At 50.0% G+C, this 286,400-nt stretch overlaps 5 protein-coding genes and 1 pseudogene across 14 annotated transcripts in view; 2 read left to right on the top strand and 4 right to left on the bottom strand.

Moving 5' to 3' along the window:
• Positions 1–3,742: 3,742 nt before the first annotated feature.
• LOC118909137 (mucin-16-like) lies at positions 3,743–47,395 on the top strand. The gene is made up of 41 exons (XM_057489548.1): positions 3,743–5,204; positions 6,643–6,756; positions 9,938–11,395; positions 11,489–13,423; positions 14,557–14,622; positions 15,332–15,462; positions 15,548–15,615; positions 17,377–17,549; positions 18,864–18,899; positions 20,504–20,634; positions 20,726–20,793; positions 22,162–22,334; positions 22,948–22,983; positions 23,202–23,267; positions 26,023–26,147; positions 26,287–26,354; positions 26,697–26,869; positions 26,965–27,000; positions 27,551–27,586; positions 27,904–27,945; positions 29,065–29,189; positions 29,275–29,342; positions 29,771–29,943; positions 30,216–30,251; positions 32,480–32,604; positions 32,704–32,771; positions 34,443–34,615; positions 35,964–35,999; positions 37,045–37,110; positions 37,996–38,117; positions 38,203–38,270; positions 38,424–38,596; positions 39,870–40,000; positions 40,353–40,420; positions 40,947–41,095; positions 42,182–42,345; positions 42,683–42,750; positions 44,283–44,449; positions 45,830–45,871; positions 46,072–46,151; positions 47,211–47,395. Exons 1-41 carry the CDS (start codon positions 3,743–3,745, stop codon positions 47,298–47,300), a joined length of 8,589 nt encoding a protein of 2,862 aa, XP_057345531.1. The 3' UTR covers positions 47,301–47,395.
• A 3,515-nt stretch (positions 47,396–50,910) lies between these two features.
• On the bottom strand, positions 50,911–76,419 carry LOC118909120 (zinc finger protein 558). Of its 6 annotated transcripts, XM_036879292.2 has the most exons (9): positions 76,311–76,397; positions 75,647–75,906; positions 75,429–75,521; positions 71,272–71,381; positions 70,747–70,835; positions 70,081–70,207; positions 67,954–68,049; positions 67,362–67,444; positions 60,987–66,548 (listed from the first exon to the last, which is right to left on the bottom strand). In XM_036879292.2, the coding sequence occupies exons 2-9, from the start codon at positions 75,685–75,687 to the stop codon at positions 65,766–65,768; spliced, it is 1,422 nt and encodes a 473-aa protein (XP_036735187.2). In that variant the 5' UTR covers positions 75,688–75,906; positions 76,311–76,397; the 3' UTR covers positions 60,987–65,765. The 6 variants fall into 6 exon arrangements, with proteins under 6 accessions (XP_036735190.2, XP_057345836.1, XP_057345835.1 ...); XM_036879293.2 differs by lacking the exon at positions 75,647–75,906 and having other exon boundaries at positions 76,311–76,419; XM_057489853.1 differs by lacking the exons at positions 60,987–66,548; positions 67,954–68,049; positions 70,081–70,207; ... (3 more) ...; positions 75,647–75,906; positions 76,311–76,397 and adding exons at positions 50,912–51,760; positions 57,709–57,847; positions 58,065–59,110; positions 59,316–59,419 and having other exon boundaries at positions 67,362–67,794.
• Positions 76,420–79,109: 2,690 nt separating this feature from the next.
• LOC118909146 (vomeronasal type-2 receptor 116-like) lies at positions 79,110–92,959 on the bottom strand (annotated as a pseudogene).
• Positions 88,283–194,610, bottom strand: INSR (insulin receptor). Of its 4 annotated transcripts, none has more exons than XM_036879306.2 (22): positions 193,893–194,610; positions 181,505–182,056; positions 131,517–131,838; positions 127,231–127,379; positions 126,001–126,145; positions 123,459–123,673; positions 122,411–122,537; positions 121,286–121,536; positions 119,933–120,100; positions 116,365–116,566; positions 114,781–114,816; positions 110,551–110,783; positions 109,475–109,614; positions 104,615–104,774; positions 101,198–101,297; positions 99,535–99,602; positions 99,009–99,253; positions 98,046–98,156; positions 97,790–97,949; positions 96,307–96,436; positions 95,835–95,969; positions 88,283–93,340 (listed from the first exon to the last, which is right to left on the bottom strand). In XM_036879306.2, the coding sequence occupies exons 1-22, from the start codon at positions 193,990–193,992 to the stop codon at positions 92,986–92,988; spliced, it is 4,104 nt and encodes a 1,367-aa protein (XP_036735201.2). In that variant the 5' UTR covers positions 193,993–194,610; the 3' UTR covers positions 88,283–92,985. The 4 variants fall into 4 exon arrangements, with proteins under 4 accessions (XP_036735201.2, XP_036735200.2, XP_036735203.2 ...); XM_036879305.2 differs by having other exon boundaries at positions 101,198–101,300; positions 193,893–194,226; XM_036879308.2 differs by lacking the exon at positions 114,781–114,816.
• A 22,648-nt stretch (positions 194,611–217,258) lies between these two features.
• ARHGEF18 (Rho/Rac guanine nucleotide exchange factor 18) lies at positions 217,259–281,114 on the top strand. The gene is made up of 29 exons (XM_036879352.2): positions 217,259–217,403; positions 222,803–222,924; positions 227,672–227,931; positions 228,722–228,872; positions 229,543–229,657; positions 230,332–230,389; positions 230,649–230,693; positions 231,231–231,308; positions 232,242–232,344; positions 232,480–232,621; positions 262,875–263,013; positions 263,898–264,010; positions 264,172–264,312; positions 265,222–265,472; positions 266,245–266,370; positions 267,837–267,954; positions 268,807–269,055; positions 270,386–270,462; positions 271,553–271,731; positions 272,380–272,471; positions 274,465–274,647; positions 275,869–275,994; positions 276,326–276,444; positions 277,063–277,119; positions 277,219–277,266; positions 277,371–277,841; positions 278,207–278,537; positions 278,968–279,093; positions 279,168–281,114. The coding sequence occupies exons 1-29, from the start codon at positions 217,328–217,330 to the stop codon at positions 279,329–279,331; spliced, it is 4,260 nt and encodes a 1,419-aa protein (XP_036735247.2). The 5' UTR covers positions 217,259–217,327; the 3' UTR covers positions 279,332–281,114.
• Positions 281,115–282,610: 1,496 nt separating this feature from the next.
• The window catches only part of PEX11G (peroxisomal biogenesis factor 11 gamma), a 6,932-nt gene continuing 3,142 nt past the window's right edge, over positions 282,611–286,400 (bottom strand). The window contains exons 4-5 of one of the 2 annotated variants that reach the window (XM_036879309.2): positions 283,712–283,774; positions 282,611–283,149 (exon numbers count right to left, since the gene is read on the bottom strand). In XM_036879309.2, the coding sequence (XP_036735204.2) occupies positions 282,915–283,149; positions 283,712–283,774 (298 nt within the window). In that variant the 3' untranslated portion in view covers positions 282,611–282,914. Of the gene's footprint in view, positions 283,150–283,711; positions 283,775–284,845; positions 285,993–286,400 lie in introns of those variants that run through there. The other variant, XM_036879311.2, reaches the window with a different exon arrangement.

Below are 286,400 nucleotides of genomic sequence, written 5' to 3'. Positions count from 1 at the left end.
TAATGGACATGCATGTCTTTCCAAGCACTGGCCTTGAAGGCTCTGAGACCACCCTAGACTCTGTAGCAACTGGGAAGGTAACCATGAGCACAGTGGCAGGTGGATCTGAATTTACAGCCAAGACATGGGACAACACCATCATTCGTTCCACTGTCTTGAGCAAAAAGACAACGACAGCTGGACAAGAGGAAAGCATATCTGTGACTGAGGCTCATTCATCTGCAAGCAAATGGTCAAGGCAGACAGCTGGGCATGGCCTGACTCCCGGCACATCCCCTGAGACAACCAACACGTTGCACCTCACTTCCGCAGAAGAGACCCCATTAACATCACTGCCTTCTGGGGGCCAAGCCAACACCAGGCTCACTGATGCCTTAGGAGGACGAATGAACTCTTTAGCACTGTCCACCTTGCCTTCCACGGGGTCTGAGACCCTGGTGGCCATCACACGTGTGGAGACCAGTGGTGTTGCCTCTACTCCTGGGCAACCGTCACGGACCTCATCTCCTGCAGGAGAGAGCACCGTGCGTGGCAGCACAGACCCCCCGCCACGTGTCACTACCACCCTCACCACCATGGGAACCAAGCCAGTCCAGACTGCAGTGCCCAGCCCAGAGGGGCGTGTGAGCACCACGGACAGCAGCCTGGCCACGCTGACCCGCACGTCTGCCCTAGTGCCCCAGCCCACCTGGTCCTCCACGACTGCTCCCTCGTCGGGCCCCTGGACTGTCATAGACACAGCTTCAACCTTGGAAGTCTCAGGTTCTCCCAATGCCGCTCCTGCAGTGGGTACATCATTCTTAGCATCAAGCTCTGCGCTTCCTCGGCATGGCCTTGGGACGGTCAGTGGAACCCGTGTAGCCCTTCCATCCTCCCACGCTTTTGCTGAAAAGACAGAGGCCAGCCCAACTCTGAGACCATTGAGTCCTTCAGACACAACCCTAGCTATGCCCATCTCAACTTCTGGTGTCAAGAGGTCGAGCACCTCCATTCCTGACATTTTAAGCATGAGTTGGCCTCCCAGTAGAGGAGAAACAGAAGCCTTGCCTGTTTCAATGGCTTCTAGTGACCATTCAAATATAAAGTCTGGCCCAAATAGCTTCCTGTCCACTCCTTTGTCGGAACCTCTGTCCACTCTTGCCTGGGCCACCGGGAGACCTGTATCATCAGCCACAACCACTTCCTCAGCTCCTCAAGAAGTCCCTTTGGAGACCCTGTTCAGCCCAACAACCTCCCCACTGTCACTCTCTGTAGGGGGCTTTACAAGTGGGGTCACACCTGCTAAAATAATTAGTAGCTCCACAGTTGCTTTGTCAGAGATGCAGGTTCTTACCAGCAAGGAAGCAGAGCAGAGTTCTTCCCAGCTTCCCACTACGGCTTCTACAGACCCAGGGCATGTGTCCAGACAAGAAGCACCAACTCGGGATAGGACCCCGTACGCAGTAAGACCTCCAGATCTAGGTCCCCAGGGGCATGGGCCAGAGACTTGTACAACAGAGGCCAGGGCTGCATCTGATCCCTGGACTAGGGGAGAGGAGTTGATCTCAAGCATATCTCTCAGCACTGAGATGCGGGCTGTCTCTTCTGAATCAGGCGGGACCACCAGTGAGGTTAGCGACCCCTCGGGCTTACTAAGGACCACAGATCTGGTGGGCATAAGCTCGGAACCTGGGACATCTTCATCTCCAAGTTGGAAAAACAGCAGTTACGAGGGAGTAGAGACTTCTGAGCCCACCACAGAAGAAGAGGCAGTTCACCCTTCTGGAACCACGGTGGGGACAGCAATGTGGGCCCCAGGTTCTGAAGGGGATTCTCGCCCCACTGTCGCTGCCCACCCAGAGTCGCCTGGGGCCACATATCCGACAGGCACTGCCGCCATTGGGGTGCAAACCATTGTTTCTACATCAGTGGCCACCTGGTCAGAGTCCACAAGGGCTAGACCAGAGCTTGATTTCCTCCCGGCCACGGAATCGTCCAGTCCTTACGTGGACCCCAGCTCAAGCACAGAGACAGGCACTGGCCCTTCCCCGAGTTCTACTGCTGTCACTGGGGGGTCGGGGACACAAGTCACCACTTCTAGCAGAATACCCAGCCCAGGCCTTGCTCAGTCCACAGGGTCCTCAGACATCAGCAGGCCTTCCGCACCCCCCGCCATGATAGAATCTGAAAGAAAGCCCATTGCCTTGCAGACCGGTCCTCCTGGGACTCCAACCCTGGATGCACTTCCCTCGGACAGATCAGCCACAGTCCCCTGGGCGGGGACCCACTCTGCGGTGACTCAGGGATTTGCACAGGCAGAGATGACCAGTCCCCGGAGCAGAGGTACCGAGGCTGTGACACAGGTGAGCCCTCCCTCTGCGGAAGAGGCCGGCCCTGCCACAGCCTCATGGTCCCCTGTCCCATCCACATTCCAAGGGCATAGCACCTCCTCTTTATCAATGAGTTCAGGGCTCCCCACCACCCCAAGCCTGGAAAGTGGAGCCGGTGCTCCTCAGCGTTTGAGCCACACCTCGGCAGACATACTGGCCACTTCAGAAGCCACTACCTGTACAGAGCAACTTCATCCTTCTACACCCACAGCAGTGACCAATGTGGGGATCGCTGGTCCTAGGCGGGAACCACATTCCTCTGTCCCAAATGACTCGGAGCCAGCCAAAGCCACGTCTCCAGTGGTTGCCACCTCTACCAGGGCGGAGGCCACGGTCCCCACACCCATGTCCAGCGTCTCTGAGCCTGAGACAAGTCCCTCCTGGACCCCTGGAATGAGAGCCATGGGCCCCTCTAGGGAGACCAGCTCATCCACAGAGCTAAACTCTGTCCTTCCTGGGGTGAGCTCCGGTGCCACTACTCAGGTCTCCAGCACAGAAGTCACCTCCTCTCGTGGGATACTCACCCCGCGCTCTGTCCAGTCCACAAAGTCACCACGCATGTCTGCAGAGACCCTCACCAGGCTTTTGACTTCCTCTGTCATGACAGAATCGGCAGAAATAACTGGCACCACTCAAATGGATCCCCGTACAGATACACTGCAGGGAACTGTCTCCTTAGACACCTCAACCACCCCATCCGGGGCAGGGACCCCCTCAGCTGTGAGTCAGGGATTTCCATGCATGGAGATGACCACTCTCTGGAACAGAGGCCCCGAGGACGTTTCACGGACGAGCCTTCCCTCCGCGGAGGCAACCAGCTCCCCGTCTTCCCCGGCGCCTTTCCCTGCCGGGACCTCACCTTTCCCTGCTCCCTCCAGGTCACTGTCCTCTCCTCCTCCTGGGACCTCACCTCTCATGCCTGGCCTGGAGAAAACCATGGATATGTTGGGGGCAAGGCCAGAACCCAGAACTAGTTTACCTCCACAGTTGAGCAGCCCCTCAGAGGAGAGACCTTCTGCGGACACCACAGATCCAGACCGAATCCGTGCTTCCACTGACCCAGCTGTGAGCCCCGGGGGGGATGCTGAGTCGCGTTCCTCTGTCCCACGTGCCTCTGAGTCACCCGGCACGCCTCCAGTGGTCAGGACCCACAACACAGGAGAGGCGGCTGCAGCCGTATCGGTGCCAGACTCCTCTGAGACCACAAAGACCGAGACAGAGCCGGCGTCCTCCCTGACCCCTGGACTGAGGGAGCCCAGTGTCTCTCAGAACAGCCCAAGTGTGGAGATAAGCACTGTCCCCTCTGCTGTGTCCCTGCGTGCCGCTACTGAGGTCCCCAGGAGGGAGGTTTCTTTCTCCAACAGAACATTCACATGCGCGTCTGGTCAGTCAACAAGGTCCCCTGGAATTTCCTCAGAAACCAGCACCTTTCCTCCCTTGACAGTAACCACGCCCATGACCTTCAGCATCTAGACAAGTCCTTCTGCGACTTCAGCACGGGGGGCATTGCCCCGGACACACCAGCCACAGCCTCGCAGGCATGGACTTGCTCGGCTGGGACTCGGAGGTCAGCACACTCAGAGACAGCCGCAGTCACGAGCAGAGGCCCGGAGGCTGGGGCACGGACGAGCCCTCGCTCTGTGGAAGCGACTGGCTCCCCATCCTCCCCGGTGACTTTCCCTGCCACAGGCTCACCTGCTCCTGCTTCCTCCATGTGGCCCGGGCATGGCCTCTCCTCTCCTGCTCCCGTGACCTCACCTGTCACCTCTGACCTGGTGAACACCGCACACAGGTTAGGCACAGGCTCGACACCTGGAACCAGTTCAGCTCCAAACGTGAGCAGCAGCGCATATGAAACACCAGCCACCTTTGAAGCCCCCACAGCTACAGAGAATACTCATCCTTTTGCCAACCCAGCAGCAGCCGCTCTGGGGACCGGCAGCCATTCTGGAAGTGAACCACGTTCCTCTGTCCCAATCCGTTCCGAGCCCACCACCACAGCCTCTGCCACGGAAGAGACCACTCTTCCCACGTCGATGCCTGCCTCCCAGCAGACCACCATGTCTGAGACAGAGCCACATGCCCACCTGACCTCTGGATGGAGGTGGACCAGCATAGCCCTGGACTCCAGCCCAGCCACACCCACAGACAGGCCTTCATCTCCTCTGTCTGCTCATCTTTTGAAGAGTCCCGAGACCGAGGCCACCCCTTCCACGAAAACATCAGTCCCAGGCCACCTTCCGCCTTCGCACACGGAATTTCCAGCAGATATTCCAGTGAAAACTACCACCCTCTCTTACACGTCTCTGGCCGCTGCAGGATCTGCTGGGGCCACTGCCTTCCCAGAATCCAAGCTTTCCGGGTCCGCCTCAGAAAGTGCTCATCACCCAAGCACAGCTGAGGCCATGTTGGCTGACACGCTGACCCCAGAAGCCACGGCTTCCCTCCCCACGTCCGGGGTTGCACGTGCCCGCTCACCTGCCTCCTCAGTCAGGCCCTTCCCTAGGACAGAGGCAGGCCCCGGGAGTGCTACAGTGCCCACCATTGCAGAAAGCCTCCCTTCATCCGCGCCGACACCACCCCCCTCTGCAACCTCTGCTGCCCCCCCAGGGATCGCCTCCTCACCGGCCGCCCCACGGGCAGTGGACGCCAGCCTTGGGGCAGACAGCACAACTGCCAGAGGGCCCGCTGTGATGCTCAGTACATTGGAGACCTGGACCCAGCCGGTCAGGACATCCTCTTCACCCATTAGGGACTCCACAGTGACCGAGAGTATTGACCTGGGTGCAGTGACAAGTGCTTCCCGACCTCCTCCACACTCAACACCACTGACAAGTAAGGACTCACAGATCCTACCTTATTCCCATTATTTGGGGCTCGTAGGACACGGCTCCTCTCCAGGAGCTGTAAAGGAGTTGATGAGGAGTTTATTTCCACACCAGAAATTCTTTTAGCCAGTCTTTGTTGATGTATCTCCAACTCCAGTCACTGGGCTGGGCACTGGGGAAACTAAGATAAATGTGCAAGTATAGGATAATTAATGGTGCCGGGATAGATGTCCTAACATACTACTAATGCCTGCGCTGATGATAAGGCTAATAACAGCAGAGGTTTAAATAGCCCTTATTCCATGTCAGGCACTATTGTATTAAGTTACTTAATCCTCATCAGAACCAACCTAAAGAAGAGATTATTATAGGCCCATTTTGCAGATGAGTAGACCAAGGACATAGAGAAGTGAAGTAATTTGCTTAAGATTATGAAGCTAGTGAGTAACAAGCAATCAGACTATGTGGCCCCAGGAATCCACCTCTGAACCATAATGAGGCTAAGCAGGCTTGGGCAGAGAGGTGGGTGAAAAGGCAAGAGACTCTAGCCTTCCAGAAGCTGTAATAGGGGGCAGTTCTAGGAAGGAGGAAATTTCAATCCTGCAGAACGCTACAGAATAGCCAAACCGGAAGGAGGTGAGTTCTCTGACAGCATGTGGGTCCTGGGGATTCTGACAAGGGAGCGTGAGCAATTTGCAGAGAATGAAAACAGCTAAAATAATATATAGATACATGGAGGGATTCCCCCTTCAGTTGATGATGTTTACATATTGAAAACACAGTCAAAAGCAGGGAAAAGGTGGAATTAAAAGGTGAACAAATTAAAATTGGGGGACCCAAGGCTTAGGAGGAGAAACACCACCCCCAAGAGGTCAGTAGGTGAGGAAGGGACTCTCTCAGGTATTCTGTTCCTGTGAAATGTTGAATTTGGCTCCAACGTTTGTTTGGGACCCATGCCTGGATAAGCCTACCAATCGCTCCAGCACCTGCCTCACTAGACCATATCTGTGGGAAGACAACTCAGTTCGCTCTCAAACTAGTTTAAGCAACTCACAGTGAAGTTAGACACATTGACAGCTGTTGACCCATGTCAGCATGTGACTCAGTGGTTGAGTCATGGGTGTTCATAAGTCAGTGATGAGTGGGATGATGGGAAGGTAGAACTGGCTGGATGGATGGGAGGCTGAAAGGAGGCATGGAGAGATGGAGAAATGGAAAAAGGAAGGATGGATGGAAGGGAAGACAGACAAGTCTGTGGGTGGATGAATGGATTCATGGACGGGGGTGGCCACTCACGGCACATAGCCTTGACTCAAGTTCATTCGGATAGACTTGAGAAGACTACGCACCTTGGGTTGTGTAGCCAATCAAGTGGATCCATTCGGGCGTGCTTTCTTTCTGGATGAGATGAGTTACCCAAGTTTCTTCCCCATCATCCCCTGCAGGGACAGATGGCATCGTGGAGCACATCACAAAGATACCCAGGGAAGCAGTTCGTGGCGGCACTGCAGGACCAATCCATGTCCCTCTGCCATCCACATCATCTGCTAGTCTTAGAGGTACTTGGCTTACTTCCCAGTGATCCCACTTGTGGCCTTACTTCCTATTCTGGAGAGATGAAATGTTGGTCTCTTTAGACAAGGAATTGTGTTCGGGTGCCAGGGGCTTCCCTGTCTTAGCTGGATCTCTGTGAAATGGTTACCAGCTGGATGTTACCCCTTTTCCTTCCCTCCTAACATGCTCACTGAGTTTCTTTCAAAGTTGGGTATGTCAACTTCACAAATTTGACCCAGTTTAACTTAATTCTGAACATACTCATCAACAGCTTTCTGTGTGTCAGAGGCTATATTATGAGCTGAGGATGCAGAAATGAAAATACTATAGCATAGCTCCATGGAGCTCTTAGTCCAGTAGGGGAGACAGCAAAGGAACAAAACATTATGCTGTGACTTTAAAAGTATGCCCTGAAAAATCTCAGCTCCTGACTTAGCTTCATTGCTGGCAGGTGAGAAGAATGGGCCTGGTTCCTGGCAGTTTATTTAGGTACCTAGCTGAAATGTGTAAAATTTGCACAAAGAAAATAGATGTACCAAATAGGAAGTAGCTTTATAAACAGTCTTCAGAAGTCATTAGCCCACAGACTTAAGAAAAAAAAAAAAGTATGCCCTGAATACATATTTGAACTCTAGAGAGAGGGCTTCATGGAGGGGGTGATATTTGAATTGGGTTTTAGGGGATGAATAAGAGTTTACCAGAAAGACAAAAGGAGTTAATGAAGATATTCTGGATAGAGAGTAGAGCTGCATACAAGGGCATAAAAAGGGGCAAAGCTGGGACTATCTGGGAGGTACAAATCCCTTTTGCCAAAGTATGAAATGCAGGGATGGGATGAAAGGGGATGATTCCGGAGACGTGGGCAGAAAACAACAGTCCAAAGACATTAACAAATGGACAAAGAAGCTTGTGGTCAAAAGGGTTTGGCAACCATGCCGCTCCTTCCTAAAGAGTCGTAACACACGTAAGCACATTGAAGACTCTGAAAAATCCCACTGAAACAACGAGCATGTGTAGCCTTATTCAACCCAGGGCTTTACACAGTTACTTGGCTGCATAATCTTTTCATCGATGTATAACTATACTAATGTATTAGTAACTAACATTGCTTGGTATCATTGTTCCATGTGAGAGTGTGAGGGGTGCAGGTGTCTACAGCAAGGGGTCCTCCTCCCCGGGTGGCCGAAAGGCGCATGTTACACCCAAAAATTATTCCCAAGGTTTTGAGAGACCAGACTATTTTACCAGTACAGTTTGGAGGATTTTTGCAAGATCTAGGCATTGGACAGAGCCACCCCCTAGTTGAGTTTTTGCTCTTATCTTGTGACCCAGGTGTCTTTGGTTGGGTCCCCCCAAGAAGCAGATTTGCATTAAGGGTGTGGGCATGTCGTTTCTCTCGGGAGAGGGATGGTCCCAGGGAGAGAGATGGAAGGGAAGTCAGTGGAAGGTACATTCATGAGCAGATTCATGAGTGATGGGCAACGGACCATCACAACCCCTGGGGAGCTCTGGGAGATGGCACAGGACACCTCAGCAGTGTCCTGTCCAAGGAGCAGTGTTCTGGGGACATTGATCATCGGACTCCCTTCCATCATTGTCTGCGGGCTGCTTGATCCTGGAGGCGCTAACCTCCGGCACGTTCAGCCCGTCCGCAGCACCAAGTAAGTGAAAGCCCTTATGTGTGAAGCCACAGGGCTGGCTAAGCACCCCAAGGGGCCCCCAGATTGGATATGAGTGGGGCATTGTCGGGCGGCTACACTGGGTCACCAGGCACCGGGTCACTGGGCTGCAGCGATAGCCGGTATTCAGACAGCAACGTTGATGACGAACGGCCAGCAGGACTCACTGACTCCTTTCAGGATCGAGCAGTGTTTCCACCTCGGCTCATTGGGCAGATAGTCATGTGTGGGGAGAGCTGTCCTGCCATTACAGGATGTCCGGCATCCTCCCAGGAGCCCACCCACTAGATGCCAGCAACACCCCCCACAGACACACAGTCGTCACAACCAAAACTGTCTCCCGACGTTGCCTAGTGTCCCCTGCCAGCAAGACTGCCCCAGGTTGAGAACCACTGAGCTAGAGGATTCACATTAACCCCTGCCTTGTGGACATTTTCCCCTTACCTTCTCCTCTTTCCAGCCTGGTCCGCCCCCACCACACACATACACACACACACACACACACACACACACACACACACACACACACAAACACAATCCCAGAACTCAGTTAGGAGATGAATATACTGCTGAGGTTGGGAGCATAGCTTTAGGATTCAGATGGAAGTGTGTTCAAATTGCCACATTATCAGTCAGTAGCTGTGTGACCTTGGCAAAGTCCACCTGTGAGTTTCTGTCTTTCCCCTCTGTAAACCAGCAAGAACAATACGATGTGCCTTCATTGTCATGGCAGGAGCAGAGAAAGTGTGCTCAGGCTTTGCGACTGACGACAAGAGCCATGACAGTGCAGGAGGCCCTCGCGGCACTCGATGCATTTTTATCAACCTTCGGAGGTGTCGTCCTCTGTGCTTTACCTGATTTGGAGATGAGGAAAATGGGGGCCTCGCATGATTCAGTGACATGTTTACTTAGTGGAGGAGCGGGAATCGTAGGGCAGGATGACCTTGTTCCAGAGCCCAGGCTCTGGAATGAATTTACATGATCTCCCAAGTCAGAGGAAACTGCCACTGCGTCCATCCATCCACGTGTCAGTCAGACAGTCACTCAGTGAGCATTTCTTGAGCATGTATGGTGGGCCAAGCAGTCAGATGTTAACGACTCCCACCAAGCAGACTGGGCAGAGAGGTCCAGGTCGGGAGATTCAGACAGCAGAGAGGAAATACTGAGAAGGCAGAGAGGGTTCTGACGTGGTTTGTAAAGGTGGACATGAGCTGGCATTTGAAGAAGGGCAGAAGATGAGGAATCTGGTGCAAAGTGGGCATGATGGGTGAAGAAAACAGCTTGCACACAGGTGTAGAGGTGCAGAGTACACAGGACGCTGGGGACCGGAACTCATGGAGGAGTTAACTGCCAGAGATGAGACACGGAAGGTGCGGGATGCCAACCCCAAGCCCTGCTCCCCAGACATTTCTCTCCCTTCCCTCTCGGGGAGAAAAAATTAGCTATTGCTAGTCCAGTAAGTGGTAATCACTTTGTGCAAATTGTGTGTCCACCCTCCTGTTCCCAGGACTACCTACAGGGGCGAGAGAGAGAGCAGAGGCCACGGCCACAGCCCTGGAGACCCCGTCCGCAGTGACTCCGGCCTCCCGTGTGTCTTCTCCCACTTCGGGAACGCCGGCCCTCCTCAGGACATCGGGTGAGGTGGTCAGCATGGGCACGGCAGGGGCCACCACCACGACCCCGGATGTTCCCCCGGACGTTCCGGAGAGGACAGCCTCGTTGGCCCCCAGACCTGGAGCAGAGGCCAGCACAGCAGTTCCCTGGACAGCCTCGTCTGTTCTCAAGAGAGGATCAGAGACCACCCCCTCCCTGGTCCCTAGTTCTGGGGCAGAAACCAGGTCAGCTGTTGCCACACCGACTGTTACCTTTGGTGAGCCAGAGACCGCAACCTCGTGGGCTACCCATGCTGCGGAGACCAGCCCCACCATCTCCAGGGCAACACTGAATGTTTCCCACAGTGAATCAGACACCACATCCCCAACAGCTACCAGTCCTGGGGCAGAAGTCAGTTCAGCTGTTCGAACGACTGTCTCCCCTGGGGCCGTGGCGATGGCGACCTCACTGGTCACTAGCCCTGAGGCAGAGACGAGTATGGCTGTTTCAACTCTGACTGAGTCCCCACATGAACCAGAGACCCCAGCCACAAGCGTCACCCATCCCAGGACAGAAGCCAGTTCAGCTGCTCCAACTGTGACTGTTTCCCCTGGGGAGCCAGATACAACAGCCTCTTGGGGCCGTTCTTCAGACAGGAACACACCTGTGTCCAGAACAGCTTTGAATTTTTCCCACAGTGAATCAGACACTGCACCCTCCATGGCCACCGGTCCTGGGGCGGAAGCCAGTTCAGCCAGTCCAACAGCAACCGTCTCCCCTGGTGTATCAGATACGGTGACCTCACAGGCCACTCGTTCTGGGACAAATGGCAGTATGGTCATTCCACCTCTGACTGTTTCCCCTGGTGCGCCTGATACAACAGCCTCAGTGGTCACCCAGCCTGGGGCACAGACCGGTTCAACCACCCCAGTTCTGACTGTCTCACCTGGTGTACCAGGGGTGGCAACCTCACTGGTTCCTAGGTCTGGGGCAGAGACCAGTACAACTTTTCCAGATCAGACTCATTCCCCACATGAACCAGAGGCCACAGCCTCCAGGGGCTTCCATTCAGAGACAGAAGCCACTTCTGCTGTTCCAACTGTGACTGCTTCCCCTGGGGAGGCAGGTACTACAGTCTCCCTGGCCACCCATCCTGCAGAGACCAGCCCAGCTGTTCCTGGGACAGCCTCCGATTTCTTCCCTAGTGAGTCAGACACCACAGCCTCAACAGCCACACGTTCTGGAGCAGAAGCCAGTTCTGCCATTCCAACTACACCCATCTCCTCTGGTGTACCAGGGCTTGTAACGGCTCAGGCCACTCGTTCTGGGGCAGACATCACCACCACTTTTCCAACTCTGACTGTTTCCCCAGGTCAACTGGAGCCCGCAGCCACGCGGGTCGCCCACTCTGGGATAGAAGCCAGTTCAGCTCTTCCAACCGTGACTGCTTTCCCTGGGGAGCCAGATACAACAGCCTCCTCGGCCACCCATCCTGCAGACACCAGCCCGACTGTTCCCAGGACAGCCCCCATTTTTTCCCCTAGTGAGTCAGTAAGCACACCCTCAATGGCCACCAGCCTTGGGACAGAAGCTGGTTCAGCTGTTCCAACTTCAGCTGATGAACCCGATGTGGTGACCTCACAGGTCCCTAGTGCTGAGGCAGACATCAATATGGCTATCCCAACTCTGACTTTTTCTCCTGGTCATCCAGAGACCACAGCCCCCCGGATCACTCATCCTGGGACGCAGACCAGGTCATCCGTTCCAGCTCCCGTGGTACCTCCTAGTGAGCCGGGGCTGGTGACCTCCCTGAATACTAGCTCTGGAGCAGAGACCAGCCCAGCCGGTCACACTCTGACTGTTTCCCCCAGTGAGCCCGATACCACAGCCTCATCGGTCACCCAGCCTGGGACACAGACCAGTTCAGCCATTCCAGCTCTGACTGGCTCCCCTGGGGCATCAGCGGTGGAGATCTCACTGGTCACCAGTGCTGGTGCAGCGACCAGTACAATTATTCCCTCTGTGACTGATTCCCCACCCGAACCAAAGACAACAGCTTCCTGGGTTCCCCGCTCCACAGAGACTAACACACCTGTTATTGCAACAACTCTGAATGTTTCCCATAGTAATTCAGACACCACATCCTCAATGGCCACCAGGCCAGGGGCAGAAGCCAGTTCAGCCGGTCCGACTACCCGTGTCTCCCCCGGTGAACCAGATACGACAGCCTCACTGGTCACTAGTTTTGGAGCAGAGACGGGCCCAACTTCTCCAACTCCGCCTGAGTCCCCACGTGAAGCAGAGACCCCAGCCACAAGAGTCACCCATCGCGGGACAGAAGCCAGCCCAGCTGCTCCAGTTGTGACTGCTTCCCCTGGGGAGCCACATACAACGGCTTCCTGGGTCATCTCTGCTGCAGAGTCCAGCCCGACTGCTCCCCAGACAACCCCCAGGGTTTCCCGTAACGTGACAGACGCCACACACACACCAGCCACCCGCCTTGGGGCAGAAGCCAGTTCAGCTGTTCCGACTTCAACCGTCTCGCCTGCTGTACCAGATGTGACCTCACAGGCCTCTGGTGTGGAGACCAATGTCAGCAGGGCCGCTCCAGCTCTGAGAGTCTCTCATGAACCGGCGACCACGGCCTCACCGGTCACCCACCCCAGCAGTGAGACGAGCTCACGTTTCCTTGCTTCAAGTGTGTTTCCTCACTTGCTGGAGTCCACAGCCTCACCATCTGCCCGACCTGGCTTGGAGACGAGTGTGGCTGTTCCAGCTCAGGTTTCCCTGGGTCTGCCAGAAACAACCTCCTTCACACCTGTGACCGAGAGCAGCCCAGCTGATGGGAGTCCACCTGTTTCATTTGGCGCCCCCGCAGAAACAGCCTCGTGCTCCACCCACACTGGGGTGGATGTCAGCACAACCGTCTCTGCTTCTGCTCTTTCCCCTAGTTTATCGGAGGCCATGGGCTTATTGGCCGCCAGCCCTGCATCAGAGGCCAGGACAGGCATCCCACTGCTGACCGTTTCCCCCGGGGTTCTTGAGCCCGCTGGCAGCCCGGCAGCCCCTGGAGAGCCTTACACTGTAAGCACAGAGCCCTCACCACCCACAACCTCAGCGGGACCCCCAAAATCTTCCAACATGGTCACAGGGGGCACCGTGACTTCCAAAGCATCAGAAACACCAGCTCCACCTGAGACCAGTAGTGGAGAAGGATCACATCCAACCACTATCCTGAAAACGACGACTCTTGAGACCCCTGATGCAGCTGCTACAGGGTCAGGCCCCACGGTGACCGAGACCACAGCCACCTTCAGTGCACCGGCTAGAAGTCCGTTTGTCCCTGTCACCACACCTGCGATGTCCACTGTGGCCTCTGTGAGTGTGACTTCAGGAACAAGTAAGAATAACTATTTTATTGTGGTAAAAAATACATGTCTATGTATGTGCGCGTGTGTATATATACATATAACACATGCATACACACATATATAAAACTTGCCATTTTAACCGTTTGAAATGTACAATCCAGTGAAATTAATCGCATTCAGTTTTTAAAATCTTTTTTTACTCCCCAAAGGATCTAGCTTACCCATCAGGCAATAACTCCCCTTTCCCCACTTCCCCCGGCCCCTGAGAACCTCTCATCTTCTGTCTCCGTGAATCGGCCTCTTGAAGGTATCTCCTAGAAGTGGAATCATGTAATTTATTTGTCCTTTCACGTCTGGCTTATTTCACTTAGCACATCTCCAAGGTTCATCCGTGTTGCATTGTATGTCAGAATTTCGTGCCTGTTTATGGGTAAATAATTGTCCATGGGTGGATGGACTACACTGTATGTCTCCAGTCAGTGTCAACGGATATGCATGACGTTCCCACCTTTGGGCAATCGTGAATCATGCTGCTGTGAACATAGGCGTACACATATCTGTTTGAGTCCCTGTTGCCGATTCTTTTGGGTACATACCTAGAAAAGGAGTTAGTGGACCATTCGGTGTACTAGTTTGTCAGGGATATTGCAGCAAAGTACCACTGACCTGGTGGCTTAAACAACAGAAATGTATTGTCTCATGTTTCTTCAGGCTTGAGGGGAGCTGGGGAGGGTGCTAGGACATGCACTTTGGGCCATCCCACCCCGGGAGGTAGAGGGAGCTGGGATATTTATCCACCACTCCCACCCATCCCTGCTAGAGGGATTCTCCCTGGACCTGGTAACTCCTCGAAGGCAGGGAGCTGCAGGTGCTGGCATGTGCTGAGATGGTTAAGAGCCAAGGGGAAGTGGGCATCGGTGACCAACTCATCATGGTCTCCGCAGGACTGTCACATGTTTAAGCTGAAAGTCTGCATCTGGGGGCACGTGTGCTTCGTCTCCCAGGTTCTCAACCCCAGAGCAGTCCCAGGCCACCAAAACTCTCAGGTGGAGCCAAGCTAGAGATGCAAGTGCTCCTGGGCTCCTGTGTCTCCGGCTCTCTGGCTCTATCCCTGCGTTGCTGCAGATGGGTCCTGACAATTGTTATTTATGTTGTGTTTTAGCTCTGCTGACCTCCACATTCTCTTCGGGATCCCCAGCATCTCTGACTCCCACCTCCAGCTCTGCAGGTAGGTTAGGAATCAAATCTTGGAGTCCCAGGAACCTTCAGCTCCCATTCAGTGGCTGATGAAACCCTGCATGGTCTGGACCATGATGTCCACCCAGCCCCAGCGTTCCCCTTTCTCCCTTGCAGCTGAATCTCTGCTCACACCAGCCTCATTTCTGTTCCTCCAGGGCCCAAACATCCTACCGACCTCAGGGCCTTTGCACCTACTGTTCTTGGGACTCAGCTGTGCCTGGTTCCTTTTTTCCTCCAAATAGTTCAGCTCGGAATGCTCTTGCTCACACCACCGCCTATACAGTAGCACGGCTCCCTATCCCACACATAGCGAATCTCCATTCTGTCTCAACAATCATTTCCTGGGTGGAAATTGCTACCCTATTTGGATTCCTTGGCTGCTTGAGTATTTGTGGCCCACGGTCTGAGAACAGAAGGTCTTGGTCCACCCTCCTCTCCTGACCCCAATGTCCGTAACACATCAGCCTGTGGATGCTTGGGGACAAGATGGCTGAAGTTCCCTTCCACGCTGACACCACGCGTTTGACGTGGAGGTGCCTGCTCTTCCCCTGGGTGGCCCAGGAGGGAAGGTGTCCCAGATGGGGTCTCTCAGGCCTCACCTGCAGCAAACTAGGGACAGATGGATGGTTCTGGTCCCTTCCCTGCAACTTACAACTCAGCACTAGACCGTGATGGGGCTCCTGTCTCTCCCCCGCCAGCTGCAGGTGTGGGCCCAGCCCCGGCACCATTCACTCTCAACTTCACCATCACCAACCTGACTTACACCCCAGATATGAGGCACCCGGGTTCCGCCAAGTTCAGCTCCACTGAGAAGGCCCTGACTCGCCTGGTAAGAGCCTGTCCCTCCCTCCTCTGACTTGCCTTGTCCAGGCTCCTCAGTGCCTCTTGCTCACCTCCCTGTCCTTCCTCCCCAGCTGGGTCCTTTGTTCAGGAACACCAGCATTGGCCCACTGTACTCTGGCTGCAGACTGACCTTGCTCAGGTGAGACTTCCCTCCCTCACACCTGCAGGGCTGCATTGTCCCAGGCAAGTCCCAAACACGACAGCTAGGAAGCGAGAACCAGAAATAACCAGGTTCTTCCAGGAATTCAGATATGGCAGGCATCTCCTCTGGCTGAATGTATCAGAGAGGGCTTCCTGAAGGAGGTGGCTGTCAAAGGTCTGAAACTACTTGGACAGGCAGAGCCGTGGAGCATTCACACTCACAGGTCAGAAAGGTCAACACTGGCTCATTAGGCAAAAATGAAATGAGTTCCCTCGGACAGTCCCTTGTGACAGGTGCTCAGGTACTGAGTCAGTCACAGGCCCTTCCCTCAAGGTGCCCACAAAGTAGAGAGCCCAGCAGCCATATGGACTCAAAACCATAATATGAACAGCGCTAGTTCAATGACAAAGCACTACGTGGGGGGCCACAGGAGCCCAGAGAATGAACTGTTAGCTCAGCTTGGGGGAGTCGGGTGGAGGCCGGCTGGAGGAGGTGATGCCCCTGAGCCAGGGTTTGACAGTCAAGTGTGCATTAGGCAGAAGAAGGATTGGCAAAGACATTTCAAGGGGTGGCATGTCTTACAAGTCATGGGACAAACGTGAAAGAGATTCTGGTACATGAGAAAGTTCCCTGACACTGGAGAGTAGACAGTGGGGCAAACAGCAATTGGAAAGAAGAAAGAAAAGGAGAGAGAGAGAGAGAGGAAGGGAGGAGAGAAAGATGGTTGGCCAGGAGGCTGGCTAAGCAGAGGGTGGATGGGTGCACCTGACATAGTTGCCTGATGGCAGATGAATTGCAGGGTGACTTGGGAGTAGTAGATGTCATCAAGAATTCAGTTCAAAGGCCATACTAGGAGGGCTCATAGCATTTTGCACAGCAAAAGGAGAAGCATTAATGGTCTCAGCATCATATGCACAGTCACACCCTGTTTCTGTCACTAGCCATGTCCTCTAACATCTGTATGGTTTTGTTTCCTCAACTACAAAGTGGGAATCCCTTGTGGAGTTGCTGAGAAGATAAAAAGAGGTAGCAAATATAAAATAGAACACCTAGTAAGTGTTCCATAAATATTAGTTGTGTTAAGTCACAGCTGTGGGAACCCGTGGACTTGTAAGCAGAGCCTGAACATGGCATCGTTTGTGTCAAGTAGAGCCCTGATAGATGTGAGGATGGGAAAATTTGATGGGATGGTGGGACAGGAGTGAGACATTGGGCTGGACCTGGTTTTTGCTTAAATTGGGGGGGACAGAGGATGGGGAAGGTGCAGAATGCCTCTGTCATCTCTGCGTCTGGCATTGATATGAAAACGGGAAGAGAAGCAGGTTCTGTGTTTTTATGGGGAAGTGGTAAGCTTGATTTGGGATATATGGACTCGCGTAGATCTAGACGTCATCCCTGAGGCTGTTGCTGACATGGCACAGAGCTCAGGAGAGAGTTCTTGGCCAGAGACTGAGATGGGATCTCATGACAATAATGCTGACAACTGAAATAGTATGAACCCTGACCCAAGAGAAATGAAGGGCAAAAGAATAGAAGTTGGCTGAAGATGAAGCCTCAGAGGTCACCCACTTCATGGAGTAGGAAGGTATGTAGATGTACAGGATGCAGAGAAGAACATGCCTAAGAAACCAGCAAGACCCAGTAGAGAGAAAGGTCATAAGGCCAAGACTGGGATCAACTGGGAGGAGAGAGTTGAGGAGAGCGTAGATCTCTCCTTCATCTCTGGATGCCCCTATTCTCACGTCCCTGCTGCCCTAGGGCTGAGAAGTACGGAGCAGCAATGGGAGTGGACGCCATCTGCACCTACCATCCAGACCCCATGGGCTCTGGGTTGGACAGAGAAGAGTTGTACCGGGAGCTGAGTCAGCTGACCTATGGGGTCACCCGGCTGGGCACATACATGCTGGACAGAGACAGTCTCTACATAAATGGTGAGTGTCTGTGCTGCAGCCGGACAGCCTCATAAGCTCCATGTCTCTCTAGACCAGTACTTCTCAACTGGGGGTGATCCTGTTCCCCCAGGAACATCTGGCAATATTCCAAGACGCCAGTCATGTCAAGAATGAGTTTACCCTCAAGTTCCTAACCACGAAGGCCACCCTGTAGACTATCCAGATAAAGAAAGCCTCAAATCTCAGGACAGAAAGGGTCATTAATGACCCACAGCTTAACAATCTAACCTACGTTGATTAGTTATTTCTCCTCTATACCAACTTGGAAATTTCCCTTCTGTATAATTTGAAATATATGTATTTCTTTATATGAACAATAGCACAAACCTGTTCTCTATCTCCAGAGGTGCAATTCCAGGACTGGGACTAACTTAAAGCAGTGATTTAAGTGATTTAAGTGATTTATAGGGATGGGTGAGTGACATATCTCGGTGCTGTGTGATGCTGGACAAGCCATGTGACCTCTGTCCATTTGTAGAGTGGACCATACATAGCCGTCATGCAGGATTGTCCTGACGGTCAGATGAGATAGCTCGGAAATCACCCAAGTAAATCACAGGGCTCCCATGAGTCCAGTATTTACTCGCATCTCACAGAGCATCAAAGGAGATGCAGTCCGTGACCCAGAGACACACTCCTGAAACACTCTCTTTCTCCAGTGCCTTTCAGCCTCCAATTTCTACACCTTCCCTCTGACCTCCAGGGCTCTTCTTGTTTTCATCATCCCACCCCATCTCCAAATCTCCTCTAATATTCCGAATCATGTGTACATTCCCATGCTCCCATCTCATTAAACTTTGACCTCCACTTACCACTCTTTCAACCTGCCACAATTTTGTTGGTGCTACATCACACACACACACACACACACACACACACACACTAGAAAAAAGCATACTATCATACAACTTTGTAAAGAGAAGCTAAGAGAGTAAGGATAAAATTATCTTTATAGATAGACCACGGATAAGGTTTGGAACATAGACTCATTCATAAATTTGCCCTGTGATTGTAATGTGCTGAGCATTATTCCCAGTGCATTATTTCTATGCATTCCTACTAAATAAGGGAAACGGATGTTACTGTATTTTTATCTTGGCAACAATAATAGTGATGTGTGTCATTATTTTCAAAGGACAAGGCACATGAGGGCACTGAATGAAATACAGCCATTAATGCTCATTTAGGAACCTCAGAAAGTTCATTCATGACTTTTATGTCTCGGTCTGCCATCCACCCCTTCCTTACCTCCCCGGACATGACAATCCTTTGTTTTTTTCTCCCTTTCTACAGGTTATAACCATCGATACTGGACCACCACCACCAGCAGTGAGTATGCAAAACCCAAACTTCAATGCCTATGGGGACCCCCATTCCCCAGAGCACATTCCTCTAGAGAGAAGCCCCCAGTGCCCCTCCCTGAATGCCTAGCCACAGACTCATAGCCGCCCCTAACCCACCCGTGGTCACGCTCTGCATCATGATCGGAACCTAAATTCCAATGAACTGTGTCTGCCCCACATTCTTTCAGGATGGCACTCAGTCATTTTCCCCTTGTTCTTTACTCTCAGCTCCAGTGATTCCTACATTCTCTCCAGAATCTGCCACACCTCTGTCCCCCATCCTCATGTCTGTAGGTAGCCGTCTGGGACCTATGAAGCTTCAACCCTGCATGGTCTGGTCCCTGTTAATCAGGCAGCTTCAGCCTGTCCCACTCATTCTGTCCCTCATTCTCTAAACTTTGACCACACCAGAGACTTAATCTCATTTTCTAGTGTTCAAATATCTGTCTGGCCTTTCGACTAACTCTTCCTGGAGATCCACTATGATTGGTACCTTACTGCCTTTCAAATCTCAGCTTAACCATCACATCCTCTGAAAGACCTTTCTAGACCACTTTCTATGAAGTAGCACTTCTGAATGGCCACCTGGCTCACCGGCCTTCTCTACCCTGTCATAGGCATTTCTTTCACGGAGTTTGCTATTTGCTTTCTGCAGTCTTTATGACTCTAGAGCTAAGCATTCATGCTGCACTCACTCTATATTCTTGATTGAATGAGTGAATAAAGCAATCTCTGTATATGCCCACATTTGTGGATTCTATTGGAGCACCCAGAAAATCATTCAGGTCTTAGTTATGAATTTGATTTTTGCTCTGTGACCTCATCTTGCCTATATGTGAGTCTGAGGGTTCCTGAGTCTATGGGAACCTGTTACAGGAGCTTGATTTATGCCATGAAATATCTCCTACCCCAGCCTTTAAGATTTACTTTAGAAGTTGAATCTATGGGTCTTTTTCATGCTTATGACATGGCGCAGGCTGGGCAGCCTGCCACGGGAGTCGTGAGTTTGGGGACGCAAACTGGTGTCCTTTAGTTTAAATTCTGCGTTTTGTGAATCGAGACACTGCAACTTTTTTACATGCTTTAGGCAGGATATGCACTTTCCACTTCCTCTCTGCTGCAGGCTTTTAAATATGTGGCATGTACTGCAAACCAAATCATTTCATGATGGCTGATGTCATATTTCTCTAGATGCACTTGAGATTTGTTCTTTGCCTTTAATTTGATTGTGATTGTCTGATGGTTTTCTTTGAGTTTATACCATTTGCGATTTTCTAAGCTTCCTCGTCCTGAAAATGTATGTTCTGAAGAAATTTGGGGACATTCCAGCCACCATTTCTGAACCTTTTCTTGATTCCCTGCACTAACTTCTCTCATTCTGTCCTCCAATGAAATGATATCTCCAAAGTCCCTGAATCTCTGTTCATTCTTAAAATCACTTTTTTTTTCCTCTTTGTCCTTCAGATGTAATCATTTCTTTTGATGTAGCTTCAAAACTGCTGGCCCTGAAACTAAGGTGACAACCCTGGACCCAGCACACGCAGCCATGCCAGCAAGAGATTGTAATGAACCCCCTCTCTCCCTTTCCAGCGGCAGGCACAAGCCCTTCTCTGGTGCCCTTCACGATCAGCTTCACCATCACCAGCCTGCGCTACACAGAGGACATGGCACCTCCGGGATCTGAGTTTTTCAACACCACAGAGAGGATCCTGAATCGCCTGGTGAGAGCCCCACCAGTGTGCCTGCAGTGCCTATTCTTGCCCTGTCCAACCCCTTGGCCCACCTAGTCACCTCCGTCTCTTTCATCCCCAGCTCAAACCCTTGCTCCAGCACAGCAGTATCGGGCCCCTCTACTCTGGTTGCAGATTGACCTTGCTCAGGTGAGAACTCTAGAGTAGCCATGCATGCCACACGGGGGGTGGTGGGGGATCACGAGCCCGACTGTGACATCCTGCACCTGCTCTCCCGGGGGCCGCTGGCCACCAGCTCCCACTCTGTCTCACATGGTGTTCCTAACTGGTAAAGGCAGGATCCTCTCAGACTTTCCTAGGAGATAAGGTTGAACTTCCCACAAAGATCTTTGTTCTGGAACTCACCAAGAAAACAATTAGTCAATCACGTTGCCTTTGTCATGATAGAGCTGCAGGTTTTCACCCAGGAGTGATATTGCTTCTTGGGGATATTTGGCAACATCTGGAGATATTTTTTGCTGTCATGATTCAAGGGTGGGGGAGGTTACGGGCATCTAGTGAGTGAGGCTAAATATCCTACATTTCACGGGACCATCTCCCTGACCCAAATACCCATAGTACCAAGAGATACCTGACCCAAAATACCCATAGTGCCAAGGCTGAGAGCCCTTGCTCTAGAGGATGTAGAATGTTCTTTCCCACTTGGGTCACATTTTTGGATAATGGTTGACCTGTCAGTACTGAGAATAATTCCAGCGTGTGGGAACCCGTGGGTTCCACATGCGTACGTGAGTCGCCTTGTGTTGTATCTCCCAGTAACTGACTTTTTGTCTGAGGAGGGGATTCCCCCAGCTCCAAAAGTACTCACTGTTGTCCTCCAGCTGTGATGGAAGGCTCTTCCCCTTTCCACTGGCCCTGAGATTTTTTCTGGCTCTGGGATACCACCCAGCCCGATCCCCACCTCCACCTTAGGCTGGCTTGCTTGGCCTCGGTGTTGCCTTCAAAAAGGTCGGTCTGTCGCATTCCAAGATCCATTCACACCAGGAGCGTTGGCCCTATTAGTACCTGGTAAAAATGGCTGTGATTGATTGAGTGCTTGTTCAAGAGCACTGCTAAGTGCTGTGAGGTCTGTACTATTACGTCACTTGACGAATGGAGAAAATGAGCCACAGAGAATCTGAGAGAGGCTTACTCAGAATCTCAGCAATTGAAGAGCACAGCTGGGATTTCAGCGATCTGACATTGCCTTTTTCTACCTGGTCAAGTTCTAGATTCCTTCCTTCCCACGCCCTCCATCCTGTTTCTGTTGTTAGGGTGTGTGTTGCCTTGTTACAATTACCATTTTAAAGTTTAGTGTAGACATCAACATTTCTAGACGCTTCATCCTCTGTTCAGGGACCTTGGCTATCCTACTCGTTTCCAATCTTCCTCCAGCATCAAATCCATTCCAGGCTGTCCACCAGTCCTCCTGCTTTCTCCCTCCCCTCCCTCGGTGAGGTTTTGAGAACCCCTACCTGGAGTGCACACCTTCCCATTTCTGCGTCCCTTCCTTCGCAGGCCTGAGAAGAACAGAACAGCCACTGGAGTTGATACTGTCTGCACTCACCGTCCTGACCCCATGAGCCTTAGGCTAGACAGAGAGAGTCTGTACTGGGACCTGAGCCGTGGGACTTACGGGGTCACCCAGTTGGGCTCCTTCAACCTGGACAAGGACAGCCTCTATGTCAACGGTCAGCATCCTTTTTGTAACCACAGGTTGAAGATAAAAAAAAAACCACCTCCCAAAGGGATGTGGAGTCTCCAGTTTGCTACAGGACCTACTTTCCTATGTATCATCTTCCCCCTGAGCAATCTCCCCTAATGACTCAAGGACCCCGATAGACCCTCCCCTTTGCAAATCCTTCTTTTCCCTTTGCCTCCCTGCATTCCAGGGCCATGGCTTGTATCCTGGTCTGAGGCACACAAGCCTGTCTCCAGGCAGGTGGAAGGGAATATCCTTCTGGCAGAAGCCACTGGCCACTCCATAGTCTGGCCATTCATCCTCCCATCAGCATCTCAAAATCCCCTCTAGACCCTGAGAAGCGCCGTTAGTAGACCCATGTTCTAGAAATGTTGGGTATGGTTATCTTCCCAAATAAATTGCAGGCCCATGGAACTGGATCAGGAACTGGATCTTTGACTCCTCTGCCTTTTAGAGACAAGATAGAGTTGCCCCTGAATCACACCTGTTGGACTGTGTAGACTTGAAGTCTTGGCTGGGGGCAGCGGTGGTGGTCCTCGGGCTGTATCGTGGACATCCTTCTCCTGCCTGCATCCCAATTCTGTCTCCTGTGCTCATTTCAGGTTATACCCATCGGGGCTCAGCCTCCACCGCCAGTGGTGAGTACTCAGGGCTCTGCTGACCATGTGCTCCAGGCCCCTTGTGGACAGCAGCTGATGCCCCTACTCAGAGCCTTGGAGAGATAAGAAGCCAGAGAACCTGAGGTCTCACCACCCCCTCTATAGTCAGTGGCTCCAGCTGGACAGACAAGATGTGCGCAGGGACCTCCATGCCCTGCTCAGAATCCCCATTCTCACTCCAGTCTGTTTCTTCTTAGCTGCTGTCACCTCCATGCGCTTCCCAGGGACCTCGGTGAGGCCGTCCCTCTTCTCCAGCTCCACAGGTGGGTCACTTCGCCCTCCGATCCTTCCAGAAAGCCTCCAGGCTGGGACCAGGGAGTTGCAGAGAAAAGTCACGGTGCATGAATGTGGAGCTGCCATGAGCTCCCCTTGCTCTGCTCTGAGCTACTCATGAGCAGAGAATATGTCCTCCACATCCATCCAGCTGTGTCGACCCTGGGCAACTTACTTACCATCTCAGTGCCTCAGTTTCCTCACCTGCCAAGTGGGAATGATAATGCATCATGTGGTCATCGTGAAGATTAAATGAAAATGCATCGCAACCCTTAGCACAGGGACCACCAGGGTATTTAGTGGGACAAATATTTATTGGGCATGTGCTATTTGGCACTTACTACATGCCAGGCCATGTACTATTGTTTTCTAATTTTTAATACTTTTCAGTTTTAATTTGCTAATTTGAACATGTCATTTTGAGATAAATGTAAATTTACAGGAAGTTGCAAAAAATAGTACAGGGGTCCTTTCACGTTGCACCCAGTTTCTCCCCAGTGGTTAACCTCTTGCGTAACTATGGTGCAATATCAAAACCAGGAAATTAATTGACATTGTTAATAACCACAACCTCAGATTTCATATTTCACTAGTTTATATGTATTTGTACATATGTCGGGCGGTGGGGGTGGGGGGGTAGTTTTATGCCACGTCATCACATGGGAAGATTTTTGTAACCACGGCATAGTCACAACACAGAATGGTTTCACCACAAATGTCTCTTATAGTCACACCCACCCAGCCTAACCCGTGGCAACCACTACTCTGTTTTCCATTTTTACAATTTTGTTATTCTGAGGGTGTTATATCCATGGAATCACACGACATGCAACCTCCGAGGACCGCCTTATTTCACTCTGTATAATGCCTTGAAATGTGCTTCTTTCACTGTCATTTATGCTCCATAATTTCCCTAAAAAGTATGATTTTCCCCATTTTACAGCTGAAGAAAAGGAGGTACAGTAGCCCCCCCAGTTACCCATGGGGTACATGTTCTAAGACTCCCAGTGGATGCCTGAAACCACATTTACACTCTTTTTTTTCCTGTCCATACATCCCTATGATAAAGGTGAACTCGTAAAGAAAGCACAGTGAGAGATGAACAATAATTAATAACAGAACAATTCTACTGTAATAAAAGTGATGTGAATGTGCTCTCTCTCTAGCGAAATATCTTACTGTGCTGGCCTCACCCTTCTCGTGATGGTGTGAGATGGTAAAATGCCTGATACAGCATTAGGCTCCTGCTGACCTTCAAGTGCATGTCAGGAGGGCCATCTGCTTCCGGCCTGTGGCTGACCGCCAGAGACGGAAAACGCAGAGAGCCCAACCACGGATCGCAGGGAACTGCTGTACACACAGGTTGAGTGACACGCCCAGGGGTCACCTGGATGGAGAAGGGCACAGAGGGCATTAATCTGACTCCCTGGTGTGGCTGTACCCATGGAAACCACAGCTCTACCCTGTGGTCTCTTCATTCAAGGCCAAGTTCTGAGCGTCATGGGATTGGGTAGGGTGGTGAGCCGGTGAGAGGTCTTTGTGAAGGACTGATGTTCGGCTCATGTTTTTTATAAATCTGTCCTCCGTGTTGCATGGGACTGAATGGATTTTTCTCCTTTCTCAGCCCCCAGGGGATGAGACTGCTCCAATCCTGGTACTTTTAACCTGTGAAATAGAGCCAATCCGGGTCCAGGCACTCAACCCCTGGCCACCTACCCGACCTCATAGGCAGACTTGGGGGCTACACAGGCTACTTACTTCTAGACCCCGCTGCTGCATTAAAAAAATTATTTTTACTGTGGAATAGTATGCACAACATAGAATTTACCATTTTCACTGTTCTGAAGTATATACAGTTCAGTGGCATTAAATACATTCACGCTTTAGTACTACCACCGCCGCCATCCATTCCCAGGGATGTTTCACCTTCCTAACAAAGCCTGTTCCCAGTAAACACGAACTCTTCATAACCCCCCCCCCAGGCCCTGGGAACCTCTATTCTACGTTCTGTCTCTATTCACTTGACTATTTTAGGGACCTCCTGTAAGTGGAATCATCTAATATTTGTCTTTTTGTGTTTGGTCTACTTCACTGAGCAGAATGTTTTCAAGGTTCATCTCTGTTGTGGCTGGGGTCTGAATTCCCCATCCTTTTTGATGGCTGAGTACTAATCCATTGCAGGCATTTTGTTTATTCACCTGTGGATGGATACCAGGCATTTCCACCTTTTGGCTACTGTCATTGGGGCTGCTGTGAATGCGTCATTTCAAGTGTCTGAGAGCCTGTTTTCAGTTCTTTTGGGTATGGACTCAGGAGTGAGCTTGCAGGATCCTAAAGAAATCATACTTTTTAGGGAAATTACAGAGCATAAATGACGGGTTTTGAGGCACCACCAAACTCTTCCACAGGCCCTCCACCAGCATTCCTGCCAACAGTGCAGAAGGGTTCCAATTTCTGCACATTTTCACCAACACTTATTTGCCATTTGGGGTTTTTCTTAGTTGTTTTTTTTTTTTAAGTTTGTTTACAATGCCATCCTGAGGATGGGCCTGCTACTGCATTCGACAGCCTCTGCCTGTTGCTCCTTATCTGGCCTCTGTCTTCAGTCCAAAGACAGCCTGCCTGCCTCCTTTGAACCCCACAGCCTAATATCCGCGACCCTCCATCTCCGTCCTTGGAAACTGTCTTAGAGCCCAGCCCAGGCCTGCCTCAGGCGTGGTCTCCTTTTTCCTTCCCCTGCTGCAGCAGCGGCCCCTTTCCTGGTGCCCTTCACCCTCAACTTTACCATCACCAACCTGTACTACGAAGAAGCCATGCGCACCCGGGGCTCCTGGAAGTTCAACTCCACCGAGAGGATCCTGCAGGGCCAGGTGAGAGCCCCGCCCACTGTGGTCAGTCCCGCCCCCTCCGCCCTTCCCCCGCCCACTGCCGCCAGCCCCGCCCACCTCGCTTCTGCCCTGCTCCCAAGCCCTGGACTTCCTGCTCACTTTCCTCTCCGCACGCCTGCAGCTCGGACCCTTGTTCAAGAACACCAGCGTGGGCCGTCTGTACTCTGGCTGCAGGCTGACCCTGCTCAGGTGCGACCTCGGAATAGCCCCCAGGCTGCCCAAGTGCTCCCAGACCCCAGTAGGCGCTCTCCTGTCCCCATGCCACGAGGTTGCAGGTCTCCAACCTGCAATTCCATTAAAGTTCCCTCTGCACCCCTTTCCGCGTTCCTCCCGTTCGCCCGGCCCCCCAGCCGCCGGTGCCCACCTTCCCAGCTGGCTGCAGGGAATGCACGTCCGACTGCTCAGCTCTCGGTTCCCTTTCCTAGCCCTCTTTCCCAGCCCCCCCGGCTCCTTCCTGTCCTGCCCCCAAGGCTCTCAGGAGCCCTCCCTGGGGACTCCACTTACTGTCACCCCCTCGCCCGGCCTCCCCAGGCCCGAGAAGGATGGCGCAGCCACCGGAGTGGATGCCGTCTGCACCTACCACCCTGACCCTCCAGATGCCAGGCTGGACAGAGAGCGGCTGTACCGGGAGCTGAGCCGGCTGACCCGCGGTGTCACCAGGCTGGGCCCCTACACCCTGGACCAGGACAGTCTCTGCATCGGCGGTGAGGGGCTGCCCTTTTTAGCATTTCAACAGGCCACACACCCTCCCCGCCCCCATCCCTCCCCTCCCTCATCCTTTCTCCCTCCTCCTGCGCAGGTTACACCCACCCGGCCCGGGCCACCACCCTCAGCAGTGAGTGTGCAGGGGCTCCAGAAGTCTCTACAGTCCCGGGAGTCCCAGCCCTTAGGATGGAAGAGGCTGGGGGCCCGCCGCCCCCTTTCTGCATCCCTGTGCTACCCCTAGCCCTGGAAAACGGGAACCTACTGACCTTGAAGCCACAGGCGTGGTGGGCCCCTGCTCCCTAGCATCCCCAGGGCCATGAGGTCCCCACCCCAAGCCCTTGGGTGCCTTCCCCCCCACCCGGCCTCTGTGATGACAGTGTCTGCATTAGTGGTGGGGGGCTGTGCTGGGGCCTGGGGGGTCTCCTCCCTGAGTGAGCTCCACTGCAGCAGGGGTCCACAGCCAGCTCAGACTCCAGGGGGTGGGAGGGGGTGCGGGGGGCTCCCATCTCAGGGCTTTGAGCAAGGCCTTTGTGTCCCTGGAGGGGTGGGGGTAGATTCTGAGCCCTTCCAGGGGGCATGCTGGCTTCCTTTCCCTGCCGCGCAGCGGTGACAGTCCAGTGGTCATCTCCCCAGGGACCAGGTCTTTGCCTCTTTGTCCCCATCTCTCCCTCTCTCTGCAGGTCACACCCATCCGGCCTCAGCCACCACCCCCGGGAGTGAGTATTTCAGAGCTCTGTGTACCTGTGGCCACTGTCCTTTCCCTCAAAATAGGAGCCACTCAACCATCCAGCCCTTCCCTCCTAATGGGAAGGAGTCCAGAGAACATGGAGAGAAATGTGGGCTGAGCTGGAGGCGACAGGAGTCAACCCCCTTCCCCCCCACACACAACCGAGGCTGCTGCCCCATCCCAGGCCAAATGGGGCGCAGAGAGAGATGCATATTTTTATAACCAGAGCGCCCACTGCTGCCCCCATCCCCTCGCAGGCATAGCACACTCTGGATTTCATTCCTGATGGTCTTTTTTCTTCCTCAGCCGCTGGGACCTCCACATCCTTCCCCACCACCAGACCCACAGGTAGGAAGGCTCTTATTGGTACCAAAATCATTTCTTCAAAAGCAGTGATATGAGATCACTTCTTCCTTCCCCACCCGGTGGGTTTCGGTAGCCATCTAGCTGTTCAGACCCCAAATCCTGAGGCTGTCCCAGGCCACACAGCAGCTCCGTCCACCTCCTAGATGTCACCCAACCTCTTGGACTCTGACCCTACAGTCACCACCTCTTCCCAAATTTATTCTATCTCCTCATCACCAAAGGCAGGGACAGAGGTGCCAACAGTGACCCTCCCTCCGGCTCACCTCTGACGGCCCTCCGTCACCAGGTCTGCTCTTCTCCTTTGGAGTACCTTACTTTCCCTTTATCTGCTTCACTCAGCCTTTATTCAGGCCGCTGGCATTCTTTGCTAGGACCATCACAGTAGCCTGCACTCTGGCCTCCTACAGTCTTCCACACAGCAGCTGTCGCATCCCTTCCCAATGTACCTCTGTCCACGTAATCCCTGTCCTCTGACAGTCTTTCGATGACCCCACCTGGTCTACAGACCACGTCCAAACTCCTGCACCGCATGGTCACTGCCTCCCCTTTCTGGGCTCAGAGGATCTGTCCAGTCTCATGTCTATACTTCAGGTCCTTTGAGGGCCCTGCTCTGTCCTGCCTCCGGGCCTGTACCCATGCTGTTCCTTGCAAGGAGAGCTTGAGCTCTCTCCTTGCTCCACTCCCACCCCCCAACCCTCATACATGCGTTTGGTCTCAGCTGAAAGGATGCTTCCTCCGAGAAGCCGTCCTCCGTCATTGGTTGGGTGCCCCACCCAGAATCGCACATCTGCCTGGCTTCCCTGCAGCATGATGGTCTGGCCACTGTGCTGGCCATAACACTGGCAGACTATGCGCTATTCGTCTTTGGACCCACAGAGCCCAGCACAGAGCCTTACACACATCAGGCGCTTAATAAATGCTCCCTGCGTGAATGGACGAAGCTTCCTGATATCTTCAGAATTCCCTAACGTTCTCTCCCGCAGCTCCTGCAGCCCTTGACTGTGCCGGGTCTGCTGTGGGGGCTCCACGGTTAGAGCCCCAGGCAGCCTCGGTCACGGCTATGATCGGCCGGGACATCTTTCTCTCCCTCCCCTGCTGCAGCCACTGGCCCTGCCCTGGTGTCCTTCACCCTGAACGTCACCGTCACCAACATGGAGTACACTGAGGACATGGGGCGTCCGGCTTCCTTGAAGTTCAGCTACACCGAGAGGCTCCTGCAGCCCCAGGTGAGAGCCCCGCAGTGGCCAGCCGCCCCACCTCACCCCCTCGCTCACCTCCACCTTTCACTCACCTCCCTGCCTTTCCCACCAGCTCAGGCTCCTGCTCAACAAGACCAGCATCGGCCCCCTCGGTGCTGACTGCAGGCTGGCCTCGCTCAGGTGAGACCCCCAGATGGGCTGATCCCTCAGGTCAGGTGGGCCCTCACGCAGCGGCCAGTGTGGCTCAGGCCCCGGGCAGGCCCCCAGCACCGTGGCCTCGGTGCCCACTGAGACCTGTGTGCCTGCTTCACGCCCAGGTGCTGGGAATGCTCAAAGCTTCGTAGGGATGGGGCATCGTGTTGATCCTTTATGGAATCCAGATGACATTTTTTTGAAATGAAGCCTTTCCTTTGAGAAGGACCAATGCATCTTGTCTGCAAATGCTGAGAATTTTTTTGTCCCTAATTGCATGAGGGTTGTCCCAGGTGAACGGCACCTAGGAGAGCCCCTGCACGCTTCAGGGCCAGCCCCCTCACCTCCTGCCTTGACGTCCACACCCAGAGGGACTCCTCCCAGCATTCCTCATCCCCATGTCCTTCCTTCCCCAGGCCCAAGAAGGACAGGGCAGCTACCAGAGTGGACATCCTCTGCACCTTCCATTCTGGCCCTGCGGGCCCCAGGCTGGACGCAGAGCGGCTGTACTGGGAGCTGAGCCGTGAGACCCACGGAGGCACCCTGCTGGGCCCCTTCACCCTGGACAGGGACAGTCTCTACGTCAATGGTGAGAGGCGATGCTGCAGCCGTGGTCTCACTCCTGGCTGGAGTTTGTATTGCATTCATTTCTCTCCAGGGAGCTGTCCCCATCTTCTCCTCCTGATCTGGGCTGTCTTCGGTGCGATGAGGGGATTCCTGGGTCCAGCCAGGCTCCTGCCTGGACACCTCTCCTCTACCTCTTCCCTTCTGCTTTTCCCACAAAGATCCCCAGTCCTCCCTTGCATTGAGCCTCGATGTCTCCTCAGCTCTGGTTCAGCCTCTCTGGCCTTTCCTCTGCAGGTCACACCTACAGAGCCTCGGCCCCGACCATCACCGGTGAGTATTCCCGGCCCCCATTTTCTGGCTCCTGTCCTCACGTCGCAACTGGGGAGAAGTCAATCTCCTTAGCCTCCTGTCCTCTGCAAGGGACACTAGGAAGGGCCCCTGCCTCCTCCCGTCTCTCGCTCCCAAGCTCTGAGGGCGAATCCGGCCCAAGGTGAGACGGTCTTAGACACCTGCAGACCTCACATGATTGTCACTGCAGTTTTGCTGAAGCCCCACCCTCAGTACTCTTTCCTTATCCTGTTCTCACCTCAGCTTGTTGTTCTGAGAGCTTCTCACCCTGAGTGCTGTACCGTGCTTATTGAATCTTCAGTGATTGAAAATTTTTTTTTTAATTTTTAAATTCTTACTGAAACGGACTGCCTTCCTGCGCCATGCTGTTACCTCCTGTATCAGTCAGCTAGCGCGTCGTAACAGAATGCCACCGACTGGGAGCTCCAACAGCAGAAATGTATTTGCTCCCCGTTCTGGAAGCTGGAAGACCCAGGCCAAGGCGCTGGCAGGGCTAGTTTCCCGGGAGGCCTCTCGCTGGCTTGCAGATGACGGCCCTGTGGCTTCCTTGCTGCCGCACGTATTTCTGGAGGCCGTGTGTCCCCGTCTCCTTTTCCGCACACTTAGCAGTGCAGTCAGATCAGATCGGGGCCTTCCCCAGTGGCCTCTTTTCAACTTGGCCTCCTCTTTAAAGGGCCTGTCTCCAAATACAGTCACATTCTGAGGTCCTGGGAATTGGGACCTCAGCATAGGAATCTGGTGGGGGAGCACAATTTATCCCCAAACCCGTACACTGTCCTTTCATTCTCTCTACAACCTTGTGACTCGGCTCCGTTTTACAGATGCGGAAACTCAGGCTCAGAGAGGCTACCAGTCCCACAGCAAATAAATTACAGACCCCAGAGTTCCTGTAACTCCCAGACTCATAGCATGATCACGCTCTGGGCTACTCATTGTCAGTTAATTCATTCCCGAAGATATGCTGATCTTGGGTTATGTTCAAGTGTGTGGGCGAAGCTCCCTTTCGCATCCCCCGCAAAACCCTGTGATAAGAACCTTGTGGATCTGCGAGAATTAATCGCCCTGGCCCTCGGGGCAACCCTCTCGAGCTCTCTCCTTGGGTCCGTCACTGGTCTGCTAGGCCACAGTGTCCCCCCTCCCTGCTTCCAACCACGCAGGGCTCTGGGCTCCTGACGCCCCGTAACAGCCATCTGTTCCCAAATGATAGGAGGAAAAGTGAGTTAACGTGAGCCCCACTGACTGCTTTGATATCATGCTGTAGTCCTAGGAACGGTCCCAGGAGCAATATAGGAGCAGTTTAATGTGCACCGGGGAAGGATGGCCGGGTGAAGGGAAGGAAGGGGTGGGTGGACGGAAAAATGGATGGATGAATGGGTGGATGGGTGGGTGGGTGGAAGGAGTCACGAATGCAAGAAGGAAGGGAGGGAGAGAGGGAAGATGTCTAGACAGGGATGGGGGGCGGAGAAGCTCTGCACACTGTAAGTCATCCGAAAGTGTTTTCTTATTTGTCTTTTATAACAAATGCAGTGTTTCCTCTGTGCGCAACACTGTGCTTACACACTTTATAGAAATTAACTTACTTAAACCTCACAACAGCCTTTGAAATAGGCATCATTTTGGTCCCATCTCATAGATGAGTGAATGAAGTGCAGTGAGGTTGGTTATAGGTGCTAGTTGGCTTTTTGTAAGCAGTGCAGAGAAGAATGGCATACCTGGCTGCAAGCACAGGGCGTAGATATGCATGTGGATAGTATATATCTGCATATGGAAATAGATCTATACAGAAGTTCAGTTATATACGTATTTTCCATCTAGCATAGATGTATCCAATCTATCGAGAGGGAGAGACAGAGACAGAAGCACAGAGACAAAGAGACAGAGACGGTGGTGGGTGGGGGCAGAGGGAACGTGCATGGAAGCGTCTGGGTTGCCAGTTACACATCAGCACTGCCAGGTGGAGCCTCTCCTCCCAGGACGCAGCAAAGCCACCAGGGCCTTCACAGGGCCCCCTGCCCCTGCGCCTGCTGGAGATCCCCATCTCAAGCCCCCGATCGTTACACCTGCCCTTACTGGCTTCTGGAATTGTCTGCATTTACAAGTGACCCTGGGCTTTCTTGGGAGGAGGACAAGAGGCACCCAGAAGCCTCCCCCAGGGTAGACGTTGGGCCCCCCGACCCCCTGCAAGCCTTGGCTGTCTCTGCCTACCGCAGCCGGGAAGGTGGGCGAAGAGCCATTCTCACTGAACTTCACCATCGACAACCTGCGCTACTCGGCGGACATGGGCCACCCCAGCTCGCTCAAGTTCAACATCACAGACAGCCTCATGCAGCACCTGGTGAGAGGCCTCCTCCCTCGCCCACACCCCATCCTCTGTGACCCATCCTGGGGACCATTGTCGCCTCTGACCACCGCTGGCTCTCTCCTTCCTCTCCAGCTCGGCCCTTTGTTCCAGAGGAGCAGCCTGGGTGCCCAATACACAGGCTGCAAGGTCACCTCGCTAAGGTGAGCACACCCCCGCCCCCACGGCTCCCCACCGAACGACACAGGCTTCTGACTGTGGCAGCCGCCCCCGGTTGCAGCAAGCTATCCTGGAGAGTCCTTTTCTCCATCTATTTTTTAGAATTACATTATTTATTTTTTACATTGTGATAACAGAAACACAAGATTTGCCATGTTAACCATTTGCAAGCATACAGTCCAGTGGCATCGATTACATACATGCTGCTGCACGCCCATCACCACGATCTAGTCCCAAAGCTTTTTCATCACTCCGTACCCAGTGGACAGTTAGTCTCATGTCTTGGGTCAGTTTGAGTTCTGTTGGTATTTACAAAGCCCGTGTCCATTTGCATTTTCATTCAACAGTCATTAATGGTACAGCATCTCTGAGCAGCTGGAGACCTGCCCCCACCTCCCCTGGTGGGGAAAATAATACACACCGAGCAGGAGGCTCAATATCTAAGTGAAGTGATCTCAAACACAGTAAAGCAATTTGAAACATAAATAGATAGAAAGCAATGGGAGAGCAACTTTACCCAGGGGGATGGGGGTCGCCTTATCATGGAGGCAGGTTCTGAGCTGTGTCTCAGTTTGGCATGAACACTGTTCCAGGCACAGGGAACAGCATGTGCAAAGGTCCTGAGGTGGGAATAAGCTTGGCATGTTCAGTGAAGAGCAAGGAGGCCAGTGTGGTGGGAACACAGGCAGAGCAAGGGAGAGAGAAGAGGGAGGGGAGATTGAGGACATCAGCAGCGTCTCCACCAGGGAGCGTCTTGAAGAAAACTGATTTTTAAAAAATTATGGTAAATTTAATGCACATAAAATTTACCATCAGAACCACTTTTCAGTGTCCAGTTTGGTAGTGTTGAATTTATTTGCATTGCTGAATCTGCAGAACTTGCAAAACTGAAACTCTGTCCCCATTAAACAGTAACCCTGCACCCCTACCCCCTGCCATTTCTCTTTATGTCTGGATGTTGGAACCACCATTCTTCTGTGTCTCTATGAATCTGCCTACTCTGAGTGGCTCATATAAGTGAAATTATACAGTATGTGTCATTGTGCACCTGGCTTCTTTCATTTAGCACATTGTCCTCGGGGTGCGTCCATGTTGTAGCAGGTATCAGGATTCCCTCCCCTTTTTAATGCTGATACTGTTCCCGTGTGGTTAGATCATGTATGGTTTATCCGTCCATCAGGACTTTGGTGCTTACACGGAGCAGGCCATGTGCTGGGTGCTGGGGATTCAGTACGTCAAAGTGAGCTGGGCCGTTCCACTCCCTGGCCTCATGGCAGCCACCATCAGTAGGGAACAGGGACATGGAATACATGCTGTCATCGAGGGTGACCAGGGCTGGGATGGAGGAACCACAGGATACTCTAGGGGCCAGAAGAAGCCCCTGTGCCAGCCTAGAAGGGTTCTAGAAGGAAGAAGAAGCATCTAAGTTGAGATACGAAGGGGGCCTGGGAAGTTACTCGGGTAAGGGGAGAAGGGGAGAGACTTGCAGACAGAAGTCATTGCGTGTGCAAAGCTCCAGAGGTGACAGAGTGTGGCCAGGTGGGGAAACTGCAGATGGCCCAACAGGCTGCCACAGAGAACAGGATGATGGGACACATCCAATGGCCCATTAATCAAGTGGACTGCACCCTGCAAGTCACCTTCTCCTTCCCCAGGTCTGTGAAGAACGGCGCCAGTACAGGGGTGGACATCCTCTGTGCCTACCTGCGGCCCCCCAGCAGCCCGGGGCTGCCCACCAAGAGGGTATTCCATGAGCTGAGCTGGCAGACCCGTGGCATCACCCGGTTGGGCCCCTATTCCCTGGACAAGGACAGCCTTTACCTCAATGGTGAGCAGCTCTTAGCCCGCCTCACTGGGGCCCTGCCCTGGCCTCCGAAGGGTCTCCATTTTCCAGTTAGTTCTCAGGGGAAAACTTGAGACCGACTCAGGTATGGGCCTCAGCTCCATGCTGACCCCCACAGCCATCCTGCCAGGCTGGTCCTGGGTGACACCTGTTTTACAGATGAAGAAACTGATGTTCTGAGAGGCTCAGTAATTTGCCCATGTGGGTGTGGCTGAGGGTGGTGGAGCCGGGCATGATCCCTAATTGTCAGTATCCAGTGCCCTGGGCCACGCTACACATTTAATTCACAGAAGAGTCTTTCCAGGGGATTCTTGGGCTAAGCGAATCCCCTTCTTGATCTCCTGTCCACTTCCTTCTTGCCCTTGACCAGCAATGGGCTTCTCTCCTGAATGGGGCCTCTAAGCCAGGAAGGGACGGAGGCCCCCTGAACGTCTAAGGGCTCCAAGCTTCCAACATGCTGCACATCGGCTTAGAATCCAGGAAGGGACATTTAAGAGGGGTGACTCTCATTTGGGGTTTGGGGAGGCAAGGCGTGGCCATGGTGAGGTTGATTGGGGTAACTCACCATCCCTCGTCTCTGCCCCCAACCTGAGAATGGTGTTTTGTACCATTGCCCCATCGGTTGGGCAGGGAGACGTTCTCAGCCTTTGATCCCCATTTTAGCAAAGAGGAAAATGGAAATACAAGGATGGGAAGGGACCTGCCCGCATCCAGATTTGTGGCCAGTCTGGGTCTTGATGTTCTGAGTCCACATTTGTTCCTTTTGCCTCGACCCCTGGATGGATCAGTTTAGGATTTCCCCCCTTGTAAACCGCGCAACTGATTCCCTTCATGTGTTCATTCATTCGGCATTTTCCAAGCAACTACCACAAGCCAGGCCTTGTGCCCGGCCTCAGGGACAGAGATAGACTACGTGTGTCACCTGTCCTGCTATACACGCCAGTGGAGCAGAGATCTTCGTTTGGTGCTCTGTTCCCCAAGCCATGGACCTTGGCACATAGAAAACCCTCAAGAAATAGGCACTGGCTGGAGATCCAGCCAGGAGGGAGGGTAGAAGGGAAGACGGTGGGTGGATGGAGACCTACGCGAACATAAATGTGATGATGCCTCTGTTGGCGGCACAGATAGGTCGGCAGGGAAGGGTCGTTTTGAACTGAAAGACCAAGAAAGCCTTTAGAGTGGAGAAAACATTTGCGTCTGATCCTAGAAGATGCCTGCATGCTCACCTGGTGCACAGAGAGAAAGGCACCCCGCAGGAGCCCCGGGGGGACAGAGGCACGGAATAGCTGGGGTGGTTCTGCACCTCCCCTGATGGGTGACTCTTTGTCTCCAGGTTATAACGAACGTGGTCCCGATGAGCCTCCTACCAGTATGTATGTTTGCCTCCAGGGCCCATTTCAGCCCCCACAGGTCTTGGGCCAAACTCTTCTCCCTGACAAGGGGGGCTTGCCTCCCAAGTGGGGCCAGTAGAGAATAAACACGAGGAACAAAAGCTGGGGAGGTGGATAGGAGCGCAGAAGGCAGGACAAAGAATGCTGAGTCCTCAGCCTCTCCGGACCTGCAGCCGCAGTATCGGCCTTCTGAATCTGCCGCCCCTCTCTGGGCTGGAGGGACACACTTGAGCAAGCATTCCCTGGAGAAATAAGGGGTGGGGTCGGGTCATGACCTTGCAGTCCGTGTCTCCTGAACACAGAATCCCCCGCGGGGCCCTGAGGGTGGCCTCGGTGGTGAGCTGCAGACTCCAGCGGCTACGTGATTTGGCTAACTTTTCCCCTGCGCTCATCCCGTGGCCCGTTCATCTATCTTTGACCCGTCCATTCTTGCATCCTCCCAGGTGCCCCTTCTCTCAGACGCTATCTGTCTATCCGTCCACCTGTCCTTCCTCCCTTCCCGCCAGCCCGCCAGCCTGCTTTCCTTCCTTCTGTCCAGCCATCCTTCCTTCCACCCATCTGTCCACCCACCTTCCCACCCACCCTTCTGCTTATTCACCTCTTGGTCCTTCTTCCCTCTGTGCCCCCTTCCACCTCCCACCTTTGTTCCTGTGCGTATTCCTGCCTCCTCTCTGACCATCTGTCCACCCTTCCTTCCAGCCATTCGCCTGTTCCGCCCCCTTCCTCTTTCCATCCATCTCTCCAGCTTCTCTTCCTTGTCTTTATTCTTCTCACTTTCCCTCTGACCCTCCATGTGTGCATTCTTCCTCTCCGTCCATCTGTCCGTCCTCTGTGTCCGCCCTCTCTCTCTCTCGGGCACATTTCATACACAGACTCGCTCCCCCCTTGGCTCATTCTCATTATGGAGGGGCTCTGAGTGTGTGTCCTGGGACAGCGACTGCTGGGGCCTGCGTGTGCCTGGGGAGGGGGCTCCTCCCACTCTGCGGGGGGCCATGGCCCCCCTGATGGCTGTCCTTCCCTCAGCCCCCAGCCTGGCCACCACATCCCTGCCTACTTCATCACCACCTCTGCAGCCAGAAGCCACCACAGGTACCTGGGGTCTCTTTTCCTCCCCAAGAAAAGATTTCCAACCCTACCAGCCAAGGGTCACCCTGGAGTCGGGAAGCCAGGGTGTGAAATTCTGGTTTCAGGGCAGTTGTGCCAATCACAACAATGATACCAACCCCCCCCCAATCCAGTGCCTGCCTCACGGAGCCCCCCAGTCTTGTGAAATTAACAGACAAATACAACACAGTGTGAGATGCTTTGGGGAGAGGCTCCTGGCATAATTTGGAGAGGAGGGGCTTTCTGGGGAAAGTCTTACCTGAACTGAGTCTCTAAGAATGAGGAGTCATCCAGGCCAATAGGGGATGAAGAGGCAACGCCGTGAGCAAAGCCTCCGTAGGCAGAAGCAGCCTCGCATATGGGGAGAATGGAGAGGAATTTCACTCGCCTGAAGCTCAGAGCTTAGCAGGGGCTGGATAAGCCAAGTTGAAAGGTTGGCGGGAGCGATTGGAGAGGCGTTGAGTGCCAGGCCAAGAAGCACAGACTTAACACGGAGCTGTGAATGGCACTACGGTGAGGACCAGCGCAAGATTTTGAAGAAAATCCCCTCCAGGGTCCAGCAAAGAAAGCGTCCTTTAGACAGGGCGCCCAGGGAGTCTGCCAGGGCGCTGGTCCCAGTGGGAGAAGAGAAGACCCTAGCTGGGATGGGAGGACAGAGGGGACGTCTGTGAGGACCACCCGCACATGGCATTGGTGACCCTCGAAGGCGAGGCAGGAAGCGCTGATTGGGTTCGCTGTGTGGACTTGGTGGCCACATTGGTGGATGGCAGGTCCCTTGAAGAGAAGGCATCAGGCTTTAATGAGTGCAGGTCTCCGGTCAAGTCTCCGGCCAGCACTTGGTGACAGCCATCTCCCCCTGTCTTCGTACAGCTCTGGGGTACCACCCGAAGACCTTGACACTCAATTTCACCATCTCCAGCCCCCAGCATCCAACAGACGTGAGCAACAGCTCAGCCGCATTCAACAGCACCGAGAGGGCTCTGCGGGGCCTGGTGAGGATCTGGGCCCGGCCGTTCCTGGTGGGGTACATCCTTCCCGGCCCCTCCCCAACCCCTGTTCCTCCTCCCTCTTCCCCAGCTTGGAGCCTTGTTGCAGAAGAGCAGCCTGGGCCCCTTCTACTCAGGTTGTGGACCGATCTCCCTCAGGTAAGACCCTTTCCTGTGCATCGGCAGTGACCTCTCGGAGTGACTTTCCTCAGCCTCCCTGCTGACCTCCCGTTGCTCCTCCTCCTTCTGGGGCCCCACACCCGGAGGTTTTGGGACCTCTCTTTAGAAGTCCCGGCATCCCTCTGTCCCCAGGCCAGAGAAGGACAGTGCAGCCACTAGCGTGGAAGCCGTCTGCACCTACCGGCCTGACCCCATGGGCCATGGGCTGGACAGAGAGCGGCTGTACTGGGAGCTGAGCCAGCTGACCTACGGTGTCACCAGGCTGGGCCCCTACACCCTGGCCAGAGACAGCCTCTTCGTCGGCGGTCAGTGATCTTGCTGGACTCGGACTGACGGTGGTCGTTCTTGTCCCTGTTCTATTTTATTTACTCGTTAGCAAGTCAACCCAAGTTCTAGTTGGGGACACCGATCCCCAAATCTCCACGGGGAGAGTCTCTCCTGTTACTTCAGGTAAATAGCATGAAATTCTTTGACCAAATTAAGGCAACGAACTCCAGTTCAAAACCAGAATGTCTGACTCATGGCATCTATTGGTGCAGGAGTCCTGCTATGCCACGTTCCCCTTTGCCTTTGATTCTCACTCAGGGGTGATCTTGCCTCCCGGAAGACACCTGGCAGTGTTTGGAGACAGTTTTGATTGTTGCAGTGTGGGGAGAATACTACCCGCATCTAGTGGTTAGAGGCCAGGGATGTTGCTAATATCTTCAGTGCACAGGACACACCACCAAAAATCCTTTGGCCCCAAGGTGTCAGTAGTTCCAAGGATAAGAAACTCTGCTGTTTATGGTCCAATAGTTCCCAGATGGGCACCAGACCAACAGCTGTCACGCTGTATCACCATAACTTGTGTAATTATCCAACTCTACAAAATTAGGATCTATGTAGTGTGGCCCTGTCCTTAGTTCTTCATAGGTCAGTACCTCTTGGTACCCAATGAATGAGGGAATGAAGGAACAAATGAAAGATGAATATTTCAGCCCCCCATATTGGGGATCTGCTGCAGTTCACATTCATTCATTCAACAAACACATATGTGCGACCATGTGCTGGGTCCAGGGGTAGGAGACACACGTTCTGTCCCTGAAAAACTCACAATCATGTGAACTTTACATTACTTAACAACACAAAAAAGACAGAGACACTCTTATAAATGGAGCACCCTGGGAGCGCAAAGGAGGGGTGAGTCAAGGAGGGCTTCCCGGAAGAGGATATCATGTGCCCAGTACTGTGCTAGGCACTGGGACATGGCAAGAACAGATAGGTGCGTCCATGCTCTCCTAGACTCCATCTCACTGGGCTCCTGAGACATGAATAGGAGTTTTGCAGGAAAAGAAGAGGGTGAAAAAACATTTCAGGAAACATGCACTGCATAAGCTTCAGCAGAAAAGCTCAGCTCAGGAGATTCCCTATGAAATTCCAGTTTTCCCCACCTTGGGCTGGCTTTCCATTTGGAAGCCCCTGGCGTGTGAGCCTGATTTTGGCCGGTCCTGACAGTGGGAAGGGACCAGTGAGTGGCCATGACTCTATGCTAAAAGCTAAGAGTCTCCAACTCTCTTCTCCTCCTCTCGGCGGCTCCAGGCTACACACCCCAGGGCTCACCTGTCCTGAGAGAGTACCAGCTCAGTTTCCGCATCCTCAACCGGAACATCAGCAGCCCAGACCCCCAGTCCTCGGAGCGCACCGCCCTGCTGAGGGATGTCCAGGACAAGGTGGGGCCTCTCTCGCCCCCGCCCCGCCTCCCCTTGCCCCCCGGGTGGCCTCTCATTCCTCCGTCTGACTCACCTCCTGAGGGATGGCCTCAACACTCCACTCTACCTACATGTTCCGGGGCCTCTCCATTTCCCAAGGGGGTGCCCTGGCTGCCTGTCCATGTCCCAGATGGGCAGGCTGAGGCTCGGAAAGGGGCACGCTGTGTCTAAGGGTCTGTAGTAAGTTAGAAGCAGAGCCCGGATTTGAGCTCAGTTCTCCCTTGCTCCGAGGCCAGTGTTCGTGTATTGGCTCCCGTGGCCTCCTCCAGCTCCAAGCGACCGTCTCACCTGCTCCCCATGCCCTTTATGTTAGATCTTCAGACTCTACAGAGGCAGCCAGCTACAGGACGTGTTCCGTTCCTGCCTGGTGACCGACGTGACGTAAGTGGAGGCTGGAAGTGTTGGCTTAGCTGGTGGCTTGTGGCTCTGAGCTCCCACGGCACAGTCTTTGAACTGGAAGTCACGGACACTGTGCCATCCTCTGCCACGTCCTTGTCCTACCATCTCTTTCCGTAGGTCTTCTGGGGGTGGGTGGGGAAAGGATTAACCTCCGAGGGCCACCAACACCCACCATCCACCTCTCTGTCCTCATTTGGACACTTACAACACGAATCAGCACAATAATAACACTTTCCAAGGCCAGGTTTTGCACTGAATGCTTTCCCGCTGACCTTCTTGCGGAAGTCACACACAGCCCCTGTGAGGTGGGTCGTGATCATCCCTCCTGTTCAGATGGGGAGACTGAGGCCCAGAGAAGTGCCGTGAACAGCCTGAAAGCCCAGGAGGCCTGGCACCCAGGTCACCATCTCTCACCTCTTGCTGCTGCGTCTTCAGCTCTGCCAAGTAGGAACTTGGGAACACCGCCGGTGCTGCGTGCTGGCTGAGTCCCGGTGGTCTCTATCCCTAGGATGGGCTCCATGTCAGTCACCGTCAAAGCACTGTTCTCCTCCAGTCCGGACCCCAGAGTGGTGAAGCAAGTCTTTCTAGACAAGACCTTGAATTCCTCATTCCATTGGCTGGCTGCCACCTACCAGCTGACAGACGTGCGTGTGACAGGTGCGAGGTGGGGCGGCTGGTGTCTCGGCTCCACGCAGTGGTGGGTCCGCGTGGTAGGCTGGGGCTTCTCAGTAGCAGTGGAATGGATGGAGGTGTAGGAGGAAAGGGGGGTTCTTTCTGGAGGCCTGTGTGATGACCCGTGGCCACACAGCACCTGCCCCCAGGAGAATGATTATTTGACATGTAAAGCTTTCCAGCCCCACAGAAAGGGGATCCTGAGTTGCTTTCTTAGGCCCTCCAGTTATGAAGTCACGCATGGATTGATTGACAGATTGATTCACTCATTCATTCATTCAACAAATACTTCATGAATGGCCTTGATGATACATGGGGATAATTGCTAGAATAAGAGGACTTGAGCCTGTGGGAACCCCCTAAGAGGGACACACAGCCTGTCTTGGAAAGTTTTGTGTAGGAAGTGATGAATAAACTGAGGCCTGATGGAGAACAAGACCTAGCCAGTGGGTAGAGTTAGGGAATTGTCTCACGAGTGTTCATCCCCTAGAAGATAGAAAGAACACGGTGTCCTGGGGAAAGCCGTGAGGTTTGGTGCCGCAGGAACTCACATGTTGGCGTGGCAGAGTGGACCATTGAGGTTGAAGATGCAGGCGGGTGCTTTCTTGGGTGCTGGAATGGTTAGTGGAGGAACAGGACACACTCGAGTCCTGCCTCGGGAAGCATCCCGAGGGCTGTGCGGAGACTGGCTTGGGAGGGAGAAGAAGAGGAGGGGAGGGAGACACATGGAGACACGCTCAGGGCTGGCTGAGTTCCCACCGTCTGTGTCCCTGGGGCTCCATGGTGGTGAGCAAAGGATGCACACTGGGGCGGCTGGCACCCACACTTGCCAACCGTGCCCCAGAGGGGCCCAGTGTCCTCCCAGTGCCATCTTTCCTGCTTGGTGGAGAGTTGGAGGCATGAACAGAAGGACAGATGCAAGGTGAATAGGCAGATGAAGGGTCTTCAGTAGCCCACCCGTAAAACCCAGCTCAGGTTATGTTGCCAGGAATAAGGAGACTGGATGGATGGAATAACTTCTTTATTCCCCTCTTCCGTGGGTGGGACTCTGATACTTTCTTTTCATGACAGAATTGGAGCCATCCGTTCATCTACCAACAGAAAAACCAACAAGCAGCCCCAGCCCCCAGCACTTCCAGCTGAATTTCACTGTCACCAACCTGCCCTATTCCCAGGACCTGGCCCAGCCAGGCTCCACCCAGTACCAGCAGAACAAGGGAAGCATCGAGGCTGCGGTGAGAATGGGGTTAATGCCCGCACTGTTTCCGTAGAGAGGCCGACTCATGGACACGGGGTAGTCAGAGGGTGACTTTTCATAACAATTTGAGAAGGCAAGTTCTTTTTTCCATTTTACAAATTAAGAAACAGGCACACAGAGGTTCAGTAGCTAGCCCAGGGTCATGTACCTAAATCGCGCTCTGGGAAGGGATGTCCTTTGGTACACCTACCTGGGCTAGTGTTCGCTGAGATAAGAAACCATAAATAGATGGGCAGGTGCTGTCAGTGGTGAAAAGTTCTGTGACGCACTGGTGCCTGGGATTCTGACCACAGAAACGTTGCCCTGTCTTTCAGCTCAACCAGCTCTTCCAAAACAGCAGCATTAAAACTTATTTTTCTGACTGTGAAGTTTCAGCATTCAGGTGAGTTCCAACACAGGACGTAATCCCTCTAGAGATGTCTGCTGCCCTATGGTATAGCCACAGAGTGGTGCCGCCATCCTAACATCTGTCTAATGGTGGAATATTTGCATCACACCAAAAAGAAACCCTGTCCCCACAAGTGGACACTCCTGTCCCTCGCCTCTGGCCCCAGCAAACAATAATCTACTTTTTGTCTCTATGGATGTGCCTATTCTGGACATTTCATTGTACCAGAATCATGCATTAGGTGGTCTTTTGTGGCTGACTTCTTTCACTGAGTGTAATGTTTGCAAGATCCATGCATGTTGTAGCATGTGTCAGGACTCCATTCCTTTTCATGACTGAGTAATATTCTACTGTATGAACGGACCACTTTTCATTTATCCATTCATCCATTGATGGATATTGGGTTGTCTCTGCTTTTTGTCTATTATGAATAATATTTCTATGATCATTCCTAGGTATGAACTTGTGTTTCAGTTTTATAGGGTATATACATATGCATGGTACTGTAGGATAATTATGAATACTCTGTTAACTTTGGAGGAACTACAGAACTGTTTTTCACAGAGGCTTTTACGTTTACCCATTTACATTTTCACTTCACACCGTTTGCATTTCAAGCAATGTAGGAGGTTTGCAAATTATCCAAATGCTCACTGACAATTGTTATTGTCCTTTTTTTCACTATAGCTATCCTAGTGGATGTGAAGCGGTGTCTCACTCTGTTTTTGATTTGCATTTTCACAATGATTGGTGATGTTGAGCATTTTGCCATGTATTTCTTGGCCATGTGTATATCATCTTTGCAGAATTGTGTACTCAAGTCTTTTGCCCAATTCTAATTTGAATTTATTTCTTTTTCTTGTTGAATTATAATAGCTGTTTATGTATCCTGGATACTAGAACCTCATCAGATATGTTATTTTACAAATATTTTCTCCCATTTGGCAAATTGCCTTTTCATTGGGGGGAGCTCCAAACACATGATGACTGGCAGCCTGCACATTTTCCTAATTAACCATGGTTTCAAGACTGTTGGTTTTCAAAGTTACTGAGGATATTGAGAGAACAGGATTGAATAATGCAAGTTATCATGCCACAAAGCATGCTCCCTTTACCAAGATTCAACTGTTTTTTTTTTCTTAACTAAATGATTCTCAGACTGTTGCAAGTCTTCAGCTAATGTCTAGATTCTGAAAAAGTTGATTTTGACCATTTTTGCCACTACTCTCAATGCTTTTGTGGATTCTTGCACGTCCTTACTCCAAACATTTCAAAGTGTTCTCCCCGTGGCTGTTTGTTTATAAATGAATTAACTTAAATAAAATGAGACTTACAGTTCCTCACCCACAGTTGCCACATTTCAAGTGCTCAGGAACAACATGAGGCTGATAATGACCTCATTGCACAGAGCCGACACCCATGTATACATCACTGCAGAAAGTTCTCTTGGACGTGACCTAGAAGCAGGGAATCCAGGATTGGGGTAGAATTCTAGCTGTGCTTGTTCATCCCTTGTGTCCCTCCAGGCCTGTCCCCTCTACCAGCCACACTGGGGTGGGCTCCCTGTGTACATTCTCCCCACTGGCTCGGAGGCTGGACAGAGTTGCCATCTATGAGGAATTCCTGTGGCTGACCCAGAATGGCAGCCGGCTGCGGAACTTCACCCTGGACAGGGACAGCATCCTCGTGGATGGTAAGGCTTCCTGGGCAGTGGGGCAGGAGTGGGGGCTCTAGCCTCCACACATGGAACCCGAAGGCCTGGGCATGCATCAGCACTGCACTTTCTCAGGCTGGCAGGAGGTGGCAGAGTCCCAGGCTTTACCAGCCATTGTGGAAGAGGAAAAGAACCCAACAGGCTCTAGGAGGCACTTGCCTTCTCTTAGATAGCTCTGTGACCTCAAACTGGTCACTTCCCCGCTGTGGACGTCCCTCTCTTACCTCTGTATTGAAAGCCACGTGGCCAGATGGCTCCACGCTGTGTGTGAACCAGCCTTGACAGGAGTGGGGGGTGGACCTGTTTTCTGATTCACAGGCTGTATAAAAACAGGCAATGGAACAGACTCAGCTCACAGGCTGTTGTTTGCCAAGTTCTGCTCTAGATCAGCACCACACAGTGATAGAAATGTTCTGTATAGTAGCTACACGTGATGTTTGAGTACTTGAAGTATGGCTACTGTGATCAGTTTGTATGGTTACTGATATTCAATGTTACTTAGTACCAGATTTTTTGTTTTATTTAATTAAAATTAATTTTAATTTAAGAAGGCACATGTGGCTGCTCCGTACTGGACAGCATGTCTATAAAGAGTTGGCATGGGGGGAGGTTGTGCAAGTGGGGAAACCTGCCACCCTCCCTCACAAGCCCAGTGGGTGCTGCGCATCCCTCTCGTGTGGTGTATGTTGTGGTTGGCAATAACATGAATGGGCCATTGAAAATTATAAATTATTGGATGAGAACTGGTCCATCCCTGGGAGTGGTGATCACAGACTTGCTGGAGGAAATTACATTGTAGGCAAACCCTGGGATATGAGTATAAACAACTCAGTACAGGAAAAGGGAGTGAATGTGTCTTTAGGCAGAGAAGAAAGCATGTAAGGGGGAATTTACAAGCTTAGAGAGATCCCACAGGCTTGCCAACTGGGGTGGTCCATTCTCCCCCCGATTCTGACCATCCTATGATGGTCCAGCCCGATTTCAGCCCTCCTTGCCCAGAGATATGGATATATGATTTATTACAGTCTTGCAGTGTTGTTATGGCCTTGGGTCATTTGGCAGTGTCCTTATTTCTCAGAGATGTAAGCTGAAAGGGGATGAACATTGTGATTTCTACTTTATTTCAGTGTAAATATGGGATCATGCAAGGATGGCAAATGTTAGTAGTTTATACACTGGAGGGAGTATTATTTTAATTGGATGCACTGTATATTGCTAAACCTAGATGAGTATGTTTGTAATACTGTTCTAGTATTCTGAGTGTTAGAAAAGTGTAATTAAAAATGGAAAACAAACAAACGAACGAAAAAAGAGTAAAACACACTCACGTGCATCTCCCCATTTCATTTTTCTCCCCAGGGTATTCTCCCAACAGGCATGAGGCCTTGTCTGAGAATTCTGGTAAGCCTCAAAGAAGCCCCGGCCCGGGATGGGGAGGAACAATCTCAGAGCTGTGCCTCCCCAAAGACAGCCATGTACACAGGGTCTTGGATGGTGAAAGTTGGCCAAGCCATGTCCAGGACTGCTGAGGCACAGTGGGGGGACAGCAGGAGCCCTGTGGGGTGACAGGAGGTGGCTCACGCCTGCCCTTGTCTCCCCAGACCTCCCCTTCTGGGCCATCATCCTCATCTGCTTGGCAGGACTCCTGGGATTCATCATGTGCCTCATCTGCTGTTTCCTGGTAAGCAAGGAATAGCTGCTTGTCTTCTGGCTCTTGGCCTTGTAAGAGTTCTTTATATACGATAAATACATGTCCTTTGCTGAGGATATGTTTTGTACATATTCCTCCCAGTCCATGTGTGGCTTGCGTTTTCCTTTTCTTAACATCAGTCAAGAGGGAAATGTAAGTGGAAAATGTCATGAAATACTGCACACAAGAGTGGCTAAAATTAAAAAGACTGGCTAAACAAGTCTTGACAAAGATACAGAGCAACTGGATTGCTCCTATAGTGCTGCTGAAAAATACCTTGCCTGTATCTTTAAAAGTTATATACACCTACCCAGCCATTTCACTGCTAGGAGTGTGAAATAAGAACATACGTGTCTGCAAAGACTTTACACAAAGGTCCATATTTGTAAAATAATGCAGAAGTCCTTCCACGGGGGAATGAATAAACAAACCATGGTCTAGTACCCCAGGGGAATACTCTTCGGCAATAAAAAGGACTGGGTTTTAATACATGCAACAATGTGTATAAATCTCAAAGTAATGATGCTGAGTGAAAAGAGCCAGATAAAAATGAATGTGTAGAAAATTCTGGAAAGTACAAGCTCATCTATAGGGATATAAAGGAAATCAGGGGTTGCCCGGGAATGGGGATGTGTTTGCCCACAGCAAGGAAGGAGGAATCAAAGGAACATGAGGATGCTGTTGGGGTGACGGGCATTCCTCATCTTGACTGTGGTGATGGTTCGAGATGTTCTAGTCAATGTAACATTGACTTGGAATATATGCCATTGTTTATATGTTGGTTATAACTGAAGCTACAGGGCATGTGGGACAGGGAGAGAAGACTGAAGGGGATATCAGAGAAAGTGGTGGAAAAACGGTGTTAATGGTGAGAGAGGACAAGAGACAGAAGTGAAACAGGGAAAGGGGAAAGGAAAAAAAAGCCTAAGAGAAAACCAAGTGGAAGAAAGTAAGCAAAAGACACAGGAAGCATTAGTCTCCAGCCTGGGCCACCTGCTGTCCTCCGTGCATGGACACCCTCATTCTCATGCTCTCACCCGGTCCTCCCAGGTCACCGTCTTCCTGCGGAAGAAGGAGGGAGATTACAAGGTTCAGCAGCAACGCCTGGGCTACTACCTGCCACACCTGGACTTCAGGTAGCTGCAGTGACCAGCTCAGTTGGAGGCCCCCTGCATCCTGCCAGGGTCCAGAGGAGCTCAGTTGGAACAGAAATAAACCACACTGATTGGACCCAGCCTCTGGCTCTTCTTGTTGCCTTCGTCCCTAACTGGCTCACAAGGACCAAGAGAAAAGGTTCCCTTCCCTGGTTAAGTCCTGAAGGCAATGGCGACATCTGTCTGTGGTTGCACACTATTTCATCCCTCAGGGACACGGGAGTTGGTGAGCCAGGCCCAGACACTGCCATCGCGTAACATACACCGCCCGGCTCCTGAGAGGTTTCCCTTGCTGGGAAGCCCAGGAGCACGCCCCCCACCCCCCCGCTGGACTCTGGGCCAGCTGTCACCCACCCCGATTCCCCCTCTCTTCCCGCGCCTGAAGCCCGGGTCGCCTCCAGCTCCCTGTACACTGCTTCGTTCTCTGAAGCTTGCAGGTCACTCTGCCTCTGTGGCTCCTCTCCCGACTCCTGCATCCTCCAGGGTGGGAAAGGGGAGAGAAAAGACTGTACTCTGCTGGTGGGAATGTAAGCTAGTTCAGCCATCGTGGAAAGCAGTCCGCAGGTTCCTCAAAAAACTCAAAATAGAAATACCATTGACCTGGGAATTCCACTCCTAGGAATCTACCCAAAGAAAACAATTTCTCAGATTCAAAAAGACAGATGCACCCCTATGTCTATTGCAGCACTATTTACAATAGCCAAGATATGGAAGCAACCTAAGTGTCCATCAATGGATGAATGGATAAAGAAGAGGTGGTACATATACACAATGGAATACTATTCAGCCTTAAGAGAGAAACAAATCCTACCATTTGCAACAACATGGATGGAGCTAGAAGCTATTATGCTCAGTGAAATAAGTTAGGCAGAGAAAGACAAGTGCCAAATGATTTCCCTCATTTGTGGAGTGTAACAGTGAAGCAAAACTGAAGGAACAAAACAGCAGCAGACTCACAGCCCCCAAGAAGGGACTAGCAGTTACCAGAGGGGAGGGGTGGGTGGGTGGGGAGGGGTGGGGGAGGGCAGGTGGGGAGGGAGGGAGAAGGGGATTGTGGGGGATCATGATTGGTGCACATGGTGTGTGGGGGTCACGGGGAGGACAGTGTAGCTCAGAGGAGACAAATAGGGACTCTGTGGCATCTTACTACACTGATGGGCAGTGACTGCAATGGGGTATGGGGGGGACTCGATAATATGGGTGAATGTAATAACCACATTGTTTTTCTTGTGAAACCTTCATAAGAGTGTATATCAATGATACATTAGTTAAGAAAAAAACGTTACTGGAGGAAAAAAATAAGTGTGTTGGAAATGTCTCTGCAACCACCCTTAGGACTTGGAGCAGAAATGATGAGGTACCCAGGAAGCCCGAGTCCCAGGGTGAATACCAAGGCTCTGGAAAGACAGGGGTCTCCTGCGGATGGACCGATCAGTGAAATTCAGTGAACAAAGTCAGAAGAAGCCAGACAATCTTCTTGCAGCTTTCTCTTCCCTGAATCCACCTGGAAAGTTTGAGCAAAGGCTCCCCAACAAGCAGCCCAAAGCACCCCAGGCGGGAGGTAAGCTGGCTGGCCTGCCTTGGGTTCGCTACAGTAGATGACATGCTCTCTACACGTTTTTCAGATGGTCACATACTCAAGGGCTAAGACCCAATACCACAGCAGTGCCCCACATGCAGACCTTTCTGGTATGAGCTTCACATCCTCAGCCTCAAGCAGTCGTTCTCTGAGAATGCCTTCTCCAAAGACCATAATAATAATAAGAGCTGTTGTTATTGATGACTTACTATCTGCTTAGCCGCATGATTGGCAGTCTGTGCATGTATTATTTCAGTTGTACTCACTGTCCTAGACAACTTCAGTCCCATTTCAAAGCTGAAACTATGAAGGCTCAGAAATACAGGATAGTTTGACAAGAAAGGAAAAAGTTATTAAGAACCTGAGTTAAATACCTAGTCAAACTGTCAGAGAAACAGAAATACTTTCTGAAATACAGACACATGTTGACCTCCCTCAGGGCTCCAGTGAAAGAACCACTAAAGGGTGGTTCATCAGGGAGAAGTGTGAACCCAGAAAAACATGGGGGAGCCCTGAAGAAAAGAAAAAATCAGCGTGTGTGTCTAAATTAGTGTTAGTTTTAAAACAAGACATCAAAACACATTCTCACTAAAATTCCAGATGATTGCCACATAGGAGCATAAAAAAAGAGAAGATTCATATTATAAATCCATATGGCATTATAAATTTAGCAATAATTTGCTAATCATTTTTTATTGCAACGTAAAAGTTACCAACTTTCTTAATCTTTAATTTTGTGATTAAACACCAACACATGGAAGGAATAAAGGGAGATGTCATAAGCATTACTCATGCTATGCATCTCTGAAAAACTCATCCCTGAGATAGGAGAATATGAAATGTGACTAACATGAACAGCAGAAGAAAAGCCTACAATCAGTATTTTGTGGCTACTATGCCCAGGTCACTATTTCAGAGACTCTGAGCTGAATCAGATTCTATCGTGATTCACATTAGAAATATTAGAAATACTGATATCTATTTCACCAGTGAAAAATTTGATCTGGTAAACACCAAACATCTTTTATCTGATAACACTTAAAGAGTATTTTGGGAGATGAATTATCCAGTGATAAGTTGATATTCCTGAACCTTACTTTCAGAGTGTTTTTCTGTGGACCTTGAAGTGGAGCCCTGTTTTTAGGATTATTTGATTGCTCATTTGAAATATATCTTCTTTTAATTAGATAATCTTACAATCAAGAGGGAATTTAGAAGACAATTCATTTAATGATATGTATCCAAATATATCTCCTACACGGTATGATTCCAATCTTTGTTCATGCATGAAGAACATTTTTAATGTGAAAATATTTCATAAACATCTCTAGTATGATATTACTGGTAACTATTGACAAAATGTGTAATAGGAAAAAGCTACAATTAAATCATTAACAAATTGATTTTGCATTAATTAAAATAAATTCTTAATTCATTTAAAAAATTAAAAAATTAAAAAAATTTAAAAAAGAGAAGATTCAATTAAACAATAATTCATTTTTCAGGATATACTATATAAAAAAATAATGCTCTATTACAATTAGCACACATAATGTGGGGGGGCATGGGGAAGGCAGTGTAGCACAGAGAAGACAAGCAGTGACTCTATAGCATCTTACTACGCCGATGGACAGTGACTGTAATGGGTTGTGGGGTGGGGACTTGAGAATGGGGGGAATCTAGTAACCACAATGTTGCTCATGTGATTGTATATTAATGATACCGAAATTTAAAAAATACAAGTATAAAAATTCACAGGTTTAGCAAAGAAAAAAAATTTTTTGGCAGCTCAGTCTCAGAATCTGGTCAATCCAGCAGACCAGTAAGGACTGGCAAAAGGGATTTCAGTCCTACCACAGCTCGGTCAGCCAAACAGACAGGGGCTCACTGATAGACCAAGGATGCTGAAAACCATCTCTTGCTGGGCTTTACCCCCAGAGTGGCATGTCTGGCTTCCGAATTAGATGTCCTGCATACGTGGACCTTTAACCAGGAGGGAGAGGTTGGCATTTCCTTTCATGCAGCCTAAGAATGCAACAAAGAGTAACAAAGACCTCCTTTCTCTCACCTAAAGCCCAACTGCAGACCTCAAAATGAAATCATCACTGATACTGTCTGTCACGTAAAAGAATTTAATAAGAGAAAAAGGCATTGGTACATATTAAGGCCTCAAGAGCTCCAAGCAAGAAATCCTTATGGACCCAGCAAAGAGATTAATGCAATGCCGTGTTCCATGTCCTCTGTGCCCCTTTCTCTTGTCCAGCATTGGCTGTTTCAGGACGTCCCCCCGTACTGCTCTCTTTCTCCGCCTCGCTAGCGAGTCTGTCTGCGATCAGTGCCATGGCCAGCCTCTCTCTTGCCAATTTCACTTTCCTTTCCTGTTTCGTGATGTCTTCCTCGGTCACCGGAAATGGTCTGTGGAGGAGCAGAGGGGTTCCAAGACCTGCTCCTGGAGTCATTGCTGCCAAATCTGAAGACCTGGCAGAGGCAGATGTGGGGCTGGCATGCGGAACCCCTTCAAGAACCCCTCGTGGCCATTTACTTGGGTGCTGAGACACAAGATTTCGCAAGGTGTTGGCAAGATCGAAAGTCCTTAAAGGCTCTCCTGCGCTGTCACAGGCCTTGAGTCCCTGCAGACTCTTCTGCCAATACAGCCGCCGGGGCTTCTCCAAGGTTTCCTCCCATTGATGGTACCTGACCTCATTGCCGGGGTGGGATGTGATTCTAGTAATCGGCATCTTGCATATGCAGCCAGACATCCTTATAGGGATGGAGATGTTTAAATCAGGCTTTGGTTTGGAGCGCTTTCTACCATCGTGTGAACTCCTCCGTAGAGTCTTGACCATCATACATTTTTTCCTCTTATCCTAGAAAAATAAAGAACTTAGATGAAGATGCTGAATGAAGCCTGCCTTTGTAGGACCATTCTCTCGGCTGTCTTGTACTCCCACTGTCCTCTGTCCCGGGACAGACCTGACCTGTGATCTAGGTCCTCACCAAACAGATGTGGGCCAGGAACAGAAAACTCAAGGCCAACCCTGGGGATCTACCCTCTTTTTTATTTTTGTCCACAAGTCTTGGTCTCCCCTCTAAGGACACACAGTGCCGAGTCCCACCACTGCTCTGAGTTATTTGACTGTTTGGTCAACCCATTGGCCACCCGGTGTCCACCGCTCTTTAGAGCTCAAACCCATCACGGAATTATCACCAGCTGTGCTCCAGGGCTCATTCCCATAACCCAGACCATCCCGCCAACTCAAATGGTCATGGTCAAACATAAATAATTCACACAACAACACAAAACCAAAGGACACAAAAATAGAGAAAGCAACAAATTCAGAAACAGACTCCCCCACTGCACATTCCCGAGTTCCAGTTTTTACTCAAACCATCATACGATACCTACCCAATCCTCAAGATCGGAAATGAGACCGGAACACAGAGCCTCACCTTCTCTTCTCTTCTCTATTCCTACCCTTCCTGGATTCCATGGTCTATGATCTCAATAATTCCTTTGGAATCATCCAGAATTCCTTACCAATCATCATCACATCTGCCTTGTGAAACTTTTAACCCGGGAGACCCCAGCAATCCGCTGGGCCAAAGCAACTGCTGGGCTTAGGATAATGCTGGGCAGAAAAAAAAAGCACACAACATGATATTTGGACACCAGTATAAATCCAAAATATCCTGTACCCACTGGGAGGAGTTGTTTTTGGGGAAACTGTATCCAAGTGGGGAGCAGGATCCCTGGGAGGCGGGGTGCAGATGCCCTAGGATGGGTAGGGGTGAGCTGCCTTGTGCTGCAGGGAGGAGGGGAGGATGGCTGTGAGCAAAGCCCCTCTGTTCCCGGCCACCGTGGGGTCCTGGGCATCCTGCACTGGGCGCCTCGGCCAACAGGACCCAAAGCCTGGATTCCCACGAGATTCACGCCATGTCCTCAGCCACCCGAGCTCCGGCTCTGACCAGTGACACTGCCTGGGACCAGGGGTCCATGGACAGAGCTGGACCGTGACAGGGCCAGGTGACACCCTCTCTCCTCCCCTGGAGCTATTCACCGAGGTGCTATATGAGGCCTGAGAGGGGCTAGGGGAGAGGGGGTAGTGCTTAGCAGGGGACAGCCACCAAACTGATGAGCTGTGGGCTTGCATGGACACAGCCATTCCAGTAAAATACAGAAGTGCTTCCAATCTGGGTGGTGAACAGACTGCCCTGAGCTCACCCCGAGTGCCCATCTCATGACCAGTAGCTACAGGGTTGCCACCTGCATCATCCGCCAGAAACTAGCCAAGAGCAAAGGACAGATGAACTGTGGGTGCTTCTGAGGTATCTGCCTATTTTGTGATGACCGCAAGAGTCATCCAGACACAGCAGGCTGGCCTCTGCCAGGGAGGACTTTGCAGGACCGCCAGCAGCTGAGGATAAACCCTGGTTCCAGCAGCCCAGGCCCTTCCTGATGGCCCAGCAGCCAGGAAAGTCATTCTTTCTTGTGGACATCTGCTCTCTCTGGAAAGAGAGGCACCAGGGCTCAGGGCTGGGAGGTGGCCACTGGGGTTGGAAGTGTGTCTCCTGCAGGACTGCAGCTCCTGAGAGCAGACCCAGCCAATGGGAACAGTCAGTAAGTCTTGCGCCCACCCGATGGCAGGGAGGGACAATAGGTGGCATCTTTAGGTGTCCACTGGCCAGTAGTGCTCTGGACAAGAGTCACTCTAACAAGTCACCCCAAAGAGCCCCATGTTTGCAGGGAGGGTCACATGTCATGCAAGATTCTTTTTTTACATTGATGTAAATTTAACTACTGTAACTCTGGCTGGAGGGGGTTCCCAGATCCAGGCAAGGTCACCCTGGATTCAGTGAGACCAAATAACAGTGGGACGTGACGGGTAAAAGAGTTTATAACAAGTTTTATTCTCATGGTGTCAGGTTGAGTGCTAGAATCATGTCTGCATCCAGCAAGTCTATAACCTGCAATTAGCCTCAGCCTTTGCCTCTGGGAGGGGGTGGGGACCCCTGGGTGCAGCTCTTTATACACAACACCCAATGGCTCCTTGCCAACACGTGTGTAAGCCCGTGCCTGCACAGTAGGCCAATTACATCAGCAACTGGATTAGGGTCAGGTGAGGATCCCGGCCATGATAACAACTACTCATACACACACACACACACACACACACACACTGAAACTTATTCATAACAGAGTAAGGAAGAAATAGAACAGTCAAATGCCTGCATTTGCAGCGGGTCCCCTTGCCATGGCTGGGTTGATAACCACCTATCTGGTTAGGCCATTTCCTGTCCCCTTTGCCCCAGCAAGCACCTGAGTTGCCCAGGGTTGTCTGTCTGTTTGGGGAAGCAAAACTTCATTTCTGAAGGGTCTGGCCCTCAGCCAGCCTACCACGTGCCACTGTCCACATGCCAACACTTAAAGCAGGTAGAAATGAGCCTCTGAGCATCTGTTCCTGATCCCATTCACTCTCAGTGTCTGCAGAGGTAGCCACGCTCTGAGATTTAGCCATGTTTACGCTCTTCCCCAAGCTGAACTGTCTTGCTGGTGGGTTTCAGCTCTGGGCAAGTTCACTATGGATTCACTGAGACTGAGGAATGACAGTTGAACATTCTTGGGGCTTGTTCTCCCAGCGATAGGTCGAGCACTAGAATTACATATGCATCCAACAGTCTACAGGTCTGTCATTCTCCTTGTCTCTGCCTCCGCCCAGAGCACTGGGTAGAGCTTTTTATACAGTGACTCAGTCAACCATAGCTTATTGCCTACGGGTGTGGAAGCGGTAGCCGAGCAGCAGGCCAGTTACATCATCAAGTAGTTTAGGTTCAGATGAGGATCCTGGCCACAGGAATTTCAATTTTCACCACAGGGATGATGATATTTTTAGTGTTTTTGTTTTTATGTTTGTGGGGAAAATGAAACGCTTTGAGAATTTCAAGACTTGGTTTGTGTCATAAGTGAAAGGACAGTGTTTATAAAAATCCCATACATGCCTAAAAATGACATGCAATATGCACTTGTCAGATGCAAGTTTCATTAGTTGCAGAGAAGTTTAGAATCACCTCTCTTCCTGTGAATCAGCCCATACATACACTAATGAAGTGAGTCTCTTTTTCCTAGTAATGTCCTTTAAGGTGAAATCTTTTTTTGTCTGATATTAATATGTGTAAACAAGTTTGCTTTTGGGTAATATATATCTGATTAGTTCTTTGAAACCCACAAATAGCAACAGAAGCAGATACACTTTTTTTCAAAAAAAAAGTTTTTCCAGCTTTACTGAGATAATTGACTCATAACATTTTATAAGTTTAAGGTGTACAATAGAATGGTTTGATATCTGTGTATATATTGTGAAATGACTGCCACCATAAGTTAATCACCAACAGTTACAAAACTTTTTTTTCCGTGTGGTACCAACTTTTGAGATCAGACCCGCTTAGAACTCAGCTCAGACCCGCTCAGCACACACAAATCATGTAAATACTGGTAGTACCCCTAGCAAGGGACCTAGAAGGCAGAGAGCTTGGCACAGGCGGCGGCCACCTTGCAGAAGACTGCCGGGTACAATGCGTGCTTTGCAAGCACATCAACTTTAACATAAACCAGCAGAACGCAAAGGACCCGGGTGGCTGGGATGCAAGGAGTAAGACGCTTCTGTTAAGAGCACTTCAAGTAAACGGGGCCTCCTCGTAGACATCTGCCATCCCATTTGGACTTCTCCATTTTGACCTCTCAACCCCCCATCCTGTTGTAAGGCGTCCCCCACTTTAAGTTCCTGGGCGGGAGATAAGCCAGCTTTCCAACTTACAAGCAGAAAATGCCGACATTTCAGTTTGCAGCCTCTCCCAGGATAGCAAGGGCGAGGCTCTGAGCCTGATTGAGAGCTCGAGCTCTGGCGACGGCTGACAGCGCCGGCCTGGGGGCCTCCGGGCCCAGTCCGAGTCCCCGTAGGCTTCCCACGCGGTTTAACTGTCCAGGTGCACACGACCAAGAACCGTGAAGGAGGTCCTGCGCGGGCGCCCAGAGGGGCCTACGGTCTGCATCCCAGCCCCCGTGCCGGGAGGGGTCTCTCCTCAGACCCGCGTGCCTGCACCGGGCGGCTGTCACCGCGGGTGGTATAGCACGTCTGCACGCGGCAGCGCCTCCAGGAGCCCCTGCCGTGCGGGGACACGCGCGTGCTCCCCGAGGCCGGGGTGGGCAGCGGGAGAGCCGGCGTCACCACTCTTAGCTGGGGCAGCTGGGGCTCCGGGCTCTCCCTAGTTCTGGCCCTCCTCCGCCCGCTGTGGCTCCGCCAGGTTCCCTACCGGCTCTTTCCTGGGTGACCTCGGCTCGGCTCGGCTCTCCCCGCCGGTTTTCGGCGTGGCTCGGCTCCCCTCGCCGGGCGCCAGCGCTCTCCGTCCACCTTCGGCTTTTTCCGCCCAGCCTCGGGTCCCTCCTTTGAGCCTTGGCCCCCTCCGCCTGTCTTCGGCTCCCCATGCCTGGCCTCTGCTTTCCGCCGGGCCCTGGCTCTCCCGGCTCCCCTACCTCCCCGCGACGCCGCTCAGCTCCGCAGTCGGCTCGGCCTCCCTCCACCGGGCCTCGGCTTTCTGATTTCGCGGCCAGGGTTCCGCTCTTTCCGCCTCTCCCCGCACTGCCGGGCTGGGCCGGGGTGGGCGCCCCGGGTCTTCCTGCCAGCTGGAGAGGATGCTCAAACTCACCTGCCCGTCAGTGGTCAGGGAGTGCCACCTTCCCCACATCCTGGCTAATACGTCAACATACTAAACTAAAAAAAAAAAATCCCAATCTGTGCATGAAAAAAGGCATCTCCGTGTTTTCGTATTTTTCTTTTGATGACGAAGTGGAGAATCATTGCTTCTGTTGAGAGTATTCTGTATTTTCTGTGAACAGTTCTCAGTATTTGCCCATTTCTCCAAAGGAGTCTTGGCCCTCTTCTTCAGTAGATAGGAATTATTCAGTATCGATGTTAGATTTTTGTGATGAATTGCCAACATTTTCCTGTTTTCTTTGTCTATTTCTCCCTTGTCTTTGCCTCTAGTTATCTGCCATGCAGATACTTTTTAATGAAATCAAATGTATTTTTCATTTATTTTGTTATGAAATGAATAAAGGGAAGCCTCACTGGCATGGCACCAGGAGGCCTGCAGGGGGAGCTCTGACACCCAACCCTCCTGGTCAATTGCAGACCCCGCAGGAAGGAACACCTTGCATCGCAGACTATTTTGGCTACTTCACCACCAGTGGAAGGAGGGAAGAGTTTCTGCCTCCCACAGCAACAGCCTGGCAACAGTCCAGCCAATGAGAAGCCACCACACGTGGGACTCCCAGCTTCCTCCAGGGGACTTTTTGCTTAGAAGAACCCAAACCCTCCCCTTGTACAAAACAACGTCCTCTGCTTTGTTCCCGCATGACCTGCTGGCGGTTTGCTATGGCTTGCTTATCCGGGATTGCAGCTCTCTGCTATTTCCGAACAAACCCAGTTTGCTGGGGTTTTTTGCTGACGTCTTTATTTTAAGGTTAACAGTGTAACAGCTTCATGTGAGAGTTAAGGACTTGGTTACTTAACCTTCCATTGACCTTGCTGACAACTGTGATGTCTGTGAAGGCGATCTACAACTCTTGACGACTGCCTTTAAGTACAAGCTATAGGTAGTTCTAAGCCATTCTGGAAGAATGTTCAATAGCAATCATTACTACCACTTTATTTTAGAAAGAGAATATATTTTAATTAGATTTCACCTAATAAATGCCTTAAATTCTTTATGAAGGATTTAAGAAATATTTATATATAATTAGAAAAGGTGCTGTTATTACCTGTTGAAAGGATGTTTGAAGGATAACAGATCTCAGCATTTTCTTCTGTGACATCAACTAACATTTCATCAGTGACCTTGTGAAACTGTTTCACTTCACAAAGTTTGGTTTCTTTTTCTTCTAGGGTTTCATCTTTTGTCTGTTTCAAAAGACGGGTTTCCTTGGTGAGTTTTGCTCACTGTTGATCAATAAGTACTAAGTTATTTAAACCTATTTTCCAGAACGTAGTATTTTTTAATGGCTGAGAGAGGATTTGGGTTTTACCATTTGGAAAAATGTAAATAAAACATAAATATGTAAATATTACTCCAAAAATGTAAATATGACAGATCAGTTTTCAAAAGAGTTACCAGTACCTGTTTAGCTACTCTCTCTAATTCTGGCTTCTGCTCCTCCGTCTCTTCACTTAGTTGAAACGAGTAAGCCTGCTTCTCTGACAGTTTTTCTTTGAAGTTATCTGTTAAATGTTTTATAACTGCTCAAGTATTTTCCATGCTCTGCACAAAATAAAGTATTAACATCCTGGTGAGAATTAAAAAAAACAGTGTAACTGCTTTAAAAAGCCATCTCTCCTCTGAGATTAAATATAAAGCAAGTATCCCTCTGTCTCTTCTAGGACATGCAGGGCTTCAATTTTTACATTTGTATCTAAGATAACTATTCCACAGAGACCAACTATTGGTTCCAACACGATTTTTTTAACCTTTTTTTCTTTACTGACATAGCATATCATCCACACTTATTCTGAAAATTTCAATTACAGAGATAATATGCAAGCATGTTTTACAGTGAACATGCCTGTGAAGACTAAATTCTGTCCCCCCTCATGCATGCTGAAGCCTCATATTTGGAGGTGGGGCCCTTAAAGAAGTAATACAATGAGGCCATTCGTATGGGCCACGTCCTCGGAAGAAGAGACTAGGGCAGAACACACATGCGCAGACGGATGACCATGTGAAGAGGCAGCAAGGTGGTGGCCATCTGCAAGCCAAGGAGAGAGGCCTCAGGAGAAACCGACCCTGCTGGTACCTTGATCTTAGACCTCCAACCTCCAGAAACTTCAAGAAAGCACATTTCTATTGTTCACACTCCCCAGGCTGTCATATTTCGTGATGGCATCCTAACGAACTATTCCACCACCTAGATTCCATCAGTAACATTCCACTATCCTAGTTTTGCCACTTCATCCCCGTCCCATCCATCAAGCCGTCTTATTTTCTTATGTGTTCTGAGGTAGTTTGCAGACAGCAGTAGGCTGTAGTATGAATTAGAGCTCAAAACATGATGGGAGCTGAAGATTCTCCAAGGTGTCTCACTGAAAGGCTAGCCATGTCGCTCCTGTCCACGTGGACCTCTCCCCAGGAATGCCTGAGTGTCCTCACGGCACGGCAGACGGCTTGCCCTAGAGAGGGAGCAATAAGGGACTGAGAAGGAAGCTCCAGAGTGTTTTACGACATAGTCTCAGATGAGACACACCGTCATTTCTGCAGCACTGTGTCGATCACATTGATCATGTCTGACTCAGTGTGGGAGGAGACTGCACAGGGCATGAATACCAGACAGCAAAGATCCCTGATGGCCATCTGGAGGCGAGACAACGCACCCACCTTTGTTCAGGCCACCTCTCTTCATCCGCCCAGAATCTGGTCTACTCGTGCTGGCTCAAGAGCCTGGCTTCAGTGGCGCTGTTTGGAGCCTCATGAATTCATGGCTGAAATTGAGACAAATTAGGTCTCCTGTCCCTTCTCTACCCTTCTCGGCCCTGTCTCCAGCTCCAGGCTTCCCTGTCCACGGATGCCCTTCGAGCAGATGTTCTGAGGGTCAGCGGGGAATGCAGCAGAGGAGAGGGCTCTGCTAGGGCAAGAAATGCTCGGGGAAGACTTGCTTCTCAAATTCCTGTCTCTAACGGGTGCTTGGGGTATCTGCTGGTTTGTCAGGACTACCATTGCCTTCCTTGTTCTGAGACTGGGGTCAACATCCTCCTGGGCAGGGCACACCTGGTTCAATGGGGCCCCATCTGCCCACTATGACCTGGTGATAAGTGATCTGTCTGCATGGCAAGAGGAGGCTGAAGTGTTGCCTGATGGAGCTCGGACTGTTCTTTTTGTTTGGGGTAAAAAGGTCACCATAGGGACAATCACCTTGTGTTGGGGAAAATTTGAGGGATTTCCATCGTAGGCTCACCCCTTCATCTAGTTTAGGGGACTGCTTACTCATGCTTCTACTGACTCTTATTTTGTAACAATGGGGAGAGAGGTCATTTTCTGGGGACCTGACATTTATATTGGAGAACCTGGTGGGGTGCCTGTGGAGACTCTGGTGACTGCTTGTCTTGGGGGGGTCTGGGGACACTCTTTACTGGGGAAACTCATCTATCTAGCCTTGGGCAGTCAGAGGGGACAATCTGTGGTGGGCACTGGGCAAGAATGGTACGTCATTTCTGGGTCTCCCTTCTTCTTTAGTGTGCAGGGGGTTTTAAGTTGCCTGTTGGGGTTTCTATCATCTCTCATCTTGGAGGGACCCGGGGCTCACGTGAAGTATCCATCGTCTGATGGCATCTTCATGATGGATGGGGGATTGGGGATCGGAGGCCAGAGATCCCACTCTCCCTGGTGCTGGGGGACTGGAATGTCAGTGCCTGGGGCTGGGGGTGCTGTTCCCATTTTTCAAGTGTTGGAGTGACAGGGAGGGGTCACCAGATGGAGGTACCATCCTCTCTCTGTGGGGAGGGGCCTGGGGCGATAGGACTGCATGGGATTCCACGCATCTCCAGCCAGGAGGGGTGGGAGGCCTGGTAGGAGTCTCTTCATAGAGCTCCTGTTTTACAGACTTTTGTTTTGGTTGGGGGCAGGCAGGAAGTCACTTTCCGGGTCTTCCCTTGTCTGTATTGTTGAGTCACTGGACTGCGGGTCCCCACTGTCTAGTGTTGAGCAGCAGCTGAGGGAGTCAGTCAAGAGGTTGTTTCTAGAAAAAGTGATAGTAGGGGAGGGGGGTGATTCACGAGTCCCATCACTTCTATTTCTGGTGGGACAGGGGTCTTGCCTGCTCAGACCCCATCATTTGGGGATGACAGTTGCCATCTGAGGTCCTGAGACCTCTAGCGTTGGAGGGGAATGGTGTTCCTTGCGAGGGCTCTGTCAGCAACACTGCTGGATGTGTATTATGAGCATGACTTGTGGGGCTCTCATTAATCCCCAGCTTTGGGGGGAGGGCAGACTGGGGGCGGGGGTCTCTTGCAGTGGCTTCCCTCATCTTGTTTTGGGGGTATCAGTCCAACCTGTTTTTAATAAGCATTTTATTTTGAAGAAGTTTTAGACTTACATAGTTGTAAAACTTCACAGAGTTGTTTTATACAATCAATAGTCATTTATATTTACTTACATTTTGTTTCCTGATCATCGTTCCTGGAGTGATGTGTGTCTGCATGGAATCACCTTCCTTCAGCCTGAAACTGTCTTTAGTTTTCTCTTGAAGTAGAGTTCTGCTGTTGATGCTTTCAGCATTGGCTTTTTTTTTTTTTTAAAACCCCTGTTGGAACACATCTTCAATGTGTCTGCATTTTCAAAGAACATTTTTCTTGGGTCATAAAATTTTACATTGACAGGTATTTTTTTTTCCATTCAGCGCTTTAGAGGTCAGATGTCATTCATTGTTCTCTTGCTCCCATAGCTTTTGAAAAGTTATCAGTCTTACTGCTGTTCGAGAGCAATGTGTTCTTTTTCTTTGGTTGAAGATTTGAAATTTGTCCTTCTTTTTCTACAACTTGACCATGTTTTCTCCATTTTCCTGAACATATTATTCCATTATTTTGAAGTCCCTGCCTGCTAACCCCAATATCTGGATCGTCTCTGGGTCTGCTCCAATTGATTTATATTTCATAATTGAGAACATTTTCCTGTGGCTTTGCATGTCTAGGACCCTTCTTGTGTGCTGAAACTTGTGAATAATACTTTGTAGAGGCCCTTAATCATGTAACCTTCCTCTAAAGGTTAGGTTTTATCATGGTGGGAAGTTATAGTAGTAATGGACTGCCTTGAACCTATGAAGGCTGTATTTTGGACTCCATAAGGAACAATCTATTTCAGTTTTGCATTGGCTTTTAAAAGGTAGTCCTTACTCTTAATGCATGGTGCTTCCTCTCAGGGTGTGACATTCCTTGGGTCATAATTGGAACCCAGGGTTGTTTTTCGTTTAACCAAGATCATTCCATCCCAGATGAGTCCAAACACCAACCTCCATCTCTCTGAAATTCCTGTACAACTCTTCAGCATCTGAAGTTATTCTGGTAGTTCTTCTCTTCTAAGCTCCCTAGTCTTCCCCTATACACAATCACTTAGGGGTTAAGGACCTGAGGGGAATTTTTAGGCACAGTTTTGGGGCTTCTCATCAACCTTTCTTTTCCATTAGAAGATCCTTCAGAGGTATTTCAGGATCAGGTTGTATTACCCCTACACCATCCCTGGAATCAACCATTTCTGCAAAGAACACTGTTTTTTTCTTTTTTACAGTGGTATTTTAGAAATACCCCATGAAGTTCCTTCGTGCCCCCTCCCAGACAATCCCTGCCCCTGCCTAACCCCTCCCATGCAACCTGAGCTTAGATGCAGTCACTGCTCTTTCTCTCCTATCACAGATTTTTGGCCTGTTCTTGAAATTCACACAAACAAAATTATAGAATATTTACTTTTTGTGTGGCTTATTTTGTTCAGTATATTACAATCAAAGTTCACCCATTCATAACAAAAGGTGAAATTATATATGTTTCCTATATACCAAGAGATCTCATAAGTGCTTTACGTACATTAACGAATTCCTACATACTGTTCACCACTCTGCAAGTAGCCCCTTCAAGAAACTCCACTTGAATCGTCCTAGTCTGAGTGAGTCTGTTGTTACCTGCCTGGACTCTAATATGCCAACTCACTGAAAGCAGAAGGAAAAGTCCTACTGGTCACACACAAAACCCAATTAGATCAGGACCCAGCAAGCCTCTGACTACATCCTTTGCACGCCAAGACTGCCCTAGCCACACAAACTCAGGTGACTCATGGTCCCAACTCAGTAAGGTGTCTGCCCCTCAAAATTAAGAGGTTTTTCTTTCCTGATTTATACAAAATAGCAAGATCCCAACTCCTCTTAACTATCCGGCAATGCTTTCTTTACTCTTCCACAAAAATCTTACATCTTCTTGATTTTCCTGTAAGTTGTATTTCTCATACCAGAATGCTTCAAGAGCAAAACTTGAGATTCATTCATTGCTATAGATACTAGCATCTCAAACAGTGCTTGGCATATAGAATATACCCATAAATTGGCTACGAGTTAAGAGCACAGACTGTCTGGGTTCAAATCTGACTTCTGACATTTACTAGCCAGTCAACTCAGGCAGGTAACATAAGTGTACCATACCAGTTTTCTCATCTGTAAAATGGGGACAATAATAGCACGTATTTCTTAAGCTTATATTGAGTATTTAATAAGTTAATACTTGTAAGGCATTCAGAAGAGTGCCTGGTGTATGGGAAGGGCTATATAAATGTTCAATGATTTATTAATATATCAAAATACTTCACCACAAATATGGCCCCTACATAAAAAGGAAAAATTCACTAAAAAAACTAATGCTGTGTGTAGTTACATTACATCAAAATACATAAAGATGACAAACAGCAAAAAAAAAAAAATCTATTATTCTACACCCATGGCAGAAAGAAAGCTTTAATATCTATTGCTAAAGAAGTCTGAAGACAAAAATCTTAGGTACATACTAGATCTGGACACACAATTACCTTAAGTTAATGGGTATATATTCTATGTAAAAATTAGAAAATACACATTGTTTTCAAAGAACTGAAGCATTTATAAAATCCAACCAACAAATAGGTTTACCAGTTAGCTATCACATCCCCCTTGACGTTAACAGACCACTGCCTCAAAAAAATAACCCCCAAATCACTTTGGCATCAACCAGCTAGAGGTTACTTTTAATCATGTAAGGAAAAGTCTAAGGGTAAGAGGTCCAGAACCGATACAGCCAATCACAGGCTTGTGGGGAACCCGTATCACTAGGATTTTTTGTCACACTGTTTTTTTTCATCATCAAAATATAGCTCTTCCAACTCTAGGCCTTGAGTCCACTTTCCAGAGAAAGAACAGGAAAGTGAACAAGCCAGATGACACTCCCCTAGTGACTTCTACCTGCCTCTCATGCCAGCAGACAGGACACCACCATTCTGGGCTTCAGGGAAGCCCTGAGGGTTGAGTATTTTCAATACTAACCATTGACAACTTGAACAAAAGATTGTTTTGAGTAAGGGAGAATGGGACACTGGGAAAGAAGCTAACCAAAACTGCCATCCTAGGACAGAAAGATAAACAACATCATGAAGTCCACTTCCTTGACAAAAATGCCATTGCGTTTTTAAAAGCATATATAAATATTAAGTCACTTCCACTCTGATAAACTCATTCAGGAAATATTCAGAAATACCTTTTCAAGTATGCTAGTCATTGCTATTTTTAAAGAGTAAATCATAGTAAACATATTAGATAGAAAAACTATGGGACACAATTTCATAAATGTTTACACTAAAACAAAAGACTGAAAATCTATGAGTTAGTGGCTCAACCTAAGGATGAGATATGGATAAAGGTAAACCCACAGTCATAGCATTAACTTTCCATTCCAAGTTTAAATTATTTGGGGACCACTCAGTAAAGAGCTCAAGTATCCTCATATTTATCATGTTTTTAGAGTTTCCTTCCGCTGTCGAGTTCACACAAGTCAACAAAAACAAGAATCACTGAAGATCTTCCAAAATTAATACCCTCTCAAGCATTTGCATCCAGGAAGAATTTCATATTTTTCTTAACGTAGGAGTCTTTGTTAAAGGCTTTCTCTCGTTTTTTAGGTTCACAAGTTTCTTTGTTGGGAGTTCTCAGTTTCCTAAGGAATGTGGGAAAAATGAGAAGCTTTCCAGTATCGATGACACTTAATGGGACTTTCTTTCCAGAATCAATCGTGTCTCTTAAAAATTGAGACAACATTCAGCGCTTCCCAGAGTAAGTGCATTCAGAGTATCTCACCGTCTTTTGCTCAGTAAGGGGAACGCTGGTGCTGCAGGGTTTTCCACATTCCTTATACAAGTGCTCTTCTGCAGTGACTTCTCAATGTGTGCTTTGAGGGGTGAGCGTCCCTGAAGGCTTCTGCATTCTGATATTCACAAGCATTAATGTTCACATGACTCCGTAGAGATACCACTCGTTTCCCTAAAGCTACCGCATTCCTTCGTTTCTCCCCATATGCAGTCTTTGGCGTACATGAGGTTCAGTTTGAGCTGGAAGAAGCTTACCACGAAGATTGCACTTACGAGGCTTCTCTTGAGTGCATGAGCATGAGGGTAGCTGAATGCTACTTCATGTCAAACAGACTAGAAAGCATGAGGGTCTGAAGGATTTTCTTCACCATTTTCACAGCAAGCTTCTCAGGCGCTTCCCAATGATGTCTCCAGGTACACCCACCTTGCCAAGTTTCTCCCTGCGTTGCATTAGGCTTGGCCTGCATGACCAATACAGTACGGGAGAAGTGCTATGCCCTGCTCAGGCTGGGTCACAAAAGTCATGTGCCTTCTGCATTCGCTCCCTCCAGCTCAAACGCTTTGAGTGGAACCTGCTGCTACATCATAAAGATACCCAGCCCCGTGGAGAGTGAGGTAGGGAAGGTTCCCTGCCAACAAGCAGCACTTAACTTGCCAGGCATGCTGAGTTAGCCGTTTTGGACGTGGACTCTTCAGGGCCAAAGACTAAGATGATTGTTGCTCCAGTTGACATCTTGACCCCAGCCTCATGAAAGATCCTGGGCCACAACTACACAGTGAAGCCGTTTCCAAACTGCTGACCTCCAGAAATTGTGACATAATAAATGTATATTGCTTGAAGCCATTATGTTTTGGAGGAACATGTGTGCTGCGGCAACAGATGACTCATACATTAAGCGCATGTTACTGCCAGCTGTCTGAGGGATACAACGTCATCAAATGCTTTCCCAGTTATTGTGCTCATATCCACCTATTATGTATTCTCTTGTGCACTGAAAGGTAAGAGTTAGTGGTGAAAGATTTTCCACAATGATTACATTCGTAGGGCTTTTCTCCAGTGTGAGTTCTCACATGTTTCTTAACAGCTGAGAGATTATTAAAGGCTTTCCCACAGTTACTGCATTCATAGGGTTTCTCACCGGTATGAATTCTCTTGTGCACAGTAAGGGAAAAGCTACTGCTGAAGGACTTGCCACACTGACTACACTCATAGGGCTTCTCCCCAGTATGAGTTCTCATGTGCTGGGTCAAATATGAGCTCTTCCTAAAAGTCTTCCCACAGTCCTGGCACTCGTACGGTTTCTCTCCTGTATGGATACTGTTGTGTCCAGTCAGGGAGGACCTCGTGCTAAAGGCCTTGCCACACTGATTACACTCGTGGTGATTCTCTCTTGTGTGAATCCTCTTGTGGCTTTTGAGGTTACAGCTGGTGCGGAAGACGTGAAAACACTGGTTACATTCATACGGTTTCTCCCCCGTGTGAATCCTCACATGCAGTCTCAGGGACGAGGGATCATTGAAGGCTTTCCCACAGTCACTGCACTCATAGGGCTTCTCTCCATTGTGTATCCTCTTATGAATGGTCAGATAAGACCGGCTGCTGAAGGACTTCCCACATTGACTGCAGTCATAGGGTTTTTCGCCAGTATGAATTCTCTTGTGCTGAGTAAGGTTAGATTTTGTGCTGAAGACTTTAAAACACTGATTACATTCATTGAGTTTCACTCCAAGATGATTTCTCTCCTGTTGACCAAGATATGAATGATAACTATAAATTATGGTATTTTTAATATTCAATGCTGGCACATGAATTCTCTCTCCCAGGGATTCAGTTACATTATTATCACTGATGTTTTGGCTACTTTCAGTGCTTGTATATGGTTTCTTCTCCATCTGAGCTCTTAGACGTCAACAAAGACAGATGCTTGGCCATGGTTCTTACCACATTCACAGAGCATTTCCTGATGAATTTTAGACCACTTTATAAATCAAGAGTCAATGTCTTAGTCACATTTAAAGAAAGATTTAGTTCCAAAAACGTTTAAGAATCAAGTTTGGAGCTAACATAGATTTCTCCAAATTCACCAGACATCCTATTTCTCACTTGTAAATGATACTTTCCTTTAAAAACTCTCCTATCCAAACAAAACAGCAGCAGACTCACAGACTCCAAGAAGGGACTAGTGGTTACCAAAGGGGAGGGGTGGGGAGGGTGGGTGGGGAGGGAGGGAGAAGGGGATTGAGGGGCATTATGATTGGCACACATGGTATGTAGGGGGTCACGGGGAAGACAGTGTAGCACAGAGAAGACAAGTAGTGACCATGGCATCTTACTACACTGATGGACAGTGACTGCAATGGGGTGTGGGGGGCACTTGATAATATGGGTGAATGTAGTAACCACAATGTTCATGTGAAACCTTCATAAGAGTGTGTATCAATGACACCTTAATAAAAAAATAAAAATAAAAAAACTCTCCTGTCCATTTTGTGGTTTTTCTAACTTAAGGAATTCTCCCACTGTGAAAAGCTAGAAATCATTCATGTTAGTCTTACCGCTTTTACACCGTTAGGATGATCTTTCCTAAGAACATGCTTCTTAGGAGTTAACCATTTGGCTTTAAGTCCGGTCTCCAAACCTGCAACAAATTGAAAAGAAGTTTAAATTGGAGAAAAGAAATAGGACAGTGCACATCTGAATACAGCGGACTCTGAGGCATTAGGGTTTTGGGGGAGTCTGCAGTGAATGGGGTGAGAGTATGAAAATTGTAGGTGTTAAAAAATGATTCAAAAAGGATTAAAATTGATCAGAGATTTACAAAAGAAGGAATCGTCAGGAATGCAAAGTACAAAGGCACTAGACAGAGAGGTCACATGAGACTTAAATTTCAAAAAGAAAAAAAGAGATGTCTGTTTTTCTCCAAGTCCGAAGTAAAGTGAGAGATTTTGAACACAAAACTGAAGAGAGAGGAAAGAAGGCACAAGAGGAAAATTCATACCAAATATTCTTGGCCATCTCTGTCAAAAAAAAAAAGAGAGGTATTTAACAAAGCTCCCTGATCGGCACTTCTTAACGTGACCTCCCCACGCCCAGAGTCACCAGCCCAGAGCCATTCCTCACGAAGACTTCTGTCCACTCGCCGCTCACCTGGACAGGCACCTGGGAGAGTTCCTCTCTCCTCTGCCATGCCTTTGTCTTCCTGCTCCGGCTGGGAGGTCAGACTGGGCTTGTCGATGTGGTACCCTGTTCACAGAGAAAAGACACATGATGTAGGGCATGCTCTGTGGGCGACAGGTAACTCCATGAAACTGAATCCGACAAATCTGAACACGGGTACGTGTGACTTCTGGGGCAGTGGGATCCGTACACCCAAACCCTAATGAGTACAGGGACTGTCGGGGAACAAAACCACAAGCATCCTCACGAGATACCCAGGTGACAGGCCACAGGTGGTCCCAAAGCCCTTGCCCAACTCTAAATACATGCATCAGAAGCATTAGAGCTTTTCACCATGGAGGATACAGTCTGGGTAAGGAACGGGTATCCAGTTCACAGGAAAGGCATAGAACAAGAGCCTCACTGGGGTGGGGAGCACATCTGCCTCACTCACCACTGCAGCCCCAAACCCAGCACAGACCCAGGGACATGGAAGTGCTTCAGAAAGACTTGCAACAACCCAGGAATACAGAATCCAAAATCCACCCCTCTACAGAAACAGGGAGTAAACTAGTGGAAACCATCACAGTCAACTGGACCACAACTCTGGAAACTTACTAAAAGTAAGTTTACAGCATCCAGGAAGAGGCTTCATCAAGACAAAAACCAGCTGACACTTTAACTGACTCTCGTCTCAGCCTCTATTCCGCTTTGGCCGTGACCTTTTGAAGACAAGGGCCCATATTCCAAGCACTGAGGGAGGGTGGACCTTCTTCTCAAGGAATGTTGACTGTTCGTTTTGACCTTTGTGAAGGTTTGGCTCGAAGGGCTTGCCTTTATGGATTTAATCCCAAACTCTCCAAGAGCTGAGCTGGCCTCCCAGTGGGCATGTGCTGAAGATATTTAAAAAAGATATTAGCTGCCGCCGCCACCTGAGGCAAGCAAAAAAAAAAAACCCAGAAGAAAACAAAAGACTAAATAGCTTGGGAGGACAAGTGTAGCATAGGATGTTTAGGGGAATTTTTGAAAAGCTCCCTCATAGTCCTTTGAATCTAGAAAGCCATGTGCTTACCCAGGGTTGGGCACATGCTCAAACCCAACCTTTGTGAGTCAAAGGACATTACCAAGAAAATGAAAAGACCCCACAGAATGGGAGAGATTATTTGCACATCATGTTTCAGATCAGGGCCTAGTATTCAGACTGTAACAAAATTTGGCAACCCAAGAGCAAAAGATAAACAACTGACTTTAAAAATGGGCAAAGGACTTGAACAGACTTTTCTCCAAGGATATACTAATTGCCAACAGGGACGTGAAAAAATGCCCAGTGTCACTGGTCATGAGGGAGATGCAAATCAAGACAAGGCAGCACTTCATACCCAGGAGGACGGCTACAATCAAAAGGACAAATGTTGGGAAGATGTGGAGAAACTGGAACCCTCGTACGCTGGTGCAGCTGCTGTCAAAAACAGTTCAGCTCTAAATAAAAGCTGAAGGTAGTAAGATGTGACCCAGCAATTCCACTCCTAGATGTACACCCGAGACCACTGAAAACAGATGTTTAAACAAAAACTTGTACACAAATATTCACAGCAGCACTACTAAAACTACCAGTAAGTGGAAATGACCTAAATGTTTATCAAACAATGAAGGGATAAATCCAATGTGGTATATCCATAAAATGGAACATTATTCGGGCACAAAAAGGAATAAAGGACTCATACATGTGACAATGTGGCTAAAAGTTTAAACACACTGTGTTGCCTGAAAGAGCCAGACACAAAAGAGCACGTTTTCTGATTCTGATGATAAGAAATATTCCGAATAGGCAAATCCGAACGACGCAGAGTAAATAGTGGTGGCCAGCAGTGGGGAAGGTAGGGGGTATTGACCACTTAATGCATACAGGTTTCCTTTAAGAGCGGTGAGAATGTTCTGGAATTAGGTAGTGGTGATGGTGACACACACTGGGATTACATTAAAAACCACTAAACTGTACATTTAAAATGGTTCAAATGGTGAATTTTATGTTATGTGAATGTTACTTCCATTATAAAAAAGGGAAAAGGTCTTGCTGCGTGAGCCACGATATAGATGCAGAAACCGCATCGGGCTTACCAAGCGATGCCAGGTTCCTGCGGTTCTCCTGCATCACGTCGCGGTACAGCGTCCTCTGCGAGCGGTCCAGCAGTGCCCACTCCTCCCGGGTGAACTCCACGGCTACATCCTCCAAGGTCACTAAGTCCTAAACCATCATAAACATCAAGGCTTGGCCAAGGGCCACCCCCACCAACGCTGACAGGAGAAGGGCTGAGGGTGACAGGGACAAGGACATGGAATCAAAAGCAGAAGCTGGCAGGCAGGGTTCTGGGCTCAACCCCCAGGGCTCATCTCCTGTCTGGACACCCACTCCTGAGACTAGACACACCTCTAACATTGGCTGATTTTCTTTTTCCAATACAATCTAACTTCCTTCCGTCTCCAAGGTTGACCGTAGGCCTGGGACATCACCGAACTCAGAGAAATGCTTGCTCTGTACATGAATGAGCCCCTGCTGATGATCACTAATTGCATAAATGCAGGACATTATGTCCTTAGCTGCCCCCTAAAGCTCTCAGCAGCATGTGAGCCTGCAGGGAGCCTTGTGATGCAGTGAATGCTGACCTATACTGACACTGTCCAGGCAGCCCCTGTCCCTCCATCAGATGCCTGAGGACCTGGTCGGGCTGAGAGGCCCTGGGTCACAGAGGAATAATGGCTTGGGGACAGGAAGAGCTGACTCACCGGTAACCAGTGTGTCAGGAAGCCGTGAACCAAGGCTTCCTCCTCTGTGCATCCTTCTGGAGGCGAGGCCGGGCACAGGGAAGACGGAGCTGGAGAAGAAATGAGACACAGGATGCAGGCTCGTTCTGTGTGCTAACACTCAGAGAGCTGGAGGGGCCCCCAGCCACCCGGCGCTGATCGTACCCCAGTGCACATATGTGTACACACACACACAACCTTGCATACACACACAGCTTTCACGGGAAACCAGAGCAGAGCCCCGTCTCACCCAGGGCCAGAAAACATGGCCACCTTACTGCGCTGGAGAAAGAGGTTATTATTCCCATTTCACAGATGAGGAACTCGAAGTTCCCGGGGACAGGACTGTTAGTTCACCAAGTTTATAGGAAGATCTGGAGGTATGATGAGGCCCCGGTGTCCCTGGGCTCCTGAGGCTACTACCCTCAGCCCCCAGCTCACTGCTCAGCCCTTCCACTCCCTGCTCTGGGCCTCTAACACCTGGGCTCTGAGGGCCCCACAACTTACTGCAGGTGGGGGACAGGACCATGGCTGCCATCCTGTGACTCCACAGAAACCTGCCTGGATACCAGGCAGACACGTCTCCCCTTCTCCCCACAGTGTGCTCAGGCCAGGCTCTGGAATGACAGGGAAGAACAGGAAGTCCTCCCAGCCTCTCTGCCTCTCAGGGCGATGGAGGACGGGCTTGCCTCAGCCCGCGCACTGCATCCTCCTTCCAAAATTCAAGTGCTGCCTTAGATCCTTGGCCCTTATTCTGCATAGTGGGTGCTGGGCTCAGGGCCACGTGATGGCGGAACTTGTCTTCTTCTGTCCACAACAATATCACAATACGTTACTGCTCTGTCCGCTGTAAAGGGATGAGGCTCAGGGCACCTTCCTCGCATCCAAGTGGCTGTCACCAACACACTCCCAGCTGCAGCCCCTTCTTTACTGGAGACTGGGGCACCTGACTCCCGTTAGCCTTCCCACCTCCACTCAGATGACGTCAGAGCCCACGAGGATGACCCTCACCGTGTCACACGTCTGCCCCCCCACCCGTGCCCCACCCTAGACGTTGTCATCACCTGGCAGTGTTCTACCACCTGGAAGAAGCATTCAGAAATACCTCCCTTGGAACCCAAATGCCTCAATGTCTACCTTGTACACTGATTTTTTCTTGTATTACGTGTGTTCTCAGCCACACAGATGACTCCGTGTCTGCCACCCTCGCCCCTCATCTACTCGCCCAGCTTGGATTTCACTGTCCCTGTTTCAACAGGGGTTCCCTATCCCTCCTCTCAGCAGAGTTCCAGCCCGGCACGATTCCTGTCGTCTGCTGCTTCGGGCGCTATCCGGGCAGATGGACCTGCCCAAGAGCTGTGAGGCCGCCGTGTCTAGGACAGCACGGCCACCAACAGGCAAAGGGCCCTCGGCCCCACAGGACAATCCTCCCCATCCAGCCTTCTCTAACCCTCTTAAAGCTTACAGAGCCTCACCTTTTCCCCTAAGGTAACCCACTGCCTAAACTGCCTTAATGACCCGAGCCCCCTGCACCCACATCCCACACGCTCGGTTAGAGCTGACTTGCATGACCAACAGAATAATGCAGAGCAGACCGCGGGCGACTTCCGGGTGAGGCCCTAGAAGGCACTACAGTTCTGCCTTGCTCTGCCCCGCCTGCTGGGGGACAGCCGACTGCCCGTGTTTCAAAGACGGTCAGACCACCTTGGAGACCTCCCCCCGACAGCCAGCACCGGTGCCAGCTGGTGAGCAAATGCCCTTGGCAGTGACCCCTTCAGCGCCACTCAAGACTCGGATGGCTGCAGCCCCGGCTGGTATCTCGCTTCAGACTCACTGAAGTTCCCTGAGCCAGAACCTTCTAGCTAGGCCGCTCCTGAATTCCTGAACCGCAGAAGCAGTGAGAGACGATACCCAATTCTCTTGCACTGAATCACCAGGTTTGGGATGGCGTGTCAGGCAGCGCACACCCTCGCTCTCAGCAGGTGGTCCCGCGGCCTCCTTCCCAAAGTCATCTTCGTGAGAAGGAAGCTACCTTCCTGTCTGGCCCCCAGAACGACAATCCGCCCCACGGCTTCCTCCCTCCGTCCTGCTCTAAACCAGGAACTGCCTCCCTGTCTCTGCAAGGCCTGGCTCCGCAGCCCTGCTCGGGGCTCCGTCCCACATGCCTTTCTAGGAGCTCTGCACTATCGACTGTCTCTGTCTGCCCTTTGCTGCAAGCTCTCCCATTCTCTGGGCGCCCTCACACCACATAACCCTGATGCAGTATTCCTAGCAGTGAAATAAACCTATCCCAAATGCTTGTATTTCTTTCCAGTTGCTGTCCAGCTGCTCTCCCTCACCACGAAGGGTTCTCATTCTGTCTCATGTCCTCATCACCCATTCGTCACAGTATTATTTGGTTTCCAGCACTACCACTTCAAAGGACGATACTCTTGGTGGAATCACCAAAGGTCTTACTCACAGAACAGAGGAGTAGACTGCAACTGCACTGATACTATTCCTAATCTGCAGGCGGCTTTACAACACAGAAGAGGCAAGGAAACATGTTCTCCACCTGAGCCTCCAGGAGGGCAGCTCTGATGGCCCATTTAGGATTTCTGACCTCCAAAATGGCAAGAGAACACATCTGTGTAGCTTTAAGCCACAAGGTTTGTGGCAATTTGTTCCAGCAGTCCTAGACTCCGACCGCCTCTCATGCCAAACCTTCCCTGAAGCCTTGGTGGGAGTCCAAGAGACCCAGAAAACTGCCTCAGAACTTCCTTACCCTCTGCAGGCAAAGGATGTCTCCTTTCTCCCCTACAGGGACCCATCCCGCAGTTAGGAAAAGTTACAGTCACTGAGCAGAGGTGAGAGGAGGCCTGGGATCCAGCCACATTCCCAGGAAGCAGGCGGAGGAGGGGCCCTTTCAAGCCTGAGCACCCCCTCAAGGTCTTTAGGGAGCTGAAGTCTCCTGGAAGCAGGAGAGGTCTCTGTTCAATCTACAGATTCAATGATTTCTGCACCTGGATTTAAGCTGGTGCTGGAAGGTCAGAGGGGAGGGGTCCCTATATACCAGCATGGCCCAGACTTGGTGATTCTGCTCCAACTCGACATAATTCTTCTCTGTGCAGTATGGCAGCCCCAGGGCACATGTGGCCACTGAGCCCTTGAAATGTGGCCAGTAAGACTGAGGAAATGAATTTTTAACTGCATTTTTCACTGGCTTTATTCAACTAGCTACATGTGGCCAGTGGCCACCACAGTAGCCAGGGCAGCCCTGCACATACTCAGGCCTGACTTTTTTCAGGACCGGGACGAGGGAACTGTGAGTGGAAAAGTGGGGATAAAACACAGGCCTGCGGGGGCAGGGGGGTGCCTGCAGGTGTGCGGAGACAGGAGCTTGAAGCGCAGGAAGTGCCCTGGGCCATCTAACAAATGGGCGCAGGAATGAAAAGCATCGCTACACTGTCTTGGTTCTGAACTAGGTTTCTTCTTTCTGCATCTTTACTGTTCCGCAAAAGCTGTCATCCACGCCTAGGGAACATCATCCTGTTCCTTAACTCCTGCCTAACACCTCCTCTCTCTCCCCTTAAGTCTTCACCCTTAATCCGGAAGTCCACCTGAACCCGTGTGTGTAGAGCAAAGGCTAATCACATCAGCCTCCTGCTCACACAGAATTTATGAAAATTAATTAAGTGAACCCTCACTGGCATATGCCATGAGGAGGACAGCAGGGGGCGCTCTCCCACCCCACGGCTCCTCAATTGCAGACCCAGCGGGAAGAGACCAGACCTTGCAAATCAGTAAAGATGCTACTTCAGCTCGAACTTTACTCCCCAGCAGGAGGAAGATTTTCTCCTCCCCCCAGCCCATGAGAGGCTGTCACAACTCGGCCAATAAGTAACAATATTCGGAACTCCCAGTTTCCTCCAACGGACTTTTTGTTTACAACAGCACCTCCCATGATGCCAGTCATCTGCTGCTTCACGGCTACATGTGGGCAGATAAGCGTGCCCAGGAGCTGTGAAGCTGCCATGTCTAGGACAACTTGGTCACCAACAGGTGAAGAGCCCTCGACCCCACATTAAAAAAAGTTAAAACCCACTTGTTTAAAAATCCATTTACAGCTGGCTGCTGGCTAATTCAATTTTAAATTTCTATTACAGTAAATATAAATACTTTCAAATCATTTTTCCCCCCAGATGCTCTTACATTTTTCAACTTTGCAGAGGATTTACAGGACTTTAGAAGTCAAATTGAACAGGTCGGAGGATCACTGCTGAGTAGTTCTGCTCATCTTTAGTGAGATGACTTGTAATACAACAGTCACGTGTAAAAAACATACATATTTATGCTCATGAATAAAACCCTGAAGTTTTTAGTATTACAGAATGCAAGAAAATCCGTATTTTCCTGTCACACATATTTATTTACATGTTTGTGTAATGTGTGCTTATCTGCATATAACTGTATTTACTGACTTATTTACACACATATAGCCATACACACCTGAGCATCTTTCCCGTAAATATAATCCACCAAAACGTAAATAATTTTTCTAAAGATACCCTCCCTCGTAGCGGCTCCTTGTGTTTACAACCTGAGCACAAGCAAGCTGATCAGCAGTTCCTCTGCGCAGTGGAGGCTGCTGGCACCTGTTCTAACCGGCTCCACACTGTACTCACCTGGTCACACAGAAACCCACAGATGCGGGAGAAGGAGAGGTGGACCCTGAGGCTGATTCCAACACAAACTTTAGCTGGAGTTGCTTTTCTTGTCTGAGAGGGGGGAAAAAGGCAGGAAGATTGCTTTAGAGGCCTTTTTATAGGGAGTAATACAACCGGTGGATAGAAAAACCAATCCGTGCACCTTTTTTGGGGGGGGGAGGAATGGTTTTATTTACTGTTTAATTGTTGCCCGTGGCTGGATTTTCCTGATTTCCATCCAGCCATCTCCTCCCCAGGTGGGAGAAAGCAGCTTCGTGCTGTGCACATTTGACTTGCTCAGTTACTCATTTGCCTGGAGAAAGACTTTTTTGGCGACTCCAGACACTAGACACGGCTTGTCGATTAGGGCTCTGCAAGTAACTCGGCTGACTTTGAAACAATTTCCACCGGTGATTCAAGGCTTCAAGGCCCCAGAGCAGGATTTCCCAGCCCAGCACTGCTGATGACACTTTCTTTACTGGAGGGCGCTGCTCAGTGCACCGCTAACAGCAAGCTGCATCCCGGCGCTGGATGCCGGCAGCCCCCACTCCCAGTTGTAACAACCAAAACAATGCGTGCAGACAAGGTTAGAAATCCCCCAGGCACAAAGTCACATCCAGTGAGGAGGACCGGGGAGTCTCTGGGTAGCGGACAGCGGCATCCAGAGCTGGGAGGAAACCACAGCGTGGGGCCGACCTGAGGAGCAGCCCAGGGTAGGAAACGGGCTCCCGGGAGGGACGGAGGGCCTCCGCACCTGTAACCGGGGTGCCCGCGGCCCAGGCCCCTCCCGGACCCCTGCCGGAACCCCAGAACTGCCAGCCGCTCCCGGATTCCTGCCCAGGGCTTTGAGCACCAACATACCACGTAAACGCCTTCTCCGCAGAGAAAACAGCAGACACCCCGCCGCCAGACCCGCGCTCCTTCCACCGTACAGCCCCGCACTTCCGCTTCCGGCCTCGGGCTGACCGCCGGGAGCCTCCTTTCCGGTTGCTGTCAAGCTCCTGGGCAGACGGACATTTCGGGGCTCGGGACTGAAGCGGTGGGCGGGGCGACGGCTACGCAACCCAGCTTCAGAGGAGGGGTTCTAGTTTTAATTTGTAAGCGCCGGGTTGGGCCCTGGGTGGGTCAGTATGACGGACGAAAGTCATCTCTAGGTGTGGGACAGTGGGCGGAGTCCAGCTCCGGGGGCGGGGCTGTGGACGGACACCAGGCTTGTGGTGGGGCTGTGGGCGGAGTCCGGTTCCGAGGGCGGGGATGTGAGCGGAATCCAGTTCCGGGGGCGGGGCTGTGGGTGAGCACCAGGCCTGGGGAGGGGCTATAATCTCTATGAGGGATGGTGCGCAGAGGTCCTGGAGGCGGGGCTTTCTGTGGATCCTTAACCCCTGTCCTTACCGCGTCACATAGCCCAATAGAATGACAGGCTCATATTTAAGGCTTTTAATTTTTAGCGCATATTTGCTGTTCTAATTTATTTAAAAATGAGATCATACATGCACATTTCTCTACAACTTGCTGTCACAAGCCAATAGGGATCTAACGATATTTTGATTTAAGATTTTGGGGGGCACACAAGACTAGGTTCAAAGATACACATAAAGAAAAACTTAAAAGAGTGCTACAAAGTCAGTAAAATATTTTTCCTTTCACGCAACGCCACCCACTCCTTTTGCCCAGAGATAAACATCCTTTTCTCCTCTATCCTCCCAGATAGGGTGTGGGTCTGTGTATGTACACGTTCAAGCCCAAGACGGATGTCCGTCCTCAAGCACAAACTGAAGCCAATAAATTGTCTCATGCATCTGAATCTACTTGAAAAGAGATTCTAATTTCTTGTGGAGAGGGATGAATCAATGTTGGATTCGTAGAAAGAAACAAAGAAGAAGAGATTTTAAAATTCAAGAGCTCAAAAAGTGAGAAAGAAAATATATTTATTTTATTTATTTTTTGTAGATAATTATTTTTTATTGAAGGGTAGTTGACACACAGTATTACATTAGTTTCAGGTGTACAAGACAGTGATTCAACATTTATATACATGATAATTCTAGTTACCAGCTATCACCATACAAAGTTGTTACAATATTTTGACTATATTTCTTATGCTATACATTACATCCCTGTTACTTATTTATTTTACAATTGGAAGTGTGTACTTTTTTTTTTTTGAGAGGGCATCTCTCATATTTATTGATCAAATGGTTGTTAACAACAATAAAATTCTGTATAGGGGAGTCAATGCTCAATGCACAATCATTAATCCACCCCAAGCTTAATTTTCGTCAGTCTCCAATCTTCTGAAGCATAACGAACAAGTTCTTACATGGAGAACAAATTCTTACATAGTGAATAAGTTGAAAATGTATTTATAATATCAGACTTGGCACATCTCTGGAAAAGGTTCATGTCATAAAATGGTAAATATGTAATAAAACAATAGGCATCAAGTTTTGATTCTCTTTATTCATTAAATAACTATGTTGGGCAAAGGAATTATGTTTTAAGATGTGCAAGAAAACTACATGCTCATTTTTTCAGAGAAGAGTAATTAGAAAAAAGTTAAAAATTGTATAACTGGCTAATTTAGAAACAGAATCACAACCAGAAAAATAATTTAGCAGTTGTTACTGGGAGTCAAAGAGGAGAGTGGGGAAAGTAGCTTTTCATTATAAGGCCTATAGGATTATTTGAGAAATACGTGTGTTCACCCAATACACACACATACGGAACCAAAATTGGTATTCCAATAGGATTGTCAGACTCTACAAAGAACTTATTTAAATGATTCACTTTGTGACGACAGAATGTTTTTGAAAACTGCAGACTTAATTTTTAAAAATGACATAGTCATCCTGGTGGAAAAATGAATGGAGCATTAATTTCCAACTAACATGATGATAAATATTTTACACACATGACTCCTGAAAAGATGCTACTATCTATCTCCATTTTACAGATGAAAAAATCAATGGCAGCATCTTGCTAAAACTTTCATATTTCATAGAAGTTCTCTATCAGTTTTATTTTAAAATTGTTGACCAGCTGCAAAAACATGCATTTTTGTGTTATTTCCTTAGTCTATTATGAATAAGCATGGGAGTATTATATACATGCAGATATATGCATAGAAATATACATATGTTAAATTTACATGAACGTAAAAAAAATATTGCACGATGCATGACCCTCACTGCAAACATGGGCCTCTTTATGGTGACTGTCAGAGCACTAATGGCCAATGGAAGCCCAAAGATGCAGCAAATTGTCCCCCCCTGCTATCAGGTGGGTACAAGACTTACTATGCATGCTCAGTCTGTGCTCAAGAGGCACAGTCCTGCAGTTCCACCTGTGGACTCTGCAGTGGCCCAAGAACTGACTCCAGCCCCTCTTGGCCTCTGTATAGGAGCTCTTGGGACATGCTTAGACCATGACACATGGACGAGAAAGCCTTTTGGAAGTCCAGGTTCCCAGAGGAGAAGTTTCAGCACACTGCTGGAGCAAAATAATAGGAGTTTGGGTGTGTTGCGGAGCTTGGATGCACTGGCAGATGCATCGGTATTTTGGAGAGCTTTAAAGAGATGTGGAAAGATTGGGACATCCAAGTTCACAAAGTTCCTAGGTTACCAAACAAACTTAACATAAAGAAAGCCTCTCCAAGACACATTATGATAAAACTGTCAAAATGCTGCCAAAGCAACCGTTCCCAAGGAGGCATGGACTGGAAAGTTCTCCAAGTGTTTTAAAGTCAGACTCAGAAACTGTGCAATCAAAAGAGATGAACCACAGCTTAGCGAGGTAAACATCATCTGGGTATTTGGAAGGCTTAACTGTCTAGATAAAATTTTCAAAACCAGGGATCTCAGCAGGGGGATGTGAAAATATAAGAGTCCCCCGGAATGAGTCAAGTGTGAATTCTCTCTCATTGGTGGTAAAATCCCACTGCAAGGTGGTGACCCGGAGTTCCCATATCACTAGAAGCTGACATTTGGAGAAGTTCAAGCTTATGAGAGAGTCAGTATCACCACAAATGAAAACCACATTCACAGATGATTCCCTGAACCGGAAATGACAGAACAAGAAGAGTGAGGAATACGACCTCTCAGGGACAGGAATCATTTTCACAAAGGCTGCACAGATTCCGTTCCCGTCCCTCTCTCCTCTCAAGTCTGAGAGAAACTGAGCACCTCTCCTGTCCTCTGGGATGACCAGCCCCACCCAGGTCCAACTGAAATGAGGCATCAGAGAGACCATGCCAAGGGCCAGAGATGTGTCCATCTGATAGAGAGAGGGACGCTGCTCATTGTCACTCAGGGTAGGATCAAAAGGACCAGACGTAAGCTACAGGGGAACGGAAATTGGAGGAAATCAGAGGAAGAAGATCGGCAAAAAGCACTATTTGGGTGCTGAAGGTTATTCAGCAACACCTGCAAGCGGTCAAAGGGAAGATTTGCTCATTTAATTTTCCAGTCATTTCCCATTCCCTGAGAGCTTTCTGGAAAATAACGGATCAGGCTCAGAGTTCCAGGAAATACCTTGTCTCCTTCCCCCTCATCCTACTCTGAACTCCGCGCAAAGGAAATGTACACACGTCACCAAGACTCCGTCCCCTTACTCTGTAAAGTTTTACCCCTCGAGGGATGCATAAGCCCAGTCCCCTCCTTCCATCCTTTTGAGGCACCTGAGGATGGCACCAAAGGACACGTGGTTTCATCTCTCGCATCTCACCCAGCCTTCCCTGGTGGAAACCTGTAGAGTTCCAGCAGTGCTCCAATCCGGGCAGAGATTGCCCGTGTAGTTCCGTAAGTACTGCTACAGCCTTGCTCTCTCTCCTGCAGTTGTAATTCGGGATGTCCTTGCCCAGCCCGGGCAGCCAGATGAGGGAGCTCTCCAGCGCCCCCTATTCACTGTGCCGGGCATTGCAGACATCAAATCCCAGAGTCACGTCGTGTAAAAGATTCCTATTGATTTATTCGGTGGCAAAGACCACAGCCAGAACATACTGGTAGTCCTTGTACTGAAACCTGCATGGAGAGAAAGGAAACTAGGGGAAAGACTCAAACCTGGATTATCTTCAAATCCAGTACAATGACTTCAAGAGAGAGGAATGCCCAGTCAGCTCATTCCATGTGGGCTACTGGTCGGCTCTCCTAAAGCCTTGGAATTTAGAGCTAAAGGAAATAGCATAACTTAAGCTCTGGAAGGTTGGTCCTTCGTGAATTCCACACACAAGGAGGGAAATGATCCAGTTTAGGAAAGAGTGTTATGAATGGAAACACAGGTCACATTCAGAGCGTGGGTTTTGTAAATGATTCTTTGGTTCAGTTACCAAAAATGATTCTTTGGTTCAGTTCATACCAACACATCATTAAATGCTTCCTGTAACAGCAGCAATATTCACGTGAAACTGGAGATAGCCCTGGGGAGGACAAGCGATTCCAAGTGGAGCGTAGGGGACAACAGAGAGGCATGACATCTGTGGGCAGAGAATGGTGCAGCCGAAGCTGGCCATCAAACTGCCTGAGCTTCTGTGCCGTCCGGTTGTTGTGTCTTCCACCATCCAAAACCCAGAGAACTGAGAGCAACTTCAGTGCCCCAGTGAAGAAGGAATCATGAAAAAGGCAGCAACATTTGGAAAAAGCATGAAGGCTGGAAACACTTTGGAAGCTAAGAGACACAGCCCTGGAAAGTTTAAAAATTGACAATGCAGTTACCAAAACGGATTCAAATGGAAAGAGAGAGAAAAATCATACAAACGCTGCTCTACGGTTTCAAGAGAGTGTTTAAGAACTAAACTTCCAAATACACACCAGTCCTGGAAGACCTCCACATGAGCTGTTGCTGAAACTCAAGGGTAGGAATTTACTCTACTAGGAAACTCTTCCAGAATACAAATAAGAAGGAACATCTGTTATCTATGAAGTTAACGTGAGTTGTTACCAGCACCAAAAAGACAATTTGAGCAAAGAATCCTTCCCCACAGACTATTAGAAAATAAGGTAACCCTTTACTGTCTTCACAGATAAGGCCCTTGCATTTTTGCCAGGAGGAAAACAATATGCTTATTGACATATAGAAAGCATTTGATAAAATTCAATATCCATTTCCAGTTGAACTGATTAGCTTAGTAGGGGGACAGATCCTTTAACGCTAAAACAAAAAGCAAACCTAGGTCTTGTTTAAAGCAATGAGTCGCAACTGCATGTGGGCAGGGATAGGCGCACAGGATCTCACTGAACCCGGGGGCTGCTCCATGCGGGTGGGTTTTGTTCCCCCACAGATCCGAAGGAATGAACACCATGAGTCTGTGACTAATAATACAGTGTGTCATCTCCCTTACGCGCTGTGGGATAAAGATGCTTAAAGAATTTCTGTATAAAGGGCATAGCCATTAAAATCAGGAGCAAAACGATCATTTCTGTTAGAATGGCCACTATCCAAAAGACAAGAAGTAACAAGTGTCGGCGGGAATGTGGAGAAAAGTTATGCACTGTTGGTGGGAATGTCAATTGGTGCAGCCACTGTGGAAAGCAGTATGGAGGTTCCTCAAAAAACTAAAAACAGAAATACCATTCGACCCAGTAATTCCACTTCTAGGAATTCTCCCAAAGAAAACAAAATCCCCGATTTGAAAAGATATATGCATCCCTATGTTTATTGTTGCATTATTTACACTAGGCAAGATACAGAAGCAGGTGACTGTCCATCAATAGATGAATGGATAAAGAAGTGGTACATATACACAATGGAATACTACAGAGCCATAACAAAGACAGAAATCCTGCCATTTGCAACAACATGGATGGACCTAGAGGGTATTATGATAAGTGAAATAAGCCAGGCAGAGAAAGACAAATACTATGTGATTTCACTTATTTGTGGAATATAAAAACAAAACAAAACAAATGAACAAAACAGCAGTAGACTCATAGACACTGAGAAGTGACTGGTGGTTACCATGGGGGAGGGTTTGGGATGGGTGGGGGAAGAGGGGGAGGGGCTAAAGGGGCACAAATATAATCAATCATAATATAAGTTGGTCACAGGAACGCTAGTACAGCATGGAGAATAAAGCCAATTATTCTGTAACATTTTCCTGTGTTGGCAGATAGTAACTGCACTAGTAGGGTGAGGATTTAATCATACGGGTAACTGTCGAACCACTGTGTTGCATATTTAGAACCAATATTGCATATCAACTATAATTAATTAATTAACCATGGGGACAAAAACATAGCATGAGGAATACAGTCAATAATATTGTAATGACTTTGTGACAGATGCTAACTACACACAGTGGTGAGCATTTCCTAATGTATATAATTGTCAAATCATTACGGTGTACACCCAAAATGATATAATACTGTCAACACTATTGCAATTAAAACAAATTTTAATTAAAAAAATAAACATATATTAAAAAGTGGGGATCATAAAATAATTCACCCTATGATCCCTCCTCTTTAAAAAACAAAACAAAACGTAAAAGAAGTCCAGAGATAAGTATCCCAGAAGGAACGATGTTCTTCCAGTATTCCCACTGCGTCGCAGTTCCCCGACTACTCCACAAGCCTGGATCCTGGACGGACCGTGCATGGAGCAGAGCTCCAGCCAATGGGCAATGGCCACGCAGCTGTTGGCAAGAACTCTTGCTGTTGTCAGCCACCGCCACCAAACAGGGGGTGAAGAATGAGCCGGGGGGGGGGGGGGGATGGCCACCTCCTCTTCCTCCTTCTCTTCCCCTCCGCCTCGAGGAGGAGAAGGAATGTCATTGTCAGGACCCGCTAGCAGCCAGGGGGGAAGGGTGCCTCTTGAAATCTCTGTGGGTCAGCCTTTTGGGGCAGAGAACAGGGTAAAGAGACATGAAGGGAGGAACAGGGGCGTCAGCTCAGCACTTCATCAAAGACCAAACTCCCTCTGCGAAAAGCCAACAGTGAATAAAGTAGGAATATGGACTCCAGCTGACCCTGGAAAAACGTGGGGCTCAGGAGCATCAGCCCCCATGCCCGCACAGTCAAAAATGCGCCCTTTAACTTTTGACTCCTCCAGAACTTAGCTATTAGCCTATGGGTGACCAGGAGCCTTACTGATAACATAAACGGTCGAAGAACATATATCTTGCATGCTTTATGTATTATATGCTGAACGCTTGCAATAAAGTAAGCTAGAGGAAAGAAAAACGGTTTTTCAAAGTATTGCAAATCTCCAAACAATTTTCCAAAAAATTATTGAAAAAGAAATCCACGTCTACATGTTCACAGTTCCAATCCATGTTGTTCCTGGGTCAGCCGTCCTTACGGGGTGATAGAAAATCACACAATCTCGCTCTTAACAGGCTGTGCTGAGGGCTTTCAGGGATTCACTCATTTAATTTTCACCGCACCCTTAGGAAGAAGATATTGTTACCTGTTTGCAGCCCTTAAGGGAGACGCTGCTCAGACCTCCCTTCTTGAGAAGCTGTTTTGGTTCATGAAACTGATCAACTCCACCTGCTGCAGGTTTCACGGCCAAGCCACGTTTTCCATGGGCCGCAACCAGCCAATGTGGGACTGGTGGGAGAGTCAGAGCCAGGCCTTCCCGCCCGATGCAGGCCTCCCCAGCAGGTGCTGAGGGCTCTGGGGCACCCACGTCTGCCTGGTAGAATGGGGGAGACTTTCTCAGAACTGCATTGAGAACTGCTGCTCACTCACCCCTTTACCCACGTATTTGATTCTATTTGGGGGATTGCTTCTCAAAGCTTTTAAATTCCAAAATACGCCCTGAGGATGGCAGTGTTTCACCACCCTAAATCCACAAACCCACATGTGTTCCTTTCCCACTAGAACCAAGGGTAGCGACCAAGGACGCGGTCCATTACTATTTTGTAACCTGCAGATACCAATCTTCTTGGCTGGGGTACAGATCGGTTTACTATCCCAGAGAGGACCTTCTTCTCTTTCAACGTATGTGTCAGCTAACCGGAGGGCACAAACCCAGAGCTACAAAATGCCTAATAAAATTTCCATCCCTCTTAGGACTCTGCACCAAGACAATGCACCTTAAGACTCGTTCCACCTTTCACAAAATAGCAACAAAAGCCAAAGATGGGAACGTTCTAAAGTGTCACCAGTAGGCAGAGTATGAATTTGCATTTGTTTTGATAAGAGGTGGTCCTAAGGGATATGGAGTGTCTAAAAAGAAATTGGTATCATGGTACATAAGGTGTCAAAGAGCCTGCAAAACTAGAGACAGGGTATGTAAAGCGTCCGCATTTCAGGCTCACTACATTGCTCCCAAAGCCAGACAACAAAGCAAAACCTTGAGTGCTTGCAGCGAACTGTCGTTGGGCGCTGGCCCATAGATTCATCTGCTTTTCATACCCCCGTGGCTTCAAGCCCTTTCAAAGTGATTTCCCTAATGGCTAACATATGTTCATCCTCTGAAACCTATCATCTCCAATTAGACACATCCCCAGTGAGACACTGAAGCCAATTATCTTTTGGTTTCTCTCATCCTCCCATTAAGGACAATAAATGGATCTCTTAGAATCCAACTATAAAATCATTCACTCTGAGCAAGGGAAATCTCCTAAATGTCACCGACGTGGTGGTCACAACTTTGCAATCACTGATCACCCTGAGTGACAGGAAACCATAATCATTTGCTCAACGGTCAATGCTTCCACGATCATCCTGTTTAAAATTGTGCCCCCAACCCCTCCCTGAAGACTGAATGTGTCCCCTCAAAATGCGTTTGTTGAAGTCCTATCCCACAGTGTGGCTGGCTGTATTTAGATGAAGCTTTTAGGAAAGTAACAAAGGTTGCCTGAGGGAATAACGGTGGAGCCCAGATCCAACAGCATTAGCATCCTTGTAAGAGACACCAGGGGAAGGTTATCTGCAAGCCAAACAGGAGTCCTCACCAGGAACCAGATCAGCAAACACCTTGATCTGGGACTTCCAGCCTCCACAACTGTGAGAAAATTAATTTTTGTTGCTTAAACCCAAACATGAGTCCGTGGTATTTGTTCTGAGGGAGCAAGCATTCCCTGTCCACTTTTCCTCTATTTTGTCTTCTAACATAGGTCGTTTCTAACACTACAGAGTTCTTCTCACAGTCAGCCATGCAGAACCTTAGATGCCTACAACTGAAAAGAAAAAACATAGGCTGAAAACAAATGTCAATATCCCGCTTAAGCAATTCCAAACAGAACAACGCCATAAACAAATAGAATGAAGGCCACCTAATACGAAGCATAGAGCAACACAATTAATAAGGATGTTATGCATGTTGACTATAGTTTTTAAAAAATAATGAAATCGACAAGCTTCCCTTCTTACTGATTAGGGAAGAAAAAAAATGACCTCAAAATTAGAAAGTGCAAGGTAACTCCAAAGATTAAAAAGATGATGAGAGATTGCTTTGAATCTCAGCTGCCAGATTTGGAAAATTTACACAAGGAAAATTCCTAGGAAAACCTGACTTGCTATGTGAGACTTTATCCACCAGGTGGTGCTGGAACGTCCGTGTGGGAACCGCCAGGCCTGTCCAGGGTTTTGTTTCTGGATCTTCAAGCATAAGTAAGCATCAGGACGGTCCAAGGCAGGGCCATCTGGGGTTTGCGCAGGTGACATCCTGGAGTTCTGCGTCACTCTCTAGGGACAGGAGACAGCAGAAGGGGCAATACTGCCCGTGCACCCCTAAGAGTTCACAGACACAGAGAATAACAGATTTGTGGCTGCCAGGGGTGGGGGTGGGGAGTGGGCGAAACGGGTGAGGCGGCGTCAAACGGTAGAAACTTCCAGTTATAAAATAAACAAGTCCTGGGGAGGCCCTGTACAGCACTCCGTTAACAAGACAGCCTTGTGTACCTGAAAATTGCCAAGAGGTAGATCTTAAAAGTTCTCACCACAAGAAAAAAAAAATGTTACAATGTGGGGAGGCGGATGTTAACCAGACTTATTGTGGTGATCCCTTTGCCGTGAATATAAAGATCCAATCATTATCTTGCACACCTGAAACGAATACAATGTTCTATGTCACTTATAGTTCAATTTAAAAGGAAATAAAACTAGGATCCATAAAAAAAAAAAATAGACCAGCCCATTAGAATGCCTTCTGCCAGGGGCATCACGATAGGCATCAATGCCAGTGATGAATATTATTAGCTGAACACTTAGTTAAGGACACTCTCTGCGCCACGCAGGTAATAACTCTTCATCAGTCCAATACCTCAAATCAGATCTTTAGGCTGTTTTATTAGTTTTCTACTGCTGTTTGACAAAGGTAACAACTTAAAGCAACATGCACATTTATCATCTCACTTTCCGTGGACCAGGAGTCCAGTACCACTTAGGTGGATCTCAGGGCCTCCCAGCCTGGATCCCAACCTCCCCATCAGAGGCAACCAAGGTTCTGACTTGATTCTGTCGCCATGGGGTAGTTTAGCCAGGCCCGGTTTAAATGCTTTATGCACACAACAGCCCGAGAAGCAGGGACCACGACCACCCCTATCATATATAGGTGAGGAATTAGAATTTAGGCTAGTGTTGTACTGCTAATCATGACAGAGATGGGATTCGAAATCAGGCAGAGGGCTCCTAGTCCACCAGGGGAGGTCATTGTTGCCCACTGAGGGGGCCTGGGGTGTGGCCTAGAAAGACACCTATACCATCAGTGGGTAGGAAGCTAACAAGAAGTCCAGCTAAGACCCAAGCCCCAGGGAGAAGCTCCAGGAACCTGGGAGCTGACAGATACCTCCCTCCCACACAGGAGGAGTTTGGGGGTGTGGGAAGGACATCCTGGAGGGAACATGGAGAGTAAACGTTACCTCAATTAATCTTCACTATGGTCACATGAAGGAGGGTCTATCATCTCAATCATAGGAGGGTAAAATGAGAAGTGTGAGTGGCTGTTGCAGGATTGATTCCAGTTGGTTCACACATCCCTGTATCCAAACCCTCGGGGGGTCCCCATCCCCACCTGCACACATGCCGACTCTGGGCTCATTCATCTGACCCTCTGGGCAACAGGACAGTAGCAAATTTTGCACAAGCGGAAGTTTAGAAAGTGCTTATATATTTGGGGTTTGCCCTTTCTTCCCACTGGGTATGCGGCAATCACCACACTATGAACAAACCCCAGCTAGCCCCCTGAAACAGGAATGAGCCCAGCCACCCCTGCAGAGGTCTCAGACACAGCAGTGAGGCTGTGACCAGAACAACCAGCCCAGACACAGAACTGTGAGAAATACATGTTTGCTGTTTGCAGCCATTGTGGGGCCGTTTGTTACACAGCAACAACTGACACGTGAGGTCATGTGATTCATTCAGTCATGTGGGAAGCTGAAGATAGGGAGTCTGTCTCCTTACCCACTGCACTGTGTGTTCAGCCTAAGGCTGTTTAAAATCCTCTTTCAATCTGTTGGTCCCATGCTGGCCACCCACCCCTGGGGGCAGGCCCGTGCTCCTGAGATGACATTAAAAATATTTAATGTGTCAACCTCCAGCGTGGTGGAATGGAGCTAAACCCTGGAGGGCTCCTGGTATTTAGGGAATGAACCCCTCAGTACTTAGCTCATGGGAAGGCCTGGGGCGCTTTGGGGGTAGCAGTTACCTACTATGGAAATAGTTCAACATTTCAACCACCAGTATGACTGTACAGTTATGAACCAGCAAATCATCAGCCTGGCTAGTTAACAATTTTTAACCTCCTTCATTGCTTTGAAGAACCTAGGTTTGTCCCTTCTCGGAACAGGCACCCACAGCTTCCTGGGAAATTTCCCTGAACACAGCCCATCTCATCGCCACAACCCCACACAGTTTGCAAGTCCTTACTTAGAAATCACACAAAAACAGGAGTATTCTCAGATAATTTATTCAGAATTTTTCATATAAACAGTTAATTATCCCATATTTTACATGCAGAGCAGTTTTGATATTCCTCCCCCCTCCAAAAAAAAGGCATATTCTGTACATGGTGCTACTTGACTCTGGTAGGAAAACATTGAAAAAATCATCAAGCTTTTGGTGGCTTTTGCATTTCCAAGTTGTTTTCTGCACACACGGAGAGTCATTTGATCCTGTGCGGCTGATGGAGGATGGGAGGTTATCTGCTGCTGACAGGCAAGACCAGGACTCCCCCCGAGGCACACAAAGTAGAAAGACTAAGCAGGCCATTTCTGAACATGTGCATGGATGCACACTCCTTTGGGGGCTGTTCCTTCCTTCTCAGATAGGACCATGAACCCCAGATCTACCATCTGGCTTCTAACAGGACTTCTGGGGGCTGGTGGCCCTAAAATTGGCTGATGGCTGGTTCTGGACCTTGATCAATTGCCAAGGTGACAATGAACTCAGAAAGTCATTTTTCCTGTTTCTGGGGGACCCCTCAGGAAATATTCACCTTCAGTTGTAACCCCTGTATGTCAACTGCATTCTTCCATGCATTTGAAAGAACAAACGCTGCTCTGTTCTTTCCATTCCCAACGTCACCTCTGGTGTAAATCCATATTCTGAAGAATGGTCTGCAAGCCTTTCTGAAGGGACTCCATTCTACACGCATCAGCATTTCCCCATTCCCCGCCAGCAACAGAATTTCTGAATAGCCTGAGGTGTCAAGGACTTGCCAAGTGGCATCCAAAAGACATTCAACCCTTAACTTCTACTCACCACAAAGTAGAAAAATGACTATTGTTGGGATGACAGCACATCCAATCACTGACCTGAACAGCCTAGCACGGGCCATGCTCTAATGGGGTTCCTGCCCATTGACCTATGTTATAGCAGCTACAGAGAAATACTTCCCGACCCAACAAACACATTTTGTGGCGGACTGTCGGCTCTGGTGGAAGACAGTGGAAGATCTGCCCATCGGTTGGCAGCAATCTCTGATGATCACAAGATTGTATGTGCACATCATTAAATCATTTCATTTTCCCTCAGTTGCGCTCAGTTCTATCCAAGAGAACCAGCAGCATTTCTCTCTTCCTACTAACTTGAAATTTTGGGAAACATCCCGGACAGGTCCCAGAATATGAACATTTCCAGACGTGTGTTGGACATCACCCGTCCAGGGAGACAGTAACATGTTTGGTATTCTTCTCCCGGAAGAAGAGACTAGGACCATGCATTTTGCCACATTCATGAGAAGGGTTTTGATAATAGTGAGACAGGTTTAAAAGCAGACAAGAAAGCGTCAACCTGAGCTGGCTTTGTTGCATTCTGGGGGAACCCATCACTGCAACCCCCCAGGGCAATCATGATTTTCCAGGGCTGAAGTTCTATTGTTATAGAATCAACACTGTTGGATGCCACAGGAGGCTTGTGACCCAACGGCTCCTCACTCTCATTACCGTAGCAGCAGAGACAGCAAAATGATGTTCATGAAATCCCGAATATGCAGGGTGGGTGCAGCACTCCACCGTACCTCTCCAGGGCAAGCGGACAAAGGTGCGTCTACGGAGGCATGCCTGAAAGTATGGCCAGGGCAGTGAGGTCCTGTGGGTATGGCAACAGCCCTGCCCACTCGCACATGGCTTCTCAAAGCCCCATCAAGTCAAACAGCACCAGCTTTAAATCAACCAAACCACAATACAGTAGTCCAAGGCTTTGTTGCTAAAAAATACACTCAGCACACCAGTGGATTTGAGATTGAGGTTTTTTTCAACGTGACCCCTTCCCACTGGGAGACACTACATCGGGTGTTTTTGTGTAAGATGCCTGTGAGTGTGACTTGTTCTACCACCAGAAAAGCATCTGAGCCTGAAAGGAGTGGAAATAAAGCAGGAAGAATTCAGGGCATCTTAGTGCTCACTTTGGGGGAATGCAGTGGACACTGGGGATTCTGGCTTTGCAGATAAGCGCAGGTGATGAGTGCCCCCTCCTCACCCAGGGGGGATAGTTCAGGCCTGAACACCCCACACAGCAGACGCCCTGAAACTCGGATCACGTTTAGGGAGCACGCTGTCAATGGACAGAGGATGTTATTTGTTTAAGATTAAATTCAGAAAAAAAAATTATCAGCCAGAAAAAGGATCTATGCTCCTATGAAGGCCATCCTTGATCCCAGTGCCCTTCCTCAAAATTCTTACTGGTCCCTGGCATTCGGAATCGGCCGATCTGGATTTCCCAATTCAAACTGGATCCAGGCAGAATTCTGAAGTCTCCAAGGTGTCCGTTATCGAACCACATTCTAACGGTACCCTGAGGTAGTCTGTGCTGGAAAAAAAAAAATCATTGCCCCACATTCACCTGTTTATTTATTTTTTGATAAAAATTTACACGCACTCCATTTTTTACGAAAGTGATTTTTACAGTGATTTTTTATATATTAAAATAAATAATTTTCCCCTAATATAAGAAAAACCTTTCTAAATTAGAAAAATGTGAAAGTTCCTGCTAGTGTCATATACAGCCACTACAAATTTCCTATGAAAAAGAACAAAATACCTAGATCTACGTGTTTTTTCTTGACTTGACATACAGACCCTCTTATATGTACAAAATAAATTTGGCGAAAATAATTTCTGTGCTCACTCCTTGTGCCCAATCACTGAAGCTCCCCAGAAATAGTTCACATGCCGTAATCTCTCAAATCACATAAGCAAGATCGCAATAGGCAATTGGGATTTGTGTCTACCTGTGTTCTTAATCTAGAATTGAGAAGGTTCGGAGGTCGCCATTGTGTCTCTATCCCATTCTTAAGCCAGCAACTCTTAAGAGAAGGAAAGGAAGCCGTCAAAAACTCGTGAGAGGATGCACTCAGGGATAACCCGTGGTTGAGCATGTTGATGAACCAAAATAATGAGTTCACCATGTTCTTTATTTGAGCAGCTGGGGTTCGTTCCCCAAAGAGAAGAAACCTGGATTCACCCCTGTTCAGAAGTCCTAAGGAGCGTGAAGACCCTTAGCAGTTCCTCCTGCACACTGTACTTTCGTAGGTACTGCAACATCGTGAGCACCTGAGAGTCCCACCTGGGCCCCGCACCTGGCCCAGCTGAGGCCACCGGGCACAGAGCAGCTTCTGGGAGGTCAATTCTGAGGACAGTCGGATGCCCTGAGGGCAGAGGTGCCAACAGATGCATCTCTCTTCATATTGCTTAGTGTTCTCAAAGTCCATCTGTGCAGTCGCACTGCGGCATCTGGTTTTTGCTGTGTTTGCACAGTTAACTGCAGGACGTGCACACCCAGTTGAGGAAGCTCGTGAGGTACACACAGAGAACCAGAAGATCCAAGGGCCACAAGTGTGGTCACAGGCAGGACACAGCTGCGGGGGTTGGCTGCCAGCTCACTTGAGCAGAAACCAACCCATCCGTCGAGCCGAACTGCCCACACCCTCAGCGTGGCCTCACCGTGTCCAGAAGGGTTAGCAGCTCACGTGGCTTTATTCCCAGAAAAATGGATGCCTTTAAGACCAAGCAAATCGGCCCCCGGTGCCTCCCCGGCCACCTCCCCACACAGGCAGACCCTCCCCACGAGCCCTCCCCCCAACCCCCGGAAATGGTCAATAACTTACGAGGCTGGTGCTGCAGATTTTTTTTTAAATTAAGTATGTCACAAATATATTCTCAAACATCTTTATCATTTTAGATTTTTTTTTTCTTTTTCCTTTTTCTTTCTTTTTTACGTCTTGGCTTTGTTTGGTCTGGAGAGATGCACTCTCACTCCAAACTGCCCCCTCGGTTCCTGGAAAATACTTTTTCACCAAAGTTAAGGGAGAGAAGACTCCTGAGATTCTACGGGGCATGAGACTCTGTCAAGGGCACAGCCTTCCCGGTAAAGAAGGAAGGAGGCGGCGCAGCTCAGGGGCTCCCAGGCCCCTGGGGCGCAGACCCTCCAACGGGCCGATCCCCAATGCGTGAACTCAGCATGAATGCCTTGCGCACACACGCGCGCGCACACACACACACACACCCTGGCCGTGTCTAACCTGGACGCACGCACGCGTACACACGTGAGCCACACACCGGGACTGCAGATCCTTATCAAAAGTACAAAAGCAGCAGCTATTGGTCAATTTGAGGAACTGATTTTGTGAAGAAGAAGAAGAAGAACCAAACCAAACCAAAACAAAAAAAAATCCTTCCACCTGGATGAGAAAAACCTTCCCCAAAGCCCACTCCGTAAAGCTTGGAATTCTACTGCAACAGGAGTTTGTTTTCTTTCAAACTTCTGTTCCACAAACAAGTTTTATGCTTTATGCTGTAGCTCAGACACCAGCAAAAAAAAAAAAACTTTGTAAAAACAGGTGTTTTTTTTTTTTTTCCCATCTCCTAGGGAAAAAAATAATAATAATAACATCCTGGATTGAAACTGCAGTCGTCGGAAAGGAGAGCCGCCCAGGAACTCCTTCCCCTCTGGGATCACAGCTCGGCTCTCTGCGGACGCGTCGCGCTGGCAATTCCCACAGACGTGCTGCAAGTCGTAAGCAGAACAGACGTAGACAGACACGCTCTCCTCGGCTGTTTGACACGGTGGCAGATGCGCGGGAAGATCCTGAGTTTGCTGGAGACCTTTCAACCCGACGAACAGGACCATGGAACCCCGCCCCGAGGCAGGGGCTGTTAGGAAGGGCTGGACCGCGGCAGAGTCAGAATCCGGCCATTTTTCTTACCCCCGTTCATGTGGGTGTAGGGGATGTGCTCCTCATAGTTCCTCTTGAGACCCAGGGAGGCCCCTCCGTCCCGGCCCCCGGCCTCCTCCCTCTGCGAGTGTGAGGCCCGATCCAGGGGGACGCTCTCCATGTCCTCAAACTCCAGCTCCAGCTCCTCGCTCTCGGGCGCCTTGTTCTCCTCGCTATGGAAGAAGGAAACTTCTGGAAAACTAGGGTGCAGGTCGTCCTTGAGCAGGTCCACGATCTCCAGGAAGGTCGGTCGCATCTTGGGATTGAACTGCCAGCACATGTGCATCAGGTCGGTGCTGAGGGACAGAGGGACACGTCGGGGGTGAGTCTGGGGGGTGGGGGTGTCCAGCCCCACGGCCCCTGCCCACCCCTCACCCCCGCAACCCACACGCGCGGATGACAAGTGCGGACATCAAAGGGCAGGCAGCAGGCAAGGCAGACACAGCAATGCCATTGGAGCTGAAAGACGGTTTTGGAAAGAGAGCCTGGGGTGGGGGGGGGGCTGCCTCATTCCAAAGCCGGACCCAGAAAGGGCCTCTCCTGATGCTGCCACGTGTTGAACACAGTTCGTCCTTTTATACATTCCTGTATTTCTCCCCCATTTTGATGCATTTCATAAGTTTCACGAATTCCTACCTAAGGCTGCCTGGACAGGCTTCCCTGTGCCCACCAGCAATCTTTTTAGGTTGAAGGATCCTGAAGGGATCTGATGGGTGCGGCTGTGTGGATTGAATCTAGAGGGCCAACTCTGAGCCGATCCTCTAGCCTTTACCCTCTGGAGGGTGGCAGGAAGGGGTTACAATTTTCCTTGGCCAAGAGCACACAGGCCAGGAGCTGAAGGCATGGGATTTCCAATTTACCCCTTCCCTTCCCCACTGTAACTTCTTGGGCAGGGGTTGGCCAACTTCCACCCCTGGCTCAAACCCGGCCCCTGGAGTGTTTTTGTAAATAAAGTTTTATTGGCACACAGCCACACCCATTTGTTTATGTATTGTCCATGGCTGCCTTTGGGCTACATAGCAGAGTTGAGTAGCTGCCACAGAAAGCCATATGGCCCACAAAGCTAAAAATATTTACAATATGGTCCCTTACAGAGAAAGTTTATAGATCCCTGCCCTAGGGCCTACTTAATTCCTTGGTGCTGTATCTACAGATGGCTATAATAGGCATGGTTAGGAAACGACCTTCATAAAGCAACATTTAGAAATACTTTGCTGCGAGTTTCTAAACTATGCTTTGTACTTTTTTCCACATGATGTCTCTTTAAGCTAGGTTTTCTAAATTGATGTCTTATGCTTTGGGGGATAAAGCAACAAAATGGCCACATTTTTATGTGGGTTTTTCAGGAGGTCAAATTCTTTTCTTAAGAAACACTGATAAAGGACTTTATGTGTAATAAGTGCAAAACACCCAAAAATATGGAGAAAATACAGCTTGCACACAACTCTCCTTCAGATATAACCTCTTGTCTTTTCTATTTGAAGTCATTTGGAAATATGGTATGTAGAGTCAACCCTTGAATAATGCTGGGATTGGCAGTGCCCGCCCTCATGGAATAAAAAATTTGAGTGTAACTTTTGACTCTCCCAAAACTTAACACCTAATAGCCTACTGTTGATTTTATGATACTAAATGATAAAACAGACCAGTATCTACATATACTTTATGCACTCATGACATATCTAACTTCTTCCTAATTTTTTTGGTATTTCTAGGCTATGCTGTTTGCGAGTTTTTCCAAATTGTCACAAGTCCCCCCAAAAATTTCCACTGTATTTATTGAAAAAAGCCCACATGTAGGTGGGCTAATGTAACAACATTGTTGTTCAAGGGTCATATGTACATGTTTTTTCCACTGACTATTTTAACATAGGCTTATCCATTGAGTTACAAAACATTTTTATAAGTGTCATTTGAAATTTCAATTGCTACCTCCTATTGGTTTATCACCTTACTTGGCAGTTTTCATATTGCTGGAAAGCGAGATCTCAATTTGAGACTGAATAACATTGCTCTGAGTAGCTATTATAAGGGGGAAAAGAATGCCATTGAGCTGCACCATTGCTGGCACTGAGTATTAGAACTCTTCTTCCTTCCTGCCTGCCTTTTGCTAATTTAGGAAGAGCACTTTCCTTTCCTTTATATTTATTGGATTATTAGTGAAATTGGACAATTTTGCAAGAGTTTAATGTCCTGCATGAGTGTTGTCTGTTTGGCCCTATCACAAAAATCTAAAACTGAACTTTGAGGGTGTAGAACACATATGCCTGACCAAAAAAAGTTCTTTTTTAATGTTTAAACTTAGTGATTTTTTTTTCTTCCTGTTTTATTGATACATAACTGACATCCCGTATTGGGATAGTTCCCCTGAGGCAACGTTAAGTGTATGAAGAATAGACAGTTAAACAAGTGTCCCAGCCTTGCTCCCCCGTTTCCTTCTTGCATGGTAACAACTGCTGTTGGGTGTCTTGTACAACCTTCCAAAGACATGACAGGCAAGAAGGCATCCAGGTAAAAATATGATATGCATACCCAAGCATGCATGTAGGCACAGGATGTGCAAACACAGGTGTGCATGCAAAGATACAATTTGCAAACAAGTGTGCATGTAGACATATGACATGTAAACACAGCTGTGTATGCAAAGATACAATGTGCAAACCAAGCATGCATGCACACAGGCAAAGTGCAATCTCAAATGCATGTAGACATATGACATGCAAACACAAGTGTGCAAGGCAATGTCTTTTGAATGAACACCCCATACACTGTGCCCCCTTATACACTTACACTCTCTCTGGACAATTGTCAGGTTGATCCAGATACCCTCCATCCATGACAAATTTCAACACCTGTTCATTAGACAAGCCTTGGTAAGGCTGTTCTGCCAAGCTGGTGATTTCCCAAAGGACCACGCCGAAGGACCTGCCAACAACAGTTGGGTATAGTAACAAAGAAGCCATTAACACGGACGCACGTGCACACGCACGCATACACACACACACACCTTCTTGGCTTACTAGAATCTGGTTGGGCAGTTAATTAAACAATTCATGCCGCATTCAGAAATGCCTATGTTAGTCTCTATCAGAATGTAAGTAGCCATGCAAAGGTCCTCAGGCGTGACGTTCTCTTCATTTTCTTGATGAAAAGGCCCCAAGGAAGACAGTTTTAACAGCCCCTCTTGCCAGTCACACCAGTGGAGCGACCTGGAATGCAAGCCTCGTACTCTGTCTGCCGATCCGACCCGCACACAACTCACCACATGTCAGAAGAAGTGGTAAAGACCCCATCCTTCAGGGACTCCGGGGCCATCCACCGCACGGGGAGCAGACCCTTGCCCCCTTTCCGGTAGTAATCCGTTTCGTAGATGTCCCTGGTCATTCCAAAGTCTGACAAGGAACAGAGCACATGCTCTTCACCTTCAGCCTGTGGCCCAGAGGGACTCACCTGCCCCAGGTGTGTGCTCACCTGCCCCACCAACGACCCAGCTGCCCAGCTCAAAACCCACGGTTGGATTCCCCTCTGACCACCTCCCTTTCCTCACGACCCATATCCAAGACCACAGCGAGTCCTGCCCACCCTCCCTCCACATCCCTCTCTAACCCATCTATTCCTCCCCATCGTCCTGCCCTGTCCCTCTGCCCAGCCCACCACCACCTCTCAGCTGCAGAACCCCCTCCATCCTGATTCTGATGGCCTGTTGCCCAAAAGAAGCCACATAAATAGGCACTTCCTGCTTCCCATTGTTGACAGAGGATAAGGTCTTTGGAGATTATAAATAGGATCCCATCACTTCCTGCTCCCCTTGCTAATGTAGGATAAGGTCTTTGGGGATCACAAATAGAATTACATGACTTCTTGCTTCCCATTGGCTACATACCATGCCTTGCAAGGCTATTCCAGGTCTGGTTCCTGCCTGTCTCCCTAACCTCACATCTACTACTGCTCTGCTCTAAAATACACTCACTTTATTCCCACCACATCAGCCATCTTGCCAGCCTCAGGGCCTTTGCACGTGCTGTCAGCCCCAACCCGGGATGCTGTTATTCAGGTCAACTTCTAGAGTCCTCACTGAAATGTTGCCTCCCTGCCAAGGATTGGGCCTTTCCTCCCTATCAGGGAACTCTTTTACCTCCTTCAGTGTGCTCTTCCAGGTCTCTGGTATCTTGTTTATACATGTGTTAACTATTTTATTGTTCATCAGAACAGCTCTGTCCACCAGAACTTTCTGTCCTGATGCACCTGGTCTATTTCCTCACTGTCCAATGTGACAGCTGCTAGGCTCAAGGTGGCTACTGATCACCTCAAATGTGGCCACAGCAACTGAAAGACTGGATTTTTAACCTCACTAATAAAAAAAAAAAATGTAATTTTACCAGCAAAAAAAAATGTAAGGTAATTTAAATGTAAATTAAAATTGACCCCACGTGGCCAGTGGCTACCACGCCAGATGGTGCAGATAAAAACTGTAAGCTGTGCAAGGGTAGAAAAATCTTATGGTGACTTACGCATTATCACACGTTGTAGCACTTACCATGGGCGCTTGCGCATACAAGGTACACAAATATTATTTAAGGAAGTGAGTCAGTGAAATGCAATTAAATTACAGTTTGAGGATCAGGCCCCCACCCCAAATCCTGCCCCTTCACACTGCTGCGAGAGATTTAACTGCTCGTTAGAGACTGATTCCAAAATCAAACTGGGCCTGCATCATACATTTCGAAGCAGACGGCCAGACCGACCTCCAATTTTGACGGTGAAATCGTGGGCAACCATGCAGTTCCGAGCGGCGAGGTCCCGGTGCACAAACTTCTTGGCGTTCAGGTAGGCCATGCCGTCGGCAATCTCCGCCGCCATCTGAATCATCTCTTGCAGGGTAGGAGGGGGGCGGCCAGGGTTATTCTGAAGTGGAAACGTGAGGTTGCGTTCAGCGCCACTGGGGCCCAGGGCCAGAGTGGGGGGTGGGGGGGCCCTGCTGGGGACCCAGGAGCAGCTCACCTCAGCCTCCGGCCGCAGGGAACGGAGATAACTCTTCAGATCCCCGTGAGCCATCAGCTCCATCACCACCAGTGTCGGCTGGCCCTTGGACACCACCCCCAGGAGGCGGACCTGAAGGGTAAGCATGGGGGGTCTTGGGTGAGGGTCTGCGGGAAGCGTCGGACTCCCTGAGGTCTCCCCGGCTGGTGGCCAGCCCTGCTCCCGGGGGGGAGTGTGGTAAGCCCTGGTCTGTGCAGCTCAAATGCCAAGGTTACCACCTTGCTGGGACAGGGGAGGTGGGGGAAGGAGGAGGAACCCAAGACTCACAACCTTGGGCGGGGTCAGGCAGCAGACAGACCTGCCCACATACAGTGGCGTTCCCGGGCACATCCTACCGACCCTTGTCCGAGGCAACCCTCAGCCACCTCCGTGAGGTCTCCGAGCATAAGAGGCAAGCTCCTGCCTCCATGCCTTTGCTTTAGCTGTTCCCTCTGCCAGAGCCTCTGTTCCCCATGTCCCCACGGCTCAGTCCCTCCACCCTGGAGTCTTGGCTCAAATACACGTTCCCCCATCCCTGAGTCCCCAGTCCCCTGACTCCACTCTGCTTCTCTGTTTTGCCAGAACATCACCTTCTGGCGAGGGAGGTCTCCTAACGTGATGCCTGATTAACATACTGGGTTTAGAGCTGGCCACCGCCACAGAAAGAGTCTGTCCCTAACTCGAGGGGCACAGGGGCACTGTCCTGGATTTAAGGGTGACAAAGGAACGAGGAAGAGGGAAGAGACAGAGAATCCTGGGAAATGATGGGGCAGCAGCTCAGGCGAGCCAGGAGCGAGTGGGATTGGAGAGGATACGGAGGGGGGCAGGGACAGGACGGGGCCCCCACCCAGTGCCCCCTGCTCTGTGCAGCAGGAGGCAGTGCTGGAACAAGGGCTGCGGCCTAAAGGGTGCATCTGTCTGCTCCCCGGCCAACGCAGGACTCACCACGTGGTGGCAGGTGAAGCCCTTCATGACCGAGGCCTCGTTGAGAAACTCGATCCTCTCCCGCAGGCTGGCGGACTCGTTGACAGTCTTGACGGCCACACGGGTCTCCGCCTCGCCCTTGACGATGTCCCGGGCGTTGCCCTCATACACCATGCCGAAGGAGCCCTGCCCCAGCTCCCGGAGGAGGGTGATCTTCTCCCGGGGCACCTCCCACTCGTCCGGCACGTACACAGAGCACGGAAACACTACATCTCACTTATCTACACAGCATCCTCGGCGGATCCCCTGCGGGGTTCCCCGCCGCCTCCCACCTGACCCCCTTTGCCAACATTCATTGAGTGACTTTTGTGAGCCAGGCACTGGGCACAGAGGCAAGAACATCAGGACAGGCGTGGGCCGGGCCGGCTGCACCCTCCCCGGTTCTGTCTGATCCAGAACCCGCTGCTGAATCACGCTCCTTCCCACCCGTGCCTGTTCTCTGCAAAGTGCCCAGGGGGTGCAGGACCTCCCCGGGAATGGTACTCACCATCACTGGCACTGAGGTACTCGGGGTTCGAGGATGCATACAGCGGTCCCAGTGGCCCGTCTGGCTGCCTGGAAGAGGAAAAGGGAGGCATTCCAGCTTGACAGTCGCAGGGGACTCGGCGGGGCACTAGCAGGAGGCTACAAGCCTCACCAATACAAAAGGCAACCCTTATGGGCAGCATCCTCATGATCCGGGATACCGTCTGGGGCGCGGCTGCAGGACCCAGATGTTTTGAATACAAGCCCATCAGATGGGCACCTAAGCACATCCACAGGACCACTAGCCCCGTAATCTGTAATTTACGGTTGTCTGTGTAACTGCTAAAAGCCACTCACCCACTGCTGTTCTAGAACCTTCTCCTTCTGCTCGTGAGAAACGACTCTGTTCACTTTTCAGGAAATCAGCATGCACGTTGTTAATTACAGCCCTGTCTATGATCCTACTGTATCTATAATCAGCTCTTTTGGGGCTATTTACATTAGCTCGTGTATTTACAGTGCGGTATCCTATGTCAGCAACACTACAGAATGGTAAGTGACTGCATGTTTCTTCCTGACGCTGCAATCAGCGACCTCGTGTGTGTAGCTTCAAACCGGCTGAGGTAGGAGTATTTGCACCTCAGAACAGGCAGATGTCACAAACCAACACTTGGGTCGGTTTATTGTTCCACTGTCTGTCCAGGCTTGGGAAAGTGATGGCAAGAAAGTACACAATGCAGATCAACCGTAAACGTGCATCTTCTCCACGGCTATGACATTGCAAATGGCATAAAACAAACAACTGAGATGGTGTTCTTCTTCTTTAACATTTAAATGTAATTTGGTTTTTATTTTACTTTTGGTGGTATATCAATATATATAATAAGAGCACTATTATTGAATATGCTTTAGTAGCTCTGGAAAAAATTTTTTGAATACTTTCTTATACACCAATTCAAAATTCTGGTTCTATATTTAGTTTTAATCCTGTTTTCCTGGACAAAAATTCTCAAAAATATATAGATTAAAAATGAAAGAAATGTATCATTGGCTAAAACAAATTTAACTGTAACATTAATTTTTCAGTCTGTCCACTAGTTATTAAAAGTTTTTAGTTGAAATTTGTATAGTAAAATACTATCTTCCTTCATGACAATCAAGTCTTACAAATTAATATGAAGGTTTTATATTTTTAACAATGGTCTCCAAATTTGCCAAAATTCTTTTTTTTTTTGAGGGCATCTCTCATATTTTGAGATGGTGTTCTTCTTGCAGTTAAGAATTATTATCTGATTCAGCGAAGTCCCTCCTTGATGACCATGCATGCCTTATTTCGCTTTTGTCTTACTCTTTACTGTAAACAAAATATCAGTAAACATTCACGTGGGAACTACACTCATTCATCAGTCACAACCACAGGCTGATGAAAGACACCTCTGTTCTGTATCTTGAGGGGGAAAAAATCAATGAAAACCTTTGGCAAGAACCAACGGGCTAGAGAAATTTACAATAAAAAACTAGCCTATATTGTATTACAATCACTATCTGTAAATTGCATATCACACACATCCTTTATATCAGCAAAATGTATAATAAACTTAGCCAGCGCTCTCTTTATATCTAGGCAACCTTGTTTTTCTGGAGAGCTGGCTGTTAACCATTTACCGGGACACTACCCCACTCACCTCTTCCTCAGGAACAGATAAATGCTTCCGATCACAACACTGAAGAGAAAGACAAAGATGAGAGGACCGATGATGATTTTTGCAATGTTGGATGGGACATCTACTGAAATAAAATAAGAAAATAAAGGTTTCCCATCAGAATGTGTTCACATTCCGAATCACATCTACGTCTATCTATAGCAATGGGCCACACACACTCGTTGTTCCCGGATCTCTGCTGGTCTCCAGCAGGCCTGAAATGTTCCGTGGGGCTGGGAGTCAAGCTCAGAGGTCTGTATTCTGGGAGCACACCCCTGGCTCCCCAGACCACTGCCCACGACCAGCCTTCTCCCTTTCCCAGAGCGGGTAGCCCAGACCGTCAGCTAGGGCCCTACGTTCAGAAGGGCCTTGTTCCCAGTTGAATGCTTGAGAGTCTTAATTTTTAAACAAGGAGCCCTGCATTTCCAGTTTGCATGGGGCCTTGTAAATTAAACAGCCAATCAATCCCACAGAACCTCTGGCAGATGAAAAACTCACCAGGAGGTGCCCTGTGCGTGTGTGTGAAAGGGGGTTCTCCTCCCCAAAGCACCTTTTTTAAATGCACTAAAGAAATGTTACATAGCCTCTTATTTTCAAAATTCACATGCAAGGCTGAGCTGTCTGCAAATGACAAACACACCCATGAATTCAGACTCTTTGAAGCCAAGGATGAAAATGGCATTTGAGAAAATCAGGGAAGAAAGCTGGTTCTTCAGATCTTTAATATAAATAGCAGTTTCCTGGATACTTAGTAAAATGCTGGGCACGGTATGAAGGGCTTGGTGTGACAGTCTTATTTAACCATCACCTAAGCCAAGATGGGAGGTACAATGGTTAACACTGGTTAATGGAGGGGCAAACAGGCTCAGAGGGGTGAGGGGTCTGCCCAAATCCCAGAGCAGGTCCACCCAGCCCAGTGGTCCGAGTGAGTTTTTGACCACCACCACACGCTGCCTTTGGGGGCCAGCTCTGCCCTGGGGGCCCGTCTTCCTGCACCTCCCTGAATTAACAGCAAAGTGCCTTATTCCAGTCCTGGGGCTCCTGGCACAAAGAAAGTCTCTGTCAATATTTGATGACTGAACAGAACATGAGAAATGGAAACCATTGGGTCCCACGTGGCTGTTTACTACGTAAAGAAGGTCCACCCCTTCTTCCCTTCTTCCTTAGGAGCTGGGAGTGGTCAGGACTTAGCCTGTGTCAGGGCAGATGCAAACAGCCACACAGCACCCCGCCCTGGTCTGCTTCCCAGACCCACCGACCCAGCTCTCTCCTCAGAGCCTAGTGACCAGCAGAACTAATAAGGGAGGCTTCCCGGATGTACAATTTGAGAATTTCTTCTTGCTCAAGAATTGTGACACTTACTCTGAGTCACACAAAGACAAGGATTGGCCCCTGAGAGTGAGCGCCTCTTTAGATTTTGCACCTTGGGTGTCTTGCCTGCCTCCCTATCATATAATAAAGATTTTTTTATTTTAAGTAATCTAATGTGTTGAACTTGAATTCTCCAGATTTTTTGCAATTGTTCGTAAGGCTGGGCTGGATCTCCCTGAACATGTATCTTTCTCGGACATCTCTCACCATTTCCTTAGGATAAATTTCTAGAACCAGAACTGCAGGCTCACGCAGTAAGAGCCTTTATAGAGGTTTTGATACGTATGACTAAATGACTCTGTTTTCGCACTCTCCGACCACAAAAAACAATGTCCACGGGTCTGTGTGTTTTGGAAGACAGTGAAGTGCTATCAATAAAAAGCAGAAACAAACAAAAAACCCTTGCCAATTTGATATGTTACAAATTGCATGTTGTTTTAATTTGCTTTTTTTTTTTCGGTGTGGGTTTTAGGGGTGGACCTTTTTTTCTTTTCTTTTACATTCCTTTTTAAATTGGCCATTTATGTTCTTTACTTATTCTTGTGTTCGGACATATCTCTTTACTCTCATATATGCTCTCTGTTCATTTCATTTTAAGGATATTAGCTCTTTGTCGACGATGTTGCAGAGATTTTTCCCACTGAGCTATTTTTCCTTAGAGTTTTATGCATGGCGACCCTGGTTCCTAAGAGAGACCCCAAATCCTTGAAATAGCCTGAGGTGCAGGAGCATCTTTGTTATCGATGGGCCCCCCTGGAACACACAAGGGACAAGCTGACCCAGCATGGAGGCTGGTCACCAGAAAACCACGAGCAATGGTTTGCTCAGTAGTGCCTAGGTAATGAAGCCCCAGTAAACACCGTGGACACCGAGGCTCAGAGGAGCTTCCTGGCTGGTGGACACGCCGATATGTCTGATTCCATAGGGTTCCATAGGGGTACCCTTCTGCCCTTCTCCACTGCGTGTCTTCATTTGGGTGGTCCTAACCTATATCCTTTATAATATAATTATCATCATAATACAGCACTTTTCTCAGCTCTGTGAGCTGATATAGCAAATGACTGAATCTGAAAGGGTATTGCCAGGTGGTCAAAGTAAAGGTGGCCTGGCGAACCGCAAAACTTGCAACTGGCGTCTGCGGTAAGGACAGACTGGTTGAGGTCCATGCTTTTGATCTTATGGGGTCCGTGCTCACTCTGGTGGGTAGTGTCAGAATGGTGGTAGGGTATGTATACCCAGTGGGGTCAGAACATTCTCCCAGTGCTGACCCTGAGCAGATCCATCCCAGCAAGAATCACGACCCACTTTCCACATTCCCACAGTGCCCAGTATGTGAAAATCCCACCAAGCAGAAGAGAGCCATGTTATCCCTCCACCCAAACTCCTGCCCCTCCTGGTCTAGAATGTCTCCTCGCCAGGTCATTTTCTGTTTACTTGTTCAAGTGTCTAAGTTTCCACCCCATGTGGAACTAAATATTTTCTTTTGTCCCCACTTGTACACTCTACCAGGTCAGCCAGGAGGTCACCGCCTCCAGGAAGCACTCCCTGACCAGCTCAGCCTTCTCCACCTCTCCGCACCCTACTGGCCACAGTGTGCCCAGCTTGCCCAGTGGCAGGACTTATGGTCTGCACGTCAAGGGAACACCCAGGGCTGAGTAGGTAAGTCCCAACACCTGCCCATGGGGGGGACACAGCCCATCTAAAAATAAAGATGGGGACACTAGTAACAGGAGCTATTATGTGCATCAGACATACCCTGTGCCAGCTACTTGACATTCACAATGTCGCTGAAACCTCCCTTCACCTCCAGAGGTGGTCCTGCTATTCTCCCCATGGTCAGATGAAGAAGTACAGGCTCAGAGAAGACAAGCACAACACCCTGGTCACACAGCAGCAGCCAAACAACCCAGGGGTCAAGTCCAAGGCCAGCAGGGAGCCACCACATTACCCTAACCATCCTATGAAATGTTCTGCCATGCCCAGCGCCACGCACAGACCCAACCAGTCAAAGCTGCCGTGCAGACTTACAATAGTCGGTCACATAGAAATAAGTGGCTTCTGTCCAGGAGCCGTTGCCCGCCAGTGAGGTGGCCCGGATGCGCACGCTGTAATTCCCTGGGGGCAGCCCTCGCAGCCTGCAGCCCCGCTCCAGAGCAAAATGCCTCCGGGACACGCAGAGGTGCAGCTCCTGGAAGACAAGGGGGTGAGAGAGGGGAGGTGGGGAAGCTGTACATTTGGGAGCATCCACCCCGACCAGCAATGTCACAGACAGGATGGCTCAGGAAAGACAGAGGAAGTAAGGCACAACGAGAGTGCAACACAAAAGCGGCTTGGAGACTCACAGAATTTTAGAACCTTAGCTCTATGGATAAGGAGCCAGATGCAGATGGGATCATGACAGATCACAGCCAACTCTTCCCAAACCACACGCTGAGCGTTCAACCTGCATTACTCCATTTCATTCTTAGGACAACCCGATCAGGGACTTAACCACGCAAGGGGCAAGGGCACGGAAGCTAAGGGCAGAGGTGGGCAAACTTTTGCTGTGAAGGACCAGAGGGTAAATATTTTCAGCTTCGAGGGGCCGAACAGTCACTGTCACCAGCTCAACTCTACCGTTTTAACACTAAAGCAGCCAGAGACGGCTCCTGAATCCGGAACACGAGCCAATGACAGGTGTGACTGTGTGCCAACGAGACGCTGTGGACACTGAAAGCTGAACTTCACATAAATGTGCATGTGTCATGAGATACTGTTCTTCTTTTGATATGTTTTTTCCTTCCAGCCACTTTAAGATGTGAAAACAATTCTTAGCTCTCAGGTTCTAAAAACGCGTACAAAAGCAGTTCACTGACCCCTGGTTGAGGACGCAAAATGGTTTGTCGGAGATCTAATTGCTGTTGAGTGGCAGGGCCAGCCCTTGAACTCTGGACCATTTGGACCCAAAATTTCTTGAAACCCCTGGGGGACATTCTCACCAGGCCTCCAGAAAGTCCAAGAAGGACAGCAAAGAAGCGACCCCCATCACCAAAGTCAAATTTCAAATCGAATTTTGATCGAGTTTTATAGAATACTCTCTAGCCTTTGGTGGGAGGTCTTTTTAATTTTTTTTTTTCTCTCATTTGCTACTTTAAAAGCCAAAAGCACCTCTAGTTGCATGCATCACTTTTGCATCTCTCTTGCCTTGAACTTTGCATTAGAATCATTGGTCCCTTACCCTTTCCCCTCCCCTCTGGGAGACCCTGACCCGGGGGACCACCCCAGCCCTAGAAAGAGCATCGATTTTTAATTTTCATGTGCCCTTATCCTTTGCTTCCATATCTCTTGTGGTTTTGAGCTTTTTCTTTCTTGTGGGCACAAACTTGTATGTAATTGGCTTCTTCAGTCTTGATCAGGTTTCCTGCTTTTGCTCTTTGGTGTCTATGGGGAGAGATCCATCAGGGTCCAGAACCTTCTGTCACGCTCCCTGCCTGGTCCCCACCGCCCAAGGTGTCCGGGATGCATGGCCACCACAGAAGGACGCGTTTCCCCTCTGTCCTGGGTAGCAGCTTACCTTTGGTTTCTATACTTGCTTATTTGTCTCCTTCTATTTGGTGACTCACCCGACTTGGAAGAAACTTTGGACTAGAGGTCCCCACCCTTGCCACCAGCCTGATTTGTTTTCTTGCTGTTATTGTCACATGATAAGCCCGGGAGTTCTTAACACCTCTTTCTCTCCCCACCCGGATTTTCCGGTTCAGTTCTCTGCATGCGCTATTAGCTCAGAGGTGTGTGGGAAAGTTTTCAAACTTTGGACCCATGCTTGCAGGTTTCACGGTCTTATTTCCCCGTGGGCCTCACAAGCTAATAAGCTTACGCATTTGTCTCTATTTCCGTGTTGATCCCTGGGGCGTGTATGCTTTACTTTTTTTTTTCCTGTGTTTTATCAGAGATTTACGTAGATCCACACTCTTTTAAGAATGGTAAAAGAAATCAAATGAAATCAAATCAAAAGGCTGCACCATGGGAAGAAAAGAGTTCTTAAATCTGTCCTGAAGAAAATATACCCAACAGTGTAAATGGTATAAAAAATAAAAAGTTTACACATTTTTTTTTTTACTTTATCAAAGCGATGTGAAGTAATAAAGGTGGTGGAGATAATCCATCAGTCTTGCCTATGAAGAGGTTTTTTAAAAAGTGACTATAACCTCTCACTCTCTCCTAATTTTCCCTCCATCTCTCTATTCCCCTAAAAGACAAATAAGGTTGGTCTGTCTGACACCAGGTTGGGAGCAGGGGGAAAAGACTATGGTGGGGATTTGTGGAGGGGATTCCTACTGGTGACCCTTGGGTTCCAGGAATGGGAGCCCAGCTGAAGGCAGCCGAGAGAACTGAGGGTCTGATCCACAGCAAGTAGGGTGACCAACTGTCCCAGGTTACCCAGGACCAAGGGGTTCCTAGGATGTGGGACTTCAGTGATCAAACCTGGAAAATTCCAGGCAAATGGGGGTGAGTTCAGTGGGGGCAGCAGGCATAAAATCAAGGAGTATCTACAGTGGGAAACACATGCTGCTCCCTGCACAGAACCCATTTCTCTTGCTGCCAACGACATCCCAAACTTCCTTTGGAACCCGGATCTCCCCCTTGAATGGCTCCTGCCCTCCCCACTCAACCCTAGCCTGGTTCCAGGGCCGACCCTAACTGCCTGAGGCTGAAGAGTCCCGTGGGTTCGGGAACACACACGGGATTCAGGCCCCAATGAGCTGTCACCGAAATGCAAATCAAGACCCCAGTGAGACGCCACTTCACACCCACCACCACGGCTCCCATCAGAAAGATGAGCCAGAGCAAGTGTGGGGAGATGGGGACCTCCACAGGCTGCCGGTGGAAATGCAAAATAGTGCAGCTGCTTTGGGAAAGAGTTCGGCATTTCCTCAACCAGTGAAATGCAGAGCAAGACATGACCCAGGAATTCCACCCCTACGTATGTGCCCCAGAGAACTGAGAACGTACATCCACATCAAAGCCCGTACACCAGCATTCACAGCTGCATTATTTGTAATAGCCGAAGGGTGTAAGCCACCCAAACGTGCACCGAAAGATGGATGGATAAACATGTGGTCCATCCGTATGGTGGAATATTATTCAGTCATAAAAAAGGAATGAGGTCCTCATGCTTGAAACCATAATGCCAAGGACAGAAGCCAATAACCAAAGGCTGCATATTGCAAGACTCCTTTACTGGAAACTTCCAGAACATGTAAATCCACAAAGACGGAAAGCAGATGAGCCATTGCCAGGAGCTGGGGAGGGGAGGCGGGAAGACTGAAGGGGGAAGGGGAGTGGTGGGGGGAGGGGGGAATGGGGTTTCTTTTTGGGGTGATAAAAGCATTCTGAAATTGTGGAGATAGTCGCACCTCTCTGTGAATGTACCAAAACCACTGAATCGTACATTTTAAATGGGCATTATTTTGTGGTATGTGAATGTATCTCAATAAAACTGTTATTTTTTTTTTTTAAACCCTCCTTTCTGCTTGTATGGCTCCCAAAGATGAAAATATTGACTCTCTGGCCATTTGTAGGAAATGACTTCTTCCAAGCCCAGCAGTCTGGGTTTCGGTGTGCTGGGTGGGCGGCCCTGAACAAGCCCACTCAGCCGCCTGGTGCGGAGACGGATACTAACAGATCCCTCTTGGCCACTGTGGGGTCTAAGTGGACCATTGTAAAGGACTCAGCCAGGTGCCTGCAACAGGAGAAGGGCTCAGTCAAAGGCAGGGTACAAACCGAGCGAGGTGATGTGACTTACCCGTTGGAAGTCACCCAGTAAAGGGGAGAATTATCCGCGATCAGGTTCAAGTGTCTCTTTTGGGGATGGAGTCCTTCCCACAATGGTTACAGGCATGGCTTAGAGCAGAAGCTGGCAAACTAGAGCCCCTGAGTTTTCCAGCCTGCTGCCTGTTTTCGTAAGAAACATTCTATTGGCACACAACCACACCCACTGCTTTCTCATTCCTCTTTTGAGCTACGACCGCAGTTAAGTGTTTGCAACAGAGGCTGTCTGGCTGCAAAGCTAACGTGTTCACTATCTGGGTCTTTACAGAAAAAAAAGGTGCCAACCCCTGGATGAGAACATCAGATAGTCTTGGGTTTGAATCCTGACTTTTTCCTTAAGGACCTTGGACATGAATTAAATTCTGGATGCCTCAGGAGCAATCTCACTGGGGTAGTCTAAGGATTTATTGCATTTCGTTGGTCCCGAGAGGCACATTGTTTTTCGCGTTTGGACATTTCTGAAATCGGAATGCATCTCACAAGCCATCTTACAATTAGAACTGGCAGTGTCTTTGCTTTTTCAGTAGTCCATAAAAATAATGGGACCTCTTATCATGTCTTAGATGTGATAAAATATGACAAATGAGATACTGTGTGTAACCTTGCTGAGCATGCTGGGGGCACAGAGTGAGGCCTTGGGATAGCTGAGCTACTTTTTTATTCTTCTTAGATTCCGTATCTTGGGCGCCTCTGCATTCACCCATCACCTTGGGTTTCTGGTAGTGGGAAAGCCCCCAACACAAAAGGCACTTATTAAGGTCTTCAGGGACTTATTCCCAGACTCAGATAACCCTCTCAAAAGTGAAATGTCATGTCAGGAGGGACGCAAATGCTGGCAGCCAACCTTCCGCTTAAAGGGCAGAGCTCCCAAGCCATGTGGGAAACTGGGAAAAAAACATAGGCTTCTAGGTTGGCATTTCTGACCCAACCTTCTCCCTGGAATATTATATATCAAAGGCTTTGAGCCCTAAGGGCGAAGGATCTGAGGAACGAAGCATCAGGACCAGAAGTTAAGAAGAGGAAGGAGGGACCAATGACAGCCTCAAAGGCTCACGCCCAAGCCATCAAGGACTTTACCTCATCGCCGTATCGTCGGTAACTCACTTCATACAGCACGATCAGACCATTGGGCTCCTTCGGCTCCTGCCACATCAAGTGAACCACGTTGTTCTCAAAAATTTCGTGGGTCACGGGGCCAACAATGTCATCTGCCTTGGCTGTAAAAGGAGCAGTGGTTAGAGGCAGGGATGGGACCCCTGGACCAAATCCCACCTCCGCCACCTACCAGCTGAGACACAACAAGCTGGTTGCCTGACCTCCCTGCGTTTCATTTCCCTCATCGGAGAAGGACCTATAAAACTTGTGGCATATAAACACCTGTGGGATCGTCTATGTGTTTATGTGGATCTACCTACCTACCTATGTCACATCCTGTTGGTCCTGTTTCTCTGGAGAACCCTGACTAATAACACTAACAAGTACAAAGTTCTTAATTTTACTTGACTTTCCTCATGGCTTGTATTTTCTAGAGTTTATATAGTGGCTGTGTATGACTCATGTAATGAAAAACTATTAAGGCAAATACGGGTGGACCCCGAGAGCATTACACTAACTGAAGTCAGGCGGAGGAAGACAAACGCCGTATGATCTCACTTACAGGTGGAATCTAAAAAACGCCGAACCCACAGAGGCAGAGAGCAGAGGAGTGGATGCTGGTTGTAGGGGGAGAGGGGCAACAGTATAGATGGCGATCGAAGGGTACCAACACCCACATACAAGGTGAATTTGTTCTGGGGAACCCAACGCACAGTGTGGTGACTGTACCTCACAATGCTGTGACACACACCTGAACGTTGCTGAGAGTAAATCTTAGGTGTTCTCACCCCAAAAAGAAATGTTGACTTTGAGACGGGACAGGTGTTTGCTAACACTATGGTGGAAATCGCACAGCAAGACATCAACGCATCAAATAAACATGAAGTGCATCGGAAACTTACACAACGTGGTTACATGTTAATGGTATCTCAGCAGAGCTGGGAAAAGTTCAAAATGATACAGACAAGTAAGCCAAAGGGCACATCTTTGCTGCCCCGAGGGCGGAGACCGTCTCCTCGGTTGCCTGGGTCTCCCAGCCCCGTAGTGGGACAACCCACCTTCAGGCATGGTCCTGGCGCTCACGTAGGCGGCCACGCTGCACCTCTCCTCAGGGGAGTCCTGGTTGCAAGCCTGCAGCTCGATGCGGTAGCCTGTGAAATGGTGCAGCCCAGAGATGACCAGCGACTCCTTGTTCACCACTTTCTCAAATGGCCTGTGCTCCTCCGGGGCCGTGGGCACGACTGTTGTCACATTCCCAACATCTCCAAGGGCCCTGCGTTTCCGCGACGGCCTGTCATGACAGCAGGGTGCACAAGGTCATGCAATCACCATCTTAAAAGAAAATACGACGCTGGAGAATCAAAAGCTTAGAATGAAAGACTGTGAGGGGTGCAAGAGGGCACATGGATTAAAATGCAAATTACCAGAATTACAACCCAGAGCAGCTTCCAGATGACCCTGGGAGCACAGTAAGTTTCAGGGCTCCGGGACTATCTGTAGGAGACACACCGATACTGCCCTGGACATGCTTGCTGGATTTCAGGTTTTCATTTTGCAGATTAATAGCCAGGGTCAGATTAACACCCAGGGTCAGTGTTAAAAATAAAATGCCAAAAGCATGGTAGAGTCGAGCTACAGACCAACATCATCAGGAGAAACACATCTTCTAATTCTTAGGACCGTTTAGGACGCCTGTCTGTTTAACTTGAATGATTGAATGTCGATTCTTGGTGGAAAAAAAACCAACCTTATCAGTCAGGTTGGTAAAGCTAACTCAAAACACCACCTGTGCGGTGGGCACACATTTTCCCCCTTAAAAAGATGTGTTAAGAAATAAACTTGGTGAGTGTATACATGTGTCAAAATTTGCCAAGCTGTACGCTAAGATTTGTGCATCTGATTGTACAGACCTCAATAAAAGAGGGGAAAATAAATGTCCATCATTTATGCCAACCCCCAAAAGAGAAAGAAATGTTGCTAGCCTAAAAATTCATGAACACCTCAAAAGTATAAAGAAAACTTAAATTACCTGTCATATCACTGTCTGCTGTTTTCTGGGGGCGATTTTTTTTTCTGTATTTCTAAAATATTTTCTAGAAATACTATGTCTGGGATGTGTGGAACAAGCTAGTTTTATAATCCACTCTCTAGTATATTGTGACTATATTATGATCTCAGAAGCATTCTTCAAATATGTTCCTTGAAACATCATGTCTTCAGTAGGACAGAATTTACATTTTTTTCCTGCTTCTTTATGAGGGTTTTTCCCTCCTCATTACAAAAGTAGCACATGCTCATGGCAGAATGCTTGGAAATCTAAAATATTCTATTAAATGCATGAGCCGTAATTTATGGACCATCCTTCGCTTCTTGTTAACCCTGTAAGAGGAGTCACAGATTTTTTTTCTATTATAAATTCTGCTTTGAGCACTGCTGGACTGTCTTATCAGTTGCTGAAAGTAGGTTCCTGGAAGAATCACCGCTAGGTTCTGCTTCTTAATGCATATGATTAAAGTGCTATCTGGAAGCTTCGCATTGGCCTTGTGGTCTCGCCCGTAACCCATTTAACCGCACCTGCAGAAAACCTCAGCCATGCTGAGGGTCAAAGGGACTTCTGGGGGGATTTGTTCGTTTGTTTGTTTTTCTGATTTTCAACCTGGGAGATTTAAAACCCCAAGGAAGGCATCAAGCTACTGCTTTACTCTGCACCTCTTTGTACAGCTGAGTGTGAAATCTTCCTTTATTGGGTGCTTGTGTTTCCCTAGGGAATTGTCCATCCTTGTGCTATTTTCCCATGAATTTCTAGTTTTCTCCTCATCCCTACCCCCCTGTTATTCAGTCACCGAGGCTATTAACCCTTTATCAACTGTATCATGTGATTCACCCCGGTTTGCAGTCTGCCGGTGAGTTTCCTTTCAAATATTTTGAAAGAGTCTTTCACGTGTATCTGTAAAACTTTTCTAGCTCAGCAAATTCTTACATTTTTTTCCCCTGACAGGTAATTCTCGATGGGGTCACTAAACTTTTATGGCACTTACAAAGGGATCTTTTCCCCGCCGTTCCCAGCATATCTCCGGGCTTTTTTGTGTATTTGTATTGCACTTCCTTTCCCGGACTCTATTCTAAGAGTTTCTCGGTTGATTTTCTCGGGTTTTCAAAGCACAGACTAGGAAAAGCAACAGCGAACCTGTCTGTGAGAGCTAGAGAGTAAACACTTTGGATTTTTAGGGACATGTGGCTTTTGTCACAGCTACTTAACATTTAATGGCTTTCAGGAGGCCACTGTAGCTTCAAAGCAGCCATAAACAAAAAGTAAACAAACAGGAGGGGCTACGTGTCCATAAAACGTTGTTGACCAAAACAGGCAGCCCCCAAAACGGTCTGGAAGCGCATGATCCTGACAAATCGTGGGAGTGTCAGCAGCAGCCTGACGCTAGGTCACAACACCTAGTCATGCCCATAGCGCCATCGCATCACACAGGCATGTCTGCCATCTCACAGCCTCACGAAAAGGAATGTGAGTCCAGCACCGTAAGATATTTTGAGGGCAAAAGAGAGACCACGTCCACATCACTTTCATTACAGCGTATTGTTATAACTGTTTTTATTTCCTTAATGTTAATGTCTTACTGTGCCTGATTTAGATATTAAACTTTATCATAGGGTTGTATGGCTAGGAAAATATATAATATGCACAGGGCTTGGTATTATCTGTGGTTTCAGACATCCACTGGTGGTCTTAAAACAGATCCTCTGTGAAGAAGGGGAGGGGGGCTACTGTACCCCAGGATTCTATCCAAGCAGACCGCAGAGTGGTCCATAAAGACCCTCAGGACCAACCACCCACTGACTTTCCCACTCCTACAAACAGTCTCACACTAGACAAGTGGTTCTCAGCCAGGGCTGGAGACTCTGCCCCCTGCCCCGCTACTGGGGCGGGGGGGGGGACGTTCGGCATGTCTGGAGATATTTTCGGTTGTCACTACTTGAGGGACATCGTGTGTGGGTGGAGCCCAGAGGTGCTGCTCGCCACGCCACGGTGCACAGGGCGGTACCAGGGCAACATCTGGCCCCGGATGTCAACAGCTCTGACGCTGAGCAGCCCTGGTCTGGACCAAGCCCTCAAATTTCTAAGCCTTTTTTTCTACAATATTCCAAACGGCCACTAGAGGTCAGATCGGGGCCGCACATATGCCTGAAAATACACAGCAGACAGAGTCAAGTCCCCTGCATGGGCGCTACGGGTAATGTCATGTACAGCACGGTGGTCTAGTTAATAACACTGCACATTTGAAAGCCACTAAGAGACTAGATCCCCAAAGTTCCCACCACAAGAAAAAGAAATTGCTATGTGGTGCAAGATGTTCATTAGACCGTGGCGATCATTTTGCAACACACACGGCTATCGAATCGTTACATGGTATTCCTGAAACGAATATACTGTTTCATGTTCATTATACCTCAATAAAAAGAAATTAATTGAGAAAAAAACCTCCCCCACAGGACCCTGACCAGCCTTTTTTCCAGTCTTGCCTCCTCTTCCTCCCAGGAGCCCCTGGACTGGCCTTTCCCCATAGGGCCTCTGTCTGTCCTGGTGGAATAAAAAGGTAACATGGACAAACCCCCTTTTTATTCTTAAAGGGAGGCTCGATGGTCCTCAGTGGAACTCAGGGACGCGGTGGTACACTTTTGTTCACACCTGCTGTCCCATGCTTGACACCCCAAATAAAAATGTTCTGCTTCCAGACTGGAGACTGTTGAGAGTTAGGCGTGGGGTTGATTTAATGACTCTGCATTGAGTCCCCTATACAAAATTTTATTGTTGTAAACAACCATTTGATCAATAAATATGAAAGGTGCCCTCTCAAAAAAAAAAGTTCTGCTTCCAGTCAGTCTCCCCCACCACCTGCCCCATGTGGCTAAGACTCTGGGTGCTGGGCTCAGCTCTGCACACATGCTAGATGTTGATAAATAAATGCCTAGTGAATGAATGCATGGAGGGAAGTGTGTGGCATCTAGCAGGTGCCCGGCAAGTACAACCTCAATTCCATTTTTAATTAGACAGTGTTAGTTATGATTTTTCCCCACATTCACGCTCAGATCCCATTTCAGGATGAAGGCATTTAACGTGTGAATCTGTGAAGCCTCCGGTACCCGCAGAGCAGCCCAGGACATGCAACAAGCCATGGAAAGCCCCTGGGGTCTTGAAGGCACAGGACATGCTCCCTGACCCGCCTGGCCCACAGGGACCGCCAGGGGCCACACAGAAGTCCCACAGATTGCCATACCTAGTGTCCTCGGCACCAGGGCCTGAAGAGGATTTTCTGTGAAAACAAAATCAGCCACTTTGAGGACAGACAGCACTTCTTCAGGCAGACCGCTTGCTTCTGACAGCCTAGAAGCTGCACTCGGTCCAAAGGCAGCCTGCCCTTGACCATGGACCACTTTTTCCCATCACCTGAACCACACCTTCTCCAGCAGGTGTGGAGAACACAGCAAGCGGGGGGTAAAATCAGGGAAAACATCCACCGGGGACCTGGCCCTTCGATGTGAACTTGACCACATTTAAACATCACGCCTGACTCAGGTGTTTCCCGGAGTCCAACAGTGCTTTGCTTTTAACAGGTAAACGAGTAACTACCTCAACGCCTGGGCTGTACCACTGAATGCTCTTTGGGACTCAGGGGAGGGGGGCAAAGGCCAGAAAGAAAGAGAAAAAAAAGAAGAAAAGAGAATTTACATATTGATGATTCCTGGGAAAGATCAGCTCGGATGGGGAGCAACGGTGGGCATTTGAAGAGACCCATTTCAGAATCTTGTTTTATTTCAATGTCAACCTCTTAGGAATTTGATCCCCTCTGGACATGGCCAATCGCATCAGACGTTTCTGGGTAGCTGTCTGCTGAGTTTTTTAAGGAAGATGACTCAAAGCCCACATCACACACACACACACAGGCTGTGCGAACCAGACAGTAGCCTCGCCAGCTCCGAAATGCGGGCTTTGGACCCGTGGAAGGGGGAGAGCTCCTGCTTCAGCGGGTGACCGTAAAGATGCACGAGCTAAAATGATGCAGACAGTGTTCCTGGCATCAAGTGGGCGGAAGCCAGAGATGATGGGCAAAACCCTCCAATGTACAGGGTGACCCCCACAGCACAAAGAGGGATCTAGCTCCAAATGTTGGTAGGGTCCAGGTTGAGAGGCCCTGGATGACTCCTGTGCTCTTATAATCCTAAAAGATGGGAACCATTATTACCTCCATTTTACAGATAAGTAAACTGAGGAGGCATGGAGAGAGGTTATAATAACCTACGACCCACAAAAGCTTGTCCTTTACCTATGTGTTCTTGCTTTGCAAGAAAGATAAAGGGGGAAGACACAGGATCGTTTTTACCACAAACCCTCCCGGTAGATCAGATGCCCACCAGCCAATCCCCTCACTCACTAGAGGAAACTCAACTTATTTAAACAGGAGAAGCCTCCAGGTTTTGAAGATGCTGTGGAAAGTTCCAGAAGGATGACAAAGTTACACAGATTTTTAAAAAAGAGAGACTGTACTGATCTGGGCGCTCAGTGGTAAATCAAGCATGGGGCTGGGCAGGCATTGCTCAGGATTTGCCGGAGAATTGAATGGAGTTGGTTTCAAAACTCAGATGGAGTCCAGCGGATGGGACAAAGAGTTTGGGAGATGTAGGAAAGCAAAGGTGAAATGATTTAAACATTCCCTCCTTCTGGGGTGATTCTGTGTTTCTTCCTGGGAAGGTTCCTGCTGAAATCGCAGTATCTCTCCATCCAGCCACCCGCCCTCTGCATGCCCACTTCATCTTATTCCCTAGGTAACGATCCCAACAGCAAGCCAATGAAAACTGCTCACCTGGGGACGAAAACCACATTGTGCAGGTAATCCTCAAAGGTCTTCCTGAACGAGGATTCCTCCAGCTCCTTGAGGATCTGAGAGTCCGTCTTCGGGCAGGAGCAACATTCCCCGGCAGCCTCTTCATACTCACTCTGATTGTGCTTCTGGGACCCCTCAGACTCAAATGGTGGGGACCACGTCCGGGAGGGCAGCTTCAACCCTAGACATGGGCAGAGCAGGTGGTTCAAATCACCCCCACCCCACATACACACGTAGAGCTAAGGGGGCCTGTGCAGAAGAGCTTGGGGCACAGGACACAGGGCGCGGGGCCAGGGTCTGCATTCAGGTTCTGCGAAGAAAAATAAAACCTCTCGGGAGAGGTCCTGTCTGTGTCAACTGAGATGGGGCACATCGGTGTGTCCCCAAAACCGTCAGACACCGTGATGCCATGGGGCTGGAGACCGTAAGGAAACCTCATGGAATTTATGTGCTAGCGGGCCACTGAACCCAATGAAGTAACAAACACATCTGCCATAGGTTAGATGGCAGGGTGAAAAGACGGGGCACTGGGGATGCTATTTTCCTGGAGGTGGTCTCAGAGAAACTGAGCAGTCCTCAGTTAAGGAAAGGAATGAGCCTTCCACACACCTTGGTATAAAGCAGCTCAGACAAAGCAGAGCAAGCACAGATGCCCTAAGGTAAGAATTTCCTTGGTACATATAAAAAGACAGTAAGGACCCGAGGTAGCTAGAAGGGGCTGAGAGAGGAGGTGGGATCAGAGGCACTGGGGGAGCCGAATACAGCTAAATGAATGAATGAATGAATCAACCAAACACATGAATATGAAGTGACAGAGAGCAGAGAATTCCACATGAAATTCTAGGGGTTCCAACTTACAGACACAATGGTTTTACTAAACAATGAAATGAAAGAACCTACAGTGCATTCAGGAATCTGGAAGTCAGATCAGAGAAGCAGTTCTCACCCATAAGGGGATTCTGCACTACACAGGCCCCAGGACATTGGGCAAGGTCTGGAGGCATTTGGATTGTCAGGACTGCTGTGGGGTAGAGGAGGCTACCAGCATCTACCTGGTGGTGGCCAGGAATGGGGTCAAAACCCTACAAAGCGCAGGACCACCCCCACCATGAATCGTACTCCAGCCCCTGTCAACCACGCCTAGGTAGACAGAGAAACCCTGGTCTAAAGACAGGGCAGGAGATCAGAGAACGTTTTCAAATAGGCACAGCAAAAGGAATTTAAAAAAAAAAAAGCTTCTCAAAGGCACAGCCTTAAAGACACAAAGCTGTTTTCAAAGTACCATGGCTGGCCATGTCTTGACCCCTGACGTCCAATCCCTGGGCACCTGCCACTCGCTGTGTGAGCACAGATGCACTTCTGGTACCGCCTCTCGGACGGACACAGCCTACGGGCGAATCTAGCTTCTTTCCCGCCGCCAGCCCTCTGGTGCTGGGGTTTATGGAGACGGAGCACTTTTTTCCCCTCCCCTTGAATGGGTCTGGGAGGCAATGAGCTGTCAGTCCTTTCCTGTGAATGGTGAGTATCCACTCGGAAGCTCAAGTATTTATACAGCTTTGAAAGCCTGCAAGTGACTCTTACAAACGCTTGTGACATTTACGAATAGACATAAATTAACTTGTCTGGGTAGCTGTCAGAGGACCTAGGGAAGATGTGGTGGGTGGAAGAAAAACGTGGGATTTCCTCTGCAGGAGACGGTCCAGCAGCTTCCTGGAGGCAAGGGGACTCAGGACTGAGCAATGGACAGAGCATCTTGCTCCCGTTAGCCTTGCTAGCATCCTCCACGTGCCACTTGATGCACCGTGGTCTTTCTGTGGCTTCGGCGTAAAAGCATTATGGGGTCCAGGACAGTCACAGTCAAGGGGACAGGAAGTATAATGGGGGGAGGGATGGGAGAGAGTGTTTCAGTTTGGGAAGATGGAAAGTTCTGGAGATGGAGGGGTGGGGGTGGTTGCGACAATGCGAATGTGCTTCATGTCATCCAGCTGCGCACTTGAAATGCTAGGATGGTAAATGTTATTTTACAGCAATTAAAAAAAAAACATACAGTGGATAACTTGTACCGTATAATTGAAATTTGCTAAGAAAGAGCTTAAATGTTCTTGCAAAAAAAAAAAAAAGATAAATATGGGAGATGATGGATGTGTTCCTTAACGAGGTAGCAGGAATCCTGGCCCGACATAAGCACATATCAAATCCCGCGCCCTCCCCGAGCCGCTGGCCCCACCATCCACTTTCTGTCTCTATGAATGTGACTCCCCTAGGGACCTCCTAGAAGTGGGATCAGACAGGATCTGTGATCATTACAAATAAAGCCATGTTTAAATAACCACATCGTAATGACAGATTTAGACTTCCAGAATAAAACGCGTGGCTCTTTAAAAAAAAAAAAAAATGCAAAGCGCTGACTGCCGCTTCTGGTGGCAGTGGTTTCGGTTACTCGAAGGCTGGGCCAGCGGCTCACAGCTGAGCTGATGACTGCTTGCTCCTGAGTTATATAAAGCACCCAAGGAGATAAATCACGTTTGCAACCCTCGGCTCAGGCAGGCAATGAGGTCACAAACGTACATATAGCCCATGATCTTAGAGCTGGGACAACTCCCGGAGATCATCTGGCCTCCTGCCCCTTCTCCCAATAAGGAGGCAGCGGGTGACAAGCTCGGTGACTTGTCCAAAGCCCTATGGCAGGTCACACATCCAGCCAAGAGCAGATGGCAGCCTCCCCACCTCAGCCACAGCTTGCCAGCTGCCCCTGAGCCTTGGCTTCCAAGGTCAAGGGCTGAGGATAGCCCTGGCTCAAAAAGAGAAAATAAATAATGTTTCTCCAGTTTGATGGGGTTTTGTAAAAATCCAGTTTTACATTTTAAACTAATTTACACAAACTAGTTGGAGGCCTCAAATATTTTTCCATTTTTCTGCAGATGGAGGGAAGCCCATTCAGTAAACAAGATTAAATACTGGGGCTGGGGCTGGGCTGGGGCTGGTGGTGGGGAACACGTCATTAGTATACATTTTTAATGGAAGTCACAGGAGAGAATAGGTATCCTCTTTGCTGTCTCTGATCCTTAAAATTTAAAGGTCTGCTGAAACTAATGTAATGTAATACTGTGTGTCAACTACCCTTCAATAAAAAATAATTATCTACAAAAAAAAAAAAAAATTTAAAGGTCTGAATTTAGGGCTGAAATTCTTCCCTGACTTTATCAATAACCTCTTGACACGCTCAGTTATGTTCCTTGCTCAACCCAGAGGTCTTCAGTGGGTTAACACAGCCGTAGCCCCACCAGGGGAGGGAAGAAGAGGAGAAAATTCCAGAGAGAAATGGTGCCAAAACATGGGAAACACCTGGTTTCAACACGAGTCTTCAGGGTGTCATCCTGTCGCGATGTTTAGAAACCGTGCACGCATGTTTTTGTACGAGGTGAAATGCAGTGTGCATGCACACATGTACTTGTACACACCCTGGGAACACTGTGTTGGGATGAGACGCTTCCCTGGAAGAAGAACAAGGTGAATCAGATGCTCCCACAGATCTGCCCGCACTCACCTTTGAGGCAATAATCCAGCTCATACAGCTCACTGTCTTCTGCCTGCCTCTCCCAGAAAACCAGGTAGTGTGTGATGTTGCCATTGGGATCCGAGGGAGGCTTCCACTTGAGAATAATCTGGGACGAGGAATTTGAAACCGAAATTGGATCCAGGGGAACAGAAGGATCTACAAAGGAGACAGGAAACCAGGCCACGGTGAGGAGGAGATTGCAAGCTTGAGAGTGGACACCCCAGCGAGAGAAACCGTGAGGATGTTCCCTGCAGGGTTATTTAACATCGGAGAAAACTGGAGACGGGTGGAATGCTCACCCAGCGAGGGCACAGGTTCCCAAATTATGGTCCATTCGTGCCACAGATTATGTAACCATTCATTCATTTATGCAACAAACATTTATGGAATTCCAACTACGTGCCCAACTGTCTGCGTTCTGGGGGCTATAAAGACGCTGGAGAAAGGCAGGATGGTGGGAAGAGACAAATAAGCTCACATTGTCTGGTTGACATTCACCCTAAATCAAACCCAGGTGCAGGGCAGAGGTCGGGAGATGGATGCCAACTCAATCATATCACCAAGCTGGCAGCTCAGCTAACATCTTCTCAAAACGCATCACCTCTGGGCTGCACAAGACCTTCTCCTCCAGGATAAAGGCAGCTCAAGTTCTTGGTGAGGGGTGGGGATGGGGGTCTCAAAAGGCAGAGGACACAGAGTGTACAAAGACCTGGAAGCTGGAAGTTTCCGGAAACTTCCAGCCCTTCTGCTATTGCTGGAGCATACAAGAGACAGAGCATTAGCCCGATATGCTGGGGCTGGTTCAGAAAGTTTGGATGCTGTCCTACAGGACTGGGTTCCCAACCTTAGCACTACTGCCATTTGGGGCTGGGGGGACCATCCTGTGCATTGCAGTATGTCGAGCAGCACCCCTGGTCTTCACCCACTAGATGCCAGGTCCCCACCTCTGCAGTCATGACAACCAAAAGTGTCTTCATGGTGGGGTTGTGGGGGGCAGAATGAACCCCCTTCAAAAATGGGGGGCAGGGGCACAGAGATGAAACAGAAATGGCAAATTGAACATTGTCGAAGCCAAGAGATGGTTTGTGGGGCTCATGTTTCTTTCTGCTTTTGTGGGTATTTAAATTTTTTCCATCATGGGAAGAAGAAACACACATATAGATACCCCACAGGTGGCTTGTCGCTCCTGCCTTATCTTTGGAAACCATACACTCAGCCCCCCGGCTCTTTCAGAAGCCGATAACCAAGCAAAACAGCATCTCATTCAACATCGCTGGGTCTGCCTATTAAAGGCAAGACGTCCGATTCATGCACAAATTCATCTGTGCAAGAAATACTTACTGGTAGCATCTGTCTGGACATAGATGATGTCGCTCTTGGCCCCGTAGGTACGGCGTTCGTCGGAGAAGGTGACCAAGGTCTTCACAAAGATGGCGTACTGCGTCCACGGCTTGAGACCCCTCATCAGCCACCCAGGGTGGTTCTGAGACTTGGGGTCATTGGACCTCTGAGGCGGGTCAATGTCCACCACCGTCCAGCTGTTGGAGCCACATGCATCCTGCCCGTCAAACTCCGTCACGTTCTGATAAGGACTTCCAAGACAAAAGAGGGAAAGACATTGCCATTTCGTGCCTATCGCTCTGAGCACCACAGAGACATGGCCAGGGGAAGTTATACCCCCCGTAGGGCTGCGTCCTGTTTACCAACAATCGTACAGGCAGGTCCCAAAGAGAGAGGGACTGCTTCCCTTGTGTCCCCATTTCCCCATAATGAAGATGAGGATGACACCAGCTATGCCATGAGTTACTGATAAGATTATATGAGAGAACGTGTCTGACATCTCAGCACACAGCCTGACACAGAATAAGACACGGAATTATTATTAATATTAACACGATCACCACGTTTGTGATCTGCCTTTAAAATGTCAGCACGGTTATATCCTGAAAATAACTAGGTGACATTGAACGGGGACAGAGTTTCAGTTTGGGATGATGAAAACATTCTGGACGTGGATGGTGGTGAGGGTCACACAGCGATGTGAATGTACTTAATGCCACTGAACTGATGACTGAAACACAGTTAAAATGTCCAAATCTGTGTTATGGGTGTTTTAACCACAATCTTTTAAATGTTGGGAAAAAATAGAGAATAGGTAAAAAAATAAATATATATTTTTAAAACCTATGTGGACCGAGCGACTTTCGGTTGAGGGCATCTGGTGAGATGTACGTAGAAGAGACAAAATGGAATATTCTACAGGAAAGTGGCCGATCTGGGCCTCCAAAAGAAACCTGTCTGCTTCAATTTCTGGCTCTTGACAACGGGAGATACTGACTTTCAAACACCATCAACTGGGAAGTTCATAAAACGGAAAACTGGTTATTTATCCCCCAAGGAGGACAGACGTAGGAGCCTCAGACGGGCTCAGTTCCTGCTCTCACACCTCTTCACCCTCCTACTTACGCCTCTTTGTAGAAAAGCATGAATCCGAGGAGGTCTCGGAAGTCGGGGGGCCAATACGGCTCCCATTTCAGCAAGATCTTGTCAGAAGATGTTCGGATGGAAGAAAATTTAAGTAATTCATTTTCACCTAGAAGAGTTAAAAGAAAAATAACCCAGGATCAGTAGTTTGTTTCCACCCAGAGCAGGTGATTCGACATTTCTAACAGTGACCACGAGAAGGAAAATGTCAGTCTGCAGTTCCCTGGATGGGTCTCGTTCCCCACATGCCTCTTCCCAGGTTCCACGGCAAGACCTGGTCATGCAAGTCGGCTCCTACGCAAGCCGAGTACTTGGCCAGATGCTCGACTGAGTAACAGCCGTCAGCACCAATGCCAGAAGGACAACTGGCCAGTAGTCACTGGGAAAAGGGATTTTCAACAGTAATGTTCATCCTGATGCAATTTCATCGTGTAATTGGACTTTCAAGCCTGACATATCAGATATTAACTCCGGTGCAAATGAATTTAGAGAGTGTGCAGATCATTATATTTTGGAGAGACAATGCCTTGGCAATGCGATGCTTGGAGAGAGCAATTCCCTCTGCCTGGAATGCAAGCCTCCCCTTAAAGCTCTCTGCTCTCCGCCCTCTGCTAAATGACTACAGCTTGGACCACATTCTGTCCTAAGGAACCAGTTCCACTCAAGGGCACTCAATGCTCAGATATCCCTTCAAGGAAGCGCAGCTGGCTGACGGTCAGCAGATGTACTAACTGCTTGACCTGCTGTAGCATTCAAGCCAAGGTCATATAAAAGGGAGAGTCATTCATTCATTTGCTCAGTGCTTATGTGGCAGCTTCCGAGGTCAGGCATTGTATTTGAGGCAATAGGCAGAGGGATAAGATGTACCACAACTGAGCTCAGAATTTCTGAAAGCCTATCACACATATAGTTGTGGTAGCTCATTGAGAGGCAGGGACATGCCCCCAGTGGGCCAGTGTGGTGGGCAAGGGGGAGGGCAGCCACATTATCTGGTCCACGGGCTTGGCAGGACCAGGGCCTCGCCACTTACAGGACGCCTGGTCCCCATTGGTCTTCAGGGCGATGTCGTTCCTCTCCTGGCGTCCTTTGGTTCCTGAAACTTCCTCCATCTTGTGAATTTCTGACAAGCAGAGTTTGGGGTTATAGTGGAAGAAGAGCTTCCCCTGAGTGATTGTGAGGTTGTGTTTGCTCCAGTCCCATAGTTGTCTTAAGTTCTGGTTGTCCAAGGCATAGAAAGAGTAATTCCTATGGAAACACACACATACCTAGTCATTCATCAGGGCCATGGCTGGAGTTGATCTTGTTCAGCGCTGTGTACCTCCAGTCCTGACTACCTGCTTGCCACATACTCATTACATGTTGAAGGGGAGCTGAGAGGGAAAGGGGAAATTAAGGATGTCTTCATGGCCAGTTAGGTATCTGAGCTCGGTCTTGTGGGTGAGGAGGGTAGACAGTGATGGATTGATATGGGTTTGGCAGAGCATAAAGACGGAAAACACAGAGGCATCTGAGCCAGGCTCCAGGAGATCAAAGTAGCCTTCTCCGGCCAGTGATGACAGGCAACAAGACTGTTCTGCAATAAGCCAAACCATCTAGTATACTGCATGCCTGACCAAGACCAAGAACATGTGCCCTTCCTCCGGCAGAGGGGAGCCACAGACGGTTTTATCATGACTCAGTTAACTTGATTAGATTTGTGCCTTAGAATATTAGTGGGCCACCAGCACAGGATGGATGGGAGGAGAGAAGCATTTAGACCTGTGTTGGCCAATACAGAAACTATTTGTCACATCTGGCTATTGAGCATCTGAAATGTGCCATTTTGAACGGTAGTAGAAGCAAAAATGCAGATTTTAAAGACTTCATGTGTACAAAACAGATGTAAAAGATCTTTATAATCTTTTTATATTGAGCTCAACTTCAAAATAAATTTTAGATTTAATGGGTTAAGTGAAATGCATTATTAAAATTCATTTCACCTGCTCCTTGTAAATCTTTTTGAATGTGGCTACTAGAACATTTAACGTCACATATGTGACTTGTATTTCTGTTGGATGACACTGGTCTCATTCTGGGATGCCCAGCTGGGAGGCCATTGGAACAATCCAAATGAAAGGTTTCAGCTTCAGCAAAAAGGCAGTTCTGTGGCAGAAAAATCTGTATTAACTGGTTAGTGATTCAGGAAGGTAGTGTAAACAATTCGGTGGATTGGCTTCTTAAGAGCTCATCACGGCCCCCTCTTTTCCCTGCCTTCCCCTACTATACAGACTAGAAAAGGTCAATATTCACTCTCCCAGCCTCCCTTGCAGCTAAGGTCAGCCATGTGACCCAGTTCTCGCCAAAGAGATATAAGCAGTCATCAGTGTTGGGAGTGAGAGTGCAGGAGGTTCCAGGCAAGTTTTTTTTTTCTTTCTTTTTGAGAGAGTCTCAATTGGCAGGTGTCTTTGTCCTTTGCCCTTTCACCTTTCAGTTGTACAGGTGTGAGGCTGGGAGCGAGGCAGCCACCTTGTGACCATGAGAAGCACAATGATGGAAAGATCCTGGGTCCCTGACAGCACTTGAACAGCTCTCCTCAGACTTCTTGCCCACGAGTCCATCTCTAACTGCACAAAGCATGGCTTAGTCTGTATTTCTATTGCTTTGCTAAAAGAAATAGGGTCAGTGGAACCTCAAGGGAAGGGACTCCAAGAGATGAGTATAGACAGCTGGGACAAGGAAGGGGGTTCCATCTTGCATTATGTTGCATTTGAGGCTCCTTGTTGGTGGTAGTGGGGGGGTCACCTGGCTGGAGACAGGCATGAAGGTAAGCCAAGACTGGAGGCCTCAGCACAGGTAGGGAGAGGTCACTGGACAGATGGGCTAGGCTGGGAGCGTAGCATATCAACCTTCAAGGTCAGGTGAAGGAAAGGGCATCTGGGAGGGAGATGTTTCAAGAATACAACATAAATATTTATATACATATATATATATGTATGTATATATGTAGTGAAATGATCACCATGATTAGTTAATATCCACCACCTTACATAGTTTTAAAAAACTCTTTCCGGTCTGAGAACTTTTAAGATTTACTCTCTTAGCAACTTTCAAATACATACTATAGTTTTGTTAACTACAGTCACCATGCTGTACATTACATCCCTATGACTTGTTTTATAACTGGAAGTTTGTACATTTTGACCACTGGCATCAATTTCCCCCTCCCCCCAACCCTCCACCTCTAGCAACCACCAATCTGTTCTCTGCATCTATGAGCTTGGTTGTCTTTTTTTTGTTTGTTTTAGATTGCACGTGTAAGTAAGAACCTATGGTATTTGTCTTTCTCTATCTGATGTGCCTCACTTAGCATAATGCCCTCGAGGTCCATCCATGTTTTAGTCAATGGCAGGAATTCCTTCTTTTCGATGGGTGAATAATATTCCCTTGTACGGATATACCACAGTTTCTTTAACCATTCATTAATCAGCAAACACTTAGGCTGTTTCCATATCTTGGCAAAAATCCTAAGTTTTTCTAACTTACGGTATCCTAGTAAGCATTTGGGCCAAAGGCACAGAACCAGGCCCACGTACCCAATTTCCAAGGTCTCTCCTCGAATCAGACTTAACTTCCGGAAGAAGGAAAGCGACACCAAGGCATAGGATCGGCGGATTTTCAGATACCCTGAAATTTCTTCAATGAGTCCGAGGTTGGCCTCCAGCTCAGCTGCCAGGTTATCTAAGGAAAGAGAAAACACCCAGTGAGCTTCTATATACATATTTCAATCTTCCCATAATCTCCCATGGCAAGGAGTCAACCTACGGACTGCAAATAATTTGGACATATCCTGCTGAACATACATCACATTTAGAATACAATTCAAAGTCCCTACTACAGGGTCTACAAGTCCCTAAATAAGTGACCACAGCTTTTCTCATCTTTTACTTTGTTCATCCTATTCCAGACACACAGGCCCCCACAGGCCCTTAAACAGGTGAGGCACACTCCTGCCTCAGGACTGTTGCACTGGCTGCCTCCTTTGCCCAGAATATTATTCTCCCACATTTATGCTTGGTTTGCTCCATCACCAACTCAAAGCATCCCTCCTCAGACCAGAAACTTCTACAATAACAAAACCCCCTTGCTTCTTCATCTCAGAGGCTGGTAAACGACCACCCACTGGCCAAATCCATCCTGTGTTGTAAATAAAGTTTAATCGGAACAGAGCCAAGTCCATCTGTTCACAGGCTCTCTATGGCTGTTATTACTCGGCAACATCAGAGATGAATACATAACTCAGAGACCGCCTGGCCTGCAAGGCTGAATGTACTTATTACGTGGCCCTTTATAAGAAAAGGTCACTGATCCCGGCTCCCTCTGTTAACCTGCTGTACTTCCCTTCATAGTGTGGACCCCACCCACCCCCCACCGAGTTTACATTCTACACGGATCTGCTTATTTGGAAGATCCATCATGAGCAGACCTTGCCTTGTTCATCGTGAGGACTCAATAAATGTTTGCTTAATAAATAAACAATGGAATGCCTTCTTGCCGGTGATGGTATTTCTAGAAATATGGTCCCCAGACCTGCCACAGGGCATGTTGCCTGCTTGTTAAAAATGCAAATTCCTGATGTCACAACTCCCAGTTTGGACACTAAGAATTTCAGGATGGGTGGGGCTAGGCCTGAGTTGTGAATTTCAGGCTTGAAAGCAGATCCCTTAAGTGGCTCTCCACTGATCGGTGGCATCTGGGCTGTGTTTCCTCTGTGCTCCCAGAATTGGACCCCAGCAGGCCACACCCTGTCCCCGCACAGCACTCACTGCCCCCTCGAATGTTAATGATTAGGCTCCCGTTGACGACGGTACAGCCTCGGAGCTCCTGGGCGGATGTCACCGAGTCAATGGTCTTCTCGCCTTCCAGGGGGTGGCAGACTTTGGGACAGGGGCCCAGGCATGGAGTGCACATCAAGCTAAGGAAAGAGCAGAGAGAGAACGGGGTCAGGGCACATCGGACCTCACACACACACGGCAGACCACACGGAGCTCACGGTCCCAAGAGACAGGAATTACACCATTTACCCTAAGGCTGGGAGTTTTAACCACGGCACCTTTGACATTTAGGGCCGGGGAATTCTCCGTTGCTGGGGGGCTGTCCTGCATATTGAGGGGGCTGAGCAGCGTTCCTGGATTTCACCCACTCATTGCCAGGGGCACTCGAGGCGTGACAGTCAAAAATATCTCCAAACATTGTCCTCTGCAGGAGGGCGGGACAGATGGTGTCCAGGAAAGAAACTGAAGTGACAGGCTTATATCGTTACCCAAGGATGACAGGTCCTAGAACAGCACCCTGAAGTCATGTTTTACCCCAAAGTGACAGGATTTTCACTGCACCCAAGGGAGGATCATACATCTACCCCGTACAGACAGGACCCACCCCCTTACACCAAGTGGATGGATTTGTGGTGTTACCGTGGCAACAGGAATTACGCAGAACTGATGGGTCAAAACAATAGGATTCATTTTGCCACTATGCCCAGTTACCAGTCCCCTCCCCACCCAACAGGGTTCCTGAGGTCAGCTCTCAGCTAGCATGACCTTCTTAGATCCAGGCAGGACCCAGGATCCAGGCCAGGCTGGGCATTATCTTCCACGCCCCTGGGGGTTCAGAGGTAGCCACACACCCAAGCCAGCCCAGTGAGGGTTTTGCTAGAACTTAAATTGTCTAAAGCACTTGGCACATAGGAAACAAAGATCATTAGTCCTTGCTACGACGACCCTTCGTGAGTGGCAGACATCCTTGTCTTACTGTTGGTATTTCCATATCCCTGCATATCCCATCCTTCTGAATAATCTCTGTGTTGGTGGTGTAATAAAGAACATCTCTGGCCTTTGTCTCGGCTCCTGGCACAAAACTTCAAAGGCCCTGGGAATTTCCACAGCAATAGCAGCATCCTTGTTAGGCCCATAAGGTGACTTATGATGGTCTCTACATAGCTTTAGGATGGCGGCCGGTCACCAGAAAGACCGAATCTGCGATTACCAGGTGAACCTTTCAGCCACGTGACCTCCAGAGAGGGGAGCGGGGGCTAGATGGTCAAGGATTCAACCCATCACACCTCTGCAATGAGACCCCAACAAAAATGCCAGACACCAAGTCAGTGGAGCTCCCCGGATGGCGAATGCATCAGTGTGCCAGGATGATGTCGCTGAATCTGCCAGGGCCCGGAAGCTCTGTGTCGGGGCCTCTCCCAGACCTTGCCCTAAGTGTATCCTCAACAATAAAGCTGTAATCATCAGTATATGTCATGTAAGTGCCTGACATGAAGCTTCCGACTGCCAATGTCCATCTTGAATAAACAACACAGCTGCTAGCCAAACAGCCAGATAAGGAATTAGGCCGCCCCCCACCCAGCAAGGTCCCTTTTTCAGACAGCCCTGGGTGACACCGATAACTGACCACCTGCGGGGTCTGACGCCAGCCTCGGGGGGTTGGTGTCAGAACGGATCTGTTGTGCACCCAGCTGCTGTCAAACAGCTGGGGTGGAAACAGAACTGTGACCCAATGTTTGTGCTCTTTGGCTGGTTCTACACCGAGCACCTATTATGTGACAGGTGATAATCTAAGCCGGGGTGTTGGCAAACTAGGGCCCACGGGCCAAATCCGGCTGGCCACCTGTTTTTGGTAAACAACGTTACACTGGAACACAGCCACACCCACACTGGTTTATGTTATCCTCTATGGCTGCTCTCAGCTTTAAGGGTAGGTGAGTGGCTCCAACAGAGACCATATGGCCCTCAGAACTGAAAATATTTACTATCTGGCCCTTTGCCAACGCCTGTTCTAAACCACAGGTACACATGAGCCAACAGAATAGATGATCTACTTTCCCTGCTGCAGATCACAAACGGCCACAAGGTCTTCGCAGCCCTTCCCACCAAAAAGTGGAGTCTATTTCCCCACCCCCTGAATCAGGGTTTGGCCAATGGGACCGTAGCAGAGGCTTGAAAAGTACTTTGCACATCAGGACATGCCAATCCTGGCTACTGGGCTGAGAAACCACATGGAGAAGGACCACGGCTGCCCACCTAAGACCTGAGAGGCTATCCTATACCACCCAGTCCCAGCTGACCCAGCCCAGGCCAGACAAACTGCCAGTCAACCCAAAGAATCATTAGAAATCTTAAATGAGTGTTGTTTCACGTCCCCAAGGGCTGGGGTGGTTTGTTACACAGCAAGCGCTAACTGATACACCTGGGAAGCACACGGTCTGATTGGTGGAAATTTTTAAACTGACACTTGAAACACCAGCCACAGTAAAGGATACACCCAGAGTTAAAACTGAGCAATGTGTCAAAAAGTTGCTGGATGGCAAATTCTGACAGGGTGGTCAGATAGGGAAGGATTCTCAGAGGAAGGGACTTTCAAGGTATGAAGCCAGCCGTGCGAAGATCAAGTGGCAGAGAATTCTAGAGGAAGGGAACCACACCCATCACACTCTTCATATACACACCAAATTTCAAGTAGCCCTTATCTCAGTAAAGAGCACCCTTGTGCCCCCACCAAATACCTCAGAAGGACCACAGATGGTAAGGCCTTTCAATGAATTCATGCGGCTTCCCAGACCTCTCTTCCGAAAACATCAAAAACTATTTTCCAGACATGCCCCAAGAATGGAAGAAATGATCTGGTCCTATCTGGTATCAAACCAAATTAGAAGATGCACTGACATTTAAGTCCTTCAATAAAAGTTTCAGAAGGAAAACCGTTCATTTCTTTCAAAACTTACAAAGTAAAATACTGCTATGACAGTGCTATTGGGGGCCCCTCCCCAGGCCCTGGCGTACTCAGGAAAGGTCCCAGGCACCAGGACACACCACCAGTTTCATAGGGTTTCAGTCCTAGGAGCCAGTACCACATCCACAAGAATATCAAAGGAGGTCGCTCTATTTCTCAGGCCTTAGTTATGGCCAGCAAAAAATACCTTTTATTTAAAGCCAATGTCTTTTAAACCAACATCTCACAGGAAGATGTAAATATCCATGCTTTATATCAAACATGAAAACAAAACAGAAATGAATCAAAGGGAATTCTGATAAAATGGCCCAAAAAAGGCAGGGAGGAAAAAAACCTGTCTGGAACACAAAGGTGATTTACGGAGGCCTATTTTGGGGCAACAAAGCTACTTGATAGGTTTTATTAAAAAAAAAAACAAATAAAACATTTTGTACTTGGAGGTTCCACAAACACTCGAAAAGAGGCTCCTAAGAACGGAAATAAAGACTGTTTTCCTTCCCACCCACCCGGGGAAATGAAATTTCCCACCAGAACAACTCTCACTTGGCTAATTCTCAAGTCCGAAGAGGAAGATTTTTTTACGTAAGCAGATCAGCTCAAAGCCCTGGACGTGCGTCTGTTTCTGATTTGTTTTTGTGTTGTTTGGTGGGGTTTTTTTTTTTTCCAACCCTCGACATAAAAACCAGGAAACAGATTTTTTAAGCTTGGTTACAGCCCCCAAGACACCAAAATAGCTCATCTAAGAAGCTAACAGTGTGAGCAAGAAGTCTTCAATGGGCATAGGAAATCTGACTCACTGCCGAGGAGAGAAAATCCTGCTATTTCTCACCCAAGTAGTAGGAAATGGGTTGGCAACACTGTCCTTCAAAAAACAACAAAGCCCTGGGAATGATCTAGAACTGAGCCTCTTTGTCTTTGAGTTTCAGGCGAATCTCAGCAAACCTGGGCCTGTAACAGTCAGGCAGCTACATTAGGGGGGCCAGCCCAGTCCTTGGGGCGGATTCTAGGACTTCTATCTTTCTGTCTCCTATTCTCAAAGCGCACAGAAGGCTTTAAAGATGGTGTACAAGATGCCAAAAATATTTCTTCTCCAGCCCTTTACAGAAAAAGTTTGTGGACTCCGGCTCCAAAGGCCAGGACCAAAGCTGGAGGCAGAAGTGGCATCTGAGAGACTCATGTCACAAAACATGAGCAAGTCCCTAGCTCCTGGCCAGCTAACTCTGGGTTTCTGCACAGTTTTAACAGGTGGCACCCACGGCAATCGCACGCTGCCACCCCCACCCCCACCCCAGAACCCACGCTCGGGACTCACTTGCTGGAATTCATCGTGTATCCAGAGGGACACTCCGGGATGCACCTGTCATTGTGGATGACGTACTGGTGGCAACCTGGCACCCGGGAGTTCTTGCATTTGTTATGCAGGTCCTGGCAGAAGCTGAAGTTCACGCAGCGCCAGTCTTGGAAGTGGTAGTACGGGGGTGGGCAGGTCTCCACGCACCTGCCCTCCAGGTAGAAGTTACGGCAGGCCACGCACCTGGTGGGGTCATTGGGCTCGGAGCAGTTGCCCAGACACTCGCTGTGGCAGCAGAGGCCTTCGGCGGTGCAGCCGTGTGACTTGCATACAGTCGGGCAAACTAGAGACAGAAAGGAAACAGCTGGTCAAAGGCTCTGCCGATACCTGCCTGCGCAGAGGGCCGGGCTGGATCAGGCAGAGCAAGCCACACAAAACAATAACAAAAAGTCACACTTCTATAGCCCAAGCCAGGCACAGCTATGGACTCATTCCAGCTCCCAAACCAGGGACATAAACACTCCCACCATGGCCCGTGTCAGGCTACCAACGAAAAGTTACTGAACGTGGAGCTGGTAAGATTCATCACAGCATTAAACTGTGTGGCCACTGTAGACAGCTGACCTGTGAATAGCACGTGGATGTTTTTCCATGCGTAAGTTGGACAAAAAAAAATGTTTGAGATCGGCAACAATTTGCAAGATCACTTTCTTTTCTCTAGCCTACTTTTTTGTAAGAACATAGTGCGTGATTCAGAGAACACACAGAATACGTGTTCAGCTGTTCATGTCATCGGTAAGGCTTCTGCTCAACAGCAGCCCATTAGTTTTCAAGGCAGGGGGCCGGCACCCCAAGTTCCTGTGTGGGACAGGAGCCAACTGTAGTAGTAGGAAATAACCTCAAAAGCATTAATCGAAAAACACCGTGAGATAATTCAGGAAACAGTGAGTGTTGGGTATTCCTTACCTTTGTTTTTAACACAACTTGTTTAATTATGAGTTCCTATCATTTACATTTTAATAACAGCTTGTGTAATAACCAAGTTTTCTAGAAATTATACAAGTGGCCCTAGCAAGCTGGCTCACGCTGGTATAAACAGAGATGTGGTCAACTGCATTTTCTCTGTTTTACAAACGGGGAAACGAAGGCACAGAGAGGTAAGGCAGACTACCCAAAGGTCACAGACTGCTTCGTCAGACATTGGAGTGCATTGATCTAAATACTGAGACACGGTGTGAACAAGGTGACCACAGACCCTGCCTCCAGCTGCCCATGGCCTGGTAGACGAGGCATGTCAGTAATTGAGATGAATGCGTAATTGCGTTGGCAACAAGCGCCACGCTGCAGGGAAGGGGAGGTGCCGCTTCTGCAGCGACCTATAGGAGATCATAAACGGGCAGAAAGCAGAAGGGTGTGCAGCTGGGGGGAAGAGGCCGTGTGTGGGCTTCGTGCTTGGAAGAAGTTTCTTGTTCATCACAATTGAACTTGTCCACTGAAGGCTGGAGGCCACCTGGCTTCCCCCAGCAGCTGGTCACACATCCCTCTTCTCCGTGTCTCACTACTCATCGCTTCCTAATTACCCTTTGATTTCGGTCTCTCGGCATCCGGCCTGGGCCCCGAGGGCCAGCCCTCCCTGCCCAGGCTGTCGGCAAATTTGTCCAAGGACAGATGGCCTCCCTGAGGCTGGACAGACCTCGGCCATGGCACAGCCTGTCCCAGGAGATGTTTACATCTGCGTTCATGCCCTGCCCGCCTTGAAACACGGTCTGGAAGTACGCTCAGCCTAAATTCTCAGGCTCTTGGATTGTGGCAGCAAAGGTCATGGCCCAAGTGAACCCCACTGACCGGACCCCAGAAACAGGAGCGGCCCCTGGACCAAAACCACACACGAGACGCACTGTATGATGAACTTCCCTTGATGGGAGAAATGTTTTTGCTCTGCACTGCCCACCACAGGAGCCATTTCTCCCCTGTGGCTGCCGAGTGCGGTTACTGCAACAAGGAACCGAACCTCTTTTTAATTGTGGCAAAACACACATAGCATAAAAGTGACCATCTGAACTATTCCTGAGTGCACAGCTCGGCGGCAGGAAGCACAATCACATGTCATGCAGCCATCCCCCCGCTCCATCTCCACACCTTTGCATCTCCCCAAACTGAAGCTCTTTCCCCATGAAACATTCACTCCCCAGGCCCTCCCCCAGCCCCTGGCCCCACCACCCACTTGCTGTCTGTGTGGATGGGGCTCCTCTAGGGACCTCCCAGGGCTGGGATCAGACAGGGTCTGTCCTGTGTCTGGCTCATTTCACTGAGCACAGTGCCCTCAAGGCCAATCCACAGTGTAGCGAGTGTTAAACTGTCCTTCCTTGTTAAGGATGAATAATATTCCAGCATGTGCATGGACCACATTGCGTGTATTCATTCATCCATCCATCCATCCATCCATCATCCATCCACCCATCCATCCATCATCCATCCATCCATCCATCCATCCACCCACCCATCCATCATCCATCCATCCATCATCTATCCATCCATCCACCCATCCATCATCCATCCATCCATCCATCCATCCACCCACCCATCCATCATCCATCCATCCATCATCCATCCATCCATCCATCCACCCATCCGTCATCCATCCATCCATCCACCCATCCATCCATCCATCATCCATCCACCCATCCATCCATCCACCAACCCATCCATCATCCATCCATCCATCATCTATCCATCCATCCACCCATCCATCCATCCATCATCCATCCATCCATCCATCCATCCACCCACCCATCCATCATCCATCCATCCATCATCTATCCATCCATCCACCCATCCATCCATCCATCATCCATCCACCCATCCATCCATCCACCAACCCATCCATCATCCATCCATCCATCATCCATCCATCCATCCATCCATCCACCCACCCATCCATCATCCATCCATCCATCATCTATCCATCCATCCACCCATCCATCCATCCATCATCCATCCACCCATCCATCCATCCACCAACCCATCCATCATCCATCCATCCATCATCCATCCATCCATCCATCCACCCATCCGTCATCCATCCATCCATCCATCCACCCATCCATCATCCATCATCCATCCACCCATCCATCCATCATCCATCCATCCATCCATCATCCATCCATCCATCCATCCATCCATCCATCCATCATCCATCCATCCATCCATCCACCCACCCATCCGTCATCCATCCATCCATCATCTATCCATCCATCCACCCATCCATCATCCATCCGTCCACCCATCCATCCATCCATCCATCCACTCATCCATCATCCATCCATCCATCATCCATCCATCCACCCATCCACCCATCCATCCATACATCCATACATCCATCTATCCACCCATCCATCATCCATCCACCCATCATCCATCCATCCATCCACCCATCCATCCATCATCCATCCATCCATCCATCCATCCATCCATCCATCCACCCATCCATCCATCCATCCATCCATCCATCCATCATCCATCCATCCATCCATCCATCATCCGTCCACCCATCCATCCATCCATCCATCCAATCATCCATCCATCCATCCATCCATCATCCGTCCACCCATCCATCCATCCATCCATCCACTCATCCATCATCCATCCATCCATCATCCATCCATCCATCCATCCATCCATCCACCCATCCATGGGCATTTGAGTTGCTTCCACCTTTGGCTCCTGTGAATCATGCTGCTGTGAACCCAGGTGTGCAAATATCCCTTCAAGACTCTGCCTTCAAGTAATTGACATATAGCCCCAGAAGCAGAACTGGTGAATCATACGGTGGTTCAGTTTTTAATTTTCTGAGGACCCACCGTACTGTTTTGCACAGCGGCGGCACCATTTCACATTCCTACCAAGAGTACACAGGGTTCCATTTTCTTCTGAAGAACCAAACTCTTCATTGCATTTCAGTTTTAATTTTAACAACCACAGGCGGCTGCTGGCTCTCGCACTGGACAGCAGAGGCTTAGAGAATAAAAAGAGACTCCTTGACCACGTATCCAGGCGCGACATATTAGAAAGACCTGCCCTGACCTCCCAACCGCCCACTCCAGCTCAAACCATGTTCTAACACATTATCTTCTTACATTTCCATTATACATTATTATAGGTTCTACTACTTCTATTGCATTTCTTACCGCAGTTCCAAGTCCCTGATCTTTAGCCACTGGTTTAAGAATTTACCCAAAGAGCCCCAGTTGCAGGAATTCCATGAAAAAAAAATTACATGCAAAATTTGGAGCATCCATACATAGATGCAAATTGTGATTTTCTTTACATGGACCCAGAAAGAATTAAGAGGCTCTAATAGGAGCAGGATGGGACGGGTCGGGGTGGAGAGGACCTACTGATGTCTGTGTGGGTTTTTCAGGGATTACATAGCAACCACTGGATTCTCACTTACCAGCAGGAAGGGAGGGAAGTCACTATCTCCATTGAGAGGGGCGAGAAGCTAGCCAGCTGAGGAGGAGAAGGGTCCAAACTGGAACCTCAGCCTTTGGGCTCGGAATCTGATATTCCTGGGTCTAAAGAATCACCACAGCCACCCACAGTTGAGGGCAGAGGGGACACGCATTTAGCTTTGGCGACATAGTGCCATCTGACCCACAGGCACACCGTAAAGATTTCTTTATGGAACCAACAGCAGCCTCAGTGTTTTTGTCTGTAAAGTGGGGATGGCAATCCCCTAACTCCTTCGCACCACTAAACGAGATGATGTAGGTAAAGTGGTGGATTTTTTTTTTTTTGGTTGATGTGAAGGTTTAATATACATTAGCTTAGCTGCTATGGGTATTATAATTACCTTCATCACCCTTGTTAATGATCTGTCTGCAGAGACCCAAGGGTGGACACTCCACTGGCGGGAAGCAATCTACAAGGCAGACAAGTATCTAGGACTACAAAGACCCCTCCCTCTGGGAAAGTACATGTGAGAACAGGAAGGGGCCTACTTCCCGCTCTGGGGCTGTGTCTGAAGGTCAGCCCTGCAGTTCAAAAGAGGCATCCACAAAGCACTAACAAAAACTTCCCAAACACATAAGCCTTCCGGCCTAGACAATGCTAAGAAAAATTATCCAACACTTGCAAACAAAACCAGAGGTGTGGACTTTTCCCGTCTAATGCTGGAGCCTGGCTTAACGGGACCCACCTGAGAATGATTTTCATCCCACAGCATAAGAGGCAGCCAACTTTTTCAAAAGACAGGGTCACAAGGGGCCATCTGGCTATACGGTCTCTGCTACAACCAGTCTCTGCTGCTGCAGTGTGAAAGCAGCCCCAGAGAAGACGCAGGACCTGGGTATGTCTGTGTTCAATAAAACATTATTTGCAAAAGCAGGCAATGGGCTGAAGAGGTTCGCCACCCCTGCTCCAGTGAAACATCCTTATGATCAATTTGCTATTTCTATTAGGGCCTAGACTCCAGGGCAGTCAGATGTCAAGTCAAAGGGCTAAACTGTAAGTCATCTGTATCCAGTAAGAGAGAGAACCCCCCCAGAGATGACAGTTTTATGGCCCCATTGGATGTTAAGCACCATGTCGACTTTGCAACACTATTTCAGTGACTACAAATGCTTTGGCTTTACCATCCCTCGGGTCCCCTCACTGAAGGGTTAAAAGAAATGGGTTGACAGGTGTTCGGCCTTTACTTTATTTTTGCAGAAGAGTACTGTTTTTAACTTTTGAAGGCTATACTTTGATAACAATAAGCCACCCCGGGTGTTTCCCATTCTGTTTCCCAGTACTTTATCTTTTTTAATAGAAATGCCACAGGGTGGCCTCCCTCCCTGCACCCTGCCCCAGGCTGAATTATGAAAACCACATGTTGTGCAAGATGAAAACGGCCCCGGTGGAGAAGGGGCTGGCTTTCCTCCTGCCAGGCCCCTCGACCTGTTCCACCTCATGCACCCAGAACCCCAAATCCAGCCCCAGTCCCAGAAACCCAGACTCAGAGGGCTACCACCCCTCCCCAGGCTGTTTCTGCCAGAGAGCCCAGCAGCCAGTTTCCTCCCAATTCTCCCTGAAGCTTCCAAACCCTCTGGCCTCCAGTCACACTAACAGAAGCAACCACCACCTTCCTGAAATGTCAAGTGGCTTTTTCACTTTCTGTTCGTGAGAAGATGAAAAACGGAACCCTAAATAATCGGTGGAGTGGGAAGGAGGGGGCTGCTCCTGGCTCCTCTGGCTGACCCCTCCACAATAGACACAACGCGCCCTTCCAAATGATGCCTTCTCTAGGAAGATCTACAGAAATGCCAACTGGTTAAAGAGAGGTGGCTCAAAACAAAGGAAGAAAGTGCAGTTGAACCCGATATTTCTACTGGTAGGAATCACCCCACAGACAAGAGAGCATGTATGCACATAGACACCTGGACATGGATATTCTTCAGGATATTAAGCAGTGGGTTTGTAACAGCAAAAGACTAGGAGATCTCTGAAGGTCCACAGAGGGGGCTACATGAAGAAATTACTATGCAGCAAAGAGGTGGAATAGTACACAGCTATAAAAAAGGAGGTGGCTTCATGCATTCTGATGTCGGAGTCACTTCCTAGATAGTGAGTGGAAAAAGGCAAGGTGCAGAACAATGTCTAAAGAACATAGCTTGTTTGTGGGAAAAGGAAAGAGACATAGTGGGAATGCAAAACGGAACAGCTAGTTTGGAAGACAGGTTGGTAGTTTCTTATGAAATTAAACGTGTAACTGTTCTCCGTACCACACAACCTTGGGGTTACCCTAGGTGAGATGGAAAAAAAAAAAATTCACACAAAGACCTGCATGGGAATGTTTATGGTAGAAACATTCCTAATCACCGAAACCGGAAACAACCCGAAGGGCCCTCAACTGGGGAATAAATCAACATTGTACCGCCATACAATGAATTCCACTGAGCAATCAGCAAAGAATGGAGCGCTGATACCCATGGCAAGTGGATGCCCTCCAAACGTATCGTATTGAGTGTAAGAAGCTGGTCTTAAAAGCGACACACTGTATTCTATTTATAGGACATCCAGGAAACGGCAAGACTTACAGGGGCAGTGAACGCATCGGCGGTCACCCGGGGCTGGACCTGGGGAAGAGCTGACTGCAAAGCAACACAGCGAAATCTGGGGGGATGATGGAACCATTCTACATCTTGACTGTGTATGTCAGTCAAATGCAAAGAACTTTATACTAGAAAGGGTAAATCCTGCTGTATGTAAATTATAACTTAAAATGGAGAGGAGGGAGGAAAGGACAAATGGGGGCATATATCACTCTGGAAGCGACACAAGAAACGTGCCCGTGTCTGCGGGGAGGGTTAGGCATTAGCCCCTACACATCAGCACAAATTTTGTCTTTTTTTGCTGCATATGCATGCTACATTTTCAAAACTGATATCTACTTGAAAATACATTTTTTAAAAGTCTCCATTGGACAATTCGTAAATTGATAATGGATTACATAATTCTATTCCCAAATATCCAGTAGTGACGATGTGAGAATAGCTGACAGACACCATTGACTGCTTTTAGAAAGGTTCTTGTAAGATCAGTTTTATCTTACTATAAAATCAACTGTCAAGGTTAACTAAATGCAAAGCGCAACCCTAGACTGGAACCTGGACCAGGAAAATACATTGATGAGGACACAGCACTGGGACCACAGGTGAGATTTATATACACACTGCAGATTGAAGTATTGCATACTGTGTTAATTTCCTGGTTTTGATCCTTGTACTGGGGTTGGGAAAGAAATTTTCTTGTTCTTAGAAAATACCCACTGACGAATGAAGGGGAAAGGGTCACTATGCTTACGAGGGACTCTCAAACGGTACAAACAAACAAGTATTATGCGTGTATGTGTGTACATAAACACATTAGAGAGATAAAACAAATAGGGAAAATGGGCAAATAAAAAAAAAGAATGCAAAAAAATAGGCTAAAACGTAAACAGCTCATGAATTTAATTACAACTTTCCCAACTTCTTCGGAAACTGGAAAACGACATCAAAATTAAAAGTTACGAACTAACCCATTGCAAGGTGAGAAGCTGGAATAGTGGGAGAAACGCAGCGCCGCGTTGTAAATGACATGCTTACAAAAATACAACCACTTTTTTTTTCTTTGCCTTTCTAAGTTTAGAGCAGTTTCTTTTTTCTGAACTAAAGTGTCAAAACCAAACCAAACCAAAAAAAAAAAGAAACCACTACGAAATATTTCCATAGCACGACATATGTTAATAACATTGTTACATTCCTTTCCAGAGCCTGCAGTTTAAAAAAAAAAAAAACCTCAAGATTTATGATTCCAAAAATTACTGCTTTCCAGAAATTTCCAAACGGAACAGTTGCATCATGGGCCTGCAGACGCATGCACCACAGGGCCCCGTGGCTCTGCCTGCAAGTGTGAATTTTATAAACCCCTTAAAGTAATTGACTTTGCTTCCATGCAAAGACGTTCCCTGCCACGGCCGCCCAGGACCCGGACAGCGCAGGTTCGAGTCCCTAGAGCCCCGCGGCGCGGACAGCGAGTTGTCGGGAAATTCCTCCCCTAGGGACCTAGTAAATGATTTAATGGTGGGGTGGGCGGCTGGGGGTGACCTTTTGACAGCTGGGTGATCGACAGACGCCCTTTGGAGTCTGCCATCCCCGAGGTGCGGCCACCACAGGCGCTCGTGTCCTTGAAGCAGGCACGTCCCCCTTACCTTCCCCGACAAAGCCGCCCCCAACCGCGCGCACACGTTCTCTGGCCAGATGCGTTTGGAATCGAGCTGCGGAGCTCTTCGGGGACTTACGGTGCGCACACGCCAGGAAGGGGGCGGAGCCCCAGGGGGCCACCCCGCGAAGGCAGCCTCAGGATTGGTCAGAATGTGTGTGTGTATTTGTGTGTGTGTGTAGCCCACTAGGGGAGGGCCGAGGGCGGGCGTGGCCCCGCCCCCTCGAGCCAGCAGCCTCCGCGCCGCACAAAGCTCGAGGCGCGCTCCGCTCCGTGGAATCCGGGCCGGGCGGTGGCGGCGGCCTCAGCGCCGCCCTCGAGCTCAGCCAATGGGCGGGCGTGTTGCCGGGGAGCTGGCCCCGCCCCCGGGCGCGCGGGGCTCCGTTCGCCCGCCTGGTGCTCACGGCCCGGGCCGCCGCAGGGCGGTCAGCACCGGGGGCCCCTGGAGGGTCTCTGCGGGAGCAGACCTCGCAGGAAGCGCGTGCAAAGGATGCAACTTTGGGGAAAGTTAGAGGAAAGGAGAAACCGATGGTGCGCCCAGCCTCCGGGCGGCTCGAGCCGCGCGCGGAGCTAGCAGTGTGCCCAGGAGGAGATCGGGTCACCGCGTGGCAGCGCCCGGGATGGCCGAGGAGGAACCCAGAGGGGACAGCGGCTCTCCAGGGTCACACTGCAAAATAACCCCAACTGGCCCGGCGCGTGGGGAGAGGCCGCACCTAGGGGACAGTGCCGTCTCTGACCCTACCTTCAATGTTTCCACCCACCACGCGTCCAGAAACCCAAGGACCATACTCAAAAATTACATCCTTAAGAAAACCTACAGGCTATTATTCGGGGGTGCCCTCCAGCCAGTGTTCTCCGTGCATTTGAAGACATCAAACCTGTGTGCCCTACGTGTATTTGCAATGCCTGTAAACTGAGGCAGCGAACCTGCCATGAATGCACTTTAAAATGTGTTTGCAGAATACGATGTTCAATCCACATGGGCTAATGAGATCTTATTATCCCTATTAATCAAACAGCCATCTCCATTACAGATGTGGAAACTGAGGCATAGAAGGGCTACTTTGCTAAATGCCAATGCAGCTAAGCAAACAGCAGGGCCAAAACTCCTACCAGGGTTTCCCAGGGACACTGAGACAGGTGTGGTATCACAGTTACACTGACAATTATTAATTCACCTGTTCCCCACCCTGCCCCACCTGGGTCTGGCCCAGTATAAGCACTGGGATGCAGACAGACACTGTCTCTCCTGTCCCAAGATGCACAAAAGAGACAGGTAAGCCCTTGTGCAGGGGAGGACCATGTCTTGTCGTATTGCTCTTGTCTCAGAGCCATGCACACAGTAGCTGCACAATAAAGCTCATAGAAGAAAAAAAATGTGGGAGAGTCAGGTGGCTGGCTTATCCCAGCAGGAGAAGGGACAGTACATGCAAAGGCATGAATCACCAGGGCTGCCTTCAGAAAACTAGACACAGTTCAGAGTTGATGAAGGGCAAAGTACAGGACAGGCATTTGAGATCAGGGCAGGCAAGGAGGCTAGGGAGCTGAGGGGCTTGGACTTTGCAATGCAGGAAGAGTCAAAGAAGGGCTTCAACCAGAAGAGACACCACGGACTAATTTTCTGGCTCTCTGGTGGATGGTGGAAGAGGTCAAGGACAGAGGGGACATGAAAGAAGAGGCTGGCTTTTGAAGCCATCAGGGAGGTGGAGTCATGAGAACTGATGTATCCTGGTGACTCCCAAGTTGTCACCTTGGGCAGGTGGACATGACTCATGAGAGAAGCAATAGACAAGGGAGCAATGTGCTCAGATGTGGACACTCTGGGTTTGAGGTGTGGAGTCCGGGACATCAGGGTTTCTGCACACGACTGAGTTTGTGGTTGCTAAGTCACTCCGACCACCCAGCCTGCTCTTGAAAACCACTCTTGCAAGGGGCAAGGGTCCCTGTTTGCTTGTTGCAGACATTTTTTAAGTTTTCCCTCTTCAATGTACATAATGACTACACATTTTAAGCAATTCACTGTAAGAGTAACTTTGAAAAAGCTATTGAGTTTCAGCCTACTCCGGTCTTCTGCTTCTTTAGAAATTAAGATGGCAAGAGACTGCTGCTTAAGAGTTGCAGGCATAGCTGTCTTCCGGGGGCAAATTCACAGCCTTAATTTCTTGCGAAAGATAATGATCAGTCCAAGTAAACCACTTAAATCAGTAAGTGATGTTATTTTCATAATATTTCCAAAAGCATTACAGGAGTTATCTTTATACATTTTTAGTGGATTTTAAATTACATCCCCATTTTCATTCTTAATTTCATATATAGTATCTGTTCTCCCCCTGCCTTTTTTTTTTCTTAGTTACATTACTTTCTAGATTTTTCCTTCTAAAACGGCACTGCCCAGTGAACTTTTTGCATGGACAGAAAAGTTCTGTATCTGTCACTAGCCACATGCAGCCACCGAGTGCTGAGAAAGTGGCTAATGTGACTGAGCCACTAAATTATTTTTGTGTACCTCTGGCTATCTTCTGAGCATTGCGGCTCTAAAAGATCTGTCTCTTGAATTTGTCAATTCTGTTTCTTTTCTAATCAGTTACCCCTGCTAGTTTACCATTTCCTTTGTCTTGTGTAGATTTGTTTCATTTTTCATGGTCTTATTTTTGTGATTTCTCTCTATAACCATTTAAGACTCTGCATTTTCCTCTACAGCCACATCTCCACTGTCTTCTAAAAAGTCTACACTTGCAGTGTTGAGATCCTCCCTGACCAAAGTTAACAGTTATGTTTTATTTTTAATTATCACATGGTAAGAGTTTGGCACGCTCTTTGGGTTAAGCTTTTAAAAATTAATTTCTAGTTACATTTACTTGCGGCAAGAGGTTAGGGTCAGTGCAATGTCTACTTTTTGGAATCCACTGAGGTTCTTTTTATTTTTTTTCCCTGAGATTTAACAGGTGATTAATTTTTCTAAATATTCCAAGAGCACTTTAAAATGTGTATTGTTTGCGAAGTATAAAGTTCAGTCCATATCTGTTACCACAATCTTATTAACCATATTATTCAGACTCCCTGTTGCCTAATTGAGGTTTATCTACGTGATCAAGGCTGTGTCAGAGTCTCCTGGGAGGTTTCTCAGTTCTCTTTGTATTTCCTACAATTTGCTCTCTAAAGTTTGAATTGACGTGAGTTGACCCTCATTAAGAACTGTCCCTTCCCACAATGCAAAACCTCTTTTCTCTTCTCTCTGATAAAGCCTTTTGCCTCGAATTCTGTTCCTATATACCCACATGTTTAAGTTTTCTGGGTGATTTTTGGAATTAGGTATAACCAATTTCTAGGGGTAGGGAGGGAACCCCAGCCTTCATGAGAAGAAGGGGGTGGGAATGGGGAATGCCAGCATTTGGAATCTGTGGCTGTGGAAGGTTTGAATTGCAAAGGAGGGTTTCCCTGGGGGCAATCTCAAACATAAAAAGGTCTGCTCACCTGACCGATGGCTTTGCAATAACAAAGACATGGTGGTCTTGAATGTGTACAGGGTAGCAGATGCCAGTTTTCTGGGAACCGCTACACCCATGAGCTAGTAAAGTGTAAGTCCATGAGGACAATTTAAGCAATGAGGACAATCTCCTCGACTCCTAAGGCACAAAAAGAAACAGTGCCACATACTGAATTTCTGCACAGACACCATGAATTGGAATCAGTCATCAGAATGAAAACACACCCATTTCAAATCCCATTGTGATCGAAAGGAGACAACGAACTCTTGGCCTCTTGCCTTATCGAGCTGGTTCCTAAAGCCAGTCCAGTTGCTTTAGATTCCTTTTAGAAGAGACACGAAGCTCCACACGTCATCTGCTTGCCAGGAGCCCCGTGCCTGTACTTGGGACGCTCCCATGGGTACACCTCAGACTCTGTTGTTCTACTGGAAAAAGATGGCGTTCTCTCTGTTTTGGGGGGAAACCCACTGCCTGCCCATGTTTATTCCAACTAGAGAAAAGAATGAGTTTGCCCCTTAGCCAACTGGATCCTCAGACCTCACACCAGCTCTTTGGATCTACTTTGCAGCCCTCCCGCTACCTGAGCAAACAGCCCGTACACCTGAACTTCCTGGTTCCAGCTCTTTCCATACTGCCGAGCACCCACACACACTTGGGCAACATGCATGAAGGAAAAAACAGCTTTGCAAGTGCTTTCCCCTCAGACTGGATGCCGTGTGTCACCTCAAAAGGTGGTGAGCATCGCAACACCCAAACTAAGTCACCTGATGGAGAGAACGCTTCCTGGCAATACGCCTCTACTACATGCACACTATGACCACAGAGGAATTGTTTCCCCACCAGGACCAACAATGGGCCACACGCCAGTATTTATTCCCAGACGGATGGTTTTCTGCACTCAAGAAATGCCCTGAAACCCTCTCCACCTCACAGACAGGCTCTCTGACTATAAACTCTTAGTTTCTTAATTGAAAGGTTTACTAGGTAGCAAAACACATCCTTGTACGGTGCCAGTCTCAACACCGTATCCCTCTAGTTCTCTCCATCAACAGATCAGAGCTCCCACTGAGCGCCGGGTACCGTCCTAAGCTCTGGACACAAACTGCAGAGAACAGACACAGTCCTGTGCTTTTGGGGAGAGAGACAGAAGTCAGGGCTGCTGCACAAGAACATTTAGTCACAAATCAAGAACAGTTAGTGATAAATCATGGTGCTCTCCAGGCGAGCTCAGAAGGGGCTGAAATATGCCTGGGTGGTTAATTTCCCCAGAAGTTATTCTGGAAAAGCTCAAAGATTTCTTTCTTGCATTGCAGCCAGACAGCCAAACGCCATCTTCTGGCTAACCCTCTACAGCCTCGCTCTCCATCTCTGCCGTGCAATCAAGCTGATGTATATAGATGAACAACCAGCCACTCCGCCGCCAGCCTGGGGCAGGGGGCTGCATGATAGGCTCGGAGAAATTCTGCCTTGTCCAAATCGGCTCTCTGGAGACCGTCCCATCAGACCTGGAGTCCATAGCTTCAAATCACCCGAAGGTGAAGAGAAAAATCATGGCTCGGGGTGGAGCTGGGTTTGGAGTAGATGCACACCACCAGCTGGCCATGTGGCTCTGCTTTCTGTGCCTCAGTTTCCCCATGTATCCATGGGGGCAGTAATAGTAGGTTGGGCTGTCTTCAAGGATAGGATGGGATGATGCATGAAGGGTACTCAGTACAGCATTCAACCCCTTGCAGGGCCCACGCAAGGGGTTTCCAGGGTGTCCCCAGCATGAGCAGGCATTGCAGGCATCCCCGAGCAGTAACTTCCGTCAGCCATTGGGGTGAGGATGGGTGGGGCACAGGAGGGATGAAACGACCCCATTTAAAGTATCCCCCCTAGACACCTTCATTTCCTTCCCTTAGAGGTGTTCTTGGGGAACACTGTGTCCCTTCCATTTTTGTGTGTGTCCTCAAATCTGGGGGTGCAGATTGAGATTCCGTATCACCAGTGTCCCTGGGCTGATGACCAACTGGTCACTCTGCTCCGTGCAATTCTGCGAATGCAAATCCAAACCTGCTGTGTGCCATGCAACCCAGGCTCCCCACCAGAGGCAGAAATAACGGGGGCTATCTCTGACCTCCCCGAGCACCCCCACCCCACTGATCAAATGCAGAAAGTCCCAGCCCGACACTTCTGCGTTGTCCATCCGGATCCGAATCTGGTCTCTCTGTGTTCCCTACCCCCACCACTTCCCCCAAAGGAAACAGCCACAAAGAACTGTCCAGAGATATAAAAGAAGCATGGTACATGCTCATTCTAAAGCCATAAAATCACCACACTTCCCAATGCTACCTAAATAGCCTCTGAAGTTGCTAGAAATTTCCAGATGAGCCCACAGTAGCAGAATACTGCAGACCAAAAGGAAAAGAAAACACACACACACACACACACACACACACACACACACAGTGTTTTCCTCTCAGAAATCAAGATTTAATAGCCTCCTAAGGAAACCATAATTGGAGGACGATGGGGCACATTCCTTCCCCAGGCCTGTGATTACGGAATGCCAGGAAAGGTTGGGAATTGGGGCCCTGGAGGGACTTTGGGCTCAAGCTAAAATGAGTCAAGATCCAAAGCAAGAGATGTAGCTGAGCCCCTTCATGCACACACAGACGCTGAGAGAAAGCTGGATGGAGCTTAAAGATATTGGGAAGAAGAGACTCTCCTGCAAAGAAAAATACAATGTCAGCTAAAACACAGGGCCACCCTGGCTAAGGCAACAAGCTCAGCAAGGACCACATGAACGTGGATTTATGATAAAAATTACTACCCTCCCTTCCTGATCTCGTGCCCTGAGAAAAGCACCTCGTGTTCGGCTTGCAAACTTCTGCTTCTTGGAACCGGTCTAAGGCCACGACAATGACCCCCTCTGAGATGTCACTGACCCTGTGCCACGTAACCCTTGTGTGGCCGCCAGGAGAAACCGCTTGGGTTTGTTCTTGCTGGGTATGTTCCATCTCACCATGAGTTTCCCACTTTGAAATCTGAAGATCAAAGACACGTCTTGGTTCTCCCACAGAACCCTCCCCCCTGCAGAATTTCCTTCCTATCAATTTCCTTGGCAATAATCACCCCTGGCCACCCATTATTCACAGAGTTCCACAGGAAGCAAAGATAAAATTTAATGTACTTTTCCTTAGCAACTAAAAAAAAAAACCAAACCTTGGAAAACTAAACAGCATATACTCAAATAGAAAGTTTGCATTAGAAAAATAGTCACACACACACACACACACACACACACACACACACGCATCATAACCTTGACCAGCTTCCGAGAACAATTCTCGTGCATGTGAGAATCCAACACCCAGAGCCCCAAGATAAGCATCCGCCCACGGATGCCAGAGCCAGAGACCCCTCCCAGAGGGAGGTGGACGAGGCAGCCGCTAAGCTGAGAGAGGGGGGCCAAATGGAGGGTCAAGGGGCAGCGCCTGTCCTTACACCCCACATTCCATGCCAGGGTTAGGAGCTCAGGTCAGAGAATAAGATCCAAACTGGGGTCGGCCGCCACTCCCTGACTCTGGCCTCTTGAGCAAGTGTCTTAACTTTCTCCAAGCCTCAGTTTTCCCTTTTGCAAAAGGGAAAATCATTAGGCCACCCACTTGGCAGAGTTGCCCGTGAGGTTCATTCCAAGCTTCAGGTCTCAGGCAATAGATCTATTCCTTAGCAAATTACAAAGCCACCTCAGGACCTTTGTACATGCTGTTCCATCCACCTAGAAGTCACTTTGTGGGCCCCCTGGAGTGTGGGCTGCAGGAGAGCAGGCCCCTTTGTGTTTTTGATTCACTGCCAGCCCCCAGCACAGAGGGAGAGCTATACAAACAGGAGCGACTACTTTTAAAAATGTCCTCGTGTGGGCAAGAATTCTGCCAGCGGGGCCAGTCTCAGAGCCTGGTAGTGACAAAACAGGCCTCACAGGTGACTGGCTGGGCACCAGGATGACGCCAGGTCTCAACTCCTGATGACTATCTGGGAAATGACATACAATTCATTCTGCTACAATGTGACATATGCATTCCTAAAAATCACTGCACTTACAGGAAAAACAAGGTTAGGGCCACAGCACTAAAACACATCATCAGGGACATGTAATAAAGTAGGAATCTAATGGAAAAGGTCCAGTCACTGGACCTTGAAAAGGGCCCTCGGTTTGCTGGTGTGGACGTGGGTGTCGGAGGGTTGTAGCGCGTGAGTGGCTGTCTGAAATCGGATGGCAAGTCAGAACCCCGGGTGTGGATGGTGGCGGCTCATAACCCGTAAGAGGCACCAAGGAGCTGGTGGTGTCTGAGACGCGTGCACACGGGTTGCACATATGCTGACACAGCTCGGCTCAGCTGGGTTGCAGTTTCCTGTGCTTGATTCACTGTGTGTTTCTCAGAGACACGATCACGCAGTAGCAAACTGGAAACCTGCTTCGTGGCTGACCTGTTTCTCAGCAGCGGTCTCCCTTTATCGGTGGTTTCGCTCTCCACAGTTTTAGCTGCCCGTGGTTGGCTCCGATCTCGATTATTAGTTGTTGTTAACCTCTTACTGAGCCTAATTTATAAATTAAACTTTATCCCAGGGACGTACATATAGGATAAAACATAGTATATGGAGGATTTGGTACTCTCTGCAGTTTCAGGCACCCACTGGGGGGCTCTTGGGACGTATCCCTGCAGATAAATGGGGGCTATGATATCATCACCATGTTGAGACATATTTGAGTCTTCAAACTGAGCATTAGAGCGGGGCTGACTATACAGCCTCTGAAACAGGTCAGACCAGGTGGGAGTGTTGAGGGTGACAGCCCACCCCTGGAACTTGGGTGCACCTGAGGCCCGTGTGGGTCTCAGCCGGAAGCTAGCCATCACCTTATGGCTTAATTCTTCCAAGCACACCTTGCAGAGATCAATGCATGGATAACTCACCCCTCACCCGGGGCAGCCTGCTTAAGCCAGACGTGAATTTGAAACCTCCAGCTTCTGCTCTTAAATGTAGGCAAATGCGGAGATCAGCTCCATAAACGTCACATATTTTAGCCCACCACAGATCCCTGTGGGTTCGAGGGTAAAAAAAGAATGCTTGAACAACTTACAGGTTGAAATAGAGAATGTTCTGCCCACCCCCATTTTTGAATGCTACTTCAGCCGCGGTACTTCACTTCGAGAGCAAAGTCTAGGATGCTCTCAGCAACTCCTAAACAAGAATTCCGTGTTTTTCAAGTAGAAGTACATTCAGCTGTTCACCGTTTATAGTAACAAAGGGCTGGAAATGTCCACCGATTTGCAGATTGGATAAAAGACATTATGAATGAACATGGGCACAAAAGAAAAAGATTCAGACCGCTTCCAAGAAATGTTATTAAGAGAGAAAGCCAAGTAACAGAGCAGTAAGGAAAGTGTATTTGTGTAAAAAGGGCAGCAGGCAGGTGTGTGCAGCCTCCACACGTGTGTACACATAGACTTCCTCTCTGGGGTGAGCAAGAAATTCAGAGGAGTGGCTGCCTCTGGGAAGAGAGTGGACACGGAAAGTTCTTTTCCTTCTAAACCTCTTTAAAATGGTTTAGATCATGGCAAGTATAATCCCTTAAAAAGTAGTTTGGGTGGGTAAACAAAATATAATTAGATAGATGATACATATAGATAGATAGATTATACAGACACACAAATATCCACATAACGGAATATTACACAGCCTTGAAAAGGAAGGACATACTGACACCTGCTACAATGTGGAGTTGGGCACTTAAAAACAATTCTAACAGTCAATTTTATATTCTTTATTTCATATATTTCACCACCAAAAGAAAAAATTGTAATTACGAAAAAAAAGAGACAGAGACACAGATAGGTAGAAACTGGACAGTTCGAGAAATTCATTGACAAGGTTCTGTGTAATCTGTGTTGCCAGTGTGTAATTCAAGAAGGCAAAAACCAAAAAGAAACAAGGGTGTCCCCTCTCCACAACCAAATTAACAGGAAAAACTCAGCCCACCTGAAACATATACAAATGTAGGAAATGGACAAAAACCGAAGAATCAGAAAAGTATATGAAATGTGGGCTCCTGCTGCCTGGATGCGAGTCCCTGCTGCACTGTTCGCTGCCTGGGTGACCACAGCTAAGGAACTGGCCTCTTGAGCATCTACTCCCACACCTGTCCAGTGATCTGAGAAAACTATCAGGTTCCAGGGCCAAGACTGGGGTGAGGCAAAGGATGCCCTCATCTCAGGCACAGAAATTAAGGGGGCGCCAAAGCACTCCGTCATCAAGATAAGTAATACTTCCATGCAACATTTTCTAAAAATCAAAATTAAGGCCAAAAGATCCACAATGCACAAAATAGCAACATTTTAAAAATAAAGATGGGATCCGATGGGACCAAGATCAGGGTAAGGTGAACAGGATCAGATGCCATCTTTACTTTAAAATTTTGTAATTTTATTCCTTGTAGGCGTTTTATCCTTAAATTTGACTTTTTTTAAATGCAGCATGAAAGTACTGAGTTTTTTGGTGCCTCCTTAAATCTTGTGCCCCGGGGTTCCCTGTCCAGAGACCTCCCTCAAACTGTCTTTGATTCAACCAGGTAATTGTAGAAAATTTGACTCCCGTGGGATCATGTTGTTGGTTTATTTAGTAATAAGCTAAATCCGGTTTTCAGGAGATGCGCCAGCCCTTCTGTTCCAGGGAAAGATTTTTACTCCATCCTCCGCCTTTTGCAAAGCCAGGCTCTGAAAAGTACATGCGTGTCACCGAGCTTTCTCAATGACCCGGGGCTTGAGGTAAGTTCCAGGTTCTATTATTAGTGACAAGTAAAGGTGACAAATGACAAAAGTTAAGCACACAACCAGGGACCCTCTGAATGAAAACTCACACAGGCGTCGTAATGAGCTGAGCAGCTGCTTCCTGTCCCACAGGTAGAAGGCTAAAGGGCTGGTGGCCCGAGAGTAGGCAGCTCTCCCCATACACAGGATCCGGAACAATCCACAGAGCTTATCCAGGGAGATACCATGGGCAAGAAGAAGATAAACACATCTTCTGCCAAACAGAGCCCTGGAGGGAATACTGGGTTGTCCCGGGCAGGAGGGGACCACCTGCTGGCTCCTTCTCCATTGATCCTTGTCAAGTCCACACCTGGTAACGCCGGGGCACTTTCCCAAGTCACACACTCGGAGCAGTAAGGCCTGGCACTGATAATTCCACCACTGTTGTCTTAAGAGAAGAGATTCTCAGCCTCAGTGCTGTTGACATTTGGGGCCGGATCACTCTCCCGGGTGGGGGCCATCCTGCACCCGGGAGGCTGTTGAGCAGCCCAGATGCCAGGAACGCCCTCATCTCCCCAAGCCGGGACAACCACAAATGTGCCCAGACATTGCCAGACTCACCCTCGGGTGAGAAACACAGCTTTCGAGCACAACCCGTAGCAAAGACGGGGAAGTTCATGAAAGCAGATGGGGCTGAAACGGCTAAGCTTCTGTCCCCTCAGCCCCGAGTTACAGCTTCAGGGGCTCCAGCAGCCCCAGTCCTGCCCCATCAGCCCAGCCTCCAGCTGGCACACACACAGGTGGACTCTTCCGCACCGCCCACCTCGCCCGGGTTCTGCGGAAGGTCCATATTCCAGGTCCTGGATGCCTTGTTGCCACTGTCCTCATGAGGTACCAGCCTAGCAGGCAGGCAGAGTCAGAGAGAAGTTCCCACCGGCTTCCGTGCCACCCTCTGGCAGCCCCCATCAGCCTCAGACCCCAGTGAGTTCCTGCTGCACAGCGGGGCCCAGGCCAACAATGAGAGCTTGGAAACAACCACTCAGGGGCCCTGCAAGGATCCACCCTGGATAAAGTATGCAAAGAATCACTATGAAGCATCTATTTTCCTTTTTTTCTCACTGGAGAATGCTCAGGAAAAATTCTCCTTTACGGGGTCTTAATGAATCGAGACACAGAACATCTCGTAGAGGACAATTTCAGAAGCAAAGGTTGCAAATCATTTGCACACTTTTAAAGGGAGATAATCCACAGCCCCATGCCCGGACTGCTAAAATTACTCACGAAGAAAGACGACACCATCAACAACCCAAAGCCCTCAGCGTAAGACTTAAGACAAACAGTCCGAGTGGTCAAGCCCGCTGTGTGTGAGGAGGCAGACCCTCTCAGGTCGGCATTTGTTTGACATTTTCAGAGCAATTCCGCATGCCTTATTTCATTCCACTCCCCGTGGCCGTTTTGTGAAACAGGCTGAGTTTTCTCATTTCTCACAGACAGACTTGACGGAAGGTTACGCACAGCCACGTGTAAATTTATTTCCCATCTTATGCATGTCCAGTAGCTTCTACTGGACATGCATATGATGAGAAATTTATTTGCTGCCCATGGCCTGGGCACACACGTGCAAGATGTTGGTGTGAAGCTGGGTTTTAAAATCCAAGAGGCACCATCAACAGATGAGTGGATACACACAATGTGATCCGTGCACACTCTGGAATATTACTCAGCCTTGATAAGGAAGGACAGTCTGACACCTGCTACAACGTGGAGGGACCTTGGGGACACTGTGCTCAGTGACATAAGCCAGACACAGAAGGGCAGATCCCCTCTGACCCTGGAGGTGCCCCATCCACAGAGACAGAAAGTGGGTGGTGGGGCCGGGGCTGGGGGAGGAGGTGGGGAGTGAGTGTTTCATGGTGACAGAGCTTCAGTTTGAGAAAATAGAAAGTTCTGGGGATGCTTGGATGACAGTGTGAATGTACTTAACACAGTGCCCTTAAAAAGTTAAAATGATAAATTTTCCATTGTGTATATTTTATCACAATTAAAAACAAAAACCAAAAAACTCAAGGCACAGTGATGGTAGCCAGCCCCGTGCCAGGCTGTGTTAGGGGTTCTGTATCCTTTGGCTAAACACATCAACTACAAAATTATCCTTACTTTGTAGATGGGGAAACAGAAGATCATTCACTCAAAGTCACAGATCAAGAACCTAGTGATGGAGGGAGGATTTGAACCCAAGCAGTCTGGATGTGGAGTCCCAAGTTTTAATGCCCACATTGAAGCACAGTCTTGGAGCGCAGGCTTCCTAATTCTGAACTCTTGCCAATAACCCCTGCCTTCCAGGACATTGCTCTTTGAATCACCAAACACTGCCTTTCGGCCAGGACGACCAAGACAGCAGGTAGGAATCTCTGATAGTCACAGATTCCCCACCAAACCACACACACTTCTCTAGTCCAGGAGGCCTTGGGCCAGGATGCGGGGAGACCCAAGGGGCTCCCAATCCTATTAGGGAGCAGGACAGAACAGATACCAACTTGAGCTCAGAGCTCAGACTCTGAGGTCGGGCAGATCCACGTTCAAGGACCAAGTCTGCCTTGAAGTGAAATCGGGCAAATGAGCCAACATCCTTGGGCCTCGGTTTCCCCATCTACAAAGCAGGGGTTAATGAATAACAATCCCTCCACAGCGACTGGTTAGCAAAGTGACGTACTGAAAGCGTAAAGAGCGGCTACCTAGGTCCTGCAGAATGATAAGCCCTTGATAAACAGGATTGATCAATAGAATTGCTACTGTTACGTATCATATTACAAAACTAAAAGTCTCAGGAAGATCCTAGTTATAGACAGCGGGACATACAGGAGCGAAAATGAGACCGACAGGAGAGGAGACAGAATTCTAGAAGTCTGAGAAACCGTACTGGAAGAGTACAATGAACATGGGTTTTTAAAGGAAACTTGAATGTCCTAAAACCCAGGCCAGTCGGCTATTAACACCCTGGCCAAATATTATGCGAATCAGCTCCTCTGAAGGCTTGCAACCTGTTGAAGGTATTTTTCTCTTTGCAATTAAACCACATACTCATGCAAAGGGACAAATGCGGTTTAAGAAGCAAACCAGATAGGAGAGGAAATATTCCACCCCGGGGGGAGGGAGGCAGTGACCTCCTTTCCTCCGCTGGTCCTGAACCCAGTTTCTCCAATGCAGGGCTTGGATCCTATTTCCCGTTGTGCCCGCCCTCTATAGACATTAACTAAATAAATAAACCAATGGGTTGCGGGGCCTCCTGGCCAGAGGGAACCAGTCATTAGCACTCAAGTTAAAAGTTACAAGCCTTCTCAAGGTCACGGAGCTGGGTCTCTCTAACCTGGCCTGAAGTCTTCATTCCTGGTTCCCTTCCTTACCCAGGATGGTAACCGGCCTTCTCTGCAGGTGGGCCAAAGTTTGCGGCTTTTAAACCCACTGTAGTTAGAGCCCAAGGAGAAAGAACAGAGGCCAGTCCCACACCACGCAGTGTAAAGGGATTTGCAAACAGTCTCACATAATCCATGCAAAGACCACAGGAGGCGGGTATGAGTATTTATCCCAAGTTTGTGGAAGAGGAAACAGAGATGTTAAGTGCATACCAAGGTCACACAGCAAAGAGGTAGGAGTGGGATTCGAACCCACGAGCCGAAGTCCATGTGCATTTATGTGAACACCGGTCAGCTCAGGCCTCTCCCAGAGTGTCAGATGCTTGCAGCGAGGACCCAAGGAAAGATCATGGTTCCTCGTATTTGTCCCCTGTGTCACTGTCTAAATCTGGGGGTTGGAATCATGACCGAAACACCTCTGCTACCCACGTCTGCTTGCTGATACCCATTTCCCCGTCCACGTCCTCATGACACCAAAACAGAGACTTGAAGCTCTGTGCTTTGCTTGGAGGGTCAGCGAGGTCCCCGCAGCACTAAGCCCGCCTCTGCTTCCCCATCTTCTTTGGACGACATGTCCAAACCAGAAGGCCCAGCCTGGTTGGGAATTTGGATGAAAAGAGCAATTTCCCCAGGGCCTCATTTCAGGGGAAAGTGGTGGGAAACACTGAACCCCAGGCCCAACCCATCGGAAGCACCTGATAAAGGTTTGTTACTATCACCTTTCTGCAGAACATGATTTGGGAAAGGCTACGTGGGGGGACCTGGGGGACCTGGAGGCTAGAGGACACTGCGAGCCAGTGGCCTCGTCAAAACGGGCAGACATGACTGGTTCTCAGCTGGTGGCAGCAAGGGGAAAGGAAAGACAGTACCGTGTTTGGAAGGAGAGGGGACTCCTGACCAACATCTGGCCCAGCCTGACCCTTTGGGCTGCAGGCTGATCTCAAATCTTTGGCCTCTGACGACCTGAAACTCTATTGGCCTTGAATCCTACCCCTGAACTGGTTTCCTATTTACTCCGCTAAGGCCTGACACCTGACACTTCGCACCCCAGCAGATTTCCTAATTGACGTTGATTATGCGGTCCCCTTTCTCGGGGAGGGGGCGGGTACAGTTGTGTCCTGGGGGAAGGCCAGGTGGCAATAATGATGCTTCTCAGAAGAGGCCACCAGGAAGCCTGCTCACTCCAGGGACGGGGCGCCAACTCCCGTGCAGAGAAGGCAGAGAGAGTGAAAACGGCACAAACAGCTAAAACTCAAAGGGTTATCATGTGCCGAGCATGAATCACCTCATTTCATTCTCACCCAAACCAAGAAATGGAAATGTCTGGATTTCAGGAAGAAGCCCAACCTGAAGAAACAAAAGAACGTTTGGGAATCTGACCATTGACTGAGATGAGTAAAAGAGAATTCAACGGGCCCTGCGGGCTCCGAAGTCAAGCTCTGTCAGTGGATGAAACCTCGGGTGACCAATTGCTATGGTTTCCCAGGAAGCAGGACTCTTGCTACTAAACCTAAGAAAGTCCTATGGAAACCTGAATGAGTCGGTAACCCTAGAGACTGAATTCTGGCCTCCAGGTACTGGCTGTGGGCCAATTCTCGGAGGAGCAGGGGGCCAAAGTCCATATAGGATGTGTTTCCTCATCATCGAACTCCTATTCACCCTTCAAAACCCAGGCAGAATGTAGCAGGCAAAGCTGGGGTTCTTCTGGAGCCAGACTCTAGGTCCAGATCCTAGGTCTTTTGATCATTACGAGGGCCATGTATCTGGCAGATGGTGCTTCATAAACAAGGGCTTGTGGATGTTTCCAGGTGCTTCATAGTCCTTAATCTGCCGTATCTGTTCCCTGTCTTTGTTCTCCATTAGACCCAGGTTCTCTATCTTCCCTTCTCTGAACCACCAGACAGACTGGCATACAATTAAAAAAAAAAGAAAAGGAAAAAGATAGTCTTGTAACATGTGCAAACCAGTTCACGAACTCTCCATTTCGGCCTTTCTCCATCACCTTCAAGCCCCGCCACCAAGCAGGGCTGTTTTCTCTTTGGCTTTTCCTCTCCCGGTGATTTCACAAGAGCCTACAGAGAGGCACTGGGTGAAGTAAACAAGAGGAGCTCTGAAAACCCATTCACGGGCAGCTCAAAGGTGTCGGGCGGCCCCGGGTGCAGGGCCAAGTCTCCAGCCGTGGGGACAAGGGGCCTCCGTGTAGCCGGGGAGACTTGCCGACGGCCCCACCGCGGGCGACCCAGCCGCATCTCCAGCGGCACAGCCAGCATGCACAAAGACGCACACTGTCACCGATGGGGGACGGAGGTCTCGGGCAGGGGCCCAGGAGCCCAGACACGTGCCGCCCCGAGGAGGCGCTCTGTGCTCGAATACAGAGGAGAGCGTCCTGGTGAAGCTCACGTCTGCAAAGTGGAGCTGGTCCGGGCTCCCCGACAGCAGGTGGGCTTCTGCACAAATAAGCCAGGGACATTTTCATGGGGACACTTTGCCGGGGGTGGGGGAGGCGGAGCGTGCATGAGAGCCTAAACTCTTAAACACCCAGGTTACAGTTGGCTGGCTTAGGAAGGGGAGGAGGGGCAGGGTTGGGGGGCAGGAGGGCGAGTGATAAGGTGATAATCAAGGTGGCGGGGGGAAGGAAAGTCTGTCTGACCACTTAGGGTGTCCTGCATGCCAAGCGCTGTCAGGTTATTAAGCACCTATTCCTCCCTATAACCTTAGGCGCTCCTGTTATCCCCGTTTTAACAGACGAGGAAACCGGGGCACAGAGAGGTTAAGCCACCTGCCCGTGGTCACACAGCTAGCCAGGGGCCGAGCCACAATGAGACACTCAGCCGATGCTGTGATGGGCCAGTTGTCATGCTAGAAGGTGGTTCCTTTTCATTCTGCCCTACTGTGTGTGAAGCGGGCAGGGGAAATGTTGACAGTCCCCTGCCTGGCCCTTCCTCCTGATTAGCTTCGGGGGTGCTCGAGCTCCCAGCCCCCACCTCAACCAAATAAACTTGGGCGGCGCCCTGTGTTTTTCCAGTCTACGGTGTCCCCAGTCAGGTGTTTAATGGATAGCATCCAATAGGGTGGATACCTGCTTTGTTCCCCGCTGCTGTGTGTGACCTCACCTCCTAGCAGGCACCTGGGAAATCCATAAACCCACCCCGTTGGGCCATGATCATATTTCCTCGGATTCTCTGGTCCCCCAAGGATGGAGATGTGGTTTTTGTCAGCAGGCAGCACCGTAATGCCAAACCACTGATTCTACACGCACGTGGCTGACAGCTGGCTCCTGTTTCCATTTTGCCATGAAAAGCAGAGAACAACAGCAGAGAGCCCTCCCGCCCTCAGATCCCATCATCCTAGTCCAGTGACCCCCAAACAGGGGCGATTCCAGCCCCAAGGGGACACTGGCGACGTCTAGAGACATGTGTGGTTGTCACCCTTCGGGGCAGGGGTGCTCCTGACATCCAGTGGGTGCGGGCCAGGGGTCAGCTCAATGCCCTGCAAGGCGCAGGACAGCCCCGCCACAGAGCATGACCCAGCTTTGAGTGTCCTAAGGGTGCAGCAGAGAGACCCTGTCCCTAGTGAGAAGATCCCCCCTACAGCATCAAACCAGGGTCACCATGTTTCTAACTTCAACTTAGGAAAACGTCCCATCTTTCAAACAGCTGGCTGCAACACTAAAAAGAAAAAGAAAAAAAAAATGCCCCAGTGCCGAGATGAACCCTAACAACCAACCCACTTTACCTCCATATACCACCCCCTGCCCAAACTAGGTTTCCAAGTTGCAAAAACACTGATAAAAATCCCTCGAGCTGACGTGACACTCGCCTCCCCTGTTCTGCTCCTCTTGAGCAACATCTCAGCAGTGCCATTTGGACAGCGGACATATATGCCAGAGGAGACTGATTACGCTAATTTCCTTTAGTAAACAGTTGAGATCTTACCTTGGAAACCAATGAAACAAGGAAAGCTGGCCACACAGCCTCGTGGAATCCTGTCCGACCTCCACGCCACGCATCAGACGTTCTGCAACTTTTGCTCTTGGGATGGGAGACACGGGTGTTTCTAGGATGGCTTGCGTTTCCCAGCATATACCTCTTCTCATTTATTTTCAACGTGGTGTAAAAGATTCCACGGCCAGGAAATAAGAAGCAACGGAGAAGATTGGGAAATGAACGAATTCACGGCCCCTTTGGGAGAAAGTGAGCTGTGTGTTCAAACTGCTTCAAATGGAGCAGACACGTGCATTCTTGCCGAAGGACGGACAACGTGAGTTTTTAAAAGCAGGTTAGAGTTTTCTATCTATTCTAGCCGGCTCCAAACAATATCTGACCTTCGTGTCCCCTGTCACCAAGAGGACCACTTGCTTATGCACGTCCTTGTGTAAGTGACACAACAGTTTCTCCACGGAGCCACCGTGGGGCTACAGACTGGAAAAGCAGCCCACCTCGGTGAAGAACACAGGAGCCATACAATCCATTTGGTTTTGTTTGGGTGTTTTCCCTAAAAACCAATGTGTGACGACAATTATTAACATTATATCCTGAAAGGTGTTTTCTGTTTCTTATCGTACCTGGAACAGCCATCCAAGATCTATACCTTCACATCAAGGTGTATTTTGACAGAGGAACTGAAGTGGGCATCATCTACAAAAACCCCTGGCAAATCTGGACCAGACTGTCCAAACCTGGGGGCCTCTCTCAGGACACGAGAAACAGCCCCAAGGGGTCCCGATGGCACCTGCTCACAAAGACAGCTTTTCTCTGGCCACCATCGTGCAGGGTAATTCTGAGACCTTCTCTATGCTCATGCGACGACATAGGGTCCCAGGAGATCACCGGACTGGAGCCCACCAGGACCCCCCCAGGGAAAAGCTGCCCCCGAAATGAATGTGGTCGTTTGGCAGGAAGCGATAATCCAAGACTACCCGGCTTGCAAACTGGGCTGGGGGGTTTAAAGGCTATTTTAACAGCTTAACACATTGAATCTGCTGTCCTTATAAATGGACAAATGCTATTTGTATCTCTTGGATATACGAGACAGGCAAGAATTCATGATTACACCCCATTTACTAAGTGAGGCTAAGAACAGGAAGGTCAAAAGTCTTCACAATTATATAATTATCCTCCGCAGTAAAATCAACTGAAGCGGTCCACTCCAATCGGAAGCAAGCCCGGGCTGACCACATTCAGCTCCGTCATTTAATACTGCTCCCAAAGTTCCAGCTGTAACAAGGTTAACAAGATAACTGGCATAATAATTGGTAAAGGGCAGCCAATCATTGTTACCTGCAGGTGTTATGATGATAGAGTGGGAAAATCGAAGGCAATCAACTGTATGGCTTTTAGAATTAGTATTCATTTATAATAAAGTCGCAGTGAACGGAGAAAGCACAAGCCTTGTCCCATATTCTAGAAAAAAACCACTTGTAATGTTTTTTAAAAACCTCTTTCACATTAGACAGATAGATGATAGAAAGATAGAGAGACAGAGGGATAAGAGAAAGAATGGATGGGTGGATGGGTAAGTGGGTGGGTAGAGGAATGTATGCAGAATGGACAGATGGATGAATATGTGGATGGATGGATGAATACATGGAGGTGGAGATGGGTGGATGGATGGATGGATGGACGATGGATGGATGGATGGGTTGGAGGATGGGTGGGTAGGAGGGACAGAGGGATAGACAGAAAGCCAGCAAACCTAAGAACAATGCTCATAAGACTTAGATTCTGTCTGAAGAAAAATCAGAAGAAACATTTCTAAGAATAGAAAAGAACCCTTGGGAAAATGGAAATACAAGTAAATATTGCCAAGACATCCCTTCTCTCCGAATCAATTTATAGGCTTAACATCCCACAATAAAATCCACAAAGAGGCTGATCTGTTTCTTTTTGTTTTTGTTGTTTTCTTTCTCTTTCTCTATCTTGGAACTTGGTTACTTTTTCTGCATTTATAAGAAGAATAAACAAAACTATCCTTCTGAAAAACAGGAAGGGAGAACTCTCTGGAAGATTTTCACCATCATTTTGCAATCACTTTGATTGTGACAGAAAGGCAAAAAGAAATGCCAAGATGGGTAGTTCAGAATAAGTGGCTCTGAAAGGCAGATTCTGCTACACAAATATGCAAAAAATAATAAACAAATAAAATGAAGGAACTGGACCCACCTGTGCAGGAGGTGGGCCATTCAACCCCCAATTCTGCTCAGATTTATGCCTCCTTCTCCCTCTTCCACAAAGGCGTAGAAACCCCCGGACATGTAGGAAACACCTAGAACTATTAAAAGCAACTCCCGTACAGGTGGGCATTTCCTACACGTGGCCTAAGAGAGGCTTTTCGGAATAGAAGCCATGGGGGAGTCCCGAATCAGGGGCCGATGGGGGTACACGTCCAGACTGAGAAGGGAATGGCTGTGGGCTTCAGACCAGTCACAGGAACCCTGTTGAAGCTTTCAGCCCGCTTCTTCTCAGAGATGGCCCTTGCACTAGCGTGCTGCTAGGGCCGCGCTGACCAAGACTGAGTGGTTAAAACACCAGCAATGTATCACCTCACACTTTTGGAGACTGGAAGTCTGAAATCAAGCTGTGGGCAGGCCTGGTTCCTTTTGAGATCTGCAAAGGCAAATCTGTTCCATGCCTCGCTCCTCTCTGAGCAGGTGCCTGTCTTCTCTCTGCCTCTTTACATCATCACCCTCCTGTACATGGGGGTCCGTGTCCACATTTCCCCTTCTTATAAAGATGCCAGTCCTACTGGATTAGGGCCCGCCCTAATGACCTCATTTTGACTTGATTCCTTCGTACAGAATCAAATTCCAAATAAGGTCACATTCTGAGATCTTGAGGGTTAGGATGCCGACATGCATTTTTGGGGGGGCAGCGCACAGTCCAAGCCATAACAGACCCACTGGGGCCACAAGGGCAGGTGGGGTCCCAGAAAGTGGCATGTGCTGCCTCTTGACCACAGCAAGTGTCCCAATGACAGAACGCAAGAACCCACGTCTGTCCTCTCCACTTTCCTGTCCGACAGTGCCCCCCCACCTCCACCCCTGAGCACACCTGACGCTCTTTGCCCTAACAGGCCTGAGTTGCCTCCTCCCCCGGCCACTGAAGGCCACTGCTGCCTGCCACGTCGCAGCCACCAAGCCGATACTGACAACACAAAAGATGAAAAAAAGCACACAGCTCTCCAAGTAGGACAAGACACTCCCGAGCCTGCCAAGGGCTTCACGACACGCTGGAATGAAATCCCAACTTCTTCTCATCGCCAACAGTGTCTTTACTTATCCTTTCTTGGTTTATTTTTTCAATTGTGATAAAGTAGACGTAACACAGCATTTACCGCTTTAACCATTTTAAGGGCACTGTTTAGTGTCATTAGCACATTCACGCCATCATGCACCCATCTCCAGGACATGCTCATTTTCTCAAACTTAAACTGAGTCCCCGTGAAATGCTAACCCCAGGGCCCTCCCCTCCCCCAGCCCCTGGCCCCACCATCCACTTTCTGTCTGTGTGGATGGGGCTCCTCCAGGGACCTCCCAGGAGTGGGATCGGACGGGAGCTGGCCTTATGTGTCGGGCTTATGCCACTGAGCATAATGTCCTCAGGGTTCATCCACATTGTAGCAGGTGTCAGACTGTCCTTCCTTCTCAGGGCTGAGTAATATTCCAGTGTGTGAGTATATTCCATGTCTGTTTATCCAGCCGTCATGTATCAGTGGACACTTGGGTTGCTTCTGCCTTTTGGCTATTGCAAATCGTGCTGCTGTGAACGCAGGTGTGCAAATATCTCTTCAAGTCTCTGCTTTCAATTTCTTGGGGTAGATACTCAAAAGTGGAATTGTTAGATCGTATGATAATTCAATGTTTAATTTTTTGAGGAACCACCAAAAAACTCCCACATAGCTGCACCATTTTCCATTCCCCCGAGCCAGGCATAAGGGTTCCGATTTCTCCATAGCCTCACCACACCTGGGTATTCTCTGTTTTTTTTTGATGGTAGCCATCCTAGTGGGCATGAAGGAGTATCTCCCTGGCCAGTAGTTATTAATGGCATCTGTCCTTTGCCCGAAGGAATGTCAGCCTCCCAGGGTCAGGGACTCTTGTTCTGGGCCACGTCCTCAGAACCTAGAACAGTTCCTGGCACTTAGCATGTGGATTGAAAGCAGAAGTCGACAAATGAGCAGCGGGGGGCGGCAGGGAAAATAGATTTGAAGGCCCTTTCAGGAGTAAAGGGACAGGCCTCAGAGACTGATTGAACAGAAGGATGAGGGAGGGAGAAGCTTCCAGATCCAGGCCAGCAGCTGCGTCCTCTTCGGTATGGTACTGATCTTCCTGTAAGCCTCAGTTTCTTCCCCTATCAAGTGGAAATGATAATGGCGTCCACCTCACTGGATCACCAGAAAGGTATTGAGATAATCCGTGCAAAGTGTCTAGCCTGAGGCGTGGCACACCTCCCCGGCTAAACGCCAGCTCCCGACCTCTTCTGGGAGAGACGCAGTCCGGCCATTCCCCCCCACGGCGAGGCCCTCAGCACGCGCGAGCCAACCCCAGAGGTCTGTGCAGAACAGAACCTACCTAGGGAATGTGTTTTCCACAACACGAACGCCAAAGGAACACGTGTCTACAGGCCAAGCTATGGCCTTTAGAAGCCTCCAGCTTCGCCCCTGGCTCGGGACACGGGGAAGCTCACTCCTTGGCTGGTCCAAGACCTTGGGCGGCCTCTGAAGCAAGAGCCAGCAGCCGAGAAGCCACACCCTTGCTGAATGGCAGAAACTCAGAATTGCCCACATAATCTGCACAGCCCGAGCCGAGGAAACTGGGAAGCAGAGGATCTCTCCATGGAACATTCTGGCCATTCAGCAAAGAGAGGGGAAAGTTCCTGCTTCTACACTTCCTTCTGCAAACACCGTTTCGCTTCAAACGTTTCGTATTGTCTTGGTAAAGTTCAAAGTCGCTGGGCATCCGCGCTGTATGTCCGCCACCCAGCAACCTGCCACCTGCACCAGGTTCCTGGCCTCTGAAACGGAACGGCTCATGGCAGGGGGGGATCTCACCTTCACACCCTACCAGCGTCTCTGAGACCTTTCCAACCGGACATTGCCCAGGCCGTGTCTCAGGCTCGGCCACCGCACTTTGGCATGAAAAGTCTAAGCAGTCTGGAGTTACAGGGACTCCTAGATGGACAGCCCCACCATTTTCCCAGCTCCCCCGTTACTTACCCATTTCTTTCTCCACTCCTGAGAAAATAAGCTGAACAATAATCATCAGTGATGAGGATAATAACTGTAATAACAACACGCCCAGGGGCAGGAGGATTTCATCGGGAAGGGCGCAAGAGCGTAATGCTCTCTAGTTTTGGCGGCGGTTACATGAGTGTGGACCTGTCAAAATTCAGTAGACTGGATACTGAAGGTCTGTGAATTTTACAGAAGGTTAAAAGTCTCAATTGTTCACATTAACTAGAAGGAATAACACAGCAGCAACAATATGAGTACATTTATAACAATCATATAAGAGTGAAAAATGTAACCACAACGTTTATCGTTCTTGCATTATCTCAGTTGAGCCCTTGCAACCTTGTGATGTATTTCCTTCCCATTTCACAGATGAGGACATCGAGGGCCTTTGGAGAATTCCACTAGCTTCCCCAGGGTCCCACAGTAAGTGGCAGGGCCAGGTTAGGTCCCTGTGTGTCCTGGCACGTTCCAGGTAGGGGGATAAAGAAATTAAGCACAATTACAGCCTTTCAAGCAACTTCCACAATGAAACCCTGAAGCCAAGTGCTGTGAGCCACTGTCAGTGAGAGAAACACACACACACACACACACACACACACACACACACACACACACACACTGCCCACCAACACCCTGCCTCCCTGGACATCCAACGACTTCAAACAAAGGATGTTAAGTCCGTGCAACTTTGAATAGCCTGGGAAAGCTAATTTTTTATTTTTTTTCTTCCAGGTATGGAATGATCTATTTATTCCGGTTCTTAACAAAGTCCTTCAGTAATGCAAAGCTACGGAGTATACACGTGTGCCTTACGTGTGTGTGTGTGTGTGTGAGTGTGATGTTTTGTTCTGAACAAATACAGACAACTTTTTTTTTTAATGTTTGACATTCAACATTCAACATGGGTGGTAAAATTACAACGGCCTTCCCTTAGCTGCAGGGTGGGGGCTGTACTCCAAGAACCCTCCTTCACTCTTTAATCTGCACTGTGATGGCCTGGCTCTAAATGAGTACCTACTACATGTTAAATGTTTAAAGTGTATTATCTCACAGCCAAGGGGGAGCTCAGATTACATTTTACCTTTTACAGGTGGAAAAAGCAGAGGCTTATTATTTATTTTTATTTTTTAACTCCCCAAAGGATAAACAATCTGCCCGGAGTTGTTGCATATTAACAGTGGGTTGAGATTTAAACTCATCCAAGCCCTTCATTGCAATGGCCAAGTGCTGCCTTGAGCGAGACTGTCGAGTTATTTTGCTTTTTATCTTTAATCTTGATAATCTGATGTTTGTGGACGCAGCCTTGTTGGTGGAAATTTCTGAACGACCTTCTAAAACTTAGCTTTGTATCCTTACCACTCCTTTATGTTACCAGAGTTTATTACTTTACATCTTTGCTTGGGATTTTTCCCTGGCACTTAGGACGATACACCCTTTCAAGGTGTATACTTCTGTTTGAAATGTGATAAGAAGTCGCTGTCAACATGGGACCCTTGCAGAGACCGGTATCTGATCTACAAAAACAGAACAAACTCAAGTTAGCGCACCTGGCTGGGCTGCAGAATTCTGCACAGTGCACAGCGTGCTGTCGAGCCGGTCACAATGCATGCAAGACTGAGTGTGGATCACCATTTCCATGTTGTTAAAAATATAGTCTTTGCAGCCATTTATAGAAACAGTTCCCTCTGGGGAGAAGAAGAGAGTAATGATTGCAAAGGGACACATGGGGGACTCCTAGGGGACCTGGAATGTTCCACTACCTGACCTTAGCCTTAATTAAATGGACCTTAGGCTCCATTTTTAATTACTTGCTAAACCATATGAACGTTTCTTTCCTGGAGGCGTGTTTTTCATACCGTATAGCCAGAAGGAAAAGAAAGTGAGAAAATTGACAATTCAGAGCATCAGGGCCTAGGGATACAATTTCAAAATACTTTCACATGTTCAAATCATGAAAACAAGATATTGGGTTTTTTTGTTTTTTGTTTTTTTCTTTTCTCCCTTCTTTAAAATATTTCTGGAAGTTGATTTTTCACAGATGTTTGCCAGAGCATGTGCCAGAATGGGATCTGACTCGAGCGCTCAGCCCTGACTTCTGCCTCGGCACTCGGCTCCGCCGACTCCAAACCTGGTTCATAGTCAAGAAACAAGGCAAGGTTCGACCTCCAGCTTCTCCGCCCTTGAAAGACCCTGCCAAGGTCATCTGACCGCTAGTATGCTACCCCCTCTCCAAAGGTAACCTTGAACTTAAATTCTGACTCTCTGTACTTACAGATGGAAAACCATCCACCGATCTTCGCTCCAATTTCTGTCTCGTGAGAGAGAATTTCTAGAGGTCTAAAGAATAGAATTCTGGGAAGGAGGGAAGGAGGGACAAAGAGGTAATTTGATATTGTGACTGGATAAAGCCACAGAATTGTACAACACAAATGAACTCTGATATAAACGATGGACTTGAGTTAATAATGCTGTATCAATATTGGCTCATCAGTTATAACAAGGGCAGCACACTAATGCTAGATGTGAATAATATAATAATAATCAAGATGTTAATAATAAGGGAAGTTGTGTTGAAGGTGAGGGACTATATAGCACCTTTTTTTTTTTTTTTTTTTACTTTCTGCTTGATTTTTCTGTAAACCTTGAACTGGTCTAGAAAATCAAGTCTATTCATAAGCAAAAAAAAAACAGAGTACAATTTTGTAAATGCCTTGTGTCTGGGGCTGCTGGAAGATTCTCAGAGCCACAACTTGGAGCTAATTCAATTAATAACATCACTGTTCAAAACCGGATGCCCTTCAACAGGCCTTGTTAAGCAAATGACCACGTTCTGGATTCCAGAATATATGAATAATGAAACAAAAATCCCAAAATAAAATAAACACACAGGTAAAGGATTTTAACATTCACTCCACAAACATATACAGACCCCCCAAAGACATAATCAATTTTTTAACGTGGGCAAGATTAAGTAGAATTTAGAGATGCAACTTTGGGTGGTAAAATTACAACAGCCTTCCCTTAGCTGCGGGGTGAGGGGTGCACTCCAAGACCCCCAGTGCGTGCCTGAAATTGTGGACGGTACCGACTGTGGACGGTATACTGTTTTTTTCCCAGCCCTACGTCCCTGTGATAAAGTTGAATTTATCAATGAGGCACAGTAAGAGATTAACAATAACTATAATAAAACAGAACAATTATAAGAGTACGCTGTAATAAAAGTGATGTGAATGTGGTCTCTCTCTCTCCTCCGTCTCCTGATGACATGAGATAATAAAATGCGTATACGTCACACCTACGTGATGAGATGTCAGGTGAAGGACGTAGACGTTGTCATGGCTTGGGGGTTTGCTCCATGCCAAATGCACAGAACGGCCCCCCAGCACAAAGAATTACTCAGCCCAAACTGTCAGTCCTGTTGAGGTTGAGAAACCCTGCCTAGACTCACTACATTTTGTTGTTGTTGTTGTTATCATTAATCTACAATTACATGAAGAACATTATGTTTACTAGGCTCCCCCCTTCACCAAGTCCCCCTCACACACACTCCAATACAGTCACTGTCCACCAGCATTAGACTCACTACATTTTAAAAAGAAAAAACAAAAATACAAGAGACAACATGAATAGTCAATATACGTGTTAACAGAGGGCCCTCTTAGGGCTCAAAAAGACACAAGTTAAGGCCACAAGGATGTACTTTTTCATACCCTCCCCTCTGACTCAAACTAAAAAATTGGGCATTATGAATTCAGGGGGGGAAGATGTGAGGGGAAAAAAATGGTGATGTTTTTTCACAACCGACGTGAGTAAAAATTAACACATTTTTCATTGTACGTCACTTTAGAAAACAAACAGTCCTTAGCCATTTCGTTCCTCTTTCTGTGTTCAATATTTAACTACGAAATTTGTTTAAACCTGTCTAGGAGGCTATGTTAAATAAGACAAAATTTACGATGGAACTTTGTGCCACTGCATGTTGTGTATCTGAAAAGCTATTAACAGTAGAAGGTTTCAGTCTTAAAAAAGGAAAGGAAATCCTTAGGATCGACACCCTGCTCTCAGCCTCCAGGGGCAGCCAAGACAGGGACAAGGAGATTTTGGGTAATGGAGGTGATCCTCTGGGTGGATGTGAACACAACAGCTAAACCCACTGCCCGGGCCTCCAATCCCAACAACCGCTCTTAGTCACGAACAATAAAAAAAGTATAAGGAACACAGACTCCAGATGGAAGATGAAAACCTTTATTAGATTTCAAACGAAAACTCCTACTGTAATACTTCTAACATGATACAGCCCCATAAAAATAAAGATGAATCACAGGCCATTTTAAAGGAAAGGTGTGACCACATGGCGTCAGAGTAGTCACACTGACTCGCAGAGCGTACTCATAACCAAGAGCAAAATCTAGAAATAGAAACGGGGACCAAGGGGCAGGTCAAGCTCAGCCCTGGCCCAGCCCTTGGCCTGTCCAACCCACATCACAAAACCATAAGCACGTGATAAGGAAGCAAAGAGAAAGTGCCTTTGGGAAAACTAGTTCCAGCTGTCCTGGGAGTTGGGGAGGCTGGGGTAACAGCCCAAGCCAGGGAGTGAGAACGCTCCCCAGACAACCCCCGACTCAGTAGCGCAGAGACACCCTGCAGGCTGAGTTAAGCCTTTGTTTTCACACTCCACGTGCCCGTTGTTCCCAAGGGCAGTTTTCCTTGTGGAACTGTGGATTATGGCTACTCTTCCAGCTCTCTGGCAACATGGACAGAAGCCCATTGAACAGTCGCTCAGCTACCAAGAAGGCCAGAGGCAATTATAAAACGCAGAACCTCCACAGGTCGCAAGTTAATTTTTTTTTAAACCCCATCAACTGGCGATTGAGACAACCCATTAAAATGAACAGTTAATTTTTTTTTTCCTAACAGCTAGTAATTAAAACTCACTCAACTGGAGAAGCCCCGTAGCAGAGTCTAAAAGGCACATGGCTTAGAATCCAAACACCACCAACTAAATTCCAGTCCTACCCCTGCCCCCACCCCATTCTCTGTGTGACCTTGGACAAGTCGCTTTAGCTCTTGTCAATCTAGGGTTCATCTGCTGTTAGAACCTGCCCTAAAACAAGGATAACTCCGAGGATGGCTATGAAGGTTAAATGACATTATTTTATATAAAGCAATTGAAAGATAGTAGGTACTGAAATAGCAGCTTTCATGATGATGATTACCAACAACAACAACAAAAAAACACATCGGAATTACCTTCACAAACTCTTTAGAAAACAATGAAAACAAGAATGGTTTTTATAGCCAGAAATTTGGATGGTGGCTGAAGCCAGGGTCAGAAGTTAAATGCATCACCTTAAAAGCTTTAATTGTATTAAAAGAAGTTATTAAATTCTTCATTCATGCATTCATTCCCCAATGTATCCCAAAAAGAACTTAGGTGTCTGGTGAGTAACCTAAACACTTCACACCAAAAAAGACAAAAAAAAGGCAAAATTCCAAATCTAAACATATGTAAAGGAGAATATATGGACAAGATTACAGCGAGCCTAGTAACATGCTATTAAATCTGAAAATCTCCATGAAATGATTGCTAAGAAAATTAAAATCATAAAAGTTGACTCAAAAGAGTCTGACCAGAGGCTCAAAAAATATTTAAGCTGCATTTTCTAACAACCTAATATGAAATTTTTTAAAAAGGGATCAAACAATGTCTTCCACAAAAGCTTAAAGCACCAGATGGTTTTTCCAGGAAATAATTGGGTTTTTCCAGGAAATCTGAGTCCTGATGCCATAACTCTAAAATATTTAAGATGGACATTTGCCTAGTTCATTTTAGGGGGCTAGAATGTCAGATAATAAAACCTGACGAAGGATTGCAAAAACAAAACAGACCAAAAAACACAGCACCGTTTCATTCATGAACGCAGATGGCAAAAGTCCAAAATACAGACAAACGACAAACAGAACAAAGTACATGCAGCAAATCAAATTCAGCATCATGCGGAAAGAATAATTCATCACCACCAAGTGGGGTTTACCACAGGAAAGCAAGGATGATTTCATATTAGGAAATCTATTAAACATGGATGTCAGGTAATACCATTGCTAAATATTTAATATCAGTCTAGAAACCTTAGTCAATAGAGTAAGATTTAAAACCGAAACAAGAGGCCTAACATTTAGACAGGATTTTTTTTAATGACCAAAATTTGTAGAGGATAAAAATTGCACACAGTGAATAAAAAAAAAAAAACGAACAATCTACTAATCGCTTTCACTGAAGGATCTGTATTCAGGATAAATATGCTCAGTCACAGTAGCAATGACTAACAGCAAAAACTGACAGAACCACTGTTGCAAGAAATACACAGGATTAAAAATTTCTAAAAGCACCATATGAGTGGATGTGAACAATGGAGAAACTGAGCACTTACCTGCATGGAAAGAGAAAATATTAAGGAACTGATTTCTCAAATGAATTTACAGATTTAATACAATTTTTTAATCAAAATCTCAAAGGGTTTTGTGTGTGCTGGAGGAGGCCAAGTTGGAGATTCTTAAGCTCAACAAGAGCAATCAACATTTTGAAAAAATGTAATAGGAAAAAACAGATCTACCATTAATAAAACATGTTCTAAATCTATAATAATTAGATCAGTATGGCACTCGGGGGGGAAACAGACATAGAGGAATGAAACAGATCTGACATCCCAGAAGCACACCATGGTTTTTGGTTGAATTGACTAAATGATAAAGAAAACATCTCACTGGGGAAGGAACGGATTATTCAGTAAGTGGAACTCAGGAAATGAAATAACTATTCAAGAAAATCATTTTAGGTTCTCAGTTAACACCCCCCACAGCCGGGTGTTTGATCAAGCATTCAGTCCTGGCTAAAATGTTTCATGAGTGTCCCACTGCATTTTCCCACCCTGGGAAATAGATGGTAGATGGCAACAATGGCCACAAATTCTTCGCTTCCAACCAATAGGTGGAATCCTTCCCCTTCCTTCCCGACTTGCTTTGACCATGGGATATTAACACACAAGATGCAGAAACTGGAAAAGAGCTTGTGCGCTGCGGATTGATCTCTTCCCACTCTTGGAACCTCAAGACCATCCCGTGACCCAAGTCCAAGCTAGCCCTCTGCAGGATGAGTGGCCACAGGGAGGAAAACCAAGCATCCCAGATGTCGGCCCCCACCGACCGCCAGCCATGTGAGTGAGGCCATGCTAGATTGGCCAGCCACCAGCCATCCCACCAGCTAATCCCAGGCACGGCAGGAGGGCAGAGCCTGTGTCTGGGGTCAGCTGGTGTGTCGAGGCCAGAAAACCTGCCCCACTGACCCACAGAATCATGAGCGACATAAATGACAGTTACGTCAAGCTGCAATGTTTTGGGGTGGTTGTTACACGGCAAAAGCTAGCTGATACGAGTTCTGAGAGAAGGCCTTACGTCCTCCCGATAAACCACCTCCCTGTGGTTTAAATGCATCTGAGTAGATTCTGATTCTATTTCCCCTCCACCCACACCCATTCGATTCTGCTTCTGTTGAAAAGACTTCTGTTCCCTTTCCCCAAAGAGAGAGGAGAGGCCAGAAAGGAGCTGACACATCCACACCACTGACATGATGACAACCCCCCACTCTCGCCACTACGCCTACCCCTTCCTTGTTCCTCTTCTCATTCAGATGTACCTATAATAACCTCTTTGTTAAGTCCAACTTTCCTAAGACTCCTTCCTCTATTCCAGGGAGTCCCAAGGGGGTACAGAGCTTGAAAACAAATCCAATGTTTTATTTCCTAGTTAAGAGGAAAAACATCAAAGTAGAGAAGAAAAAAACAGGATCTTTATTTTTATCAGAAGAGGGGATTATCAGTGAAAAATTGAGAAAAAACATAATAAGAGACTGGTTCCTTTACCATTTCCTTACAGATGAGGAAAATAGAGGCTCAGAAGAACATGGACAACTTGTCCATGGCCCCACAACAGATAAAGGATTCAAATACAGGTCAGTCTGACTCTAGAGCTATCTTTAACCATGAAATGAAATGTTCTAGAACAATACTGCCCTAGAGCAGTGCTGCCTGATAGAACTTTCTGGAAGGATGGAAACGGTCTACATCTGCATTGTCTCAATGTGGTCAGTGTAACCACGATGCACAATGTCTGATTTTAGTTCATTTCAATTCATTTAAGTTTAACTACACATACCAGCTTATTGTAAGGTGCAGCTCTGGAATGTCCTCCACAGCCACCAAAGGTGGGACCCTCAACATGCTTGCCCTCTCTGAATGCCACCCACCCACCCAGGAGAAGTGGGAATTGGAAGAACTAAGACCTTACAGGGAAAATAGCATGAGAAAAACGGTGTTGCCACCATACCTAGGGAAGTTTTCTATAAATAATCTAACATCCCCTAAAATGAAATGGACCTGTGCCATTTTTCCCTTATTCAGCTAGCAAGAAAAGATCCCAAGGAACCGAGTTCCATTGACCATTGGTGACTGGCTAGCACCTTTTCAAGATCTCCTGCATGGAGTCAGGAACAAGAGATTTGCCTCTGCGTAGGCAACATTCACACTGTGGCTCAAGGAAGAATCAATCAGTGTCCTTTTCTGACTTCTCCGATTTGGAATTTGTAACTCTTAGGGCCTTGGTCTCCTTTGGTTGCCTTCATTCCTCCTCCCAAGACCTCAGGGCCAATGTGCCAACATGTCCTTCACTTCCTCACATCCTTCCACTCTTAATTTTTATGCTACCAGATGCCCAATGCTGATAATTGCAATTCCCTACAGGAGACGCTTGCAAATGGATGGAACGGCTGGAAGTCCTCACACCAAGTCACGCTGTGCCCCAGGCCTGTGGGTCTCTTCAGAAGGCATCCCTTCAAAACTGTGAATAAAGTCCCTTCAAAACTGTGAAGAATTATGCCCTCCTCTGAACCACCTCAATGTTTTTAAGACAATTCTCCAACTTTATTTTCTTCATCAGACTCATCCCCACTTGGGGCATTGTTTCTTTCCCGGATTCACCTATTGTTTTCCTCCTGACATGTTATCTCCGGGTTTTCGGTCTGCTCTGTCCCTTGAACAGCCACCAATCCTAAGATCAAACTTCTTAGCGTCTTTTTTTCTTGCCCTTGTAGAATTCTTTTGCAAATAATGTTCATTCCTTGCTGGCTTATAAAAATAATTTTCTTAGCAAAGCTTGCCTTTGCAAAGAACACACGGTTTTGTTATGAAGTTCAGTCTGTGCCTCGTTTATCATTACCACTGAAAAAAGGAGGCCAGTGCATATCACTTTGTGCATAACAAAATGTTCAGATTTTAAAAAAGAAAAACATAATCAAAGAGCACACCACCACCCACAGTCATGCTTGAGGGAAGGCGTGGCCACTAGGCTATACATTTGTTCTACGTGGTTTTCTGAATCTGTGTTTTCTTTGATAATGAAATGGTTTTTTAAAAAAATAACACCAAAAGCAAAAAGAAAGAAAGAGAAAGAAACTTTGACTAAATATGTTAAATATAGAATCACCAAATGACCCAGGAATTCCACTCCTAGATGTCATATCTTCCCAAGACAACTGGAAATAAGGAATCAAACAAAAGCTTATATAGAAGTGTGTGTATTTGATTCACAATAGCCAAAAGTTAGAATTAACTCAAATGTTATTAACTGGTAAGTGAATAAACAAAGAGACAGTATATCCATATAGTGGAATATTACTCAGGAAGGAAAAGGAATGAAATTCTGATATGTCTATGATGAACCTCCAAGTCTGGTATGGTGAAAGAAGCACAACATACAGGGCCACATGTTGTATGATTCCATTTATATGAAACATTCCGAATAGGTAAATCCACAGAGACAGAAAGTGCATTCGTGGTTGCAAGGGGCTGGAATGGGAAATGACTGCTATTGGGCAGAGTTTTATTGTGGAGCGATGGAATGTTCTGGAACTAGATACTGGAGATGCTTGCATAGCACTGTGAACGTACCAAATGTCCCTGATGGTAAATCTTACGTGTATTTCAGCACAATGAAAAGCACTGTTTTTTAAAAAAGAGGAATCTTGACTGCTTCAGATCAAGGCTGTCTTGCTCTGCATTATCTCCTGCTCTGACAGCCAATTTCTTTGCAAATGCAAAAACCCTTAACCTTGTCACTACCCAGGAGGTAGTGTGTGACAGGAGTCCCGCTCAGCAGTGGGCAAGCATTGCTGGTGGTCGATAAACACATTCTGTGCCAACCCGACTAGGCCCTTATCAGATCTTCCAGTGGGAACAGTTTCCTTCACAGGGGAGCACTTGGAAACACTCTGGAGATAAAGCCCATCAAGCAACCTCCAGACAGAAGTCAACAAGCGTGGAGGTCATTACAGACCCAAGGCCCACCGACAGGGAAAAAACAAGAGGCAAAGAAACTTCTATAATAAAAATGTGAAATGACCCTCTACCCCAACCCTCCAGACACCTGCGACTGTGGGCTTTATCTACTAGGTGCATGCCAACACCAACATGATGACTGTGCTCCATCCTGTGCCTCCGGGTCCTGGGGGTCCTGGGGGTCCTGGGGGTCCTGGGGCTTGAGGCTGGGCTGGGAGATCCAGTTTTCCAAGCCTGGAACTGGAGGACAGTGGCTCAGTGTGCTGCTACGCACACGGCCCCACCCATGCAGACTGTCGGGACCCACAGGGAAGTGGATCTTCTCTCGCTTGTCTCCCCCTCTTGACATGAGCGGTCAGACACTCCTCCTGAGCTGGCTCAGATGCTAAGCCCGAAACAGGGAGCAGAGAGAGGAGGAAGGGAGGGAGGGAGAGAGAGACAGAGGCAGGGGAAGAAAGGAGAGAGGAAATAAGGGGCATAATGTGAAGCCCCAGGACCTACCCTGGCCCTCTTTGCCAGGAAAAGGAACTTCCTGTGAGGCACAGGCGTGTGGAGTCACAGGAACCAGCCACAGTGTGCACCGGGTCCCCAGCCTGTCAGAATTGAGGTCCGCAGGACTTCCCTGGGGCGTTTCAGGTATTCAGGCACAAAGAACAGATTTTAATTCTGACAAAAGGTCTGGTCACTTGGCGGGAAATAACTGGTCAATGAATTTCATCAAGTGCGAGGGAGAGAAATAAAAAGTAGTCAGACCAGTTACCAAGTTACCAGACAGCCACCTTTCCATCATTATGTGTTTAACTCTACACCCCACCTTCTCCCAAAGGATTGAGCCAACTGATTTCGCTGGATGAAAAGGTAGCTAGACGGGTGTCTCTTGAACCCCATCCAGGATGCTGGGCACTAGTTAGAACTGTCAGTCTGAATCTTCATTAAATATTTAGACAGTACTAGCCCCCGGGTGCCGGGTGACCATGCGGCCAACTGGTCTACCTTTCTCCACTGCATCCTTGAGCCTACTAAAATGCTTCCTGCCTATCTATCTTGGAAGCTTGCAGTTATTTCTTTGACTTGCTCCCCGACTCGGCAAGGACTTTGGGGTCCCAGCAACATGGCTGGCTCAGTCCAGCTGTCCACTTAATGTCAATGGAAACATCCCACCCTGAACACAGCCCTGATGTAACAACCCTCATGATCTCTCCATTGCTCCCGCAGGAAAACGCTTGGCTTTCCCAGCGCACGATGGTGTGGGTCTCTCTTCATGGCAAGAGGAGGCTCCTCACTGGTGCACAAAACACCTCTGAGCTTCTTGTCATTGACATGCCACCCATCAGAACCCCCTTCCCTCTCACCCTCTAAGGGTCGTCTGCCACCCAAACCAAAACACACCTTTGGAACAACTCCAATCTGGGACGACTCTCTCCTTCTACAAATACCAGTGGCAACTTATCATCTATCCTGGGGAGGTGGGGACCGGGTTCCAGCGGGTCTCAGAAACACACTCCCCGGAGCACTTATTCTTTCCTGCTGTACAAAATCCCATCATCTCCAAAATGTAGGGTTCATTAAAAAAATTCCAATCATCCCTGTGATAAAAATGGTAACATGACCGTGGAATTTTTTTTCAGTACGGTGTTTTAATTCTGTCCTAGATTTTTCTAAACATCTTTGATAATGCAAGAAGGAATAAACAGGAACAAAAAAAACTCAAACGGCCCCATCATCCACCGTCTTTTTATTATTGTTGTTAATGATGATTATTCAATAGCCCTGTGCACGTCAGACTTTCCTATTTTCTGCAGGGACTGCAGTGACATAGCCACGGAGGAATTTAATTTATCGATATTCCGCAGTGTTATCTAGAGAACATCATGATTTCCAGGTGCTTTGGCTGCAAACGTGCCTAGAACCACCGGCCCGATGACTCACTTGGAGGGGGAGGGAGGCCTACCTTACCTTGTGACATTTCCAGCCAGGCTGCTTTAAGTGCTTGGTTTGCTCCCGCCCATGAACTCCACTGCCCAACCAATGGCTTCTGAGGGGCGAGAATGACATCTTATACTTCGCAGCCCCCTCCCTTCGGTGCCAGCAAGATTGTGTTGGCCTGATTTGGGGATGCTTCCAACTCCCACTGAAAACAGCCTCTACCCTCAAAGGTCCCCCCTGTCTTTATAAAGTGCATAGCCAAGAACAGAGGCCAGCAACATTTTTTTTCCTGTAAAGCACCATACAGTCTCTGTTGCAACCACTCTTGGCATTAAGCAGCCCCAGGTGATACAGAAATGAATAAATGACCAAGCATGGCTGTGTTCCAATGCAACTTGAGCCAGGATGCTGAGATGTTAATTTCGTATCATTTTTCACCTCCCACCAAATTACATCCTTTAGATTTCCCTATACACACACACATACACATAGAAACCTAAAGAAGCATTTTTCACTCACAGGTCATACCAGTAGCTGGCTTTGGCCCATGAGTGGCGGTTTGCTGACCTCTGGTCAAAGGCACCAGACAAAACGTCAGGTCAAACCACTTCCCAGCGAGGTCTCTTTGAGTATGTTTCCTAGTTACATTCAAGCCTCAGTGTCCCCTTCTGTCAAATGGGAATGACGTCCCCTCACAGGCTGTGGTGAGGATTCCATGAGGCTGCGCTTGTCAGATTCTTAGCACAGTACTTAGCACATAGTAAGTGCTCAAGAGACACAAGCTGGGAATGGGCAAAGGTGCCATTGCTTACCTAGATGACAGGGGCTGGAGACACAATAAATGCCACAGTCCCTGCCTTCAAGAGCTCTTCGCCTGATGGAGCAGGCAGCTAATTTAAGCTGGGATGAGAAAAAGCTGTCAGAGAAGGCAGCCAGAATGTTGGCTGGGGCAAGTTCTAGGGCATGGCGTCCTCTCCCGATTTCTGTTTCCTGCACCGCACCCCCTTTCCACAATGCGCACAGGATAGCACAATGGTTACAAGCGCAGATTTTGACCCGGAGTATCCAGGTTTCCGGTTCAGACCCCATTTCTAACAGGGCCCGACATAAAATAGGCATTCGCTGCCAAAAAGATTCTAAATATTAAAATATCAAAGGCACAGTTAAAAAAAAAACAGAAAAAGAAAGTTTCAATGTGAAGCCAAAACTTCTGCCTAAAAGCAAAAAAAAACCCTTGAAGAGTGATAATGCATACATTTAAAAACGTAATATAAAACAGAGAATTTGAAACGAGAATATACACTCAAGACCTTCCTCCTTCTGTCCCCTGCTCTCTTGAGATGTCTGCATGGGGTATCGTTGACCAGTTTCCTGGCACTGAGCATGCCCGGCCTCACCCACCTCTCTGACTGGCAGTAAGCAGCTGGGGTGGCCTCTCAGAAGAAAGAAATGCCAGTGGGTTTGGCTAAAGCAACTGGCCGAGCAAGCCCTGTGGCTTCTGGTCCCCGCAAAGCCTCGGTCTGGGCACCTCCAGAGCATCTGAAGACACCAGCTGAGCAGAGTGGTCTGCCCTCTGAAGCTTTTGGTCCAGCACCCACCCCTCATCAGTAGGTCATAGTGGGCTCTCATCTGCCAACCCCAAACCCAAAAAGAAATGGAGCCAAGCTCTGGCAGGTATTCATCCAGCTGCTGGTCTGCCCAGAAAGGGTAGTGGACCCATGACACTTACAAGAAGCTTCTAGAACACTCCCAGAGTGCCAGGTGCTAGGCTAAGAGCATCCCCTGCACCAGTTCTCGTTTAACCCCCAAACCATCACCCTGATAAGCCAGCCTCGTAATTATCCCCATTTTTCAGATCAAGAAACTGAGGCTTGATCCAGCTCATGACCAGCAAACAGCAACACCGACTCCAAGGCCATTCTGCCAGACTCTGAACAATTCTTGTGACCACTTGGAAATGGGTCCTGAGAGGCTGACCTTTGGGGCCTGGATGATACGCCGATTTGGGAGGTCGGGAGATAGTCTCTGACCCTGAATGCTAGGGTACGGCTTCAACCCATGCTTTCTCTCAGGACTCTCCCTACGAGTCACATATTTAATGTCTGAATTGGCCACCAGATTGTCCTCTCCAAGGAGGCATGGGCTGGTGCCTCCTGTGGCTCCGAGTACCCCCATGCCTGGCACACAGCAGCGCTCAACAAACGCATTTCATGCTCTGGCTCAGACCCCATCTCCACTCTGCCCACACAGGGCTCCTTGCATGTGGCCTCTCCTGACATCTTCACCCAAATCTGTGACGGGAAGATGGAGAAGCACCCCGAGCCACACCACAATGACTTTTTTCCTTGAAATCCCCTTAACCATTGAGAACCTTCCTTTGCTCTCTCTGCCAGAAGTATTACTGTTTGGGGGGACAGGTGGAAGAGGAGACCTGGCAGGGAATGCTTAAACTAAGTCCAGAGAACAACCCATCCCCTTCATCCCAAAATGCTGACCAGGCTCTGGAAGCTTCCAGAGCCTCATATTTATGCAAGAAAAAGACAAAGGCTGCAGACACGCCAGGACGTGCTTGAGAGGATTCTAGGGGGCTAAAGGAGTTGACAGATAGTTGTGACGGCCTGTGACTGTCACCTAAAATGGGGAAGTATCCTATAAAGGCTCATGTTGGTCTCTTTGGTGTTCAAATCCCACACGGTGTTAAATAAGCCTTCTAAAGCCACAGCAACAAGGTCACATAAACATTTAAAGAAATGGATATGCACACTGATTTTTATAGCAGTGTTATTCACGATAGCTAAAATGTGGAAGCAGCCCAAGTGTCCATCCATGAAATGAATGGACACATGCAGTGGGTCCATCCACACAGCGGAATATTACTTAGCCTTAAAAAAGGAAGGACATTCTGACACCTGATACAACATGTCACTTGAGGACATGGTGCTCAGTGAAATAAGCCAGACACAAAGGACAGATCCTATCTGATCCCACTCCTAGGAGGTCCCTAAGGACTGGGGCTGGGGGAGGGGCTGGCAGTCGGTATTTCATGGGGACTGAGTTTCAATGTGGAAAGATGAGAACGTTCTGGAAATGGAGGGTGGGGAAGGCTGCACGCCATGTAGATGTGCTTCATGGCGCTCGGCTGTGCACTTAGAAACAGTTAAAATGGTATATTTTATGTTTTGCATATTTTACCATAATAAAAGAAATTGAAGGGGGGAATAAAAGCCAGAGCTGAGTTGCACCCAATAGACGGGGATATACTGGTCCAAAGATAATCACATCTTGACATCTGTCACCAGGACAGGGCAATGCTCCACTCAGGGGACCCCACCACTGAGCGCAAACTGGGAGCAGCTGGCACCGATGCCACATGTCAGGGCCTTGGTACCCCGCCGGGTGACGGCCACAGCCATGCATGCAGAGCGGCACCTTCCTTTATGACAAAACCCCCAGTGCCGGAAAAACCAAAAACTCTTTTGCTTCTCACGAGCAAAAGAGTAAAAAAAAATAATAAGATAAAAGCCGCCTTGAAACATCAGGGGCATTTCTGCAGATAATACCATCCTGGATATTTTGACTAAAATGGATACAGAAATAAATCCACAGAGGAATGACTTAAATTATATCTCAAGACGTGTGAGCCCGGAGCACTTCAAACAGCACTTACGTTTGCAGAACTCAGTGTTGAAATAAGAGTTCACTGTTTTCCCTGATGGCCCAGCTAGAAGGACACACCCATTTCTAAACAGAGGGGACACCCACTCACCCTCCAAAAAAACACACATGCTTTTTTCGTGTCTCAGATGTGGCACAAACCCCAGCTGTCTTTTACTAGCTGTGTGGCCTTAGGCAAGTTAAAGTACCTCTCTGGTCCCTCAGGTGAGGATAACGGTGCTCCCCTGGCAAGTGTGTGCCCTCGTAACATGGCAGATGCTACACACCCTCTCTTCCCCTCAGCAGCCATGAATGCCCACCTCCCCATCTCCAGATTCATTTAGATTGCCTCTCCCAGGTTATTCATCCACAGCCACCCCCTCCCCACACCCACCTCAGAAGTTTCCCTGTTCTTCTCCAAAAGGCCAAACCGCCAAACCCACAGGACGTCTCTCTACTGCTGCTAAGACTGTGCCCGGCTTTGATCCTCTTGCTCAGTGTACTTCAGCTTCTCTCTGTCCCTGACCTGCCAACGTTCTCAAGACTTTTTCACAACATAATAATCATCGTCCCCTCTCCCAGCCACAAACAACCAGGGTCACTTGCCCTTCACTGTCCAACCTCTCAGAAGAGGTACAGTCTCCATTCTCTCAACCCTCCCACCTTCCGTTGCCTACCACCCAACATCTGTGCCATGAAGGGCTCTGATACAATCCTTATTGACAATTCCATAGATTCTACTCAGGACTCACCTGTGTGGCTTCCCAGTAGCTTGGGGCTCAGGTGAGAAGACCCTCCTTTCTGCCTTGCCCTATCTTTTGTGATAGCACCCTGAAGCCATTCACTCACTTTCTCCCAGCTCGAGCTCACATTCACTACATCTTCCCAGGGAATTTCACAATGTATGAAAGAGCCGATGAAACAATAAACAGGCGATGCGTGTGCATGGGGCGGCGGCGGAGGGGGGGACTTCCCTGGATATCAAGATGTTGTAAAACTTACAGTGAGTAGAACATTAACCGCCCAGTGCGAGGAAAGACAGATGTTTTTATGGATACCGGGAAACAGACCCTAAATCAATGACAAAGGGATGCATTCCTACAATAACTGGCAATGAGATCCCAGCTAGTTATTTAGGAGGAAATAGACACCCCTCCGAATCATGCACACAAATAGATTCCAAATGTCCAGGATGAATTTTTTTTCAGTGATAAGAATTAACATGAAAATAGGAAATCTGGGAAAAAAAGCATGCATGTTATGTGTAGAAAGGGACTGCGGAAGCATAAAGGAACAGGGGAGGCCTGCAAAACTCCAGCTTGGAACTCCATAAACACTTTAAGCTTCTCCTGCAACTTTTTCACCACTGAACACAAACATCTGAAAACACTATTGGCAAAGGGTCAATAGCCTTCATCTATGAAAAACGCATACAGATTAATATTTCAAAAACCACTAAGGTACTAAAAGATAAATGGACAGAGGATATGAACAGGAAGAGAAAGCCCAGATGATAAATAAACATGTTTTAAAAGGCTCAACCCCGATAGCAATCAAAAAAAATGCAAACAGAAACAATGACACACACCGGCTCCTCCTTCCAGTAAATTATGAAAGATCTTTCAAACAACACTCCTAGCTGGCCAAGGTGCTCCCTCCCGACCAATGCCAGGAGGAGAGCTGCAGGTACATTTCCGGAAAGCCATTTGGCAATTGGTATAAAGGACCTTTGACCCAGAAATTTCACTTCTGGCAAAGTAAGACCTGAAGAAACAAATGCTCGATAAAGCTTTGCCGCAAATTCATCCCTCTCTTTATGAAAACTGGAAATAATCTAAATGCCCAAAGACAGGGAACATTAAGTAAACTAAGATACAACAGAAACCACTAGAAGAAAGTACCCTCAATAATCATGGAATAAGAATTACTATTTAGCTCTTTTTTCCTTTACGCATTTCTTTTTCCTAACGTCTGCCATAGGCAATCTTCTGCCCATAATCAAATAAGAAATAAACCTGTTTTTCCTACAACTAAACCCATACTCATCCACTCCTACTGTTCTTCCAAGCAAGAGGCACATGCAACCGTCTAGCACAGGAGTTGGCAAAATCCGGCCCACCACTTGGCTTTGTAAATAAAGTTTTATCAAAACAGCCACAGCCACTTGTTTCCTGACTCTTGTGGCTTCTTTCCTGCTACACGGGGCAGCAGTGAGTTGTTGCCACGGAGACCATACAGCCCGCAAAGTCTCAAGTATTTGATATCTGAGGCTTCGCAGAAAAAAAATCTGCCATCCCCTGGTTGAGCAAGTGCCTCCAAGCTTCCCTCTAATGAACAAGGCAGGAGAAACCGCTTAGAACCCTGTGAAACCCAGCTTACCTTTCTGGCAATGGCTGTGTGTCCAACACCGTTCGACAAATTGCCCATTGATGACAGTGGCAGGGCAGTTGGTCTTGCCCTTTGCGGTGCCGGGGCAAATGTCCCCACACTCCTCATTGTCGTCTTTGTTCAGCACGATGTAATTATCCTCCACGGAATCCAGGATGCGTGACCAGTCAATGGTAGCCAGGTAGCAGAGCTCATTATTCTTCTCGATGCGGACGGAGCCCCGGGTGATGTTCATCAAGTTGTAGAGGCCAAGCTCCTTCAGGTGAACCATCTCGAAGATGACCAACGCGTAGTTGAAGAAGAGGCGCGAGCCCCGGATGACGGTGAGGTTAGGGAACAGGTCCTTCAAGCTCTCCAGCCCATAGACTCGGAAGAGTAGCAGGTAATCGGTGATCATGATGAGTTTGGGGAAACTGAGGTCTCGGAAATCCTCAGGCCTCGTTTTGAACATCAACAGTATCTGGAGATGCCCTTCGATGACCGAGCAGTTGGCCAGTTCATGCAGCCTCGTGAGGTTGTTCCGGATATCCATGCCGGGACACACTAGAAGTGGAAACAAGCGGAAAGTAAGGCAGGTGAGCAAATACGCACGCCATGGATGGGTTCTAAGAATCAGTGGCAGGGCCAGCTTCACAGGCATGCAGCCCGAGTGCCACGCTCACCCAGAGGGGCCCTGCCCTTGGCATTAAGAGCATTAAGCTCTTCCATCTGTCTTGAGATCTTCAGACACTTTGGGTAAGGGGTGCTGCATTTTCATCCTGCACTGGGCCCCTGCAAATTCCACAGAACGCCCCGACTAGTGGCTTTCTCTGCAAAGTGTCTGCACCTACGTAACTACTTTCAAAGAAAAGTCATTCCTTTGGCCATACAGGAAGAAGCCTTAGGATCATCACATCCAGGAGATACCTTGGAAGTACTGGGATGACAGGGGATAGGGTAATGTGGCATGTTTACTTGGGGAAAGGAGAGCCATCCCCCCTGAGTCATTGTTGAAGATCTTCAGGAAATGGATCTATGGGGATAAAGGTGCCCACATCAGAAATGGGGCAAGGAGACCTGAATCCGTTCTGCCTGCACCCACCTCATGGACTTCCCTTCCCAACCAACCTTCCTTCCTTCCAGGCAGGCAGCCAAGACCGAATTACCTTTTACCCAGATATGCCAAGAGCTTCCCAGCCAGTCGGATCGCCCCTGCACACTCTGCACATCCACTCCCCTGAAGGTGGTCCCTCCCCAGCTCCGACACCCTCCATGGCTCTCCATGACCCTGCACTTCCCCACCCCTCCTGCCCGTGCGCCATACTACACAGGCCTTCCCACCACTCTCGCACAACTCCTAGGCTCTGTGTCCTCCCCAGTCACACGCCCGATGAGGAGGAGTGACTGGAATCAGGTAGGTACTCAAGCACGCAGTAGGCGCTGAATTCATGTCAGCTATTTTGTTCTTGTTTATTTCTCCCAAACATACCACAGTCATGTCCAGGCTCTGTGCCTTCTCCTTGTGCCCCTCACGCTCAAGTTAACATTCATCAGAATCAAACTCGAGCCTAGACAGCTTCTCCTGGCCACAGCCATGCACCCCCCACAGCCTTCAGCACCTGGACTGTAAGCCTCAGCCCACAACTCCCATTACTTGATTCCAAGACACAACATTCCCCCGATATCTTTGAGGCAAACAGACTGTTCTAAAGAACGTTAGTAAATCCTCTTAAAAATCCACCCTGACAACAACTCGCAAAGGCTGCACAGATTAGCAAGAAAATGGCAAGGCAAAAAATTGGGGAAAACAAAAGCCGCAAGTTTCCTAGGTCACATTCCGTACAGATTAGGCTAAATCAAGGGAAAACACACACGCACTCATGCACTCACTAGGACGCTGAGAGGCGTGCGAGGAGGACAAGGACAGGCAACACAGCCCCACAAGCTCATGACCCCCACACCCAGTCTAAGGCACCCGGCTGCCGCCACATGCACGGCATCCACGTCCAGTGATGACCACAGGGCTCCACCATCGGGCCTCCCAGCAAGCCCCACCCACTCCAGAGGAGAGAAAACTGGACCTCCAAGAGACCACGCCGGTCACCCAAGGGCACGTGGCCCACCAGTGACATGCAGGCTTGCCAGATTTGGCAAATAGAAATGCAATCTGAATTTCAGGAAGGCAACAAGTACTTCTTCAGGATAACTACATCCCACCACTGTTTGGGGCACGCTTATCCTTAAGAATGTTCCGTTGTTCACATGAAAGTCAAGTTTAACTGTGTGTCCTGTCTTTTTATCTGGCAACATATGGCTCAGATTCAACCACAACTCTGGGCTTCTCAATCCTCAGCCTCACGCTCTGTATTTTTTGCACACGCACACACAAAACTGGTGCAGGTGCGAAGAATACTTGCCCTCCATCCTCTACAGGCTGTGGAGGGACCAAAATCAGATAGAAATGTGCATTCAAAGATTAACCCACTGCTGAACACGAGGGAAATGCAAATCTACCCATAGTGAGATACCATTTCACCCCAACCAGGATGACTAAAATTAAAAAGATGGACAATTACAAGTGTTGACGAGGATGCTGGGCCGATGCAGGAATGTAAAATGGTACGGCCACTGTGGAAAACAGTCTGGCAGGTCCTCAAAAGGTTAAGCAAAGTTACCATACGATCTAGCAATTCCACTCCTAGGTAGAAAACAAGAGAAATGAACACATATGTCCACAGAGAAACTTGTATACAAACACCCATGGCAGCATGATTCATAACATCCAAAAAGCAGAAACAAACCAAACGGCCATCAGCTGATGAGTGGACAAACCAAATGTGGTAAATCCACACAATGGAATATTATTCTGTCACAAAAGGAGTAAAGCACAGATACACACTACAATGTGGATGGACCTCGAAAACATGAGGCTAAGTGAAAGAAGCCAGTCACAAAACACCACATATTGCTATGATTCCATTTGCATGACATGCCCCAAATAGGGATATCTATAGAAACAGGAAATGAATTAGTGGCTCCAAAGTGTGGGGAGGAAAAAAAGTGTGACAGCTAAAAGGTATAACGTTTCTTTTCTGGGGAGACAAAAATGTTCTAAAATCGACTGTCGTGATGGTTGCACCATTCTGTGAATACATATACTAACAACCAGAAAATTGTAGACTTTAAATGGGTGAATTGTGTGACAGTGAATTAGATCTCAATAAAGTTGCTATGAAAAAATGAATAGACTATAATACTAGAGGGCAATAAATACTTGCTTTTTTAAAACATCGCCAATGAATCTAATTCAACTCATTAAAGCCGTATGTGACCCTCATAGGCTAAGACAATAGAGCAGTTTACTGCTGAGACAGAAAACACCCAGAGGATGTTAGAAATGGTGCCAAAAATAGATGTAGGGTCTTCTGCGGACTTTCAATACTTCTGGGTGGGAATCCAAGGAGGCTTCAAGTTCTTAGCATGTGGTCCTTGACTAATCGCTCTATGCGCAGGTAGAGAAACTGGTGACACAGCTAATACAGCCACCCCCACCTTACCCGTGGTTTTGCTTTCCTTGGCTTCAGTTACCCAGGGTCAACGGCAGCCCGAAAATATTACATGGAAAATTCCAGAAAGAAACAATTCATAAGTTTTAAATTGCACGGTGTTCTGAGTAGCATGACACCATCTCAGGCTCTCTACTCCAACTCCCCAGGATGTGAATCGTTCCTTAGTTCAGTGTGCCCCTGCTACCTGCCCGCTGGTCCCATATCATAGGTGTGTATGTGTAGGACAAAAGAGAGCATATATAGGGTTTGGTACTATCGGCAGTTTCAGGCACCCAGTGGGAGTTCTGAAACGTATCTGCCATGGGTAAGGTATTTTCTAAGCACTTATGATAGAAAGCACTCGGCCCACACTGGCACACACATCCTCTTGCTGAATTCTAAAAACAATCCCCAAAGCAGAGGCTATTTTCAGACCCATTTTGGGGATGAGCAAATCAAGATGCACACAAGCTGCTTTAAGCGGTGGCACTGGGCTTGCAGCTCTGCCATCAAATGCAAAGTCTACGCCGTAGGCACATTACTGTTTCATTGGCTTCATTTTTTCAAAAAAGCAGGCCTAATGAAGGAGCAGGTGGATGTGATTTAAATAAAGCATCGTTTTCATGCAGGGATAACCTGATGGAAGCTTGTTAATTTCCTTCATTCACTTCTGCAAAATCTGCTGAGGCCCTGGTCCACACTGGATGTTGTTCCAAGCATTGGAAGGGCTGTGGGGAAGTCACAGGTGCTGCCCTGGATCACAGACTAGTACCCATATCAACTGACAATATATCCAAGGAGGATGCCCTTAAGGAGAGTTTTAGGATCTAGAAGAAATCATAGAAACAAGCTATTTGACTCGGTCTGGGACAATCAGGGAGGGCTTCTTGGAGGAGGTGATGCCAGGTCTAAAAGCTACTCAAAGGGTGCAGTAAGAATTATCCAGTTCTGCCTACTTCACTGGAAGGTCAAGGATGATGGCAAAATATAGCTCATCTCCGTGGGTGACCTGGGTGTACAGGATCTAGAACGGTGTTATCCGATAGAAACAGCATGAGAGCCACACAGGGCATTTTAAATTTTCTCTAAAAAGGTATAAAGAAACAGATGAAATTAAACATATCTTATTTAACCCAATGTATCCAAAAATTTCCCTTCCACATGTAAGCTGTACTGAAAAATTATTAATAAAATACTGTACAGGACTTTTTTCACACTGCACCTCCGAAACACCATGTGTTTTACACACGCACCATGCTTCAATTCAGAGGCTAAATTCTCCTCAGAAATACCCATCCTGTGTATGTAGATTTCATTAAAAAACAGTACAGTTGAAAAAGGCAGGTTCATATCCCCAGGGTGTTTCAAAGATATAAAGAGTTTTCCAACAACAGAATTAAATACTGATTTTTTTTTCACACTTAAGTAAAACATTGTATTGCATTTAAATGAATTAAAGTTAAATAAAAGTAAACATTCAGGGGTGCTGGCCACAATTTCAAGAGCCCATGTGGACAGTGGCTACCATACCAGGCAGAGCAGATATAGAACATTTCCATCAAAGCAGAATATTGTGTTGGGCAGTGTGGTCTAGAATTTCCTCCTTGGCCAGAGGAATCTGAGAATTTTCCAGAAGGAGATAAGATTGACCAAAAAGCCACCTTGGACAGTGTCTCCACCCCTTGGTTTTCTCTCCAGCATGGAAACACCAAAAGAGAAGTATGCAGGGCCAGAGAAGACACGGAGAAGCTTCTGCACATCCTTTACAAGCCAGAGTTTGCTACCTTCTGCCTTCGCTCACGAATATCTTCATTCCTTGGTCTCTGCATTCTTCAAATGCTCCCTGGTGACCTATTCTGGGGCCACACATTCCTCTCCACCTTCTTTCCTGTTTTAACGCCATTTCCTCTGAAATGCAGGGGTCCCGTACCAACAAGTCTTGGGTTCAAGGTGTCAGGCCACCACCCACACCGGCTTCAGGGCACGCTATACACCCAACAGATCTGGCTTCCTTCCCAGTGCCAACATCTGCCAGCTACATAGCCTGGGGCCACATCCTCAATCTTTGTGTGTCTCGGTTTCCCCACTGCGAACAATGACAAAAACATCAAGTAAGCTTTAAATACAGGAGAAATGGGGTCTGGCCACATACACATGGCCTTTCACTAGTGAATGCATGGAGCGAGATGTCTCTCTCCTGTCCTTATGAGGCCACCAATCCTACCACCTTAGGGCCCTACTCTCCGGGCCTTGTTTAACTTTCATTACCTCCTAGGAGTTCTATCTGCAAACAGGGCCACCTTGAGGGGGTAGGGCTTCAAATAGGAATTGGGGCTGCCGGTCTTGTGGGGTGGGGAGTCCAGGACCTGCCCCCTCCGGGCAAGACCCCGCTTCTTGTTTTGGACAAGCCCTTCCTTCTCCAACTCATACGTGGAGCAAGATTTCATTTACCCATATGTTTGTCACATGCAGCATGTCCCCAGGGGAGAGATCAGTGTCTGTGGGGACTCAGACAGATCCACCCAGTCTGTACTGAAAGGGAAGGAGAAGGGGTGGGTGAGGAAGCCAGAGAGGGAAGGAAGGGGGCCTCTGAGCTGGTTCAAAGAGGAAGAAGCAGGTGTCCCTGGGCATAAAGAGGGAAGAAGGGAGCTAGAATGACAGGAAGTGCGTGTAAATAATGCAGATGCACGACCAACAGGGAGCCCCACGGAACCAGCGCACGGAGGCGTGCCCGCGAGCTGGGGGAAGTCACAGTGCACGCGGCTGTGCCAGGCTCGCAGGCCAGGGGCAGGGACCGAGCTGGCAGCTGCAGAAAGACCCAAGCGGGAGAGAGAAAAATCCCTGTGTCAGCAGAGTGGGACAGATCTGAACAGGACATGCTGCGGCCGACTTCACGTACAGCAGTGGCCCTGAGGGCCTATCGCAGGGGTGGGTGCCAGAAAAGGGGAGACCATAGGGACACTAGGGAATTAGCATCAGTGGGACTTGGTCCCCGACGAGGTGGACAGGCGGACGAAGTGAGGGACAGTCATTAAGGGACCTATAGAGATGCAGACGGGGGAGGGGGGCATTACACTAGTTAAGGACAAGGAACTAGAGACAGGTCCCAAAACCCGCAGCCACCCTGACACCAGCGCCTTCTCTAAGCCTGTCTGAAAGCTCTGCGACACCTAGGTCAATTCCTCCAGTCACTTCTGTAGTTTTGTAATCCCAAGGACATCAGTCACCCAATGACAGGGCCAAAAGGGGCTTCGCTGCCATCTCGGGAGTCCCACCTCCTCCTTTACACCGACAGGGACCGGAATGCCACACAGGACACAGGAAAGAAAACCACGAGAAGTCTTACAAGATCAAAAAGGCACTTTGCAGAAAGAAAAAAAAAAGTAAAGGTGGTTTTGATACCATGCAACTGTATATAATTCGGAAGGGGCATCTCAGAATTCATCCCTTTTCTGATCTTCTGCAAGGAAACGGGATACGTCTTTGAAAACAGACTAGCTGAGAGAAATCATAGGAAGGTTGCGTGAAAACAGTTGCAGCCCCAGTCCATTACCCCTCTGCGTCCAGCCACTACCTCTTTCCACACTGCTAACCAACGGAGGCGCTTCTTGGGAAGTACCTATGTTTTCCACAGTTCCACAAAGGCACAGCAGAGAAGCAAGAATCTCCCGGTGCCAGGCTGTGGTTCCTAAACAACAGAAGCTACCGTATAAACCTGAAATGACACTACACCCCTATGGAATTGGGGGAAAAAAAAATCCAGATTTGAAGTCAAACTTTAATCCTCCCTAGTATGCCCTGAACTCCCATTGGGACTCATATCCAGTCTGCATTTGGCAACGCAGAACAGCCAATCTTACTCTGTTTTGGGAAGAAATCCCAAAAGCCAGTAGGGCACTTAGAAACGGGTGTTTCTAAAATCTCGAAAGCTACCAGGACAACGCCCCCCCCCCACCGTCCCCAGCACCAGAGTCTGCAGAACACGGGGGACTCCCCTCCTCGGAACGTGAACCAGGGATTTGGTGCCCTCCCGTGAACTTTCCAGGAGGTAGCCAAGGATTCGTGCAGAGATAAAAACACGAGAAAAAGGGAATGAGCATTCCAAGAGATTCTACATGGGCAGGGACAAGCTGAAATTCACAAATTTTTAAGCCACAGTGACCGGAAACCATCTACAGCCAATGCTCAGTACTTCAGTAGTTACATTCTATGACGTCCCCTCAAACACTGAATTAGCAAATTCTGGACCCAAAAGCCATACTGTCCCCAGGGAAAATACAAGGTTAGGTTCCTGCAAGCTCTGGCCACGTATTTTTGTCAGTCAACCAACACAGTTTTGCCTTGTATATGTTTCTGTCTAACGGATACCTTATTTATAAATATACTGTCGATCCATTAACTCTGAACTCACAGCCGACAGTACAAAGCACTCTAGCTGGTTCCAGAGCGAAGCTTATCTAACGCGTGTATTTTTCCCCATAATGCACATGGCAGCCTTCTCACACTTACCCCAGATGGTACTTCAGCTGGATGGGTGGGGGCCATCTAAACAGCACACCCAGGGACAGAAAGCCCAAAAATGCAGAAACTGTGGCACTAAATACATTGAAGAAAAAAAAAAGAAGGATACTTGGTTTTAATCCTTAAGGATTGGATGAATCCACCCTCCCAGAGCCGACACGAGAAGGTGGATCCCAATCATGCCAGTTGGGCGATTTGGATTTTTGATGCCCTGCACAGGCCCAGCAATGGCTGCTAAAGCCCTTTCAATACCAATTTTGGAATTAAAAATAAATTTCAGCAACCAGGCGAATTCACAAATACAGAATCCATGAATGGTGAGGATCTGATAAGTGCTTAAATCAACATTTCCAATTTTAAGACTATTAATCTAATTACGAGACAGTTTGTAAAGTCCAGAGAGAAAACCGTAGGGACAGAGGAGAGATGCGTTGCAAGGGGTTAGGAGTGGGGTTGGTGTAATATAAAGAGGTGTCCGGAGAGTCTGGAATGGCTTTAGGGACAAAGTCTTGCAGGAGGATTTCTGTTGTCTCCTTTCTATACGTTGGTAATTTTTTTTCAACAAGAATGCATTACTTGTTCTGTTAATTTAAAAAAAAACATAAAATAGCATCCAATGGCAAAACATAAACCAAACCACCCCTGATGTGTGAATAGAATTTAACACAAGGGGTCTTGAGTGAAAAATCTCAGAGCAGACACCACATTCGTCTGGGTTCTATGGAAAGACAGGACTGCAAGGAATCCTCATTCAATTCCAAGATGACTTTTTAAATAAATAAACCCTAAGATCACACACACAGCTAAGGAGGAAGCATCGCTGATATTTTCTCGCCATCGGAAACCAAATATTCAGTGCAACCAATGGTATAAATTTCTTTAATCTGGCTTTCTCTGTGAAGGGGAAAACATAGCCTTCAAGGGGGGTTTGATTGAACTTAATTCATTCATGTTGTACCAGGGACCACACAGGCTATTAGGCATCTATCATCATGATCCTCACAGAGTCGGTTCTAAATCAAGAGTCAGGAAACATCCTCCTGTGATGGGCCAAGATCCCCCAGTGAAGGGCCAAAGCGTAAATATTTTGGTGCACCACGCAATTGCAGCTATTCAGCTCCTGCCATCTGAGCACAAAAGCAGCCTTAAATGATGCGTAAACGCTTGAGTGTGGCTGGGTGCCAATAAAACTTTATTTACAAAAACAGGCATGGGCAGGTGGGATTTGGCCCTGCAGCTGTAGTTTGCTGGCCCCTGTTCTAGATGAAGGAGTTGACTCTATGTAAACTAAAAGTGGGCTGAGAGAGGGTCAGAGCTGGGACTGGCCCTCTGTGAAGAGAGAGTTCACGTGTTAGCCCTGGGGGGGTACTGAGTGTTTGTAGGCTGGGAGAAAGACTCCTGGGCAGCTGGGGATCCTAGAACAAACGGGAGAGAGCAGACACCCAGGTGGTAAGTGACTTAGATAAGGAAAACGTTATCTCCCTAAAGGCAGTGGTGCTCAAATGGGGGGCAGCTGCGGTGTCTGGGGAGATACTGGCTGCCGTGATTGGACAGGCACGGGAGCTAGTGACAGCTGGTGGGTGGAGCCCACCAGACGCTGCTCAGTACTTTACAGCCCACCTCCCAAGACGATGGAGCCCCAAATGTCAAGAGTGCTGAGGCTGGGCGGCTCTGCCCTAGGCAAGTGAAGAATGGCAATGAGTTGGGGACTGTTCCGGGCTCACCCCAATGACCTCTATGAGTGAGTGAGGCAGGCATGAGGGGCTGGTCCCCAGGAAAGAAGCAAAGGTTAGGGATAACCTCAGGGATGTGCCTGAGCAGGCAGCAGTTCTGCTCCCAGAGTCCCAAAGCTCACAAGAGAACACATAAGAAACATCTGGAACCATCCTCCAGAAAGGAGTATTTTCACCAAAGATGGGCCGGGGTCTGGAAGCAAGCGCCTCACACCTCAATTCGCCAGCTCACTGGACGCCCCACCACCACCAAAGCGCCATGGGTGTGTAATTAATCCCACATCACCTTCATTCTCTGACACCACGATGCCCCTCCCTGCACCCAGGAATCTCCAGCCAGAGCCAGTCAGTCCAAGGAGAAATCGGGGAGGAAGCCGTTGCCCAATTCAGCGCAGCAACAGAGACGCCCGGGACAATGCACTGGGGCGGCGCATCCCATAGGATACCTCCGAGAAGGAGGCTTCATGCCTTAGAAATCACATTCATCTCCCTCCGCCCCACACGCCAGCCAAAACGCCCCGTTGGTTAACGCCGGAGATTAATGATCTGTAAAGTTTCTCGCCATTCTCCAAACCTCCGAGGAGGTAACACATCCCACTTAGTTGATAGGGTCTTGTTAACCATTATAGCAGGGCACGGGTGAGGAGGTTCAAAGCCAAACGAACAATCTTTTATGAAGAAAGCAGGGCTCTGCAGCCCGACTAGCAGGGGTTCTAATCCTGGCTCTGCCACTTAGTCCTATATCTCCACCCGCAGAAAGGGATAATAAAGCCCACCTCCTAAAGTCGCAGTGAGGATTAACTGAGATTATATGTGCAAAGCATATAGAGCAGCACCTGCCAAGTGTCTGCACTTCTTAGCATTAGTTAGGTATTATCTAGGGAATAAAGGAGCCCGTGGCTTGGGTTACTGGTGAAAACATGAAAGACAGGGAATCAAATCAAGAACAAATATGAACCAAACACCTACTATATGCCAGGCACCATTCTAGGCTCTGAAAAAGATAGCAGTGAACAAAAAATATATAAGCCTCAGCCCTTGTGGAAACTGTGAATATGTAAAGAAGTGGTAAATCCGTCTACTGACCTCTGGAAGCCTGGGCACACATTCACAGTTAATCATCAAGCTACAAGGAACAGAAGAGCAGGGAACCACACATACACACATGCGCCCTTATAAATACAAAGTACCTACCCAAAGTCTAACATCTTGGATTTTCTCAACCAGAACCCAAACCAACTGCCACCCCTCACTGAGCACCCACTGTATACACCAGGCGCTAGGGGGCTTCGAGCCATTGCGTAACTGGCAGAGGTGCTCGGCACACCCCGTTTGTTAACGCCAGAGCCTGTGTGTGCTTTCCCCTTGTACCTCATTCACCATCAAGGAACTTAGGAGCTTCTGTTTCTTCCCTCCCCGACCCCTTCCTCATCATGACTGATTTCCTTTTATGGGAAAATCTGAAGAGGGAACCCAATAGATATTTTTAAAGCAGGGCCTCAGACACCAGGGTGGGAAACCTCTGCTACGTTCTCTTAAACGAGTCTTCATTCCTTGTCCCACAACCAGAAAGGGCTGCTGTCAAGCCCAAGGAGGACACTGGGGTTAGCTGGAGTTTCCCTCTGCTGCCAGCACTAGAGGCCCAGGAAGGAGGTCCATGGGGCTAGGGGACAGGAGAGGCTCGCCCAGAATTAGAGGCCGCCCAGGGCTGACAGGTAAAGACCCCTTCTGGCCGGGCGCAGCCGGAGGCAGGAGGTTGTGGGGGACACATGGGACACGGGGCAGCAGTCCAGAGCATTGAGGAGGCACCCCTTGGAGATTCAAGGCTCCCTCTGGTACTTTGGGGCAAGTGAGTTATGGGTCCGACACCCCAGTCTCGGTTGGCTCCCTTTGAAATGGGCGAACAGCTGTATCACTCTCCAGGGGCCACCGTGAGGGTCCAGAGAGAGAAGAATGACCAGCACAGCGCATTTGGTGACACTAACTATAAGAATCCTGATAAAAGCCACCCCTCCTGCTACTACAACTGTGCCGGAGTTTGTCTCCGGACATCTGGAAACGGAACCCGTAAATGTAAACAGGGACCTGAAGTCCGGGGTGACCACGGGCCTAGATCCACGGGAGCTGGAGGATTCTACAATTCCCCGCCCCAGGCACCTATCGGCACCGACCCCGGGCTCCAAACCGTGTGCAGTCCGGGCTGGTAGTGGCTGTCGGAGGCCGCCTGGACCCAATGACCCCCACATCTAGGAGGCGACCCAGAGAGGCCGCGTGTTCCGTCTCCGAAGCGACTTGGGCTCGGACAGGGCCCGGCACGGGTCCGAGGCGCGCTCGGGAGAGGCACCCGCGGCGGGGCGGCCACTGGGGCAAGGTTCCCCCAGCCCGGGGCCGAGCGCGGGGCGCTGAGCCGCGAGCCCAGGCGGGCAAAGGCCAAGGTCAGCAGCTTCCCGCCGCCGGCGGGGCCGGAGCCACCGTCCCGGCCGCCCGCCTGCCGCCCGGGGGGTCTCTCCGTCCCCATTTGGGGGCTCCATTCCCGCCAGGATCCCCTCCCCACTGCGCCGCGCCCCGCCCCGCCCGCTCCCGGAGCCCCAGACTCACCCTCTCCGGGGTACAGGTGGCCCGCGGCGCCCACCAGCAGCACGGCCACGGCCACCAGCAGCGGCGCGGCCACCGCCCCCCGCACGCCCCCGGCGCCCATGGCTGCGGGAGCGCGGGGCCCCGGCCGATCAGAGCACGCGGCGCGGGCGAGCAGGGGACATGCTCCGGGGCTGCCGCCCGAGGGGCCCCGGGGGCCGCGCGTCCTCCCCTTCGGCGCCCGGCAGGGCCCGGGGCACAGCCCCGGGGCGGGGGGGCGGCGCGCGGCCTCGGCCGAGACGAGCCGGCGGCGCGACTCCGAGGGCGGACCACCTTGCCCGGGCCCCGTCCCGCGATCTCCGGGCTCGGGGCGCCGCGCTGCAGCCCCGGCCTCCTGGCTCTGGGCCCCGATATGGGGCCGCCCGGACAAACGGACGCGCGGACACACAGACGCGCGGGCGGCGGGCGGGCGGCGGGAGCAGGCGCTGCTCGGCCCGTAAACAACGCGGCCCGTCAGCTGGGCCCCGTGCGGGCCGCGGGAAAAGGCGGCGCGGATTCGGACTCGGAAGGGACTCGGCGCCCGGGAGGGGTGGAGGCAGGACGGGCAGCGGGAGGCACCGCCCCGCCCCGCCCGCCGGCCGCCCTGCCCTGGGCCCCGTGCTGGAGGCCCGGGGGCCGCCCCAGCCGCAGGGGCGCCCCGGATCCCTGCCCGGCCAGGGCGCCGCGACTCGGTCACAGCCCTTCGCCTCCCGTCTCAGGGCCCCGGGGGCGCCCCCGAACCCCGGCCCAGAGAGACGGATCCCTTCTTTAACAGCTTTGTTATTTGGGCCCTCCAAGACTTTAGGGATTCGTTTTGCTTTTTTTTGAAATATCGTATTAAAATTTGATGTATCTCGGCCACTCGGGGTTTTTTTTTTAGTGCTCCCCGGCGTGTGGCGATCGCCTCACCCTCGGCCCCGTCCTGCCTGCGAATGTGATCCTAGAGCGCGCGGGCGCCCCCGGAGGTTCCCCCGCGTGCGCCCCAGCCCCGCGCCGGGCCCCTGGGGACAGCCACGTGCACGCGCGCCCGGCGCGCCCTGTGCGCTGCGCGGCCCGGGCCCCTCGGCGCGGCCTGGGGTTCAATTTGGAGAAATGACACCAACAAGGAGAAGGTGCAGAAGTCGCAAAATTGCAAACCAAGCGCTGTAGATCCTGGATTCGGTGCAACTGGACACACCCGATTTTCCGTACGCAGACCGAGTCCCCGTGGGCCTGAATGTCTAAGCAGCTGTCACTCACGGGTAGAGCAGGACAAAGGTCAACCTGCCTCCCTGAGAAGGGTAAGAGTCCTTAAGGGCAGGAGAGCCCGAACGGAGTGAAAACCCGGCTCCTTCACCCATCACTTCCGGTGTGGCCTTGGACCAGTGACTTTACTCAGCGTCGGCCTCACCTGTACAACGCGCGTTGCAATAACCGCATGTCAAATTTGGGGAGGTACAGGGAAATAACGCTTGTCAAAGTACGCAGGCAGCTCCAAACAGAGGGCACTCTTATCTTCCTCTTGTGTATTAAACAGTTTGTCAGGAGCTGGGCGCCTGTCCTCCTCCAAACCTATTTCTGCCTCCAGGCTATTGCCCCACCACCACCCCGCCCGTCCGCCCCTCCAGCGCCTGGCCCCACCTCTCTGCTCCAAGACCACGCTTTGCACATGCCACCCCCACCCTCAGTCCCTTTGTCCCTGCTCTGCAATCTACATCACACCAGCACCTCTACCAGAAATTCCCCCTTGGTTTGTATGTGTGTGTATTCTCCCTTCCCCATGCTTCAAGAAATCTTGTCAGTCTTGTTTACAATTTCTCACCCAGGCCTGACGTATCTGTTGCTTAATAAATATTTGTGGAATGGAAGGATCAACAGGCAATCCGTAAAGGGGATTTACAGTGAGCAAAATAAACACGTTCCATTTCCCTGTAGACCTCTCCGTCTAGCAAGGGAGAGGACTCTTAATAAAATAATCGTACATGTTATAAGATGGGGTGGAGGGAATAGGGAAGGATCCTCCGGGAAGTCAGTTTGAGCTGAAATCTGCAGATGAGGAGGAGCCAGCCAAGGGCAGAAGCATACGGGAGGTGTTCCAGGTAGATGGAACAGCGTGTGCAAAAACCCAGAGGACAGGCGGGTGTTCTGACAAGTGAACCAGGCTCTGTAGCTGGAGCACAGAAAGAGTAGGAGCTGGACTCATAGGCAGGATTAGAAAGGACGACCCTTGAATATACTATCTTAAGGCCCTCCACCCCTTTATCCTACAAGCAATGGGGAGGTACTAGAAGGTTGACGTGAAAGGCTTGACATAATCAGATTTTCTGTCCAATAACATCTCTCCGGTCTGCAATGGGGCAAGAACAGACTCATGGAGGGCAAATAAAAAGCAGCAGCATTCCCTAGAGTATCAAAACCTGTGGATTCCATAAATGTCACCCCCTTTCCTTCTTGTGCAACCCTGTCCAGATCTGTGGGTTTCCCTCTGACCCAGAGAAACCTCAAAGGCCACCACAATACCAGAGAGGCTGAAAGAGGCATGAAAGAATATGCTGTCCTCTGGACCTCCTCCCAATGCAGGACTTCTGTGTTGGGGATAAAGAGAAAACAGTCATTTGAAATGAGACTTTCTGGGAGAAAATGAAGACACCACCACTTCCTGAAACCGCTCGTTGTTTCTTTTATAAATCGTACACCACCCACCCCCAACCTTGCCAAACAAAAACAAATAGCATCTAAAAATTGAAAGTCCACCTCTGCCTTTTATGAAAATCGTTGGAGCGGAGGTAGAAAAACCACTGTTGAGCAATCTCCGAAATAACTGATCAGGCTAGAACTATCAACGAAGGCTAAAACTAATCGCTGGAAGTTCGACAAGTAACAAGATAATTTCATGGTCTCCAAGTGTCTGTCTGCAAGATACTTTCAATTATAAAAAGAAGGAAAAATAGCTTCATAGAGGAGAAAGCTGGTGGATATCACCTTAATTAAGTAAGCAAAGTTGTCCCTGGATTTTCTTTTATATTACCTTTCATTGCAGGACATTGCAAGAGTACAAAATTTCTGTCGGTTAGATAACAGTATAATACTGATATTTTGATCGTTGTAGGGAGGTGATGTAAAAAACAAGTCCCTCGATTTAGGGACATCTAGGATACTGAATAAAATATGTTCTGATAAAGAAATTACTTACTCTCACTATGGTTCAAGGGGAAAAAAATGAGAGAGAGAACAAAGCAGATGTCATAAAATGTGATAAAATGGCTAAATCTGTTACAAGTGTGCACATGGGCTTCACTGTACTAGTGGTGTGGCTTTTCTAGGAGTCTGGCATGTCAGAATAAAAGGTTTGAAAGGTTTTGAAAAACCATTTGGTCTTTTTGTTTTGCTTTGTTTTTGTCAGACTGGCTTTGGTTTGACATTTAAGCATCGTGTACTCTGAATGCATGGTGGAAACAGAAGGAGATCATTTCATGGTTCGTGAATATAGTCACCAAATATTCTACTTTTGTTGGCAGGCAAGGAGGGCTTGGACACTCACCACCATGCTGCTGAGGTCTCCCTTTACTGTCCTTTTGACACAATCTCCCTGAATCTAGTTTTTCTCCATTAAAGCAGGAAACCAAACGTAAACCCCCATTCCTGTGCTGTCATGGAAATCCGCTTTAATGCATGACTTTTGGGAGTTAGGGGGAGGGAGGGACTCCAGACTGATTTCACTTGTGAATAACAGTGCAAAGACCCAGAGTCAGGAACTGACCCACAGAACCAGGCAGAAGATTAAAAGAACACAGCAACAACATCAGGATCAAGAGTAATTCGGACCAGGAGTGCAAAGATGGTTTGATGTCGGGAGGTCTGGTCATTGAGAGCATTGTATGAATAGATCCAGGGAGAGAAGGCGCATGAGCTTGTCCAAAATCCTAAAAATGTATTTGATGAATTCCACAGCCATTCAAAATGAAACTGTAAGACTCTTCAATGTGAACATTTTGTTTTATAATTTCAAAGTAGGGACTGTCTCTTTAAGCAAGGTACAAATCCCAAATCTAATATCTAAAACTAACAAATTTGGCTATTATACGAATAGCAAAAAAAAGCACACATAAAGTCAAAAGTTAGATTTGTTTAAAGTGAGAAAAATATAGGTAATGTAGGTGACAGATAAGGGGCATGCATTATATTATCTTACATATTTATAACACACAATATTAATTTGTTTTCAGGAAGAAAGAACTCCAAACTCCCAATTCTTGTTTGACAATATTAAAACTAGCGAAGGACATGAATAGCCAACTCCCCGAAACAGACCACAGAAAAAAAAAAGGGGGTGGAGCTAGAAAAGTTATTTAAATATATAAAAAAGATGTTCAGCCTTCTTCAGAGTTGGAATATGCCCCCTGTCATTTTCACTGAGTTTGTCGACAGTCAGAAAAACAGGTAACATACTGAAGATTTGTAAGAAAACACACACTCTCAGAATCACTGTTATCAGTTGGTTCAACCAATGAGAGGTGGTTTGATAAAGAGTTTCAACCAGCAAACTGCATTGACCCTATTTCTCCCCACTGGTCTGGTTTCCAAGAATTGTATTCTGAGTAGTCACAGCCCCACGAGGGCAAAAAAATATTCACGAGGATCTTCATTGCAGCAAAGCGTAACCTCAACCTAAGTAAACTTCTCCCCAAGAAACAGCGAGACCTATACATTCTCCTCAAAATACCTCATCAGTTCAAGTATTTCAAACTGTCCTTGTTCTTACTCTCTGTTTCTTCTCTGATACCATTCACCTATGATTTGCATCGACAGGTTATTTTAGTTCACTTGCAGTGTTCTCTTATCTTGTTTCATGAGTTCTGTGTTCCCTTCTTGTTTTGTTTTGTTTTTTTTAACTTTGAGAATATAAAGGCAGGGTGTGAAACTGGTATAAAAAAACAGATGTCTTGAACTTGTAAAAACAGAGTAGAACGGTGGTTACCAGGGGCTGGCGGGTGGGGGAATCAGGAGCTGTTGTTTAAGGATACCAGTGTACTACTAGTAGGTAAGAGAGTTCTGGAGATGTAAGGCTCAGCATCGTGGTGAGAGCCGGCAATACTGTATTACATACATATAAACTTCAGAGCAGCTGAGGCACTAAATCTTAAATGTTCTCAACACAACTGGAAATGACAAATAGGTGACAGATAAAGGTGTTTGCTAAATGCTACTGTAGTAATATTGCAATTTGTAAATGTATCAGACCAACGCATTGTAGACCTTAAATCGACACAGTGTTATGTGTCAATGGTATCTCAATTTTTAAAAAGAAAAAAGAAAAAAATGAAGAAAATGAAGTCTTATACTCACACAGCTTGATAGCTGTCCATCCTGGTCTCTGGGGGGGTACATTTCAACACTTCCATGGAGCTCGGTTCTTAAAATCTCCATTTCTGACCCATATTCAAACATATAGGGTTACTGCTTTTGTTCCATATTTTTATGATAGTGCAATACACAGAATTTACCGTTTTAACCATTTTAAAGTGTACGGTTCAGTGACACTCAGTCCATTTACCGTGTTGTGCAAATATGACCACTCATCCCAAATTTTTTTCATAGCCCCAAATGGAAACACATACCCAATAAAGCAACCGCTTCTCATTACCCCTCCTCCAGCCCCTCACAACCACTCCACTTTCTGTTTCTATGGATCTGCCCATTCTGGACATTTCATATCCGTGAAATCATATAAAATGAGACCTTTAGTGACCAGCTACTTAGCATAATGTTTTTGAGGCTTGTCCACTTTGTGGCATGAATTAACACTTCATTTTTTGGGGGTGGGTCTGAATGATAGTCCATTGTCCATTGGATTCTGATTCATCAGACCGGTTTCATGCTCCTATCTTGAACTCCCACTTTGCCAAGCCTGCAATGCAAGTGGCTGAAGAGCAATCCAGGGGGACTTCTGGGAAGGGATTTCTCCTGGTTTCTAATGCTACAGTGGCCATGGTCAAACGGAAGCCTCATCTGAAAGAGAATTTAGATACCCTCGGGTCTCGATGAATAAAACGCCTAGAAGATGGGAAAGCCTCCACGTAGAACTGATTGTATCTAACAAGACCAGAAAACTTCAAGGAGTACAGCCAGCTTCTCTGAACATATTTCCCTTGAGATTTTTGCCTCTCCTGCCTGCTGCTTTCCTCCCAGTCTAGTTTTCATTGTGGAAGAAATGAAAAGTTTTCATAATAGAACCAATGTGAAATATTTTTATTCCTCAGAGGCATTTCTTTTCACTGTTACTATATACAGGACTCTTTTCTAGTAGCTGAAGGGGAGTTAGCCGAATCCAGGTGGAAAAATACTATGTAAAAATTTGTAAGTCAAAGAAAACTGTTTTCTAACAAATAAATAACAGGACAATATTCAGGGGGAGACTGGAACCTTTTAAGAAAAATAAACAAGTGTACGTGTGCCAATATGAGAACATCTCCAAGATAGATACAATTTTACAAAAATGTTCTAGGAAAAATAGCATGAATAGAAGGATACTGTCATTTCTGTTTTTAAGAAGGAGAGATACAGCAACATAAATTAGCCTACACATATACATACACAGATGTTTCTAGATTCATGAACTACTTCTCAAAGAACACACAGGAAACTGGTGTTCTTTTTACATCTGTTTGGATTGTTTCAGCTGCGTATGTTCACTCCCTTTTCAAAACTCAGCATAAGACAGAAACATTTTGCAGAATAGCACCGCCCTATCTACAAAATGAAATAAAATACACAGGAAAAATTTTAACAGCAGGTTCTGACTTTAAAAAAAAACTGTAGTATTTTATAGGGGGATAAAAACAGGAATTGAATAAATAAATACACCTTATTTCAGGCTAGGAAAACAGAATATTATATAGGGATTAACCTTCCCCCTCTCCCCAAAAAAAGAAATGTATACATTCAATTCAAATCAAAATCTATATCTAAAAGGATATAGAAAAATTATTCTGAAGTTCTTCTCAGCAGTTTCTTATCCTTGGGACTGTGGACATGGAGAGCCAGGTAACTCTTTGTAATGCGATGTTTAGAAGCATCTCTGGTCTCTATGCCAATAGAACCATCCCAGTTATGACAACAGAAAATGTCTGCAGACATTGCCAAGTGTACCCTGGGAGGCAACATCGTGGCTGCACACCGCTGGTCTAATTAAATCAGCATCAAGAAGAAAATCTGGAAATGAAGGCAATAACACGCTCAGATATGAAAATATGAAAATCTTATAAAGCTAAAACAGATTTAAGTAGGTACAATGAAATAGTATTGGCCGTTGAATCAATATAGCCAAACGAGTAACCTAGACATACGCCCCAGTTTGCAATCATTTATTTTTTAAAGGTGCCTCCCAGGCAGTTGGAAAGAGCAAAATTTTTCTCCCACACCGTCATGCCAAAAAAGGTTCCACAGTATTGTTTGGTAATTTGAGAAGGAAATCTACAGAGTCATTAATGAATGATTTAAAAACTAGATCTAAAAGTCCATGTAAATATCACTTGTAAAATTAAAAATCTGCTCAAATTGCAAATTAAAAATTGTTCTCTTCTTCTAGAACAAATGAGAAGAATATAGAAGGTGGGTAGGTAGCGATCCTTCAAGAGAAAGTGATTGCTAAGCATAACGTCACCAACAAAATGATTATTTCAACTTCAAGATGTCACTCCATGAAAATTAAAATGTCTACACACCCAAAAAGAAATAACCCAAGTGAAAATATAAACAACAGAAGGGGGAAAATACATTGAAAAGCATGACACAAAAGAGGTTTGTGTCTATACTATGTAAAAGGGTGTTTTCAAATTGATAAGGGGGAAAAGAAAAAGACTCTCCCAGATAAAAAGCAAATGGTATGAAGGGACTATTTCCAAGAAATAAATAGATCTACCAAGGAGCCACGAGTTCAGTTTTACTGCTAACAAAAGAAAATAACTTTCATGGGAACCCTACTAAATTGACCAGTTTAAAAATATGACACAAAATGACACAGAAATTACCAGATGATTCAGTAATTTCACTCTAAGATCTATGCCCAAAAAAGAATCGAAGGCAGGGACTCAAATAGATGTAAACCAGTTGTACCGTACACATTGTAAGCCAGTGTTTGCAACAGCATGATTCACAGGAGTCCAAAGGTGGAAGCAACCCACGTGTCCATCCATAGTCGATGGATAAACAGGATGTGGTCCATCCATACGATGGAATATTATTCAGTCATAAAAAGGAAGGACATTCTGACACCTGGCTGCAATGTGAATGAACCTTAGATCGTGATGCTCAGTGAAATAAGCCAGACACAAAAGGGCAAACCCTGTAGGATTTTCCAAAGTGCCTACAAGTCAAATTCATAGACCAGAGAACTTACTAGATATTAGCAGCAGCTGCCGGGAGAGGGTCCGAGGAAGTTGTTTAACTCTACGGAGTGTCAGTTTGGGACAAGAAAAAAAAAGTTCTGGGAAATTTGCCAAGAGAGCAGAACGTAAGTGTTCTCACCACAAATAAACAAATAGTAAAAACAAATTTAAATGAACTTAACATTTAAATGGGTAACTGTGTGTGGTAATGGACATGTTCCTTAATCATTGTGGCAATCATTTTACAAAGTATTCACATGTCGAATCATCACATGGTACGCTTTAAACATATACAATTTTATGTGTCAATTATACTTCAGTGACGTTCAGAAAAACTTCTGGTTCAGAAAAAGTTCTGGAGTTGGACGATGGTGATGGATGCACAGGACTGCAAATCGTGCAGTGCTACCAAAGTGGACACTTAAAAATAGCTGAAATGGTTAAGTGTTATGTTTTATGTATTTCACCAAGACGTTTTTAAAGAAACAAAAAAAAGACAGGAAGGAACCTGAAAGGCATGTCGGTAAGTGAAAGAAGCCGCTGTGAAAAGGCGACATACTGCATGAGTCCAACCGTGTGACGTTCTGGATAAGGCAAAATTATAGGGACAGTAAAAAGAAAGGTGGTGGCCAGGGAATCTGGGGGAGGGAGAGATGAACAGGTGGAGTACAGGGGCTTTTTAAGGCAGTGCGACTGTGACCCTACAATGGTGAATTCATGTCTTTACATATCTGTCAAAACCCAAAGGAGATACACCTCCACCAGGGAGCCCTCCAGCCAAGTATGAACTTGGGTTAATAACAATGTGTCAGTGTTGGCTCATCAGCTGTAACAAAAGTGCCACTTGAATGCAAAAGATATTCATCCGTGGGGAGAGGGGAGGGAAGGTGTGTGGGGACACTGCATTTTCTGCTCAGTTCTCCTGTAAACTTCAAACCGCTCTAAAGCATGATTTCAGAATAAAGTTATTTTAAATTTGAAGGTAATTTTTTGTTTCATTGGAGTACAGTCGACGTATGTTATGTTAGCTTCAGGTGTACAACTAGGGATCAGTCATGATATCCACTACCAAATGCTCACTTGCGGTAAGGGGAGCTTGCCATCAGTCACCGTGCAAAGTTACTGCAATAGTATGGAGTGTATTCCCCGTGCTGTACTTTAAAAAAAAAGAGAGAGAGAGAAAGAAAAGACCACATCTTGAATATCTTAGCCAGCCAGCATCATTGGGGGGGCAGGGAAAACAGTCTGGAGGTAGGGGATTGGTCAAGGAACCCCATCCCTGTTTCTGAGCTGTTCCCACTGGGTGCATTTGCCAGCTCTTGAATTCCACACCCCTCACATCCCAAGGTTAAGAAGTTGGCTCAACCCAGGCATGGGTTGCAGCTCCTGGATGCCCGACAGGCCCCATTAATTTACGGTTTAATCTGTATCATGACCAGTTCTGAGTCCTGAGGTCACCTGGATCACTCATTCATTGAACAAATATTTATTGAGCATTTACTAGGTGCCAAGCTAAGCGTATCAAGTCCCTATTGTGTCTGTAAGAAATTACTACCAACCTGGTAGTAGATGAAAAGAGCACATTTATTATCTGACCGCGTGGAGGTCAGAAGTCCCACACGGTCCTGCTAAGTAAAAACCAAGGCGGTGGCAGGGTTGCGTTCCTCCCAGGGGGGAAATCTGTGTCGGTGCCTTTTTACGCTTCCAGAGACCACCTGCATCCCTCATGCAGGAGATCATTCCTGCATCTTCAGAGCCGGCAACGTCAGGCCAGGCCTCTCTCGTGCTGTCATCTGTCTGGTTCTCTCTCTCCTGGCTTCCTCTTCTGCATGTCAGGACCCTCGTGATAACACCAGGCTCACACAGAACATCCAAGATAACCCCCGTCTCCAGGACGACCAACCTCAGCTCCACTTTGCCGTGTAACTTAACACATTTGCGGGCTCCAGGGGTTAGGAAGTAGACATCTTTGGAGGGGTGTTCTGCCCACATTGCAGACGTGGCCTTAAATAAAACAAAAACAAGACGTCTGCCTTGTTTACAGAGCTGACAGTTGAGCAGGAGAAACATAGCCGGTGGGGGAACAAGATTAAAGATAATTGCGGATCGTGATGCGAGCTGTGAACAAAATAAAACAGCAGGACCCGGTAAGAGGTAACGAAAATACGCCATGCTGCGGCGCCGAGCAAGAGCCCCCTGGCATCCGACTGGAGACCATCTAGTGGTGTGACCAGGTTCTAAAGAGAAGGCAAATCTGGTGTTCTCGTGTATCCCCTGCTTTTACGTGGATGCCACCACCACCGGTTTGGGAAAAGCAAACAACACCAATAAAAGTACATCATCGTTGATACAGCATATCTGTCACCATCTCTAATCACAAAGCAGGTTAATGAGAATCAAACCGCTAAGCCACACAGATGGGGTGAGGGGGACATGGTAAGGAGTCGGTGGACGGTGGGAAGCGATGCCTGGGCTTTATTGCACAGTTCAAAGAGGAGACTGGGAGATGGGGCTGCAGGCAGGGAGGGGGAACCCCCACATGGATGAAGAGGTGGGTGAGTGGCCCCAGCCTCCTAAGCTTGGTAGGGAGAATTTGGACTAAATCCTAAGCGTCATGAGAAGCCAGCCCCAGGACACGCCCGATCTGCACCCTGGTCATGATTCCCTCTTGGCCAAGGGGGGCTCCTCCCTTCCCCCTTCACAGAGCAAAATAATCATGAGAGTCACCTTGTCGTTCACTTTCAGTCTTTAGAAGTGGCTTTACCTGCAACATCCATCCAGATTTTAACACCTCTCACCAACGCCTCAGCCCTCAACCTGGTCCAGCCCGCTTCATCGCGCACCCGGACCAGCACAGACCTCTCCGCCCCACCCTCCTCTGCCCAAAGGCCCCCAGAGCTCCCACCTACCTGGGGTCAAATCCCAAGTCCTCCAGGCGGTCCACTCGGTCCCGCACAACCTGCCCTGCCCCTACCTACCCTCCGCTTCTCCCTTCCCCCTCTCCCTCTCTGCTCCAGCAACAGGGAGCCTCTTTGCTGTTGCTGCAATACTCCACACTGGGTGCCATCCCAGGGCCTTTGCACATGCTGTTCCCTCTGTTCAGCCTGCTTTTGCCCCACAGCTCACTCCCTTACCTATTCCAGGGCTTCACTTTTATTCTTGTCTTTGGGTTTTGTTCTCTGCTGGAAGTCCCCATTTCCAAATAGTGCAGGAATGCACTAGGTGTCTCATAAATATTCCTTAAACACTGAGTAAATATTAAACATTATCATTGCTGCTGTTATCCTATTATTTGTCTCTCACTGCCCTATGGTCTCCTGGGAGCAGGGGAGTTCTCCTTCTTTCTTTCCATAAATGTTTACTGAGCAAAGGAAATAGACAAATATTCCTGCTGTCCAAAAACGTGCAAAAATTCAAATTCAGGAGGCAAACCGATGTGCACAAACCAACAAATGATTTCAGAGAATGGCAAAAAAAATACAGACAATAGAGAAACTCAAATGGGGAAGTTTGGGGGGCAGAGCTCCCCAAGGCAGTGCTATTTGAGCAGAGAATTAAGGAGAAGGAGCAGCTGTAGAGAGATGCGGGCAGGGGGGTTGGGGATGGGGGGGTTCATGTCAGCCTGGCGCTGTCACTGCAGTCCCAGCTGTCATGGGCAAACGAATGAATGAACCCACACAGAGGCAGACAGATGTGCAAGACACACACCCAGGGTAACATGCACACGTGTCCTGATGACCGGAATACACGCCACCCCAGACCCCCACGCAGACCTGGGCTTCCTTGACCCCTGAGTCATTGAGGGCATGGGAAGAGAGGCCCCCACGGCTGAGACGCCCTGGTGTGGCCCCCCTGGAGGAAGAGGAAGCACGTCAACCAGGGGCAGCCTCTGCCCTGTGGGCCAGCTGCTGAGGTGGGAGACCTTCTTCCCAGCCCCCTCCCTTCCAGGTGACCGGAGGGGCTGCTGGAAAATTCCGGGCACAGGAACTGCAAATGGACAAATGGCGGGAAGTAGGCAGGGAGGTGACGCCCATGAATTGGCAAAAACTGTGACCCTGGGACCTCCCCTAGATAGTCCACTAGGGAATCAGGCCAGAAGCCAGGAGACATCCTCACTCCCAGCCCCCCATGTCTACATGTCCTAAATCGCCCTCAGCCACCTGCTTCTCTCTCTCCTGTGCCTGGACTAAGCCACCACCCTCTCCCCCAGAAAGCAGCACTTCCCTCTAACCATCTCCCTGGCCTCCAGGACTACACCCTGTATCCATTCTCCCCGTGCCCAGCCAGAGGGATCTTTCTAAAACAAAGCTCAGACCTTGCCGTCCCCCTGCCTAAAGCTTCGCATGGCTCCCCATTGCCCTTGCAAACCTATGTCCTCAGACCCAGCACACACTGGCCTCTGTCTCCAGCTTCCTTCATTAAGGCCACTCCCCATCATGGCCCTGGTCTTGTCTCCAAGTCTCCAGCTCACCCATCTTGGAGGTGTCTGCGGGGCATCACTTCCTGAAGAAGCCTTCCTGGACCCCCAAGTCCACGTCCACCTGGGCTGCCACTGGAGCACGTGCCACGTTGCTGACACTAACCAGGTGGTCTCCCCAGGAGGCCTGGGCTCTGCAAGGCCCTCCCGCAGCTGGCATAGTGTCTGGGCCCGAGTAGACGTTCAACAGTTGGTATGCGAGGTGCTGTGTGGTAAACAGGTGGGTTTCTCTGACTGTGACAGACAGTGGGGGCAGCCTGTTGCTGTCCTAACCACTGTTTCCTGGTTGAGGAGGGCGGGTGATTACCAGGCACTTACTAGTAGTCCTTTGCGGTTCACCCTGAATATGAAAATAGGTGATCACTTCTTCCACTCTCTTAGCCAAAACAAGCAAGCTTCATGGGCCAAAAGAGAAACCTTCTCAGTGGTGCCCAGGGCAGAATTCATCTACAAGTCAATAGCCTGACTCTCCCTATCAAAGTGCTTGAATGCTCCTGGTGTTGGGGTGCTCACTACCAATCATAGCGGATGACCTTGATCACGAGAAGGCGTGTATTTGGTACTTTCACCACCCCTAGCCTCTGGGGACCCCACGCAGCCACCGAGGACCAAGGATGACCCATCCTCTGAAGTTTGGCTGGAAGAAAAGCTTCCCAGATTGGCACTGAGAGTGGTAAGACATTGGTGAAGGAACCAGCACCTCAGAGTTTCTCAGGAGGAACCCCGTGAAGAATGCAGCATCTGAAAGGGAACTGCTAGGGCATGGCACTGTGTGCCCTGACCAGTCTCCCGTGGGCGCAGTGGCGGGCAGGAGCCGTCCATTCACCAGCCACATGAGTCCCAGTCACTAGTAGAGACAAGCAGGGCCAGCAATATGCGGCGTGAGAGCCCCGTGCCTGACACAGAGGCTGTCTCTCTCTCCATGCACCCTTAACTTAGGCAGACGTCCTAAGGGGTTCTGCACACCACAGCCCCTGGGAGGGGGGCCAGTGGGACACAGGACTTTACCTCACTGAACCTCAGCTTCCTTATCTGCAAAATGGGACCACAGGGACCCACCCCCCCAAGGCTGGCCTTGAATATTAAACAAGATGAAATAAGCCACATTGAAAGTGATCAGAGAGGGGTGACCCTCTCTTATGATTCACAGCCAGCCCTGGGAGCCTCTTCGGGGTGCATCTTACAATTGGAAGTGTATAAGAGACAATGCTCTGCTTCTGTGGGCATCTCATTATGAGAATGTTGGTTTCTTGGGTTATATTAAGCTGTGGTTTTCCTGTTGAAGCCTGTCAAATTCCCTGTGGGTTTTTTCTGGGGGTTCAGAGGCAGGGGAAGGGGTGGACCCTCTGCAAGGAGTAGGCAGGAGAAGGGGGTCCCAGCCTGCTCCAGCCTCATGTTGCTGTCTCAACGAGGGCTCGGGGGCTGCCACAAAGAGTCCCTTAGTAGGGCTGCCACAATTAGCAAAAATATATATTTATATAAGATGTCCAGTTGCCTATACTTTGTCTGGCAAACCTGAGGAGTCCACAGGTGTGCTAGGGAACTTCTCCTGAGAGGATAGAGTCTCCAGTGTATGTATAGGTCTATTTTTGTAATGTGGGTAAGTGCTGTTTGGATTTAAAATACAAATTGATTAAAGGCATTAATGAACTAAGCTTTTTGCCTACACACACACACACACAGTTGAAAGAGAACCAGAAAAACATTTCCCCAGAAGGTACTGTAGGTTCAGAGTCCCAAGGCAGAAAGCTGTTCGCAGACACAGCGGTGAGAAGCCTTGGCCACTGCCTGCAGTGCGCGAGACCCTGATCTGAGCTCCTCGCCCGCAAGGTCTCAACACGGTGCAGAGGAGGGAACTGCAGCCCGGACAGACAAAGCTGCTCGCCCACACAGGGCACACAGCAAATAATCAGCAGAATCAGGGATCGAACCCAGACCCCCACGTTCTTAGCCCCTGCAGACTCTACCACTTCCACACTCCATCCAGGGATACTAAACCGCCCCCCGCAGCAATCATCCAAACTTTTCGATGTTACAAAGGAGTCCTAACACAAGGAGAGACTACACACCAATCAGAATGGCTAAAATTAGCAAACGACAACACCGAGTGTTGGCAAGGGAGCAGCTGGAACTCTGGAACGTTGCTGGTGAGAATGCAAAATGGTGCATTTTAAACATTTAGGAAGGCAGTTTAAATGATTCTTATGTAATGAAACATACCTTCACCCTGTGGCCCAGCAACGCCTCTCTGAGGTGTTTTTCCCCAAGAGAAATGAAAACATGTGTTCACACAGAAACCTAGATGTGAATGTTTACAGTGGTGTTTTTCATAATTTCCAACAACTAGGTGCAATCGAGATGGCCTTCCCTGGGTGAATGGACAAACAGTGGAATGCCGTACAATCCAACAGTAATCAGGGATCACCAATACACATAACCACATGGAGGAATCTCAACTTCATGTGCCCAGTGGAAGAACTCAGATTTGAAGGCTCACAATCTGTGTGATTCCACTTATGTGATATTCTGGAAAAGACGAAACTATAGGGTCAGAGAAGAAGTCAGGGATTTCCGGAGGCAGGGAAAGCATATGCCAACAAAAGGGGGTGATGGGATTTGGGGAGGCAATGGAACTGTTCTCTGGCTTGACTGTGGTGTTGGATACATGACTATATGAATTAGTCAAAACTCAGAGAACTGTCCACTCAAGGGATGGGATTTTACTATGCAAAAGCCGTGTCTCAGTTTTTACACACTGGAAGAAGGGGAGGCCTATGTTCAGAAAATGGGGTCCTCCTGGGTACCCTCCTTGGGTCTTACATGGAACGGGGTAGGAAATGGTACACAACCCTAGGTTGTGACGGTTTACGGCCCTCTAGGCATTAAAGAAGAGTTTCTAAATACCGATGGTCTCTGAATCACGATGGTTCGACTCACCATTTTTCGATTTTACAATGATGCAACAGCAGAATGTGTTCCATAGAACCTGTACTTCAAATTTTGAATTTTTTATCTTTTCCCAGGATAATGAGAGGTGGTGGGAAAGTCTCTCCTGGTGCTGGGGGATGGCAGTGAGCTGCACGATCACAAAGGTAAACAGCTGATATACTTACAATCCTTCTTTTTTTCCACTTTCAGTACAGTATTCAATAAATTACTTGAGGTAGTCAACACTTAATTATGAAATAGGCTTTGTGCCAGGTGATTTTGCCCAACTGTAGGCTAATGTAAGTGTCCTAAGCATGTTTATGATGGGCTAGGCTAAGCTGTGATGTGCAGCATGTTAGGTTTATTAAATGCATTTTCAGCTTATGATATTTTCACCTTACGATGAATTTACCAGGACATAACCCTGTGGTAAGTGTCGAGGAAGATCTGTATATGACAATAGATCCCTGTACCCTTTCCTCTGCATCTCTGCCAGCAGTAGGTAACTCACTCTGTTAACATGTTTTGTGACAACTGCTTGAAAACTTCAATTTTAGAAAATCCTGGAACTCATGGGCAAATGAAACATTTCACAACTTTTCTGATTTCTACTGCAATTTCAACTACAGTAAGGCAATAATCAGACACACATCACTCTTGTTACTACCCTCATGGGCGCGAAGTGACAGCTCATTGTGAAGGAAATTCACACTCTCTGGGCTCCTGGGAAATATCTTTTCATATGTTTTTGGCTCTTGGTTCTGAGAAGTGCCTGTTTAAATCCTTTCTTGTTTCTCTATTTATGTTGTTTCTTTTTTTTTATCAATGTATAGAAATCCTTTTCATATGAAGGTAATAACCCTTCACAGCCAAGTAATTCATCTTTACTTACTGATTTTACTTATTATTTCCCTGAACATTTTGGGTTATTTTATATATAATCAGATATTTCTGTCTTGTCAGACAGGCCTTCCAACTTTCCTGTCTTCATTGAAAAAAACACAAAACAAAAAACAAGCTGGCAACCCTAGGTTGTAAAAATAGCCTTGTAAATTCATTCAATGATTTGTATTAGTTGGAGGGGTTTTTTTGGGGGGAGGGTCATTTACTTATTTTGTAACTTGCTTTAGTCCATCTGGAAATTATTTTATTTTTTCACATAGCACAGAAAGATTTCACTCGACCTCATCTCTATCAAAAGTGAGAGAAGGAAAGGTAGACGGAATGGCCTCCTGTGTGACCGCCCATGTCCCTCACTGACTCGGGCCATGGCCTGGTCCCCAGGCCTTTTGGGGGCTCCATCCCAGGCCTGGTTGTCGCCGAGGTCTTAGCTTGGTCAGACGAGAGGCCCCAAGGAAGCACTGCCCTCTAGTGGCCATCTCCATGATAGCCGCTAAGAGCTGAATTTAAACCCATCTGTTAAACCTAAAAAAGCAAAATCTGTACGCATGTCCCGGCTTAAAAATGTCCAGCAGTATATACCCAAAAAGATTGGAAATAAGGACTCAAACAGATATTTGTACACCCGTGTTCATTGCAGCATCATTCACAGTAGCCAAAAGGTGGGGGCAACCCAAGTGTCCATTGACCGATGGCTGGATACAAAAAATAGGGTCGTCCACACAAAGGAATATTATTCAGCCTTAACAAGGAAAGACATCCTGACACCTGCTACAGCATGGAGGGACCTTGGGGACATGGTGCTCAGCGACATAAGCCAGACACAAAGGGCAGATCCTGTCTGATCCCACTCCCAGGAGGTCCCTAGAGGAGCCGCATCCACGGAAACGGAAAGTGGACGATGGGACCAAGGGCTGGGGGAGGGGAGAGGAGGGCAATCAGTGTTTCATGGGGACAGAGCTTCATTTTGGGAAGGTGGAAAGTTCTGGAGATGGATGATGGGGGTAGTTGCCCAACAGTATGACTGTGCTTAATGCCCCTGAACTGTACCCTTAAATACGGTGAGAATGGTAAATCTCACGTTCTGCGTATTTGACCAGCAGGGAAAGCAGAAAAGGGCAGTGCAGGTAGAGGGGCTCCCCCTGGTGGTGAGAACGGGTAGCGGCGGGGGCGAGGGCAGCCAGGCGGAGGGCTCGGCAGCGGGAGGATGGGGCAGGCGACTGGCAGTGTAGACAGCATTCTCAAAGCAATTGGACCATAGAAGGGAAGAGCGGGACAGGGAGGTAGGGAGAGGGGAGTGGAATCAGGGGAGAGACTTGAAAGAATTTAAATTCTGGGCAGGAGAAGGGAGCCCAGAGGAAAGGCAGTGAGGAAAGGAAAGGAGAGAACAAGAGACAGAGAAGGAGAAGCAGAGAGAGAGTAAGACAGAGGGAGGCAGAAACAGCAGCGCCCCCAGGCATGGGAGCCTACGCCCACCTTCCCGCCCAGCACCGCCCAGTAATGGTGTCTGTGTGCGTCTCGGGGGCTCCTGTGTCCTCAGAGCCACCTCGTCTGCATCTCTGCGCCCTCATTCCCTGCCTAGACCCCTCCAAGGGCGCCCATCAATCACACTCAGAGTCTGGGCCCCCAAGGTCTGAGCCCTTCCGGACCTCCTGCGCGGCCTCACCTCCTAGGACTGTCCCCCCTCCAGCCTCGCTCCAGCCTCTCTGGCCTCCTTCCATTCCTCAAACGCACCCGGCTCCGTCCTGCCTGCAGCCTTGCCCTCGCAGTTCCTCCCGCCCAACGCCCATTCCTGGATCTTCTTTACATGCCTGGCTCCTTAGGGGTGCCCAGGTCTGAGCTCCAACGGCCTTTGTGGGCATCCCAGGCTAACACAGCTGCCACTCCCACCTTACTCATGTCCCACCAAGATATTTACTTCCTGTCACGGCCATCAACACCATCTGAAATTACCTTGATAGGCCCGTTTCCTGGTTCACAGTTTGCCTCTGACGCTGGACCAGGAACTCCTCCAGGGCGGGGGTTGCACCTGTAATTTGTTGCCCTTAATCCCACGCCTACAAAATGCAAGGCATACAGTAGGTGCTCAATAGATGTGTGTTGCATGAAACAAATCACCGACTGGTTACAGAATGCACTGGGCACAGGAATTTGTGCCTCCTTTTGTGTTCGGTGTGTTGCATTTATACATTTCTGGCATCCATGAGGATAAGTGAAGAGTTTGGGGTGAGCAAGGGTTTGTGCTGAAGGGCCTCTCTGTCTGCGTGTTTTGGCTGTTGGAGGAGAAGGAGGGATGGGGGGCACTAGGGTGGGGGGGTGTCACGTGGTAGTCAGTGTGTCCGTGTCTCTATGGGCGTTCTCACAAGCAGCCAGCATCTGCCCATGTGTATTTGAGACACTGTGTGGCCACATGTTTGTCCAGAGGTGTTCAGTGCATGTGTGTGGTGCCTCTGTGGGCCCCTGCATCTGTGAGTGAGTGAACGTGGTCCCCCATCCAAGTGCGTGCCCTGCGTGCTGACGCTCCTGTGTGTTTACAGCCCGCTCTCCGATGGAGGGCACTGATTTGTAGCGTTTGTCAATTCCCAGGGTGTTCATACTTTCACGGTGACCGATTTCCAGCTACCACGTGACATCACTGACCCCCGAGCTGGGAAGAGATGTGCAGAAGCGTGCCATGATACGGTATTTCCACCAGACAGGCTCAGAAGACTCAAGTAACTTCAAGAATATGGATAAGAGAACAGTGTTGCAAAACAGTTCAGAAGGGAGGAATTTCTCCTTTAGTTCATGGCAATTGAATGTAGGCGACGTTAACCATTGTCACCCATGTGATAACATTGTATGAAGTCCACGGTGATGGATTTAAGAGGTGACTGCTTTCGTTCTTAACATAATTTATTGAACCATACGTTTATATAATTAAATTTTGTATGACAGCTGCCTTTAACCACCAGCCTGCAAAAACAAAACAAAACAAAAAACCAAGAGTCTCTGCAAACTGGGATGGGCTGGCTGTACCTGTCTGTTTTCTCACAGGCTCCTCTCTGGCAGCCTAGTGTGAGTTCCTGTGCGCCCGGGTCCATGTGTCTCCATTCACTGTGCTGTGTCCACGGCCTTCTGTGGGCCCATGCACGCCCTCTGTCTGAGCCTAAAGAGTCCCGTGTGCCCTGTGTGCACCTAGGGGTCTCACATCGCCATGTCTACCTAGACCCACAGGTAAATATGAACATGCCCTCTGGGAGTCCCATGTCTGCACGAACCCATGCAGCATGCTGCAGCCAAGTCTGAGCACCCCTTCCTAACTCTGCTCTCCATGACAGCAGGTCGGCAGTTGAGATCAGCCAGGATGGGAGTATTTACGCCACAGGAATCGGCAAATGGTACTTACATAAGGGCTTCTTTTTTTTTTGGTCAGAGAGGTGGCTGTTAAACAGTTACCAGCATGCCACGGGAACCCACGTGCCCCCACGTGCCCATGGAACCGTGCACATACCCGTGTGCCCGTGCATGGTTGTGGGTGTGTCTGAGTGTCTGTGGATACACGTGACTTGTGTGTCCCTGTGCGTCTTTATCTGTGCACCCATGCGCCCGGGCGTTCCTCTTCGGCAGTTGGTTCCACAGGAAGCTGATGGGTGGGGGTGAGGGTGCTGAGGCTCCCCCGTCCCTGTTCCCCACCCCACCACCTCAGAACACCTGCCTGCACAGGGCTGAGCAGTACTGAAGGGCTCTCTGCTTCTAGAACCCCAGCCCTGTGCTGGACTCAGACCCTGAAGAGGCTGGGGACAGGGCAGGCGCCTGGCGGGCGGTGGGCAATGGAGGAAGAGGAAGTTGGGGCTAAGTTGGGTCACCCTGTTGTTACCCTGGGTCCTGGCCCACCGATGTTCTCCTGGGTGGCTTGAAGCTCCCGCCATGGAGCTGCAAGAGCTGATAACCAGGCTGGGGACCTGCAGCAGCGAGGACAAGGCTCCAGCTGGTGAGTGGCCATCAGTGGGGAGGTAGGGACAAAGGAACCAACAGAGGGTGGCAGGGGGGGCATTGGAGGAAGCTCAGCGGGCAGACAGACAGACCATCCATGGTTTCTCTCCACCTTCTGGCCGGCCTGCTTCCCTGGTGGGTGCGGGAGCCTGTTGCCTGGTGTGTTTGTTCTGCAAAGGTCTGTGGTCCTAAGAGGTGACCCCCGGGGACTGGGGTCCATGACGCAGGCAACAAGATAAGCTAAGAGGATGGAGTCCCTTGTCACCAAAGCCTGCATGGGGACAGTGGATGGAGGATGATGGCTGAGCCGGGGGAGGGGGCTCCCTGTGGCAGAGTCGCCCAGCATGCTTCACTATTAAACTGGAGATTCCAGGGGCCCCCGCAGACCTCCCTGGAGCAGAATGTCAACGTCCAGAGGAGGCGGCCTGGCTCCGGCTGTGCGGGGAGCCTCACTCACCCGGAGGCCTGGGGGAGCGGTGGGGAGGAGGCATGACGGGTTCAGAGGAAGGCTGCGGTTTGTGCAGGGCACACCCAAGCGGCTGCTTCCTCCCAGGCCCCCATGCCACCCCGCCCGCTGGAGGGCGTCATGCACCGCGGGGTCTGGTGGCCCAGCGCGGCCGGGAGGGGGGCGGCATTTGGAGGGTGCGCTGCAGCCGCGGAGGATGGAGGTGGTGCGTTCGGCTGGGGCCACAGCGGGAAGAGCCTCTAATGCCACCCTCAGGAGGCTGATTTCGCACCGTGTCCCACGGCCCAGAACTGGAAATGCGCGTTGGATTTAGCCCCAGAGAGAGAGCGAGGAGGCTGGGAGGGGATGCAAACAAGGCTGCCGTGGGCCGCGGAGCCAAGTCCATGCGAACAGGCAGAGGTCATTCAGTGGCCAGACTCCCTTAGGAGAGACCGACGGGTCACTGGAGACAGAAGAGGTGACAGGCCAGGAGGGGAGGAAGAAGAGGGCCTTGATCTCACCAGGGACATGGCCTGGGGCTCTCAGGTCCCAGAACGGATTTGGAGGATGGAGGAAAGGGGTGGACAAGGGACAAAGCCAGAAATTCAGACACCGGGAGTGAAGAGGCAAACAAAGAGGATTCCACCACCAGGGGGCAGCACTGCTGCGGCGGGCGCTGACTGGCTCCACGCACGCGCACGCGCGCGCGCACGCACACACCCCTCCCCAAGCGCTGCTCACGGTGGTAAAGATGCAAATACCCGACACACACACACAGAAACCCAGGCAAACACCAAAGCCCCACACAGAAACGGGTCTCCCCACTTGCCAACGACTCATGTAGATCCAGCCCCACAGATACGGATGGGCGGACGCACAGAGGATCGCAGATTTTTTTAAAACCATCTACATATTACTCGGCAATTTAAAAGAAAGGAAATCCTGCCATTTGCAACAACATGGATGGATTTTGAGGGCTTTATGCTACGTGGAGTAAGTCAGACAGAGAAAGCAATACTGTATGATGTCACTTACACGTGGAATCTCAAAAAAAAAAACTAAGTCCACGTGGGGGCGGGGTGGGGGGGAAGGATCAGATTTGTGGCTACTAGAAGTGAGGATGGGAGTTGGAGGGTACTGGAGGCTGAAGTTGCTCAGAAGGTACTGACTGACACACTTCTAGTTACAAGATAAATAACTTGGGGTGTAAGGGACAGCATGGCGACTAGTTACCACTGCTGTATGGTACACTGGAGAAGTTGCTAAGAGAGTAGATCCTAAACGTCCTCATCACAAGGAAAAAAATATTTTTCCTTTTTTGTTTTTGTATCTTCATGAGACGATTGGTGTTAACTAATACCCTGGTGAACAATTCACAGTATATGGAAGTCAAATCAAATGCTGCACACCTCAAACTTACACAGCACTGTATGTCAACTGCATTTGACCTTTGAACAACTCAGAGGCTAGGGGCGCTGAAACCCCCTGCACAGTCGAAAATCCGGTATAACTTTTTGACCCCCCAAAAACTAATAGCCTCCTGTTGACCAGAAGCCTTACCAATAACAGAAACAGTTGATGAACATGTATTTTGTATGTTACATGCATTATATATTGTATTCTTACCATAAAGGAATTTAGAGAAAAAATTTATGAAGAAAATCGTAAGGAAGAGAAAGTACATTTACAGCCCTGCACAGGGTTTATTTTTTTTAATCTGTGTATGAGTGGACCTGCACAGTTCAGACCCATGTTGTTCAAGGGTCAACTGTATATCTCAATAAAACGGGTGGGGGGGAACCCCGCCTAGATGCTCATTTGCACCCCCGCTGTAGACAAGGCGACGCTCAAGACTTGCACTCAAACACATGCAGATCTAAAAACACACACTCGAGGCACTGCCACACAAATGCACTGCCAGAAACAGAGACAATGAGACACTGACATGCACACGTACTAAACACGCAGACCTTCACGCACACCCAGGCTCACCTCAGGACCCAGTCTAGGCTTGTTTTCTGAAGACCCCCCCAATGTCATCACCCGTTAGACTGCTCTCTTTAGCTCCTCCTGGGAATGTGTCCAGCCAGGGTAAGAGGCCTACGGAGTGCTAAGGGCCTGGCCTCCCCCGGGGTTGGGTGCCTGGGCTCCCGGAGCCAGAAGCCCCAGCCCCCTGGCCCCGCCCTGAGCTCCCATCAGCTGATGCACTTGGCAGCCCCTGGGGACAGTCTCCGCCCCTCCTGCTGGCAGCCCCATCCTGGCAGGGATTCCCAGCTGACCTCCCGCTTCGTTCCCTGCGGCTCCCTCCTTCTCACATGCTCGGGCCCCCATGGCTAACCCGGCACTCAACCACTCCTGGCCAGCCCTCTCCAAGCTGTGGCTGAAGCGCTGGGCCTTCAAGAAAGGTAAGGGGACAGGCACTGACCACTAGGCGCCGACCACCAGGCAGGGTGCCCTGGACTGTCTTGAGCCATTCCTCAGCCTGAGGCCTGGCCTTGCCTGAGCCAGCCCCAAATTCCCTGATCTCTCCACCCCTGGGTCCCGCAGAACATCAAAGACCTGTGGGGTCCCTCTAGTCTTTGAGGAAACATCACCCCAGGATCAGCAAAGACTTTGTCTCAGAAGGTAAATCTGCAGGAGGAGAATTCAACCTGGAACTGCCTGGGGGCAGCGTCCGGCTGCCTGGGGGCTCCTGAAGCTGTTTGCTCAGAGTGGCTGCAGGACAAGGGCTTTGGGAGACAGAAAAGGGAAGTTTGAGACTGCAAGGGGTTCTGGTAAACCTCTCCCTCGACCACACACACAAGGGCTGGAGCCCCCTCCCTGGGATCCCGAGGCTCAGTTTACCTCTGTGGGACCTAGAGAGTCCCTTGTATTATCTCTCCCAAAGGCCTGGGTGAATTGCTTTGGAAAGAACACACTTTTTCTTAAATCTCAGGAGTTTAACGTTGATGAGAACCAGATGGTGTCTGGGGCCACAGGTGTATGGGACAATACGATAGAAGACTCCTGAGTGTCCTTACCCCCTGAGCACCCCACCTTTGCACAAGCCTGCCCCACCCCCAGTCAGGGCAGCCCCCACACTGCTCAGCCTCAGCTACTGGCCACTGTCACCTGCATGAGGCAGCTTGCCCAGGGGGATTGGTGCGTGCCTGGGCAGCATGTGGAGAGGCCGATGAGAAGATTCATTAGCGTGTGCATCCAGTTGGTTGAGCGCCTGTTGGGTGCCAGGCACCCAGTAGGGGTCAGGGAGTCAGGGAGGTCAGGGGTCAAGGAGGACCCAGGAATATCAGGGGACCTGGAGGCTGAAGCTGGTATGAGAGAGAGAGAGGGTAGTGTAGGGACAGAGATACAACAGAAAAGTAAGAGCAATGGAAGTTGCTGCCAGTTGTCGAACCCTCATGGCATTGAGGTTCAACATAGAGGTTGAGTGACTTGCTCAAGGTCACACAGCAAGCATATTGCTGGAGGAGCCAGGATTTGACAGCAGTTCTGTCTCAAGACCCCCCAGTGAATAAAGCTGCCAGTGTGGGCAGCCAGAGGACCTGGGAAGGGCTTTAAAATCCACTAGTAGATGGCAATACCAGAGAATTAGTGCCACAACCATGGACCACCAAGGTGCCACCTGTGACCCTGGTCTGTAGAAAGTTCTACCTGCTTCTGGCCACTTTGCTCAGTGGGTCTCCCTGCCCAGCCAGGTTGAGGCTGTGATTTTTAGGCCAGCAGTGGGAGTGAGTTGTGGGAACTAGCAGTGACTTAAACCCTTTTGTGTCTGGTGCTGGGGAGACCAGTGATGAAAGAGGCTGCCTGGGACCTGAATCCAGGCTGATAGGCAGCTCCTTAAAGAAAATCATGGTGCTGGGGAGCAGAGGGTGACTGCCTAATAACGTCCTTGCCGTCTTTAGCCCTGGGGTAGCTTAGGAAGAAGAGCCTTTTTGTGCACCTCTTAAGCTCTGCAACTGGCTGGCTGGGCACCTAATGGGACTTCCCAGGTGGAGGGATGCATGGACATGTGGATGGAGAGATGGCCCACTGGCTGGTTGGACGGACAGATGGGTAGATGGTTAAGTGGATGAGCGTCGGATGTTTAGATGCTTGGGTGATTAGATGGATGGACGGGTGGATGGATGGATGGATGGATAGTTGGGACAGGTGGTATATCTGTACCCAGAGGCGGTGCATTACATCCAGGAGATGGCATTTGGGGGGGATGGGGTGGGGAGAGATGTCGATGGAAGATGGACAGAATTGTAGCAGAGAAGCTGGGCAGGCAGGAAACCAAACTGAGACACGGGATTCATTTGTTATATATACACTTATTATATATTAAGAAATGAATGAAAAAGTATGGCCAAATGCCAGAATGGGTCATTGGAGCAACTAACAGGAAGGGACAGTGGGGCCCAGCCCCAGGGAACCTCGCTCAGGTCCCAAGCTCCCTTTCTTCAGCTTTGCTTGCCTCCCCAAATCCAGCCCCACCTGCCAGTACCATATGCTTGTCTCAAAGAGTAGGCCACACTGGTCTGAGTATACATGGCTGGTACATGGACTGCGAAGGGCTTGTTAAATTGTTTATGATTCCTTTGGTTGCTAGCTTCCTTCTACTCAGTCTGTGACACTGAGATCAGGGCTCAGTCTGTGACACTGGGGTCAGGGCTTCATCTGTGACACCGGGATCAGGGCTCAGTCTGTGACAGCAGGGTCAGGGCTCAGGCTGTGACACCAGGATCAGGGCTCAGTCTGTGCCACCGGGATCAGGGCTCAGGCTGTGCCACCGGGATCAGGGCTCAGGCTGTGACACTGGGATCAGGGCTCAGTCTGTGCCACTGGGATCAGGGCTCAGGCTGTGACACTGGGATCAGGGCTCAGTCTGTGACGCTGGGATCAGGGCTCAGGCTGTGACACCAGGATCAGGGCTCAGTCTGTGACACCAAGATTGGGGCTGAACATGTGACACCAGGATCACAGTTGATTCAGTCACCAGGGTCAAGCCTCAGCCTGTTTCTGGATCAGACGCTTCCAAAGAAGGACGAAACTCAGCCCAGCCTTCCACCTTTGCCTTTGGAGCCCAGACCTGCAGGATTCATAGATGCAGGGTTGAATTTCTGCCTTTGGCCTCTGCAAGCTGGGAGGTCTCAGGCCTCCATGAGACCCATGCCCAGTAAAGCAGACAGACCCTGCAGCCTTTCCCAGGGGTCTTGGGGAACTTGGCCGAGGGACAGGACTGCCCCTCCAGATGGCTCCTTCTCCCCTCCCAGGTTCCCATCAGCCTCCCATCTGGCTTTTCTCCTCCTTTACTGCCTGCTTGTTTTATTGCAACATTTCCCTGAGTCATAGATGCCACCTCGGCTTCAGGGAGGGGAAAGCAGGAGATACAAGGCTAAACGGGCAGCAGACAGAGCCCCTCCACCAGCCTGGGAGGGTAGGTAACTGGGAAAGAAGTACTGTCAGAAACCACAGCATTGCCACACAGGAGCATCAAGGGCTCATTCCCTTGAACCCAGCGGAGCTGAAGCCCTGTGAGCCCTTCCCAGTCACAGCTCTGCAGGGGCCCCCAGCAATTTCTTTTGGCAACAACTTCATTGAGATATAAATTGCACACCACACAATTCACACATTTAACATGTACAAGTCAATGGCTTTTAGTGTATTCACAGCATTAAGCAACCATCCCCACAGTCAACTTTAGAACATTTTCATTACCCAAAAAGAACCCTGTGCCCTTTAACTACCACCCCTTAGTCCCCCATCTCTCAGCCCTAAGCAACCAGTAATCTACTTTCTGTCTCCATAGATTAACTTATTTTGGACATTATATAAATGGAATCACATGGCAGGTGGTCCTTGTTGACCGGCTTCTTTGCTTATAATAATTTCAAGGTTCATGCACATTGTAGCGAGTGTCAGAACTTCATTCCTTCTTATGGCTGAATAATATTCCATTGTGTGGATAACACATTTTGTGTATCCATCCATCCACAATGGACATTTGGGCTGTTTCCACGTTTTGGCTATTATGAATAATGTTGCTCTGAACAGTTACGTACAAGTTTTTGGGTGAGTGTATGTTTTCATTTCTCTTGGGCATTTACCTTGGAGCGAAATTGCTGGGTCATATGATAACTCTATGACCTTTCTGAGGGACTGCCACAGCCACAATTTCCTTGTAGTTTTTGTCTGTGTCTATTTCTGCATTGGCAACTTTCTCCTGTTCTTCTTACCTCCCTGAGGCCCTGGCAATTTTGTATTCTTTTTCTACAAGAAGGCACCTCCAAATTCTGTGAGTTTCAGGTCCTGCCAACTTGGGGCAATGTTTATAGGTACGCAGGTCAGGTCGGGGGAGAAGGAAGGTGGGTGGGTACCGACAGCGCGTGCCACCCACCTCTCTCTGCTCCTTCCTCGCCAGGATAGAGAGGGACATCATCAGCCCTTCCCCTCTGCCAGCAACAATCATACAGGCAAGGTGGCCACCAAGTGTATCATCCAACCCAGACCCTTTGAAGGGTGAAAGGGGGTCTGCTTCATAGTTGCCCTGGCTCAGTAGCATTAATGAGGACTGTCCCCAGCAAACCAGGACATGGAATCAACCCAGGCTATGCAGTGAACAGGGACCTAACTCAGCACTTTCCGAAGGCGTCTGCCACCCGCCACCCACCCCCATCTCTGCCCCACTTGAAGCATCATTGTTCTTACCATGCATAGTCCCTCCCTGGATCCTATGTGAAGTGAGTCCAGACGTCAAGGCAATGCAATGAGATGAAATACAGCTCCTTTCTTGGAGCTATGGGCGGGGAGCAGATGGAGATTTCAGGAGGGAAAGGGTGAGGTCTTAGTGAGATACCAGGGGATCTCAGGCAGCAAGTCCCACAGGGAGGAAGCTCAGAAGGCAGATCCTGGTGGACGTCAGTGGCTAGCCCAAGAGGTTGGACATGCTACCTGCAGGCAGCAGGGAGCCTCCTCGGGACTCAGAAAGGCAGGGGAGACGGGCCCTGGCAGCAATGTAAGGAGAGGGAAGGGGACACCCGCTCCTCCCCAGCAAGCAGCTCAGTCCAGAACCCGAGATCCAGCCAGGGCATCCTCCTGACATGGAGGGCAAGGAAAGTGGCCAGGACTGACCTAGTACCCCAGGATTACGCTCCACACACGTGGGGCCCCGTCATCCTCACCAGACCCCTGAAAGGTGGACTTGTCACATCCACCTTCCATGTGAGGAAACTGAGCCTCGGAGGGGTGCCTTCCCCAAAGATGTGCAACCATTAGTGGCAATCCAGGCAAAGACGCGTCTAGTTGACCCCAAAGCCCTTGTTTTCTCCTCTACACCATAGCACTCTGATGTCCTTGGAATTCCAAGTTCATTGTGGGGACAGAGGCAGCTGATGTTCCATCCTTAGAAACCCTTCCAATATAGGCACTGGGTTCTTGCATTTGGTCTTAAGGACCCTTCTGTCAAATGGGGGTTTTTCATTAGAGCAGGCATTAGACAAATCAATATAATCCCAAGAGCCAACTCAGATCACCTGGAGACAGAGGCCGGAAATGGTACCCTGGGAAGAACCTGAGGGGACAGGTGGCTCACCAGGAAAGAGCCTCATAGTTGAACACAAATGTCTGCATAGGCTCAGGATGGGGAGGTGATGGTATGCACGTTGGCTTGAAGATTGTTCAAATCATGGTCCTCCGCCCCTTCCCCCACTTAATAGATGAGGAAACTGAGACCCAGGGAGAGAACAGCAGATGCAAAACTCATGCCCTCGCTCCCCAGCCCTCCCTTCTTAGCCTTGACACCGTGTCCCTGCTTCCTCTGCAGGCTCTGAGCCCAAGCCGTGTGTCCAGCCCTTTGACTCTGGAGCTGCAGCCGCAGCCCCCAAGAGCAGCCCCGGCCCCTGGAGGCCTGGGCATCCAGACTTCTTCACCGTGGAGGATGAGCAGGCAGGTGTCTGACTGTTGAGACAGGCAGGAGCTGAGGACAGCAGTGACAGCAAGTACACTTTGTTTAGCACCTGCATTTCACCAAGCACCTTGTGTGCATTATTTCTCTGCACCCTCATTGAGACTCGGCCAAGTAGTTGTTATCCCACTTTACAGATGAGGAAACTGAATCCTTTCTGGAACAAGAAGGAGGAAGGAGGAGTGAATAGAGGGGGCTGGAAGGAAGGAAGGGAGGAAAGAGAGGGAAGATTAGATGGATGGATGATGGATGGATGGATGGATGGATGATGGATGGATGGAGGGATGGGTGGGTGGGTGGGTGGGTGGATGGATGGATGGATGGGTAGATGGGTGGATGGATGGAAAGGTGGATGGCTAAATGGAAGGGTGGTTAGGTGGGTGGGTAGATAGATGGATGAAAAGGAAAGAAAAGGCTCCCATGGGGAGCTCTGAGCTCGAGCAGCCCTGTGGAGTGGACCCAAATCAGGCTGAGATGGCCAAGAAGTGATATCCCCATATCAATCAGGCCTGGCCCACAGGCTGCCCAGGAAGGAGTATAATTCCCTGGAACGGGACTGATGGCTGACAGCCATCCACTGACGCTGCCACCCCAACACCTGGGGCAACACGTCCTCACTGAAGGGGCGTCTGGGTGGCATCTTACACTGCCTACCACACTAAGAAAGGAGGGCCTGTTACACTAAAACCATATAAGGCATTCTGTGTATCCAGCTTTGTCATTCTATAGAAGAAAAGAATTGGCCCAAGTGTCAGGGAGGGTCCAGGGTACATGAAGACAGGACCAGGACTTCAGTTCTCTGTCCTTCCAGGGCTCTGGGCCTCTGAGGAGGAACCATGGGCTGCAGGCAGTCGTGCAGATGAGGAGCTCGGTGCCCGGGGCAGCAGGGAGTCCTGGGAGTATGTGGGGAGGCTCTACCCCACCACCACCAATAAGCCCGTCTGCCTGTATCCATGTCACACACGTCCACTTGGTCACCAGGGCTGGAGGCCGCTGAAGGCATCGTCCTCACCCCTTCCCTCCCACTGTGTCACCGAGCCCTGTGAACAATGCACCTGTCCGGCCCTCGAGTCTGTCCACATCTCTCCCTTGCTCTCTGCCGCCCTGGCGGAGGCCGCCGTAACGGCTCACCCCGGTGACCGGCATAGGTGTCCTTGCTTCGACCCCAGCCTTCATCTCACTCCCGTCCAAGGCCATGTCTGCTCTGCATCTTGCATAATCTTCCTGAAGGCAAATCACGGCCCCCCAGCCTCGCTAACACCACTGTTTAGAACTGAGAGGTGAAATCTTTCTTGGCCTAGCAGGGATCCGGCCCCATTCCCTGCTCGCTCCACACCTCCAGCCCTAAGAAACTCCTGCTGGCTGCTGGCAGGCACCATGAGCTCTCCAGCCTGTAGGCTTCTGAATTCTTTTGATGCCTGGAATGACTTCACCCGCAGCATCTGCCTAGCCAACTCCTACTTATTCTGCTGGGCTTCAACGCTGTTGCTTCCTCCAGGAAGCCCCCCAAGATTTATTTTTTGTTATTTTCATTTAGTGGGACTTTTCCTAACTGAATTGCACTTAGTACATCTTCCACACCAACGATTACCCTGAGTTTTTGTACTTTTAAAAAAGGGATTTTGTGAGTAAAATTCCAATCCAGAATTCCTGTTCCCCCAAACAGAATCAACTGGCCCACCCCATTCTTCTCCAGCCTGCTTTCTGGAACATTCTATCATAATTGATTATAATTGCTGAGGTTAACAGTCAGTCTTCACCAATTAGCTCCAGGAGGGCCGGGGATGGTCTGTGTGACGGTTTGGTGCACTCATCAGCTACTGCAAAGAAAGGGCCCTGACTTTGAAATATAAAAACAACCACCACCAGATTATCTGCTTCTATTGATCGAGGGCTTGCAATGTGCAAGCACCATCTCATTTCACCTGCACAGCAAACTTACTAGAAGGCGGCATCATGTCCACTTCAGAGACAAGAAAACTCCACTCCAGAGAGAGTTAGGAACTTACCCGAGGTCACCCTGAGCTAATAAAAGCCAAACCAGGGATGCCAAGCCCTACTAAGGTCTTTCTACCTTTCAAGCTACTCGAGATTCTTTGGCTCCTATTATTTGTTTGCTATTTTGTTTGAAACTAATTCCCTTATTCACATGATGAACTGGAACCAGAGAAGCAATAGACTTGAAGTTGCTCGGGGGTGCCGTATTTTCCTAATATACAAGATAAATAACTACTTACATTTTTTTTAAAGTTTGTCCATGTACCAGCTAAATGTGCCCACAGGAAGCCCTTCTGCAGAGTGGGAATTTCCTGGGACATCTCGTCTCTGGGGCCAACTGGGGGAGCTCAACCCCCAAGGCTCCCCAGGGTCCGGGGAGCAGCAGCCTGGATTTATTGCACACCCTCTGGGTCTCAGGGCCAGTGTACAATGTTTAGTCAGATGCCTGGAAAGGGCTGGATGCTGCCTTTTCTCACCCCAGAAATGTTGGTGGAAAGGCACAAGTTCCCAAGCCAAGGGTGAGCCCCCTGTTCCCCACCCCTACTACCAATGTACCTACTGCTGAGAGCTGACAGGCTGTGCCACAGCTGGCCACCCACCCTGCTGCCCCCCAGCTTCGGCCTGGTGCCCCCTTCTGCTGCCAGTGAGGGAGGCCAAATGCGGGAGAGGGAAGGGGTGCCCAGTCCAGGCCGAGAGGCTGTCCTGACGTGTTTATATTTACAGGAGGATGAAGACCAGAGACACGGGAAACCTTTCAGGCAGTGGCCGAGGAGACGGGAGTCAGTAGACATTGTCCAGGCACCAGGGAATGGGACTGGAGCGATCTGGGGGAAAGGGGAGATTCAAAAGGAGGCTGCCACCCAAGTCACAAGACAAGCTAGGTGAACCTGAGCCAGCCAGCACAGAGGTGTGGATGTTTCCACAGAAACTGAAGACAGACCCTGGTGTATAAGGAACAGGGAGGAGGTCGAGGCAGAGAAGGAGCAGCCAGGAAGGGTGGGAGGTAAACAAGATCAACTGGCACAAGAGAGAGATTCAAGAAGGGAGGCCGTGGAAAATAATAGGGTGGTTCTCGAAAAGTCAAGCATGGAATTCCCATATGATTCAGCAATGTCACTTCTGGGTATTTTACCCAAAAGAATTGCAAGCAGGGGCTTGAAGAGATATTTGCACACCTATGTCCCTAGCAGCCTGATTCACAATAGCCAAAGGGTGGAAGCAACCCAAGTGTCCATCAGTGGATAAACAGATAAACAAAATGTGATTGTGTTTACATGCATACACTGTGATCAGTTCATACAGTGAAATGTTATGCAGCCTTAAAAAGGAATGACATTCTGATCCTGCTAGAATACAGATGAACTTGAAAACATTATGCTAAGTGAAATAAACCAGATACAAAAGGACAAATCTACGATTCTACTTCTCTGAGGTCCCTAGAATAGACAAGGTCATGGGGACAGACAGTAGATTAGAGGTTACCAGGGGCTGGAGGAAGTGAGAAGGGGGAGTTAGTGCTTGATGGGGACAGATCTGCTTTGGGGGACCGTAATAGCAGTTCTGGAGATGGATGGTAGTGTGTGACTGTACTTAGAGCCACAGAATTGTTCACTTAAAAATTGTTAAAATGGTAACTTTTATGTTGTACATATTTCAACACAGTACAGAGAAGGAAGGGGTCAAAACGGTGGAGCTCCAAGTGGGTGAGGTTAGGGAAAAAGCAGGACACTGTAAAGCTCTTCCTTCCTCATCCCAGAGGAAGGACACCTTACCTAGCCTCAAGGATGAGGAAGGCAGCCTGGAGGGTATGCCCATGCTGGGTTTTGAAGGATGAATATGAGTTCACCAGCCCAACTCAAATGGGCTAGGAGAAGAGGTTTTCCAAAAAGAGGAAAAGGCAAGTGTCCTGGTTAAAAAAAATAAACAAAAAAAAAGGCAAATAGAATAACTGGGAGGGAGAAGGAAGTGCAGGAAAAAGAAATAGGAGAGAGTAAAGAAAAGAGCATAGAGCTGGGATCCAGGCCAACTTGAGTTGAGTCCGGCTCGGCCACTGACTGACTGCGTAGCCCAGGGTGAGTCCTTTTTCCTCCTTGAGTTTCAGTCTCCTGATCTGGAAAGTGGGCTAGCAACACACAGGGCTGCCTCACGGGTGGGAACGGAAGGCTGCAGAGCAGCCAGAAGCAGGAGGTGATGGACCCCGGGGGGCCTTTTGTACATGATGAGTTGCTCAGGCTTCTGCGGGTTGAGGCAGGGAAGGTACACTAGGGCCAGAGGAGCTCAGATGTGCCAGACCCTGGGCATAAGGGGAAGTGGACAAGGTGAGGACGGGGTCCAATATTGTCATCATTGGACATTTGGGTAATGTGTCCCTTGTGGAATTCTTTGCATTACTTTTGAATGGATTTTTTTTTAGTAGTGCCTTGAAATGTGATTTCTCTTGATTCCTGAGTTTTGGGGCACCCCCTTCCATTCTGTGCCTGAGTTGAGTGCCTCACCTGCCTCCCCCTTGTCCTGGCCTGGAAGGGAACCTTAGGGTACAGGACACCCATGAGGAGTGCCCATTGCAGGCCCGGGTTGGACAGAGTCCTGGGGGACTGGCCCCCATTCCACCCCACCTGCCGTGAGAAGGGCACTGAGACCAGGTTAGACGGGAGGGGCTTGGGCAGGGTCGGAGTACTGGGGGCGTCTGCTGCCCTCGGCCAATGCCCTCTTCTCCCCACTGGCCCGCAGGAGGATGGTATTCCAGGCCGGCTCAGCAAGAGCACGGAGGACCTCAGCCTGGATCTGGGGGCCCTTCAGGACAGCGAATATCTCCAGGACCTGGGCCTCGGGACCTTTCCCCACAGCCAGCCTGGGGAGGGCAGGGACAGCAGCCCCCCCAGTGAAGAGGCCAGAGAAGATTCGTGCTTCTCCAGCTCGGCAGCGTCCCAGGGCCTGCCGCGGAGACGCAGCTGGGAAAGGTCACGGAGCTGCTCAGAGAGCTGGCAGAGGTCAGGTCACCCCCCCACCCCACAAATATGCTGCCTCCTGTGACACTCCCAAGCAGGGCAGAGCCTGCCCCCTGCAAGCTGTATCAGAGGTGTCTGCACTGTCAGGCAGCCCACAGGGCACGCTCCCAAGACACGTACCCATGCCCACACACAGAGCCTGTGTATGCATGCAAATCTGTGTGCATGGGCCATGTGCATTTGCACACCAGATGGGCACACACAAACCCAGAGTGACGACCGTGTGTGCTCGCTGCAGGCACACACGATCCCAAGCATGAATGCTTGCGTGTGCACACCTGATGTACACGGCCATGCTCAACCTGCAGACTTGCGCACTCACTCTGCTCTAACCCGTGTACATAAGCCTAAACATGTGATTTGCACACTGTTTGCACGCATGTGCACAAAGTCACAGATGCACTTGTGATTAAAATACGCTTGTGTGCTCGACTCTACATGCAGCACTGTGGTAGCCCCAAACAGTGGGAGGGGTGCTTAGTCACCCCTACCTGTCTCCCTCAAGCCCTCCCAAGTCATCCCACATAGAAGTCCAGTCTGTACAAAAAATGGGTCTTTGATGCAAATGTAGCCCAGCAAATCCCCCAACCAGACGCCCACTATCTCTCTGATATAAGGAGATCTGGACACCTCGCTGTGTCCCGCCTCCTCGCTGCCCCTAAGGATCACCTGCAGGTCCCCCCTCAAACCTATGGATGCTGGAGATGGCGTGGCAGCTGCAGGATGCAAAAGAGACCCACTGAAGCCCCAACTTCCTCCTGTCTTCCACCAGGCTCAGCCTCAATGCCTCGGCCGTGGATGAGGGACCCTGTCTCCTTCGGACCCTGGCTAGCCTTGCTCTGAACCTGCCTGAAGAGGGTCTGCAAACCTGGACTCAAGAGTGTGTGTCTGGGGGTGGGAGCCCAGCAGAGCCCCCAGGCAAGGTGGGTGCAACCTGCCGCCGCCTCTGATAATAACACACATCTGGGCCCAGGAGCCAGCACTGCTGTGGGTGGAAAGGAGTACCCTACCCACAGCTGGTGGGCTTGACCTACCACTGCGGGGTTGTCTGTAGGGTAACCTGTGATTGGGGATTCCCTGGGTCCTGAGATTGCAGCCCAGGCCTGGGAGCTCTTCACTGGGGTGGGCTCCATACTAGGGGCTCCTTGACCACAATGCAGCCCATGGGCTGGTGGGCAGGGGCGTGTCTTGCACCTTTGCAGCCGGAAGGCAGCCCCCCCTCTGACTGGAGTCTGCATTTGGGGAGAGCACTGGAGAAGCCATGCTCAGGGCTGTGCCTATGGCATCTCTGCCATGACCTGACCTGGGGGGAAATTCTGGACAGGCTGGAATCAGTAGCCCAGAGTTCTGGGGCTCCAGCCCACAGCTGGAGGGAGAGGGTTCTCAGCCAGGCCTGCAGCCTGTGGCTGGGGTTGGGGTGTGGATGGCTCCAGTCCTCTGCTGCTGTGGAGATACAACCCTATTCCCGTGCCCTGTGGCTGCAGGTAGCTTCTGCCTGCAGTTGGAGGCATGGGCTGGGGACCCTTGATCTGGGGGGCCTGCCTGCAGCCCCCCGCTGCCTCCCCAGCTTAGCGAGATGCTTATTTCCCTCAGGAATGTGACAGCCCCAAAAGAAGAGTGAGGTCACAGTCGGTACCCATGTCCTTTGATGCGAGCAGCTCCCTGGAAATGTCTCGGGCTCTGGAGGTGCCCACTCCAGCTGTTCAAGGTAACCCTGCCTGGGGGGTTCCCTCATTCAAACCAGGGAGGGAAACAGGTGTCCTGGATGGGGCCCCGGCTGGGACTGAGAAGGGAAAGGCCTATGGTAGAGGGGGCTTAGGGTGCCCTGGGGAGGAACCGGGCAGAATGCCTGGGGTCCTGGGGGGCAGGGGAAGGGGGCTCCAGCATCTCCCCCTGCATTCCCCCAGGGACCTCGAGCCAGACGAGTCAGCACATCACATTGACCTTGCTCTCCTAGGGCTCTCGCTCTCTCTCTGTGTCCCTATCTCCCTCTTTGTCTCAGAATCTCTATCCCAGGAGCTTGTATCTCTCTGGTATCAGACAGACCTGCATTCTAAACCCCAACCTGCCACTTTCGAGCAAGTCTCGGAGCCTCTGTGGCTCTCTCCTCAAGGATAGGACCATGTCCTTAGGGCCACTTGGAGGTTTACTGGGAGCACACGTGCAAAGCACTCAGCATATTGTAAGCGATTGTGGCATGCTGGGGTCACCTCTGACCCTGGCTTTCTGCCCTCTCTGGGCCTCTGCACCCTGAGAATGGCAAGTCCCATCTGGACCGTCTCCAGGTCTGGAGGGGTGGGGTGGGGGGTGGAGGCATGCAGGGCTGGTTCTGCACCAGAGCCCCCTCACACCCGTGCCTCCTGGGGCGGGGGATGCTTCCAGGCCTGGAGCCGCCGGTGCTGGAGTGCATGGAGCCGGACCACGTGGAGCCAGACCACGTGTGAGTGCCTGCCCCATGGTGGGGGTGGGGCCCAAGTGGACAGCCAAGGGGTCAAGGAGGGTCCCTCTCAGCCCCCCTTGGTCTTCTCTCCCATACCACCCTTTTCTGGGGGAGAGACCCAGGCCCCCCAGAAAGGTTCTGGACATAGCACTGGGAGATGGGTGGGGGCTCCCAGTTAGGGTCGGGCAATCACAGCTCATCCTGGCAAGAATGTCTAATCTGGGGCAACTGGGGGCCACATTTATCCACCACCCGCTAGGCTGATGGTCCACCAGGTGCTCCAAGAACTTCGACAGTACCATGGGTGAGTGGGGAGACAGGTGGGAGGGAACGGGGGTCGGGGGACAGATGTGAGGGGGCAAGCGCAGGGGAAAAACATACTCAGAAAGGTAGAGGAGTGGCCGGGTGTGCGGGACAGGTATGGGAGAGGACAGGTGTGGGCAGGCCAGGGGGAGAAGTTGGGAGAACAGGTAGCGGAGGACAGGGGTGGGAGTGGACAAGTGGGGGACATGAGCTGGGGAGGAGCAAGCTGCCTCTAGCCTTTGGGGTACCTTTGTACACTTGAGAAAAGATGCCTCTTTCCCAAGATACTACCTACCTACCATCTGCTAGAAGACCTTCCTGACGTTGATTTTGTTTGCCCGAAACTCATTACTGCCCTCTGCTGGAAAACCAGCTCCAATAACCACATCTCGGAGCCCACGTGTGCAGGGTGGGGGCGCGGCTCTCAGTTGCAGCACCTGGTGCACACCTGTCCTCAGAAGCCTGGGGGAGAAAGACAGGAGACGGAGCAGCTGGGGGGGACTGCTGACCCAGGTGTCTGTCCCTTCTGCTCCTTCAGGGCCCGACAGAGGGCTCGCTTGTCGGTCAGCCCTGGAGGAGGCCACTCAAACCTCACCTGGTTTGAGTTTCTGTCAGAGTAAGTACACAGAGATGCCACAGACGGGCACTTGGGGGGCAGGGGTGGCACTGGATTGGCACAAGCATTCACTGGTGGCCCTCTGTGCCAGGCCCCGAGCTCCAGGCAGGAGCTGGGGCCCCCACCGTCTAGCTGGAACAATCAGGCCAATGGTGGAAGTGATGGCAAGGGAGGGAGCCTCCTCCTGTACCCTGGGAGGGCAGAGGAAGGCTTCCTGGAGGAGGTGACAGCTCGAGCTGGGTTCCAATGGGAGAGTAGGAGTTTGCCAATACACAGAGATGGGAGAAGAAAAAAGGTGCCTTCGGCAGGTAATTGCAAGGCCTAGAAAATGGCATCAGGGCAGAACTGGGAGGAGGGAAAGTGAGGGAAGTCAGCAGAAGCCAGGGAGACTGGAGGTGTGGAATCGGCCTCCGGCGAATAGATTCTGCAGGGGCTGGGTTGGTTTGCAGCTGACTTAATAAGTATTTATTAAAAGTGGATGTGCCAGTAATCCACGAGAGGCGTGCCTGTGATCCGGGCTGGAACGTTGCAGGGGAAGAGAACAGCTGGCTTTGAGAGATGTCCCTCCGGAAGAATGGGCACAGTCTGTAGACTGGGTGCACACAGGGGGCGACGTGAGTCAGAGGAAGGGGCGGACACGGGCAGAGCAAAGATGGCCATCCAGGGGCCATGTTGAAACCGTGTGGCATTGCCCTCTGCAAACCCAGTCCCTGAGGTTCCTAAAACTTTGCAAACATCTGTGAATGTCTGTTGAGTGATAAGTGAGTGAGAGAAGGAGGGAGAGAGTCAGGAGCCACTGAAGGGGTGAAATAGGATAAGGAGGCCCCAGGGAGATGGATTCCAGGTGGATTCCAGGAAGGACCTGCAGAACTGGCTCCGAATGGCCCTCAGGGCCCACCGCCCCTCCTCATCCATCTCCCCCCACCGCCTTAGGAGCGAAGACAGTGCCGCCAAGATCGAGAAGAGAAACAAGAGCACGAGGGTGAAGCGAAGACTGAGCTCCCTCCGCAGTCGAGTCACCAGGCAGAAGGAGAAGGTCAGGGGGCCAGGCTGGGGGGCACTCCCCCCCCGCCTTCTCCAGGTTGTCAGGGTGCCCCTGGCCCTAGAGCCTTGATTCAAAGCGGGTCTGGATGCACAGGGCATTCTAAGGCCTCCTTCTGTCCTCCCCCAGGGGAAGTGCCCAGTGCTTCTAAAGGACCAGGCTCAGGATGCCCGAGAGAGGAAGGAATGTATCAACGGGCACCAGCTGGCTCAGGGGACCCTCTTCGGCCACTCCAGCTGCCCACTGTGTGGCCAGCCCTTTCTGAACCCTGGTAAGTCCGGTGGCCCAGCCCACCCTCCTGGATGGCGGCTGCTTCCCTTTACTCCCTCTAACTTGTTCGCATAACCTCCTTCGCTCTTGGCATCCTCATCCCGTTTCATCCTTGCCAAGTGTAGGTGACCGCAGAAACCTGGGGAGCACCAGGTCCCTAAAGGCAGGGACCGTTTGCTCACACCTCACCCTCTGCCAGGCAGCACCCTACCTCCCAGGGCTCTCCGGGGAATGACGGGAAGAGTCTCTGCTCAGGAAAGAGTCCTGAGTTCAAGAGGCTTTCGAGGGAGATGGTTCCAGTCATCTCCTGGGATTTAAAAGTTTGCCTTTTTGCAAACGAGCTCTGCCTGCCCCGCTTTGGAGGAAATGGGGAGCCAGGCACCGGCAAATGCCTGCTAGAAAAGGTTGTGTGTGCAGTATGTAGCAAGAATTCAAACGGTACAGTGTGGCAAGAAGGATTCAGGAAAGATTCTGGGATTAATTCCAATGTGTGGATTTGTCCCCCCACTGCCGAGTCATTCTCAGACACCAGCTGGGTGTCCAAGGCAACTCAGTTCCGATGCTGTCTACCCAGAGATAGTGTCAGGCTGCCACAGGTTAAGGGCTGGAATGCGGCACTGCATTTGGCATGATACCTGAACCCAGAGGCTACAACTCTCCCAGAACTCCAAGCACCAGAATCACTCCTCCTGGCACTCCAGAGGAGTGGGGGATCCCTTTCCTTCCCTAAACTTTTAATTTTAGATTTACAGACAAGTGCAGAGAGCAGACAGGGTCCCCTTACACCTGTCAGTTAGGTTCCCGTCATGTTAGCACCTTACATGAGCGCAGAATATCCGTCACAACTCAGGAACCAACACTGGTATAATATTATTAACCAAACTCCAGATTTTATTGCTTTCCCCAGTTTTTTTTTTTTTTCATTTCTTTCTCTTTCAGGCTCCAACTCAGGATACTGCATTATCTCTGATCATCCCCCACTCTTTGCTCTGTGAGAGTTTCTCAGTTTGTCCTCATTGTTCATGACCTTGACCATCACGTGTTGTCTATGGTGTCCCCCAATCTTAGTTTGTCTGATGTTTTCTTAGTTAGACAAGCACTGTGGGTTTTAGGAACCTTCTTGACTCAGCCCCGCAGGAGGGCAGTGCTATTGGATGTGGCATCCCTGAGGATGTTAACCTTATCACCTGGTTAAGGTAACATCTGCCAGGTTCCTAGTTGTTTCTTTCCCTACTTGATTCATTGGGTCAGGATGGTGAGAATCAAGCTTTACTTCCTGGACACACTTGATTTTCAGAACAACCCTTAAAGACCAAGAACACCAAGATTTGAGTCTGTGTAAAAGAAATGATGTGGGTAGCATTTAGCATCTGGTATGTTTGAGCAATGGTAGTTTCGTTGAGGCAAAGCTAGCATCTAAACAACAAACCCTAATGCTGGGCTTTGACCACAGCCCCTACCCATGCCTGAGGAGGCCCGTGGGGCCACAGTGGCTGTGTCTCACTCCCAACAGGCTGAGAGCAGGCGTCTCCCTGTATAACTTGCTGAAATTCAACCTACCATCAGAGGTATTCAAAGCCAGATGGTACTTTCTGTCCCCTAGAGGAAACAGTCCGACAGTAAATAGAACAGGGAATGAGTCACGCTTCAGGTAATTATGAAAGGTGGGTCTCCCAGTTAACTAGCTGAGATATTGTCCCAGGAACCAGCCCCGCTGACAGAATGCCATTCCTGACAGAATCCTGTTCCTGGACTTGACCTTTGGGGCCCTTCATGATCTGACCCCGCCTACCCCTCCACCTTTCTCTCCCACTACTTCGCCACCCAGGCTCGCTGGCCCAAGCACTTCACCTGAGCCTTGCTCATCCAGCACTGTTTCTGGAATTCCCTTGGCCACCTGACCCTTACTCAGCCTTTAGGACAAAGCGCAGGTCCACCTCCCCAGGAAGCCTGGAGCAGGCAATATCAGTGCCAGTCTCTTAGGCTAGTTGCCGTCAGCCAAGAGCCATTTTGCCTCACAAGGGACACTTGGCAATGTCTGGAGACAATTTTAGTCCTACTACTGGCATCTATGGATAGAGACCAGAGAATCTGTTTAACATCCTTGGATGCACAGGACAGCCCCATACAAGCCGCAAGACTGAGAAATGCAATAGGCTCAAGCTCCCTGTGTCTCCTTAGCCCATGATAAGGCCTCAAGAAATGCAGAATGGTTTGATGGATAAAAGAAAGGCAAGATACACCTTTCCCTCTTGCCAGGCTCTTTGAAATAGTTGGTTTCTGCATTTGGGAGGGAACTGTGTCAACCCAAAGGTTTCTATAACCAGGGATCGCACCGCTCTTCCTGCTTAAAATCTTCAGTGGCTCCCAATTGCTTTTACAATAAAGTCCAAAAGTCAGAGCAGTTCAGAGAGGAACATGCACTGATCCATTGAGACCTCCAAAATACCTGTGCCAGAGCTTTTGACCTCCGTTGGGTAGGGTTTCAGGTGGAGCATGCCCTTGCACTTCTGGAAACTTGGGTTCCCTGGATGTGTTCCTTCTCTTGACCAGAAAACTGAAAGCAGGTCACCTGGGGACTCAGCCACCCAGTTTCTGAACTGAGGGCTCTCCACCACAGGTTGTGGGCATTTGAAGTGAGTTTGGTTTGGGGAGATCTTAGCCTGGCTGACCAGTTTGAACCTTAGATGAGAGATGCTTGACTTCCTCCTGGTTACTGTCCAACTGCCCCACCTGTGGGGGACCTAGATTGGACAAGCAGCCTCAGGGCTAGGATGTCTGATGGCACCTGAAGGCATGCTGGCACTAGGGGAGGCATCTGGCATGTCTACAGGTGTCTATGAACACCTGTGTGGGGGTGTCTGGCATGTGTTTCAGACTCTGAATACCTGTTTGGGGACATCTGATAACATATGTGTTGGGGGCATCTAGTAGGTTTGGAGGGAATATCTGAATGTTCCCATGTGGGGCCTCTGGGTATCTGAAGGCCTATTTGGGGGTATCTGATGACTCCTAGTTCAAGGCATCTGGTACTTTGGAGGTATTTGACATGTTTTTCAGATTCTGAATAGTTCTGGGGTATCGAAAAGACCTAGGTGGGGTGTCTGAACTGAAAGCTGGTTTTAAGTATCCGATGGCCCCTGCCTGGGTGTCTGGTATGTGTTTGGGGCATCTGGTGGTACCTATATTGGGTGTCTAGGATCACCTGAGAGGTATGTGACTCATTTTCCCCAGAATTGTAGTCTAGCTTCCTGTAATCTCTGCTGCCTTCTTTGGCAGGTGACAGACCTGTTCTCTCCATCTCCTGTACCCTCCCCTCTCAGACCTACGGACCCAGGATTTGCCCCCAGGCGCCGACAGACCCCTCCCCTTCAGGCACCCCTGACTTCCCCCAAGAGTCTCCCAACCTCGCTATCCTTCCCCCTAGGAGCCCCGCCAGGCCCGTTAATCACCCAGGACCCCGTTGTCCCCCAAACTCCTCCCAACCCTGTTGCTCTCCCCTTAGGATCCTCCCTAGGCGCCCCGAGCCCTGCTGATCGTCCAGTCCCCTGTTGGACCCTAAGACTCCCCCAAGCCAGCTGATCTTCCCTTAGGACACACCCAAGGTGCTCCCAGCCCCGCAGGCCCGCCCTTACCCTCATCGAGGGTACCCTTCCCTCTCACGCCCGGCGCCCCAACACTGCAGCGCGAACGACCCCCGCCCACCCTTCTGGGCACGGCCTCTGCTGCACAGTCCGGAGTTCCCAGGCCCCGCCGGCCCGCGCGGCCCCGCCCACTTCCGGGCCACACGCTCTGTCCCGCCCTGAGGGCGGGGCCGCGCCTGCGCAGCTCGCCCGTGCGGCTGCCCGCTTCCGGCTCCGCGCTGCGGGCGGCTGCCGATCCAAAGGGGCCGGCCCGCGGCGGCGGTGGTGCCGGCGGCAAGCGGCCTGCAGGGCACCTGGCAGAGGTGAGCGCGGCGGGGCGGGCCCGAGGGGAACGCGGCTCGCGAGGGAGGCCGTGGGCCCCGGGAAGGCGCCGTCGGGCCCTGGGGGCGGCCTCGGGCGCAAAACCCCCGGGGCTGCGGTGGCCTCGGACCGGGCGCCCTGTACCCCTCGGAGCTGGCGGTTGGGTCGTGGCGCTGAGGCTGCCCCGTCAGTGTAAGTGGGCGCCGTGTGGCCACTGCGGAGGTGCAGGCGGTGCCCGCCGGCCACATACAAGCCTCAGACCTTGGGCGGTGCAACCTCTCCCGCGGTTCGGGAGGAAAAGGTCACCGGGCTGCAGGTTCAGGAGCAACCGGGCAGGACCAGGGATGTAGTATTAACCCTAACCATGACTGGCACAGGCCTCCGTGGAGAAGTTGCTCCCAGGAGCGGACGTCCTCCGGACCCGTGAACGTGTGGGTCACAAACTCATACGAAGTGTGTGTACTTTGGGGGTGTTCCTTGCGCCTCTCCAGTTTCTTGTGGAGGAATTTAACTTAAATGGTGCGGTGGAGCTTTCATTGCAGGCAGCAATGCGAGGCCCTTGGTCTTTGCCCGGTTGACTGTAGCTGTCTTCCCCGCTCTGTACCTGTTGCTCTATTGAAATCGAAGCCCGTAGAAGAGATGCCTGGCCCAGAGGGGCAAAAGTTTACGAAGTTTTACTACGGAGGTGAACACAATTTCCCCGGCTTTGCTTCCTTGGGAGAGCGTGGAACTCCAGCCTGGAGCGTTCTTGTCTTCCTGTTTTCTAGGGAGTTGAGGACAGCTTGAACAACCTCACGGCCAAGGGCGATTTGGGGATGATTTTGCAGGCGGCTGGGTGAATGATTAATCCTAGAGCTGTATGAAATGTCAGGAGCGCAGGCGTGAGTGTCAGAGCAGACCTGGGTTCTGGTCCCAGTTCCTTTAGCTATGGAACCCGGCTAAGCCTCAGTCTCCAGATCTTTGAAACGGGAGTAAGGATTGTTTGGGGATTCAATGATATAATATGTGCAACTTGAATAGCAGCGTGCCTGGCGTCTAGCGAGTGCTCAAAAAGCCAAATATATCTATGCATATTCGTATGCTGCCTGCCCCCCATCCTGTATTTTGAGGTTGACATTCCAAGTAATAAAGAATCTGGAAAATTGGAGCATTTCTGCTGTTGTTAGGACTAGAAAGGAGGATATGCTTTCTCAGTAATTTGTTGTTTTGAGAAAAAAAGTGCTAAAGCATATAAGTATACGGCCAGAAGGCAAAGTAAATTTATTACTTGTAAAAGTAATTTGTTTTGGTTTTGTATAGCTTATTTCATCTTAAATGGCGTAAGTTAGAGAAACAGAAAAGTGATACTTTGCTTTCACTTTTTTTCTTACTTTTGTCTTGAGAATGCCTGCGCTTTGAAAGCTGAAGTGGCACATACAGTGTTTCTGGCATAAGCCGTGGTATAATTTCCATTCTTGGCACACAGCGGCAGTCAGGGCTGGCCGCAGGGCCGCAGCCCATGTCACCAGTCCCTGAGACCAGGGCTGTGGTCACCAGCTGTACCTCCCTGGGTGTTTACCTACCACATGTTTAGCATATTTCTGATCCCTGTGTGAAGGTCTCCTTCATTCTTCCACGTCGTCCTGGGTCCTGTTTCCATTTTTTTCAAACTCTATCTCCGACTTCTGAGACATTTCCATCTCAGCCCTCTTGAATAAGTGAAAGCTCAGAGACCTTTATTAAGTCCAGCCAGTTGTTGTGTCTTTGTTACTTGTTGGTTAAACTTTCCTTTCCCCCCGGAAAAGTGGTGAAGAGCTGCTGTTCTGCAAACCCTCTCTACAGGTGCAAAACAGCTCGGGAGCGGCCGCCTGTGGGAATTGTTGGGAGGAGGAATGTGACTGGTGGGGGAGGGGACAGGCCGATTAAAACGGTCGCCTCAGTGAAAGGACCCCTGCAGCTCTGCAGATTTTGTTGTTAAAATTCCCCCTTTGGGTGTAAACTAAATTGCCTCTCTGCTTTTGTCCTTAAGATTCTTAGTTTGAACTGAGTATAAAGTTTCAGCCGGTTATGTTCCAAGTAGCAAATACGCACACTGATTTATGTCTCATCTTGAAAAAAAAAATAATTCTGAAGGTTTAATTAAGGTTAAGGTTATACATTGAACACGTCGTGCGTGATTACATTTCATACTTATGTCACTTTGCTTTTTTTTAATATAGCAACTTTATTGAGCTATAATTCAGGTACCACAAAATTTCCCCATTGAAAGTGTACCCTTCAGTGGATTTTTAGTACGTTCATGTTCAGGTCATGCAACTGTCACCACTATCTAATGCCTGAACATTTGAACAGCTGGTCATTCTTAAGGGTGGGTTGCAGGAGGTAAGAAGGGCAGAGAAAGAGATGGTCTCAGCCAGTGCATTGCAGTGTGAGATGGAGAGAAGGAAGGACCACATCAAATTACTCGGCTGGACTCTAGCATGATCCTGCATGCAAGGACAGTTATGCCCCGTTTGTGGACCCCTCTGGTGGGCTGAAATGCATTTGCAGAGCAAAACTGAATTTAAAAAGAATAATAAATGGCGAACTCACCCCCAGCGGGGATTTCGTGTACTCACATCGCCCCCTCACAAGACCGGAATGGCTAGTGACTGACCAGACACAATGTAGAACAAAATACTGAGCATCCCTGGGCATCCGAAGCAATAAGGGACTCGGCTATGTTCTCCTAATACCGGGGTATGATGAATAGCAAGTCCTTGTGACCATTTACAGTGTCCACTGTGGGGCTCCTAATCAAAGAATTTAAAGAGAAGAGAAGATGGAAAAACTGAGGCCCTCATCCATGACCGTGGGGCAGCCAGTGTGCAAAACAATCTGACAGTTCCTCAGAAGGTTAAACCTGGAATTATCACATGACCCAGTAATCTGCACTCCTAGATATATGCCTAAGGGAAAAGAATACATAGGTTTACACAAAAACTAGTGCACAGGTGTTCATAGGAGCATGATTCATATGGGATTCATAATGGCCAAAACATGGAGACAACTCTTATGTTCATCAGCTTTTATGAACAGGAAAAAATTACAGGGTCTCCCACACGATGGAATATTATTCAGCAATAAAAAGGGGTGATGTTCTGATACATGTTACAACATGGATGAGCCCCAAAAGCATGCTCAGTGAGAGAAGCCAGTCCTCAAAAGGCCACATACTATCTGATCCTGTTTATGTGAAATTGCCAGAATAGGCAAATCCACAGAGACAAAAAGTAGATGAGCAGTTGCCTGGGGCTGGGGAAGGGGGAATGGGGAGTGACAGCTAGGGGTGCAGGGTTTCCATGCAGAGACGAGAATGTTCTAAAATTGATTGTGGTGGTTGCTGCACAACTCTAAATACACTGAAGGCCATCGAATTGTACAGTTCAAGTGGGTGATTGTATAGTATGTGAATCCATCTCGGTAAAGCTGGTAAATAAGAGACAGGCACAGAAAGAGAACTAGAAGCACAGTGGACATGGTTATGGGCTGGGGCAGAATGTAAGAAGTGATTTGAGGCTGGGGAGCTAGAAGGCCAAGGGGTAAAGATAAGCGAATCCTAAAGAAAAAGAGAACAGCTCACCAGCATAAATGGCACTGGCTAGATTATTGACACTAATAGATTCTCATTCTCCTCAAGTGCCAAGTCCTCTGTGCCATCCATTGTGACAGCCGGAGGCAGAGATGCGGTGCCAGAATTTCCCCTTGGATTATATGGCCCAGGCACCGTCCCTAGAGCCCCTTCTCTCCTGAGGGCTGGTGGTTGGGCTGAGCCTCAACAGCCTGTGGCAGAGGGGGAACAGCGTGTGCAAAGGCTCAGAGTCAGGACCCGTGTGCTGCTGATCAGGAGCCACTGCAACAGGCATTTCCTGTGGGGTGTTCCCGTGGAGGATTCTGCAGTTATTTCCATCAGTGGGTGGAGGATGGCTTGGAAAGGTTGGAGGCTGGAGATAGGGAGGCCCTTTGGAGAATGACTTGGGCCTAAATAAGGACAGTATAGACGGAGAAAAGAGGACAGACTCCACATCTATTCAGAGGTAGGTGTGTCGGGGCTTAGTTGACAGTGTGGTAGAGAGTGTGACGTGGGTGACAGGGTAGGTGGGCTCAAGGCCATCAGCTAGTAGAACTCTTCTCGCACTGCATGGGCTAGTAGATGCGGAGGGTGTGACCAGCCCTGACCCCACTCGAGTTTCTTTTGCAGCCGAGAGGGGGAAGCTGTGCTCCCTGCCCTTGGATCAAGGGTCCCTTGTTCCTACCTCCACCTGTTCCCCATGGTCTTTCAAGGTTCAAGAATAGTGGAAAGCAGCCCTTGGTAAACCATCCATTGGGGATTGAGTGGGGGCAGGGCAGGCAGCCAGCAGTCACTGCCTCCAAAGGTTGGGGGCAGAGGGAGGAAGGAGAGAGGCAGAGAACCAGACAGCTAGTGATGCCAGATCCATCAGAGGCGAAAACAAAATCAGTCTGACACGGAGAGCAGTGATCTGGTTAACACGCTTCTGCAACCAGACGCCGAAGCCTCGGGAATCTGACTCTGTAAGCCCAGTGGTCTCCGCGCGCTTGCAGTTCGTGGGCTTCTCTGTCATTCCCAGCAGGCATCAGCCACCCTTGTCTGGCCCAGAGCATGTTGTGTGTGGAGAGGCATGGCTCCGGAGACCGGAGGGACGTCCACCTCTCCCCTCTGTCCTGTAACTTACAGGCAGCCTGTACCACCACCTGGATCTTGTGAAAACAGAACCAGTGCGGCAGGAGGAATAATGGCCCCTCAGGGATGCCCACACCCTAATGCCCAAGAAGTGCAGGTTAGTGACCGAAGGGACTTCGCAGGTGTGATTAAGGATCTGTAGGTGGGAGGATGATCCTGGATTACCCAGGGGTCCTGCGTCATCACAGGTCCTTGTGAGAGGGAGGCCAGAGAGAGGGTCTGGGTCCGAGAAGGAGGTGGGCAGTGGAAGCAGGGCTCGGAGGGAGGGCTTAGAAGACGCCACTGTGCCGGCTTGGGAGGCGGAGGAAGGGGCCGGGAGCCAAGGCATGCAGGCGGCCCCCAGAGTGCGGTGGCAGCCTTGCCAGCCCAGGTCAGACTCCTGACCTCCAGAACTGTAAGCGGATACGTTTGCGCTGTGTCCAGCCACCTTTGATGGTGCTTCTTCCAGCAGCCGTAGGATCCTGCACCCACCCGCTCTTCATCTCCACTGCTTGAAAGGTCAACCTTCCTATTCGCCTTAGGAGCAACCCTCCCCCACCGCCCCTTCCTGCACCTCCTTTTGCCAGTGGAAGCTTCTAACTCTCTTTACTCCAGATTCCACCTGCGTCCAGCAGCTCACTGCCATTCCCCCTTCTTCACACACTCACACACCCCCAGGCACACGCACACATGAGCTCGGGAACTGAAGGGTGGTAGCAGGGAGCTCAGGTGTGCTTTTGTGGTATGGAGATGCTGTCTAAACTCCCTGATCCCCAGTTTCCTGTCAGTAAAATGAGAAGCATAAACTCCTTATTTCCTAGGGTTGTTTTTGCTTGTGGAGGGCTCAGTCATTTGGGTGTGTCCGTACATTCAGCAGATTACCACCCAGCTTGCTGTGTACCAGGTACTAGGGTAGCGACAGTGAATACAACTTAGCTCTTTTTTCTTATTTTAAAAATATAACTTCATTAATGAAGTGGGGGAAAAATATGTATGTGTATATATATCTATAACTGCAACCACTGTGGTCTGCTCCAGAAACTGGAGAATAAGTCATGTCTGGTAAATTAGTGCTTTTTAAGAATATGTCAGTAGCCCCAATTGTTTTATTATCAGGAAGCTAAATTAAACCTTTCCTTTTGCTGGTTCTCCCTCTTCTAGAATGTTCCAAAAGCAACAATCAAAGGGGAAGCCCCTCCAGATTCCTGGCTTCCTGAGAACTCGGGGGTCAGCCATTCATCGGCTGCTTTTGTACATTGGGATATTATAATTCACATACTGTAACATTCATCCTATTAAAGTGTATGTATGATTCAGTGGTTTTTAACATATTCACAGAGTTGTGTAACCATCACCACTGTCTAATTAGAGAACATTCTCCCCACCCCAAAAGGAAATCACGCACCCATTACCATTCACTCCCCGTTTCCCCCTTCCCAAGCCTCTGGCAACCATGAATCTCCTTCCTGTCTGTAGATTTGCCTGTTCTGGACGTTTCATGGAAGTGGACTCCTATAATACAAACTGGGTGCCTAACAGAGCAAAAATTTATTCTCGACAGTTCTGGAGGCTGGAAGTCTGAAATCAAGGTGTCTGAGGGCTGTGCTCCCTCAGAAGGCACTAGGGGAGGGTCCTTCCTCGACTCTCCCAGCTTCTAGACGGTGGCCTAGGCTTGTGATTCCTTGGCCTGTGGCTGTGTCACTCCAGTCCCTGCCTCCACGTTCACCTGGCCTTCGCAGGTGTCTGCCTGCATCTGTGTGTGTCTTTGTCCAAATCTCCTTGTCCTCTCTTGTAAAGACAGCAGTCATTGGGTCTAGGGCCCATCCTAAAGCCATGGTATTCTCATCTCGAGAGCCTTAACTCAGTTACATCTGCGAAGACCCTGTTTCCAAAGAAGGCCACATTCTAAGGTTCTGGGGGGACAAGAATTTTAGGGGAATCCCATTCAACTCACTACAGGATCTTCTATTTCTGGTGACTCGCAAGTGAAAACAAGCTTACAAGTTATTAATAATTATTCCTTAGATCCTTTATAACACCTAGTCATCTTCAGATATTTAAAGTTAAAATAAGTGTTGAATTAAGGCTGACTCTCGGGAACCCAGTGAGCTGGGGGAGAAAAGGTGTGCTCTTAGGGAGAACTAGTGTCTTGCTTGAAAAGCTTCTAAATCTGTGCTGTCTGTGAATATCATTTGCTGTAAAGTACTCATAGGTGCCTGATACTACAGGGTGCCAAGTGTTTGGCTGTTTGTCCATGCTTTCTATAGTCTGTTCCTTCCGCGGGCATTCAGATAACACCTTCTGCAAATACAAGTCCTGTCAGTGTAGAGTGGGAAAAACATGTTCCTTCTGCCTAGCCCTGCACCTAGCTTACGTAAGGACATGAAATGGTTTTCTTCCTGACCTTGAGACATGAGCTATATTAAAATATATTCAAGCTCACACCATTGTAGGATTAATGGGGCTACTAATGAAGGTCTTTGCAAGGTTCTGGAATTTTCCCACTAAGGGAGCTGGTTGCTGACTTACATTAATAGTTATAATGGGCATTCTTAGGATTGAGGGGAGCTTGAGATGCTCAGAAACCAGCCGCGTCCCTATTTGTCACCAGCCTAGCCAGTTCCGGGGCTCTGGAATTCAGTAATGACTTCACACGGTTAATCCACTTCCCTGCTTCCTTTATTCCATTCCCTTCCGTGTGTCAGGGATAAAAATTGGGAGTTTCTCGGGCCTGGTGACCCCTGCTGGGTGCATTTTGATTGGTGGGGAATGGCCCTCCCTTCCAGAACCAGCCAATTGGACGAGGATCTGCAGACTTTTTCTGCAGTGAGTGGATAGTAAATACTTAAGACTCTGCAACCTGTCACAGCTCTTCTAACCCCACCTAGCAACAAGTGGGTGTGGCTACATTCCAATAAAACTTTATTGACAAAAACAGGTGGCTTGCCTGAGGGCTGTAGTTTGCCGACCCCTGCAAAGACTTGCACTTTCTACCGCTCTGTTTCTGGGACCCTGACTCTGGTTTTGTAAATTTGGTGAGGGACATGGGAGGGGAGCGAGGTGTTGAGTGTGCACTGGGGACTCCCTGTGGAGGCTCCATCTAAGCCTCCAGACCCCAACACCATTTCGGTTGTCTTCTTACTGAAGTGCCCTTGAATAATTTCCCAGGCCACTGAAAGCAGTTCTGGCATTGTCCCGGCGTGTCTCTCTTTCTTGCCTTCCACCTTTAACAGAATGCTTTAATGGAACCTCCTCACAGGGAGACCCACTGGCCTCTGTCAAGTGTTTGATTTCCTCTGCCCTCCTTACAGCCACCTCTGCTCACATTTGCTCTTTATTTCCTACATTAAAGTGTTTTTTTTTGGTATCACTAATCTACAATTACATAAGGAACATTATGTTTACTGGACTCCCCCCATCACCAAGTCCCCCCTACATACCCCATTACAGTCACTGTCCATCAGCGTAGTAAGATGCTGTAGAATCACTGCTTGTCTTTTCTGTGTTGTACAGCCCTCCCTGTGCCCCCCACACGCATTATACATGCAAATCATAATGCCCTCTTTCTTCTCCCTGTTATCCCTCCCTTCCCACCCATCCTCTCCAGTCCCTTTCCCTTTGGTAATTGTTAGTCCATTCTTGGGTTCTGTGAGTCTGCTGCTGTTTTGCTCCTTCAGTTTTTTTCTTTGTTCTTATACTCCACAGATGAGTGAAATCATTTCGTACTTGTCTTTCTCTGCCTGGCTTATTTCACTGAGCATAATAATACCCTCTAGCTCCATCCATGTTGTTGCAAATGGTAGGATTTGTTTTCTTCTTATGGCTGAATAATATTCCATTGTGTATATGTACCACATCTTCTTTAGCCATTCTTCTACTGATGGACACTTAGGTTGCTTCCATTTCTTGGCTGTTGTAAACAGTGCTGCGATAAACATAGGAGTGCATATGTCTTTTTCAAACTGGGCTGCTGCATTCGTAGGGTAAATTCCTAGGAGTAGAATTCTTGGGTCAAATGGTATTTCTATTCTGAGTTTTCTGAGGAACCTCCATACTGCTTTCCACAATGGTTGAACTAATTTACATTCCCACCAGCAGTGTAGGAGGGTTCCCCTTTCTCCACATCCTCACCAACATTTGTTGTTGTTTGTCTTTTGGATGGGGTCAATCCTTACTGGTGTGAGGTGATACCTCATTGTGGTGTTAATTTGCATTTCTCTGATGACTAGTGATGTGGAGCATCTTTTCATGTGTCTGTTGGCCATCTGGATTTCTTTGGAGAACTGTCTGTTCAGCTCCTCTGACCATTTTTTAATTGGATTATTTGCTTTTTGTTTGTTGAGGTGTGTGAGCTCTTTATATATTTTGGATGTCAACCCTTTATCAGATCTGTTGTTTATGAATATATTCTCCCATACTGTAGGATGCCTTTTTGTTCTATTGGTGGTGTTCTTTGCTGTACAGAAGCTCTTCAGCTTTATATAGTCCCACTTGTTCATTTTTGCTTTTGTTTCCCTTGCCCGGGGAGATATGTTCATGAAGAAGTCGCTCATGTTTATGTCCATGAGATTTTTGCCTATGTTTTTTTCTAAGAGTTTTATGGTTTCATGACTTACATTCAGGTCTTTGATCCATTTCGAATTTACTTTTGTGTATGGGGTTTGTTGGGTTTTTTTAATAATAATAATAAGGCCAGCTGGGGTTTTCTGGAAGATTTCAGATTTATAGTAGGTACACATGAATTAATCTTTTCAAAATCATTTGTTTTCATTAAAATGTTTTTCATTTTGATCTCTGTACTGTCAGTGGAATTAACATGAATGTTTAAGACACGGAAGAGGAAAGCAGGCCTGCCCCGCCAGGCCTTGGTGGAGTTTTGTGTGCTGAGAAAGCCTCATGCATGTGGCGTGTACGTTTTCGGGGTCTGAGCCTCATCCCTGACACCAGAAGCAGTGGGAAATCGAGCAGAGGGGAGCAGGTAATGTGCAGGAGCAGCCTGGACAGTACAGGGGCTTCCCTGCCCGATGCTAGTCCATCACCTTCCTTTTCAGAGCTGTGAATAATGCAGCTTCCCTTCAGCAGTCACCTTCCGCTCTCTAGGTCACACCTCTGTCCTCCTTCCTGAACTGACTTAGATTTGCTCCCTGTCAACCCCACGTCTGAAGGCCATTTCCTGGTCTTCATGATGTCATCCTGAGGAGAAGTCTTACTAGATCTCTTGGTAAAAAGTTCCGGGGACACCTCTGCCTGGCCCGTGGGTGGTGGTTAAACTTGTTCATCAGAATGACTCAAAACACCGAATGGGGTGGGTTTTGTTCCCATTTTTCCATTAACTATCCTTGTTACTTGTGAAGGGCGCTTGGGCACCAAAAGGCAAAGATAGGCAGAGGCCTGGAGGGTCCCTGTATGTGGGAACCAGTCTCGCAGTGAAGCCACTGAGGCCTGTCACGCAGGGTGGCTCCCAGTGGAGAAAGCAGAAAATCCTTACGTGCCGTTTTGTGCTTGTCTTCTGTCATGGGCAATGTCTGGTTTGTGGGAAGACTAAATCCATGATGGCCAAGGAGTAGCCACCCAGAAGTTCAAGTCGGCAGCATTAGTTGCACCTTAAAAAAAATTTTGTTTGACCGTTTTTCAAAGTACAGCCCAGTGGCATTAAGTACATTCACATCATTGTGCAGCCATCTTCACCCTCCATCTCCAGAACTTTCCATCTCCCCAAACTGAAACTATCCCCATGAAATACTCACTCCCCATCCCCTCACCCCACCATCTGCTTTCTCTGTCTATGGATGCAGCTCCTCTAGGGACCTCCCAGGGGTGGGATCAGACAGGGTCTGTCCTCTGTGTCTGGTTTATTTCACTGAGCACCGTGTCCTCAGGGTTCATGCACATGGTAGCAGGTGTCAGAATTTGTATCCTTTTCGAGGCTGAATCATATTCCAGTGTATGGAGGGGCCACATCTTGTTTACCCAGTCATCTGCTGATGGACACTTGGGTCGCTTCCACCTTTTGGCCGCTGTGAATAATGCTGCTGCCAACACCAGTGTGCACGTATGTCTTTGAGTCCCTGCTTTCAGTCCTTTCGTGTATATATCCGGAAGTGGAATTGCTAGATCATATGATAATTCCACTTGACTTTTTGAGGGACTGCCAAACTTTTCCACAGCAGCTGCACCATTTTACATCCCCACCAGGTGAATATGAGGGTTCCAGTTTCTCTGCATCCCCACCAACACTTGTTATTCTCCATTTTTTAAAAACTACCCCATTCTACTGGGTGTGAAGTAGCATCTCATTGTGGTTTTGATTTGCATTTCCCTAATGATCCATCACTTTGAGCGTCTTTTCACATGTTTGCTGACCATTTCTATATCTTCTTTGGACAAATGGCTATTCCAGTCCTTTGCCCATTTTTGAATCAGACGATTTCTTTAGTTGAATCTTAAGAGTTCTGTGCACTAGTTGCAGGTGACACTGTAGGGTCTTGCAAGAACTTAAAAGCAAGTCTTGGATACCCACAACCTTTGACATCCCAAGGCGTGCCACCGGAAGGCTGGCATCTGGGAAGTGTGGTTCCAGACCTGGGTTCCATCCTCTGTCCCGCCAGGTCATTTACCATGTGGTTTAAGAAGATGAGGATGTAGAAAGTTTGCTCCATCAAAGCTGTAGGTGATGACCACAGGGGTGGCCTTTGCCCCAGTGTCATAGTCAGGACCCCAAAATCTCAGCAACTGAAGCATCAGCTGAAGCCAACCAAGTGAACTTGAGTGAATAGATGTTTGGTTTCCCGGGCCTGCCTCGAAATCAGCATTTCCCAGCCTTCATCCTGTGGTCATTTGGAACCAGCCAATTCGCTGCACTCGGGGAGCATCCTGTGTCGCAGGAAGTTGAGCAGTGGCCCCAGTGACGACCCACACAATACCAGGAGCAGCCCACCCCCACCCTGCCCACAGAGACAAGCAGAAGTATTTCCAGACATGGCCCCATGTCCCTGGGGCTGGGGGGCAGAATCACACCTGGCTGAGAGCCACTGGTCTAAATAAGCATCTGCATAATACAGGGGGGCAGGCGAGGACCAAATGAGAGCCCGAGAGGAGAAAACTCGGGAGTATCAGATGATGGTGACGATGCTAGTTTGAGCCAGTATCTATAATAATAATAATAATAACAGTAATAATGGTAGTTTCATAGTTGTGATAGAGCCTTCCTACCCCCTTTCCCCTCCTCCCCACTCCAAAGATAACAAATGCAATCTGGTACCAGGACCACTTCCAGCAAAGCAGGGACCCCGAAGCCAGCACTTGGCCCTCCCAGGGAATCCCGGACAGCTCTGCAGAGCGACCCTTAGCCCTGGGACCGCCTCCGCACCCAGGCTTCAGGGTTTCGAGAGTACAGCAGCTTATACGTGCTCGGGGTCTCATAGGCAGGGGTTTGAACCTGAGGGGCCTGGCCCCGGCCCATCTCCCTAACCCACGCTAAACGGTCGCTCCCCGAGGGACGTGTTTCTGAGTCAGGTGGGGCCAGGTTGATGTGGAAACATGGAGAGGAGGGAGCCGCGTGATCCTGTGGGTTCAGGGGAGGAATTGGGAGGGAGGAAGGATCTGATGGGTGGTTGGGGTGGAGCAATTGCTCTTTTGAGTCTCCACAAAGACTTAATTCCTGGGGACTTCCCTTCCACTGGGTCCCAGAGAGGCCTCTCCTGGGGGCTTCCTGGCGCACCTTCCCCTCCCTCTGCGGGGCAGCTGTGTTCGTCTCCCACCCACATTGTCCTCGCCCCCCAGGGGCGCCCTCAGCCCCTTGTCTGCAGCCTGTGGAGCCCCATCCCCTGTGAAGGGAGCTCCTGGTCCCCAGCCTGTCTGGGAGCATGTGTTTGTTCTGAACTGATTTGTGAACTGTTTTCCACTATTATGTTTGTGGATAACAGCCTATCGTAAGCTGTAACTGCCCGCACAGTGCAGGGGTCAGCTGGGGGGAGCTAAGCCCCAGTTCCCCTGCTTCCCAGTGTTTTGGAGTTTCCTGTATTCTGGTGTTAAGGCAGCTTTATGGTCCCACCTGCGGTCAGGACAATGTCAGTTTGAATTAGATGCTTGGTGTTAAGGGCAGGCCTGAGGATGCTAACAGTTGACCCCCTTGCTCTGCTCCTGAACCCTTTAAATTATTTCCTCATTTAATCCTCCCAAGAACCCTACGAGGTGGATGCCATTTACTGTTTTGCACAGATGGCTGAACAATCTCAGGGGGACTTAAGTAATTGGCCAATGTCACAGAGGTTGTGGTAGCAGGTGACAGTCAAAAGATTCAAACCCCTTTTCTGCCTGTCTCCAAAACCTGTTTCGGAAGAGAATAATCACATACCAAAATGTCCCTAATTCTGCAGCCCCACCCTTGGGGGAAGACTGAAGTTACCCATCTTATATAGCCAGGCCATGGGGAAACTGACAGTGCTCACTGGGGTTGGCAATCAAATATTGTTGCCACCCACTTTGAGCTTTTCTTCAAACTCATTTGGAAATAATTTTAGATTTACAGAAGAGTTTTTAAAAAAAAAGATTGTACAAGTAGGTCCTGTAGTTCTGCCTTCCCCCTTTCCTTATTTTCTCGTAACAACCTCCTACTCATCCTTCAAGACCCAAGGCAGATGACCTCATGACTTCCCCTAATGTTCCTCCTAATACTAATTTTCTTTACTTTTAAATGAAAGTCATACAACCATTGTAGGAAATTTGGAAACCAGAAAAATGAGAGAAGACACCCATGATCCCATGGAGCTACGATTAGCTGTCATTTTGTTGTATCACCTTCCGGGTTTTCTTTCTTTATACCTATTTTCCTGCAAGGTTGTACTCACTGGTGTAGTCCTTTGGAAAAACGACTTGGTGCTGCATATCTGAAATCAGAAAGCATTTCTGACCTTTGCCTCCATAATTCTGTCTCATTGAGCCTCATGTCTGAAACTGGAATGCATCAAATGTATGGCAACAGGGAAACGATGAAAGCGATATTTACAAAGGCCACAACACAAAAAATGTGACACATCTGTCTTTTCATCACGATTATAACTATAAACGTGCACACATGCAAATAAAGATCAGGGCCCAGAGATGTTTGTAAATGATGGTATGAATATTGGGTTAATTTTCATCTTAATTCTTCCCATTTTTACATTTTAAGTTCACTCTTACGCTGTTAATTAAGAGGGAATTCAGGTAACAGTGACGTAGGTGGCATTCTTTCAGGCACCCTTATCAGTGTTTCATAAGGACCGTTTCTTATCAGCCAGGAATCCTCGGTGCTGGAGTCTACCACAGTTTGTACTTTAGGACCATAATCCTCAGCTGGCTGGATTCATGCCCAAGAATCTTTGTTCTTTTTATTTCCCCCCAACCAGATGGCTCGCCCAGCACAGTTTGCCTTAGTGCCTTTTTTTTTTTAATTGAAGTATAGTTGTTAAACAATATTATAGTGCTTTCAATTATGCAGCATAGTGATTCAGCCTTATCTTTATTAAACAAGAATAATTTAGGGGAACATCGTCTCAGTTTTAGACATTAATGTAAAGAAATGCCTTATTTATTAATGGAATGAGTAAGCTGGCCATTCCCCCATCCAAAAACAAAAATCTGTGAGGTTAAGGTTTATTAAGAAAAATAAGAATTCACACCTTCCGGCAAAGCCAAATCTGTTCTGTGGAGGGTATTGTTTTTTTGTTTTTTAAGTGGAAAGGTGGCAGGTTGCCTTTAAAATAAAATAGCCAAGAACAGGCTTGGAACCAATGCCTGCAGGCCTCGCCTTTGGGTGGACCCCCCCCACCCACTTCCTTCCCAGCAGGGACCAGGTCTGTGTACCACGCCAGGAGCAATGCTGGCATCCAGAGGTGAGTAACACCTGACCCTTGCCCTCGAAGTCTAGGTCTGGTGAGGCAGGAGGTGGTGTGATAAAAGCTGTGGCCAGCGTGTGCATAGGGGTAAGGCAGGTGCAGGGGAGGGCCTAGACCATGGCGGGGAGGAGCAGGGGAGCTTGCCAGGTAAAGGGGCCTCTGGGCCAAGGTGCCTCGGGGCTCTGGGACTCCCCGGTGCTGTGTGTCAGTGTGGCTGGGGGACAGAGTACAAATGGGGGTGAGAGATGAGGTCTGGGAAGGGCCCATCCAACCAGGCCAGGGAGTGAGGACGTACAGCAAAGCCGTGGGGACACTAATCAGGTGTGCAGCAGGTAGGGGCAGATGGGAGTGGACAGGCAGCCACCCGTGAACGTCGCCACTTGGCCTAAATGACCAGGGAACAGCCCCAAGGCCCATTAAGTAGGCAGAGGCTGGGCACGGGACCAGTTGGACCTGGGTTGCGGGAGGAGGCAGTGTTCAGCAGGTGCCCCCCTGGAGGCATGCCACCAGCACAGAGGGACGGTCCCATGCTGGAGGGGCTGTGCTGAGAATGGGGCGGGGATTCCGTGCTGTAGAGGGGAGGGCACCTCTCCTGGGCAGTCTGAGTCCAGTCCAAGTTTCCAAGTTACCTAGTCGGGGATGGATGTGTGCCCCCAGCGCACCATAGCGCCCAGCGGGAACCTGTGTAATGGGTACCAAAGGACCGGAGATTTGGGCTCCCCACCCGACTTGCCAATGCACCCCAGCATGCTCACCAGCAGCGAATGTAGGACTTGACCGCACAGGCACCGGCCTGCTCTCAGGCAGCACCAGAGATGGTCTGTGCTGTGGCCTGGAAGGGTGGGCTGGGGAACATGGGCAGGGCACCCACCTACCGATAAGAATTTATCACAAGCAAGCACCAGTGCTGATGAGCTGTGTCACTCAGACGTCCCTCACAGCTCTATTTATACTGCGTGAAATGTGAGGCGCACCCCAGGAATATGTATTTAATAAGCAGTTTTGCAGCCAGTGCAAAGATTTTTATACGGAAGGAAGTGTAAAAGACCTCTGAAGTGTATTTTCCAGCATGGCGAATGTCCATGGCATGACTGGGGCAGAAAGGCCAGACGCAGACTGTGCAGTGAGCGGGAGCTCGTCCACGTGAAAGCTGGAACCGCATGGAACGGTCACTTTGTAGATCAGAAATGGCTGCTTATCGGCAACGGTTCGACCTCACTGACATTAAATTGAATGGAGCAGCGGTTCGTCCCGGCTGTGAAGTCCCGGGCGGCTGCCGTCCAGTTCTTACTTAAAACTAGAAACTCCTCATCGGCATCGGCGCCCCCTCGCCGCCGCCCCCCAGGAGAGCCTGCCTCCACGCCCACCCATGGGCCAGCCCTTCACGAGGACGGATTCCTGCCGTCCGGGCTTCCTTTCTCCTGAGCACCAGCCCCTTTCTCCCTCTGAGACACAGCTGGGGTCGCCTGCTTGTTCTGTCCGCCATCTGGGCACCCTGGGCTTGGCCCGAGTTTGGCCCTTGTGGGGTCCCCGGCCCACCTGCACCGCACCTCTGTGGTGCTCGTCAGAACATGGCTTCCCAGATGCTGCTCCCATCCAGTGTCACGGTGAAGCACCCACTCACTGAACGTGGCCCGGGCCTGGGAGAGACCTCAGGGCAGGCCTGGGCAGCCAGCAGCCTGGCCCTCCCGACCCTCAGCCTCACGCTGGTATTGACGTGACCTGAGATGGCCCAGCCCTGCGGGCACCACACCCATGGCTTACTGAGCCTACCAGCAGGCACCCCACACCCCCCTTAGCTCTTTCGCCTGTGCCGCTGCAGGTGGGGGCCCCCACCGCACCCGTCTTTGCTGACTCTCTTGCTATTTCCTTCACCGTAGCCTGTCAGAATAGCTTTGTGTTAACTCCTCGCCATCCCTCTATCCAGGCAGCTCTAGGAGTCCACGCCGTCGTGGATCCGCTAGGGGAGCCAGCCACCCGTGCTCTCGTTTCAGGCAAAACCGAGGACAGAGTCTTGTCATTCCATAGAGACTCTCTTTCTACTCGAGCTCCGTTCCCCACTGAGCTCGGTTTGAATGGCCAGTGAGTTTGAATGGCCAGTCACCCAGCCTGTGCTCATCTGGTCCTTTCTTCTCCCTTTACAACAAGGGTCTCGTGAGGGAGTCAGCCAGCACCTTGCTGATACCCCAGGGGTCTGTATCTGTGCTACCTCCCCACTGTGCCCAGAGCCACCCGGGACTGGCCACCTGTTAGCTGTAATGGCTGTAAACACCTTCTGTCTGTTATGTTAAAAAAAAAAAAAAGTTCAAGATCAAGGTGGCAGCAAATTAGGTTTCTGGTGATGGCCCTGTCATGCATGGGAGAGGAGAGAGGGAGAGGCCCCCAGCTCCCTGCTGCCTCCCCCGAGGACACTAAGCCCGTCAGATCAGGGCCCTGCCCTGAGGAGACCCCGTCTCCCCATGAAGCCACACTGAGGGTCAGGGCGGAATAAGCCCGACCCAGACGGACAGGTACTCTGTGACTGCAGCGACGGGGGAGCCCACGGAGACGGGACGTGGGAAGGTAGCCGCTGGGGGGAGGGGAGGGGCGGTTCTGTTTAATGGGGGCAGAGTTCTTGTTGGGGAAGATGACGGAGTTTTGGGGTGTAGGCAGATAGTGGTGATGGTTACACAGCATAGGGAATGTATTTAATGCCACTGGATTGTACACTTACGAGTGGTCAACATGATAAATATTACGTACGTTTTCCCACAATAAAAAAAGAAAGAAAAAAAGGGGGACTCAATGATACTCAGTTCCCCTGGTCCCAGGAGAGGCCCCCTGCTCAGCAAAGAGCCCCATTATGAGAGTCCAAGTAGACCCGGGTATTCCTTGGCCACGGGTGTCCCGTGCTGGCAGGAGGGACAGAAGGGGGTACCTGAGCCTCAAAGTCCTGGCCCGGCCACCAAGCTCCCCGTCAGAGGCGCTGTTCCAAACCCCCGCCCGGGTGGCAAGCCTGCCAGACTGAGCCCAGGGCCAGCTGGTAGCTCTGTGGGTCATGGACCTTTCCTTGATCTCCACGCATTTGCCCATTTCTGATGTACCTGGTGGCCACTGGTGAGGCTGCTGAACAAAATCCCCAGGTTTTCACCCAGGAGCAGGTTCTGCCTTTGCCAGCTCTCAACAGAGCAGCCCTACATCCTGTTGGATCGCCCCGTTTTTCTTCTCGAATTTTCTCATCGCTTTTTATCACCGCCATGCTCTTGTCTGTCTCCCCAGATGAACGTGATCTGCCATGAGCTCCCCAGGCAGTTCCCGTTTGCACGGGGACGCCTCTCTGAATGTTTTTGAAGCCTGCATTCTTATGGAGAACTATTGCCAGACCTCGGCCATCCGAATTGCTTTTTGTGTGTCTGGCACCTTCTCCAGTAACCCTGCCCAAGGCCCTGCCCTGCGTCTTCCCTCTGAGAGGGGAAGGGAAAGTGGGAAGAGGAGGACACTCGCTCATTGCCGCAGTCTGTGGTGGCCTGTCACAGCAGCCGAGCTGAGACGTTGTGCTGGGGCGCTCCGGGGCTCTGGCGGCCGTGACGATGTTTTTGTTCATTACAGACTTCTTCTGAAATCATCAGAGACTCAGTACATTGCAGCGGTGGTGCAGAAAGGTCACATGTACCCTCCGCCCCTTGTTCACGTCTTAGGTCACTGTAGGATGTAGGCAGTTGGCATGAGGACAGTGTGTGTGCCTGGGTCTACGCGGTTTTATCTCACGGGCAGATTCCCACAACGACCACTGCCACCGAGACCCAGGACTAGTCTGTCACCACCATGATCACCCTTGAACTTCCCCTTCACAGCCATACTCCCTCCCCTGCCCCCATCATTGCCAGCCCCAGCACCCACTAACCTGTTCTCCGTCTGTCTAGTTCTGTCATTTCAAGAGTGTCACATAAATGGACCCGTACAGCAGCCTCTGGAGATTGGCTTGTTCTTGCACTGCACTACCCATGAGATCCACCCAGGGGTTGTGTGTCAGCAACATGCCCTCTCGTTGCCAAGTATTATCCCGTGGTTCGGGGGGACGCAGTTGCTCTAACCCTTTACCCCAGTGGAAGACATCTGAGTCGTTTCCAGTTCAGGGCTGTACCGAATAAAGCTGCTACGGACAGTCACACGCAGGCTTCTGTCTCACCATAAGTTTTGTGTTGATCTGAGGTAAAAATCCAGGAGTGCAACTACTTAGTTTTCTTTATAAACCACCTGACTGTGTGCCAGAGGCGGCACCGTTTTACATTGCCACCAACAACATATGAGCGACCCACTTTACCCACATCCTGGCCAGTATTTAGAGTTGTCGGTATTTTATTTGAGCCTTTCTGGTCGTCGTATCTCGTGGTGACGTTAACTTGCATCTTCCCAGTGGCTAATGATGTGGAACATCTTTTCATGCGCCTTCTACCGTCTGCTTATCCTCTTTGGTGAAGTGTGTCTTCCTGTCTTGCTTACTTTCTAAATGGGTGGTTTATTATTTTTTTCTAATGAGTTTTGAGTACTTATTACATAACCTAAATACTAGGCCTTTGGCACAGGTGGTTTGCAAACACCCTTTTTCCACCCTGTAGCTTCTTTTCATCCTCTTTACAGGGTCTTCCACAAGCATTTTCCATGAAAGTTTTCAATTTTAATGAAATTAATCTGGAGGTTTTTTTTTTTCTTTTGTGGATCCAACTTCTGGTGTCATACCAAAGAACTCTTCGTGATCCGAGCCATAATTCCTGAAGGTTTTCTCCTATGTCGTCTGTGAAGTTTTAGTTTTACATTTCTCGTTTAAATCCATGATCCATGGCAAGTCCACGTTTGCGAAAAGCATGAAGTTCAGATGGAGGGTCCTTTTTATGCTGCCTATGGTCCTGGGCATTATTGCTGTTTCTATTTTAACTTTCAGAATTACCCATGGAGTAATAGAAAATATTTTGTAGAATTGTGATTCACAAGTACATCGCTCAGTGGCATAACCTGCATGTCCTGTGCAATGTTAATGCAAAAGTATATATATTTGCTGTTAATATTATCCTTTCACTGTACTTTTGAGATTTCTCAACACAGATCTCAGAATCACCCATTATGAAACATTACTTCCCAAATTAGAAAACCCTTCATACGAGCAGCAGTTAGCTGTAGATGGTGACATTACAGGTTATTTCTACTTTCAGACCTTGGTGTGATTTTTGTATTTTCTACCCTCAAAGCCAAGAAGATACCACAATTTTCTTGTTTTAATAGTGTTCTCTGGGTTTGACGTAATTTGGGAGTGGGGAGGCTTGTGTATTTTTTTTTATTAGTAAAACAAACTCAGTAAGAGTGTTTTTTCTGTATCATACGTATCTGTTAAGCCTCAAGCTGCCGTTTTTTTTTTCTTTATCCCCCGAGGCTCAGAGTTAAGGTTTTTTGTAGTGTTTGGGCTTATTTTTCTCCTACCATTTTATCCTTCTTTATACCGTCTTGCTTGTGTAACATCAAAATGAAGCAGGGCAGAGAAATCAATGATTTGTCTTGACATCGATCTAGTCTATTCTCGGGTGGCCGCAAAGCCGGGAACTGTGAACTGGAGACTTCATCTTGCATCAGATTTTCTTAATTATCTCCTGCACACTTGCCCAAAGCTCGTACTTTCTAGAACTCTCCAGAGACAGGTGGCAATCTCAGCCCGAAAGGCGAAGTCTTCGCTGAGACCAAGAATGTGGGCAGGAAGGCAGACACAGGCCCTCGGCAAGGACGAGAACAGGAGCAGTAGGTCTGAAGCCAAGCCTCTGACCCGGGAGGGCCGTTTCCGCCTGAAGACGCCACTTGCCTGGTACACTGTGTGGCCTTTTGCAGAAACCCTCAGGGGCTCCTGTGCCCGGGAGGTTGGGGGAACACGTCTCCAATTGCTTTCCCACTGAGCAGTAAGAGGAGTCTGCCATTTAAATATGAAATTCTTGCTTGAAAGTTGATATTTCCAGAAGTCGGTGTGCTTCTAGATGAAGAAAGACAACCAAAAACTGATTAAGACAGTCACTTGCTAGTCTTACTGGACCTCCTCGAAAAATGACTTTGAACAGGTTCCTAACTATGAAGTCTTCCTAACGGACTTTCCCTGTGGGTCCTGATTCCTCCAAGAGCTGATGGGTTGTGCTTGTGTATCAGAGGACAAAGCCTGTGGCCTGAAGGGCCAGTGTTAGACTGCGGTCATGTGGGGTGTGTGACTGAGCTGGACACTAGCCCCTACGGACCTGAACTTGGTAGTGGGGGACCTGTCGTCCAGGGTGGAGTAGTGTAGATAGGATGGTGATCTCTGCCTCATGCCTTCTGTTGTCAGATTTCCTCTTCACCAAGAAACTAAGACAAACAGGTTTAAAAAAAAATGATCATGAGAACAGGCTGCCATCCTGTGTTGCTGAGAACAGCGTGTGTTTTTTTCCTCTCCAGGCGAAGAACTTTCTCCATTTTCACTGTTCACTTCTTATTTTCATCTGGGTCCCCTCATAGGAACAGCTCTGCAGCACAGTCGCCGCGGTGGCCAGGTGCACGCCGGTCGATGGCACCTCTCAGCAGTGGGCAGCCGGTGCTAATTAGGCTCCGAAGCGGCCGCCGTGGTGGCGCAGACAGTGCTAGGCTGCGCTGAGCCGCGTCTGTGGCCCAGATGCCCACCCCGCACCACTACCCACAGCCCCACTGTGGCCGTCGGGACTGGGAAAACACGGTCCCAGGACAAATGTGTGTTCCTGTCTCACCCAGGGCAGCAGGCACGACGACTAAACTCGTACCATGTGTTCCCCTCCTGCAGAAAGATGGCTCTTCTTCACGGGCGTCTGTGTAATCGCTTCACTGAGGTAGAATTTACACACCACACAGTTCGCCCATTGTGGGCGTCCAGTTCCGTGTTTTTTTGTGTATTCTGAGAGTCACCACAGTCACTTCTAGAAACCCAAAAGGAAACCCCATTCCCATTAGCTGTCACCCTCCAGTCTCCCCCTGTCCTGTGCCACTGTTAATCTGCTTCCTGTCTCTGTGGATCTGCCTGTTCTGATCATCTTCTGTAGACAGACTCCTGCGATACGTGGGCTTTGGTGCCTGACCTCTTTTCCGTCTGTGTATTCTCCTGATCTATCCACATTGTAGTACGTGTCAGGGCTTCGTTCCTGTCGTGGCTGGATACTGTTCCGTGGTATGGACGGGCCCACGTTGTGATTCATCCACTCATGGACGTGTGGGGTCGTTTACTGCTTCTCGGCTATTGTGTGACATTTGCGTGCAGGCATTTGGATGGGTGTATGTTGTCACCTCTCAGGCACATACGCAGGAGTAGAATTGCTGGATTGTATAGTAACGGTTTCCCTGTATTCCAAAGCACTGTGCCGTTTTGCCTTCCCACCAGCAGTTTCAGAGTCTTTCATGGCATGATGCCCCCACCTAGATGTAAGAAAGCCACTGCACAAGGAGGTTCGAGGCCTCCCTGCGCCAGCAGGCAGACCCTGGGTGGCTGGCGTTTTAAGGGTACCCAGGATTTGTTTTAACCAGGTGTGGTAAGGTGCACAGCCACAGAAATGATGCTGTGAAGGGAGGAGGTGGTGCTCACAGATCCCTGGGAGCGGGAGGCAGGGCACACCACGCAGGGCCACACACGGGAGCCCCAGGGTGGGTCAGGAGGAAGGTGGACACATGCGGCAGGAGCCTTCCTCGTGGTTTCCACAGGGAGGGGCAGGTGAGGCAGGTGAGCAGGCTTAGGACCGGCTGGCGTGAATAGTCCCAGCGGGCACTAGAGTGACTAGGGCAGGGGACATGGGCCTGGGGCGTGAGGGCCCCAGAAGGAGGAGGCCGGGTGTGGGCTCTGGGTTGGCTGATTTGCACGTCGGAGGTGCTCTGAAGAGAGCCCTTCACTATGTCTAGGAATCCCCCAGCCCTGGGAGAGACAGTCCCTCCAGCATCTGCAAGGGCCCAGATGTGACAGCAGCAAACATGGAGAGTAAAAAATCATGTGGAATACTGCTGGTCTGTGGCAGTGGCATGGCCACTGACTCGTGTCCTGTTCAGGTGGTTCTTCCTTGGCTGCGTAAGTCACAGAAAGACTGGGTTTGTGATTCTCTACCCTTATTGTAGAAGTCTTAAGTAGCTTGAAGAGGAGGAGTCCAGTCAAAGGGAAAAGGATCATTTACTCGTGGGTCACATTGCCACTAAATGCACACCATGATGCTTTTCTGTAAGACATCCCCCCAAAATAGGCCATCTCAGATACTTTTTGGAAGTATGTGTGAAATAAGTTATAAAGAAAAAGAGTATCGGTGCTCTAAGGTCAGAATGATGTGCCTATGAACAAACAAAGATGTTCTTCCAAAATATAATAACCTCTCCTCAAACAACTTCTTTATATACAGTCCATTCTTGTTATTCACAGATTCCATATTTGCAAATTCAGCTATTCACTAAAATGTCTTTGCAACCTCCAAATCAGTATCTGTGGGGCTCTCAGACATGTGCAGTAAAAATATGAGTCACTCAACATGCGGGTCCCCAGCTGAGGTCAAACAGGTGACACGCTGCCTTCTTGTTTCAGCTTGTACTGTAAATAAATGTCCTGTGTGCAGTGTATTTAATGCCATTTTTTTTGCATTTCTGTGCCCTTCATTGGGGATTTGGTTGTGTGAAACGGGCCCTGAGCGTTGTGCTGAAACACTGTCTGGCATCCCTAAGCACAAGAAGTCTGTGATATGCCGTATGGAGAAAATACGTATATCAGATTCACTTCTTCAGGCACAAGTTATGGTCCTGTGGCTGTGAGTTCAGCAATGGTAAATCGACAGGATATATTAACTAAGGTGCCTTTCCATAGAAACACACACAAAGCAAGACGGTACTATACTGATGGGCTGACAAAGGTACACCCAGAAGCTCAAGGAACCTGACCCTGTATTTCCCCCAAGAGCAGTGATTCCAGTATTCGCTAATTCTGCATTCACTTGGACATTTTAAAACATCACTGCAGATGATGAGAATCTACTGTAACTTCTTATTTTGAAACAGTCTCAGACTCAAAAGAAGTTACCAAAGTAAAATTGCCTCCCAGGTACTGAGTACCGCTCACCAGGCATCCCCCAGTGATACTGACATAACCACAGTCCATTGTCAAGACCAGGAACCGACATCCCACAGTGTCACTGACTCAGGCACAGACCCTGTTTGGATTGCGCCTGTTGCTGGATGCCCTCTGGGGAGGGGAAGGGGAGCGTGTGTAGTTCCCAAAAATCTTACCCTACATCCAGATTCCGAGTAACCACCACCACAGTCAAGAGGCAGAACTGTTCTGTCACCCCAAAGAAAAATAATTTTTTTTGAAAAACCTGTGGTAACATGTGCATAAACATAAAATTGACTATTTAACCATCTCTAAATGTCCAGTGGCATTAATGCATTGATGTTATCAGGCAGCCATCCCCACCCTCCATCTCTAGAACTTTCCATCTTCCCAAACTGAAACTCTGCCCTGTGAAACACTAGCTCCCCATCTTCCCCCAGCCCCTGGTCCCCACCACCCACGTTCTGTCTCTGTGGATGGGTTCCTGTAGGGACCTCCCAGGAGGGGGTCAGACGGGATCTGTCCTTCTGTGTCGGGCTTATTCACTGAGCACAGTGTCCTTCCTTTATGTGGCTGAATCGTATTCCACGGAACAATGATTTCTTGACCTGTTTTGTGGGAGACGCTGTCCTCCACTCTCCTGAGGGGACAGACAGTAATGAGAATAATTAATTATATCGTGTGTTAGAGGGGGCCGGCTCATCATTCTTTTAACCAAAATTCTATCCCCTTTGAGCCCAGTGATAGCTGGTGTCCCTAATCATGACCCTTAGACAAGAGAATCTCAAACATCAAGGGAAGGTTTAAGTCTGTTTACCATAGATTCAGTGTTACCCATCGTTAAGATTCTTTGGAACTGGTGTTTATAGTGACTTTTCTTCCATGGACTGATTGATTGAAGCAGAATCTACCTGACTTCAGGTTAGACCTCAGATCACAGGAACAATCTGTCCACCGTGCCAGGATGCCGGGCAAAGGACTCATTTCAGGATTTGTCCCATATTTGTACACTCAGGTCATGATTGCCTGGGTGAGGTTTAGCGCGGTGTAGAAATGTCTGGAGGTGCTTTCCCTAGACTCCAGAGCCCTTGATTTATTGTTTTCACCCTTGTAAATCTGTGTTTGTGTCCGAGTGACATCCTGTCACCGGTGTCTGCTATGACAGTAGTTATCATGAGCCATTTAAGGTCATGATGTCGGGATGTGTGAGAGTCGCTGACCCGCACGGTGCTGAGCTGTGTTAAAAACGAATAGCTATGGATAATAAATGATCTATGTCATTGGCCTCATGGCTGTACGTGGGTATGGACCAGCTTACGCACCTCCTTCATTATTCCTCTACCAGGAATTTTTTCTCTGACACATACCCACCTGAACATTTGTGACCACCTTAAATTTCCCCTTTAAACTCCCTCCGAATGCTGAATCCCACTCCCCAGAGAAGCTCAGGGGGCTGGCCCCTTGCCCCCCTCAAGAGTTACAGTCACCGCACTGCTGAGAACCAAAGTCCCAGCTGCTGGCGTCTTGTGACTGAGAAACCGGAGGGTGGGTGGCTTGGCGCCCCAGACAGGAGCCAGGTGCACAGGCTGCAGGGCAGATTTCTTCTTCCTGCTGCTGTCCATCCCAGGAGCTGAGCTTTCTCCAGGATCGTTTTCACCCAGAGAATAAATTAGCCAAGCACCCCATCCCAACTAGAACTAACTTAAATAATTGGCTTGGCAAATGGGAGGAGGAAAATCAGCCTAATTAATGATAGTTTGGCTTTCTAAGAGTTTCAGCTGTCCATCAGTGGGTAAGGTAGCCAGAATGTCACGCATCCTAGTATCTCAACTCTTAGGTTAATGAGCAGATGAAAGCAGACGGCCCTTTAGAGCATGTTAAGTTGCATTACAATCACCGTATACAGTAGGATCAGAGCCTCTTGTCCACTTTGGCGGTCAAGATTCTGCTAGAGGGCCGATAAGCAGGGGTGTGTGCCTGCAGCTAATCATCATGCCCTGTGCTCTCCGGGTCTCGGAGTCAGCCCAACACCCGATCGCCGGTTAATTACAGTTGTGTGTGTGCGAAGGGGCACCAGCCACGCCAAGCACAGAGCTCCCTGTTCTGTGGTCTTAGGTTCTTCACAGTGAATGTAAACTACCCTCTGCATCTTACCCCCTGCCAAGACGGAAAGGGTGTCTGGGGACTTTTTTGCTGTTGTTTTACCAAAGGACAAAGTACTGGGCGATTTCCATACTAAACGGTCACAGTGGGTAACAATTTCCTGCCCTGCAGACCCGCTGCTTCAGCCAATACAGTAAGAGAAGACGCAGCTTTACATTTCTAGAAGGATCACAGGGAGATATAAAAAGGGCGCAGTGGCGCCACCGAGCTGGGTCCCGGCGCCCCGGCAGTGACCATGGGGAACACGCATTCTAAAGGCAGCCACAGGGACAGCGCGCTGCCCAGCCGCCCTGAGCTGTCTTTCTACAGCTCTTGCCCTAGAAAATGGAGCGAGAATGTCTTTCTAGATAACGAGCTGCTGACCTCCAAGATACTGTCCGTGCTGCGGCCCCAGGCGGAGCAGGGCTTCCGGACAGGGACGGGCCACCTCCGCTACCCTGCCCACTTTCTCAGCACCAACTCTGTCTTTGCCTCTGTCGCAGCATCCCTGAAGGAGCAGCTGAGGGCCACCCCCTTGTCTGATGGCAGCCCGGCCCTATCCAGGAATGTCGGCATGACGGTCTCACAGAAGGGGGGTCCACAGCCAGCACCCAGCCTGGCGGGAACCAGGACGCGCCTTGGGTGAGTCCGGTCCTCTCTCCGCCACCAGGTGTGGGTGAAGGGAGACGGGGGTGTGGCTCCATGGGGACCTGAGGACAGCACCCCCAAAAGGAGCCCCTCCGGTCCATGGGAGTCTTTGCGATGGCCCCCAAGCAAGGGGTGAAATTATCATTAACCCTTGCATCAGAGAGTCATTCATTGCCCATCTTTTTTCAAACACGGCATGTGCTGGGTGTTCTTGGTCCTCTGGTGCCGGTTTGCTTTATACTCTCAAAGGGACCCTTGGATGGAGCTCCTTTCTGAGCTCACGATTCGAGAAGTTCCGCTGAGGTTGCCATGGAGGTCGATCCCGTTATGTATGCCTTCACCTGTTTTCAGAGACTTAGAGGTTGTTTTTTTAATATTGCCATCAGCAGTGTGTGGGTAGAAAGCCTGACGCTCTAAGCAGTGGCACTCTGGCGGTCCTTCTACCAGTTGGTGGGGATGGGAGCTGATTATCTGTTTCCCCTAGGAGGATTCTCCCTCCCCCTTCACCGTGAGTGACGCTGTGTCCCCCTAATCCCCCTGACTCACTGGAAAGAATTCCAGGGGCTCCAGTGGGCTCCAGTGGCCAGTAAAGCATCCTATTAACCCACTGCTAGATTGTTCCTGAACAGTAAATTAAGTAAATTAAAGGTAGTCATGAAGGAAGAAGTTCTGGTGGTAATTGGCAGGTGGTCTCCTATCTAAAATGACCTGTGACAAAATTAAGGCTTATACTGAAATCTGGAAAGGGCTCACATAGTAGCTCATCAGATTGAGTAGCAATCTGATTTGCCTTCATAGAATGGATGTGTGTGTGAGTGTGTATGTGTCCGTGTGTGACGCAGTTCTTTGAAATAATCATTTGCATGGTTTTTATTTAGACCAGTCACAGGAGAGATGGATGAAGCCGACTCTGTATTTCTAAAATTTAAGCAGGCAGCCGATGACTCTCTCTCGCTTACATCTTCAAATACCGAGTCCATTTTTGTAGAAGGTACAGTCCTCCTCTCAATTCTTCTGTGGCTCTCCCATAGTGTCCACCCACCCCAGGAAGAGCTGGGACCCTCATCAGTGTGTCCGCCCGGCGCGGGCTGGGGCAGCCCAGAGCCCACCCGGCTCCAGCCCCCAAGCAGCAGTCTCTTGTCCTTTCCCCAGACCCCTACGCCGCCTCGCTGAGGAGTGAGATCGAATCAGATGCCCACGAGTTCGAGGCAGAGTCCTGGAGCCTCTCTGTGGATGCCGCGTTCGCAAAGAAACAAAGCAGAGAGGCGGTGAAGAGGCAGGATGTGCTTTACGGTAAGACGGCCTGCCCGCCACGCCAGCCTTCCCCTCCTGGAGTGGGTTGTGGCAGGCCACTACGAGACCCGGCCACACAGGTCCCTGCAGGCCCCTGGGCCCCTGTAAGTGGGATGATGACCTGAGGCCGTTCTCTCCCCAGTGACCTTGCTTGTTTTTCCTGTGATCCTTCCCCCAAGACTGACTAAGGAGGTGTTTTCCTCCCTTGGCTTTTTGGGAGGAGATTCTGACAGAGAAGCATCTTCACTCTTCAGCCCACTGCTCGGGGGGTGTCCACGGGCACCCACTACCTTACACGTGTCGCACACGGAGCTCTCTGCCGGGGCCAGAACAGGCTGGAGTGTGGGTGGGAAGGAGAACCAAATGGACACCTCCCCTCAGGGCCCCTGGGCCAGGCCTGGGAACCCACTGGGAGGGACACTTGTGGATGCTTCCACCAGGCAGTCCTGCGCCATACTGTCTTGCCTGCTGTGCAAACAGACTGCTTCCAGCCCCCTTGGCTGGGGCCCTGGGGCTGCCACTGTTGGCCTTTGGTCTCTTCACAGCTTCAAGGCCTTGACTTGAATGACAGATAAAGTCCAACACAAAACCCAATGTTTCTTTGCATTAAACGAATTAAAATCCTCACTTTTTCATCAGCTATAGTCTTGGGTCCTCTGGACATAAAACCCTCCTATGAATTTGAGGTCCCAGCACATATCCTGGGTCCTCTCCTTTCTGACGTCACCCTACCCCTTGCTGTTCCCTTAAGCTGGGACCCTGCAGCACCGGTCGGGATGGACAGGAGGCCTGGCCCCTGGGCAAGAGGCTCTCGGGTGAGGACTGAGAAGCCAGCCGGGCACAGGGTGGCAGACAGTGCATACGTGGGACATGGGAGCCAGCTCGGTCAGTGCACTCATGTCCCCGCAGAGCTGATGCAGACCGAAGTGCACCACGTGCGGACGCTCAAGATCATGCTGAAGGTCTACTCCAGGGCCCTGCAGGAGGAGCTGCAGTTCAGCAGTAAGGCCGTCAGCCGTCTCTTCCCGTGCGCTGACGACCTGCTCGAGATGCACAGCCACTTCCTCTCTCAGCTGAAGGAGCGTCGCCAGGAATCGCTGGAGGAGGGCAGCGACCGGAATTACATCATCCAGAAAATCGGGGACCTCCTAGTCCAGCAGGTGGGCACAGCGGGGACGAGCCCAGGGCCTGGCCCAGCCCTGCCCCGTCTCTGTTCCTGGCAAGAATGAAGAACACAGCCCCTGCTCACTGAGTGCTTGATCCACAGAGAAGGGGGGTCCTGAGCCCTCATGGGTGAACACAGCTAACAGTCTACGTACAAACACGGAGGCCTAAAACCAAACACATTTGTCCGAACACGGTCCAGTGTTATGATCTGGGTTGGTTGGCTGGTTTGGTTTTTGGTTTTTGGTTGTTTTCTTTTGTCTGTTTTGACTCCTGTGTCTTTTAACTGCTAGACGCATACCTGCAGACCAACGCCATCTGTGGTTTGGTTAGTGGCGTTGACTTTGAGTTGGCTTCTGCACCACCTTCTGAGGCCCCGCTGAGATGGACGGGTGGTGGAGGGGACGCATAATACAGCCCCCGACCTCAGGGTGCCCCAGGCTCCCTGAGTCAGCTAATTAGAATTGATTAGAAGAATACCCCTATTGCTTTTACATTTTTCTGACAGTCTCCCGCCTAAATTTACTTCTCCCTCTCAGGCTTCAGGAAGTTTGCCAGCACCCCGGACGTAGTAAAGCCCATTAGCAGAAAGTTGTCTCCCTTTTCCGGTGCTGCACCTTGCCAAGACGTCCCGTCCCAAAGCCTCTTTCTGAGTATATGTTACAGAGGAAAGAAATCACAAATTTCAAAACGTGTTTCAGCACAGTCAGATGAGCCCCGGCAGTTTTCATGTTTCTTTTCAGTGACACCTCTGCTATCTTTCTTAAGTTTTCAGGTGAAAATGGGGAGAGAATGAAAGAAAAATACGGGGTCTTCTGTAGTGGCCACAACGAGGCGGTCAGTCATTACAAGTTGCTCTTGCAGCAAAACAAAAAATTTCAAAACCTGATCAAGGTAAAAACAGATTTTTTTTCTTTTTTTTTTTTAAGTAAAAAATGTATCCTCTTTGCTGTAGGTCTTTTTCTGACAGAACTGTAGACTTTTAGAGAGTTTGAAATTTTAAGTACCTGCCATAAACCAGTGATTTTCAAGGTTTTGTTTCATGTTTAACCACAGACTTGTTCAGGGCATGTGAGCGAGATTTCCTGGAAAATCCCAAGGTATAAAAAAGCAAAGCCACACAGACCTGGGCTTTATCCTCACCCCCGCGGGGTGGTGTCTGAGGTGCCCCTGCAAGCCCTGGTGTGGAATGGCCATAGTTAAAGTGACACAAGGGCCATTTCAGGGGGCCGCCCTGCCCTGGGAACCACCCCTAAAGCCACCTTTGACTGCTCGGCTGGTAGGAGACATGCCTTATTCTAACCCTTTGTCCCCTCTTGCCTTGTGCCCTCTCTGGTCCCCGTCCGTCCCCTGTGCCCTGTGGACTGACCCACACTTGTCTCCCACCTAACAGTGTGCGGGCACTTAAAGCCCAGAACCAGAAATGCTTCACCCAGCCTGGGCCAGCCAGATGCGGCGAGGCCCCACCTCCCGCTTCCTAAGGAGCATGCTTGGGATCAGGCTACTGGGCTCTGTCGGCAGCTCCAGCCATCCTCTTGCCCCTGAGGGCTTTGTTCTGAATGGATATGAATAACTAACCGTGTAGAGTTAAGAATGACTTGTTTTGAAGTGCCACTGCATCATAACTGCAGTGGGTAGATGTGAACGGGAGGGTCACATCGGGGCCTGAATTCATCCGACAAGTCTCAGGCCAGGCCACCTGACATCAGAGCCAGAGACACGTAGCCAGTGAGAGGGTTCCAATGGGACAGGAGGAAGCAGAAACGGGGCTCAGCCCCCCAGATCTCACGGCCCAGCGGCACTCCTGGCTCCTCAGAGGCGGCCCTCCGATGGCTGGCGTTCTGGAAACGTGCTCAAGAGCTGTGGGAGCAGAAACCAGAATGTGGGGTGTGCCCCAGAAAGCACCACCAGGGAATGGCTTTGGGTGACCACTTCCTGGGTTTGTGGCCAGAGGTGTGCCTCAGGAGCCATCAGGGAGCCGGGTCAGAGTTCTCGGGGGCTCCCACAGCCACTGGTGGGGGCAGGGCCTTCGTGTGTGTGTGTGTGTGTGTGTGTGTGTGTGTGTGTGTGTGTGTGCGTGTGTGCGTGCGCGCATTACTAATACAGCTCACAAGGGAGTTCCTGTAACCACCCTCTGGCTGGTTCTGGTTCCTTGTTAACCACTTTTGCGGGCCCTGGCCTCCAACGGGGGAGGCTGCCTTTGCTTTCGTGGCCTTCCCGTATACAGCAGGCAAGCCCCGCTTTCAAGTGTCCAGTGACGCAGTAAAGAAAAGGCCCCAGTGGGCGACAAGGAAGGAGCCTCCGGCTGATTTGGCAGGAGACAGGGTGTCAGTACAGCATGGATTGGTTTTGTTCCATAGAAAATCGGCAACTTTTCCATCGTGAGGCGGCTTGGCGTGCAAGAGTGCATTCTGCTGGTCACTCAGCGCATAACCAAGTACCCTGTGCTGGTGGAGCGCATTATTCAGAACACAGCAGGTACGGTAGCATCCGCCCTTGCCCCTCAGTGCCTGGGTGGTGGGCTCTGCCTTCCTGCCCTGTTTGAGCCATGGATCGGCTAAACGTCTATCTGTGCCCTGTCCCTGGTTCTCTGGGTTCCACTGGACTCGATCTTCATTAACTGAGCTGCCACTGTGCAGAATCCACAGGGCTGGGTGCTGGGGTTTCTCAGTTGGGAAGATGGGGTGCCAGGTCTCATTTACCTGCCGTTATTACCCCCAGCCCCTGGCACAGGCTAGGCTATAGCTGGCCCTCAGCCAGGATCTGGGGAGTGGATGATGAGGGTGAGCCAGAGAGGCACAGAGATGACCTCCGGGTCACACGCGTGGAGCCCGTGGAGGGCAGAGGAGAGAGGGCATGCAGCCCAGCCAGGAGCAGTGCCAGCCACCCATCCCACATGCACAGGGGCTTTGGGACATGGGAGAATGAGCAGATTGCCCTGCCACAAAAGCCACGTCCTTAGAGCCAGGAGAGGAGCCAGGTCTTGGAGACTGCAGGAGGTGGAGGCCATCTTTACAGAGAGCTGGGGAGCACGGGAGCGTGCTGACCAAGGAGTGGCGGCAGTTACGCGGGGCTGTTTCTGTCACTTGAATCGCCCCGTAGCTTCTGCATTCAACAGAGGCTCTTAGCAAAAACCAAACTCCAGGCTGTTGCATTTATTTTGGAGAAGTGTTTATATCCCAGAAGACTGGAACTGGAGTTGGAAGGTGGTTCCTGAGGGTCTCCTGAGCAGTGGCCTCGGAACATGCCTCCCAGGCCACGTAGCTTGTCCACTCCTCCGCATGCACGAGCTCGGGCAAGAGAATGCGCTAACTTTGCTGTGTGTGGTAGCTGGCACCGAGGACTACGAGGACCTGATGCAGGCCCTGAGCCTCATCAAAGACATCATCTCACAAGTGGACGCCATGGTCAGTGAGTGTGAGAAAGGCCAGCGCCTCAGGGAGATCGCAGGCAAGATGGACCTGAAGTCCTCCAGCAAGCTCAAGAACGGGCTGACCTTCCGCAAGGAGGACATGCTACAGCGGCAGCTCCACCTGGAGGGCCCACTGTGCTGGAAGACCATGTCAGGGCGTCTGAAAGGTAAAGCCCTGCCCCGGGCCCCGCCAGGGGCGCCACCCTGCAGTAGTAGGCGCCTCTGGATTGGTGGTGCCAGCCAACACGGAGCCCCTGCAGCCTGGCTGCCTCTCAGCTGAAGGGAGGCTGCACGCAGTCTGGGTGAACGCAGGCAGCCAGGGAGCACAGTGAGAAAGACAGGCGGACCAGCACTCTCGCCCTGGTCTTTGAGATGGTGTGTGTGCGCACCAGGTGGGCCACTAGGTGAGGAGGGCATGCTGAGTCTTGACTTATGAGCAGAAACCCCAGGCGTCTTGACACCCCAGATTTGGCACAGGTCCCAGGATTTCTAGTCAGGTGGCAGTAGGTCCAACCCCTGAAGGGCCCCAGGGTGGGTAGATGGCACCACCCAGACTGCCGGCCTCAGTGTCCCCAAGCACCCCACTTGCTGCTCGGGGTGTCCTCAGAGCCCCACTGTCAAGTTCTATGGTGCAGTTTAGACAGACCAGAAACATGCAGTCCTCAGGCCTGAGTTTCTTACCCATTTCGTGAGCTCCTGAAAACATCCTTGCCTGTCTGTCAGCATCAGCATCCTCAGAGGCCTTCAGGGGATGCTTGATGGCAGGTGCCCAAGTGTGCTCACCGTAATTTGCACGGGCAAGCCCCCAGCAGGTAGGACTCAGCACCCAGCTGGGCGGTGGGAGGCCCCAGCCCTTGTGGGGCTGCAGTCAGGTCAAAAGAGAAACTAAACTGAAACATAGTGAAAAGCGCAGTCAGTGCTTTAGAGGACGCCAGCCGGCGGCAGCATGAGGATTCCACAGAGAGGCTGTCTTCTAGGTCGTGGTGGCCAGAAAAGCCTCTGTGGAGGCAGTACTTGTGCTGAGACACAAGCGCTCCTGGCGCACATTCAGTGCAGAACTGGCACCTGCGTGCCGAAGCTCTGCCGTGCAGTTGCCACGAGATGCGCCTATAGGCCTCGTGTGTCGTACCAGTAGGAGGCGGCGTCCAGCTGCCCAGGTCCCGGGAAACCTGGGAGCAGGAAGAACCAAGAGGTGAATGAGTTCGCATTCCAGAAACCAGAGCAACAGAATCTCAGAGACCAGACTCAGCAGGCACAGGGACAGCAGAGCCACAGAGCAGGAGGCCCCAGAGGGACCTCCAGGTGGAGACTGGCTGTTGACTGGTGTCAGATGTTGAAACCCGGAAGGTGGCGGGCAGGGGCGGGGTAGAGGAAGCCCACGGCTCATGCGGCAGCGTGCCGGTGCCGGGCTGAGAGTGAGCAGGACGCCATCGGGGCCTCTGAGCCCGCCTGGGTGACCGCATTCCCCCTGGGTGTCTCTCCTGTGCTTTCTCGTAGATGTTCTTGCTGTCCTGCTGACCGATGTGCTTTTGCTGCTTCAAGAAAAAGACCAAAAATACGTCTTTGCTTCTGTGGTGCGTAGCCTGTCTCTTGCCGGGACCTTAGGGGGTTGCTCTAAAGCCACCTGGGCAGAGGGCGCTGAGTGGAGGGGCGGCCAGGGCCAACTCGACGTCAGGGAGCACTTCAGCAAGGCGGTGAGCAGAGCGCCTCTGTGAGTGACCCTGCCCCGGGCCAGAAGGTTCCAGAAGGCAGGAGTAGCACTTTCTGAGCACTGGGGTCCCCACCGGTTGCCTAAGATGGTCTCAGCCACCTGCTGACACCCTGTCAAGTCCCAGCCTCTGCATGTGCGTGGCTCTTCCTCACGTGAGCGTCCCTGCCAGGAGAACCTTCCTTCCTTCTCCGCTGGCTCATCGCTGGGGCCCCGCGCTGTGAGCCGCGGCCATGTTGACCCCACAGCACGATGGTGCCGGGACAGCCTGGTCACGCGAGCCAAGCCCGGCCATCGGTGGGGCCGGCTCCTCTCCGGGCCTGTCCTTGGCATGTACACAGCCGTCCTCTCGCGTCCTCACACTGTCATCCCCGGGCGTGTCCGTGTCTGTGTTCCTCTTCCTGTAAGGACACCAGTCTTCCTAGATCTGGGCCACCCTAATGACCTAATTTTATCTTAATCACCTCTCTGTAGGCCCTGTCTCCAAATACACTCACATTCTGGGGTCGTGGGGTTAGGATTTGGGGTGGGAACACAATTCCACCCGTTAAAAGCATGCATTTTACTGGTCTGTCAGAGCATTCTGTCCTGCAGGGTCACAGCACATTGGGAATACCGGTTGGCTCTGGGTGCTCAGGCCACAGGGCCAGGACGAAGGCTTGTCCTTTGTTCCATATCACCTACCCTTGCATCCCTGTAGTTCTGTGTGGTGCTCATGTGTTCTTGATCATAAGACACCTTTTTTAAGCATGTTAGACACATGAAAAGGATGTAAGTCTGTCATTGCAATAGTGTCTGTTTTCCCCAGATGGCAAAATACTTCTGGTTTCATTCACGTGAACGTAAATGGGGCACACGCTCCCCTCCTGGGCCCCTTCCCCCGAGATCGTGGTTCCGCAGTGGTGCCAATGCGGCGGGCAAAGGGTGACCCTCTCCGCCGCGTTCTGCCTGTGCAGGACTCGAAGCGCCCTGTCATCTCACTGCAAAAGCTCATTGTGAGGGAAGTCGCCAACGAGGAGAAAGCCATGTTCCTGATCAGTGCCTCGCGCCAAGGGCCCGAGATGTACGAGATCTACACCAGCTCCAAGGAGGAGAGAAACACCTGGATGGCCCACATCAGAAGGGCGGTGGAGAGGTGAGGAGGGCCGTGCGTGCGATGGCCTCCAGCAGCAGTTTTGCCCTTGGCTGTGACAGTGGGCAAACCAGCAGTGACCTGAGAGCGCCGGAGGTCACAGGCAGGCAGGAGACCCCTCTGCTTCTCCTCAGCCTCGCTGCGCGCTGGTGCAGTGTCCTCCCCTCCTCTACACAGAACACCTCCACTCCAGTTCCTTCCAACAGCTGCTCAAACTGTCAGATGCGAAGAGGGAGGGCCAAGGGGATGTGGAACCAGGCAGTCCCAACCTTCCGTGTTGGTGGGATGTCCCACTTGATGGGGGTTCTTCCCCTAACCCCCGCGTGGGACTAGAGCTGTTAGAGCAGGTCTCCGCGTCCTGTGCTTCCTGCCCCGGCCAGGGACCACTCTCAGACCCCCAGCCCTGTGGCTCTGCGTGACACCTAGCCCCAAGTGCCCCCGACAGACGGGAAGGTGGTCCGGCCCCACGCCCAATCAGCCTGCTTAGACCGGGAAGCTCCCAGAAGCCTTAGCCTGCTCAGAGCTGCCCGGTACTGAGCCCCAGCTCTGCTGGGCTTGCAGCCTCCCCTCCCCGGCCGGTCCCCAGTCTCCTGCAAGTGGTGGTCAGCAGCCCACAAGGCGTGCTCGCCCATCTGCCTACTCTCCCCGCAGCTGTCCGGATGAGGAGGAGGGGCCCTTCAGTGAGGCCGAAGAGGAGAAGAAGGCAGTCGAGGCCCGCGCCATGAGGCTTCGGGACTTCCAAGGTGAGGGGGAGTCAGTCCGGGCCTCTGTGCCCACAGCGTGTACTGTGTATGGCAAGATGGCCCTCTCAGAGCACCCCAGAGGCCCTGGGGTCACCAGCCGCCTTTCTATTCTGCCCTATCAACATCGGCCATGGTGCACATCACTGTCCAAGCCACCAGGCGTTTGCTGTGCGCTGTCCGGTCCCTGCAGTTCCGCAGGGTGTTGAGAGCTGAGCTTTGTCACAAAAGGGCAGGTGAGGGAAAGAGAGAGGGTGGTGCTCAGGGCTCCTGAACCCCTTCCAGAGACGATGGTTGTGCCGTGCACACTGCCCCCTCCCTCGGTCCTCATGCAGGGAAGAGCTCACCAGGGGCTTCCATGACCCTCAGAACCCACCAGGCCTGTAAGAGCACGAGAGCCCCACAGGCACTGTCTAGGGCCAGGTCAACTCAGACCAGCCCTCGCTGTGCAGCCCGGGACCTCGGCTTCCCCCTCCCTGTCAGTTTTCTTTAACCACCTCATTGAGATGCAATTCACACACTGTCCAGCTCAGCATTTGGCCCCACCATCCATTCTAGACCATTTTCTTCATCACCCCAAAAAGTAACCCCATCCCTGTTAGCTGTCACTTCCCATCCCTCCGTCCTCCAGCCCCGGGTAACTGCTCATCTTACTTTATCGTCTATGAATTTGCCTGTTCCAGGGGCCTCAGAAAGGGAGTCATGCATCATCTGTCCTTTGTGCCTGGCTTATTCCGCTTTGGTGATGTTTTCATCATCCACCATGTTGTAGCAGGTGTCAGAATGTCCTTCCATTTGAGGCCTGCTTCTGTTCCACTGTGTGGATACACCGCACTGGGCTTATCCATGCTTGTTTTCAAGATTCCCACGAGATTGCAATGAAATCATTGCCAAGAACAATTCCTAGCACACTGTGGTCTCAACTCTCCCCTTGCCTCTCACTAACTGTAATTTTTTTCTAAATGAGTTAACACTTACACAACATCAGGTAGTATGTATTTTACTTCTCTTTATGAGGAGAGGTGCAATACTGAGGCTGTTAATTAGTAAAAATGTCCGTAAGGGGTGGCGGTGTCCCACAGACCCTGGAAGCACAGCGCTAACCCAGTATTCATCCTGTTTCTGCCAGATTGTAATAAAATACCCTCCCTGCACAGATGGAGGGTACCGCCCAAACCGTAATGTCTATCTGTCCCTCATTCCTGCCAAGATTCTTAATGAATTAGAAATGCACGTTCTCTTTATCAAGATACTCTTCCCCACCTGGGATCCAAAGCCAATCTTATCCCTCATATTGGAAAGTCGGGGACCCTCCCGTCAAAATCAGAGTGAAGCAGGGCCACCCACACTGGACATGATCATCTCCATCCTGGAAGCTCCAGCTTTCAGGGGAAATGGAGAAGACAGAAAAAACAGAAGTCAGTCCTCATGATTGAAAGGGAGGTGACAGAGTTAGTTTTTGGAGGTAACATGATCATTTGCCTGGAAAATCCAATAGATTGAACTGGAAAATCGTTGCCGATGATAAGAGAGCTTGGAAATTTAGCTGAATGGGATGTGTATAACTGTATAAATGGGATGTGTGTAACTGAAAAGGTCCAGTACAACAGTCATAGTCACAGTCATGGCAGCAAAAATCAGTGTACAACTCATAGACTTGCAGGGAGTTTGGCCTAAATGCCTAAAAGAAGACTTTCAAGATTAGAAAACTTAAGTCTTATAAGAATCTCATTTGTCCCAAACGAATAAATCAACCTGTGAGGAGCGTACAGTCCTCCTTAAGCCCCGCTGAGTTTGATTCCTATAACCCAGGGGAAGCTACGAGCAGACAGGGCCGTGGCCTCACCGCCCCCCCCGGGAGCATTGACCAAGGGGAGCAGTCAGCCTCAGGGCAGAGGGATGGGGGTGTGAGCGGGGATCCCCAGCAACCAGCGCCGGTGCCTGGGGGAGAGGATCCCAGGGAAGGCCGACCCCCACCCCCGCCATCACTTTACAGAGCGATTGAACCTGAAAGACCAGCAGATCGCACAGAGCCTGAGCGAGAAGCAGCAGATCTACCTGGAGATGGCCGAGATGAGTGGGCTGGAGGACCTGGCTGGCTCTCGGCTCCTCTTCCGCGGAGGAGAGCCCCCCGAGAACCTGCATGGGGAGCTGATCCTCAAGTCGGCCATGAGCGAGAGTAAGCAGGCTGCGTGTGGCCCTCACTGGCCACTAGCCCACCCCGGTGCCACAGGTCTGCCCGGGTGGGCTCCTCGGGGGTCCCTAGGCTGGGCACATGGCCTGGTGTGGCCGACTCGCGGCCCTGCTCGCCAGGTGTATTTTAAGCCTGGGAAATGTGCTGACAGACACACGCACGCACGCACGCGCGCGCACACACACACACACACACACACACACACACACACACACGCATCAGGCACCGTGAGGCACAAATCTCAACACCTCTCACATTCAGCCAACACTGCTGCGTGCAGGGCGTGACGCTGGGCCCCTGGGGTCTGAAGCTGGCCACGACAGGTTCTCCACCCTCTAAAGGTCCCTTCTTGCTGAGAGGCAAGTCGGGGATGACATCCCAGAGAAGGTGCGCACACATGCATTTGGTGGGTCCTCTCAGAGGGCCCCTAAACCCAGCAGCCCTCCCAGGAGCTGGGCCTGGAACCCCGAAGCTAGCAGGAAGAGGATTCTAAGCACCAGCAGCCACAGGAGGGCGCTGGCCAGTAAGCGGCCTGCCCTCCATGCCCTGTCACCCGTCCTGCCTCACAGAGCTGTGTCCTCACCAGAGGCCCTGGCAGCCTCCACACAGCTGCCAAGCCCCCGGCCAGGCCAGGCAGTCCCACCCAGCAGCCAGCACTGCTCAACAGCAGATGAGACAGGCAGCCCCTGCCCTTCGAAACGGGGGTCCCACATAGACTCGGCTCACATGGTCTTGTTCCCTCTGGCTCCACCGACCTGCTTCCTCCCATTTGTCCAGTGGCCGTTGTTCTAGGCCCCCTGAGGATGCTGCATCCTGTGCCTTGGCCTGGAACATTCTCTCCACCTCCTCACCTGGCCAAAGCCTGCTTGCCCTAGAGCACTTTGTGTGACCTGCCTGCCCCCAAGGCCGCCCTTCTGTGGCCCCTGACCCGTGTGAGCACCAGCACACGCGCTGGCCACCCCCAAGTGCCCTACTGGGCCCAGGTGCCTGAACGCCCCTCCCAGTAGACATGTGTCTGCATGTCCTGGCAGCCATACCTGAAGACAGGGAATGCACAGTGAGCCAGGATTTAGTCCCCATCAGGTGATCGGGAGGGTTTGATCTACTCCCCACAAGCTCCTCAACCCTGGGTGCCATGCCCCTCCACACCCTGGCACCTCAGTGTGGTCCCAGGGGTGACTCCATCCCTCCCATCTCCTTCCCCAGTCGAGGACATTCAGAACCTGATCTGCAGGCAGCTGGGCCAGGCGGAAGACGGGGGCGGCTCTGCGGGCCTGCCTCAGTGGGCAGAGACCTTTGGAGGCTATGACAGCGGGAGCAGCACCGGCAAGAGTAAGTGGGGCCCCTCGGGTCCTTGGGGTGTCACGGCGGCCTTGGCAAAGCCCAGGCCTCTGTTGTGCGGGGTCCTAGTGCTGCCTTCCGTCAGCCATCTGTCAGCCCTGTGGCCGGGGTTCCGGAAACTTCTGAGTGTTGTGGGTTGTGTTCTGACATCAGCGTGCAGACCAGCCCCTCCCACTCCTGGTCTCTGGGTCTCAGATGCCATCCCTTCGGCACAGGTCCAAGGGCGGCAGCCCAGACAGCATTTCCTCCCTGGGCCGGGTGGGTGGGGTCCCAGCCCCATGGGACCCACAGCGTCCTCACATGCCTGGCGTGGGGTTTTCAGGTGGCACTTTTAAGGTCTCCAGCAACGACCCCAGCCCCCGAGACTGGCAGGGCCCTGTGAGTGGCTTGGACTCAAAGCTCAGTGACACCCCGGAGGCCTCCGAGGAAGCCCCACAGGCGGTACGTGCTTCCTTGAGACATTCCTTGGCTCAGTACAGTGCCACCCGGGCCCTTTTAATTACTGGTAACAAGAGTGAGCAGCCTGTTTGGATTGTCTAACGTTTCCAGCTTCCCACAAATAGCAACAGGTGCCATCCTGTTTTATGGCGAATAGTAATGTGTCAGTCCAGACTGAAGTGCGGGCAGGCTGAGCTCCACCCTCCCACAGGTCCTGGGAGTGCCAAGGGGCACCTGCAGCAGAGGTGGGGAAGCAGAAGGGCTCAGGGCAGTAGCCGCAGGCTTGTCAGTGGGGGAGAGACACCGTGCAAGGACTACAAGCCTTCGGCCTGCACAGGTGTCCTCATGCCCGCAGGTGCCAGCACCACACTGGGTATAGTCCACCTGAGCCCAGCCCCCCACACGGCAGGTCCACGGCGGCTACCTCCTCACCTCCCAGGGGCCACCCTGCACACTCGTTTTTCTGACACCAAGACTAGCACAAGCCAAATGACCAGGCAGCGCCTGTCCCATCATAAAGGGGTGGAGGGGGTCGTGTCTCTTGTCAATAACCAGTGGACCTGACCCAAGTGGTGTTGGTCCTTAGAAGTTCTTTGTGATTCGACACTGTTGCCTCCCCAGGTGGAGGCGCCGGGTATGGAGTCTGGCTCCCGTCTGCCCCCTGCCGTGGAGTTGGAGGTAGGCGCAGCTTGTCCCCCCACCCCGACCCTGGGGCTAGCATGCATGCCCGGTCTGGCTCCCTGCCAAGAGCCAGCATGTGTCTCGCTCTCTCTGCAGCTTGTCCAGCGGATCCAGACACTGTCCCACTTGCTCCTCAGCCTCCAGGTACAGGGGCTTTGTGGGACCTGTGATTAGCTGCTCATGCCCTTTCCTGGGCCGTGGGCGTCTGGGCAAGGGCGAGGCTCTCACATCAGCCCCTGCGCCTGCAGGCGGTCATCGCCCAGCAGGACAGCTACGTGGAGATGCAGAGGGCCGCCATCCAGGAGCACGAGAAGCAGCTCCGGCTCCAGTCGACGCGCGGGAACGTGCTGCTGGAGCAGGAGCGGCAGCGCAACTTCGAGAAGCAGCGGGAGGAGCTGGTGTGCATGCAGAAGCTGCAGGGCCAGGTGCGGCTGGAGCAGCAGCGCTGGGAGCGCGAGCGCCTGCGGCAGCAGCAGGAACTAGAGCGGGCCGCGGCCCGGCTTCAGCAGCGCGAGAGCGAGTCGCTGCAGCTGCGGGGGCGGCTGGCCCAGGAGCGGGAGGAGCTGGAGCAGCAGCGGCAGGCCTACCAGCACGACCTGGAGCGGCTGCGCGAGTCCCAGCGCGCCGTGGAGAGGGAGCGGGAGCGCCTGGAGCTGCTGCGGCGCCTCAAGAAGCAGAACACGGCCCCCGGGGCGCTGCCCCCCGATGCGCTGGCCGAGGTGGGCGCATGAGCACACGTGCTCGTGCTGGTGCAAATGAGCGTGCGCTGGCGTCAGCGTGCGTGCGTGTGAATGGGACCGTGCACGTGCGAAAGCATGTCTGGCTGTGTGACTGAGCGTCAGTGCGCGTGTGTGTGTATCTGGGGCACAGGCCGCCTGGCGTAGCTCTACCCCAGCACAGACCCCACAGCTCAGAGCCCTAGCGAGCTCAGCCGTAGGTAGGTGGCAGTGGACCCAGAGCCAGGGGGCTGGGCGAGGCTAGCCGCGGGCACCGCACCAGAGGGGAGCAGCTCCTCGGCAGGGCCCCGGAGAAGGGCTTCCTGCAGAAACGACGGTGTTGGACGTGACTTCTGTTCCTCTCTCAGGCCCAGCCCCCAAGCCACCCTCCCAGCTTCAACGGGGAAGGGCAGGAAGGGCCTGGAGCCCTGGCGAAAGTGCCAGGGCCCCGGGTGGGCGTGCTGCTGTCAAGCGGCGGGCCTGAGTACGCAGAGCGCCCCGAGGTGGCTCGCCGGGACAGCGCCCTGGCCGACCGGCCAGCCAAGAGCGACGTGCCCATCCAGCTGCTCAGCGCCACCAACCAGATCCAGAGGCAGACGGCCGTGCAACAGCAGATCCCCACCAAGCTGGCCGCCTTCACCAAGGGCGGCAAGGACAAGGGCGGCAAGAGCAGGGTCTCCCAGCGCTGGGAGAGCGCAGGTGAGCAGGGGGCGGGGCCAGCGGCCAGGCGGAGGGGGCGGGGCCTGGGCGCTCCCTGCAGCCCCTCCCGCCAGTGCAGGAGGTTGCTGACCCTGTGTGCCCTGGACTCTGAGGTCCCGTCGTGGGCGGTGTGTGAGACCAGAATGATTCCTCGTTAGAGTGATGCGCCAGAGCCATTCTCCAGAGGGCACGGGGAGCGTGCAGGCTTCAGCCAGGGGGTGGCCAGCCCCCGCCCCTGGGACCACTGGGGCTTGAGGGACGAGGGTCTCTCACTCCAGAGGCCTCTGTGGCCGGAGGTCTCTTCTCCCTGCATCCAGGGCTTTACATCTGGATTGGTTTGTTCCTGGGCAGAAGCGAGGGGGGAGTCGCACAGTCGGGGCCGTGCTGCATGTGCCTGGCACCAGGCACCCAGGCTGCGCCTTCTTTTCAGGCCCCTTCGACCTGAAGCAGCAGCCGCTGCTCAACAAGCTCATGGGCAAGGACGAGAACGCCTCTCGGAACCGCCGCTCACTGAGTCCCGTCCTGCTCAGCAGCCACAGCCCCCTGCCCGCCCCAGGTGAGCCCAGCTCCAGCAGCACGGCCGCCCTCGGCGCCTGGCAGCTGCCGACACCCCAAACCCCTATCTTCCAGACCGGTGCCTCCCAGCCCTGGGCCCGATCCCAGCTGAGGTCCTCCCCGAGTGCCTCTCCCCCAAGGCTGGCCCGTCCTTCCCTCCTGGTCGCCCATCCGCCACACCGCTGCCCACACCACCGGACAAGGAGGAAGCCAGCAAGGAGGACGTCATCTTCTTCTAGAGACACGGCTCGGGTGCAGATCCCTCCCTGTACTGCCCACCCTCCATGCTCTCTGGGGACTGCCCAGCTGTCCCTGTCCCCTCCCCAAGCAGACCACCACTGACAGCTGCCTGGCCAGGATCGGCGTCAGGGCGGGGACAGGGCTGGCCTGTCATCTCGAGGCCCTTTCTGTAGGATTGGTGGTGGTACCTGGGCAACTTTCTAAACCTTTTTTTATTTTCTAATATGAAAAGAAAAGTTCTTAAAGTTTGATCCAGAGCCAAGGCAAGGAGTTGGTTTAGAAAGTCGCACCCCATCGGGCAGGGGAGAGATGGACTCCACACCATTTCCAAGCAGGGACCAACGGTGGGGGTCCCACAGGAGCCTGCTGACAGGCCACTGGGAGACACCGGAGCCCACTTGGGCACCACATGGGGTGGGTGGTGTCGGCTGTCTGTCGGTAGAATCAGCTTCCAAAGCAGAGACCTCCACGGGCTCCTGGTGAACCCCAAGGCCAGGCATGAGCTGAGACAAGGGGCCACACCCAGCCTGCCCAGGAGCAGAGGCCGCAGGGCAGGGCGGCTGGAGAGGGTGACCGACGGCACTCCAGGCGGGTTCTGCAGGCCAGATGCTCATCCCGGCAGGGGCTCACCACAACTGTGTTAATTGGGTGGAGGTATGTGAAGCCTGCCGTTGCCAAACTCGGTGCTTCCTGAGGCGCCTCACCAAGTCAGCAAGGCTCTGGGGGCCTCGCAGGCACCATCGTCCTCCAGGCGCTCGGCCTGGCAGGGAAGGCGACCCAGAGCCTCAGCCAGGGCCACCGAGGGTGCTGGCCCCAGACAGAGGACCCTCAGCCCTGCAAGATGGGAGGAAGCCCCCAGGGCAAGTGTCCCTCCCCAGTGGGCAGATGCGTTCAACGCAGAGCAGACCAGTGGTGCCACTACGTGCAGGCAGACAAGGGTGAAATGCTGTCGGGGTCCCACGTGGCCTGGGGACCTCAAATGGACAGAGGGCCACCCCACTGGTGCCTCACATCCAGTGAGCTTACTGTCGACTTCCCCTGGCATTGAGTGAGGGCACCCCTCTGGCTGTGCAGCTGTATTTTGGGGATAGTGTCAGAGGTTGAACACTGACCAAGCTCAAGCATGGGTGCCATTTCTGCCCCCCCACTGACCAGGCGCCCCAAGCCCCCTGCAGCCTTGTTGCGAGGACTGGGTCCCGGGCTGGCTGGGCGCAGGGGTACTAGCGCCTTCCGTCCTCCCTCAGCCCCGCCACATCAGAGCTCCTCCGTGCCAAGTCTGTCATCAGTGTTCTGTGTTTTTGTACCGAGACGTTTCAGAGCACTTCAGGAAAGGTGACTTAAGTTCCTGTCCTGTTGCAAAGAGAACATTCCGGGGCCCCATGCTGCGTGATCTTGAGACGGCCACGGACCCCCACCCGTGTGCTCTGTCTGGTCTGACCCTCGGACGATGAGAAGCTGCGGAGGTTTTGCTGGGCCCTGCTTCCTGCCATGCAGCCAAGGGTGTTCTCAGTTGTGCCACGCAGTGGGGCAGCGGCGTCGGTTCACCTCACGCCAGCACCCAGACGTTGTCCCTGGGTAGAGCCCAGTTTTATGTGTAAAGTTGGTGGCCGTGGCCGAGCAAATATTCTTGTTTCTGTGGGGCCAGCGCATGTCTGTGTTAATTGTGACCGTGACCCTCGTCTTCCGTCGTCACAGTGATTGCAGCATTTCCTCACTGCGGGTTTTTTCAGAACCACCTTAGAATTTAAGACCTGATTCTAGCAATAAAGGTGTCGAAGATGAGGTGACTGGAGCAGCCGTTCCTTGGGGCTTGGTTCAGGGTCATCTGCCCGAACGTCAGTGCTGGTGTGGTGGGTTTTGGAGGGGCTCCCCTCAGGCCCAGGGCCTGCATGACAACCAGGTCCCAGATGGACCCGGAACGCTAGGAGGCTCCTCGGCTGCTGTCACCTCTCCTGCTGGACACAGCAGTCGGGCCCTTGGAAGGGTGGCCACACCGCTCCCCCTCCCGGCTGAAGTGGGGAATACGGGGGCTGGGAACCTCCCAGGGAAGCACCACACCCCTGGCCACGGTCAGGCCAGCCACCTGCACCCGGGCTTGCCGCGAGTGAGCAAATCCCCCAGGATTGCGCAGAGGGGCCCTGGCCAGTCAGTCTGCTCTGAGCTGAGGAAGCCCCATTCGGTGGTCACGTGGACGTTCCCAGGTGGAGGCAGCAGCAGTGCCGGGGTGGCTGCAGTGGCTCCCCTAGAGAAGCAGCCCCAAAATGAGGCCAAGGTGCACGGAATGCCAAGTCCTCCCACCCTGCCTGGGTCTCCTGTTTAGGCCCTCGCCCCCGTTGGGGCCCCGCCAGCCTCCAGGCAATTCCCCTGCTCCCTGATGGAACCCCGTGCTGCGCGGATGCAGCCCCCACGCCCTGTGGACACGGGAAACCCCTTCAGGCCCAGTTCCCAGGGACTGACTGGCTTCAGCCCCACCTGGAGAGGCCGAGCTGCTGCCCAGGGAAGGGCACCAGGCAGGGGGTGTGGCCACGATGGGCGGGCCACCAGGACTGGGTGGAGGGTCCAAAGACAAAGCAAAAATGAGGGGCAGGCATGGGCTGACCATCTACACACACAGCCACTCTAGTGACAGACTGAGAAACAAATGTGTCCCATCCTGCTACAGTCTCTCGCAGGAGATGGGGGCCACGGGCGTCCTGACCGCTCCAGCTGCATGGCCCACCTGGCTTGAAGCCCACAAAATGCTCAGACCAGCCCTGAAGAAACAGTGGTGGCCGTGGGTCCAAGCTGGGGCTGAGTGTGAGGTGCTCCGGCCACAGCAAGCCACCGCATGCCCTGGAAAACGAGACTCCGGCACGGCCTGGCAGGAGGCAGTCCAAGTGGCTCCGTGCCCAGACTGAATGGAGGGACAGCTGCCCTCTCGGCCAAAGGCCTCTCGGGGTCAGCAGACTAGGCTTACGGAGTGGGAGAGGGCCCCCCAGGCCAAGCACATTCCCAAAGGCACACGGGGAAGGAGGGGCAGTTGCCAACTTAAGGAGCTGGACCGGGGCATGCAGCTACACCCCGAGGTGGCACCTGCACCCCATCCCTGAAATCAGGCCCCAGAGAAAGAGGGCAAGGGAGTGGGCCTGCGCATGAGAAGGGCCGGAGCTGGCAAATAAGCTCTCACACTGGGTCTGGCAGCAGCTCAGCCGCATTTCGTTAACTCATTTTGGCCTGCAAAGGCCACTTGACCCAAACCGCCCTGGCTCTGCCACCTTGATTTGAACACAGGATGCCAGCAGGCAAAGCGAGTTTCTGCCAAGTCTCAGCCTTTTATTGTGCACGTAAGTCCTGGGGTCCTCCCCAACAGGGTGAGCCAGGTGCAAAGGCCCCGGGCCCCACCCCCGGGGGACTCTGCCTGCCCCACAAGCCGCCCACCCTGGGCTCAGGCTGCAGGCTGCCCCCGGCATTCTCTGGGTTGCATTTCCCTACATCTGGCATCAATTTGCTCAATTAGACCCAGTCCCCAACCCCTGAGATTTCTGCTTTGTGGGGAGCAGCCCTCCATCGGGGTTCTGGCTGCACCCTCATGCCCGAGGGCTGTCATGGGGTGGTGATGTCTGCCTGGCCACCAGCCCGGACTGCCTGGTACACGCTGAGGAGGGAAGAGACAGTGCCCAGGAGGCCCACCAGCCATGGGGGGAAGCAGCCGGCCCACAGGATGCCCGGGGGAAGCCAGTGTACGGCGTTGGCCAGGTCAGCCACGTTGCTCAGCAGAGTTAGCACCTCAGCCTGGACCTGGGCCTCCATGGCCCTGCGCTTGCTCCTGGGCAGCTGGCTGTCAGAGCAAAAAGGAGACACCCAGGGAAGGGTGTGTGCCCACACCTACCCACACAGGCACGCAGATGGGTGACAACAGGCCTGCTTGTGAGTGAGGACTGGTGGGGTGGAGGTGGCTGTCCCCAACCACTCCTGACCCTTCCACTGGGACTGCATCCCCGCCACCCGTCCCCACTCCAAACGGAGCCCACGGCGTGAACAGGGCACACCCAGCATGGAAAGTCCCAAAACCACACCTCAGTCCCCCTGAACCCCTGGAGACTGGCAGGGAGAGGGGAGAGGGTTGCCTGGGGGCAAGTTCCAGACCTGTGCCAGGCAGGGCTTTCCCCCAGCTCTTTCCAGGGATGTAAGGGTGATGGTGACCAGGAAACTGACTCTCCCACCAGCCTCCTGCAGGGGGCGCAGCCAGGAAGGCTCAGCCCTGGAGTCTTGGCTCTGCCACTTCCTGCCTACAGGACCTCAAGCAAGCCTGTCTCCCCACCCGTACCAACCCTGGAGCCCCAGGCCTGGCCAGCCCGAGGAAGTCAGCCTTCCTCATAGGGGAACCCTGGAGGTCATACCTGGTGAGGGCCCCCGTGGGGCTCCTCAGCCTCTGTCTCAGCTTCAGGACCGTCCACAGGGACCTGCAACACCAGAGAGGATAGGAGGACACCCTCTGGAGGGGCAGGAGAAGGAGCGGGCACAGGAGTTAGCCACCGATGCTGGCCCGAAGGGAGGCTCGGCCACTGTGGCCACAGGGTCCCTGTCAAGGTCCCCAAGCTCTCCAAGCGGCTCACACCATCCTGAGCCCTCCCAGAGCTCCAGGCCTGGCTGTGCCTCTGAAGTGCCTGGGGTCTTGTTCACAGTTGCAACCCTGACCTTCCCGGGCCATTGGCACCAGTGTGCAGCTTCACCTGCAAACCACCGACCAGGGGCCGCAGCTCAAAGGAGTGTCGTGCCACACTGGGTGCTGTTGGCCCAGCCTATCTCTACATGAGGACACCAGGCTGGCCCACAGCTGGACTGGCCTGGGGAAGCCATTTCCCGCCCTGCCCCTTGTCTGGCTCACCAGGTAAATGTGGTCCAAATAAGCACCATGTCCTTGGACCCCTCCACCCCAAACACACACACACCCTACACACTGGCCTGGCCTGTCTGAGGTGAGTCTGGACAGCTCTCTGGGCCTGGAGGGCAGGCATCTGCAGGCTGAGGAAGCGGGCAGCAGGCAGGCAGCCTCTGCTGCTCCCAGGGCACTCGGGGGCCCTGCACGATGCCCCCCAGGCTGACCTCTTGGCCCTGTGGCCTAGGAAAGCGGGTACAGGGATGTGTCAAGTCCTGCCCGTTGGAGGGCTGCCCTCAGCCAGACTTCACAACTGGGAGAGTCAGGGCCAGCCACCATGTACCCGTCCTCAGGGACACAGGGTGACACCCGCGGCAAGGGAAGGGGGTCTGCGTCAGAACCACCTGGGGGACTAGGGCAAAATGCCGATTCCTGGATCCCGGGTCCCCAGACCAGCGGAATTGGAACCTCTAGGCACCTGGCCTGGGCATCTGCATCTCAACAACCTCCCCGGGAGATTCTCCGGCACCCTGGGGTCTTAACCAGCACACACCAAACACTCCTGCTCCCCACCCTTGCTCACACCAAATACAGAGAAATGAATGGAATAACAGCTGGTCAGAGGGTCTCCACAGCATAAGGACACTCTGCATAATACTGTGATGTGGACACATGTCAAACATTTATCCAAACCCATCGAAAATACAAACCGGAGTGACCCCTAATGCAACGATGGCCTTGGGGTGATCCACGTGGTGGGAATGCTGATGGTCTGGGAGGTGGAACGGGGTGGCAGTGGGGGACGGGGTGGCACAGAGGGATGGAATATATCAGTGGTGCTGTGAACTTAAAACTGTCTTAAAAAATGAAGCCTATTTTTAAACATCAGCGGAACCAAGGCTGCCCCTAAAACAGGAATGTGAAGCACTGAGGAGAAGCCGAGAGCCGCGGCCCCCTGGGAGGGGCAGCCTCAGCCCACTGGCCACCAGGGTCCCCGAGCACACAGGGAAGGCCAGTGCCAGGCCAGACAGAAGGTCCAGAGCCAGAGTCCATGACCATGAGGGATGCTGAGCTCAACAAGGAGCCGCATCTGTGAAGCAGGACCAGAGAGCCCAGTGAAGGCGCGTCAGCGGAGTGTGAGATCAAAGCCTGGGAGGGATCGCCAAGCACAGAGTAGGGATCGCTGGGGCGGACTGGGGGCCGTCGGAAGCTTCCCCTTTGGGCTTTACTCATTTTCCAGACCATCTCCAATATGTGGACTTAGAACATTGAATGGGGGGCAAACAAGGGCGACTGAGGGTCAGTGTCCTGTGCAGGGACAAGGGACGGCGGACGTGACGCTGCCCGCCCACCTCCCCACCAGGATCTGGGAGACCTCGGCTGCCATGGGAGGCCGGCTCCCCCCTGGCTTTCCGGGGCAGGAGACTCTGAGCAAACCTAAGCAGCAAATGTGCAGAGAGGAAAATGTTTGGGAGGAAACCATCACTTTAAAGCTCTAGGAACCATACGGCTTTCGGAAGCTTGGAGCCAGGCAGGAGACTCCTGGCTATTTTATCAGGGGATGTTTGCTGATGAAACGCCAGCAGCGCTCAGGGACCCTGGGAAAGGCCACCACAGTGGCTGCTTCTGTCCAGGCCCCGGCGTGCTGTCTTCTTCCTGGGCCTGGTGGGTGCTGCCATGGCCTCCAAAGGTGTCCATGTCCTAATCCCCAGGACCTGTGAGTGTCCTCCTTACGCAGCAAAAAGGACTTTGCAGATGGGATTGAGTTAAGTGTCTTGAGATGGGAGATGATCCGGAGGGTCCTCATAACAGGGAGACAGGAGGGTCAGAGTCAGAGGAGGCGGAAGCAGAGGCCGGAGGGATGCAATTCAAAGATGGAGGCGGGGCCGTGAGCCAAGGGACCCAGGTGCCCCCAGAAGCTGGACAAGGCGGGGAACAGATTCCCTCTCAACTGGAGGTTCCAGAAGGCCCTGCCGATGCCTCGATTTCAGCCCAATAAGACCCATTTTGGACTTCTGACCTCCAGAACTGTTAAGATCATCAGTTGTATTGTTCAAAGCCACCAAGTTTTGTGGCAGTCTGTCACAGCAGACATAGGGGACAGATACAGCGAGGTGGCCACAAGGGGCAGAGGCCCACACACTCTGGGCTGTTGCAGATGGGCCCTGGGATCTCAGTGCTTCCCACAGCCTGCTGGCGGATGGCAAAGC

The sequence above is a fragment of the Manis pentadactyla genome, chromosome 12 (genome assembly GCF_030020395.1).
Source record: "Manis pentadactyla isolate mManPen7 chromosome 12, mManPen7.hap1, whole genome shotgun sequence".
NCBI lineage: Eukaryota > Metazoa > Chordata > Mammalia > Pholidota > Manidae > Manis > Manis pentadactyla.
This window is presented reverse-complemented; position numbering and strand designations above follow the sequence as displayed.

What these genes read in the sequence shown, in the direction of transcription:
- LOC118909137 (XM_057489548.1), top strand. Translation starts at nt 3,743, where the DNA reads ATGCGCGTCTGGTCAGTCAACAAGGTCCCCTGGAATTTCCTCAGAAAC. An exon ending in AGAAGGCCCTGACTCGCCTG is followed by an intron (nt 15,463 to 15,547) that starts GTAAGAGCCTGT and finishes CTTCCTCCCCAG; the next exon opens with CTGGGTCCTTTGTTCAGGAA. An exon ending in TCCCGATGAGCCTCCTACCA is followed by an intron (nt 36,000 to 37,044) that starts GTATGTATGTTT and finishes TCCTTCCCTCAG; the next exon opens with CCCCCAGCCTGGCCACCACA.
- LOC118909120 (XM_036879292.2), bottom strand. Translation starts at nt 75,687, where the DNA reads ATGGAAATCAGGAAAATCCAGCCACGGGCAACAATTAAACA. An exon ending in CAGGAACCTGGCATCGCTTG is followed by an intron (nt 68,050 to 70,080) that starts GTAAGCCCGATG and finishes CTCTGTGAACAG; the next exon opens with GGTACCACATCGACAAGCCC. An exon ending in ATCCTAACGGTGTAAAAGCG is followed by an intron (nt 66,549 to 67,361) that starts GTAAGACTAACA and finishes CTTGGTCAACAG; the next exon opens with GAGAGAAATCATCTTGGAGT.
- INSR (XM_036879305.2), bottom strand. Translation starts at nt 193,992, where the DNA reads ATGGGCGCCGGGGGCGTGCGGGGGGCGGTGGCCGCGCCGCTGCTGGTG. An exon ending in TGTCCAGACAGATGCTACCA is followed by an intron (nt 120,101 to 121,285) that starts GTAAGTATTTCT and finishes TCTCCTTTGTAG; the next exon opens with ATCCTTCTGTTCCCCTGGAT. An exon ending in TTTCACCGTCAAAATTGGAG is followed by an intron (nt 96,437 to 97,789) that starts GTCGGTCTGGCC and finishes GTTCCTTGTCAG; the next exon opens with ACTTTGGAATGACCAGGGAC.
- ARHGEF18 (XM_036879352.2), top strand. Translation starts at nt 217,328, where the DNA reads ATGGCTAACCCGGCACTCAACCACTCCTGGCCAGCCCTCTCCAAGCTG. An exon ending in CACGTGGAGCCAGACCACGT is followed by an intron (nt 230,390 to 230,648) that starts GTGAGTGCCTGC and finishes ACCACCCGCTAG; the next exon opens with GCTGATGGTCCACCAGGTGC. An exon ending in CATTATTCAGAACACAGCAG is followed by an intron (nt 267,955 to 268,806) that starts GTACGGTAGCAT and finishes TGTGTGTGGTAG; the next exon opens with CTGGCACCGAGGACTACGAG.